The sequence below is a fragment of the Dreissena polymorpha genome, chromosome 11, assembly GCF_020536995.1.
Source record: "Dreissena polymorpha isolate Duluth1 chromosome 11, UMN_Dpol_1.0, whole genome shotgun sequence".
NCBI classification, from domain to species: domain Eukaryota; kingdom Metazoa; phylum Mollusca; class Bivalvia; order Myida; family Dreissenidae; genus Dreissena; species Dreissena polymorpha.
This window is the reverse complement of record NC_068365.1, coordinates 2,198,340-2,429,856: the sequence shown is the minus strand read 5'-3', so window position 1 is coordinate 2,429,856 and position 231,517 is coordinate 2,198,340. Positions and strand designations below refer to the sequence as shown.

At 35.6% G+C, this 231,517-nt stretch overlaps 3 protein-coding genes across 3 annotated transcripts; 2 read left to right on the top strand and 1 right to left on the bottom strand.

The window, feature by feature from the left end:
- Positions 1-23,709: 23,709 nt before the first annotated feature.
- Positions 23,710-35,886, top strand: LOC127850737 (BTB/POZ domain-containing protein 2-like). The gene is made up of 4 exons (XM_052384022.1): positions 23,710-23,748; positions 27,912-28,064; positions 30,105-30,221; positions 30,577-35,886. Exons 2-4 carry the CDS (start codon positions 27,925-27,927, stop codon positions 31,616-31,618), a joined length of 1,299 nt encoding a protein of 432 aa, XP_052239982.1. The 5' UTR covers positions 23,710-23,748; positions 27,912-27,924; the 3' UTR covers positions 31,619-35,886.
- A 3,983-nt stretch (positions 35,887-39,869) lies between these two features.
- On the bottom strand, positions 39,870-173,016 carry LOC127850732 (axotactin-like). Its single transcript, XM_052384013.1, has 35 exons — positions 172,767-173,016; positions 123,910-124,371; positions 117,875-118,048; positions 116,251-116,505; positions 115,614-115,720; positions 112,945-113,102; positions 103,268-103,422; positions 100,218-100,549; positions 99,795-99,931; positions 95,064-95,173; positions 94,318-94,554; positions 93,501-93,735; positions 92,464-92,556; positions 89,754-89,890; positions 88,588-88,734; positions 85,874-86,053; positions 84,283-84,511; positions 78,431-78,538; positions 77,255-77,400; positions 76,718-76,969; positions 75,609-75,758; positions 74,707-74,883; positions 73,636-73,773; positions 72,719-72,875; positions 66,487-66,569; positions 65,844-65,929; positions 63,188-63,232; positions 60,762-60,918; positions 59,075-59,268; positions 58,059-58,245; positions 52,956-53,195; positions 50,993-51,069; positions 49,838-49,961; positions 49,227-49,306; positions 39,870-43,591 (listed from the first exon to the last, which is right to left on the bottom strand). The coding sequence occupies exons 2-35, from the start codon at positions 124,268-124,270 to the stop codon at positions 43,127-43,129; spliced, it is 5,913 nt and encodes a 1,970-aa protein (XP_052239973.1). The 5' UTR covers positions 124,271-124,371; positions 172,767-173,016; the 3' UTR covers positions 39,870-43,126.
- LOC127850734 (uncharacterized) lies at positions 95,825-97,953 on the top strand. The gene is made up of 2 exons (XM_052384019.1): positions 95,825-95,857; positions 96,143-97,953. The coding sequence occupies exons 1-2, from the start codon at positions 95,840-95,842 to the stop codon at positions 97,781-97,783; spliced, it is 1,659 nt and encodes a 552-aa protein (XP_052239979.1). The 5' UTR covers positions 95,825-95,839; the 3' UTR covers positions 97,784-97,953.
- Positions 173,017-231,517: the final 58,501 nt, after the last annotated feature.

Sequence of the window (231,517 nt, the reverse complement as noted above, 5' to 3'; positions counted from 1 at the left end):
ATTTTTTACTTGTCTCGACAACAACTACAGTATTAAAAGTGTTTAAAAGAGAAATAGTATACCCTAGGTAATGAGTGTTGACCAAGTTCCATTATATTTCAAAATGGTTTCGCCATATTTCGGGAGAACTACTTATTGTTATATCCGAACAACATTTCCCGATGTATTAAATTATTCAAAGTATATGCCATCTTGACCGGTATTCATTCCGTAGACGCTTTCACGGATTTGTGTCGTACTGCACACGATAATCTGGGACGACGCTATGAATATACATTTAGTCCTGCTTTTACAGAGCGCCACTGAAATGTTCTCTGCAAGCCAATTATTTCTGGCTTACTAACAGTAACACATTTTTAAATTGATTTCAATCAATGCCATTTCCAAGTAGTGACTTGACAGTTCTTATCATTTACCGACTCGTTATTACATGAACCCAACTCGTTATTACATGAAATATTTGGCCTCCATAATATAAGTATGTTCACATAGTGTCTAAGATATATAGAGAATACATGTTTGGTGCCGAGATGGAAAAAGTTTATCCGGTGAGGCTTAGAAAAAGAAAATAGGGCGAGCTTTAGCTTTAGATATCCATAAGTAAACACGTAAAAAGGCTCGTAGAATATTTGAAGAAATCGCGAAATCGTTTTTTTCAGATGATAATTGGATCGAAGTCAATATTTATAGTGAAAATAATGTATTCTAAATAAATAAGGTAAACACATATCAAAATTCGAAGTTTGGAAAAAATAAAATAATAACCGATCATTGAAGATCGGCAATGATCGTAAAATAAATCGCGGGAAATCATTAGAGGTGCGCTACCTTAAACACAAAATGCAACACAGATTAAAAAACATATGTTCTTCATAGAATAACTGGTAGATGACGTTTTTACTCCTTTAAATGCTTAATTTTATGGACAATTTCCTATAGTAGCCTTAACGGGGGTAGATATGGGAAAATGTAGGCAAAATGATATCCGGGGCACTAAGTGTTGTTGTTTTATTTCTACATAGTTGTACAAACGTCTAAACACGTTTCTTAAAAAAATCATAACACATTATCTCACCTTCACTTTCGATTGCTTTTAGAACGCATTATGATATAATATCTGGGACAAGTTTCATTTCCAGGTTGGTCCACGCGGTTTACTCCCGATTGTCCCACATTTTTATTTTAAGAGTAAAATATCGATAACGGAAAATACAGGTAAGTCGCATATCTGGGGCTCGAAAAGGGGTATTTATTTCGTGTATTTATTTGATTAAATTAACAAAACATAAACACAAAAGTGTTTCTCGATAAATATTTTATTTTTATTTTCTTCAAATAGAGGGAATATAGACACACTTTATTAACATTTTATATTTAATCACCAATCGATTTAATACCTATAAAAATGAAATATGAATGTATTAAAAAATCAAACAATCTCAGGTAAGTTGTTTATTTAACAATCTCCATTTAATCTTAATATTTCGATTCAAAGCATCAATCATTCAATCCGTTATTTAATCTCCCCTCTGAATAAAGATTCTGTATACTTTAATTCGAATGGCATACTAACACTACTTAGTTATAAGTAACACTGTTATAAGATCAATGAGTATACAAGTATACATATTAAAATACAAATCTGAATCCGTCAAGCAAAATGCTCATCCCTTCGTGTTTATTAGTAAATAAATAACGTGGAATTTTGAAAAAAGTGAAGTTAGGTTAATTTATTGATAACGCATGGATATATATTAATGCATGTTTGAGATGTTCAACTGTTATTTAATTATATAAAATAACAGTTTTTAATTATCTTATTTTTTTTAAATTTAGATTGTATTTATGTTACAGCAGACAAACAATAGATAATTATCGTTTTATACTTTGATCGTAGTTAATCATAATAAATCCTAGACATGATATTTTTTACACTTGTATTACCCATCTTACGCCTCTTCACACCTATTTGTACGGTGTATTGAATTTCTAAATGTGAGACAATCGGGACGACACCGTCCACGCATTGACAATGGTTATCATCCCTCCTGCCTACTTTCAATGACACCTCTTTCTCTTACATGTACAGTTTACACATCTTAAGAAGTTACTATGCTAGTGGCTAATTATGCAATGATCATACATTCAGCTGGTAATGTATACAATGTATGCTGTGTTTCATGAAACAAACTTGTTTGGCATACGAATGATCGGTAATGGGTCAATAATTAAATGTGTCGCAAAAGCACATGTTGCGGTACTTGAATTTTTTCCCCATTTAATACATTGTTGATCAGGGCATTGATCATAGTCTGGACCATCAGGTTGTTGTTTTGCACGTGTGGATGAAGCGACAAGTCATCGAAAATACCAAACACGACTTCACAGGTTCGAGACCGTAATACAGTCAGAATCATGTCGAAACAATATGTGGCTTTGAATGTAACTGCGATTAATGATTTATATTTTCTACAATGCTTCTCTTCAAGCCGGAAATTTTTTGTGTTGTTTTCTGTAGTTTTTTGATTGGCAATTATGTTTGTATGTATTTTTATTACATAATTCGACTTATTGAATGTAAATAACTATATTTGGTTAGCGGTCCTTATTAAAACATAGTTTTAATAAGTATATAGTCAGGTGGGTCATTTGCTTGTTTGAATATAATGAATATATTTCATTTTATCTATGACATTTTAGTGTATGAAATTTTGGCAAAGTCTGTAAAAGTCCCATGTAATGTTTCCTACGTTATTGAATATTGTTAAAACAAGACCAAGGACATGTGTTTGTTGATGAACCCAATTTCGCACATTTAGATAATGAGCAGGTATTTGTACAGGTTACTTTAAATATGTCGAAATGTTCAACCTCTTTAGCCGATTTGAACCAATTTGCGCAAATGAGCTAAACAGGGAAATTCGATGAACAGGAATGCTTATGGATCTATCGCGTCACGAACGCGAAAATACGTGTTCAGGTTTCGTCATGCTGTTCATTTATAAAAACATTGTTAGTGACAATAACATAAACTTTATTTATTAAATACATAATATATAAGTAATGCATATTTAATAATCTAAAGATACATATCTTTAATACATTGCGTAAAGTAAAAGTATTATATCATTTCACAAACCAGTTGTTAAAGTACTTATACTAATTCAACATCTCACGGGTTTTACACCTCATAAATAAAACTAAGCATTCGAATTTTTAAAGAAATAATCTTTTTATGGTGAGTATGTCTTCAATAACCAAATAACAATTCTATACAATTAATGCACAATTAAATTGTATGACAATTTACAAAAAATAAACAAAAAACACATATCTTTATTCATATGATGAAATGACAATTTCATTAGCATTAATGTATTTATCACTTTAACATTTTGTTCCAAATCACAGCAGAACATACACTTTCAATGCTACTTGTTAGACGAAAACCGAATTAAATGATTTTAACGGCATTTAAATACATGTATTGTTTAATGATAAGACATTGGAATACCATTTTACCGATTTATATTCATTTGAACTACACCTGCAATACCATCGACTAATAAGTATTCACCATTACTTAACTTAATCTCCGCCACTATCGTGCAATACAAGTGGTATCGAAGCCCCGAATAAACAAGCAGCCACAATGTGACAAGGAATACGTTACGGTATTGCTCAAGTTGTTTGCCAGTTTGAAACATTGCAGAAACCTCATTTTTCTGCATTAAAAGTTTACAAAGCTATAGCTGTACACTTGCGCACGATCTGCATTCTGGTGGCCTAAAACTATGCTCTGACTGTACTCGTCTATCGCCACTGCAGCAGCGCTTCGGCCATAAGAAATAAGATGTCGCAAATTGCTGTAAGGTTGAGGTAACTGATATAAATGTGAATTTGTCAGAGCATACACATTTCCCTGTGAATCACATTTAACATCTCTAACATTGCTAAGATCATATGAAGTGGCCTGCGCTTTAATATATTTCCACACGCATTGGCCTACTGCACACAATGTTTGGTGTTTACAATCACCATCTTCGATCTTAAAGATATAAACTGTATTTGCATCAGCTAAAGTAATTTTCATGTTGGTTTTGCATGCATATATTCGTGTCGGCTTAGTAATTACCATTCCATGCAAGTTGTGCCTGTCATTCATTCCTTTAAATTCATCAAATGCGTAACACGCGTGACCAGTCGATTTGTCCAGAAGCTGAATTTCAAATGATGATTTTAAACCTTTTGTTTCGAAAAGGGCTACCAAATGGTGAACATACATTGATATACATACGACATTGTTACTGCAGTGGATAGTGTGCCTTTCCTGAAATTTGACATCATGCCCTATGAACGTTATTGTGCGTGATTGTTCAAAGCAAACAGCTACTGTAAATAATCCGTTTCTGTTTTGATCAATAATACACATGTCTTTAACATTGTGTTTCAACTGTAGTTGTGAGATTAATGGTGATGTGCGCGAATGTAGTTTCAAATTGTTTCCTTGTTGCAATAATACTTTTCTTCCGTCAGATAAAACGTGAAGTGCTACTATAGAACACAATACTTCTCCAGGCTTCTGGCTTTCAATCTTCAACAATCGTATATCGTCATGCTTTACATACAACATGTGCAAGGGCTTCTTCGGACCCAATTCATGTGCGATCCTAAATTGTTCTACTTGCGTCGCCTCATCTCGTTTATTCGTTTCAGGAAGTTCTAATGCATCTTCATATAGCGAGTCTTCATCACTGCACATGTCGGAGGCCCATTCGTCCTTAGATCTCAAAATAACATCGAATTGATCCAACTCGCTAATCAGATCCTGAAAATTGTTTGATTTTAAAAATTGAATTTGTTTAGAAGAAACGGATTCCATAGAATCATTAGATTCCAGTTCTTTAAGTAACAGAGCTAATTTGAAGTTTAAAGCAATATTCTGTCTTGCTGTGCCATGCTTCGACGTTATCGTTTTCATAGTTTCGTAAAATGATGCTTTCTTGACAATCTTTGACAACGTTTCTTCAGAATATTTAAAATGTTGTGTCACTTTTTTAAACTGTTCATTTAATTTTATCTCAAGCTTCTGAACAGCATCTTTCAATGTCTGAATGATAATTTCAAATTCAACTGCACTTAAATTAATTTGGGCTTCTTTGAAATTGGTAAAGAATTCAGTTTGTTTCGCTGTACATGTCGTCATAAGATCATTAATAAGTTCATCCTGGTTTTTAGATTTGGATATCTCTCCCAGAGAAAATGCAAGGTTTGTTATCCCTTCCCAAAGCATGTGGTCATTCTGTAAACAATTCGTGCATATTAAAACATCATGACTTGCGCAGTGTTGATCGACTTCCACATGAGGATGTTTTGGACAGTACAATAATTTCTTCATCTCTTCAAATAGTGTAACATCCTGCGGAAATTCACTGTCGTCAAGTAGTGTATGTTCACGAGATAACTTGTTCCTTCGGTGTTCTCGTGCACACCCAGGACACAGGTATTCAAGACAATTTATACAGAAATGTTTTGGCTCAACTGTGTTTCCATCAAAAAGACAAGGTCCACATTTCAGTGTTGTTGTTTCCTGGATTACGTCGGCCATTTACACAGATTTACCCCTGAAATAAGATTTTTTTAACATTTCTCTACATTACATACTATCTTCATTAAACCTTTTCGCCTTTTGGTAAACTGACAAAATTAAAAAAAATGTTTCAGATTCGCTCATTTTCGTAATAGATATTATATTTGTGAGGGAACAGTAATACTGAACATTTCCCATGCTCTAAAATATCCAATATATGCATCTTTAAACGATTTAACAACCTGCAAATTATAAAGCGTTTCAACGTGAAACGATTGAATAATGTGGAGAGTTCTGTTGTTGTCGTTATATCTTGTGACACTACGAAGATTGCTTAAATAAAGTATAAAATACGTTACTAATTGTATGAGCACTGATGGCAGTGTGGTCTAAGCGTTAGACTTTTACTCCAGGGGTCAGTGGTCCGAGCCCAGTTGAGAGTTACTTTAAAAAAAATGTTTTTTTGTACTAGAGCTTTTTAGATCCAATGTTTACATTTATCAATATAAAGCATTTAACGACGAACTTCAGTACATGCCAAAATCTGTGAAAATGTCCCTCCCTTTAAGCTTGATTTCAAAACACCTTCGTATTACAAATCGTAAGCCAATAGTGCGATTTAACTGTCGACGTGACACAATTACTTAAAGACGTTTAAATTTATAATTCCCCTTACTTCTGCTCGGCTGACCAACTTTTGTTCGTCAATCAAAATATATGCCCCTTTCAGTCTAATACTTTATTTTAAATAGCCCGAGCATCATTTCCATCATTTTAATGAACATATATTCGATTTATTTGTGACACGATTTTTAAAACACCATTGTAAGATATGGAGAAAATTATGTAAAATTAGACATTAAACCAATATTTTAATCGGCAATATTATGCCCACCATAATAATCTTTATCATATTTTTCCATCGATCTGGCTGTCACATGATTGACTGCCAAAGTTGCATACTATGTGAATGTACCGGTTGTATAGTTCTGGATTAGTGTGTTAATGATGGAACTCCTTTGCAGAAAAATCGTCTGGTTTTACATCAAATTTTTGTGACAAATTTGAGCTATTCAATATTTCTTCATGAACAATTAAATATTTGAAATACTTAAAGGTATGATAATATTCTCGTTTTGAAAAATACGGTGTTGTGTTGTTATTTTTATTTAGTAAAGCCATTTGGTAATTGTTTAGGTCGAAATACGCACGAGTTTCTCATTTTGTCATGTATACGCATTGTACACCTATTGATTCGCTATTCAGGTGTGTATAACCTGAACCCGGTGATAAATTATGTAAAGGGAGAAAGAAATCATATATTATGATAAACCCGCTCTCTGGCCATTTCATACGTTTTGTTTTGTATAACATACCCGACCGCCTCCCGTCATTTGATAGGCTTGTTAGTTTAAATAATCGAACACAAGTTCTTAAGTGTTGATTATCAATACAGATGCTTGTTATTGTCTATTTTGAGTTCAGTTACTAGGTTATGTCAGTTGGGACCCTAATCCAAACCGGTTCTCGTTCGGTAGGAGGATGGCGCAACGTTATGCCCTGAACATTGTTTCATTGAGAGGTGTTATAGGGGTTCATCACAAGTGCACATTAAATATGTAATATAATAAAATAATTGGTTTTGCATTTATGTGTAGCATATGTTAAATACAAACTACCAATATGTGTCTTTATTAAATTATTTATGAGATAGAAAAAGAAACTGGTTAGAGCAACACGCATAATTTTGATTTAAATGAGGATGAGGATGATGATGATGAAGTTCAAAGAATTTTTTTTTGGAATTTGACTAATACATTTATCCATCACTATGAGTAAACTGTGTTTGTGATACATTAAATAAATACTTATAAGAAATACTGTTGATTATCTCTGTACCTTAAAAAGGTTAATACATATTTCCAGCAGTTGATATATGTCATTTACATAATTTATACGCATTATATACAAGTTTAAAATAAAGTTTGAGTTCCTTGTGTAATTAATTTAATGTTTGTTATTAATAATAAATTAATGTAGCAATTATATAATAGAAATTACAATTATTAAATGATGGACACCTTATTATATGTAGGGAACATTTGTCAAGGTTCACGCGAAAGTTAAATGCTATATACGCACTGGATTAAATAACATACCTCAAATAAAATAAATTAAAACAACATGTGCATGTTATTATCAAAGGACACTTTACATCGTTTTTACAACTTGATATTATTTCTTTAAAAAATCAGTCATATAAATAAGTTAAATCGACACATTAAATTCAGAAGGTATGTCTATTTCTTTAACATTATCTTAACATGTTTGCCTATATAATTTACATCAGTTTATCATTAATTCAGAATCAACAAATATCAAACTTATAACACACATATAAAAAAAATTGAATGGTTATATTCAATCAATACAGTTATAATGGAGGTTACCAATTTAATGAACGAGTAGAAGATATTAAGGCGGCATTCGAACCTTATTTAAATTGCGTGTTTTAATACTTATAGATATGAATAGCAAATATTTGTTTCCGGTGTACTTCAATTGCTACCGCTGTGCCATTCTAACAGTAAAATGACTTTCATCAATGTCGTGAAAACCTCTATTCGCAATTACCTGTTGCATTAACGAATTCAAATTCAGCGCATATACATATATATTACCTGGTGAATCAAATATAACATTCATTGCATGGTCGTAGCCCTTAACATTCATGTATAATATTTTATACTCTTTCATTCGCAAAATCTTTCTGAATATACTGGTTTAATTTTCAAATCGCCATATTGTAAACAAAAATGAACAGATTTGTAAAATAACAATTTTAAAACAAAATAATAAATAATCTTTCCAGTATACATTTTATACATACAATCCAAAAAAACAATATCATTATTTAACATATTATTTAATTTAAGAAGTGTATTTGACAATTGTATCGATTACTAATGGGTGAAACAAATCAGTAATTTGTAAAATTCGTGTACTACTTACCTAGCTTTGCTATACATGTCAAACGTTAACAGCCAGAATGACCTATTATAGCGCTTCAGAGTTTGCGTACACAGTGTTCGAATCCCGGAGCTGGATATTAGTTTATTTCAACCTGTTTATGTTTGGTCCCTGATATTTTTGTCTGTTAGGATATGTGTTTTCATACATGCTAAACAGAGCATTATTTAAGGCAACATTTGTATTGCTTGAACACGCCTTTTCAAACTGCTTTAAGTCAAACATCAGTGCTGTAAGCAGACTGATAAATTGCTTAAAGCTGTTGTGTTGGAGGTTTTGTATTGGTTCCTTCTGAGAATGCTGTTCAAATTCATCCACAAACGACATAATATTATTTATATATATTTATTTTTAATTTATATGATGATGTACAATATTTATTCATAAAATATATTTTGCCTGCATCGTTAAGTCCGTACGTTATCCCTCGGGTCATCCGAACGCAAAACTTAATAATTTGTTAACCTTTAAAGTAACCCTGATATTCTGATAAAACGTTATATACTTAAAACAGAATAATGAAGATTATGTTAAACCTTTCATTTCGTACCACCTACAAAGGTCTGATGACTTTAGCGAACGAAAAGTCATATATATTATTTTATTCTACAAACATTCTTTATTCATATGATTTGGTTACCTTGCAAGTCGTTCATGAGTATGAATACATAATATCGTAAGTGTACGTGAACATGTCTAAACTTAAATACGAGCTTCATTAACATAGACTTCAGGAAACATTCGTATCGAAAAGAATGTATTTAATTGCATTGCCTCGACCTAGATTAAGACATTTAAACTTAATACGCAGACTTTGATTTATTGTCCATTCGCGATTGATTACATATACTTTGTTCTGGAAAAGAAATGCAATATAGAAAAAAGAAACTTACGTGTACGATCTTGTTCTGAAACTACACCTGTCCAAACTAAACCACTACTACTACCACTAAGCTCGAAGCACTAATGTTCTATTTATTAACATTTTTCGAAAATAATAAAAAAAAATCGAAAGTTAAATATATCTATCAATTATACTAAATATTACATTTATACTAATAGCAATACATGTACTAAAATATAAAAAAAACACGTAAGAAGAAATTGAACGTTCAAGTTCTTTTAAAATTCTAACATGTATTTCTGTAGACGTAGTCTTTCGCGTGATTAGATTTAAGTTAAAAGGTTATTGCTTTCTAAATATAACTTATTTATATACGGAAGCGTGTTTGACGCATATGTGAACGCATTTGATCGCTATTTTTAAACTTTGTCATAAACTTCGGGTTTAAGTGACATTCCTTTGTATTAATCATTTGAATGTAAAATAAGAAGGTAGTAATAACAATCCATACAGAAAGTTAAAAGTGACGAAGACACTGATAAAACGAAAATATCGGCTCGTGGAAACAATCTAACCAGATAAAGGCAAGGTTGATGCTGAAGCACATAAAGAAATTTTTCAGCCTATGGGTGCGAGTGAAAAACATGATTAAAAAAAACAGCTTGATTATGGAAGACCTTCGTGGCATTCAATGTACGCAAAACTTCCTCGTTTAGAGAATAACTGCCGTTAAGCCATACGAAACCGTCAGCTTGCATTATTTTGATGTGAACCGCATGACCACATAGTAAGGTGTAAACCGATTAGTCTGATGAAGGATAATTAGTCGATTTGCAAGCCTATTAAGTTTGTGATTAAAACGTTAATTAACGTCTGGTGTACAGTATGAAGGACCTTTTTCTGACGGATATGGACGAAGAAGTTTATGAATGTAAAGTTTAAGACGAAAATGTCTCAATGCCAGAAAAATGTGTAGCACCTGTTGATGCCTTCATAAACAGTGTGGGAGCAGTGGTCTAATGGTAGGACGCTGGCGTAGGGATCGAGAGGTCCCGGGTTCGAATCCCGCCCCGACCACTGGAATTTCCTTGAGCAAGAAATTTATCCCACATCTGCTCCTCTCCACCCAGGTGTATAAATGGGTACATGTGAGGGAAATAAGCCAATGTGCCGTGGCTGCATACTGCGCTAAGATGTTAACGGACGACTTATGACCCAGTGATCAGGGAAAAACTGTAAAGCGCCTTTGAACGCACATCCCGAGTATGAAAAGGGCGCTATATAAATGTTTAATTTTTTTTTATAATAATACGAAGTCAACAAGTATTTGATAGCAAGAAAATGAAGAAAATTGCTACTGCGGTCATTACCACTGGTGTAAGACTTTGCACAAAGTTGTCGCTATGGAAAAAAAACACACAGTCATCTGTATTTACAGAAAATGAACATGAAGTGATAAATTGAAGGTGGTTATGGCATTTTGGCATTGCTTGAGCGTAATAACTACCGAATCATCATGATGAGGATTTACCAGACTCATAGAGGGAACATTCAAACGTGTGTACAGTTTTCTAACACTCTATGCCTGTCACTTATAAATTGTTTTGGAACGATCACATTGGCCAAAGCAATTGTGGATTGTGCAAAGATTGTCTAGAAAAATGTCTGAACAGATGAGCAAAAGAGGTAGTTTTAGAAGCAGGCCTTCTTACCATTGACGTTTCTGACCTAACGGACGGGGCCACGGATATAATCCTGGTGGTGTCCAACCAACCTACGGCATTATGCAAGCTAGACAGAGTGAGCTGTTAACGTAGACTATTATTCTTTTCCGAAATCGGTCGCGGTAATACAATGTCACTTTTTATGGCTATCAAATAGTGCACATCTGTGTAATACAATCCGTATATGGCCATTACAAATCTGAAGTATGACAACCGTTAACATTAATTAGCACAATGCGCATTATAGCATTAGCTCTTCAGATAAGATAACAAAGCAATATGGAAACTCAAGAAACAAACTTAAGGAGTCTAACCATGTTCAGTTATATTATTGCGATTGTATGATGCTTTCGAGTATTAAAAAATGATATAATCTATAATCGCTCTTCATATTTTAATAACGCAAGTAAATATGTGTTAGTATGCATCGTTAAGACGAGTAATAACCTAGCTATAACGGACCATGTTTCATTTTAATAAAAAGACAGTTCCACTCGGCTTAGAGGACTGTACAGTAATGTAAAATATCGAATATAATATAAAAAAATTAAACAACTGGTAGCAGGATGAGTTGCAGATAATTAGTCAGTTACCACATTTTAACTAACTCTTTTGACCTGTTAATTCTTTTTAGCTCAATTCAACAGTGTAAAATGGCTATGATGTCACTTTAAAGCGAGGCTAAACGATTTTTATATGTGTTTAATTGTAATATATTGATAAAAATATGTTACAATAACACAAAATAGGCAAAACAAATTTAACATTGAATACGAATTGAATAAAATGCAGCAAAGGCAAATTAGCACCCCGAGACGATTGCAACGTCAAGATATTTCGTATATATTTTCATGCAATAACCGAAGCATTCGTCTTTTTATTAGGATTGGAGTTAGTGTTCATGTGTCGTATGAATAGATATCGTTGCAGGAAATTAAAATGATCCGTAAAACTAAATGTTCGTACATTCATGATATACATGCTGGCGAATTTGACTGTTCAGACATTTTCGATTTCTGAATAAAATATCTGAATAATATTGCATTTTTCGACACATGTTCTTCTTAACTTTTATTTTAATTTATATTTTAATATATGTATAATAAGTTTTTTACACATTTTATATACATTCATAAATATTTGACAAAAGTCTCGCTTTAAAATCAATGTACTAATCATCATAAGGACAGAACAGAACATATATTTTATTTTATTTGTATAGTACATCATCATATACACATATTATTATATGACAATTTATAACATCACGTATATCAGTATAATGTATAAACACGAATGAATGGACATTTCAATATAACATAACACAGCATGTAAAGAGGATGATCAGTTTTCGTTAACATTTGTAATTCCTTTTCTTATTCCCAAGATTTCTTTAATATATTTTGCAAATTTAATCAATACAGATTTGTGTTCAGTTTTCAAAAGCTCATTAAATTTGAATATTGATGGTCGTACATAATAATGTTTCTTAATATATTTCTTACGTATATTGCTTAAACAATGACAAATAAGAGTGAAATGGTACTCGTCTTCAATATCAAGAAAAATACAATATTGACAGTAACGCTCATTTCTTGGTATTCTATTTCTACCGAATCTACCAGTTTGAACTCTTAAAGAATGTGCAGATAATCTTAGTCTATTGACAAAGAGTCTTAAACTACTTGGCAATACATCTAGATTTAGTTAATATATTAGGAAATCTTTACAATTTTGTAACAAATCTAATACACTAATATTTTCAACAGGGCTATGCCAGTCTTGCTTATAAGTATCAATCAATCTTTGTTTAAATATATGTGAAAATGCTTTACAATCAAGAGTATCACTATTTCTAAAGCAATCAGCAAAGCCATATTTTCTAACAATTTTTAAACATTTGATACCCAATTATTATAACCTTTTGAACAATCAGATATACTTTGTCGATGAATCGTTTTCATAATAATATTATCAGTATTTAACAATGTACACCAATACGTAATTATCATAATATATCGAGTAATATATAACGGGTACCTTCCTAAATCACCATATGCACCACCGTTACAAGTACAAATTCTGACCTTTAACACACTTTTACAAAACTTGAGGTGTATACGCTCTTTTTCTTTAGATTTAGTTGCGCCCCATACCTCGGCAGAATGATTCAATATTGAACCTATAAAGAAATCAAAGAACTAGCTTGCAATTTGGGTTTGATATAATATTTTCTACAATTATACATAAGTAATCGTAATGCTTTTAATGATTTACCAATTAAATGCTCTTGATTCATGGCGCAAGTGCCAGTGAAATTAAAAATTGTACCAAGAACGTTGAAGTTATCTACAGTTTCTAACAAGTTCCCATTGTAACTCTACTTCTCATTTGCTGTGAATTTATAAACATTGACCAAATAAAGCAGGGTCGGATAAACTAGTTGATATCCGGCAGTACATCACGTGACCGTGATCTAACCGTAAGTATGTATTCCTACGCGCCGACTGACATGTTCTAATATTTGACCTTTGAAATTTATTGGGACGCATCATGAAGGTTATCGTTATATTATATACCATCCTTTTTTGACGATGCTGGAACAGCAGCGTCCAAGGTTTGATAACCAGTAAAAAAATTCTTCACAATTACGCCCTAGGTAAAAGACCGAGCCAGTCCGATTGAGATAACTCGATTTTTCAGTTACTTCCCTTGGCATTCGCCACTGCGTAGGAGATTGCTCGTTGATTTTCATTGATAACATTCTCCTAGCAGAGTTGTCGTTCGTGTTGATAAAGGTAATTATTAATAGAACAGCATATCCTGGGGAAACAGATTCAATAAGTGTATCAGAACGTTAATTTCAAATTAGTAATTTTACATCCATTTTATTTTTATGGACCAATGAAACAACTATATATTTTCTCTATTTTGTTTGATATTTGTTCTCGATTTAGTAAATAAATTGCGAATAGAAACATGTAAAATTAACTTTTTACGTGATCACAAAACTAAAGAATGCGAACAATTTCGAACCTGCAAATTGTAAACGCTGCACTGCTATGATATATATAGATAACAAAACATCTTACTGCGTAATCGTCCGTCCCGCTAGCGCAGTGGTAAGGACGTTCGCTTTTTAACCTTTACGACACCGGTTCGATTCCCGCTCCCGGCGCAATGTTATATTTTGTATGTTTTGTGGTCACCATTCCGGACAGGGTTTTTTTCCGGATAATCTCATCCCCCCCCCCCGCAGCATTTGACCATATAAAAAATTAAAAAGTATTTTAGTACAAAACAAATAGCTGGAAATTGCAGCTATCATTCAAAATTCGTCCCAACTGTCGTCAATCTAATCTTATTAGGTAGGAGTGCTGGACACACTCCGGGTCCCAACATTATGCAGCCTCAGCGCGGAGGTAACTCATTACCTTGGAAAAACACAAATACACACACTGGGTGCAGCCTAGGCGCGTATAGACTCAAAAAAGGCAACAAACTCAAGTGCGGGCACAATCATTTAAAATTTACATATTGAATACGATATTCTAACAGAAATTACACAACCACCTAAGTGTACATACCATGTTTGATATTTCGTCCGATTGTTAGATTTCAGCATATACATGTATAAGGTCATTTCGCTATTAGTTAACTTATCCATATGTTCGTGGGCGAACTCGGATAGTCAAGTGCTCATACGATTGAGCTCACATTGTCCGGCTATGTGCTCATACCAAACTTTCGAGAATCATCATGAAGGTATTGCCATACTTAATGAACAAGAATGTGACCCGCCTCCCAGTTTCGCTCAACGGGTCAAGTTACCCACGGGTACTACTTCCCCGTACCCCTAAACTTTTTTCGTACCAAAAATGTTTCGTACGCAATTTTTTTTCGTACCCAATTTTTTTTCGTACCCAAAATTTTCGTACCCAATTTTTTTTTATCGTACCCAAATGTTCGTATCAACATACACAATTGTGGTGATATAGATAAACTTGAATTGATGTTTTATATCCATCCTCTTCAAAAGCATCGTCACACCAGTACTGCCAGTACTTTGATTCTTCTTTAACACGTTAACCGACCCAGCTTTCCGTATTTATCATTTTCATTTACTTGATTACGCAATTTATGACGTATCTAGTGTGACGTCATTTCTCAGATAAAACATACTAGACCCTAGCTAGTTTCTCTCAGGATTTTAGGGACAACCGTTTTGACGTGGTGGTTTTAAAAGTGTTTTTTCAATATTTTAAAGCATCGAACGAATCATAAACATATTTCGGATTGTGTGTTTGTCATTCATAAGTGTTAACTTCGATAGGAATAAAATAATTCGCTACGACATAATTGCGATTTCGTAAATCGGGTAACGGGCCAGAATGGTTAGCATTCGATACAAACGTTATCAAAAAATAGTGTGGTTTAAAATACATATCGATAAAAGAGCTGGAAAAACAGAAATGGATTTCGACAAAGGGATGGAAGAATAGAAAATGGATCTTTGTCAATGTATTGTTATAAGCAATGGATTAAAGTTGTCATTAAGGTAAATAAAATTTAGTTTTTGTTTTGCTGCTGCATTTTGTTTTCCTTTTTACCAAGAAATATATTACATTCTCGAATCGTTTTTATTTCTTCTCATATTTTCAATAGGAAAGTATTAAAATTAACAGTTCAATGTGGAACTATTTTTTACGTGAAACAATCGGTAGTTATCCGGTCGTCAGGAATGTAGGAGGTCCGACAAGAATAATTATATTGTTATGTCAATTAATCATTTTGTCTTCGATGAAATGTGTCAACGGCATGAAGCAGGATATTTCTATATTCTAATACCAAATTAGAATTTGATTAAAAATCAAATTAAGGAGGAAGGTTGTGTAATATTTGAACATAAGCATTTGAACATTTGAAAAACATTTATTTACAAAAAGAACAATTTTATTACATACAACCGTCTAGTGTTAAACGGGTATATAAACAGTCACTTTTGGTATTAGAAAGTAGGTCAGTTCGCAATAGTCCACTGTACACAGTGGTCATAATTTCATGATGTCGCGGGCGAGGCTCGTTAAGGGTATTGTTGTTATCTTGTACATTACGAACATAAATTTATACTATCCTTAGTAATATAGCTTAGGCACTATGTGACAATTTGAATATATAAACGTATTCATTTCAAATGTAGGAACTCTATTAAACAGTTTGTATTTAAAAAGTATGCCATACAATTCCATTTAGATAAAATAAAGATTTTGCTTTGAAGTCGGTGACAATGTCTAGTGGATTTACGATCTACCAGCTTTACTGCGTCATTTTCATAGTCATAATTCATATTCTCCTAACGTCAAGGTCATGCAATCTCTGAATGGAATAAGCGTTGTAATGAATCCGGTTTTTTCGTGTTGCGTTAATGGTTTTCTCCTCTCACGTTCAACACTTTACCTTCAGGGCTGAGAAAGCAATTTGGTATTCGATTTTAAACGGCAAGGATAGTTTGGTTTCTTCAATTTTGTTGACACTCATTTGCCTAAGGCTCTGCGGAATAATGACATGTGCGTAAAGTGTCGACCAGATAAGCCTGTGCAGTACGCTCAGGCTTATCAGCAAGGACAATTTCCGCTGTTCTGATATGTTTTGATTGAAGAAAGTTTCTTCTTAGCAAAAATCAAGTTGAGGCGGAAAGTGTCGTCCCTGATTAGCCTGTGCGCAATGCACAGGCTTATTCTGGTACGGCACTTGACGCACATACATTAAACCCCCTTTTCACAGAGCGAGGCTCATATCGATTTGACCGCTGTCCTGTTTTTAATCATTTGAGTCGCTGTCTAGGGAAACTGTGCTTAATGCATGAGCATTTATTGAATTTTCCCTTTCGTCTAATATATGATGTAGATGGAGATTTTGGATAATATGTGACCGTTTACTACGGAATACCGTTAGTGCCATCGTGGTTACACATTTAAATCCATACAATCCAGAGGGCGAAAATGCGAGAACGCGATAGTACGATGACGACAGTGCGACAATATGATGGCGATAATGCGATAGTACGATGGCGAGAATGCGAGAACGCGATAGTACGATGACGCCAATGCGAAAGTGCGATGACGAAAGTGCGACAATACGATGGCAACAGTGCAGGGCCCTCACACTACTCTGGGGGAAGGGGTCCGCAGCCCTTAGGAGGGGGAATTTTCGCGGCGTTTCCCTTTTTGGGGGATTTTTTTACTTACTCTATCATTATTTCATGTGTACATGTTTGCACTATATTTATTGCATTTTTCATATTTAAGTATGTTTGAAAAGATTAAATTGAAATAGAATTGAGATATAATAATCATGAGACACATCTTTCTATTAAAAAAAAAATATTTTTTTTTGAGGGGGAATTTTTCCCCCCAAAAGGGGGAAAAAGTATACTTTTCAGGTGGGGGACTGCCGCCGAAATTCGGCGGCAGATTTGATAGATTGAGGGCCCTGCAGTGCGATAGTACGATGGCGACAATGCGAAAACGCGATAGTACGATGGCGACAATGCGATGATACGATGGCGAGAGTACGATATGACTATCGCATTGTCGCCATCGTACTATCGCACTGTCGCCACCGTATTGTCGCACTGTCGAATTATCGTCATCGCGCTATCGCGTTCTCGCATTCTCGCCATCGTACAATCGCATTGGCGCCATCGTATTGTCGCACTGTCGTCATCGTATGGTCGCATTGTCGCCATCGTACTATCGCGTTCTTGCATTCTCGCCCTCTGTATTTTAACGTGTAACCACGATTACAATAACGGTATTCCGTAGTTTACCTCTTCATTGTCCTCGCTTTAAACGGTAGCCGCATTTTGATAGTGCGCGACATGCCGTCTCACATAGATTATCACTAGGTATTCGCTTTGCGTTATTTATTGTTGCTGTTGCATTTTTGTCAAAGAAAAAAAGTTGCATATTGTGCATCGGATATCTCATGGCTGTCTCGAGGCTTATTTTAATCATCAACAAACTTTGGCATTTAAAGTCTTGCATCCGAGATTATAATCAAAGCGATGTAGGCGCTGAAGGCCTGGGGCTAGATTTAGTGTGCTTGAGAAGAAATATTGTCCGAATTTCTCCCTTTGTCCGCATTTATACGGATTGACCCTAGCGGTTGAGTGCAGAAGCTCAGAGACTGTAAGAAAAGACAGTATTTGTGTATATACTCCAGTGTACATTTACGGTGGTGGACTACACGATATTGGTGGTGGGAGCGAAAACCTTTTGTTCAACTCTACAGATCTGGTAGAGGTTCGTCTACATAGGCGGTGAAGATATACAACAACAACCAACAAAACAGGGTCGCAAAAAAACTGTTATTGTTGGCGACAAATAAATCACTTTCAATAGCCTAAACTAGCTTTTTATTACATAAATAACAGATCAGGAAAACACTCATACTTCCTTTGTAATGTGTATACAAATTGTTCTAAATCCACTTACCCTGATAAAGAACGGTGAACAGATAATGTACTTTGTCTCACGTAGAACTTTACCCGCTCGATTTGCGCGCTCGATCTGCGCAGTGAAATACCATATCTGATTACTTGGTCTATTTCCGAGAATGATCGTTAATATTTTTATTTTTTTTTATATTTTCTTTTTTTTCAGGAATGTCTTGTTAACGCAAAATGAAATAACAATATTTTAAAATATGTTTATAAATACCAAATATAATGTCTTCAAAAAATGTTTCAGAAAAAATATTCTTACTGTCTCCGTAAACACTCGTATCGTTTCGGCCTAGACCGTCAAGTGAGGAACTTCCTATCGCATGAATATGTAAACAATAAAAACTATGTCGTTGCCAATGCTAAGCAATTTTGCTTCAATAATATTGTTGTACATTTTCTATGACACTGTCATGTTATATAGTAATGTTCTGTATTTACAAGGCGGATTATTGAGATCTGCGAAGAACTACCTTTACTGTGCATGAATTAAGTGGTAAATCGGAGTTTTGGGAATTTGGTTTTTGGCAGCCAGTCAATTCGGATAGGCTCAGAAATTTGTATCATTACTATGGCCTTGGGGCTACGCCCCAGGCCAAAAACAAAAAAACACGAAAAGTAAAGATCCCACGAATATTTCCGATTTAAGGAATCCAGGACTTTAAAATATTTCATTTCCTATGTCTGGCAGGTTGGGCATTTTCGGATTAATAAAAAACGAAACTAAACCACAACCGTTATTAAAACTGGGTTCGCCGCATGTTTAAAACAAAGGAACTGTACACAGAACTTGTGTAGTGATTGGTCATGAAATAATTTATTATCCCATTCTTATTCCTCGATGGCTCACATTTGAAGGGAGCAAAAACCTGGAATCTTCGGAGACACCATTATATTGAATAAACAAATCCCCCAAAGTCGTGCTTACGTTTTAGGTATTGTATTTCAATGTTTCGTTTATTGATAATACTGAACAGGAAATTATCCGGTAAATTCCTACGGAAACAATCATAGCAAGTTACAGTAAAGTTATTACCCAAGTAGTTGGATTACATTACGTCAGACACACGATGCACATTTTTTTCTAGAAAATCAATGCAAATTTTACTAAAATACCACAGGAACATATTTTATAACATTTTCTGTACATTAAACCATTGTCGTTACTAAGCCAATTGACAAAACAAAGAAACAGATCTTCGTAAAAAATATAAAAAGTAGAACAAACCTTTTCAATAGAAATATTCTTGACATTCAAAACATCTTTTCACCTGAATTTACCTCACGCATCGATGAATCGATGATAAATAAACTGTTATTGCAATGATTTTTTATTTTATTTTTTAGGGCAAGGTGTTAAACCATTTTAATGGCTATCATATCCTTACACTTTGCCCGTATTTACTCGCTTTACATACAGGTTTCGTCATGCGCCGTAATTAATGACTTTAAATGTTATTTATTATTTTTCAGTCTTTTTCTAATTTGTTTAATCGATAGTTTCAAGTTCAGCAAATCAATACTAGTATAAAATTATAACACTCACACATGTCTCTATATTGACAGAAAATGATTTTTCCATTACTGTGTGTAAATCAGATAGACTATATACTATTTTAGTGCTTGTGTGTCTGTATCGATACAACTGTAAAATCGCTGTTGGGATAGGTTTTTAAACGGACCCTATACAAAAAAGAATCGGTTAGATCATACACATATGACGCGGTCTAAGAAAAGGGGGTTTAATGCATACATGTGCGTAAAGTGTCGACCCAGATTTGCCTGCGAGGTCCGCACAGGCTAATCAGGGCCGACACTTTTCAATTGTATATTTTTCATGCAAATGAGGTCACTTCTTAGTAAACTGTCAGTTTAGTCTTAAAGTGTCGTTCCTGATAAGCCTGTGCGGACTGCACTGGCTAATCTTGGGCGACACTTTATTCACATCCGTTAAATCCCCTTTCCTCAGAGCGCGACCCAATTGTTATTCTTCGTCACTGTAATTAGACCTATACTTGAACTCGTCAAAAAATATATAAATATATAAAAATCGGTACTCAGACATCTGCATGATAAAACACGGCCGTTAATCACGCGCGCCACCTCTTTTTGAGATGCATTAATAAATGAGCCAATGCAACTTCCATATAACAAAAAATTGTAATACTCAATTAAATCAATGACTTAATGTTCAACATAATTGATCTTCGCTAAATCGCACTACATTGCCCGATTTTAAAAATAATGCGAAATAAGTTGAAAAACTCATATAAAACCTAATCACCCTGTAAAATTATCCATGAAATTTCAAAACAACCGGACCTGAGCGCCACCTCAGAATTTGCATTGGCTCATTTATTAATCCATCTCAAAAAAGAGGTGGCGCGTGTGATTTACGGCCGTGTAAACGAGTTAGCTGCAGTTGCAATCTGGCATGGATCTCGTACACAAAATAACTTGGGAATGCTATTCTACCACAGTCCATGCAGAAATATGGTTGATTTGAAACAAATGCTTTTTCGACTTCGGGTCAAGTGGAGTAAAAATATAGGTCACAAGGTCAAATCTTTATTCTAATCGTCAATTTTTGTCTCGTTACTAGAGCTGTAACGATTCGCTCATCGTTCGATTCGATTCGATTTCGATAACAAACGGTCCGATTCGATTATTTTCGATTCGATTCAAATTAAACTATCTGCAGCTTATTTTGCAAACTATTTCATGTTTGGTTTGTCCAGGGCATGAATTAGTATGTTTGGTATTTGTTATTAACTTATTAATTCATGATGTTGTACATTTAAAGTGTTTAATTTTTTAAATAAAATTTAAAAACGCACATTGTTTTATAAGAAACACATTTATTAAACAAAACTTCTTGTTGTGTTATTCTTCTAACATAAAATTCACAATCTATCACATGTGTTTAACAGAAAAACAAAACAAAAACAAACATGTAAGTATATTAACAACTTCCAGTTGACTTCTTAACAGAATGCACACAGTTTAGTAAACAAACCAAGTGACTGATTTCAACTTACGTCAACAAAACACGTTTTGCAAGTTGCCTTTGCATCAGAACCTTCGCCAAAATGTTTCCATACTTTTTATTTTAAGTTTGACGGTGCTTCTTTCAGGATGGTTTAAGAAGCCATTTTACCGGCTGATGTAATGCTCAGCATGTTATTCATTCATTCATTGGATGCCATATTGGCTACTGACCAATCACAAGACGTATTACAAATGACAAGAAAGTTTAAACTCCAAATTTCTGGCTCGGTGACGTAAATGTGCAGCGGAGAACATAGCAATAATAATATTTCCGGTATGACGAAAGACGGGATACACATAAATCAAGGCTTTGCAACAGCATACTAGCGCTCCTAACAAGCTGAATCGTGAACAACACAGTCAGGAGATACGCATTTCAAGTTATTTTGACATGATATGGAAAGGTTTAAAATGCGGATCAATCGGGATTGCAGCGAATCGAATCGAAATTGGCCGTACTGGTATCGAAATCGAATCGGTGGCGTTGAACCGGTTTTTCGATGCATCGAACTGAATCGTAACAGCTCTACTCGTTACTAGATGACACATCATTCTTAATGAATCTTTTTTAGCAAAATCCCGATTAAACTTGGTCAGAATGTTTATCTGGACAATATTTAGACCTAGTTTGAATCTGGGTCCATCGAAGAAAAAACTAGGTCACCAGGTTAAAATCTAAGACAAAACCTTAGAAATACCCACAGCTGCGATTGCGATCAGCTGTGTGTGAGGTACCTAATTTAAATTTTGATCCTATTATGTAATACATGTGTATTTACATGGTTCGATACTGAGGTGCACCAAGTATGTATGCAATAATTGACATGACATTTCGCCGATTCAGTTTTGAAAAAAAATTCATATAAGTGACCAATAAGAAAGTTGTTTAGTGAATGCGGAACATTAGAATTTGTATAAGAGTTAGGTCGTGCATGTTTTACTGACGCTAGAATGAGTGTCTTCCAAAAACCTGAGCTCGCGAAAAAAAGAATATTTTTATTATGCTTTTTCTGTTTTCACGGCATAGCCATGTTATATATGCTCTACTGAATATAACATCTGTAACTTGTAAAACTGAACGGAATAAGTGATCGAAAAATATATTAAATTGGCTTTAGAAAAAATCATTAATGTGTACGCTATGAAATATGCCTGTCCAATGTTGCGCATTGATGCATTCGTCATTACATACGACTTACGTGATACATTTTAAGTTTTTAACAGTGAGTGGACAGATACAAACACTATTTGAACACAGTGTGTGGGGCTGGGTGCTGGTGGGGGTGGGTCGCATTGAGGTCATTTGTAACTGCTTCAAAAATTGTTCAATTTTTGCAACAATATGACCTATATATGTTTACCTGCTAAGCCACTTTATATATATTTTTCTTTTAAACGAATAAGCCGGTACGTTGTTCTTCTTTTTGTTTGATGTGTTTTTTCGAAATCGAAGACGTCGGAACGGAATAAAAAAATTGATTGAAGGAAACCCTTACACAAATATTTTGAAAGTGATCTTTGTGAAATTGAATCTTCAAATGCCATCTTCTATCATATTACACAGTATTTGTACATGTGTAGGGGCCTACAGTGAAATGTGAGCAAAATCATGACGCACGAATACCAGATAGACGAAATTAATTTTCAAGTACTCTTTGACAAAATTGCAAATATATTACTAAGATAACCCTTCTTGTACTTTGCAATCAAAACAGAGTCACGACATACAGTTAGTTACTTATTCTTTAAAAAAGATCGCAATATATCCGGCTTATATCGGACCAATATTCGTATGTATGGTCGAAATCTGTTTAATTTTGGGTTACATCTTATTTTTATAATGACAGCGCTAAATTATTGAAATAGCTCATAACACACATGCATTCAAAACCTGGCTGCTATTTAATGTTTAGAGGATATGAGAGGGGGCGGGGCTTTCTTTGACAGTCGTCTCCGCAAAATACACCAGCCTGCTAAGGTTACAAACCAACAGACGGAATTCAGGAGGGTAAGCGGGTTGTTGTTTTTTCTCGCTTATTTAATTGACAAGATTTTATAGTCTCTAGACTGATAAGTTTTAAAATAAAATATAAAAAAAACATGTTTCCTTTTATATCGTAGTTAACTTATAACTGTACTAAGCCGTAAATATAGGCAATGTTTTTGGTTGAGCTTCGTAGTCTACTTTCTGTTCAAAATTAGGTCAATCAATTGTTTAGGTTAGCTTAATGTCAGAAATTGCAAAGCCTTGGTTTGCGCAGACAATATAAAGTTATTGACATGCCTGGAACAAGTACTTTGCAGTCTTCATTAAATAATAAAGCTTGAATCTCAGATAGATAATAGCTAAAAATATTTCTGCAAACAATGCACAAACCGGAGTTTTCCAGTTTTATGGTGCATTAGAGGTCACATTACACTAATACATTCCAATCCCATTGAATGTAATGAATACAAACAAAATATACATACAACCAGGCACAGATAGACCCAAATATTTTAAAGGGGCCTGGGCATTCTAAGATGAATTGATTTAAGCAATAAAAAAGATTTGTCATGTAAAAATAATAAGCTGAAATGATTTAATCAATAAAAAGAAATGCCATATATTATAACAGTAAACTGTATAGTGACAAACATAAAAAGCCGACTACATGTATGCACATGAATCTGATAATGCAGATCCACTAACATATAAACCAAATCATGTTTGTATTTTTGATTGCGAATAGACTCCAACTCGTTCTATGACATTCAATACAAAATGTTCTTAGAAAAATATATTATTTGTATCCGAAACGTATTCTCCATTGTTGAATTGACACACGCTTTTCATAAATCCATCCTTATTTTATGATTTCCATCGTTAATTTGATTGTTATTTGTAATTTTTGCTGAGCAACTTTCTTGTTTATTATTATGCCCCCCTTCGAAGAAGAGGGGGTATATTGCTTTGCTCATGTCGGTCTGTCTGTCGGTCCAACCACCAGGTGGTTGTCAGACGATAACTCAAGAACGCTTGGGCCTAGGATCATGAAACTTCATAGGTACATTGATCATGACTCGCAGATGACCCCTATTGATTTTGAGGTCACTAGGCAGGGGGTTTTTTTACTAAGAAAGTGACGCCGATAATCGGCGTCTTCCCCTACCAGAATTTTTCCCCTAAAACTACCATTTCCCCTCCAAAAATATAATTTTTCACCAAAATATAATATTTTACCCTCAAAGAAATGTTTTTTTCTTTCTTTTGGGAAGTCGACACTTATCCTATGTGTACCATGTACAACGATCTCGCTCTCTCTCTCTCCCGACGAACTCTCAAATCTGGGAATCCCAGTGATTCTATATATAGCTCTTAAATTACGTCATGGAAACCGGGCAACTAATCGTATAAATCATGTGACTATTTTACTGGATTCCGGTCTTGCGCGAGAAGGGTGATTTGTCAATTAATTACCGGAAACCAGTCGAGTTTTCATCCGGGTTATGTGAAAGCCAAGATGGGTATAAACGTTAAAACAGAAAAAAAGTCTCACAATTGGCGTTCATACAGGAACAAAATAAAACGTTCAGACTCGGAAAATATTAATTGCGTTGACGCATTTTTTAAGAATGAATCATCAAAAACCGTTGAAACCCAGCAGGATTCGGAGGTACATGTAATCAACATCGATTAATACTGTCGGATTATTGTGAAAGTGAAAGTAGACAATCGGCAGCTGCCGCACCTTTCCCTTCCAATACTGTAGCAGATCTAGATCGTCAACCCATTCATCATGAAATTGAAATCACAATATTGAAATCGTTGCCCGGCCCCAGTTGAAAAAAATTCCCATTATTAGATCTACCCCTGCAACTTTATTTAGGACTTTGACTTTAATATCATACTTGTTCATGTGTTTAAGAACAAAAAGGTCAGAGACATGTCTCTTTTTCTAAAAAAAAACATGAAGTCTGTAGGCGAGTTATAGACATTGAAATGAACAGTTTTTATTTTTTCCCCAAAAATGTCTTTCGCGCTCGATTTTCCCCTTTTACCCAGCGTCCAGCGTCTTCCCCTTTTTCTAAAAAAAACCCCTGCTAGGTCAAAGGTCAAGGTCAAAGTGACCAGAAATAGTAAAATGGTTTTTGAATGATAACTCAAGAACGCATACGCCTAGGATCATGAAACTTCCTGGGTAGATTGATCATGACTTGCAGATGACCCCTATTGATTTTGAGGTCACTAGGTCAAAGGTCAAGGTCACGGTGACCCGAAATAGTAAAATGGTTTCCGGATGATAACTCAAGAACGCATACGCCTAGGATCATGAAACTTCATGGGTAGATTGATCATGACTTGCAGATGACCCCTATTGATTTTGAGGTCACTAGGTCAAAGGTCACGGTGACCTGAAATAGTAAAATGGTTTTCGGATGATAACTCAAGAATGCATACGCCTAGGATCATGAAACTTCATAGGTAGATTGATCATTACTTGCAGATGACCCCTATTGATTTTGAGGTCACAAGGTCAAAGGTCGAGGTCACGGTGACCCGAAATAGTAAAATGATTTTCGGATGATAACTCATGAACGCTTTTGCCTAGGATCATGACACTTCATAGGTACATTGAGCGTGACTCGCAGATGACCCCTATTGATTTTCAGGTCACAAGGTCAAAGGTCAAGGTCACAGTGACAAAAATCGTATTCACACAATGGCTGCCACTACAACGGACAGCCCATATGGGGGGCATGCATGTTTTACAAACAGCCCTTGTTTATTTTCTTGTTCCGTCCTGTTAATTAGACCAACAGACCGGACCTTACAGAATTTTAAGGGCATGTCCGTCGGTTCTACCATGTTTGGCACAGACTGTTTTGGGGTTACTTGTTTTTGTTTACTTTGATAAGAAACTTTAATTTGTTCTTTCAGGCCACTTTAAGGGGTGTTGCGGCAGTTTATTTAACCGTGGATATATTTATAGCAACACCGATGCTCACAACTCAATATTTTTGTTATCACTATCATCAGAAATTACCTAGTTGGTTCATAATACAATTGTCAGTGGTTCGATTCCAGGTGGGGTCATTCTTTTTTCTTACTTTTTTTACTTTTTTTAATTTCATTATTGTTTTATACTGGAGCTCTTTAGTCCTGTTGTTTACATTTATCAATTTAAAGCATTTAATCACAAATTTCAAAACATGCCGAAATCTTTGAACAAGTACATGTAAGTTATTAATGATTAAGGTCGAGTTTGATACTGTATGGTATAATGTTTGCGATTTAATATTTTTTTTATTAACGTCTTTTGGTAAGCTGTTGTGGTCCTAGTTAAGATTATAAACAATTTCAAATGTTTATGCATATTTCTAACAATCTGCAGGGCTCGCGCTTGGGGGGCGACGTGATTATCTATGTACCGTTACTTGGGTTTTGCCTAATTGCTGTATTTTATGAAATTTCACGTAGACAGTAGGGATAGATAAAACAAAAAATCTCTTTTAAAGTGCGGTGACCCCCTTTTTTTATTTGTGTTTTATGATGACAGTACGTAGATAAACATATTTGAGCAGTTTCGCAGAATTCTATTTGACAGAAAAAAAATAAATTCCATTTATGTGGTTACAATAGTAAAAAAAATGACGTTTTTTGGGGTGACATACAAATTATAAAAAAAAAATTCTTAAAATTTAAAATATGTACTCCATTTTATTGGTAGTGTGTGGTTTAATTAAATGGTATATGATGTATCTTAGCTTATATAATATATACATGTTGCCAATTTCATAGGTTATTTATTATTTGTACGCAATTAGAGATTATTCTGTTTTATTGAAAAAGTACATGCTATATAATGGTGAATAAAATCAAAACAAGGCCGATGACCCTATGTTTTTATTTCATTTTTCATATAGTATTTGTATATATATTTTAAATCTAAATTTTGGACAAAATCTATTTGATGGAAAAAATCAGCAAAACTGCAGCAACACCCCTTAAGTCAGTCTCATACAGGGTAAGAAACCTGTGTTAACTGCAGTTATTACACATACTTAAAAAAATCAATAAATCAGGTTAGTTTCTACATGTCTCACATTAGTGACCTTGCCCCTTTAGGCCCTCTTGTTTATGAATAACACTGTATGACAAAGTTCACATGGAGTTTGTTTCCTTTACAGGTGTATATGTATAATGCCAGTTGAGGGAGAGACTGATTGTCGAGGAAATTTGTCATTGGCGGGCTGTGTAGAGAAACTCTGGGATAGACAAGCACACACTGATATCACCTTCCACTTTCCCAATGATGGGGAGAAAACAAGTTCTGGACACAGGTAAGCAAGTTAATTCTAATTGGAAAGGTTCATGAATCTTTTTCTTTTGTGATCGCCTTTTGTCCGTCGTGCGTTGTGAATTTTGCGGCGTCAACATTTGCCTTGTTAACTCTCTAGAGGGCACATTTATTGTCCAATCTTCATGAAATTTGGTCAGAAGATTGGTCTCAATGATATCTTGGATTAGTTTGAAAATAATTATGTTTGCTTGAAAAACATGGCTTCCAAGGGGCGGGGCAATTTTCCTTATATGGCTATGATAAAATCTTGTAAACACTAGAGGCCACATTTACTGTCCGATCTTCATGAAACTTGGTCAGAAGATTCATCCCGATAATATCTTGGACGAGTTAAAAAATGATGCCGGTTGGTTGAAAAACATGGCTGCCAGGGGGCGGGGCATTTTTCCTTATATGGCTATAGTTAAACCTTGTTAACACTCTAGAGGCCACATTTATTTTCCGATCTTCATGAAACTTGGTCAGAAGATTTGTCCCAATAATATCTTGTTATCTCAGGTGAGCGACTTTGGGCCTTTCAGGCCCTCTTGTTTTATACCCCCATTACCATTGGTAATGGGGGCTATATAGGAGTCACTTTGTTGGTCTGTCGGTCTGTCCCGAATCTTGTCTGGGCAATAACTATGTTGTTCATTGCGAGATTTTCGAATCATTTGACACATTTGTTCACCATCATTGGATCGTGTGTGGCGTGAAAGAAGTACGTCGATATCTCAAAGGTCAAGGTCACACTTTGAGTTCAAAGATGGAAAACTGCCATAAATGAGCTTGTCTGGGCCATAACTTTGTCATTTATTGTGAGATTTTAAAATCATTTGGTACATTTGTTCACCATAATTGGACGATGTGTCGTGCGAAACAATTACGTCGATATCTCCAAGGTCAAGGTCACACTTTGAGTTCAGAAGTAAAAAATGGCCATACATGAGCTTGTCCAGGCCATAACTATGTTGTTCATTGTGAGATTTTCAAATCATTTGGCATATTTGTTCATCATCATTGGACGGTATGTCACGCAAAATAATTACGTTGATATCTCCAAGGTCAAGGTCACACTGTGTTCAAAGGTCAAAAATGGCCATAAATGAGCTTGTCCTGGCCATAACTATGTCGTTCATTGTGACATTTAAAAATCATTTGTTCACCATTATTGGACGTTGTGTCGCACGAAAGAATTATGTCGATATCTCCAAGGTCAAGGTCACACTTTGAGTTCAAAGGTCAAAAATGGCCAAAAATGGTAATGGCATAATAATTCTTAAAAATCGCCATAAATTAGATTCTCTTGTCAATGCGGCACGTGGGGGTATACGTCACGTTTGTGACAAAGCTCTAGTATTTGCTGTAGTCAATGTGGTGTCAGTGTGCTTTGATGACCAAATCTTTGTTTTCTTTTATTTTGCTAGGAAAAGAACTGTCAATTAATTATGTTACGATGAAGCAAAATATTTAGTCATCAAAACAACCTCAGCAGAGAGATGAATTTTAGTTTTTACTCATAATGACTCCATTGCACGTGGCTGTTATTATTTTGAAATGATGTCAGAAAAAAAGTTTTTATGATCAAATAATTATAATGTATACAAGTTTTTTGGGAGATTTGCGAGTATACTTTGAAATTAAAATGCAAGGGATCATTTTTCAAATATGGTGATTCTTAGCTAAATGAAACCTTTACAACAACAAAAGCTGTTCTCATAACACTTTTGATGCATTCTGTACCACCTAGCAGTGTGTTTGTTTTTCCTTCATAATCTCTTCGTAATACCATAGTAAATATAACTTTGAAAACATGTTTATTCTCAATTTTGAAGCATTTGTTAACAAAACATCAACAGCACTATTTTTCCAATTTTGGTCAAACACGATTTTTCTCTATCCAAAGGGATTCTGCCCCATTCCCAAAATGGTGGAGTAAAAAACACTGCCTATTACCGGTAATTGTTATTGTAAAATCCCCAATAGATATCTTGTATGTTGCAATGTAGTATGTACCAGGATGTATTGTGTTTTCTTACAGGCTAATTCTTGCACTTCGCAGTGCTGTCTTTGAGGCTATGTTCTTTGGCCCACTGGCACACAGTCAAGACGTTGTTATTGAAGACGTTGACAAAGAAACATTTGATTGTTTACTGAGGTATTTATCAGAAATATATGCTGCTTCTATGCCCTAAATGACTCATACAGAGATTTCTGCATACAGAGAACACAATTATCTATTGTTTAATTTTTACTCATTACATGTAACACAATAAAATAGTTCTCAAACTGGAAAATGAAATTACTTTTGTGCATTGTGATCAGATGAATTTGTTGTCTTTAAATCTTAGAATTTCAATAATTATTTTTTTAAATTCTCCCTTATAAAAAACATAACAATTAGATACATGTAATTAATAATTATTTATTCAAACAGACTGTCTGATTCTACAGTGTTCTAATGCCTTAAAGGGTAATTAGTGCTTAAAAATAGTATTCTATTTGATTTTCAGCTACATTTACACGGACCGAGTAACAGTAGATGGGGACACGGTTCTGAAGTGTCTGTTTGCAGCCAAAAAGTACTGCCTAGACGGCCTCATGTCCATCTGTAATAAGTACCTGAGCGAGTCCATCACGGGCGACACGGTCTGCACCATATATGAGCAGGCAAAGTTCTTCGATATGGTGGACCTTGCCAACCGATGCCGCAGTTTCATCATCACCAACTCGGCTTCCGTTTTCCTCGAGGAGGATTTCACCAACCTGACCAGAGAGAGTCTCATTGATATCTTCTCTGACGAGAATCTCCGCAGTTCGGAGCTCGTTCACTTCAAGGCTGCGTGTCACTGGGCGCAGACAGCCTGCGAGAGGCGTGACAAGGACGTGACCCCAGAGAACATGAGAAATGTATTGGGAGAGGCACTGAAGTGTATCCGCTTTCCGCTGATGTCCGCTGAAGATTTCACGAAATACGTCTCCCAGTCGGACATCTTGTCCGCGCCCGAGCAGGTGTTGTTGTTCCGTCACTTCATCATGAAAGGATTCCCCAGCAAGGAGTGCGAGTTCTCAGCCCTTCCCCGAGCCTGTACGCGCCTGGTGACCCCTGTGCCTAACCTGGAGGGGGACAGGGAGGTGAAGTTGAACCAGGTGGTCATCAAGATTGAAGTCAGTCATGACCTGCACCTCGTGTCCTTCTCCATGCCCAAGCAAGAAGAGATTCAGTCTGTTCTTATTGTGGATGAAAATGATAGAGAGATTCCGGCCAAAGTACCCGTGTTTAAGAAAGACTCCTCTTCATTTGTGTTTGATCCTCCACTACTTCTTTGTTCGAAATGCGCGCAACTGCAGGTCAATTTGAATCGTCTAACCAAGGTACGCAACATTTACAATAAGAGTCTTTTAACACACGAGAGTCAAACATTCTTTGAAGACCTTCAGATTTCACATTTCAAGGTCAAGAACCGGGTGTACAATTTCGGGGAAATAACCGTCTGGGTGACAATGGCTCCTGCCAAGTTGAAGGAGTTGGTGTTTAAAAGGGGGCAGTGGTAAACAATGGCACTGCCTGATGTTTGTGTGTGTTTACTATGAAAAATAATGTTCTAAACATTAATCAGTAATGAAGCTGGCTAAAAATATATGTTAAGGGAGAGTTATGAAAAGTATTCACATTTGGAGTATATTTAAAAGTTAAAAAGACATTTTTATCATCCTTGATTAGCCTATGCATCTCCTATGTATGACGTCATTCATTTTTATTAGCATAGTTGCGGTTACGCAACTATGCTTATGTTAGAGCTACATTTCGAAAACAGACATGGAACGGTTGACCATTATGAAGCCTTACCTGATCAAAAATCAGACGAAATATCTATTTAATATAGTATAAGGTAATTCTAACATTTTTTTATTTAGAAACGTTTTTCTAACGTTTTCTTCCAAGAATATTGCTGACACCGTTTTTAGTGAATTTTTCTAAGACCGTTTTACGTGAAAAAACCTAAGAAACTAAAACAAATTTCATTCGTAAAACAATTCTGTTCTGGTTTATAGTGATCTCACACCTACTTTCTATTTCCTTTGTTTACTGTTCTGGGAGAGGTCAAATTCGTTAGGCCCTGGTTTAAGGATATGTAGAACTTCATTGGTTAATTATAAATAGAAATTAACATATTCTCAACAGGAAGTGGGGCATAAAGCACTTTCATTCTTTGTAAATGTGTGAAAAAATAGCGGAGTACGATGAATGTTTTCTGATTTATGACATGGATTCTGACCTGCCTTTCTATGGATTTAATGAAGTAGAGTTTGAAAGTAATAGAGATGTGTTAATTGAAATTTAAATGATTTACTTTGAGCCAGAAATTAACGTTACGAGTAGAGCTAACGGTTTAAATGTGGCATCGAATTTAATGGATTCGCGCAAATTCTGGACGAGTGTTGTGTCTGTAAAATATTAAATGGAATGCCAAAAATGTATCAAGTCGGAAAAGAAAACAGATGGTTGCATAATGGTATGCGTGAAATAATGTTATTCTACGTATTTATTTTCATAGTTATGTCATTTTGTAACCATTCACATTCGTCACGATTTGGAATTCCTGTTTCTAAAAATAGAACATTTTGGTAGCATGAACCAACAAGGGAGGCGACTCGTGATGTCAGAAATTGTTAAGGTTACAATAAACTAAATAATCGAGTCATGAATAATCGAGTCATGAAGGTCTGTACTCTCTAAACCAGGGACCTATACTGTATAGGTCCCTGTCTAAACAAATCATCATATTTTCCTCGGAGTCATGTTTTACACTTTAGACTGTTGTTCTGGTTTTATCGTTTGGAGATGTTGATAGGGTAAGCATAGGTGTTCGCTATTAAATACCTGAAATAGGATAAAATTAGAGATTAAAGTAAAAAATGGTACTGCAAAAGGTTACAATCCACTAGAAAACGGTCGAAAAAAGAAGGTCTATTTTGATTTGAGTTGAATTCTTTTTTGGTTTGAACATGACATATCTTTTTTATTACTTAAATCGATTCAGCTAAGAATGCCCGTCAAGAAAAGATATGGTTATGGGGGTCTCTATGTGCAAAATGTTGTATTTATTTTCGCTCAAATTTGTCGCTTTTACATTGAAACATATAAGGAAACTATTTAGTATATTTTGACCTAAACATTGACTTCAGCAGCACCTTCCCCGTATCTTGCAACTATGCTTTCAATGCCATCGGCTCTCTCGTTGTTATATAATATAACGTGTACGAGTATCAGTATTTTTCATTTGTGTTATTATGTTTGGATTATTTGAATGAATTGTTGATTAGAAAATCAGTTTTTCTCTACTTTGAGGATGGAGGAAAATAATCCTCATTTGATTTAATTTAGATAGAATTTGAAGGAATAAAATCAAATCTATTACATGAACTTAAAGGAACAATTTGTCAAAACAAGACAAAAATTTTTTATTATTTTTTGGATTTGGTGTAATTAAAATAAAATGCTAGATAATGGCTGAAGTAACAGATATAAAAATAGTAAAAAAGAAACATAAGGTGTACACATCTACCTGATCGTGGTGCCCGGCGAATGTTTATCACATCGTAAAGCCATATAAAGCACAGAGAAACACTCTAACAAAGTTGGCTGACAATGCCATTTGCTTGACTGTGAAGAAATATGTATGAACAGTATTAATTCTGAAGAACAGAAATGTGATTCCTCTACAGAGATGTTTTGCTTGCTTTTTTCATGTTTAGAAATAAGTAATGATGAATTCTGTTTTGTTAATTACAGTTATAGCACAGCATTAAGAATTACTTTGACCAAAGTTTTGTCTACCTCTTTTAACATTATTAGGCATGATTTTGGATTGTGTAAGAAAATCAAGTGCTGTTTAAATTATTTGTAATTGTTTGTTTAAATGTAAATATCAACAGTTTTATAGTGTGGAGTATGTGTATGTATTCTCTACAACTGAACTTTACTGAGGCTGTCATGCATTCTAATCTGCACACATACATTTTATGAGCCTAGTTCTGTGCGCCCAAGTCAGGTATTATTTCATATTAGCCTGCAAAAACAAAAATCCAGTAGCACTAAATGCTGTCTCTGATTACTGTAGAGATGCTGAGCCTTCTTCACTTGTCTGGTAATGATTCAAGAAGTATTAGTAAAAAAGCATTTGATATGACATTTATGTTATGTGATAAATTTGTTTATATGCTGCTCTTAATTTAGATAATGTTAATTAAAACATAATGAAATGTTAACAATTAGATCAATGTTAACAACTGTTTATTATTTAAAAAAATCAAAACAGTGCATCATTAATTCAATAAAGCTGAAATCGTGTTTTTTGTCTTATATTTCTAAATACTCTTGAAACTAAATAGATTGTTCATGTATCACTTTACAGCAAGTATTTATGAGTGTTTTATTTTGCTTTGAAATGGGACCATTAGTTGGATGAGTGTGTGAAAGAATTCAGACAAAACATTCCATGATCGTATTGAAAATACTGTCAGAATCTGATTATCACGAACACATTGTAAAAAGTCACTGAGTGGAACAGATGCTAAAAGCTTAAATCCAGTTATACTCACTTTTATGTTCTTTGTTGTGTTTTATAGTTGTCTGTTAAATGGAGATTTTTTGTTTAACTTAAACACATGTGTTGTTATTAGGCTCACCTTTTTTTTGTTTCTGTTAGCTCACCTGGGCACAAAGTATTTAGAATACCATGTTGTCCTTTGATTGTGTTGTCCTTTGTTTGTGCGTGCTTTAACCTTTTTCTTTAAGGAAACTTCACAGGAATGATCCTAGTGTAACCCTCTTTCAAAGTGGATGACATCATTCTGCTCCATGACATAATTAAGTCAATAGAGCTTTAAATAGATTTTGATAATAAAAACTTCAAAAATCTTGTATGAAACCACATTTTCAGGGGTTTAACATTTGGTGTTTAACAAACATGATCTAATGGTTCTTTGCTAAGTTTGTTAAAATCATACCCCTGGGATAGAAAACGACCATGCCTCATTTGTTACATTATTAATAGATTTTTTAAGTCTTTATAAACCTGTATACCAAGAAGGTTCATCAAATCATGCCTTGCGGTCTAAATTGTCTTCGTCCTTGTTTACCTTATACAGGTGTTTGGTATGTGTTATGTAACATAATATGAAAGCCATGTTCCAGGTTTGTTCTAATCATGTCCCTGGGGTCATAATAGTCCCACCCAGATTTTTATTTAACACAAAACATGACCACCCAGGAAAGGCAATTTTCCTTACATAGAGAGACATTTAATGATATTTCAGCTGATTTCTGCAAAGAAATATCGAAACAAATTGTCAGGGTTATTTTGGTGCATAACCCTTAAATAATTAAAATATTGTATTGTTAAATAATTCATACAATGACAAGACTATTGCCAAGCAATAAAAGTCCCCTACCAGTGAAACTCCACCATTTTAAGCAATATTTCTAGTCTATTTGTTGCCATAGCATTCTTGACGTAGGAACAAAATGAAATGACGTGCATAATCTCAGTGATTTATTAGTCCCTTTGGGTTTCACTGGTAGGGGACTAATAAATATGATATAATTATAATAATACATATTTTATAATTAGATAATTAAATAATTACGGCACATGACATAATTCTTGTGTTTTTTTTTGTAGTCTGCTGTCTTTAATTTATTTCTTACCTTAGATGTATGACTATGTAATGTGTTCTAGTCTGTTGTGTAACTTGTACTGCATGTAAAATATGCTTTTTCACTATTTTGAATATTGTTAATAAAAAATATAAAACTATTGAAATTGTCATCATTTAGTTTCTGAGTGTACACTACGACACCTCTGCCACACGCTACAATTGTGTACCACCAAGCCTAAATGTTAGACTCAAATGGTTTCATTTGTTTAACTTCAGTTTTAATTGTGCATGAATTTCACTATCATAAAAGTAAAGTACAGAAATTATTATATGCTTTTTCAACTACCCTCCTGGAATCAGAGTTTGAATGTCCAGAGAAATAATTTCATGACAAATCCACAGGTAGGTTATGTTGCTGGGTTGGGGATCAAACTCATGAACCTCGTATGCAGCCCTCTACCAATTGAGCTTGTGGATCTACCAAAGCATTTTATCAGCGCTTTGGGAAAATGGGGCTTAAATCCTTTAAATGACAAATAACATAAAGGAGGATTGTTTCTTCCCTGATTATCCTCCACAGGTTTATCTGGGACGAGACTAAACGTACATGCATCCCCATTTGCAAATTACAAGCCACACATAGTTTATTGTATTCACTGATGGGTACTACGGAATTCCTTAATTCTTGATATGTCTGCTTGTACTTATCGAATGACTGTCTGATTCAAAGTCTGTCGTGCACTACAAGTCATAGATATATATACAAATGTTCAAATAATACATGTTTAACATTAAACACGTAATAGTAACATACAATAATAAGTGTACATAAAATTCACATTTGAAAGATCCAGCGTTAAATGTTCATATCAGATTAAACATTGCTTAGCAGATTCAACAGTTTTGATCTAGTCCAAACATTTCAGTTGACAACTTGCAAAGGCTTTTCAGGGACAACACTTTCCTCCTAGACCTTATTCCTTTAGTGGTGACTCAGGGACAACACTTTCCTCCTAGACCTTATTCCTTTAGTGGTGACTCGGGGACAACACTTTCCTCCTAGACCTTATTCCTTTAGTGGTGACTCAGGGACAACACTTTCCTCCTAGACCTTATTCCTTTAGTGGTGACTCAGGGACAACACTTTCCTCCTAGACCTTATTCCTTTAGTGGTGACTCAGGGACAACACTTTCCTCCTAGACCTTTTTCCTTTAGTGGTGACTCAGGGACAACACTTTCCTCCTAGACCTTATTCCTTTAGTGGTGACTCAGGGACAACACTTTCCTCCTAGACCTTATTCCTTTAGTGGTGACTCAGGGACAACACTTTCCTCCTAGACCTTTTTCCTTTAGTGGTGACTTTCTTTAAACAAGATGGCCCTAGTTCGCTCACCTGAGAGGAGTCGGTTAATTCAATCTTTACCAAACGTTAAACTTGACCTAGATATTGTCCAGACAAACATCCTGGTCAAGTTTCATCATTATTGAACCAAAAATCTGGCATATGGAGTGATTTTGTTTTTGTAAGATTTGACCTGGTGACCTATATTTTGAGTTGACCCCCCTTAACAAACATCAAACTGCTTACAAAAATAAATTTTATGACCAAGATTCATAAAATCTGAAACAAAATTGTGACCTCTAGAGTGTTTACAAGGATTTTGTATAATATAATGAAAATTTGGACAATCTAAAGGCAATAATTATGGCATTAATTATGTGATATATATAAAACAATCTTTTCACCAAGTTTCATGATGATTGGGCAAAAAATGTGACTTCTAGAGTGTTCACAAGCTTTTTTTACTATATAAATATGAGAAAACTGCCCCTCCCCCGGCAGCCATGTTATTCAACTGACCGGAACCATTTTCGAACTCAACTCTCATATCAAGGAAACAAATGTTCTGACTAAATTTCATGAAAATTGGGCCCAAAATGTGACTTCTAGAGTGTTCACATGTTTTCACTATAAACATATAGAGAAAAATGCCCCACCCACTGGTGGCCATGTTTTTTCAACGATCTGGACCATTTTCAAATTCGTCCGAGATATCAATAAAACCAATGTTTTGACCAACTTTCATGATGATTGGGCAAAAATTGTGACTTCTAGAGTGTTTACAAGGTTTCTCTATAGCCAAATAAGGAAAACTGCCCCCCCCCCGGCAGCCATATTATTCAACTGACCGGAACCATTTTCGAACTCAACTCTCATATCAAGGAAACAAATGTTCTGACTAAATTTCATGAAAATTGGGCCAAAAATGTGACTTCTAGTGTTCACATGTTTTCACTATACATATAGAGAAAAATGCCCCGCCCACTGGCGGCCATGTTTTTTTCACTGATCTGGACCATTTTTGAACTCGTCCGAGATATCAATATAACCAATGTTTTGACCAACTTTCATGATGATTGGGCAAAAATTGTGACTTCTAGAGTGTTTACAAGGTTTCTCTATAGCCAAATAAGGAAAACTGCCCCTCCCCCCCCCGGCAGCCATGTTATTCAACTGACCGGAACCATTTTCGAACTCAACTCTCATATCAAGGAAACAAATGTTCTGACCAAATTTCATGAAAATTGGGCCAAAAATGTGACTTCTAGAGTGTTCACATGTTTTCACTATATACATATAGAGAAAAATGCCCCGCCCACTGGCGGCCATGTTTTTTCACCGATCTGGACCATTTTCGAACTCGTCCGAGATATAAAAAAAACCAACATTGTTTTGACCAACTTTCATGATGATTGGGCAAAAATTGTGACTTCAAGAGTGTTTACAAGGTTTCTCTATAGCCAAATAAGGAAAACTGTCCCCCCCCCTGGCAGCCATGTTATTCAACTGACCGGAACCATTTTCGAACTCAACTCTCATATCAAGGAAACAAATGTTCTGACCAAATTTCATGAAAATTGGGCCAAAAAAGTGAATTTTAGAGTGTTCACATGTTTTCACTATATACATATAGAGAAAAATGCCCCGCCCACTGGCGGCCATGTTTTTTCACAGATCTGGACCATTTTCAAACTCGTCCGAGATATCAATAAAACCAATGTTTTCACCATTACTTTCATGATGATTGGGCAAAAATTGTGACTTCTAGAGTGTTTACAAGGTTTCTCTATAGTCAAATAAGGAAAACTGCCCCGCCCACTGGCGGCCCATGTTTTTCAACGGACCGGAACCACTATTGAACTCAACCAACATATCATTAAGACAAACATTTTGACAAAGTTACATGGAGATTGGACATGAAATGTGACTTCTACAGTGTTTACAAGTTTTTTCTTTTTTTGACCTAGTGACTTAGTTTTTGACCCGGCACGACCCAGTTTCGAACTCGACCGAGATTTCATTGGGTCAAAGCTTCTGACCAAGTTTCATGAAGATCGGACAATAAATGAGGCCTCTATAGTGTTTACGAACAAATGTGGACGGACAACGGACAGACGGACGACGGACAAAGACCGGTCACAAAAGCTCACCTGAGCAATCAGGTGAGCTAAAAAATCCATGACAGTTGAAAGCGTCATCTCTGATTAGCCTGTGTGGAATGCACTGGCCTATCTGGGACGATACTTTACGAGCATGCATAAAGCCAGGTTTTCCCAAAGCACGGCTCAAATGCTTGCTAAATTCATCTCCTCTACTCTTTAACAGATTGTTACTTATCTTTGCTAAAATCTTTAGGTAATTGACATGATGTGCAGCACTGAGTGGGTTACGCCAGTTTAAGTTCAAGGTCACACAAGTTTAGTCATATTTGAGCCTCCATTGCATGTCATCTCCATATCTGCTAAGCTCAAATGTTGAGGTGATGTTAAGAAGGCAAGGGCTTTCACTCAAGCTCAAGGTCACACTTGAAGGTAATTTTTTTAGCCTCCATTTGCTTGAACTTTCCATGTCCCCTATATACCTAGCTGGAAGGATTTTAATCAAAGTCCACTCCAATGTTTTGCTCTTAAAGACCATGTGCAGAAGGCACGAGCCAATCACCCCAAAATCCCACTTAAAGGTTGAATATTTGAGCTTGTATTTTTATTTCCATTCTAGAACTCATGTGCCACTTAACTAGTTTTCTTGAAAATTGCCTCAAATGCATTAAACTCCCTTGTAAGATACACACAACACCAAAAAATTTAAAATGTAATTAAATTCATAAACATACACAAAACAGACATCAATTTACATATATCAAGAAACAAGAAAAAACAACAACAAAATGTTACAATGGCGAAATAGATTTAGTGTAAAATGACAAAAACAAAAACAACTCAGTTAACATTCTATTGTGTAACCATGTTTTCATAAATATAAAATGATTTATAACAAGAGTGCCAAACTGTCACAAGATACGCCCGTTTGAAGGTTTTGGACAACTTCATAACTTAACCATGACCCATATTTGAAAATGACCTACATATCATCTAGACCCACATTCTGACCAAATTTTGTGAAGATCGGATAAAAACTACTTCAATTAGAGAGCAGACACCATGCTAAATGCTTGAAATGCACTAAGTGACCTCATGACCTAGTTTTTTACCCGGCATGACCCATATTTGAACTTGACCTAGCTATCATTTAGACACAACTTCTGACCAAATTTGGTGAAGATCTGATGAAAACTATTTCAATTAGACAGCGGACACCATGCTTAATCCTTGAAATGCACTAAGTGACCCCGTGACCTAGTTTTTGACCCGGCATGAACCATATTCTAACTTCACCTACATATTGTCTAGATACAACTTCTGACCAAGTTTGGTGAAGATCAGATGAAAACTATTTGAATTAGAGAGTGGACACTGCTGTGGACGCCGCCGCCCGCCAAGGGTGATCTTATAAATGTCCCATTTTGAAAACGGGTGTATACAAAATATGAAATAACTTAAAATTATTAATTACCCTAGTCAACATATCATTTTCAATATATTATTGGTTACAATAGAATTGTAAGATAAAATATAACCATTATAATCTTTCAAATAAATATTAAATACATTTGTAAAAGTACGGTATTTATTTCAAGCATTGAAGGCACACACTGTGTTTACATATACGGATAAATAATTTGAAATTGTCTTTTGTTTTGTCCATCATGATTCATGTACAAAATGTGTACTTGTATAATTTTTAAACCATTAACAGATATGATCCTCAGTCTGTGAGAACAGGGCTGGCTTAATGCATGTGCGTAAAGTGTCGTTCCAGATTAGCTTTTGCAGTCTGCAGGGACGACACTTTTGCTTTTATAGGTTTTTTCATTTAAAGTAAGTATATGCCTCAGAAAAATCAGTTTCAGCCGAAAATGTTGTCCCTGATTAGCCTTTGTGGACTGCAGTACAGGCTAATCAGGGAAGACACTTTACACACATGCATTAAACCCTATTTTCCCAGCGCGAAGATCATACATCACTAGAGTTCCTTTTTTTCGTGGGACTTTGTATAATATAGGACATAAACAATGTGAAGTAAAATGCAAATGTTAATTTTGAGCAAGAATTTGAAAACAACACAATAGATATACAAATTAATTACATCAATTTAAAATCAAAACAAAAAACTTGCATCATCAATCAGTGAAATGCAAGTAGACAGAAAACAAGAGGGCCTTAAAGGCTCAAAGTTGCTCACCTGAGATACAAAGGAACTGACCTTTTCTGTGCAGCCCAAGATATCATTAAAACCAAATTAATATTCTGACCCAATTTCATGAAGGTCAGACAATAAATGTGACCTCTAGAGTGTTAACAAGGTTTACTATAGCCATATAAGGAAAAATGGCCTACCCCCTGGCGGCCATGTTTTTCAACCAACCGGAACAATTTTCAAACTAGTCCAAGATATCATAAGGACAAATCTTCTGACCAAGTTTTATGAAGATCAGACAATTAATGTGGCCTCTAGAGTTTTAACAAGGCAAAAGTCGAGTCTGACGTCGCAGGACAGACACAAGGTGATCACAAAAGCTAACCATGAGCACACTTTGCTCAGGTGTGCTTAAAAACAAACAGTACTGTACTATGCTACTCCTTGTTTTCAAATACACATTACCATACTAAATGGACTACTTTTTGTTCTGCATATAATGTCATAATTATACCAAGTAGAGGACTGTTACACTGTACTGCAATAAACATGGTGCAATAGTTCAAAAACTAGAGATGTACGAGTGCATATAATAAAAGGAATATGACACTACGTTCTGAAGTGTCATAAGAGAGGTTTATGACTTATCACATGATCACAGTGCTAGCAACTGATATCTATAGATATCCGTGCACAAAAACATACGTTTATTTACTAAAAGTTAACATGACAACCTACATACAATCTTCAGCATAGCAGTATAACAAATTGTAAGATGTAAAAATAAATAAATATGGAAACCACAACACAATAAGAACATGATACTTCTCAGCAGACGCAAAGGAAATTGATTAAACAAGAGCACCGCATAACGGGTGCCAACGCTCGGCTGCGGGTGCAGTTTTGAATAAATGAAAGCTTGACAGAATTATTTTTTCACAGTGACCTTGACCTTTGACCTCGTGACCCAAAAATGGGTGTGGTGTGTAGAACTCATCAAGGTGCATCTACATATGAAGTTTCAAAGTTGTAGGTGGAAGCACTTTGATTTAAGAGCAAAATGTAAAGGTTTTAGCATGGCGGACGCCGGATGGCGGACAACAAGCTGGCTATCACAATACCTCAGGTTTTCTCCGAAAACAGCCGAGCTAAAAATTACGGTCCCAGTATAACAAACAACAGTTGTTTGAATAACATCAATCAACATTTGAATAACATCAATCAATATTACATGAGTCAGAAATTTGTGCTGTCAATGACAATCAATGGTTAAATTATTCATGTTCGTAAAGTGTCGTCCCTGATTTGGCTGTGCAGTCTGCACAGGCTAATTAGGGACGACACCTTCTGCCTAGAATGGATATTCGCTTAGAAAACATATCACATTCCATAAAAGTGGACAGTGTTGTCCCTGATTAGCCTATGCGCACTGGAAAGGCCAATCTGGGACTTTACACACATGGATTAAACATTGTTTACTACACCAATGAACATCTGGTACTTTACACACATGGATTAAACCCTGTTTACTACACCAATGAACATTATAAAATCTTTTATGCAAAAAAAACATGACTATGCCCCAAGCATAGTATTATAGCATTTTTGCTGTTCACTTAAAACCACTGACTGTGAAATTGAATTAAATCAATGCAGTGAATCAAAATGATCATCATAAGAAAAATGTTATATTTATTTAACTAGCATAATTCAGGCAGCAAATGATGTGATTTTGTACTGTTGAATAAATATGATTTTGTACTATTGAAAAAATATTTTGATACAAAATGGAGAAAAACTAAGTTTCCTGTCCATCTTGTGTCACAACTGAAGATTGTTTGCGTAGCAGATGAGAGCCATTGTTGATGTCTATCACAGGTGAGTTTGGAAATCCATAGTGGATCACTTTTGAGTCCTCAGGGGCAGTAACTCTAGAAGAACTTGACTTGAAAGAGTCTGAATGTTTCTCAATTGACTCATTATCTGACCTTGACATTGGCGAAGCATTATTGTCTGAAGTGTAATTGCTATTTTTAGACCCTGGTGATGAAGGGAAGTAACTGTGTGGAGTTGGAGTGACCTCCTCTGCATAACTGTCATTTCCAAGGTAGCTGTCAATCATTAATGTCTCCTCCTCATCTGGTTTTGACTCCGCCTCATAGCCGCTGTCTCCGTTGTACTCGTTCATGACATGGGCAGGTAGTGGGGGTGGTGTTGGAGACTCTGACTCGTTATCAGCATCGTTATCATCATCATCATGGCGCTGCAAGTACAGAGATAATGATCAATAAAGTGTTGTCCCATATAATAATGGACAACTTCATGCCTCAACTAAATTTTGACTAAGAAGAAACCGCATTTATAGAAATACAATAAAAGCGACAAGAGTGCAGACTGAACAGGCTAATCAGGGACAACATTCAACACCCTTGCTTTAAATCCCATTAAACTAGTTGCATTGCAAATAAAAACCACACAGCTGTTTTCACAGGTTCATTCCATTGACTTTTCATTTTATTAATTTCCCTGCACGCAAACTTTTAAATACCAGCACAGCAAAATACAAATGTATTTGTTAAACTTTATTATAGTGGAACCCCTCTAAACCGGACACCCCAGGACCGAGAGGAAATTTTGGTTTAGAGGGGAAATTGACTATTTTACTTTCAGAACATCAAGGCCTAATGTGGAAAAACATACACTTTCAGCAACTTTATATACCAGAGATCGGCTTTTACTCAGCCTTTACAATACAGAACCAGTCCCATACAAGTTTGTTGATCTTTTCAAATTTCATCTCATTGTTAAAACGACTTATGTAGGGTGAAGACATTCCCAATAAGAAATGTACACAGACCAGACTTTTTTTAGCAAGATATCCTCGAGCATCGACTTTCCTACCCCATATTTCTCTGACAGCATCTCTGACTCTTTGATCAGTTTGATTTTGTCGTCCAGAGACAATTCCACGCGCCCTTTGCTTAGAAGGAGGTTCGGACGTTTTTACTCTTAGTTATTCAAAATTTATCTAGCATTGTTTTACACATTGGAAGTCATGAAATCAACAGCTTGTAAAAAACATTAATGATTTTTTACGTTAATGATTGAAAACTCACTGTACTTTAAACATAAATAAACTTTAGGCAACAATTTGCGCAAAAAGAACATGAATCAAGCTACAAAAACAAATCTAAATTATTAATGAATGATGGTGACAGAAATACTGGTTAAAAATTCCTTATGAACTTTTACTATTTTTAATGAGAAAGAGTCACAAGCGAAAAATACATACTTTGTAAAGTGTATACATATACACATTCAATTTAAAACAAAACAATAATATTTATGTAAACTGACTAGTGTATAAATATACACAGTGTACTTAAATGAAACCAACGTATTCTGCAAAGATAAACATAAAAATTTAACCAACAAAAAATGATTTCAGGAAGTTGACATGCACTTGTCAGGCAAACAACAAATGGCAAAATATTTGCAAATGAGATATAATAGGATCTGTGCTCCTGGAGAATGGGGTCTAATGTATGTGCTCCTGGAGAATGGGGTCTAATGCATGTGCTCCTGGAGAATGGGGTCTAATGCATGTGCTCCTGGAGAATGGGGTCTAATGCATGTGCTCCTGGAGAATGGGGTCTAATGCATGTGCTCCTGGAGAATGGGGTCTAATGCATGTGCTAAAATTGTCATCTCAGATTAACCTTGGCAGTCAACACAGGCTAATCAGGGAAGACATTTTTCACTTGTAGTGAATAATGCTTTTAAAGTAAGTCTTTTCTAAATGAAAATCCAGTCTAGGCGTACAAGTGTCATGCCTGATTAGACTGTGCAGAATGCACATGCACCCTTTGCATGCTGGGTAATTTGTCGTCTGCTAAAATGTCGTCTGCTGAATTTCTAAAATTAGCATTTTCTTCGATTTTTTTCAAAGAATACTATCAGAATAGCAAACAGTTTGGATCCAGATGAGACGCCACGTTCTGTGGCGTCTCATCTGGATCTAAACTGTTTGCAAAGGCCTTCACAACTCGGTTCCCGCACTGTAAGGGTTAAGCCCCATTTCTCATACACTTTTTAACAAAGATGGATTAGGCCATGTCCTTATTATCATTCCAAAAAATGTTAAGTTCAAACAAAAAACTAATTAGCATGCACATCATTTTGTAAAGGTCATTTTCTGAAGCAACATCAATACTAGCTAACACTAACATGCCAGCTACTGGATGGACAATGCAAACTTAGAAAGATGTCATGTTATATCCAAAAACAAACTAGATCTTGTACCAGTAGTGGTGAATACTCCCCCCCCCCCCCCCCCCCCCCCCCCGCCTCTAATGCTCCATGTATTTATATGTAGCAAGATGTAACTATGAAAATTTGGACCCCTCTGTGTGGCTAGTTTTGACCCCAGGGTCGTTATTTGACCAAAGCTTGTTGAGAACAACAACACCATGTCACATACACAGTATGAGTATTAAACCTTTGGGCCATGTGTTATCAAAGAAAAAGTCCACAGTTACAAAAATGTTTGACATTCCAATCTGAACAAGATTACCATGGTAATACAGATTGGCTCATCAGTTAGATATTCAGGTAAGGATTGTAAAAAGTCTCATTTGATGTCTCTTATTTCACCTTTGACCTTACAGTTTGACCTTGACATTTGACCTAGGAACTTAATTGGCTATGGAGTGCGCCACTCAGTATGTTTGTTATTACTGCCAAGTGATTTTAAATTATAACTTAGCTCAAGACTATGATTTCACCATTGAATTTGATTTAAGACGTTGACCAAAAACCTAATGACTAGTAGTTCTAGACACGCATTTTGCTGTTCAATTGCCAAGTGATTAGAAAATCTGTTCATACAAGACAAACTTTAGCTCCTGACAATGTGTCCTGTACTTATATACTAAATTTGACCTTTTACTATGAATTGTGACCCTAACCTTGAATCAAGAAAGCTGCTTTTGTTTGCACAACTAGGTATGGTCATGGAGATCACTTTTTAATGTATTTGAAAATACCCCAATCTGTTATTTGAAAATCTATTCATGCCAGACAAAGTAATGCTCGCGACAAAGTGTCAAGTACAAATTGCCTAGATTTGACCTAAATTCTAACCTTGACCTTTGACATGAGGACCTGGTGAATTTTACAATTGATCTTGATTTTGTGACCTTTGCTTTGAACCTATAGGTGTCTTGTTCTTGCACTCGAAATCCATCTCATCATGTTGAACACTGACAGGTGTAGGAGAACTTCTCCAAACAAATTTGTGTCAACAGAAATACTGGATATATTGACAAAGAGATGTCCATGGTGATTCCATAATACCCACCTTAACTTCATATTCAGGGGGCTATACATCATCACTACAATCCCACCATTTTAAGGGTCATATTTGTTCTACAATACATGCCATGCTGAATTATACTAAAATAACAAGTAAAATACAGTATTAATTTATTTAAACCATGTACAGGATTTATTTCAGATAGATTCAACATAAACACCATAGATTTAACATAAAAACAATGTGAACATGAATTTTTCAGTCATGTGAATGCTTATGAATTATGTTACAACTTATAGGCTATGGAATTAATTATAAATCATACAATCTGATTAAGATGTATTTAATATTAAAAAACAATACCGCAGTTTTTTTAATTTAAATCATGTCATCAAATAATATTCAGCTTGTTGAGTATTCCCCTATCAATGGTGTTTTTCAAACAAAAGGAGGGAACAATAAATGACAAACCTCTGGTATGGGAGACAACAACACGTCAGCCTGAGAGAGATTAAAAGGCAGTGAGGAAAATGAAACAAACAACAACAGGGGCAGCAGCAGCAGCAGCAAGAGCTTGGTAACAAACAATACATCAGTCCCCTATCGGGTAATATTGTCAGAGTGAGAATAGAATATCCATAAATTTGACGAGCATTATTCAGCTTAAGTATTTGTTAGTAATGGCAGGATGAACATTTCAGATTTTTATGATTTTTGAAACAACACCAACATTTATGTCTGGAAACAAACCTGTAATAGCATGCATATTCTCCATACCGCCCACTATCCACATACTGAATTTTATCAACAAAGTATTAGTACTTTTTGAGTTATCACAGGATCAAGATTTTTCACATGGACAGACGGACGGACAAACATAACTGAAACAATGTGCATATTCCCCATATGGCTTTCTTATCGCTGGATCTAGATTTTAATTTTTCAATTATTTCTGTTACCATAGCATCTGTAACTATAGCAAACAGATTTTGAATTTTACTTCTTCTTTTAATACATGAATATTCCCCATATGCCCTATATTAACATACCAAGCTTCATAAACCTAGCTTGAGTACTTGTAGAGTTGCAGGGTGCAGATTTTGGTTCTTAATTATTACAATAACCATAGCAACCATAATTAGTGTTTGACAACTTAAAAGCTTGCATATTTCCTATTTAGCCTTTTATCAACATACCAAGTTTCATCAACCTAGTTTAAGTACTTTTTTTTAGATATCACAGGATCTAGATTCGTACGGACAGACAGAACCATGGAAAAACTGACAGATTGTTCCAGTTACACAGTTTGGGGATTAACATCAGCAAAAGTAACAATGGTGTTAAATAGGCTCACAAACATATATCATAAACTGTGCACATCCTTCAGAGTGGATAGTGTATTGAGTTTAAAAAGTTTGATATATGGCAGATAAATTTCACAATATTTTCACAAATGAAGAATTAAATGAAGCTCATAATGAGAAAGCATAAATATTGTGCCAATAATACATTGTAATATAAGTAGTAAGGCAAGTATTGATGAAATCTTTATATATGAGCCCTGTTTTTGCCATGTTCATGCATTCAACAAGATCAAATTTATGTTTTAAACACATTTCTTTTGTACATTTATATTTCAAGAATGAAAAAAAAATCACATGGTCGGAAGTTCTCGTGTTATAGCTGAGTCTGATGAAATTTCTCAAAAATCTGCATGTAAGCAAGAAGCAGTAATGAATGGCGATTGACAACATGTAACATCCATAATAAACAGCTTAAAAGACTCCAGTGGAAATAACAGATTTCTAATTAGTTAAGCTATTCAACTGATTTGACTATTTTAACAGTGTATATTTCATTAAATGAGATGGCATAATTGAAAGTTTCGCTATATTTATAAAAAAAAATATTTTTTAATCATTAAATGAACTATTTTAATTAACAGATAAGGGCAAAACATGAGAAATTCTTGTAGGACATCATAGTGATCGACATTATTTCAGGACCATGCAATTCCATGTCCTGGAATTCACACTGCTCCTAAGGGACTTCTAACTTTAGTGAATATTTCACATAAAGTTCTTTGACAAATCAAAAGCTTATGAAATGATATAAATAAATCATTTTACCAATATTTACTTGTTAAAATCATTTGAATGTAAAAACTATGCATGGAATAGCCAAAAGTTCTTATTACCAAATGGAATTTCCACTAGTTTTCCCTAAAGTACTTTACAAATTTGAGCTTAAGACACTGCTCAGAAGTTTCTCATATAAGCTTGGAGCATCACTCTGAGTAAAAGGTGTTTATAATGCATGAGCGTAAAAAGTCGGCCCATATTACTTTTGCAGTCTGCACAGGCTAATCAGTGACAACACTTTCCAACTAAACTTGACTTTTGTTTAGAAATGAATTCCTTTAAATGAAAGATACCATAAAAGCGGATAGTGTCGCCATTGATTATACAGTGCGGACTGCACATGCTAATGTGGGACAACACTTTAAGCACATGCATTTCTCTCATTGGCACTCCATTGATACCCATAGTAACCATACTTGTAACCAGTTACCATGACCACTTACACAAGTGAGCGGCATTGTTTCCATAGCAACAGTGCACAAGGGGCCGTTATGAAGGGTCTCTATGTCCTCAGGGTCAGCATCTGCAACCAAACAATGATGAACTTTACACTTACAGCAGTATTTAGCAGTAACATGACTAACAATTTTATCAACATAATAGACATCAAACAAAAGTATCACAATCTGGGGAAAGTGGGCTTGGACAGTTGATACCTCATAGTCTTCAACACACAAGTTTTATGCCAAAATAATTATTTTCCTGACTTAATTTTTGAACATGCTGGTTATCGTCAATAATTAATGACTCTAAATTTTGGGACAGTTTATTTTACAACGTTATTTTACCAGAATTATGCCATGTTGTGCTTATGTGGTGACACTTCAATTATGGCAATTGACAATTACATTTGCATTATTGGGCAAATAACTATTTACACCGACAATAACCAATTGTAATCCCCACCAGCTTAAAGTGTTCGAAAACTTATAGTAATTAAAATATATTGTTTTTCCCAAAATAAGGATGAGCCTTGTTTTAAGAAAACCACGCTTCATGCACAGGCTAATATGGGATGACACTATGCATAGGAATTTTAAGAAAGTGATCTTGCCTGGTGCGTTCCTCTGCCGTTCCATCTCCTCCAGGACCTCTGATATCGAGGATGCAGGCCGGTTCTTCTTACGGTTATAGAACCTTGCCTCGGCCATTGGGGGACCATCATCCTCTGACTGCGGCTACAATGCACCATATGTATACATATCAACCAGTCGCAGCACAAACAGGTCTTAATGCATAATGTGCATAAAGTATCGCACAGGCTTTTCAGGGACGATGCTTTATGCAAGAAAATTTAGCCCAGTTTTCTCAGAGCCAGGCTCATGTATTCCTCAATGAATGCCCCCATGGGAACTACATTTTCCCCCCATGAGAACTACATTTTTCTAAGAAAATTCCAAAATACAAGTCCATAACATATTTATTCTGTCATTTGTGGCAAAAATAATAAACATAATAATCTGACTGTTAAGCAATTTCAATCAAAACTAGAAGAGTGATCATGGAAGATGACAATTACCCTCGCAATGACTAATTACAAGAATGCTCACAACTTAAGAATTAGTAACATTATCTCCAAATTGTGTTGTTTTCTACTTTACATTGATCACATACAAAGACAAAAAGCTTCACATTAATTTATTTCATCAATTGCCTAAGTTTAAAGGCACATATCTCTGCAACAAATAGTCTGACATACACAACATGTAAGCCTGGCACTTCCACAAAGTTTTAAAAACACCATTATATATTTTGATACACTGAAAACTGTTTGCGAAACAAAGTAAACATGTCCAATTATGTAACCATTCAAATTTGCCTAAGTTTAAAAGGGCACATAACTCTACTGAGTCACTCCGAGTGTTCCAATCAAAATCAATGGATTTGTTAGGGTGATGGCATTTATGAACATTTGGCTCGCATAATACTTCTGATACTGCAAAAGCTGAGAACATTTTTCATAAAGCCTGGCTCTGGGAAAATAGTGGATAATACATGTGTGTATATTGTTGTCCCAGATAGACCTGTGCAGTCTGTACAGGCTTATCATGGACAACGTTCTTTCAGACTAAACTGAATTTTCACTAATAAATAAATAAATACAATAAAAGCGGTAACTTAACACACATGCATTAAGCCTTGTTTTCTTAGATAGCAGCTCAAAACTTGATAAATAATTCCCCAGAAGCCCAGCAAACATGTGACTTACAACACTAGAATAGGTGAAGGATGATTCACTAGGCGGCGGCTTGAACGTAGACATCTCTTTGTGCTTCTGTGGCCGAGCTGGAATTAATATTTGAAAAATGCAGACAGCTAGAAGAAAATCTATTTGTACCAATATAAAACAGGAACACATTTTCTTAGTGTAAATCTTACCATGATATTAATTATGTAAACGGAATCATTCATATCCTATTGATGATCTTGAAGTGAGCAATTTTAAATGCTCGCAATTTTAAGGACAATAATCTATTGTAAATTATGCTAAATATATTCCAGTAAATTTTTAGTTTAATGTCATTTGTTGTAGTAAAAAAAAATAAATCCAAAAATATGATAAGTGTCCAAGCAATTGTTTTTTTCCCTTATTCACAATGTTCATTAAATCGTTTTTATATTCACGACCTAGTTGTATAGGAAAAAAGTAAATAAAAGATCTTGGTCTATAGATTTGTAATATATCCTGGTGAGGCCTAGAATATAATAACAGCTGATATATTACAAAATGATTTTCTGTTTAGCATGTCTTTATGACCCAATTAAAGGAACTGTCAACCACGAATGAAATAAAAAATAAAAGTTCTAAAATACCGCATTTTTTTTCAATTAGTAGTATATATTGATTAAAATTTCACGACTGGTATATAACGTTACTTAAAAAAATTCATATGTTCAGTATTTTCGGTAATAAAATTTTGCGATGTGAAATCGAGAGTACATCGCAAAAATAGGTGACATAACGATTTACTCACTATAAATAACGCAAGTATAGATTATCATTTTATATATAAAATATAAACAATTCATTACGCATGCACAATATGCATTCCCGGGTTTACCACGTTACGATGATGATCAATCTACTGGCGTTATTTATAGTTAACTGGTAGTTACCTGATAGACCCAGTAAAATTTATTACCGAATATACTGAAAATATGAAAACTTAACAACATTTTTCAAGTAATGTAATATACCAGTCGTGATATTTTTATCAATATAAACTAATATTTGTAAAAAAATACGATATTTTACAACTTTTCTTTTCTTCGTCGTCGTGGTTGACAGTCCCTTTAATTAATAAATAATACTATATAATCGCTACAACTCCTCACTTTTAGTGGGAATTAATGAGTTGTATGATGTTAGGCAAGTTAATTATTATTTGCCTCTAATATTTGTAAAATACGTTTTTTTACTGTTTTTGTTGCTTTTTGTTTACGAAATCTAATATCTAAATATTGTTTTATTTTTTACAAATCCGATTAGTTTTATGGAAAATTATGACTTCATACTTGGTGATGAGTAATATGACATACATCCAAAGATTGACTGATACATAAGCCTGGTTACCTCATATAAAATAATATATCTGGCAACTTTGTTTCTGCTGGTATCAGTATAGAGGTGTGATAAAGGGCAATATTGGGAAAACATAACTTAAGTTTTCAATCAAACCATCATGCATTGTGTTCTAGACATCGACCAACAAATATCACATTGGAATGAAAAACTAATCCAAACATTTCATTTGTACATCATATGTGCAGGCTAATCAGGACAAACACTTTCCACTTTTACCCTTTGCATGCTGGGAAATTTGTCATCTGCTAAAATGTCGTCTGCTGAATTTATAAAATCATCATTTTCTTCACTTTTTTTCAAAGAATACTATCAGAATAGCAAACAGTTTGGATCCTGATGAGACGCCACATTCTGTGGCGTCTCATCTGGATCCAAACTGTTTGCAAAGGCCTTCAAAATCCGGTTCCAGCGCTCTAAGAGTTTAAGGTATTTTTTGTTATAATTTAGTCTTTAAAGTGAAAATCAATTTAAGGTAGAAAGTGTTGTAGCCTGTGCAGACTTCACAGGCTAATCTGGGACAACACTTTATGCACATGTATTTAGCCCACTTTTCCCAGATTGCAGCTCAAATATAGTGATGTCTAACCTCCAAGTGTAACTGTCACCATGCTGAACTCATCAAGTCTTGCCAGATAGTTCTGGTTCTTCTGATTCTCAGAGATTGCTGCATCCACGTCATCTAGGGGCACCTTCAACTCTATGTCTGCTTCTTTCATTTTCTTTTTTGCCTCTTGACGTATGGCTTCACGTTTTCGAAGTTTAACGAGGACACACGCCACCATGATGGCTACAACCACCAGGAACCCAACTGTGCACAAGGCTATAGCTGCAAAATAGGGTTAGTTACAATGTTATAACAGTGCATTTTAAAAGTAACATCAACATAGCAATGCATAAAATTATTACAGCAAATGAAGATAACAGTTTCTTGATACTAACACAATACCATTTCACAACCAACTGCTAAAATTTAATGAATTGCATTAAGATATAATGATAACAAGAGGGCCATGATGGCCCTGTCTGTATCGCTCCACTGCTGAAAAAAAGGCTGAAACAAATATTCTCGGCATGTGCAAATACTTAAATATAGGCTCTATTTAAGCACATGTACACTTTTGTGACCCCCTGGGCTGGGTCAAATTTAACCCCAGGGGCATAATTTGAGCAAACTTTGTAGAGGACTACTATATCTCACTACATACAAAATGTGGTAGCCCTAGGTCCTAGAGTTAAGAACAAGAATATTTTAAAAGTTTTCACAAAATAAGCAAGATATAAGCGTATATAATGTTCAATTTTGTGACCCGCGGGTCAGGGTCAAATTTGACCCCAGAGGCATTATTTGAACAAATTTGGTAGAGGTTTATTACATGTCACTACAAACCAAATTTCGTAGCCCTAGGCCCAATGGTGATGGACAGAAAGATTTTTAAAGTTTTCACAAAATAGGCCCCATATAAGCCTATGTTCAGTTTTGTGACCCCCGGGCAGGGTCAAATTTTACCCAAGGGGCATAATTTGAACAAACTTGGTAGAGAACTATTACATGTCACTACATACCAAATTTGGTAGCCTTATGCCTTATTGTTAAGGACAAGAAGATTTTTAAAGTTTTCACAAAATAGGCACTATATAAGCATATAATTGATTTTGTGGCCCCAGGGCAGGGTCAAATTTGACCCATGGGGCATTATTTGAACAAACTAAGTAAAGGACTATACAATGTCACTACATACCAAATTGTGTAGCCCTAGGCCAGATGATTATGGACAAGAATTTTTTTTAAGTTTTCACAAAATAGGCATTATATAAGCATATGTTCAATTTTGTGACCCCCGGGGCAGGGTCAAATTTGACCCAAGGGTTAAAATTTGAACAAATTTGGTAGAGGACTATTAGATGTCACTTCATACCAAATTTGATAGCCCTAGGCCTGATAGTTATGGACAAAAAGATTTTTTAAGTTTTCACAAAATAGGCTCCATATAAGCGTATGTTCAATTTTGTGACCCCCAGGGCAGGGTCAAATTTGACCCCAGGGGCATAATTTGAACAAACTTGGTAGAGGACTATAAGATGTCACTACATACCAAATTTGGTAGCCCTAGGCCCAATGGTTATGGACAAGTAGATTTTTAAAGTTTTCACAAAATAAGCCCTTTATAAGCATATATATTCAATTTTGTGACCCCCGGGGCAGTTTCAAATTTGACCCCAGGGGCATAATTTGAACAAACTAAGAAGAAAACTATTACATGTCACTACATACCAAATTTGGTAGCCCTATGCCATACGGTTATGGACAAGAAGATTTTGAAAGTTTTCCCACAATAGGGGTTATATAAGCATGTGTTCAATTTTGTGACCCTCGGGGCAGGGTCAAACTTGACCCCAGGGGCATAATATGAACAAACTTCGTAGAGGACTATAAGATGTCTCTACATACCAAATTTGGTAGCCCTAGGCCCAATGGTTAAGGACAAAAAGATTTGTAAATTTTTCACAAAATAAGCCCTTTATAAGCATTTAATCAATTTTGTGACCCCCGGGGCAGTTTCAAATTTGACCCCAGGGGCATAATTTGAACAAACTAAGAAGAGAACTATTACATGTCACTACATACCAAATTTGGTAGCCCTATGCCATACAGTTATGGACAAGCAGATTTTTAAAGTTTTCACAAAATAGGCCTTATATAAGCATATGTTCAATTTTGTGACCCTCGGGGCAGGGTCAAACTTGAACCCAGGGGCATAATTTGAACAAACTTGGTAGAGGACTATAAGATGTCACAACATACCAAATTTGGTAGCCCTAGGCCTAATGGATATGGACAAGTAGGTTTTTAAAGTTTTCACAAAATAAGCACTTTATAAGCATATATTCAATTTTGTGACCCCTGGGGCAGTTTCAAATTTGATCCCAGGGGCATAATTTGAACAAACTAAGAAGAAAACTATTACATGTCACTACATACCAAATTTGGTAGCCCTATGCCATACTGTTATGGACAAGAGATTTTTAAAGTTTTCACAAAAAAGGCCTTATATAAGCATATGTTCAATTTTGTGACCCTCGGGGCAGGGTCAAACTTGACCCAAGGGGCATAATTTGAACAAACTTGGTAGAGGACTATAAGATGCCACTACATACCAAATTTGGTAGCCCTAGGCCCAATGGTTATGGATGAAACGATTTGTAAAGATTTCACAAAATAGACCCTATATAAGCATATGTTCAATTTTGTGACCCCCGGGGCAGGGTCAAATTTGACACCAGGGGCATAATTTGAACAAATTTGGTAAAGGACTATTAGATGTCTCTACATACCAAATTTGATAGCCCTAGGCCCAATGGTTATGGACGGGAGATTTTGAAAGTTTTCACAAAATAGGCCTTATATAAGCATGTGTTCAATTTTGTGACCCTCGGGGCAGGGTCAAACTTGACCCCAGGGGCATAATTTGAACACACTTGGTAGAGGACTATAAGATGTCACTACATACCAAATTTGGTAGCCCTAGGCCCAATGGTTAAGGATAAAATGATTTTTAAAGTTTTCACAAAATAATCCCTTTATAAGCATATATTCAATTTTGTGACCCCCGGGGCAGTTTCAAATTTGACCCCAGGGGCATAATTTGAACAAACTAAGAAGAGAACTATTACATGTCACTACATACCAAATTTGGTAGCCCTATGCCATACAGTTATGGACAAGCAGATTTTTAAAGTTTTCACAAAATAGGCTTTACATAAGCATATGTTCAATTTTGTGACCCTCGGGGCAGGGTCAAACTTGAACCCAGGGGCATAAATTGAACAAACTTGGTAGAGGACTATAAGATGTCACAACATACCAAATATGGTAGCCCTAGGCCCAATGGATATTGACAAGTAGATTTTTAAAGTTTTCACAAAATAAGCACTTTATAAGCATATATTCAATTTTGTGACCCCCGGGGCAGTTTCAAATTTGATCCCAGGGGCATAATTTGAACAAACTAAGAAGAGAACTATTGCATGTCACTACATACCAAATTTGGTAGCCCTATGCCATACTGTTATGGACAAGAGATTTTTAAAGTTTTCACAAAAAAGGCCTTATATAAGCATATGTTCAATTTTGTGACCCTTGGGGCAGGGTCAAACTTGACCCCAGGGGCATAATTTGAACAAACTTGGTAGAAGACTATAAGATGCCACTACATACCAAATTTGGTAGCCCTAGGCCCAATGGTTATGGACGAAAAGATTTGTAAAGTTTTCACAAAATTGACCCTATATAAGCATATGTTCAATTTTGTGGCCCCTGGGGCAGGGTCAAATTTGACACCAGGGGCATAATTTGAACAAATTTGGTAAAGGACTATTAGATGTCTCTACATACCAAATTTGATAGCCCTAGGCCCAATGGTTATGGATGGGAGATTTTGAAAGTTTTCACAAAATTGGCCTTATATAAGCAAATTTTCAATTTTGTGACCCCCAGGGCAGGGCCAAATTTGACCCCAGGGGCATAATTTGAACAAATTAGAAAGAGGTTCACCCGAGGAACATTCCTGAGAAATTTCATCAGAATTGGACCAGTAGTTTAGGAGAAGAAGATGTTTAAAGGAAAAGTAAACGCACGGACGCATGCACGCACGACGGACACAGGACCATGACATAAGCCTAAAAATAGTTGTGATAACTTCAAAGAATGATCATATAATATTAAACATGCATCAATAGGGTACAGATGCATGCACATTTCACTTTTGTCTTAAAACACAGCTGATGTCACAAGCAAGCTGTTTATGGCTAAATTTGACTTTTGACCTCTTAGTGGGACCTTCCCCTATGAAGTAATGAAACAGGTAACACAGGCAACACTAAATCTCCTGATATCATTTGTGTTAAGTAATTTTAACATTGCATAACAAGTGACAAAATAAGGGATGAATTTGACATTTGACCTCTGAGAGTGACCTACACCTCTGAGGTCAAGACAGGTTTAACAAACAAAGAGCTGTCTGCTCATGGTTGTTGTTAGTGGTAACTTATTTTATAGTAGCATGATGGATGGATAAGTTACAGTTAACAGTACAGTTACAGTTTAGACAAGCTGTTTCAAGGCCAAATTCAACCTTTGAACTCTAACTTCTAAGTGCAATCTTGACCTTTGAGGTAGGGAGAAATGTATTACATTCAACATGCTAGTCTAATGATGGATTATATTTGTGCCAAGTTATTTCAAAATCAATCTTTATATGGCAAAGCTTTGGCTGAGAAATGAATTTGTTTCAAGCTATTGAATTGCCAATGAAGAACTTTGACCTCTTAAGTGTGACCTTTGAGGTAGGGAGATAAAAGTTTAAAGTGACATCCGTAGTTGCATGTTATTTCAAAATCCATAAATATATGGCAAAGTTATGGCTGAGACAGGAAACTTTTCACAGACAGACAGAAAAACTCACTGCGTGACTGCTATATGCCATCTTCTTGGAACGGAGGCAGACATAATATTTTAATAATAATCATAATTTGTTTGTGTTATAAACCAGAAGACATTTTCATTAAGTACAGCTTTTTTAGAGTATCAAACATTAAAGATCTTGATAAGATTTGTAATAACATAAAAAATCTTTGAATATGTTTGACAAGGTCAACAAGGTATCTGCAGATAACAAAACAAGCTGCTCACCAATGACTTTATTGTCGTGACGACCCTTATCATGTGACCCCTGTATGTACTCTGTGTCTATGGCAACAGAAGTAGAGGGTGTGGTCTCCTTGGTAACCATGGGGTTGGTCTTGTTGGGGGGCAGGGTGGGGGCGGGACCTATGAGCTCTGTCCTCACTGGTCCGGGGTTCCAGGGAGGAAAGGTGTGCTACAAATAGACATAAACACGCACTGTTACACTTATCTGCCAACTCATCTTATGTATGCATTGTTAAACTGAGGTCACTGAAAGACCTATGGTTGCCCTTAGAACTGGGAGTCTAATGATACTTGTTCTCTACCCAGTATCCCAACTAAAATAACTTATGCGGGTTGAGAGGTGGAGAATGAGATAGAAATCCAGTGCACTCCATAAAATTATCCAACATGCCCACATGATTATATAAGTCAAGTTTTATTAATACTTAAGAGTCTTAATTATTATACTTTATGAAGTATGAACTTAAAGTTAAAAATAATTAAAATAAATTCACTAAATCAAGGGAGCTTCCGAGGAGTTTTGCTCCTTAGGGCCCCATACCAGGGTGTTGCCCTGGACATTAGAGGGCTGTTAGCCTTGAAGACCCAAGTAGCCACCTGGTCAGCATTTCTGGTGTTCTATCTTTCAACTGCGCATTTGCTTAAATTTATTGTTTTCAACAACAGTAATGGTCTTGTTAGTCTCCAGAGAACATAATGATACGAAGACTATGTTAGAATAGCTGTTAAGCAATTAAAGTTCACCCTTTCCCACTCAGAGACAAATTGAAAATGGCTATATGCAACCAGCATAAAACCAGAATAGCCTTGGAGTAACTCGCAGTCTGTTCCGGTTTTATGCTGTTTGCTTCTCATTAGTATGTTAGTGTTGGGCATGAAACCTTTTAAACTTGAATCTGTTAAGAAAGGTCTTTAATTTAATTTGATTTTCTGAGGAACTACAAATAAGTCAAAATTGTATCCGAGTGGTCAAGAGTTAACACAATCTTATCCATTACCTGCGGTGAGACAGTGGAAGGTTTGGGTGGTGGGGGCGTGGTGGTTGTCATGACAATTCGTCCATCACGAGTGCTGCAGCCTTCAACGTCAGGACCGAACATCCTTGCCACCCCCGTGGAGTTCATTTCATCCCTGATGTCCTTCAGAGGTCTTAGACTGTATGGCAGGTCTCCGGTAGGGTAGAATGTAACCTCTGAAATGGTGTGAAGCAACCCATTATTTTATAATGTCATACTTCCAATTGCAATTATTATGATAAGGGCAAGGCTGGGGATTGAATACTTTGCAATATTATGACAATCTAAACATTTGATTGTAAAGGGCCTGTAACAACAGACAGCGTTGACGCATAACTTGCATGGGGCTCTTAAAAAACTGTCACAACACCTTGTGATTGCCGCGAAATTTACAAAAAATAGTAAATTGGAATTCAACATTGCTCTACATCATCCTCATTTTGCTCTCACAGCGTTCAAGGTGTTCTTACAATGCGCAAGATTTTTCCTTAGCATAAATATGGCCGAAGCCTTTGGCATTGAAGACATTGTTAATAACTGCTTATTAAATTGAAAACATTATAATGTCGTTATGTGCCATTTTTCTTTTTAAGCACCAATATCATTACATTAATGGCAGGTAGGATGAAAGCAATTAATTCTCCACCAGCAGCATCAAAAAGACACCTATCCGCCAATGGACATTACAGTTAAGATATGAAGCTGTGCCAGAGCCTGATTTGCCCCCGTCACAGACGTCTCTGGCTCAAAGCATTAACGCCAAGAATCAACAGAGGCCAAACACTTGACTTTTTTAACTGTAGCCTGAAGAGAACAAGCTGATGAACAGTACAAATATAAATTCATACAATGAGTCCATGGACTTCGATTATTTCATATGGCTCTCAAACAGCAGTCTGCCTAAGTGCGCTGCTCGTTGAATTTTTTTGAATAAGCTCAAAATGATGTCCTCAACATATGTTATAGGTCATGACACAGCATCCCCACAATATTGCCATGCCACAGTGTGCACCTTTGTTTTTTTACATATGTTTTTAATATCATGAGAGTGACACGTAAATCCCACACTGGTGAAACTTGGATTTTATGTGACTTAATGTTGTTCCATATAACATAAAAGCTGTATTTTCTGTGTTTTCAATGACATGCAAGTCGAAGTTTTATGCTGAATGGTTTTGTTTTTCAAATTATTAACTTTTGATCTTAAATAGATAAAAGTTCCAATACCATCATAGAATTACAATTCAAAGATATAATTAAACATTTCTTTGCACAGAAAACAAAAAGATCACTTCACATATTTAAAGTTATTTTTAAAATATGTAATAAACAATTTGTCTGCCAAATTGTGAACTGTTCATCTGTATTTGGCATATATATTTGGGTCGTTGTCTGTGAAAAGGGGATTTAATACATGTGCGTAAAGTTTCGTCCCAGATTAGCCTGTGCAGTCCACAAAGGCTAATCAGGGACGACACTTTTCCTAATAAACTGGATGTTTGCTAAGAAGATACTATCTTAAACGAAAAATACAATAAAAGCGGAAAGTGTCGTCCCTGATTAGCGGACTGCACAGGATAATCTGGGACGACACTTTACGCACATGAATTAAACCCCCTTTCACAGCCAATTTGTATATAGTGTTATAGACATGTGAGCACCACCTCACCTGACATGCAGCCTGTGAAGTTGAGATACTGTCTGTAGTCAGCTGTGTCCGGTATCTTATCAAACTGAGAGTTCAGGATCCCGCCTATCATGATGGTGTCCAGCTCATCTAGCGTATTGTCAGAAACCGTAACTCTGCCAATACCTTCCTCATCAATCTGAAACAATATAGAGTTACAGCCCTATGTGTCTTTTCTTTATATTCAACTGTTGGTGGAATGAACAAAACGTCATGCATAAAATAATGAAAATGGAACATGTTTGTAAGTAACAGTATACAAATAAATTTAAATATCTATTAATATTCCCAAAATACTGGTCAACAAATGGATCTTGCAAATAGAAATTTAGTCAAAATAAATGAATTAAATGCTTTCTTTTTTATCAGAAACACAAAGAAGGTATCATGCATGAATGAATAATTTTTCATAATACAGAAATGTGTTCACATGATATGAAGGTTACAGTAAATAGGATACACAACACTGGATGCAAGGACTAGTGCTACAACATAACACTGGGTAGATTCAAAAATGCCACTTACAAAGCGGTAACTTAACCTTTCTTATGAAAGTCATTACCATACCTAGCAAATGGTTTGTTTCCTTGAAAATATTGCTGAAATTTGATTTCCAAACATAATTCCTGAATTGAGTTCAGTATCCCTAAATCAGTGACGACTCTCTAATACCCTTTTATGGAATGTTTCTTGTAAAGGAAGTTTGTAGTAAACCAAAATCAAGTCTAGGTGAAAAGTGTCATCCCTGATGAGCCTATGCAGACTGCACAGGCTAATCTGGGACAATCCTTTTTGCGCATGCATAAAGCCCATTAAGCGCATTTAATGTAGATCAAATGGAGCATTTTTACGATTAAGAGGATTTCAATCAAGTGAAAGTAATATGCTGATATGGGGCAATAACTTACATAAGACTAGAGTAAGGGGAAGGGGATACAAAAAAAATTGACAACAGGCAGGCAGTGTACAGGTGATCTCAGTAATGTACGCAACTAAAAGGAATCATTCATGCATCTGTGTAACAAAATAGCACTAGCTAAGAAACCTTAAATAGCAATATGACATGTTATTAAGTAAAATCAATAAAAGTGATTAAGAAAAAAAAATATTCCAGACTTTGCGATACAAATATCATTTACACATAAAATACTATTGTATTTTAGCTTTCAGCAATCCACCAACACTAACATTTTGTCTTGTTTTTTTTAAGGGTGTCTTTAAAAAACATAAACAGATAATGCATTTTTTTGTAATTCAATACATTACTAGATACACTACTTTGACAACTTGTTTTGCTTTGGTAAAAGAACAATTTCAGACTATACGGCTTTTTCAACATTTTAAAAACAAGGTTATCAGAAGTAGAGTACAGTAGACTCAGAATGGCTCAAACTCACTTAATTTCAGGTTTGTTTCATCAGTTTATTCTGTCTTGAATTTGTGATAATAGGGTTTACATCATGTTGTCCACATCATAATGTTAAAATCATGTGTTAACATTAAATATTATCATCATATTGTTTACATCAAATTATTAACATCATAGTGCATTTTCACATAAAAAATTAACCTTGTATGAATATTGCTTTACTAATACTCTTTCATATGAATAATTGTTTAATCAATATGTGTATAAAACTGTTATAAAATAATGTTCAAACAAGTTTTTTTCTCTATCCCTGCAACTTCAAACCAACGTGAGTCAACTGTATATATAAGAATGTTTGACAATAAGTAAGGAAATACAATGAATATATGCATGAATGAAACAAATAGAAACAAATCCATCAAAATTGTTACTACTGGCATCTACTGGGCTGAACAAAATCATGCATGGGCAACATACAACAGTAACTACTCATGGGGTCACTAAACAATATTTAGGTGAAAACATAAAAAAAAATCAAAATATATTTGATATTATAGACATTTATGAGCTAATGTAGAAACAAAGATACAGTTGACTGCTATTTAAAGGTTATAAGCACTATAAATACTCAATATTCTTTGTGTTGAATGCTAAACTGTGATTAGTAAAGAACTTCTTTTATTAAGGTCTCTAAATGACAAAAGGCACTAACGTTTTAATATATTTCAAAGTGGATGCACTTAAATTACAATGCAAATGAAAGAAAATATCATTTGAGAACATAGCATGTAAGCAACAGCAAATTTCAAGGTACAATAATAAATACAAGAAGGCAAAGCATATGAGGCTCCTTCTGGGAAAACTACGCTTAATACATGTGTGTAAATTGTCGTCACAGATAAACCTGTGCAGTCAGTCACGCACATAAATTATGCCTAGATTTTCCCAGAACAAGGCTAAATTAAGTACGCGACAGAGAAAAGATAAAAGTGCAAAGTCTAAGACAATGAAATGTCTTAGACAAGTGTGCTATACTTACACTGAGCGATTTGTTTCTAAAAAGTGGATGTGATGCGCTTCTAACCTAGGTGATAATATACGCATACAGGTTACACCAATATCTCCTACAGATCAACACAGGCTTCATGACCCACAAATGTAGGGAGTACAAGTGTGACCAACTAAATCAAAGTTGTAAGAGACCACAAACCGGTATGATGCTATCAGATCCAAGATTTGTTCTCATACAGTGTGTATGGCAAGCTTACGTAAACGAAGTGTTCAGTATATGACAAATAGGTAAATCTTATAACACAATGCTACATTTTAAGATTAAAGGTCTGGTATTTAGTCTGATATTGATAACTTGTGACATCTTCCAACGACTTTCCCCATGATCACTGGGATATAATTGACCTGTTTTAAAATTTATAATTTCCCTCACAGATAGTCATTTAAACACCTGGTTGGAGAGAAGCAAGCGTGAGAGTAATTTTTGCTCAGAAAATTGCAGTGCTTGGGATTTCAACCAGGGACCATCCGATTCCTATATCAGCATCCTACCACTAGACCACTGTTAAGAGGTTGCCATGGCAATGTGAATATGGTGTCTGTCTAGTGTCATGAGTTTGATCCCCACTATGGGAGGGTTCTTTAGATCTCTCCCAAAGACACCAAGTACTCGTTGTTAGTTCCAGGAAATGGACTCGAGAGCGTTTCAATAAGCCATAGGCTTACGATGCAATCAAACAAGAATAAATAAGTTTAAACATATCAATTTAATCTCAATTCGATAAAAATGGGCCGTGGCCTGTGAAAAGGAGGTTTAATGCATGTGCCTTAAGTGTCGTCCCAGATTGGCCTGTGCAGTCCACACAGGCTAATCAGGGACAACACTACGCTTTTAGGATATTTTTTGTTAAAAGAAAGTCTATTCTAAGCAAAAATTATGTTTAGGCTGAAAGTGTCGTCCCTGATTAGCCTGTGCAGACTTAAGGGCTAATCTGATACAACACTTTAAGCCCAGTTTTTCCAAGAGCGCTGCTGTAACCATGTCAACCATGCCTACCAGGACTATCATTACTGTATTATGTATCACTTGAATTAATCAATAACACATGGCAATCTGTACAAATAAACTTCATGACCATACTAATAAAGTAAAGAGCTTATTTATCTGTATACAGTCACATGATCAAATGCTGCCAGCTAATTCGTTCCTTTATTTATCTAAACCATTCAAACTGGTCATGCGGAACATAGTCTATAACTGAAAGGCATGGTGCATGCAGAAAAAACAAAAAAACAAATATCTTTCAAAAACTGAACCAAACTTCAAAGTAATAAATGCAGGGCTTTCAATAATATGTTCAACTCAGAAATTCATGCTAGAAGCAATATATGAGCATTCTGAAAATTATATGAAATAATAGTTTAGATCTCTTTATATCGACCGATACCTGTGGTAATAAATATAGACAGTTGTAGAAGCATTCATTGGACCATGTTTACAATGGTTTATAATAAATTCACCTCATATTTACCATAATCAAAACTTTATGACTGAAGCATAACATGTTAACCTTACAAAAGTATCAAAATTAAACAAACAAGAATGATGAATATACTTATTCAATAGGTGCTGCATAGTCTATTTCTAAGTCAAGTCTGTGCAGACAGATAGCTAAACACCAAGCCAAAAATTCCGAATAAAATAACCATTTGTAAACGAGAAATACCATGAAAAACCCAAGTTCTTGTTAGAAATGTGATCTGCTGCAAAAGCAAGCTTTGTAGTGGAAATAAGATTCTTTCAATTTGACTAATCTTGCAATCAAATCAACACTTATTTTTGACATTTTGTTAAAATCAAATGCAAATGGGCAAAGGTTGAAACTTGATTGATGAAATGTAACAATCTCCACGCAGAGTTGTCGTTCCTTGCTCTCACATACAACTCTGCATAAGGCTCAGCACGCCATTTTGTCTACCAAATAGCTAAAACCGAACAAACGCATACAATGTATATTTGAGTGGATATTTAAGATCGCATGCATTTAAGTAAGAAATATGACTTTTAAATGTACTATGTATCGTGCAAAAACTTGTGAGTTTTAATGCAACTCTTTGGAACTATTTTATGGCCCATTTACACAGATGTTATCATTCCCCGCACTTCACAAATGTAAACAATTGTACATATTTTTTATTGAGTGATGTTAGGCATTGCTTCGACGTATTTATGTATGTCGGTTTCTTAACATAAAAAAAAACATATCAATTTTATAATAATTAATTAAGACTGATATAAGATATCATGGTATGAGATGGTTTTCTTTAATGCAGTTAATGCAATGTAACCGTGGTGCAAGAGATTGTTTAGTATACTGTAACCTCACTGATGAACGCTTGGAATGATCATGACATGAATGAGACGCTTTCATAACAATAGTCCGATCTGAGTCCAACACAGAGGTGAATGTAATGTGACCGTCGTGCAAGAGATTGGAAATGTAAGAGCAAGTCAATTATCATTCTGATGAAATTTAAAGGGAAGTAATTTAAAAACATATAAGGGGATAATTTTGAAAAAAAAGTGAGCGTAGGCAAATAATATATTTTTTATGAAATGCAAAGGGAGGTAATTTTGAATATTTTCTCATGACAGGTAAAGTGATGCAACTTTGCCAACTTACAGTGAGGATCATCTCCCCTTGGTGTCGACTGTACAGCAGCTGGTGGGGTTTGCCGTCAGCAAACCGACCTGCCTTGCCAACGCCATCTGCAGGGAACACAGTATTAAGTTCAACTAAGTTTGCTAATCGAAGGGCTTAGAAACCTTCTTAAAATAATGTTAATATAAAACTATGATTTACTAATAAGCTGGCCACATAATTTCTCTATTTGAACCACACTCTGGAAAAATGGGGCTTAATGCATGTGCGTAAAATGTTGTCCCAGATTAGCCAAAGCTATCCGTCTAGACTGGATTTTGTAAGAAGAGAGTTCCTTTAAACCAAACATTTCATAAAGGCAGAAAGTGATGTCCCTGATTAGCCTGTGTGCTATGCATTAAGCCTTTTTTTTCCCCAGAGCAGGACTAATATTAATATGATTCTCAAAGGATGTGGGTTTGTAGTTATATTAAAATATTTTATTGGATTTTAACCTTTTTTTCAAAACATTTAAAAGGATCCACCTTTCTGTATTTTCGTTTATTCAAGTAACCGAGACTTACGTATGGCGTTTCCTTGGTTGATGCTGAGAGAAAATCCATGGTACTTACTTATGGCATATCCTTCTATGGTGTTAAGATATAATCTAGTGACCAATACTTACGTATGGCATATCCCTGGTTGGTGTTGAGATATATGCCATGGTTTGGGTCCAGATAGACAATGATAAAATCATGTGTCCAATACCTGAAAATAAAACAGTTTTCAGTCCATATTTGCTCAAAGCACTCAAAAGCATTAAGTTCTTAATAGTGCAAAGTTATCAATAGCTCATAATTCTCAAAAGCTCAAAGTTCTCAATAATTTTAAGTTCTCGATAGCTTTAAGTTCTCAACAGGTCAAAATTCTCAATAGCTCAAAGTTCTCAAAAGCTTAAAGTTCTTAACAGCTCAAAGTTGTCAATAGCTCAAAGTTATCGGTAGCTCAAAGTTATCAATAGCTCAAAGTTCTCATTAGCTCAAAGTTCTTGATAGCTTTCAGTTCTCAATAGCTTTCAGTTCTCAATCGCTTAGAGTTATCACTAACTCAAAATTATCAATAGCTCAAAGTTCTCAAAAGCTTAAATTTCTCAATTGCCCAACTTTCTCAAAAGCTCAAATTTATGCAACAACTCAAAGTAATCAATAGCTCAATTTTCTCAAAGTTATAAAAAGCTCAAACATCTCAATAGCATAAAGTTCTCAATAGCTAAAAGTTCTCAATAGCACAAATGTCTAAATAGCTAAAAGTTCTCAATAGCTCAAATGCCTAAATAGCTAAAAGTTATCAATAGCTCAAAGTTCTCAATAGCTCAAAGTTTTCATTAGCTCAAAGCTCTCAATAACATATTTAAAGCTGAGATGGTTATGAAATTTCGAATAATTATCACTTTTTTAAGTAATCTGTTGTAAACTTTTTCTCTTTTACACAACAGTTGGCAGGATGCTAGTCTTATGCAATATGTTGAAGCATGATATATTTTTGCTGTTATAACAGTTTTGATTCTTTGAATGGTGAGGAATTAGTAAGTAGTCTGGTTGTGATCACAATTATTTAATTGATAATATTTAGATAAAGGTAAAGATGGTGATCATATTTAGAAACAAACTTTACAATTGAAGATTCATAGCTGAAGATTACACTTTTAAAATGTAAAATTCAGGACTAAAGTTGTTTCAAAGCATTTTTAAAAGTGGACTTCTTAAAAGAAAATGTGATAAAAGAAAAACATTGCCTGAAGCTGTCTACATACATAAGGTTTCTCTACAAAGGCTTAGAGTATATGAGTCAAGTCATGCGAAAATGTAGCTTATGATTGTTATCTTCACAGTTTGGACAAGGGTAACTCTGTCCCCTCATGAGACCACACAACCTTGAGTGACTTAATGGCACACAAGGTAGCTCTTGGACAGGCTGTGCAATTGAGCCTCGTTCTGAGAAAACTGGGCATAATGCATGTGCGTAGTGTCGTCCAAGATTAGCCTGTGCCGTCTGCACAGGCTAATCACGGACGACACTTTCCGCCTAAATTGGATTTTTGCTAAGAAGAGACTTCATTTAAACGAAAAATGTCATAAAAGCGGAAAGTGTCGTCCCTGATTAGCCTGTCAGATTGCACAGGCTTATCTGGGATGACACTTTACGCATGCATTATGCCCAGTTTTCTCAGAACACGACTCAATTGTTCAGGCTGGTCTGGAGATATGCTGGCCGCATTTGGCATAGAACCTATTGTCGCATGACCTTGCTCATATTGAAGGAAATAACTAAGCCAGGAGGATTGCAAATCCAGGTGGTGAGTTTATAATGCCATTAGCAAGCATGACGTTGATGTTAATCACCTTCTGATGTTGTCATGCATGTAAACTGGATGAATAAACTAGCCAGGAGACTATAAACTTATCACTGCATGTGCAAGAGTTTGGAAAAACCCTCTACTAGTAATCTTTCTGTTCAAATCAAGCTCTGCCTCTGAATATACTACATTATTATGATAGGAATAGGAAAACAAACACTCTTTAAATTAATTCCTAAACAATGTCTAAGGCACACTTAGAAAATAATTTAAAATTACAAAAACAAAGTGAATAACATTTAATAAATTGTGTTATGTAACACTGATATATTATATACAGTGTCAATATGAAGCAACAATATTCAAAAATAATTTGCAAAAATACTTGCATTAACAATTTGCTTGAATATGTTAATGAAGCAAAGATATCTTTTGTTTATACATTACATCGCATTTTAATAAGATCTGAGCCTTGATCTGGGAATTAAGGGCTTAATGCATGTGAGAAAAGTGTTGCCCCAGATTACCATGTGCAGCAGGCACATTTCTAATCAAGGACATAACTTTCTACCTTAACTTAACTGGATTTAAGTACAGTAGTATTTGTTTTAATGAAAAATTCCATAAAAGAGGAAATGGTTGTCCCTCGATAAGCCTGTGCATAAAGCCAATTTTACCCAGACATGACTCATTGTCATCATTCTGTTATGTAGGACACAACAAAGTCCATGGTTTTATGTTACTTACCCCTTGGCTCTAGAACAGTGTGTGAAAATAACAAGCTATTAGTAACTGAGTACATAGTAGCAACACTAAGCACAGAGTGTGCAAAACTAAAGAATAATAGGAATGAAAACTTATAAACATCAAGAAAGTGTGAGGGGGTGGGGGGGCCGATCACAATTTGTATATAAATTAACAACTGCAAGTTCCAGAAGAGATTAAAACTCCTGTTCGTTTTATGATAACATTACTAGCGATACATTTTTCATCACTTTTTGCATTTTTTTTTTGTCCAAAAGGTCCTGTCTTCAGCTTCAAAAAAAAAATGAAAGAGGCCATGAAATTAAACTGATTTTTGAAAAAAAATTCCGAAGATTTGTTCACATATTATGGAAACATTAGCACTGGAGACAAAACATGTATTTCCCTCATGTGCACACAAATACAAGACTGTATATATAATGTCAAACTGTACAAACAACAACAAGCAAGCAATCAAGTATTCTAGTTACATGATAGGGTAACTCGCCCTTGAGTCAGACGGGTTAACGGTATAAGTCAATAATACAAAGCTTTGTGATCAAAGCCGGGACTCAGCTTGTGCAGGCTTTAACTACAATATCATGGGAGTCTATTTTACAAATAATTATTTGATTCCCAGCGTATTTTCATTGAAAAATAGTTGAATAACAATACCCAATGAATTCGCCCATGAGTCGGACACATTCGCCCTTAACACATACACAGATTTGTATTTGGTTATCCTTTCCCTATAAAAATTAAAATGTAAATTGCAGTCAATAACAGTCCTGTGTTGATTTTTTAAGTGTATTCTTTTGTCAACATGTTGACGAAAATAAGTTATAACAAGAGGGCCATGATGGCCCTGAATCGCTCACCTGACTAACCAAATACAATCCCAACCCAGATTTCATCAAGATAAACATTCTGACCAAATTTAATAAAGATTGGATGAAAACTGTGACCTCTATTGTCTATACAAGGTTTCTCTATTATTTGACGTAGTGACCTAGTTTTTGACCTAGTGACCTATTTTTTGACCCCAGATGACCCAAATACAAACCCAACCCAGATTTCATCAAGATAAACATTCTGACCAAATTTCATAAAGATTGGATGAAAACCGTGACCTCTACTGTCTACACAAACAAATTGTTGACGGTTTTTCTATTATTTGACCTAGTGACCTAGTTTTTGACCTCAGATGACCCAAATACAATCCCAACCCAGATTTCATCAAGATAAACATTCTGACCAAATTTCATAAAGATTGGATGAAAACTGCGACCTCTATTGTCTACACAAGGTTTTTCTATTATTTGACCTAGTTTTTGACCTAGTGACCTAGTTTTTTACCCCAAATGACCCAAATACAATCCCAACCCAGATTTTATCAAGATAAACATTCTGACCAAATTTCATAAAGATTGGATGAAAACTGCGACCTCTTTTGTCTACACAAGGTTTTTCTATTATTTGACCTATTATGTGACCTAGTTTTTGACCTAGTGACCTAGTTTTTGACCCCAGATGACCCAAATACAATCACAACCCAGATTTCATCAAGATAAACATTCTGAACAAATTTCATAAAGATTGGATGAAAACTGTGACCTCTACTGTCTACACAAGCAAATTGTTGACGGACACACACACACACGCACACACGCACAAACAACCATCACACGGTCACATTAGCTCATCATGTCACTTCGTGACAGGTGAGCTAAAAAGAGGAAAATTGACATGGTCGCTTGTAGTGTCTATCCGACCTTTACAACAACGGAACCATTTGTAGCACTGGGGGTAACAAAGAAAAGTACAAAAATACAAAGATAAAACATTATGCGATCCTTGTTGTTTGTGAGCTATTGGATTCTTTATAGATTGAGTCATGTTAATTTGAATGAATTTGTTTTTAATTGTCATCCGTATGCCTCTGCAAGTACATAAACGCATGTTCGCCATAAGGGCGAATTGCGTTCGCCTCAAGGGCTAATTGAGTTGTAATTCATGAAACCTATACAACTGAACGAACAACTGAAAATTACCTTTCATTTTTATAGAATAAGGTTATGTTTTCAATATAAAGTAATTTGTGAATGATGTGAAGCGTATCGTACCAAAATGCTGATGGTATAAAGATAATCGATCATAGAAAATTCTGAATTTTCCGTCACCAGAAGTTATTAATACTGTAACGAATCCAAATTCATCGTGAGATGATATTTGATAACATTTTATTTCGAAATTTTATTTATTTTGAGTATGAAAGGAAAAAGTATTCGTTATAACATCACAAATCATGCTAAACAAAACTCATCTTTAAACATTACATAGATAAAAATATCCGACTCAAGGGCGAAATCGACTCAAGGGCGAGTTACCCTACATGCTTGTGAATTACTCTACCTATCTAATGTATTATCAATAATAAAATGTGCAAAACTATGAAAAGATTTTCAAAGCTACTCTCTTTCCAACATCAGGGTATAGAACACAGTGATTTTAAATACCCAGGCAACATCCTTCTTCATTTGTATTGGAAGAATCAATTTGAGTAAACAGAAAACTTCAAGGTCTAAGAAACACTACTTTTTATGTTCACAATATTAAAAAAAACACTACACAATCAAAGAAGTAATTAGAAAGACTAATGGAAGCAAGTAAACAATTGAGACTCCGTCTGGGAAAACAGGGGCTTCATGCATGTGCTGAAAGCTGTAACGTCCCGTATAAACCTGTGCAGTCTACACAGACTAATCAGGGACAACCCTTTACGCTTAGTCTGGATTTTCCTTTATAAAATAAATTTAATAAACAAAATTCATAAAAGCAAAAAGTGTTGAAATTATTAACCTGATTAGCTGACAGCACTGGCTTATCTGGGGCTAAACTCTATCCATTTCCACTCAGAAGCAAAGTGAAAATGGCTATGTTCAAACAGCATAAAACCAGAACAGCCTGAGAGTAACTCGCAGTCTGTTCAGGTTTTATGCTGTTTGCTGCTCATCAGTATCTAAGGGTTGGAAATGAAGCCTTTACACCTTGAATACAGTAAGAAAGATTTTTATGCCCCCGGATCAAAGATCGGGGGTATATTGTTTTTGGCCTGTCTGTCATTGTATGTGTCCGTGTGTGTGTGTGTGTGTGTCCCAAAACTTTAACCAAAACTTTAACCTTCTTCATAACTTTTGCAATATTGAACGTAGCAACTTGATATTTGGCATGCATGTGTATCTCATGGAGCTGCACATTTTGAGTGGTGAAAGATCAAGGTCATCCTTCAAGGTCAAGGTCAAAAAAAAAATTCAAAGCGGCGCATTAGGGGGCATTGTGTTTCTGACAAACACATCTCTTGTTAATTATATTTAACTTTCTAAGTGACTATAAATGCGTAAAAATACGTATCTTAGTGGGAAAGAGGCATGCAGTAAACCCTGTTTTCCCACTGCGAGGCTCAATCAATTGTAAACATTGTTTTGTTACTAAATTTTCATACAAAACCTTCACTGTGCATGCTGTAGTTACATATTTTCTTAAATGGTCATGTATTCACATAATGCTTCCAAAAATTAGTTTCGACTGTAATGCCATAAACATTGATGCAAGAAACCCCTGCAATTTGTCAAAATGTTAACATACCCATTACTGAAACTTAGCTATACATTCTTACCTATGACCTCACACAGTGTATCATTTCTAACCTATGACCTCACACAGTGTATCATTTCTAGCCTATGACCTCACACAGTGTATCATTTCTAATGACCCTACACAAGCAGCTAACTCCCCAAGCCATTCCCCACCCACTCACCTCTCACTGTATATGAAGACCAGGATCATGTTTTGAGTAATTTCCTGATTGACCCGGAAAACCAGTTCGAGCCGCTCTGTGCGGGTCTCCTCGGCTTCCTTCGGTGGTTTGTAGTTGTACTGAAGAATGGACTCCCCCGTGAAGTAGCCAGACGCCTCTGTGGGGGTCAACAAACATTACTTTTATTGTATTGTTTGGTGTGGCTTTTTTACATTTTACTGTAAGGTGTTGTTTTACAATTTACTTTAATGTGTTGCTTTTTACAATGCACTGTTTGGTGTAATTTTTTATAATGTACTGTTGGATGTTGTATTTTACAATGTACTGTTCAGTGTAGACATAATTCCATGCGAATCCGAGGATTGAGATCATTTATAAGAGGTTGACATTTCACTAGTAAATGTGTGTTACATGGTTGGATTTGCACTTTTTTTACAGTGTTTTTATAACATTCTCACACTGATTCTTGGCAAGTCTCGCCAATATAAGTGGAGCACTCTTATTAACGAACCTCTTTCTAGGAAAACTGGGCTTAAAGCATGGACCTACAGTGTCGTCTACCTTTAAAAAAAACACATATAATCTGAGAGAGTTGTCACTGATTCTAAGCCTGTGTGGACTGCTCAGGCTAATCTGGGACAACACTTTCTGCACATGCATTAAGCCCTGTTTTCCCAGAGCATGGATCATTTATGTGTCTAGAAAGCCTCACACTAATCTGTTTCATAAACTTGCAAGATAATCTTAACCTTTATCTAACATTCACCTTATATTCTCCTTGTGTGCCCCAAAGATAAATATGCATTAAACCCAGTCAATCATAGCCAGCCTTTAATTAAGGGCTATACTGCACAGTTTCACATGTTGGTCCAGTAAACTCAAAGTAAGCGTGTAATGAAGGGTTACACTGCACTCACCTGTTTCACACGTGGGTCCAGCAAACTCGCTGAAGGCACAGTCACATACGTAGCGGCTGTCCTGCCATTGCTCATCACACACCCCGGCGTTCTTACATGGAGAACTCTCACAGCCATCCTTACACATGGCTGTCACAGCTGGAAATAACAGGATCGAAATGATGATAACATGCATATATAGTTTGGATTAAATCCTTTCAGAAATCTAGAAGAAGTAAGATTAACAAACATTATAGTTTATGATGCAGACACGTCCCATGCCAAGTTCATTGGCACATAACTGGCCAGGATTAGTGGTTGACACTGCACATGAAAATTGTGTCACTCAATACTGTCTCTCTAAATTTGTTTTGAGGAGTATAATAACAATAGTTAAAACATTAATATGTTAATATTTTGCACTAGCAGTGTTACCTTAAGTTTGAGATTATTTTAACCTTCAAACCACTCAAAAATAAGATATTTTTTGCCCGTCAATGCATCAGAATTTTATAATCTTTAAGCATAAAATCGCATTGTAGATAATTTTATCTCACATCTACGCTTTATCAACTAAAAGCAACAAAGCATGGGCTAAACTATGTCCAACTGTTATGTGGCTCCACCGCACAGAATGGTAAGTTCAATGTGCTATAATAACACGTCAATAAGTGCTTGTTATCACATATACAGCGGATTTCCAATACACACAAAAATATAAAAAACATGCTTTAATTTTATCATCTTTTCGAAATAGTTTTATATTTCAACATTGAAATTGAGACAGTTTGGACAATGTGAGCCTTGTTCTGAGAAAACTGGGCTTAATGCATGCCAGTAAAGTGTCGTCCAATATTAGCATATGCAGTCCGCATAGGCTAATCAGGGACAACACTATCCGCTTTTATTGAATTTTTCATTTAAACAAACTCTCTTCTTAACAAATTCCAGTCTAGGCAGAAAGTGTTGTCCCAGATAAGAATGTGCAGACTGCAGGGGATAATCTGGGATAACACCTTACAAACATGCTTTAAGCCCCATTTTTCTGAAATCTGTCTGCAAGTCCTCTCCAGTATCAAGCCACTCTCCTACCTCCATTAGTCTTTTGGGCCTCCTCCTGCAGATGAAAAACAGTGTCTCCAATCTTGAGGCCCCTTATGCAGCCGTACAGTGTCTGATAGGACGACATGTTGAACGGTACTCCCCCTACATACACATGTATCCCAGCAGGCCCCGCGATGGGGCCACGTACGGGTGACACACGCTCCTCTGAAACACAGAAAACCATGGCGATGTGTTCAGGGCCTGCTTTCTTGTACAAAAACAAAACTTTATTAGTTATCATCTTGGCATAGTATCATGAACATAAGTAAATATTCTGAATCAACTTTGAGTTTCTTCTCAATTTTTTAGATGAGCCTGATCAACATACTCAATTTTATGATCATTGAGTCTGATTCAACCTGAGTTTAAGGAGAAATATGTACATACTTTTGTAGCTGAGATTTGTGACCAACATTTTGATACTCAGATCAGTTGAGACTCATTGAGCTGAGATTTGTGACCAACATTTTGATACTCAGATCAGTTGGGACTCATTGTAGCTGAGATTTGTGACCAACATTTTGATACTCAGATCAGTTGAGACTCATTGTAGCTGAGATTTGTGACCAACATTTTGATACTCAGATCAGTTGAGACTTATTGTAGCTGAGATTTGTGACCAACATTTTGATACTCAGATCAGTTGAGACTCAAATCTCGTATTCCAAGTTGAGCTAAACAATTGAGAATGTTTGTGATACAGCGCCATTACCTGAAAACTGTTTAAATTAATTTGGTTTCCCCTTAAACTGATCATAACCTATGAATTTTTTCTTTTTCTATGAAAATCATTCTCATAAATGCTGACAATAATGATAATTGCCCTAAAATGGATGCAAATGTTTCCATAACACACTGCTAGCAGGGATTTCAAAGTTATAATTTCTCACCATCAGTGAAAGGCTTCTGTGTGTAAGACTCCAGGGGCAGTTTCTTGTACGAGTTCCTAGTTAGTTCATCATCGACGTTCACAATGACCTTGATGTAGCCGTCAGCGTTGTCAATGACAACCTGGTTCCAGCTGCCATCATCCAGAACACCTGTGTACAGACACACAACGTGTGAAACTACCATCTTGCAGGGACCATTTTCTGGTAGATGTGATGTACACATTTGTATGCAATCAAAGAGAAATAACAAATACATGATACAAAGATATTACATAGACAAATACATTTGTGCCATAATATATGAAAACAGGGCTTAATGCATGCCAGTAAATTTTGTCCCAGAATAGCCTTTGCAGTCTAAATACCGTAAAGAAGAAAGTATTGTCCTTACTAAGCCTGTGTAGATTACACAGGCTAATCTGGGGCAATACATACATGTACAGCACATGCATTAACCCTTTGCAAGCTGGGAAATTTGTCGTCTGCTAAAATGTTGTCTGCTGAAGTTCTAAAATTAGCATTTTCTTCGAATTATTTTTAAAGAATACTATCAGAATAGCAAACAGTTTGGATCCTGATGAGACGCCACGTTCTGTGGCCTCTCATCTGGATCCAAACTGTTTGCAAGGGCCATCAAAATTCGGTTCCAGCACTGAAAGAGTTAAGCCCACATCGAGACTCGTTTGAACATCTCTTCAGTGTGGTTAATTACTTAATAATTATGTTACTTATGTTCTGCATGCCCTTAAAATACCACGAAGAAGACATCTCAAAAGCATTTAAAATGCAGACAAAACATGGTGCATTAAATATTTATTAAATGCGATCAATTACCTTCATTACAAAACATATTTTCTGGCCTTTTGATTTGAATGTAACCTCTAATATAGTGATCACTCACCTCTAACCTCCTTGGTCTGCTGCTAGTCTTTTCGACCCAAATCTAACCTCTAATACATTGATCTCTTACCTGTAACCTCCTTTGTCTGCTACACGACCATTTGACAAAAAATGATACTTCTAATACAGTGACCTCTAATCTTTAACCTCCTTTGTCCACTGCAGGACCATTTGGCACAAATGTAACCTCTTATACAGTGACCTCTAACCTTTAATCTCCTTTGTCTGCTGGAGAATGACGTTGAACCTGTTGAAGCGGGCAATGATCTTGTTGCTATCCTGCAGGTGCACCTGGATGAAGTTGTTGAGGTGGTCATGGATATACAGGAGCAGCGTGTTACGAAGAAAGGTTCGGAAGCTGAAGATGATAGTGTTGTCAAGGAAACCAGAGTCAACAGGTGCATCGTAGTGAAGGTAGGAGCTGCGTGTACCAATGAATGTCACTGAGTCTGTGTTGAGGTCTGTAACAAATGATCATTGTATTTTATTTCTCTTTTTTAAGTGTGACGAATAATTTTCTTTTTCAGTGGGAGATATAGTTCTTTATTTACATGTAAGTGGGAGACATAATTATCTATTTAAGTGCTACACATAATTCTCTATTTAAGTGGGAGACACAATTCTCTATGTAAGTGGGATACATAATATTCCCTTTAAGCTAGTAAGGAAAGAGAAAAATGTTAGCAAGCTAAAACTTAAAATTTAACCAACCATTCAAATATTAGAAAACTGAGTGCAGCACTCACCAAAGCCGCAGTTGTGCCCGGAGTGAGCCCAGGGGTTGGCACAGACACACTGATGCGCACCCCACTCCTCCACGCACCTACCCCCATTGAGACACGGGTTGGGCCAACAGGACGCCATACACTCCTCAAACACAGTGTTCTGGCTGCTGTGTAATGGCAGAGACACAAGAAAGATATTAGTAATACTTTATGAGAACATGATAATATTTTATCCTTGTTCTGGGAAAACTGGGCTAAATACATGTGTGAAAAGTGTCATCACAGATTGGCCTGTGCAGTCCACACAGGCTGCTAACGGAAGACACTTTCCATCTAGACTGGATTTTTGTTTAAAAGAGACTTTCTTAAAAGGGATAATACAGCACAGGCTAATCAGGGATGACACTTTCCACTTTTAATGTATTTTTCTTTTAACTCTTTCAGTGCTGGAACTTTGCAAACAGTTTGGATCCAGATGAGACGCCACAGAACGTGGTGTCTCATCAGGATCCAAACTGTTTGCTATTCTGATAGTATTCTTTGAAAAAAACCCGAAGAAAATGCTATTTTTAGAAATCAGCAGGCAACATTTTAGCAGACGACAAATTTCCCAGCATGCAAAGGGTTAAAGGAAGTCCCTGCATAGGCTAATATGTGGTAATTCTTTAAGCAAATGCATTAAGCCCCATTTTTTAAGAGCGAGGTTAATTTTTTCCATACACATGTCCTCAATCTTGGTTGAAACTAATATTCGCTCCAAAAATGCTATGCCTTTTGAATGCCAATGGGGATTTTTCTACAAATACTTTGTTATCATTAATTATTTATCAGGCATGGCATTTATCATGTGTTCAAGTCAGAGTGGAAAATCAACCAATGAAACCACACACAATTTGATCAGTTACATTATGCATGTGTTAGATTTCTGCATTTTTACAGTTATCAGGTAAATTCAAAATAGATTTCTATACTTCATTTGAAGAGTTATGAAATGTCTGGTGCAATTTCATTAATCAAAATTAATAAAAAGTGAAATTTTGACAGCCAACTATCCTACAGTATATAATTTTACATACAAATCAGTCTCAACAACATTATTTGTGTAACCAAACTTTTTACATTATTTCTTAGATTGTCACACTCATCAGTTAATAAATTCTCACACATAAAGCCCCTCTAATCATAAGAATTCTGTACCTGGAGTCTATGAGACTGTTGAGTGGGTAGGCCCGCCCGTTGTATGCCAGACCACGCATGCAGCCTACCATCCCACGTATGCTGTCTACAACAGGGTCCTTCTTAACACTGTAATACAACAAGAATTCAGGTGACAACTGGTCAGTACAGATGGACACAGGTCAGTACAAGTCAAAACAGATCAAAAGAGAAAAAAATATATCAATTCATGTAAAAACTGGTCAATACAGGTGACAATAGGTAACCACAGAAAAACATGTTAATACGTGTCAAAAAAGCAAATTCATTGAATTGATATCCCGCGCAAAATGCATTTTGTTTATTGATGGTTGCAAATCCCTTGATATATGGTACAAATAACTAAGGGTAGGGTAATTGTTTTTATGCATTGCAATTCTACTCATTGATATCTATACACCCATGAAGTTTCATGTTGAAATCTTGTAGTATATCTAAAATATAGACCTTAACAAGAGATGTGTTTGTCAGAAACACAATGCCCCCTATTGCGCTGCTTTGAAGCCATAAATTTGACCTTTTACCTTGAAGTATAACCTTGACCTTTCACCACTCAAAATGTGCAGCTCCATCAGATACACATGCATGCCAAATATCAAGTTGCTATCTTCAATATTGCAAAAGTTATCAAGAAGGTTAAAGTTTTGGTTAAAGTTTTTGAATTTGTTTTTTTGACCTTTGACCTTGAAGGATGACCTTGACCTTGACCTTTCACCACTCAAAATGTGCAGCTCCATGAGATACACATGCATGCCGAACATCAAGTTGCTATCTTGAATATTGCAAAAGTTATGACCAAGGTTAAAGTTTTGGTTAAAGTTTTGGGACACACACACACATACAATGACAGACAGGCCAAAAACAATATAACCCCGATCTTTCAATCCAGGGGCATAAAAATTAAATAATATCAAAACAACCAACCAAGGACAATAACTCTTATTTAAGAAAGTGAAGGGTTATGGTTCTTGTGCATGACACTTCTACTCATTAATATCAATACACCCAGGAAGTCTCATGTGTAGTCTTGAATGGAACAAAACAAGAGGGCAATGATGGCCCTGTATCGCTCCAATGCTGAAAAAAAGCTGAACCAAATATTCTCTGCATGTGCAAATACTTAAATATAGGCCCTATTTAAGCACATGTACACTTTTGTGACCCCCTGGGCTTGGTCAAATTTAACCCCAGGGGAATAATTTGAGCAAACTTTGTAGAGGACTACAATATCTCACTACATGTACATACAAAATATGGTAGCCCTAGGTCCTAGAGTTAATGACAAGAATATTTTAAAAGTTTTCACAAAATAAGCAAGATATAAGCGTATATAATGTTCAATTTTGTGACCCGGGGGTCAGGACCAAATTTGACCCAAAGGGCATAATTTTAACAAACTTGGTAGAGGACTATAAGATGTTACTGCACACCAAATTTGGTAGCCATAGTCTGAATGGTTTTCGACGAGAAGATTTTTAAAGATTTAATAAAATAGGTGCTTTATAGGCGTTTATTCAATTTTGTGACCCCCCAGGGCAGGGTCAAATTTGACCCAAGGGGCATAATTTGAAAAAACTTAGTAGAGAACTATTAGATGTCACTACATACCAAATTTAGTAGCCCTATGCCTTATGGTTAAGGACAAAAAGATTTTTAAAGTTATCACAAAATAGGCACTATATAAGCATATAATCGATTGTGTGGTCCCCAGGACAGGGTAAAATTTGACTCCTGGGGCATAATTTGAACAAACTAAATGGAGGACTATACAATGTCACTACATACCAAACTGTGTAGCCCTAGGCCTAATGGTTATGGACAAGAATTTTTTTTAAGTTTTCACAAAATAGGCATTATTTAAGCATATGTTCAATTTTGTGACCCCCGGGGCAGGGTCAAATTTGACCCCAGGGATAAAATTTGAAAAAATGTGGTAGAGGACTATAAGATGTCACTACATACCAAATTTAATAGCCCTAGGCCCAATGTTTATTGACAAGAAGATTTTAAAAGTTTTCACAAAAAAGGCCGTATATAAGCGCATGTTCAATTTTGTGACCCCCAGGGCAGGGTCAAACTTGACCCCAGGGGCATAATTTGAACAAACTTGGTAGAGGACTATAAGATGTCACTACATACTAAATTTGGTAGCCCTTGTCACAATGTTTATGGACAAGAAGATTTTTAAAGTTTTCAAAAAATAAGACCTTTATAAGCATATATTCAATTTTGTGACCCCCAGGGCAGTTTCAAATTTTACCCCAGTGGGAATAATTTGAACAAACTATAAAGAGAACTATTACATGAGACTACATACCAAATTTGGTAGCCCTATGCCTTACAGTTATGGACAAAAAGAATGTTAAAGTTTTCACAAAATAGGCCTTATATAAGAATATGTTCAATTTTGTGACCCTCAGGGCAGGGTCAAATTTGACCCCACGGGCATAATTTTAACAAATTTGGTTGAGGACTATAAGATGTCAATACATACCAATTTTGATAGCCTTAGGCCCAATGGTTATGGACGAGAGAATTTTGAAAGTTTTCACAAAATAGGCCTTATATAAGCATATGTTTAATTTTATGACCCCCGAGGCAGGGTCAAATTTGACTCCAGGGGCATAATTTGAGAAATTTGGTAGAAGACTATTAGATGTTTCTACTTACCAAATTTGATAGCCCTAGGCCCATTGGTTATGGACAAGAAATTTGAAAGTTTTCACAAAATAGGCCTTATATAAGCATATGTTCAATTTTGTGACCCCCGGTGCAGAGTCAAATTTGACCCCAGGGGCATAATTTGAAGAAATTTGGTAGAGGACTACTAGATGTCTCTACATACCAAATTTGATAGCCCTAGGCCCAATGGTTATGGACGAGAAGATTTTGAAAGTTTTCACAAAATAGGCCTTATATATGCATATGTTCAATTTTGTGACCCCCGGGGCAGGGTCAAATTTGACCCCAGGAGCATAATTTGAAAATATTTGGTAGAGGTCTTTTAGATGTCTCTACATACCAAATTAAATAGACCTAGACCCAATGGTTATGGACGAAAAGATTTGAAAGTTTTCACAAAAAAGGCCTAATATAAGCATAAGTTCAATTTTGTGACCCCCAGGGCAGGGTCAAATTTGACCCCAGGGGCATAAAATTTGAAGAAATTTGGTAGAGGACTATAAGATGTCTCTACATACCAAATTTGATAGTCCTAGGCGCAATGGTTATGGATGACAAAATTTTGAAAGTTTTCACAAAATAGGCCTTATAAAGGCATATGTTCGAATTTTGTGACCCCCGGGGCAGGGTCAAATTTGACCCCAGGGGCATAATTTGAAGAAATGTGGTAGAGGACTATTAGATGTCTCTACATACCAAATTTTATAGCCCTAGGCCCAATGGTTATGGACGAGAAGATTTTGAAAGTTTTCACAAAATAGGCCTTATATAAGCAAATTTTCATTTTTGTGACCCCCGGGGCAGGGTAAAATTTGACCCCAGGGGCATTATTTGAAGAAATTTGGTAGAAGACTATTAGATGTCTCTACATACCAAATTTGATAGCCCTAGGCCCAATGGTAATAGATAAGAAGATTTTGAAAGTTTTCACAAAATAGGCCTTATATAAGCATATGTTCAATTTTGTGACCGCCGGGGCAGAGTCAAATTTGACCCCAGGGGCATAATTTGAAGAAATTTGGTAAAGGACTATTAGATGTCTCTACATACCACATTTGATAGGCCTAGGCCCAATGGTTATGGACGAGAAGATTTTGAAAGTTTTCACAAAATAGGCCTTATATAAGCAAATTTTCATTTTTGTGACCCCCGCGGCAGGGTCAAATTTAAACCCAGGGGCATAATTTGAACAAATTTGAAAGAGGTTCACCCCAGGAACATTCCTGAGAAATTTCATCAGAATTGGACCAGTAGTTTAGGAGAAGAAGATGTTTAAAGGACAAGTTAACGCACGCACGCACGGACGCATGCACGACGGACACAGGACCATGACATAAGCCCCTCTGGCCTTTGGCCAGTGGAGCTAAAAACAAGTGTAACAACTCTTATTTAAGAAAGTGTAGGATTATGGTTCTTATGCATGACAATTCTCTTAATTGATATCTATACATCTATGAAGTTTCATGATGATATTTTATATAGTTTCTGAGATACAGCACTGAAAAGTTTTGTTCAAGACAGACGGACGGACTGACAGACTGACAGAGACTGTCTGACACACAGACAACCCCAGATATATATCCCTGCGCCATTGGCGAGGGATAATAAGTCAATTCAAGTGAAAATAAGTCAATACATTTCAAAACAAGTCAGTTGAATACAGGTCAATACAGGTCAATAAATTCAAAACATGTCAATACAGGTCAATTAAGGTCAATATTGGTGAAAACATGTATAAACAATTAATATAGGTTGAAATAGCTTAATACAGGGCAATTAAGTCCAAACAGTTTAACACACATATATACAGGTAAAAACATCTTAAACCATATAAAAACAGGTAAAAACAGGTCAATCTGGTCTATGAAAGTCAATCATTATTCATAAACAATGAACCATGTCAATATGATTGACATGTCTCCTTAACACTGCAAACATATGAGGCATTATATTTTAAAATAGCCAATATAATGATGAAAGTCAAATAAAATGTGAAATAGAAATATTTTGATTATTGACCTTTTAGTATGACCTTCACCTTTAAGATAGGACACATGTCCTTAATGCAATTCCAAATGGTAACAAGAAACCGCCGGAGACGAGTGATGCTCCCCAAAGGTTTTTTTTGTCACAATATTGCACTTTATATTCAGATAAAAGGAAACGTCTTGAGGGCACAGTAGTTGGGGGAACAAGATTTTTTTTATAGGAAATTTCAAAGGGCCATAACTCTGTGAAAAATCATCAGACCAGAACCCGCTGATAATATGCACATCTCCTCTTGGAAGTGAAGCTTCCTATAAAGTTTCATTGAATTCCGGTCATTAATTGCTGAGAAATAGCCAGGACAAAAATTGTGCACCGACGGACGGACACACGGACGGACAGATGAAGCAGCGACTATATGCTCCCCCCCCAAATTTTTTGGGGGAGCATAAAAATACCTTATGAATGATTAAGTTACAGTCTGAACAAACTGTATTATTTCCAACTTTGACCTAAAACATCTATATGTGACATTGACCTTTGACCTGGATCCTATAGGCAGCATACTTTTTTGAAATTGCATGATTAACAACGACGTTTCAGTCTGTACAAAGCAGGATGGACACATGCAAGCACAGCAAGTGAGCTATACTTGTAATACCTATATCAAGCTGACCTAAATAATATCAAGACTAACATAATTTGGCTTAAACCCATTTATTTTAGCTTGATCACATCAAAAGCCTATGACGTATTAAAACAGTCTTGCGTCTGTTTCTCCGGTAGACTTGGTGTCTTATTAGTGGATCTTTTGCATTAAACCTGACTCAACCTTTTTCCTAGGCAGCCCTTATGTCCAGTATGCCAACACAACCAAGCATTCTTAAAATTAGCCTAATCATGGGGAAACTGGACTAAGCGCATGGGGGTTAAGTGTCATCACAGATAAGCATATGCAGTCGTCACAGGCTAATCAGTGAAAACCTTTCACCTAAACTGGTTTGTTAAGAAGAGACTTGCTTTAAACAAAAAATCCATAAAAGCAGAAAGTGACATCCATGATTAGCCTGTGCAGACTGCACAGGCTAATATGTGACAAAATTTTATGCACATGCATTAAGCCCCCTTTTCACAGAGACTCAATCATAACATAAGGTCAACCAGACCTGCTAGGGACTCCACCAATGTAGAGGATTCCTGAGAACATGGCCACAGTGGGTACGCCCTCAGGTATGGTCAGTATCTGCTCCGTGAGGTCCAGCATGCACCGGACATTGTGTCGGTCAGTCTCTATGGAAACCTCGTGCCACCGACCATCACTGACCACTGATGGACTGACAATGACCACTTCTAGCTGCTTTAAGCCCCAGCGGAAATAAAACTTTACTGTATCCTCTGGAAAAGACACATTTGAAGCTAAATTGTTTTTCTGAATGGACATTTCAATGTGCTTTTTGGATGTATTTTTCATTAAAACAAGCAAAATTTAATTTTCTATTTTAAGCCTAAAGGCGTTTTAAGACTTCTGGTACATATGTGGAAATTATTGGATGATTAGAAACACAGATAGGCTAATGTGCCTGGCAAAAAAAACTTAAACACTAGTCAAAGATTAAGGTTTACGGTATCTAGGCCTTAAAATTAACTTATCTGAGGTCTAGCTGAGAAAATTGGACTCAATTCATGTGCATTAACCCTTTGCATGCTGGGAAATTTGTCGTCTGCTAAAATGTTGTCTGCTGAATTTCTAAAAATAGCATTTTCTTCGATTTTTTTCAAAGAATACTATCAAAATAGCAAACAGTTTGGATCCTGATGAGACGCCACATTCTTGGCGTCTCATCTGGATCAAAACTGTTTGCAAAGGCCTTCAAAATTCGGTTCCAGCACTGAAAGAGTTAAAACAAAAAATACCATAAAAGCTGAAAGTCCCCGTGTAGCCTGTATGGACAGCACAGGCTTATCTGGGACAACATTTTGCGCACAAGCATGAAGCCCCAATTTTTTAGAGCATGGCTTACCTGTTTTTAACAATAACGTACCATTCTCTATAGCTACTTGTTCAAGTGAACATTCAACAATGGAAGCCATAGTTTAAACAAGACTACGTGTATAGATATGATTTACAACACACATTAAACAAGACCCTTTCTATTTTTTTCACTGACATTTAACTCATCATCATCTGTTACAATAAGTTATAACTGCTCATACATCAATAGTAACAAACATATGAGCCGCTCTGCGAAAAAGGTGCTTAATGCATGTGAAATTGTCATGACATATAAGCCTGTACAAGATACATAGGCTATTCAGGGACAGCACTGTCTGCTTTTATAACATTAATATTTTAAAGAGGTCTCTTATAAAAAAACATCCAGTTTAGGTTGAAAGTGTCATCCCTGATTAGCCTGTGTGGACTGCAGAGGCTAATTATCTGGAACAGCACTTTAACCCTTAACAACTTAGATAAGTATTCTATGCATTTGTAGTCACTCAGAAAATTAAATTTAATTAAAGACTTTTATTACTTTATTCAAGTTTTAAAGGCTTCATTTCAAACCGTAAGATACTGATTAGCAGCAAACAATATAAAACCTTAACAGACTGCGAGTTACTCTCAGACTGTTCTGGTTTTATGCTGGTTGCAAAAGCCATTTTCACTTTGTTTCTGATGGGGAAAGGGTTACGCATAACCATTAAGCGCTGTTTTCTCTGAGAAAGATTCATATCTCACACATGAAATTTGCTACCTACCCGAAGATACAGCCACTATGAAGTAGTTGATGTTGTCAGGTGTGCCTGTCTGGTAAAGAATGATGGCGCTCGAATGATGTGTGCGGAAACTTACTCGGAGATCACCTGACCTCCAGGAATGACTCACCAGGAACCCCTCGTCTGAGTTGAATGTTACCGCTGTGACAGGACGCTGGCGACCTGAACATATGGTTTTTGCTTCATTAAAATGTCCTTGATGATGAATAATTTTTTGAGGTAAAGGTTTTCAAATATTACAAGAACAATATTTATAAGTGCAGCATTGTTTTACCAATCAGTAAACTATAAAACTTAAACTAATTAAAAGATATCTTCTTATATTTAAATACTGCAATGGGGTTATTGAACAAGAGGGCCAAGATGGGCCTAGTTAGCTCACCTGAGAGAAGTCGGTTCATTCAATCTTTTCCAAATGTCAAACTTGACCTAGATATTGTCCAGACAAACATCCTGGTCAAGTTTCATCATTATTTCATCTGCGAGTCATGATCAATGTACCTATGAAGTTTCATGATCCTAGGCGAAAACATTCTTGAGTTATCATCCGGAAACCATTTTTCTAAGTTGAGTCACCGTGACCTTGACAGCCATTGTGTGAATACGTTTTTTGGCACTGTGACCTTGACCTTTGACTTAGTGACCTAATAATCAATAGGGGTCATCTGCGAGTCATGATCAATATACCTATGAAGTTTCATGAACCTAGGCATAAGCGTTCTTGAGTTAACATCCAGAAACCATTTTACTACTTCAGGTCACCGTGACCTTGACCTTTGACCTAGTGACCTGAACATCAATAGGGGTCATCTGCTAGTCATGATCAGTGTACCTATGAAGTTTCATGATCCTAGGCATAAGCGTTCTTGAGTTATCATCCAGAAACCATTTTACTTGTTCAGGTCACCGTGACCTTGACCTTTGACCTAGTGACCTGAAAATCAATAGGGTTCATCTGCGAGTCATGATCAATGTACCTATAAAGATTCATGATCCTAGGCATAAGCGTTCTTGAGTAATCATCTGGAAACCATTTTACTATTTCGGGTCACCGTTACCTTGACCTTTGACCTAGTGACCTAAAAATCAATAGGGGTCATCTGCGAGTCATCATCAATGTACCTATGAAGTTTCATGATCCTAGGCCTAAGCGTTCTTGAGTTATCATCCGGAAACCATTTTACTATTTTGGGTCATCGTGACCTTGACCTTTGACCTAGTGACCTGAAAATCAACAGGTTTTATCTGCGAGTCATGATCAATGTATCTATGAAGTTTCATGATCCTAGGCATAAGCATAAGCGTTCTTGAGTTATCATCCGGAAACCATTTTACTGCTTTGGGTCACCGTGTCCTTGACCTTTGACCTAGTGACCTGAAAATCAATAGGGGTCATCTGCAAGTAATGATCAATGTATCTATGAAGTTTCATGATCCTAGGCATAAGCGTTCTTGAGTTATCATCCGGGTCATCTGCAAGTCATAATCAATGTACCTATGAAGTTTCATGATCCTTGGCATAAGCGCTCTTGAGTTATCATCCAGAAACCATCTGGTGCACGGACGGACCGACATGAGCAAAACAATATACCCCCTCTTCTTCGAAAAGGGGGGGGGGGGTATAATGAGAAAACTGCCCCCCTCCCAGTAGCCATGTTATTCAACTGACCGGAACCATATTTTAACTCAACTCTCCTATCAAGGAAACAAATGTTCTGAGCAAATTTCATGAAAATTGGGCCAAAAATTTGACTTCTACTGTGTTCACATGTTTTCACTATATACATATAGAGAAAAATGCCCCGCCCACTGGCGGAAATGTTTTTTCACCGATCCCGACCATTTTCAACTCATCCGAGATATCAATAAAACCAATGTTTTGACCAACTTTCATGATGATTGGGCAAAATTTGTGACTTCTAGAGTGTTTACACGGTTTCCCTATAGCCAAATAGGGAAAACTGCCACTAAATACATATAGAGAAAAATGCCTCGCCCACTGGCGGCCATTTTTTTTCACCGATCTCGACCATTTTCGAACTCGTCCAAAACATCAATTGAACCAATGTTTTCACAAACTTTCATGATGATTGGGCAAAAATTGTGACTTCTAGAGTGTTTACAAGGTTTCTCTATAGCCAAATAAGGAAAACTGCCCCGCCCACTGGCGGCCATGTTTTTCATAGGATCGGAACCACTTTTGAACTCAACCAAGATATCATTAAGACAAACATTTTGACAAAGTTACATGAAGATTGGGCATGAAATGTGACTTCTACAGTGTTTACAAGGTTTTTCTTTTTTTTGACCTAGTGACCTAGTTTTTGACCCAGCACAACCCAGTTTCGAACTCGGCCGAGATTTCATTGGGACAAAGCTTCTGACCAAGTTTCATGAAGATGGAGCAAGAAATGTGGCCTATAGAGTGTTTACGAGCAAATGTTAACGGACGAACGGACATACGACGGACAAAGACCGGTCACAAAAGCTCACACTATTCACAAATAAATATGAAAAAAATTTAATAAATAGAAATTGCTTGAAAATGTTATTTGTACCATGTTTTTAATATATAGTTGGTGAAGCATGTCTTTCAAACACTTTACTTCCATCCACCTTTTTATTATATGAACCACTAATTGTTTAGCCTGTAAAGCACACCCCCACCCCGTATGTCAATTTGACATCTTACTCACTGTTCCCCCAACATATCAGAGGCCCCAGGGTAAGGTTGGCTGTGCCCGGGTCCAGGGGGTTGCTGTCCTGTTCTATGTTTACCTCGGTGATGGGCAGTTGCATAGCAACACTGTTGTAACCTTCATCAGATGTCAAGGTCATTGTTTCTGAAATGTTTACAAATATTTATTTAAAAAATAACACCCTGACATTTTACACATATTTATCAAAGAAATAGCAAAGTAAAAGATTGGAAAAATGATTAATAAATAAGCAACAATTAATTCAAATCATATTTAAAATTGTGTATTTGTCATGCATAATTGGAAACTTAATTAGAAATAATATGATCCATATTACCAAAGAAGTCATTCTATTTCAAATATTTCTTTTATCGTGTTTTTGATCAGAATGGTTAGCATTCAATAACAACTGCTTTTTTAAGAAAGGTGGTTTACATTAAAACAAGCAAATTCATTGAATTGATATCTCCCGCCAATATGCTTCTGGACACAAAAGTTTTCTGGATGGATGGACAAAGCCCTTTGACCTCAATGTGTGACCTTGACCTCAGACCCTAGGATTATGGGTGTTGAATGTGAAGCACCCCCAGATGATTGAGAACAACTATGGCAAGTTTCATGGCAAAGTAAAGGAATTACTAAATAATGAATAATTCATCAAATTTGTGACCTTTGACCTCAATGTGTGACCTTGACCTTAGCCCTAGGGTTATAGGTGTTGAATGTGAAGCACCCCCAGATGAGAACAACTATGGCAAGTTTCATGGCTCTGGCTCATGTGTTAATGGAGATAAAGCTCTAAGCTTATATTAAAAAGCATTTTTACAAGATACAAAGGGCCATAACTCCGTTATTAACAGATGGTGTACAATGCCATTTGGCTTGCATCATCCTCTTATCCATATATATATACTCATATAAAGTCTCAATTAACTCCGCCAAAGCACTTCCAAGATATGGCTCCGGACGGACGACAGAAAGACGAACGGACAACGCCAAAACAATATCCCTCCACCTATGGCGGGGGATAATTGTGGTTAAATTAACATTGAAGAGCATGTTGTAAAATTGTAATTGTCAGAAAAAGTTTTAATTGAACTAAGCCAGTATCTCCATTATTAACTGTTGTGAAACAACTACATTATGCTATAATTACAACTCACTATTATCACAGTTACACCTCTCCCCAGCACAGGAGTCCGTGAGAGCGCAGGTGCAGAGACCCGGTTGGCTATCATTGGTGCCCAAGTATTCTATCATGTCCCCGGACGCAGAACGGAACCAAGTTTTGGTACCCAAACTGAAGTGTAATTTGATGAAATACATTGGATTTAATACATGCAATGATGTATAAGGGATGAATTATATTTGAGCCTTCATCAGGGAAAACTGGGCTTAATGCATAATGTGTACTATGACATGCCTGTGCAGTCGTAATGCAAAAACAAACAAGAGGCCCCAAAGTGCCCTGGTTCGCTCACCTGAGAGACTAAAATGGAAAGAAACAAAGATTAAAACTCTTCAGCAAATATTTCAAATAATTGGTATGACAAGACTGACTTTAAAAATAAGGTGTTCTAAAGTATTCACAATAGGCAAATATAGAAAATTACCCGACCCATCGTGGCAGCCATGTTTTTAATACCCATATTAAAAAAATAATATATATATATATATATAAGGAAAATGCTTCTTACATGCATATAGAGAAATCTTCCCCATCCCCTGGCAGCCATGTTTTTCCACTGATCACGACCATTTTCAAACTCATCAGACATAACAATAAAACCAGTGTTTTGACCAAGTATCATGATGATATGGCCAAAAACGTGACTTTTAGAGTGTTCAAAAGCTTTTTCAGTATATAAATATAAGGAAAATGACCCCCCCCCCCCCCCCCCCTGGCGGTCATGTTACTAGATGGATCAAAACCATTTTTGAACTCAACCGTCCTATCCAGGAAAAAAAATGTTCTGACCAAATGTCATGAAGATTAGGCAAAAAAAGTGTCTTCTAGACTGTTCACATGTTTTGACTATAATACTTATAGAGAAAACTGCCCCACCCCCTGGCACGTTTTGCTCAGGTGAGCTAAAAAGGTACCTAAATAACGTGCTTTAGATGGCAAAACTATTCTAATACAAATGTATCAACATTTATGACCTTAGAAGTTACATCAGATAGTAATGCAACAGATCTCTGTGTATGAATTTTAGGGTATAAAACAAGAGGGCCATGCTGGCCCTGTATCGCTCCACTGTTTTTTTATGTGAAAATAGCGTGAAATGCGCATGGGTTGAAATGTACTCAAACATGTGACTTTCTCTTTCTATCCCTCGTATGTTAAGTTTTGTGACCCCCGGGGCAGGGTCAAATTTGAGCCCAGGGGAATAATTTGAACAAATTTGGTAGAGGACTATTAGATGTCACTACATACCAAAGTTAGTAGCCCTAGGCTCTATAATTATGAACAAGAAGATTTTTAAAGTTTGCACAAAATAGGCCTTATTTTAGCATATGTTCATTTCTGTGACCCCCGGGGCAGGGTCAAATTTGACCCCAGGGGCATAATTTGAAAAAACTTGGTAGAGAACTTTAAGATTTTAATACATACCAAATTAGGTAGAAATAGGCCCAATGGTTATAATGGACAAGAACATTTTTAAAGTTTGCACAAAATAGGCCCATTAAAAGCATATGTTCAATTTTGTGACCCCTGGGGAACGGTCAAATTTGATCCCAGGGGCTTAATTTGAACAAACTTGGTATAGGACTATTAGATGTCACTGCATACCAAATTTGGTAGCCCTATGCCATACGGTTATGGACAAAAAGATTTTTAAAGTTTGCACAAAATAGGCCTTATTTAAGCGTATGTTCATTTTTGTGACCCCCGGGGCAGGGTCAAATTTGACCCTAGGGGCATAATGTGAAGAAACTAAGTAGAGAACTATTACTATCAGATGTCACTACATACCGAATTTGGTAGCCCTAGGCCCTACGGTTATGGACATAAAGATTTTAAAGTTTGCACAAAATAGGCTTTATATAAGCATATGTTCAATTTATTGACCCCCGGGGCAGGGTCAAATTTGACCCCAGGGGCATAATTTGAACAAACAAAGTAGAGAACTATTAAATGTCACTACATACCAAATGTGGTAGCACTAGGCCCAATGGTTATGGACAAAAGGATTTTTAAAGAAAAAGTTAACGCACACACGGACGCACGCACGCACGACGGACACAGGACCATGACATAAGCCCCGCTGGCCTCTGGCCAGTGGAGCTTAAAAACTAATAAAAAAGGGGGTGCAGTTTAAAACATCTGGACTAGTGCAGAATTCAATATAGTGCGAAACTCCTGTAAATCGGGCCATCAAGCAGGGAAAATCGATAACGAGATTACCTGTGTACACACTCGACCCTGTGTATTGTCAAACACGCGTCAATAACTTCTGCGACATCGTGGCCTAGAGTGTTTTTCTCAAGGTCTGACAGCAGTGATATATTTCAATAAAAACGTCTTTAATCTCCCCGTGCTCTACCAATTATCGGTAACTGTTAGATCTATTAATATTTCGCCAATTATATGATATACTGTAGAACAAACATATATTCCACTGACCTAATGGGGGCATGTATACAGTCATACTGGATCCACTGTTTACACTGACCTGATGGGGGCATGTATACAGTCATACTGGATCCACTGTTTACACTGACCTGGTTGGAGCATGTATACAGTCATACTGGATCCACTGTTTACACTGACCTAATGGGGGCATGTATACAGTCATACTGGATCCACTGTTTACACTGACCTGATAAGAGCATGTATACAGTCATACTGGATCCATTGTTTACACTGACCTGATTGGAGCATGTATACAGTCATATTGGATCCACTGTTTACACCAGGCAGACTCTGTTGTCAAGCGCAACAACCCTCCCAGGTCCATGCCCCTGTAATAGAAGACAACACAAGTTTGGACCAACTTGACTCAGGCTGCAACATGAGCCTAATTCTGGAAAAACAGGGCTTAATGCATGAGCGCACAGTGTCATCCCAGATTAGCCTGTGCAGTCCACACAGTCTAATCAGGGACAACACTATTCCCTTATATGGATTTTTCCCAAGATGTCTTTCCTAACCAAAATTTAGTTTAGGCCGAAAAAGTCGTCCCTGATTAGCCTGTGTGGACTGCTCAGCCTAATATAAGATGGCACTTTACGCACGTGCATTGAGTCTTGTTTTCTCAGAGCAAGGGCTCATATTATTTAAAATCTTTGTGTATACATGCTTGAAATTTAACGTGGTAAATGATTTAACATGAGCATTTGTATGGTCTTAAATTTTCAAATTCTTCAATTTATCATTAACTGTTAATCTTTACAGAATACCAACTTTGTCCGTTTATTACATGGGCCAAGCTCTGGGAAAACAGGACTTAATCCTTTCAGTGCGGGAACCGAATTTTGAAGGCCTTTGCAAACAGTTTGGATCCAGATGAGACTCCACAGAACGTGGTGTCTCATCAGGATCCAAACTGTTTGCTATTCTGATAATATTCTTTGAAAAAAATCGAAGAAAATGCTAATTTTAGAAATTCAGCAGACGACATTTTAGCAGACGACAAATTTCCCAGCATGCAAAGGGTTAATGAATGTGCGTAAAAAGTTGTCCCAGATGAAGCTGATCAGTATATAATGCACAGGCAAATCTTGGATGACACTTTCGGCCTACAAGGGATTTATGTATAGAAAAACTTCCTTTCAACAAAATTATCCATTAAAGCAAAAAGGTGTTGTCACTTATTAGCCTGTGCAAACTGCACTGGCTAATCAGTGATGCAACTGTACACAAATGTAATAAGCACGTTTTTCTCAGAGGACCTACTGTGACTTACCTATAGGTTAGGTATTTCTTCATGTTTCTCTTCATTGGACCCCGCACAGGCGTGTTGGCCTCTAGGTTGTGGTCCACAGTTGTGCGACCAAAGTATTCATACTTTTCTTCATACCCCATCTCACACAAAACGTGAACAGGGTCAAGGTCACCAGGACCATCAAGGTCAATGAGCATGACCCCTGACTGGTTGACCCCAGCCTGGAAATACTCGTCACACGTCTTCTTGTACTTTGCTACAATGAAACAGATTGATATCCATTTAATGATAATCTCTTATTGACAATGAAAAGTTTTGATATCAATATAGTGATAATCTCTGATTGAACATGAAAGTTTTGATATCATTATACTAATCATCTCTGATTGACCTTGACAAGTTTTGAAATCAATAAACAAATAATCTCATATTGACGATAAAAAGCTTTAATATCAATATATTGATAGCCTCTGATTGACTATGAACTGTTTTGATATCCATATACTAATAATCCCTGATTAACTACGAACAGTTTTGATACAAATTTACCCATATATTGATATAATATGGGGGAGGAGAGTTGGGGATGACAGTGGAGCATCATAACATAGATATCTGTAAGGAGAGAACCTAAAGTTCCATGTACACTTGATATCATTCCATATATCTCCTATATCAATTATTTGAATTCCAGTATAACAATACACAGTCTCTAAAAAAAGATTATTCTCTAGATTTTAAACTTCTTAAATACAATTCAATCACTCAATATATGTCTTAACTTTTCCACTAAGAGTCAGCAAGTAAATCCCAGGTAACACGAGACAAAGAAACTCACAGAAATGGCATGCCTTCCCAGTATAGTGGGTCTCTGCACAGTCACATGCCACATCTGTCCACTCAGACAGACACACACCACCGTGCTCGCACATCTGACTGCTACGGCAATAGTCTGTGATGTTACAGCCATCAATGATCAGCCCTGATGCAGCGCTGCTCTGAACCAGGTCAAGGGCATCCAATGTCTGACCTTGAACTTTGAGGTTTCGAACGCAACCTACATAACCTTCACTGGCTGGTGATGAAAGAGAAATGAGCCATTAAAATTTCATACAGGAAATAAGTATTATTATTAAAATAGACCATAAAATTAGATTGATTAGTCTGATTATAATTACATGTCAGTACATGTTAGAATTTCACTACCTTGTACTGGTTGAAGTCATAGCCTAGTACAATTCTGTTGAACATTTACACTACCTTTATACTGGTTGCAACGATAGCAAAGCACAATTTTGTTTAATATTGACACTATCTTTGTACTGGTTGATGCAAACTACAATTCTGTTGAATATTTAGCCTACCTTTATACTGGTTTAAGACATAGCAAAGTACAATTCTGTTGAAAATTTAGCCTACCTTTATACTGGTTGAAGCCATAGCCAAGCACAATTCTGTTGAATATTTAGCCTACCGTTATACTGGTTGAAGCCATAGCCAAGCACAATTATGTTGAATATTTAGCCTACCTTTATACTGGTTGAAGCCATAGCCAAGCACAATTATGTTGAATATTTAGCCTACCTTTATACTGGTTGAAGCCATAGCCAAGCACAATTCTGTTGAATATTTCTAGCTGGCCACGGGTTGCTGTTGTTGATACAACGCTGCCATTAACTTTCAGGGTCGCGATCCTGAAACATGTCAAGGTCATTTACCCTTAAACAATATTCTTTACACATATCGCCCCATTGGTGCAAAAAGGTACCATATGACATTTTGGTCAAAAATGACATTTTAGTATATTTCATTAGGATTTTGTATAATCTACATTCTGTAAAAATATCTAAGCTGTATCTTGTAAGGTTCCAAAGATATAGGATTATGTAAAAAGGTACCAAGTGAAAAATGCAACATTTGTTTGTGCAAAAAGGTACCATATGACACATGGTACCTTGTTGCACCAAGGGTGTGTGGAAAATTTAAATAAATATCAGTGCAAAAAGGAACCATATGACACATGGTACCTTTTTGCAGACATGAAATGAATGTGTCCACATTTTTTTTTATATCAATATGTTTAGTTGGTACCTTTTAGCACAACTATGAATACACTATCCAGACCCAGGTAACAATCAATTGGTTTATGTTGTTCCTTTTGCCTCAGCAATGAATACACATTCCAGACACTGATAACACTATCAAACTATCCTGTTACCCTAAGTTGTCTTGTAATTAGCAGATGATAATTATGAGGGTGAAGTGTTTGCACCTTCATTTGGTGATTATTAAAGTGAAGAGAGCAGACAAATACTGAGATTTTATACATATGACTTTGTACACGTTATTCATAGAAGGAGATGGAAAATAATAAATCTGTAAGTATATTTTTTTGCCAAATTAAATTCATATACCAGTTAGTAATGGAAACAATGAAAACATAATACCCAATATAATACTTGCATCCTTTTTGAAAGAGTTGATTTCTTTCCTATATGGTAGTAATTTATTTCTGGGAGCAGTCACAAGAAGAACATACTTTAAATATGTAGTAACGTTTCAAAAGGTAGCTTGTAATTTCACAGTTTTTACAGAAATAAGTTTTAATTTTATTTAAACAGTATAATCAATAGATTCACTTTATGTTGGTATTTGCTTAACAGATAGAAGTCGAGGTTTGGTCCGATGAAGAAGTTTATCATACATTTACACAAGAGGAACTTTTTGGACCTGTGATTGCAACGCAAACAAAAGACAATGATTCCGACACTACAGATTCGGAAGATATTCCATTAGCTGATCTTGGTAGAAAAAAGAAGCAACCAGTTAAAAGGAAACTTATCCAAAGTGATAGCGAATCAGATCATGATGATAGTGCTGATGATGAAAATTATGATCCTAACAAAGATGAGATCAATTCAACTGATTCAGAATTCAATGTTAAGAAGGTGAAGACAAAAGAAAAGAGACGTGTGCTAATGAACAAGCAAAGAGAAACTGCATGGAAAAAGAAAACCAAGAAATTGAAAATTCGAAAGAAAAATAATAAAAGGAGAATAAGTCAAAGTGTACTTGCCAAGAAATTGAGAGATAAAATAATATTGTTGCAAAACAGACGAAAGGTAGCCATTGTAGCGGTTAATAGAGCACAGAAAATCAGCCAACATAATTGCACAATCCAGGCTATGATCAGAAAAGCCCATACAGGACGACTTGACACACTTCTTGCTTGTAATGAGCTGCGCAGGGTCAGTATTAATGGAGATGGAAACTGTTTTTTCACGTCATTGAAAACAAGTGGAAAAATTGCTGAAAGTGCGTCTGAAATCAGATCAAATGTCTGTGACTTCATGACAACAAACGCAGACAAATATATATCTTTCTGTACTAGAAAGGATATGTTTAGTAAGGTGGAATTTCTCAATGAACTTGAACTGTTGAAAACAAGAGGACAATGGAATTTAGACATAGCAGACATTGTTCCTTTGGCCACAGCAAACTTTTACGGAAGTGTTGTTCGAATATATTCAAGTTCAATATCAACACCAGTGATTGACATAAAACCTGAACAAACAACAGAGAAAGTAATCAATCTAGCTTACATAGCAGTTCGAGGACAGGAGCACTATGATGCCATTGATATAATTTCAAATGACAGTGATGCTAAACGTGACACAGATCCTACATGGGAGGTTGCAAGGGAATCTCTTCCTTCCACACCAAATGATGAATCATGCCATGCAAATATGCCTGTCGAAACAACCCCACACAAACGTGCTTCATACAGAAGTCCTCCTAAGAAGCATTCAAGTCGAAAGAAAACACGGAACCCAGAAAAGTGGAAGCGGAATGTTAGAAAATTATTGAAAAGTGAAGGGAAGGAATATGTTTCTGCAACTGGGAGAGTTGTTGCCCCGAAAAAGGTCCACCATCATAGTTGCCTCAAATGTCGTTTCAAGTGTAGCGAGAAATTTACTGAAGAGCAGCGGGAAGACATATTTCAATTGTACTATTCTTTGGGAAGTTATGAGCGCCAAAGACAGTATATCTGTGACATGGTACAGAAAAGCGCAACAAAAAGGAAAGTTACAGGCAAGAGATCTATAGCGCAGAAGTATTTCATGATACATAATGACCGGAAAGAACGCGTTTGTAGAAACTTCTTTATGAAAACATTGGACATCAACAGGAAAACAATTGATTACACTCTTAAAAAGAAGAAACATGGGGCATTTGTTGCGACTGATATGAGAGGAAAAGACCCATCTGTAAACAAATTAGATTCATGTACAGTTGAAATTTAAAAAAAAACACATTGAATCATTTCCAAAAATGGAATCTCACTACACACGAAAATCTTCAAAGAAACAATACCTAGCACATGACTTAAACATTAAACAAATGTGGAAATTATATGTCAAAGATTGTGAAAAGAAAGGAATAACCAGTGTGAAGCAATCAATGTATAGAAAGATTTTTTGTGAAAATTACAATTTATCTTTTTTCAAACCTAAAAAGGACCAGTGCTCCTTCTGTACTTTATATGACAGAAGAAAGGCAGCAGGCACAGTAAATGAAACACTACAAAAAGAATATGATGAACATCAAGTACAAAAGGAAAGAGCGCGTGAAGAAAAAACAAAGGATATAGAAAGAGCTAAGACAGACAAGAGTGTGTATGTAGCAACATTCGATCTGCAGGCAGTTCTTACAACACCATGTTCTTTAGTGAGTGAACTCTACTATTCAAGGAAACTATGCTGCTTTAATCTCACTATATATTCCTTAGGAGACAAGCAAGCTGTCTGTCATGTATGGGATGAAACCCAATGTAAACGGGGAGAATGTGAAATCGCCACATGCTTATTAAAGAACACATTATCTGTCTGCCATAGAAGCAATGTCAATGAAATAATATATTTTTCTGATACATGTGGAGGTCAAAATCGGAATCAGTATGTAACTGCGTCACTGTTGTATACCATATCGCAAGTACCAAACCTGAAAGCCATTAGCCACAAATTTCTACTTTCAGGCCATTCCCAAATGGAATGCGATTCAGTCCATTCAACCATTGAACGTGCCAAAAAAGTAACGCCAGTGTATGTTCCATCCCAATGGTGCACTTTAATTTCTCTGGCAAGAAAATCACAGCCATATGTAACTATACCAATGAAAAACAATCATGTAATGGACTTCAAAGACTTTGTAAAGAAACATTGTACAAACCTTAAAACATCAGTCACTGGACAAAGAATAAACTGGCTTAAGGTAAAGTGGATACAAGTGCGAAGGGACAATCAAAGATCAGTATTTGTGAACTACAGCTTTGACGTCAACCAATTTCAGGAAATTCAAGTACAGAAAACAACAAGAAAACAGAAAGGTGTTCATAACACATGGCCATCTTGTGAGTCAGATTTAAAGCGTTGTTACGACACAAAACTGCCAATATCGATTCAAAAGAAAAATGACCTTGTTAATTTATGCTCAAAAGAAATCATTCCTGAGGAGTTTCATTCTTATTACGAGTCCTTACCGACGAGCAGTAAGGAAAAGGATTTTGTTCCTATGGAGTCAGATGAGGAAGATACTGATATCGAGTGAAGAATGTTGACATTGTGGATATTACGGGTGCTGTACATTTATGTCAAAAACTGAAATTTGCAAGATTCACTTTCAAAAATACTATTGTTTTTTAATCTCAACAATACTTTTAATTGTTTAACTTTACAGATGTGTCACATCTTTATAGATGTTTATACTTCACTGTTGTTAATAAAGTGTAATCATCATATTCACTTTCCAGTTTTGTGTGGTGCAAAAGGTACCATATGTCATATGGTACCTAATTGTGCCTTTTTAGAATACAATCTACATAAATAGTTCGTGCAAAAAGGAGCTAAGTGTGCATATGGTACCTTTTTGCATTTTGTTTACCTTAATATTGAATTATGCAAAAAGGAACCATATGACATAATTGATCAATTATCGCTTATTGATAAATGTAACATGTTCAATTTTTGCAAGGATGAAGGTTGTATTTATATCTAACCATATGCACAATTGCAGTCCTGAGTTGTATGTAGTAAATTAGATATTCACTTTCAAATCTTTAAACGCGTTTTTCTCAAAACTATGAAAATGTCACTTGGTACCTTTTTGCACCAATGGGGCGATATCTAACTTAACATTACATAGGCTTACTCACCTGTTCTTGACTGGGAGGGGTACAATATACCAACCCATTCTTAAATGTCAAGGTTAATATGATCCACACTTCAGTGTTTACTGGGTGGGTTACAATACACTCACCCATTCTTAAAGGTCAAGGCCATTGACACCCACACATTGGTGTTGACTGGGTGGGGTATGGTGTAGTTCTGGGAGCGGTCCATGTGGAGCATGGAGGGGACAAACTTCAGCTGGGGCTGCCCTGCTTTCAACCAAACCTGTCAAACAAGTCCAGGGGAGTGACATCTATGTAGCAATATAACTAAATCTTATTTAATATTACAAATCTTCAGGCAACAATCATGACATGAATATAAATACCGCTTTGTTAAATTAGGATTCCAGTAAGTAGATGCCCAATCCACAGACTTATCTTTCCAATTCACACAGTAGAACGAAAATCTTATTTGAAAACAATAATTATCATAAACATTACCATGTTTTGCCTGAATGTTTTGCATTATACCCTTAATAAAATCTTCACAAGACTTGTATAACTCTCACCTCAATATATCCAAAATTGTACTCAATTGTGCGGTCCATATCTTGCAGACTGAGGTACAACATGATTGCCTCGGTCCTCACAGTCTTGAAGTCAAACTCGATACCGAAGTCATTGGCCATGATCTTTGTCGTGTCAAGGGTCAACATGGAGGCTGCCGTAGGGAAGGATATTGGGATGTTGACTACCTCCGTGCAGCCATATTCAGGCTGCATCATGCCTCCACCGTAGTATGCAACCTTGTTGGACTTGATGGACATTTCGTAGAGCACTGAGACGTCATTTATGTATATGTTCTTCAAGCAGCCCACAAAGTTCTGTGTAACTTGTAGACCTGTACACATTATTAATCAATCTTGAATACTGTTTTGTTTAAACATTTCTATATGTATCAAATAAATGATTAAAAAAATCCTTAATTTGATTAGCCTCATTAAGAAAGATTTGCATAAATGTGCTGAAATGGCTCTAAGTTGATTTATAAATTTAATTCTTAATAAACGATAGAAAAACTTCAAGATGACTTTACCTTCAATCATGTTACCATTAATAAATTGACAGCATAACAAATTATTAAATGAAGCAGATCAATACTAAATATTGTAAAAATCTATTTACATCGCAAAGCATAATTTATACTGACTCATGTATCTAGAACTGACGAACTTTACATTCTTTTTACTGCTACATGTCTCCATAGGGCTTAGATGTCACACATTCCACTTTTTGTCTCAAAACTTCACTTACATCTAAAAAATGATGTTTATGTGTAAACTTGACTTTTGACCTCTAGGTGACCTTGACCTTAGAGTTAATGAGACATATCGTTTGTACCACCTGTCTCATCATCTGTAAGGTCAAGGTCACTTAGAGGTCAAACGTATTGTAAAATTAGTAATTTGGTAAATTATTTTAAAATTGAATGATGAATGACAAAAATACAGTCCTGCCAAGCTGTTTTATGGCGTAAGTTGACCTTTGACCTATAAGCATGACATTGACCTTTGATGTGGGGAGACATGTGTGTCATGTTCTGCATGTTTAATGGGGGCATTGAAGTGTTCAAGTAAGTTCTGATGCTGGCCATGCTAGAATAAAGGCACTCCCAGGACGTCTGAATAGGGGCCTACACAAATGGGTCATCAACAGAGGCAGTCAAGAGAGGGGGAGCTGGAGTGTACCAAGTGCCAAGACAGACAGTTGCTTGCCGTGACATTTCAAATAGGCCTCCACTGCAGAAACTACACAGTTGAAATGAAAGTCTAAATCCATGCTGCAAGCTCAACTAGCAGTTAATTATCCATGACTCACAGATAGTCCTCCTTACATGCTTTCAGTCAGACTTGGAAGCAACAAAAGCAAACAATCTGCCTAACCACAAAACATCAAGTGTTTCAGAAATTTTCTCTATTAGATCCCCTCTCGCTGCTGAACACATGGCAACAATGAAGCATACAAAATGGAAAAGCTGGGAGAGAAAGAAAACCACGAGGAGAACAAAATCAGTTTAGAGTTGATGAACACCTGTAAAGAATTCAAAGAGCCACAAGACAGCAACCATCAACTGTACAGACAAGATCAGGTGATCATATTCCGACCCAGGGTACAATAGAATGGACCACAACATGCACAAGAGATTCCTACTCATGCTGTCTCCAAAGTGACAGTGTGGAGAAGCAAACCAAACTACGAAACACATTCTCCAAGAAAGGAGGAACCACAACCAGTGAGAAGAATGCATGGAGGGAATCTGTCAACCTGCAGGAGTAGCTGTATGGACAGGTGGAAGGAATCTGTCAACCTGCAGGAGTAGCTGTATGGACAGGTGGAGGGAATCTGTCAACCTGCAGGAGTAGCTGTATGGACTGGTGGAGGCTCTTTGAAAGACCACGGATTTCATACTTGCCAACGCACTTCAAGTGTAGGGGAAATTAAGAAGACACAGACAGGTGTTACAGATAACATTTCCTTTTTTCATGGCTGTCACGTGTGGTAATTTATTTTAAAATTGCAGTATAAATGACAATGTTAAAGTCTGGACATGCTGTTTTATGCCAAATTTGACCATTGAACTTAGAGACTCTCCTGTGCCTATAAGGTAAGAAGATGAATTTTACACGCAACATGTTGTCTGGTGATGGTTTACATTTGTGCCAAGTAATTTTAAAATCCTGTTATATGTGCACAATGTATGGTTGAGATGATTGGAATTTTTAAGTTGTTTCCATGGCCAAATTTGGCCTCCAACCTCTGACAGTGACCTTGACCTTTGAGATCACAAGAGATGGTTATTTATTCTTTTCAGCATAAATTTATTCTTTTGTTAACAAATAATAAAACCAAAGTCCTAAACAAACTCGCGATATATTGTAAAAATGCTTTTAAAATGAGAACTGATACATTGAATGCAAACGTTGAGTAATTTGATGGCCTTAGTGCATTTTTAACACCTTGTTATGTACTAGTTTGGTCACTTTCGCATTACTATGCATGTGCTTATTGCTTATATATTGTCAGTTTTGTATATGTAACGATGAACTGTAAATGTTCAAGTTATACGAATAAACTTTCCGTTCTGTTCTGTTCTGGTTATTAAACACATTGAGTCATCTTTATAGCAATGATGGTTTACATTTCCAGAAAGTTTGGTGACAATCAGATGACAATCAACGAGCCATATTTTTGGAAACTCAGAGACAATAACTCCAAAATGCCAGGTGAGGTCAGGGGTCATGCTGGTGAGATTTGGCTTATTATTGAACTTGGAGTTCAGTGATAATAGAAGAAATCTGGTTGAGTTGGAGAGTGGAAACCGAAAAGTAAGGACAGACTAACATGCACAATGCTGAATCTATATGCCTTTTTTCCCTGGCATAAAGTTTCACAAAGTCATTGTTGTTATAAACAAAAGGTAACACCACTGTGAGTGTCAACATCACCTCTTGAATTTGTTGTGCCACCAAATGGTGCCTTGCACAAATTTGGCATGTAAAATTACAATTCTAAGCATGAAAATGCACTAAGATATAGAAACAAATTCATCAGTTCTCACCTCTAGTGACAATGAAGTTATTTCCGCCTCCAATGAAAATCTTTGGGTCCAGGGCAAGGTGATGTTTATCATTAAGAATGTTTCTTATATGTTCTGTGCCATCCAAATACACATGAACCTTTTTCAGACTGTGCACTATTGTCAGGTTATGCCAACTGAAAGAAAAAAAGTTAACCAGTCAACAAAATCTTGAGAAAATGTTCCGATGCTTGGGAAATGTTTACTAAACTATGTTGCATAGGAAAACTGTATGGAAATATTTTGAGTACAAACATATATCAGTTAGTGATACCAGATATTTGCTGAATATAATTATGTTAATTAGTTGTGTTTTTTTAATTTTAATGAAATGAAGACACATGACTGAATAATGACTTATGCTTTAAAAGGCGCGATGAAATAAAGAAACACATACAAATGGTCTACGAAAGCAATCTTTTATGAGACAGACAAGGGCAATAACTCAAAATTGCCTTGTGGAATTTTGCTGGTTATTGATCATGGCCTGTATTTTACGAAAATGAATATTTACAGAGAGTTTGGTAACAATCAAATTAAAACTGATTAAGTAAGAGAGTGGAAATCATAAAAGAGCTATATTTTAAGAAATTCTAAGCCATTAACTATAAAGTACCTGGTTTGATTTGGCTGGTTGTTTATATTTGCCTCAATTTTTTTTCTAATAAACATTTACAGAAGGTTTGGTGGTGAAACTTTGTTAAGTCAGAGAGTGGACAACAAAAAATGCCAACAGAAAGACAAATTCACAAGGTGGAAACCAGATGTCTCCCTTCAGGGGCATAAAATCAACAAAGATGAAAAGAAGACGTATGACCACATGAATGAAATACAAATTTATAACTGAAATAAATTCAAAAGAAAAAGGTACAATCAATATAACTAGGGCTGTCATTATTAAATAAACCAAGTGATTTTAATACAGATCCAATCAATCAGGCTAGAGGTCTTTGTGTGATATTTCTTATTGCAATGGCAAAGCCCCACTTTGGGAAAATGGGGCTTAATGCATGTGCATATAGTGTTCACCCAGATTAGACTGTGCAGTCTGCAGAGGCTAACGAGGGATAACACTTTCCGCTTTCATGGTATTTTTCATTTAAAGGAAGTCCTTTTTTTTAATGAAAATCCAGTTTAGGAAGAAAATGTTGTAATCTGGGACAACACTTTGAGCATAAGCATTAAGCCCAAAGCTTAATCTTAAAGTTCCTGAAGAAAAAAACTAATTTACTCATGATTTTAATTAGATCAGCAATGTGTTAGTAATGACAACTCAGCCAAACACTATTAGGGTTGAAACAAAATTGCCAGAATAACGAATAATTGTATAAGGTCATAAATGCAAAAGAAAATAAATGATTTCATGGATTACAAAACACATGATAACAAGAAAATATGTTGAGGACTACACAATTATTACGTACAAAATTACAAACATATAGATGGGTGAATTTAAAGAAAGCAGTTACAAAAGCAAAACATTAATAATAAATAAATAAACCTCAATTATTATGAGTACATGATAAAAGGAATAATTGCATGTCCCTATTCCACAAAAGAGGAAATTTGAAACTTCACAAACACTATGATTGAAACAAGAATATCAGTGAAACTGATGGATGCTCCCCGATAATGCCCTTTGTCAATCTATGCGTTAATAACCACCTAAAAAAATATTTTATTAGCCTTGGTGACCTTGACCCCAGTGACCTCAAACCTCATAAAAAGGTAGAGGCTCATGCAAGGTACCTACATGCCAAATATGAAAGAGATCGGTAATGTATTGAAGGTGCTATGAGAAACTGTTACAAAAGCGTGACAGAAAATATATTAATAGCCTCAGTGACCTTGAGCCCAGTGACCTCGAACCTCATCAAAAGGTAGAGGTCCATGCAAGGTATCTACATGGCAAATATGTAAGAGATCTGTACAGTATTGAAGGCCCTATGAGAAACTGTAAGAAAAGCGTGACAGAAAATCTATTATTAGCCTTGGTGACCTTGAGCCCAAACCTCAAACCTCATCGAAAGGTATAGGTCCATGGAAGGTACCTACATGCCAAATATGAAGGAGATCGGTAAAGTAACAGAAGCATGACGGAAAATCTATTATTAGCTTCTGTGACCTTGACCTTGAACCCAGTGTCCTCAAGCCTCATCAAAAGATAGAGGTCCATGCAAGGTACCTACATGCCAAATATAAAAGAGATCGGTAAAGTATTGAAGGTGCTATGAGAAACTGTAACAAAAGCATGACAGAAAATCTATTATTAGCCTCAGTGACCTTGACCTTGGCCCCAGTGACGTCAAACCTCATCAAAAGGTAAAGGTCCATGCAAGGTACCTACATGCCAAATATGAAAAGAGATCGGTAAAGTATTGAAGGTGCTATAAGGAGCTGTAACAAAAGTGTTACGGAAAAATATATTATCAGCCTCGATGACCTTGACCCCAGTGACTGCACACCTCATCAAAAGGTAGAGGTCCATGCAAGGTACCTACATGCCAAACATGAAAGAGATCGGTAAAGTATTGAAGGTGCTATGAGAAAGTGTAACAAAAGTGTGACGGAAAAATCTATTATAAGCCTCGGTGATCTTGAGCCCAGTGACCTCAAACCTCATCAAAAGGTAGAGGTCCATGCAAGGTACTTACATGCCAAATATTGAAGAGATCGGTAAAGTATTGAAGGCCCTATGAGAAACTGTAACAAAAGCGTGACGCAAAATCTATTATTAGCCTCGGTAACCTTGACCTTGAACCCAGTGACCTCAAACCTCATCAAAAGGTAGAGGTCCATGCAAGGTACTTACATGCCAAATATGAAAGAGATTGGTAAAGTATTGAAGGCCCTATGAGAAATGGTAACAAAAGCGTGACGGAAAATCTATTATTAGCCTCGGTGACCTTGACCTTAAACCCAGTGACCTCAAACCTCATCAAAAGGTAGAGGTCCATGCAAGGTACCTACATGCCAAATATGAAAGACATCGGTAAAGTATTGAAGGCCCTATGAGAAACTGTAACAAAAGTGTGACGAAAAATCTATTATTAGTCTCGGTGACCTTGACCTTAAACCCAGTGACCTCAAACCTCATCAAAAGGTAGAGGTCCATACAAGGTACCTACATGCTAAATATGAAAGAGATCAGTAAAGTATTGAAGGCCCTATGAGAAACTGTAACAAAAGCGTGACAGAAAATCTATTATTAGCCACTGTGACCTTGACCTTGAACCGAGTGATCTCAAACCTCATCAAAAGGTAAAGGTCCATGCAAGGTACCTACATGCCAAATATGAAAGAGATCGGTAAAGTATTGAAGGCGCTATGAGAAACGGTAACAAAAGTGTGATGAAAGGACGGAAGTACGGAACTACAAACTGGCAACTATATGCTCCACCGAAAATATTTCGGTGAGCATAAAAATTGTTTGGTTTGCTGATCAAATTGTTGGCTTTCAATGATTAAATTATGATATATTTGTGATATATTTGTTTCAATTCATTGGACTGTGTTGGAATGGTTTGCATCTTGTCAAAGTCTTATGATAATGTATTAGAGTCAATGCTATGACCACTACAAATCTGAATGTTTATAAAGTAACAGTTACAAATATTCAGAATGCATGTTCCTTAAGTTGAATTTGTTTTCAATACTCAAGTCATAAATGAAATCATTTTCATCTCTTAATAGGTTTTATAGGAGCGAAAGCAATATGTCAGTTACATACACTTTTGGCTGCTTAGTTGTGCATGTGCTTGACTGTATCAGAATTAGACAACTAATTGTGGCCTTTATTTCGTTAAATTGCGAAATTGGGTCTTATGCCATATAGGGCCAGAGTAGCTCCAGACCAGCCTATATATACTTACTGTCTAGTCAGGAGCTACCCTGTCTGCTACTGAGACCACAAAATCTTGTGTCACATTACAGCAGACAACATAACTCCTGACCAGACTGCACGCATCGACAGGCAAATATGGCGTATGACTGATTTTTCGCTTGGCACAAATCACGTTATATTGCTAGTGGATATAAAGCAGTTTACAGTGAACAAAAACAAGAGCACCGCATAACGGGTGCCACGCTCGGCTGCAAAAGCTTGTCAGAATTTTTTTTTTTTTTAGAGGTCACAGTGACCTTGACCTTTGACCTAGTGACCCAAAAATGGGTGTGGCATGTAGAACTCATCAAGGTGCAACTACATATGAAGTTTCAAAGTTGTAGGTGGAAGCACTTTGATTTTAGAGCCTATGTTAAAGTTTGATATTAGAGGTCACAGTGACCTTGACTTTTGACCTAGTGACCCAAACATGGGTGTGGCGTGTAGAACTCAAAAAGGTGCATCTACATATGAAGTTTCAAAGTTGTAGGTGGAAGCACTTTGATTTTAGAGCCAATGTTAAGGTTTAAGCACGACGCCTACAGCGGACGTCGGACAGCGAACGTCGGACGAGCTGGCTATGACAATAGCTCGGGTTTTCTCCGAAAACAGCCTCACTAAAAATGATATAAATGGGTTGTACTCTGTGAAAAAGGGGTTTAATGCATGATCATGCGTAAAGTGTCATCCCAGATTAGCCTGTGCAGTCCGCTCAGGCTTATCAGGGACAACACTTTCCGCCTAAACTTGATTTTTGCAAAGAAGAGACTTTCTGTAAACAAAAATACCATCAAATCTGAAAGTGTTGTCCCTGATTAGCCTGTGCGGACTGCACAGGCTTATCTGGGGCTACACTTTACGCATAATCATTAAACCCCTTTTTCACAAAGCACGGCTCTTATAAATCGATCTTCCTGCGCTAACACTGGGGGTAATAAATGAGTGGTGAAAATATAACTGAGCTAGCTTTACATACGTTAAATATCTGGAAAAAAGAACGATAGGAAATCAATGTTACATAAATAATAAGATTCTAAATAATGAGGAATATTTAATTCATTCAATAAAAACCCCAGATATGCACACACAGAAAGACAAGTGAATCAATTTAGAACATGTTTGATGAGAATTAATCAATCAGTAAAATTTAAATATAGTATACAAATGACAGAAATTGTCTAAAACTATTTAACTTGGTCAAAATTACCATCTTTAATACAATATGAAAACCCCCAACAGTTCATAATGCACAATAAAGACATACTACACATAGCGCTATATTTGTTCTATGTGATGCCAATAAAAGTTGAAGTAAAACTAACATCCCCATTTAAAACACATGCAAGTCCTTCAATGTTTTTCTTACCGCCTTGGCCTTTGGAATGAGCGAAAATACAGACATACACAGTCAACAAGAAATCATTATGCCAAATCATAAACCAAAAATTAGTCAAATGAAAGCAGAGTTAATTATATACAAGTGAAACAAAAATTGTTCATGAAAAAGAATACACTGATAATAAAGTAAATGACATTAATGGAATGGAATTCAACATCATGTTATTAAATAAAGTTAAAAAATAAATAAAAAATTAAACAACTTAAATTGTAACATATTAAGCAGAATTTAAACAATGTTGACCTTAGCATTCTTTATAAAGTACCCCATTTCTTCACGTTGTCTATAAAGTACCTGATTAATCTACATTTTCTATAAAGTACTCCATTACTCTACATTTTTCATTGTTGCATAGTCGTTAGATTAACAATGTCATGCGCAATTTGCTGCAATGATGTCAAACATATTAACTGAAGTTTATTAGGTGGCGCATAATTATGGCAAGTCGGTCCCATTCTCCTATTGTCAATTCATCAGAATAATAGCGTGGAATGAAATATACAACAACAAAGTCATAGATAAATTCAAGTTAATTTGATATCTGTTTCAATTTCTTTACGTATAGTTTATTTCTCCATATATACAAGAATTCATCAGTAATTAAGTAAGATACAAACAGTCTCATTCCATAAATGACTACATGATTGGACATCTTCTCCGTCTGTCTAACAAAACATGCACATTTAAATTGACAGGTTTATTTTCATAAAACAAAAATAGCTTTTAGTCAAATCCTTTCGATGGTCCATACAATTTCGCCTTCGTACCTGCTAATTGTTGATTGGCCTACTTGCTAAATGTATTGATTCAATGACGCTACAGGATACTAAATGCATTGATTCAATAACGCTACAGGATATTAAATGTATTGATTCAATGACGCTACAGGATACATTATAGACAAAATTAATCACATTCTGCAGATATTATAGATGGCTGACCTAAGATCATAATTATCAAAAGATCAAACGATTGCACTTTTGATTAGCACGTTCGGCCAGTAATCGACAGATGTTATAGATTGTCGGACTTTATTATAATTCTCGAGGCAATGAAACTGTAATTATTTCAAGTTCTTTTACATATTCTTTCTGGCTTGACATCAGTTATATACCATGTTGACCCATACGTCAAGTTACTGGTCTAAAGTGCATTACAAAGTACATAGAACACTGTATTATGTGAATTTGGAATAAGACATCAAACTGGGAATGGACATCATTTTGGTGATTTTCTCAAACAAAACAATTCATTTCATGATCTACATATATTTTTGTAATATATTATCTATAATTTAAGCTTAATAAGAAATTGTCCATGACTTTTTCATTAACAGTGATTGAATTTGTATCATTTAAAGTGTATTTTTAAACCGTGTCCATGCGCGACATGGACACAGTTTCATTCCATGAGGATTTTTTTTAAATTAATAAAAAATCCAGTTTTTAAGTAAAATCAATTTAAATGATGCTATTATTTATGCAAGTATATGTTTTAATTATAATTTGTAAAACTAGATAAATGCAACATATAAAACTGCATATTATGCACTTTTGATAAAACACAATTTATTCCCAAATTGATGTCTTATTCCCAATTCACATAATACAGTGTTATAGAAGTATGCCTGTTTTCTTTTAAATGTTTTATTTTATTTATACTATTATATTCTTCATAATTAAATACTTATTTATTATTTTCGAATTCTGTGTATTCCATTTCTTTAATTATTGCTAACATGGTAAAAGATTTATTAATAATTTCTCAAATTGGCCATTATTTGATTTACATAAAAAGATGTATTAATAATTTCCAAAATTTATTAAAAAAGATGTATTAATAACTTCCAAAATTCAATTATTATTAAATCATAATAATGAACAATACATTTTTTAATAATTTCTCAAATTCAATTATTATTTATACCAAACAATGTTTAGTAGCCCAGTATCCCATTAGATAACATTTGTCTATAAAGTACCCCCATTAGATAACATTTGTCTATTAAGAACCCATTAGATAACATTTGTCTATAAAGTACCCCATTAGATAACATTTGTCTATAAAGTACCCCCATTGGATAAAATTTGTCTATAAAGTACCCCATTAGATAACATGTGTCTATAGTACCCTCATTAGATAACATTTGTCTATACAGTACCCCCATTAGGTAATATTTGTCTATTAAGTACCCCATTAGATAACATTTGTCTATATAGTAACTCATTAGATAAACTGTGTCTATAAAGTACCGCATTAGATAACATTTGTCTATATAGTACTCCATTAGATAACAATTTTCTATATATCACCCCATTATATAATTTGTGCCTATATAGTACCCAATTATATAACATTTGTCTATAAAGTACCAAATTATATAACATTTGTCTATATAGCACCCCATTATATAACATATGTCTATATAGTATTCCATTATAAAACATTTGTCTATATAATACCCCATTATATAACATTTGTCTATATAGTACCCCATTATATACCATATGTCTTTATAGTACCCCATAATATAACATTTGTCTATAAGTACCCCATTTAATAACATTAGTCTAAACAGTACCCCATTTAATAACATTAGTCTAAACAGTACCCCATTATATAACATTTGTTTATATAGTACCCCATTTAATCATGCTTTGAGTACCACATTACTATAACATTTGTTGCATATATATAAAAAGTCACAAAATGTGAGAGATGAAACTGTTTGTAATGTGTTCTGCATTCAAGTGCAGTGGGCATTAATACAAAAATGTGTATATAAATATAAATAACCAAGCATTTACTGGTAATTAAACTTTTATATTAAAAGCTATCACAAATTTTGATTTTAATTTCCATTAAATATTACAAATCAAACTATTTTATGATGCAAAGTTATTTATATTTTATTTCCTTTATATCATTTTTCATATCTCTTTATGCCTTTATGCCCTTTCTATATAGAATATTTCTTTGCAATTATAAAGTGTATGAAACATTAATTACATCTCAAAGCATGCAGAATTTTCATTTGAAACGGAGAATTTTATAGCAATTAATATAATTGTACACTCAACTGATTTAATGGCTTTTTCATCATTTTTCGAAACCTATTTTAATGTCAGCTTTACAACTTGATTTTTTTTTACACAAATTATAGTGTTTTAATAACATAAAATGAAAATCAACGTTTAGTTGATGTCTAAATGCAAATAAATAAATATCTTTAAAAATCACAAAGTAAGTTTCAATGATATTTTGAAATAAGTTTTAATATCACATTAAAATACAACAAATCTTACATGTAGTTCACTAATTTAAAAAAAGATATAAAATTAACACTGACTATAAACTAGAAAATGATATTCAAGACTCATTATTTATGTCAAATCAGAGAACAGTTAACATGAAAGTGTGTTTAATTTTGTCAATTTGAGTTTGAATTTAAAGGTATTGATTCCCTTAAAAACCTTTTCAAAATTCAGCATTCATGTGTTTCTTTATAACTATGATTAATGTTTAAATTGTATGAGTTGTAAAAAGGCTATTAAGAATTTTTCAAAAACTGCAGCATGATTATAATATAAAGTAATTATATTCAAAAATTTTAGTAAATTGTTTAGTCCCTAATTACACATATTAACAATAATTCAACCAACTATAAGAAGTGATGTTAGTATGTAAATGAGCTTCATGCTGAGATAACTGGGCTTTAATGCAAGTGCGTTAACCCTTAGCATGCTGGGAAATTTGTCGTCTGCTAAAATTTCCTCTGCTGAATTTCTAAAATTAGCATTTTCTTCAATTTTTTCCAAAGAATACTATCAGAATAGCAAACAGTTTTGATCTTGATGAGACGCCACGTTTTGTGGCGTCTCATCTGGATCCAAACTGTTTGCAAAGGCCTTCAAAATTCGGTTCCAGCGCTGGAAGAGTTAAGTGTCGTCCCTGATTAGCCTACGCATTAAGCATAGGGACAACACGTTCTGATTAAATTGCATTGTTTGTTTCAAAGAAGTCACTTCTTAACAAAAATCTGGCCGAGGCAGGAAGTGTCATCCCTGATTAGCCTGTGCAGACTACATGGGCTTGTAATCTGGCCGAGGCAGGAAGTGTCATCCCTGATTAGCCTGTGTAGACTACATGGGCTTGTAATCTGGCCGAGGCAGGAAGTGTCATCCCTGATTAGCCTGTGCAGACTACATGGGCTTGTAATCTGGCCGAGGCAGGAAGTGTCATCCCTGATTAGCCTGTGCAGACTACATGGGCTTGTAATCTGGCAATGACGCTTAATGCACATCAATTTAGTCCTGTTTTCCCAATACTAGGCTTAAATAAACACAATTGCCACTTAGGTTGATATATGTAACCTACCGATAGTTGTCCACATTTATCCCCGCCTGCACTTCAATGTCCTCATCCCCAAAGGCCAGCGACACCTTCACCGTCCCAGCATGCACCGAGGCGGTCACATGACTGTGGTAGGGGGAGCCACCCACAGCGTAGAACAGAACACCCGACCCACGACTTGTCTGTAAATACGGTCAGCAATATTGATTTTTAAGAAATTCAATGCAAAATTGTTCATATTCTGAAATAATTTGCTTATAAGCGTTCAACTAAATGATTCATGAATAAAGCTTGCTCAAATTTGGATGATATTTTGGATGTTATGATCATAGATTTCTTATCATTAATCTACATTAACAATAACTAGAGCTTTGTCACAGACGTGACAAATACCCCCACATGCAGCATTGACACAGAATATTTTGCATGTTGTCTTCACAAAAAACAGCGGACACCATGCTCAATCTTTTAAATGCACTAAGTGACCCCTTGACCTAGTTTTTGACCCGGCATGGCCCATGTTTGAACTTGACCTACACATCCTCTAGATACAACTTCTGACCAAGTGTGGTGAAGATGGGATGTAAACTACTTGAATTAGAGAACGGACACCATGCGCAATGTTTAAAACGCACTAAGTGACCCTGTGACCTAGTTTTTGACCTGCCATGACCAATGTTCGAACTTGGCCTAGACATCATCTAGATACAACTTCTGACCAAGTTTGGTGAAGATTGGATGAAAACTACTTGAATTAGAGAGCGGACAACATGCCCAATGTTTAAAACGCTCTAAGTGACCCCATGACCTAGTTTTTAACCCGGCATGACCCATATCAAACTTTGTCTAGACATCATCTAGATACAACTTCTGACTAAGTTTGGAGACGATTGGATGAAAACTACTTGAATTAGAGAGCGGACAACATTCTCAATGTTTAAAACGCACTAAGTGACCCTGTGACCTAGTTTTTCACCTGGCATGACCCATATTCGAACTTGACCTAGAGATCATCTAGATACAACATCTGAAGTTTGGTGAAGATTGGATTAAAACTACTTGAATTAGAGAGCGGACACTTAATACGGACCGACCAACCAACAGACAGACCGGCCGACCGACCGACAAGCTCACTCCTATATACCCCCCTAAACTTCGTTTGTGGGGGTATAATTAAATGATTGCTAAATGTTAGCAAAAAGAACTATTTTTTAAAATTGAAAAATATTTGAAAAAATAAAAATTATATAAATGACCATGCTATAATAATAGATGTAGGTTAGTAAAACCAGGAAAGCAAGTTGTACTTGGCACTTTACTATGATGGAAACAAAAATGTTTTGGAATTAAGACCAAGTTTGATAACCCCACAACACTTAATATATTTTTACTTCAATTAGCACTTTACAATTATTAGCCATGTCAGTTGCTGCTATCCACACTTATTGAAAAGCAATGAAATAATGTGCTATTGGCAGGCATTAGTAATTAACTTCATATGCAGTGTGCGATAATTTTTAGCGGTATGTAAGAGTATTTTAAGTATGCCATATGGCAGTAGCATTTATATTGAAATGCAAATGGTAAACTACTTTTAAAGATAATTAATAATTTTATTAATAAGAAATCGGAAAAATATCATTTTTTCTACTGAAACTGCCTCAATAATTGCCATTTCAACAATTCAGAAATACTTCAATTAAAGCATGATAAACCTAAAACTATTACTTTAAAAATAGTCATGAGAATGATTAAGTATATTTTGAAGATTTCTCATAAAATAAATAGACTGCAGTTATCTCTGTTAAACTGAAGGCACCACAAATATGAACTTGAGAAAGGGTAAATACAACCTCACACAAACCTTACACAAACTAATAAGTGAAAAGATAAATACAAACTTTATATATAATTACACTGAACTTCAAATTAACTCTTCCAGTGCTGGAACCGAATTTTGAAGGCCTTTGCAAACAGTTTGGATCCAGATGAGACGCCACAGAACGGCGTCTCATCAGGATCCAAAACTTTTTGCTATTCTGATAGTATTCTTTGAAAAAAAAATCAAAGAAAATGCTAATTTTAGAAATTCAGCAAACAACATTTTTGCAGACGACAAATTTCCCAGCATGCAAAGGGTTAAGGCAGAAAGGGTCAATATGACCAAACACAAACCTTAAACTCAAGGCAGAAAAAAAAGGTCAATAAGACCATACACACACCTTAAACTCAAGGCAGAAATGGTCAATACGACCATACACAAACATTAAACTCAAGGCAGAAAAAAATGGTCAATACGACCATACACAAACCTTAAACTCAAGGCAGAAAAAAAATGGTCAATAAGACCATACACAAACCTTGAACTTAAGGCAGAAATGGTCAATACGAACAAACACCAACCTTAAACTTAAGGAAGAAATGGTCAATACGACCAAACACAAATTAAACCTTGAACTCAATTAAGGCAAAACGACCATACAAACCTTAAACAAGGCAGAAATGGTCAATACCACCATATACAAACCTTGAACTCAAGGCAGAAATGGTCACGGGGAACATATACAAACCTTGAACTAAATGCAGAAACGGGGAACATATACAAACCTTGAACTCAAGGCAGAAATGGTTATGGGGAACATATACAAACCTTGAACTCAAGGCAGAAATGGTCAATACAACCATATACAAACCTTGAACTCCAGACTTAGTCTAGTTGCCTCAGTGAGAACATTCTTGGCATATGGATGTAAGGTGTAGGTCAGCCAGTCATAGCCTCGAAGGGTGACTGTGGCAGGGCCTGCAAATGGTGTAGATAATGTTCACACCAAAAACAAGAGTGGTAAGCAATTTAATATTATTAGTATCTGAATTATTAAACAAGAGATGTGTTTTTCAGAAACACAATGCCCCCTATTGTGCCGCTTTGAAGCCATATATTTGACCTTTGACCTTGAAGGATGACCTTGACCTTTCACCACTCAAAATGTGCAGCCCCATGAGATACACATGCATGCCAAATATCAAGTTGCTATCTTCAATAATACAAATTATTGCAAAACTTTAACCAAGATTAAAGTTTTGAGACAGACAGACAGACACACAGACAGACCCAAAACAATATACCCCCGACCTTTCGATCTGAGGGCATAAAACACATCAAACTGAAACAGTATAGTTTAGCCCTCTACACGCAAAATTGACCTAACCCAAAAACTTAAGCTAATGACATTTTTCTAATAGTCATACGTTATTTGTGAAAATCTAAAGAACTCCACATTTGGTTATCATACATTCATAAAAATGTCATATATTCTTGAGACAGTGTACCGAGCTCAGAGCAGAATTCTCCCTGGTAGTCTGAGCCAAAGCAGTCACATATGGCAGAGCTGTAGCCGTTGATGCACGCCCCACCATGATGACATGGGTTGTTGGTGCACATGTTGACACACCCCTCAACCACGCCCCTCCTCATTGCCACCGGAATAGCAACCATCTTGTTGTCAGCTGATTGGTACTGGATGTTGGACATGCAGCCAATGAGATTAGGGAACACGTCTGAGAATAACGTGTCCGGGTCTGTGCCTGGGAAGTGAGGTAAAAACTTAGGACGACACATATCAATCAATCATTGCAATGCATTTAACTTACATTTGTATAAAGTCCCTTTTTACTTACCTATTTTAATAATTGTGTTGGTGTTATGCAGCCATCAAAAAGACAAAACTACTATTTTTTTGTGAAGAATTAAACTTATTTTCATGAAACCAAATAAAACAAGAGCTGTTTTTGATTCAAGGGCTGTAACTCAGGAGTGTCTTGGCCAATTTGGCTGGTTATCAAACCTGACCTAGATCTTATGACCATACACATTTTCATAAAGTTTAACAAAGATCCTATGACATTTGCTCGAGTTATTGAGCTGGAAAGAGAAAAAAAAATTTTTTACGATGATTCAAGGGCCTCAACTCAGGAGTGTCTGGGTCAATTTGGCCGATTATAGAACTTGACTTAGATGTTATTGCCTTACACATTTTCATGAAGTTTGGTGAAGATCTGATGACAATTGCTTGACTTATTGAGCAGAAACTAATCTGGATGGACGGACGGACTAACAGACATTGCGATTTTAATATACCCCCAGAACTGTTGGTTGGGGGGCATAAAAATAATAATAATAATATCACTAAACTATAACATTGACACAAGTGTAACTAATATGCCTGAACAACATTATCAGTTATTTTCAAAGGCAAATAAACCAGGATTGTGTGAATTACAGAAAATGAAGTGTCTTGCAAATCTAATGGCGACGACTTATTTAAAGTTTCAATTTATTCACTTGAAGAATGTGGAAATAGTTTACTCCAAAAGCTTATGAAAAACCCATGCCAACAAAAATTCAGATGGATAGACTTACTGAAAAACCAAAATACATCCGAAAAACAAAATTAGCGGGGCTCTCAGAAAATGGGACTTTAAATGTGTAAAGTGTTATCCCAGATTTGCCTTTGAAGTCCGCACAAGATAATCAGGAACAACACTATCTGCTGTTATGGCATATTTTGTTTAACCCTTTCAGTGCGGGAACCGAATTTTGAAGGCCTGTGCAAACAGTTTGGATCCAGATGAGACGCCACAGAACGTGGCGTATCATCAGGATCCAAACTGTTTGCTATTCTGATAGTATTTTTTGAAAAAAAATGAAGAAAATGCTAATTTTAGAACTCTAGCAGACGACAATTTAGCAGACGACAAATTTCCCAGCATGCAAAGGGTAAAACTCTTCTTAGCAAAAATCAAGTTTCTTCTTAGCAAATATCAAGTTTAAGACATCCCTGATCAGCCTGTGTAAACTGTGCAGGCTAATCTGGGACAACTGTTTACGCACATGCATTTAACACTGTTTTCAAGCACAAGACTCAAGTAATGGATCCATGTTACTTAAGCCTACCTCCAAAGTAGAGCACAGAGCCCTGTTTTGTCCAGTCCAGCTGACTTGTAAAGTTCTGTCGGGTGTAGGCTTTAAGGGAGGTCACTCTAGACTCGCTGTCCAGGGTCACATTCAACTCCCCTGTCCGTACATCCAGAAATATGTCCAGAGAATGCCACTGATCATTGTGTAGCGCTGTAATCAAGAAATTCAAGAATCAATTGGGACCAAATGGGTGACATTTAACAACATTTTTCTATTGCCAACATAAAAATATTCATACTAATAATATTACTGAATATCTTTTCTATCATACATTCCTGATATAAAACGGTCATGTTTTCAGGACAAATGTTCAAGATAACAATAATCACATTATTTCCCTATTAAAGTTGATATACTGACTTGTATATAATATTTTTTACAAATATTGACTAAATGTATCTGAAAGAAGTGTTTGAATGACACAAATCTGTTTCTTCAGTTTAAAGATTGCAAAATTTTGTTACTACTTTAATACATCAAAGGCATGTTATTTTGCAATTATTCAACAATAAATCAGACTTAATGATTGCACTTGTAAAAAATATTATCAACTGTAAATCAAGATACAATAACTGAATACATATCTTCTGTCACAAAAAAGTCATATTTAAATACCACAAATAATCCATGACTGCTCATTATGCTACATCACTGTTAACATCTTTATCACTGTTGTCACATACAAATATTAAAGGGACATATCGACTGCAAGACCAAAACAAGAAATGTGTTTGTCAGAAACACTATGTCCCCTTCTGTGCCGCTTTGACTTTTTTTTTTACCTTTGACCTTGAAGGATGACCTTGACCTTCCACCACTCAATATGTGCAGCTCCATGAGATACATATGCATGCCAAATATGAAGTTGCTATCTTCAATATTGCAAAAGTTATGGCAAATGTTAAAGTTTTACCAAACCAACAGACCGACAGACCAACAGACAGGGTAAAAACAATATGTCCCCCACTATAGTGGTGGGGGACATTAAAACAATTAAATAATAGAACCCTTTACCACTTAGATTCGTATTTTGTCGTTTTTCTAGTCCCTTTGCTGTCGCAAAGCAAATAACATTTAATTAAAAACCTTTCTTACTAGATTCAAGTTTTAAAGGCTTCATTTTAAAGGCTTATATACTGATGGGCAGCAAACAGCATAAAACCTGAACAGAATGCGAGTTACTCACTTCGCATCTTATGGGGTAAAGGGCTAAGTTCCTTTACATAGAAACAGTATTGAAGCATTTTAAGAAGTCCTTGTTTCTATTAAGAGTTAAAACAATGATGTAATCCAGGTCACAATTGCAATACAAGCTCAGATAAATTAATATTTGTGTTATAATATGTGTCTTGAATTAAACAAGAACCTCTCAAAGACTGACTGTATTCCCCGACATGGCTGCATTGTTCTCGAAAGTTTACAGTAAGAATTTGTGATTGGATTTTTAACAGGCAAAACATCCGCCTTCTGTGTGATTGTTTGTGTAAGAACTTTATCAATCAAGCTTAATAATTTTTTTAGTTTGGGCAGGAGTCAGTTCCTAATTTCACTTATTTCTTTAACCCAACGTTTTGTAAGTAGAAACAACTGACATGACTTGCCTATTGCCCATATGGCCCTCTGTCCACATACCAACTTTCATCAACCTAGTTTAAGTACTTTTAGAGTTATTGACAGAATCCACATAACAAATATTATTATTATAAATGTGTCCATTTTCCTTTCATCGTCAGATGAAAGTACCAGATTTACCTGTATAAGTAATTTCCATTTTCAAATCAGGGATAAGGAAATTAGGCATCAATTTTGAATTTTGCAATTATCAGAGATGATTTCCTGATGAGCGCTAGCAAATTAAGCAGAAATTCTAATCTGAAATAAATATGGAATAAATAGATCTAATAGATCTATGGAGACAGTTAATACAACTGATCATTGTACTATTGTCAGTTGTAAAATAGAATTTGTTGAAGCTCTTTATTCTGTTTGAATGGCTCTTTATTCTATTTGAATATATATATATATATATATATATATATATATATATATATATATATATATATATATATATATATATATATATATATATATATATATATATATATATATAATATATAACCCTTATTGAATAAATTCATTTAAGTTGAACAAAATGTTTTGGTAGTTTTAAAAAAACCGAAAGTAGCTATACAGGTTTTGTGTTGGCTATGAAAGTGTTGATTTTGGCTTAAAATATTCAGTAAAATCATAATTTTGTAGGAATTTTTCTAGGAAAAATACGCTTAATGCATGTGCAGAAAATTGCTTCTAAGATTAGCCCGTGCAGTCGGCACAGCCTAATCTGGGAAGACACCATTTTATGGAATTTTTTGTGTAAATTAGGATGACATTTCTCAATCCAGAAAGTGTGGTCCCTGATTTGCCTTTAGTTAGCTGACTTCCTTATTGTCATCAGGGCACATTAATGATGGCACTTGCAGGCGAGTTAAGGATGTTAAATAAAATCCATCATGCAATTGATATTTGAAAATATGAACCATTATCAACTTGTTCAAACAAATAAACACCTACACTCAACCAGCCTAAAGTTCATTTCATTAAATATTACAGGTAAGAAAACATCAAAGGTTTATCAAAGACAATCAATAAATGCATCAAATATTTTATGAGCATATCGAAATCTGTAGAATACTAAATGACTCTCCGGCGTCAGGAGTCTGTAATAATCAATCCACAACAAATAACTGAGTCTGAATTGAGAATGATGCACATCTGATGGAGGATGTGGTTCAGTTCTTTTAGCCTCATAGTCTGAGCTAAAATAACTGAGTGACAAATCATGCGGGAATGATAATGTTATTATTATTCAGAAAGAATTTCATTTCTTTCATGATTGATCAAGTGTTGGGTATGACACTTAATATGTCCAGTCAACTGAATGAGTGAACATGGATTGATGAACTCTGATTGTTGCTGGTATTTCCAACAACTACTGGGTGAAGAATGAAAAAGGAAGGTAGAAGGACTAATTTAGGACTGATTGGGCAGTGAACTGTTATTGGATAGGAGAAACACACAAAAACATTCAAAATCCCAATTTTGGTTACACAAAAATTCAATATCAGAGAGTTGGAAACCTATATAATCTCATTCTAAACATTGTTGAGCCTCTGGTTCTAGAAAATTGGTCTTAATGCACATGCGTTAGGTGTCATCCTTTAAAAAGACTTCCTTTAAACAAAAAATGCCTCAAAATAGGAAAGTGTCATCTCTTATAAGCCTATGAGGACTGCGCAGGCTAATCTGGGACAACACTATAACCACATGCATAAAGCCCCTTTTTCCCAAATGGATGTGCTAAAATACAAATAGCATGCTGACTTAAGCTCAATAAAAAAACAAAGAAAGAATGTATGTGCCTATTTGCTTCAAATTTAGACACATCCACATTCATAAATCATAAATTGACATTTCGAACCAATAAAGAACAAGTTCAACATTTTCAGAAATAATATCAAACACTTAACTGGCATACTTTGAAACAAAACAGGCAATTTTCTCACAAATTGCTGGAATAAAACCAGTAACCACCCTATTACTGTGCAGTAAAAGGCCTTTCAACTGGCTGTTTGGAATGGCTCAGTGTCTATGTGTCAATGACAATTACCTTAATACTCGCAAATAATATGATTACCCGAATTCTGTTCATTTTTGTTGTAGACTGTTGTTTATCTACATATTGTGGATTGTGCATGGATTGTGCTCAGGCCTGAATTTAGTGGTAAATATGTATGTACAGGAGAAAAACTAACAAATACTTATTGACATTAAAGAAATCCTCAGTTTCAACCCTTATTGTATGAATGATTTTCTATTATCTTTATCACTTTAAATACATTAATTAAGCGTTGAAATGTAATATAGAATTATTTTTTATATTTTTCCCCCACTTTGTAGAAAAAATCCCCTCCAAAAGTAAAAAAAAAAAAAAAAAAAAATTGTAAATAACTGTCTTATGATAAATATACAGGGCTCAACATTTATGGTTGTCCTATTGCCCCTAGCAAATAAAAGTTGGGTCTGGGCAAGTTATTTTATAATCTAGTTGTCCGCCCGGAAAAGTGCAAAAAAGAACAAAGAGCATTTAATTTAGACTTTAATTGCTGTAATCATTTTGTTAAATGTTCAAAAATTAAAAAAAGTACTGGAAGTACTGGCCCGGTAGGGCAAGTTGGTTTTTCGGTTAATGTTGAGCCCTGATATATCTCAAATTTATTTCATAAACAACTAATAAAGTATATAACCATAATTAATATGATTTTGAATTATTATAAAGAGTTATATTAAGTAAGTTTTTCCCAAATCAGTTAATTTAACATGAATTGCATTTTTTCTCCAAAATGACTAGGGAAAGGCCTGATGTATCTAGGTATATTGTGTCAATATTCGTTGATAAAAACATTCCAATTTGGTCCATTTTATTGATAAAAAATGCTCACATTTTCCATTTTATCGATTTAAAAAATCCCCATTAGACTCAAAATGGCAAGGAAAACTAAGACTGTGCATGAAGGCTGAACAGTGTCTGAAACTAATGTTGAAAAAATCATTGGTATATATTTAAGAAATAGGACAGAGACATTCAGCTGTGAATACCCGGTATTACATTCATGCATACATTCATATAATTAATATCATTACATATAAAAGAGTAAATTTTTAATTTACCCCTTATCCTAAAAAAACGACGCCATTTCCCCTTTGGATGGGCCCCGCCACCATTCCCCTATAGGTGAAAAAAAACACTGGGGGGACAAATGAGCCTCGCTTTGAGCTCTGAGAAAACAATGAATCATGTATGCACATAAAGCCTCGTCCCAAATAAGCCTATAAAGTCTGCACAGGCTGATCTGATACCGCACTTAACACAAATGCATTAAGCGCCGTTTACCCAGTGGGGGGGGGGGGGGGGCTAACAATTACAGGAGTACAGACGAAAATTACCATAATTGATACATATACATTGTAAAAAATCCTCAGTTTCAACCCTTAAAATATTAATAATTTGCTGTGTTGAATAATAATATAGAAATCTTGGGGGAGGCCACCAATTTTGATTGGTGGCATACTACATATCTGGATAATGTTTATTTCACAGAATTACATTTGAGTCTCACAATATAATTTTGCAAAAGGAATTATCTAAATAATGAGCCCAATGGGAGCGTGAATTAATGAAAGTAACATTTTTAAATTTATAACGTAACCAATGTCACTTCATTATAAAACTGAAGGCAATATAATACACATGGGAAATTAGTAACATTAGAACGTATTAACTGTTAAGGTCATTGGTAGTATTATAACCTAAATCTTGCATCATAATTAATTTTCATTCAAAGTGTTTTTCAATCCCTTGTAAGATATAATGCACTTGAGTTTTGGCTGGCATGTGTCAACAAAATGATTGCAGACTGTGACAGGAGAATGAAGGAACCATGGTCATCAAACTGCCATCCAGTAAGGCATGCTGTGTGTCATGAGTAATCAGCCCTATCTAACACAAGTATGATATCCACCTTCTAGGAAAACTGGGCTTAACCCTTTCAGTGCTGGAACCGAATTTTAAAGGCCTTTGCAAACAGTTTGGATCCAGATGAGACACCACAGAACGTGGCGTCTCATCTGGATCCAATCTGTTTGCTATTCTGATAGTATTCTTTGAAAAAAAATGAAGAAAATGCTTATTTTACAAATTCAGCAGACAACATTTTAGCAGACGACAAATTTCCCAGCATGCAAAGGGTTAATCCATGAGTGTTAAGTGTTGTCCCAGATAAACCTGAGCCATCCTCACAGGCCAATCAGTGAAGATACTTTCCACCTCAACTGGATTTTCATTCAAAAGAGAAACTCTATTAAAGTGGAAAAGTGTCGTCCCTGATTAGCATGTGTGGATTAAGCCCAGTTTTCCAAGACCGAGACTCGTGTGAGAAGTATTGCAATCTTACCTTGCCCAAGAGATATTCCGTCAGAATACTTCATAAGTTTATACGTCAACACAAACACTCCATATTGCAATTCCCCGCAGAGATGGTAGTTGATCCTTTGAAGTTCAACACTGTCCAGGTCCTTTAAATAATGGCAGAACAACAACCCAGCAGGGTTCCTGGTCTTGAAATTCAATGAAATGCGTTGATTTTGCGTATTTGAGTATTGAGGTGAAAATGACAAAAATGACACTCCCGGAACATTGAACGTCCATGATTTAGCATCCTGAGAATGGGTCTGGGTTGCCAGGGCAACCACGCTGACTAGCAACACACACATTCGCACGCTGGGTTGAAAATTTGCATCGCAAACCTCCGCCATTTTTATTGTTTGCTTCCTTTACTATCCTCTACATGAACACATATCGCTTTCAGTCAAAACAGAATGGTCAGGCAACTGCTTGGAAATATTCACAGCGACACCTGAAACGACAAATAACACATGTATATGATACTCATGCTTAAGTATGTCAATTCTGCCTGTGATAATAGAGATAATAACAAATTCTCACGTAGCTATGGATTTCACAGATATGGAATTATCACATAATTACATGTCTTTTCACAGGTTTTGCTGTTCATTTTCCTTTTGATTGTTCAATCCAACAATCACATCATATTTGGAGACAGAAATGTATTGCTCTTTTTTTTTAATCGAATGGTTTTAAGTTAATAACTCAATTTGACCACTCGCCGCTGATATGAATCAAACAAACTAATCAGCCAATAAGAAACCGCTTTATAGCGGCAATTTTGTCTGACAAACCAAGTGTCGTAATAATGGAATGACAGTTATATGTAAGAGACATCAAGTATATGGGGTCATTATTTCATTATTGGCATCGCACTGAAGTGCGGCGACTCGTATGTAATATGTGTTTTTTTCGCTTATGGGAGGAGAAGTTATTTTACGGATCAATGTATATATTTTTGTTGTCAGAATATCTTGCATAGTGGTGATTTTTTGTGTAAATTAGTGTAAATAAGTACTGCATTTGTGTCCATTACATTTACTACAACATTTATTGCCAATAATGCAAAGCTAATTCTTTTAATAAATAACTGATCACAGGGACTGGGCAATAATAAAAGATCACAGGGACTGGGCAAATACGCGAACCGGTGAAACTTTCTGGTTTTGTATAAAAACAAAACATAATCATAATATATTTATTTTGTGTTGACAATAGCACAGACTTTTGCTGTTCGAGTTTTGGTTAACGCATATTTTCTTCAATTTTGCAAGACAACAGCAATTACACGGTTTATTGCTTTATTGATTAAGAAATAATTGACGGGTAACTGTTGGTTATTGCGGTAAAAACCAACGGTATGGAGTTCCGATGCGTAGGAATTAAACCACGAGGGCGTAGCCCGAGTGGTTTGATAACAAGCATCGGAACAACATACAGTTGGTTGTTATCGCAATAACCAACAGTTACCCATCGATTATTTCGATTCTAACACGATTTCATTAATACGTTATCCGCGATTTAAAGGTTATAAGTGAGAATTATATTAACCGAACGTCCTCCACTTTTCTGCGAAAACGTGACGTCACCACAACAATTACAAGCAAATGACGTCGTCTTCATTCATAAAATGTGCGCGGACAATCAAAGTGACGTCACTTAAAACAACCGTTGGTATATCGGGGTAATAACCAACAGTAGTTTTTCTTCTTTGTATATAGAAAACAAGTCACGTGCCGTGGTAGAATAACCGTTACACTACAGTCACTTATTAATATCTTAGTGAGAAGGTGATTTTTCAAGCGGTTCCGTATTGTAGTGGTTACACGCTCGCTTCACATGTGAGAGGCCCAAGGTGCGAGCCCCAGTAGAATCAAATTATTTTATTTGTGTTCAATGTTAACTTTTTGTTTTGATGTAGACATTTTAGTTTAAATAAATATGCTGTTTTATTGTAACCATTTTTTGTTTTTATTATGCCCATGAAATATATGTGTGAGAGGGTGGGGGAGGGGTTCGTAAACACATTAAAACTTTTACAGTGTTTTCATATCAATGAGTACTCAACCCCTATCATAAATGAGCAACGTAAGAATAAGTTCAGAATCATCTCCCCTTGAAGTTGAGAAAAATATGAAATTACGCTTACAAGATGAAGCAGATTTTTTAAAACCTACACAGTTCTGTTCCATTAATGAAAACTGCACACGGATGCCAGTAAAATAAAAATAAAGGAAACCAATGTAAATAAATAGAGAATAATAGGTTAGTGTTGATTATAGATCAGGTTTATCATGCGAGGCTTAGAAAACAAAAAGCACGAGCCTTGGCCAGTGCTTTTTCGTTTTTTTCATGCCGAGCATGATAAACCTGATCTATAATCAACACTAATCTATTATTCTATTTATCCAACTTTTTATTTGTAAACCTTTTTATTTAAACAAAATTAATTTGACTGGATAATTTCGCTGGATTTATGACGTCATTTCGTCGAAAAATTGACGTCATGCATTTCCTGCCGTTGATTATAGATGATATTTAATCAATGGGGCTTTAATCAACCGAATTCGCTGTAAAAGTGGGATAAAAGTTAATCCCTAATTAAAAACGCTGTTGATGAGTTCAGAACATTTGTGCCTTAGCCTGTAACAGGCTTTTGTGCATGCTTAAAGTAATATAGCAGCTTAATTATAAGCAATACTAATCAAACTGTCTCAGATCATGTCCAATAATAATCAATCACATGTCCACAAATAGGCTGACTCACTTCAAAGAGCATAATGAACTCTCACCCTGTAAACCCCAGATAATTATTAAATGTTTATCAATCAAAACCATTCATGGCTTCACCAAAGGTGTCCCTAACACCAAGGAAACTTCCACTATTTGAATCAAACATGAAGAACAAAATTTACCACATCCGGAAGGCAGGCGGAAGTATCAAGGCAATTACCAATCAATATATGGCATTTTTTATGCAGGAGACTATTAAAGTCATAGGATAGGCCCTATTATAGGAAAGTAATAAATAAATCTTTTTTCATAATGAATTTTTCATTTTTTCATCTTTAATATGTGACCAAACAGAGGTTTGTGGGCAGATTTAATTCTTTTTAACATTTCAGTTTGTACAGTTTCAAGATACATTTTCAAAGTAAAAGATCTACATGTGGCCATGACGTTCAAGTTCAACTTTCAACTTTAAATAATCATTATAATTCAAAATATGATTGATTTACTAAAGAAGTTTAAATCAAATATGCTCTTCTTTGAAAAGACTCACAGATTTTTTATGCTCCCGGTAGGGTGGCATTTGGCAGTTGAACTGTCCGTCAGTATGTCAGTCTGTCCGTCCGTCCGAAAAAAATAATTTAACGTTGGCCATAACTTTTGCAATATTGAAGCGGTGTTCTCATGAAGCTGCACATTTTGAGTGGTGGAAGTTCAAGGTTAAGGTCATCCTTCAAGGTCAAAGGTCAATATTTTTTTATATTTCAAAGCGGCGCAATAGGGGGCATTGTGTTTCTGACTAACACATTTCTTGTTTAAATATGCTTTATTTTTCAGATAATTTATGAACTGAGACCAAATAATGGTTACTGATAAATAATGCCATCTGAAACACACATTCTTTTAATCCAAATGCACATGCATAGCACATCTTTCTTACTTAGTTGTTAGTAATATTATTGATATGTAGACCTCTTAAAATAGAATATATTACAAGCCAAGAAATATGTTTATTCAATGACAGAATTTCCCACAGAAGATTATCTAGTAAATTACTAAAGCTACACTGGTTCCATTCAACTGTGTTGTCAACAAAGATACCTGTAGTGCAGCCAGGTAATAGGTAATTACCTAACTGTTTACATAAGGCAGCAGGACATAAATGTCAGACTTTCTGCCAGGCACAGTTTGTTGTTACAGCAATTAAAAACTTTTTTCAGACAACATGTAAATATATAACACTGTAAAGGATAAAAACAGGATTCTACAAACTGTGCATGAGTGCCAACCTGTTGTACTTGCTCAGCTTACGTATATTTAATACAACATGTCCACATCTTGAATTCCACGCTGCTTTATGACAATGTATAAATGCTGTAAGAATATAGAAGAATGATTTTTGAATGCTGAAGATAACTAAATATTTGACCCATGTAATGTAGAAATGGGTCTTATGTCTTATGCAGCCAGTGTAACTCCAGACCAGCCTGTGCAACTCCAGACCAGCCAGTGCAACTCCAGACCAGCCAGTGTAACTCCAGACCAGCCTGTGCAACTCCAGACCAGCCAGTGCAACTCCAGACCAGCCTGTGCAACTCCAGACCAGCCTGTGCAACTCCAGACCAGCCTGTGCAGTCTGCTCAGGAGCTACGCCATCCTCTGTAACGTAACGCAAGGATTCCTGGTCTCATAAACGGACACGGTAGGTCCTGACCACGCAAGGATTTATGGACTGCTTGAACCCTTTCCCACTCAGAAGCAAAGTGAAAATGGCTATGTGCAAACAGCATAAAACCAGAACAGCCTGAGAGTAACTCGCAGTCTGTTCAGGTTTTATGCTGTTTGCTGCTCATCAGTATCTAAGGGTTGGAAATGAAGCCTTAAAATTAATCTAGTAAGATAAGTCTTGAATTAAATGTAACTATCTAAGGGACTACAAGTGCATCAAAATACTAAATGTGAAAGGGTTAAAATGCAGGCTGGACTGCAGCTTCACAGGCTGCATATGAAATAAGACCCATTTTCCCAAGATGTGGCTCATTTTTTATTCAACCAAACACTTTGCAAAGCAATTTTGAAAAATATGAATTGTATTCATCTTTCAATTACATGAGAAAATGTTGGAAAAAATATGTATCTCTTTATTTAAATTTAGCAAATTATAGTAATGCCCAATAAACTGATATCTTACATTGTATTCCACCAGAAAGATGTCATGCAATGTTTTAACATGGGCATGTTGCATTCATCTTTCAATGATGCAATAATGTGCCCTATTTTGATTTAGCAGGGAGGCTGCTCTGTACGCCTCATTAAAACTGTAATTAATTCCAAACAAATAATTAGCTTAAGTGTTTCCTTACGCACTTCCATTAAATATTGACACTACAAAATGAATGATTTTTTCCCAATTTTCATCTCTTAAAACAAAGGTAGTTACCAATATTTGACATCTATTTAAACATTATTTCAGCCATTCAGCAGGAATCAACATTCTTTCTGCAGACATTGTTTTTTGAAACACTTGTTTTCCTACATCAAAGAAAATTAGGCATTCAGAGATCAAAGAAGCTTTGTTTACGAATTTACAGTTGTTCAGGAAGGAAAACAACTTGCACTTAATTCAACATTTCATGCCTGTGCTTAATAAAATCCACATGCAGTCTTACCAAAATACCATCCTTACCTTTGTTATATGTAAACCTTGCTCTTGGAAAATGGGGCTTAACTCTTTCAGTGTGGGAACCGAATTTTGAAGGCCTTTGCAAACAGTTTGGATCCAGATGAGACGCCAAACTGTTTGCTATTCTGATAGTAATTTTTTTTTTTTTTTAATCAAAGAAATGCTAATTGTAGAAATTCAGCAGACGACATTTTAGCAGACGATAAATTTCCCAGCATGCAAAGGGTTAAATACATGCAAACTGTACAAGCTTATCGAGGATGACCCTTGACTTACATGCCTTTATCCCCTTGTCCCAGAGCAAGGTTCTTAACCCTTTGCATGCTGGGAAATTTGTCGTCTGCTAAAATGTTGTCTACTAAATTTCTAAAATTAGCATTTTCTTCGATTTTTTTTCCAAAGAATAGCATCAGAATAGCAAACAGTTTGAATCCTGATGAGACACCATGTTCTATCTCATCTGGATCCAAACTGTTTGCAAAGGCCTTCAAAATTCGGTTTCAGCACTGATAGAGATATACTATTTACTGTTCAACTAGACATCTGCATTGAGTAAATTTATCCGAAATAAAAGATTCTGTGCTGAACAAGTTTATGCATTGAGCATTGAGATAAGCAAATTGCAAACATTGTTATGAAGTCATTATAAAATTAATTGGTGTCAATGATGAAGTTCTGTCCAACCTAGCTGTGATATGGTTTGACCTCTGAGTTATGTTGACCTTGGCACTAGTGATTATGTCCAACACGCGAGACACCGTCTACACATGATGAGGGACAGACAGATGAATGCACTTACACACATATTAAACTGAACTGCCTTGGCGACAGCGATATACAAGAATATCAGTGAAACATATGGATGCTCCCCGATGATGCGCTTTGTCAATCTCTGTGTTAATTGTGTTACCACATTAAAAAAATCTATTATTAACCTCGGTGACCTTGACCCCAGTGACCTCAAACCTCATCAAAAGGTAGAGGTCCATGCAAAGTACCTACATGCCAAATATGTAAGAAATTGGTATAATATTGAAGGCCCAATGAGAAACTGTAAGAAAAGTGTGACGGAAGGATTTGGAAGGAAGTAAGGACAAACTGGCAACTAAATGCTCCACCGAAAATTTTCGGGGAGCATAATAAACAAGCTGACAACAAAAAAACACATGCTTTAATGTTATATAAACCTAAACCTTTTTTGTTCAGCAGAAGTAGAAACCTCAATGTTGTAACCAGTCTATACTTGTTTTTTATGATATACATTGTGTCTGGATTTCATATTAATTTAATTATCTTCAGTGTTCTTAATATCATCAGTCAACAGCCACTTGAATTCTGGACTGTCCATTTCATAAATCACTTTCAATTTTAGCTTTTAAGAATATAAAATATGAAACATAAGAGTCCATGACCCTGCAAAACGTTTTAGAACTGTTCTATAAAATTTCTAGAATTGTACTGAAACAAATGACTAGAAGTGTTCTGGAATCATCCTTAAAATGGTCTAGAATGATTTAGAACAGTCGTTGAACGTTAAATGAGAAAAATTTGTAGAACAAATAGTTCTAAAACAGATCTGAAGGTTTGTTCTGGAACAATTCTTGAACCATTGTTCTAGAACTAGTCCAGAATTGTTCTTGTATAAATTTCTAGAACTGTTTTAGAACAATTGTTCTAGAAATTATTCTCATTTAATGTTCAACAACTGTTCCTAAAAAATTCTAGTAGATTTTCAGTATGATTACAGAACAGTTCTAGTAGGTGTGTTCCAGCACAATTCTAGAAATGTTTTAGAACAGTTCCGAAGGTTTGCTTCAAGTAAGTCTGGAACAAATGTTCTAGAACAGTTCTAGGACATTGTTCCCCTCAGAACTTGTTACTGAGAACTATTCATCAGGAATAACCTGATTACCTTGCCCAACTGGTGGAATGATTGACCTTAACTTCCATTATTAAATAAAGTTTATATAAGAAAATATATAAACTTTATTTAACTACAACAATATACTTCAAATAGTTACACAATTAGAAAATAAGTATACTTATGTTCACACCAACATTATATATAAACAATCAGTATAATTAATCTAAGAAAGAACATTTTAAAGGGAGGTAATATCACACTGTTACACATATTTATTTAAAATATGTAGAACAATTGTAGAACAATTGTAGGCCTTGGTTCTATACCTGTTCTATATGTGCTCTTATTCCCCATTATAACTTTTGTAGAACTTACTGATTTGAAATTGAAGTCAAATTATCATTGTCTGAATTAGTTAATTTCAAATATGTAGATCTAGAACAATTGTAGAACAATTATAGACCTGGGTTCTAGACCTGTTCTATATGTGTTATTATTCCCCATTATAACTTTTGTAGAACTTACTGGTTCTTAAAGATTTCTAAATGTGTTCTAGAACTACATTTTAGAACATTTTAGAAATTTCTTGAACTTATTTCGTCCTTGAAATGTTCCAAAAATGTTCTTGTATATTATTGGGACAGTTTCAGAACTAAGCCTTGTTCCACAAATGTTCTGGAATTATTCTAGAAAACTGTTCTGGAACAATTCCAGAACATAAGTTCTAGAACGTGAATATGGAACATTCCAAAACTGTTCTTGATGTTCTAGAACAGTTCCAGAACCTCTAGAACAAATTTTCGCAGGGGTTAGTAACCCCTCTTGTCTGAATCCAGCCAGCCAAATAATGGGCCATAGGTTTGATAATCTGGCTCAAATAAACATGCAAATGGATTTTTCATTATCACACATAACCATCTCACCTCCACTGCATTTATGAATGTCAAATCAGGCTGGGTGCTTCCATAAAAATATGAAACAAGACAGTAGCAGACTGTTAAACATCCAAACATACTGCAGGGAAACACATTTATTTATCTTTTTCTTCTAAGTCTACTAGGTACAGAATTTGGGTCTGGTCAGAATAAATCGGTTCCAGTGATATTCTTAGCAGTTCCGACCCTTGTCCACTGACAATTCACAGTTTTATGCGCCATTAAATCTGTCACAGTCACACATACATGATGTACAGAATGATTGAAGGAATTCCATCTGTCAATTAAGGGATTCTTAGACCCCAGGGACCCTGGCAGATAATGAGGAACCGGCTGAGTTCAAAGTGCAGGGCCCAACCAAAGCTGACCTTTTAATGGGCCTTTAAGTGGTAGTTATGGTTTACAGGTGTTGTTCCAGTATATCATAGACTGCTCAGCTCTCTGCAGACAGACAGCAGTGGACATACTGACCACTGGTCACTGGCAGTCTGCCTTTTGCAACAAATACTTCACTCCCAAAGTTTATTAATAATTAATAAGAAACTAACCTAAGTTTAAACCTATTTATTGAAGCTTCATCGCATTGAAAGCCTTTAAAGCTTATTGAAACACTCTCAAGTCCATTTCATGGAAAGAATCTATGCTTTCTATCTTTTCAGGAGATCCAAAGACTGCTCCAACAATGAGGATTTCACCCAAGACCTCCTGAACAAAGGCAAACACAAGACCTACCATGCCATGGGAACAACTAACTTTGAATGACCATAACCTGTGTTAACGCATGAAGATGAGTTGTTGTCATGTTTTCTTGTTTTATTCAATTAAAATTATCTTTATTTAGTATAGACACATTTTATAGAAACATTTTTTCATTCATGAACTTTATACAACTTATATGATATTCAGCCAAGATCAAACATTACCAAGTGGTTGGATAACATCTTCAATGAATTAAGCCACTGTTCATTTACATGAAAGTTATACCCATTCATTTTTAAACATTAACAAATAAACAAACCTCTAAAGCTGTTCTAAATCTTTCTATATTCCTTAAATCACCATTTCTAATTTGAAAATGACCCCTCCAATTTAGCAGATCCTTAGCAATAACATAACTGCATTTTTGTATTTCCGCTCGTGTTTTGTTTGGCATCACTCCATTGATCTGAAACATTTTACTAAAAATCTTAAACTTGAAAATTCTCAACTGTGAAAACATTACATTTTTACAGCCTGCCGCAAAATTTTCAGCCCTCTATATTTATTCCTGGTATGCAGTCAAAACATTTGCATAGGCATTGGCCCAACAATTCTGTTACATTAACACTAACATTAAATATTTCACCACTAAATTAAGCAAACAACAGCCACAAAACCTTGTTTTCATAGGAACTTCTTTCTTAACTAATGACATCCATGCTTCATAATTCCTTCCACAATAGTTTGATATGATAAGGAAGGCCCTCCTGCTATAATAGTTGCATGTTTTTCTTGGCAGCTAACATGAATTCTTAACCTACTACATCGCCCTGAAGTCCATTCTTCTGTCTCAATATTAAACAACAATGACATTTCATCAATATCTGAAATTATGTTGCCCAAGCTATTCAGCAGAAACAGTATTGCAAACACTGTATATCATTATGGTGAAATAATGCTGCATTATATTATTTAACAAATCAATTATTAAATTAACCATTTGTCTTATGGAGAGACATGCAATCAATATTTATGCAACATTTACCTTGCAAAAAATATATAATCCTTTTTTATAAAGCCACTAAACAGGAATACAGATTAAATTTAAAAAATTTGGTTGATTTGGTCTTCCTCACACATTGTAATATATTCAAATTAAAAAATATTGCTTAACTTGAAATGTACACAAAGAAGAGCATGTTTAATAAACTGCCCTATACAAATAAAAAATATTTATATATTAATACATAATTTTTTTTTAATCCACAAAGAATCAGTCCTTGTTATGTGCTTCTTAAAATGTCATCATAAAAAATATAAATAAATGTAAGACCAAGTACATCTCTTCCATTGTTTAACCATTTGCATGCTGGGAAATTTGTCGTCTGCTGAATTTGTAAAATAAGCATTAGCTTCGATTTTTTTTCAAAGAATACTGTCAGAATAGCAAACAGTTTAGCTCCTGATGAGACGCCACGTTTTGTGGCGTCTCATCTGGATCCAAACTGTTTGCAAAGGCCTTCAAAATTCGGTTCGAGCACTGAAAGAGTTAACAACTACAAATAAATTGAACACATTTTAAGGTAATAAATTAATGTGCCACAATAATGTTTTCTTACCTCAATAATAACACAAGATACTTCTTCAAACAAACACTACTGTCATAACAATATATTTTCCAAAACAAAGTATAATATAAAACACTATTTCAACATGCTTGTTGCAAACGTCTGGTGTGATGCTGCATTTGGCAGAAAATATTTGCAATCAATAACAGAAGTGGCCACCTATATGAATAGCTCCATCACAACAATGTGCATTTTTGATTAACTGCAACTTACTGCTACAAAGGAACTAAGCAGTCTATACAATTAATCAATAAATTAGTGGTTTATAACCCATGACTAATGAATTGATTGGCTGTTACATTGTGCAGGCAAATTAACAGTTATTGGCTAAATGTCTTTTATACAAAGTTATTCAACAGGGTTGTCTTGTTTGCCAACTATCTGTAGGAACTGGGCAGTAGGAAGCATAATGGTGGACCATGTGTTCAGTAATTGATAACAGGGTCCTCTTGATCGTAAAAGTCAGTGGAAACAGATTGACCAATCATGAATATTCATTAAAAAAAATTGTCGTACTACATATATGCCGTAATGTGGGAAAATGAGACTAAATGCATGTGAGTATCGTTGCCCTACATTAGCCTGTGCAGTCCACACAGGCAAATCAGGGACGACACTTTCTGCCTAGAAAGGATTTTCTTTTTACAGAGACTTCCTTTAAACATAGATTAGCGTGTGCAGACTGCACTAGCTAATTTGGGATGACACTTTAAGCACATGCATCCCCGGCGAAATGTTGTTCATGATTTCATGAACACTTCAAGCCAATCAAGAACTGTTCATGAACGGTTCTGAAAAAGTTCCTAAGCTTGGTTCATGAACTTTTGGACATGAACTGTTCTTAGGACATGTTCATGAACTGTTTATGAATTATTGTTGAACATTTCAAAGTTCATGAACAGTTCTTCATCTAACCATAAATACTTAGTGATGAACATTTCATGCACAAGTATTTCTAATGACTTTTCTGAGACAGACTTTAAGGATCCATCATGAATAATTCATGAATTCCTTTGTGCTAGATGTTTCATACATATTTTTGAAAGTAATATTGAAATGTCTAGCATACAAATCTTGTAGATTTGTGAAACCTGTGAAGTTAGTATGAATATGCATAGTACTTTCACCACTGTTAGTGTTCTTGACCTGTTCTAGAGAATTTTAAGAACATTTGTAAAAGAACTGTTCAAGAACTGCCTTCAGGAACACTTCAATAACTTTTTAAGGACCTTTCATGTTCTTGAATTATTCTTAAACTATTCTTGAACACTTTAAGAACTTTTTTGAACAACATGTTTCCTTCTGATGTTCTTAAACAGGTCTACACAATGTTTTTGAACGTATGATGGACTTTTTAAGAATCCAATATGTTCTTAAAAGGATCTGTCATTGTTCTTGGAAGACTTAAAAGACAAGTTTAAGAACGTTTTAAGGACATCTTATTTCAAGAACAGTTTAAGATGATATCAAGAACTCAATGTACATTGCATTGCTGTTTTTACAAAGAAAGAATATTGTGTGCACAGGAAGTTGAAACGGAAGGCACATGGTTTATGTTATATTTCAAAATGTAAGTCTTTAATAAATTACCGGCTGAACTGATCAGCCATTGGTTCCATTTCAAGTTCTTTGGCACTGTAAGTGTAACCATTTCAGGGAAACCATTGATTAGTAAATGATTCTTGAACTGAAAATGAGACTATTCATAATCTTTTCAATACATGAATTATTCATGAACATATAGTGCAAAGTTGTATTATGAAATTTAAAGAGTATTATCAAACCACTTGTATCTCAGTTATTAGTGTTATATTTAAATTATTGTTATATGTTGCTATCAATATGTTAAGTGCTAATACAAGACTTGTTTCTTCTTACCCTGACCTGTTTGTTGAGCTTTAGTAACACTTATGATAACCTTTGCATAAATTGACAAATTCTTGTTCATGAATAGTTCATGAACATTTCATGCCACCTCAGTTCATGAACTCTTGAAGAACTATGGTTCATGAACTATTCACTTACAGTTCGTGAACAGAAAATGAGCCATTGAAAAATAGAAGGAAAATGTTCATGAACTGTTCATGAACAGCAAAACCCTGAAGAATTTTTCAAGAATTATGTTGTTCATGAACTGTTCAAGAACACTTCATGCCATGGATGTTCATGAATAGTTCATGAACACTTCATGCCATAATGGTTCAAGAATAGTTCATGAACACTTCATGCCACACGGGTTCAAGAATAGTTCATGAACACTTCATGCCATTAGGTTTCAATAATATTTCATGAACACTTCATGCCATTAGTGTTCATGAACAGTTCATGAACTAAAATTTCAAGAACTTTTCACAGACGTGGCTCATTTTCTGTTCGCAAACTATTCATGAACAATTCATGAACTCAGTTCACGAACAGTTCATGAACTGTTCACGAATTATTCATGAACTGCAGAACAACATTTCGCAGGGGATTAATCCCAGTTTTCGCACAAGCGCTTATGTCCCTCATCAAGAATGTTAAATAACTGGCAAATTGGTCCTATCCACCATGATTGCTTTTCCAGCCAGTAATGATGACCTCCGCCATAGGCCTAGAACAAACAGTATGCACTAGTAGGGCATTAATATGCAGAATTTACAAGCAAGGCAGAAATACTGCAGCAGACTGGAAGTTGTTCAGAATTATTTCTCTTGTAAGCTCTAACAACACATAATTTATTCTGTTTCATCTGCTATACTAAAAATTATAAAAATACAAAGCATTCAAAAAAAAACTACAACATATATATTAGATCATCAAGATATTTTTGTCTATGAAGTTAAGTCTCCAGCAAAATTACTTTCAGAATGATTTGTGAAAAAAAGGTATGTAATGCAATTTTATGATAAAATCACTATTGAATCACTGTAAAACGTGATACAGTTTAAAGAAAATATCTCCCTCATAAGTTGACATTATGACTGCAGACCAATGAAATAACCATTAGCCACAGCAGGTACCTCATTATCTCTGACAGTTGCTTGATGCCTAACCCCTTGTTTACAGCCCTTTGCAATGAACAGCATGGAACAGCAATTGCTATTATTTTCATTTATTTTTCGTATAAAAATCAACATGCTGACTGTATAAAAAGAACAGATTACAACATTGAAGCAAGCTCTTGAAATAGCAAAATTATGTACTTATATATTTCCAAGAAAGGTTTATACAATGTAAATAAATTTTATGGGCGTAATATTTCATATTTCTTAGCTTTAAGTACAGTGATACCTGATTGAACTTTCTCAATATGGCTATTATTTAACTTATTACTATCACAAAGTCCCAGTGTATATTATGAATATGAAGAAGAAAAAGTAAAGATATGTACGTAAAAATATCCTTTACAGCTTAGGCAACAACTGTTGTTAAAATTCAATTATATTGATCAATAAAAAATAGATTGAAATATTATCCAACTTTACTGTTGAACATTTTTTGACAAAAAACTATCGTGTCTACATCTACACATATCATATCACAGATATACTTTGTTCAAGAATTAAAGAGATAGAGAAAATGTACTTAAAACCAACTATTTGCGATACTTATGATAATAAATGCAGCTTGTATTTGAGAATTAATTTCACAATTAAAATGCATTTTAGTTTTGCATTGGTTGTAAATAAAGAGTAGAAGCGTAGAGGAATTGATTACAAACAACACTTACAAATGTGAATAATTAACTCTTAAATGAAGTATGAAATTTCATTTTAAATCATAACATACAGATTGATATACAAAAGTCATGTAGGCCTACATGGATGATATGTGAAATACAGCATTATGTGAAAGTCAGAAATACCATTATTCTAATTAATTTTATATACAGACATACGTCATGTATGATATGTGAAATGCAGTATTACTTGAAAATCAGAGTATCATTGTTCTAAATAACTGAATGGAAAAACAGTGAAAACGTATTTTAATAATAGAGCACACTGAAGTCTGTACTACTGCCTGCCTGCTCAGCACTCGTCCTCTTTTGAAGATTTTACACTAAATAATCGAACTATAAAGCGCAAGTTAAGAATGTACGCCCGTCTGTATGAAGTACTTTTATTATTTTGAACTCCACCTTCCCAGAATAGTTTAGTTCCTTTGGGTCTCAGGTGAGCGCCTTAGGGCCCATGGCCCTCTTGTTTAAATTGTTTTATTATACTTATCAGATAATTATAATACTGAAAAATGTTAATTATTTTAATAAGACAGCTTTTTGCTTCTCTTGAAAATTTTACAAAATGTCCGTTACACTACTGTCTTATTACATTCAGAGAACAACAGTGATGTATTCACTCATGTCAATTTGGAAAATTTGGTAAAAGCATTATTTTTACCAAAAAGGTTGAAATAAAATTTAAACAGTTGATGGTTGTCAATTGTTTATAAACACAAAAATGGAAAAAATAATGTATAAAACTGTCAGTTTTATGACTTATTACATTCAGTAGACAAAATGTTTACCAGTATGGTGAAATTTTAGGAAGATAAACATTTAATTCCCAAACTCTGACTTGTTATATGATAGGGATATAAAATTAACATTCTTATTAAGCAATCAATAAATAATATGTTTTTCTTTCACTCTTTCACTCTTCTTTTTTAAGAATGTGAATAATATGTTCAGGGATTTTGTACATTATGCCATATTCCTATTCACAATTATTGTCCTAAAAGAACTTGCATTTGGATTTATGATGTTTGAATAATGAGCTTTACACAGTCAAATTATGGTAATATACTTACAGTGGTATATATAAAATAAGGTCATTAAATTGACAGCTTATAAAGGACCTCAGTGAAACTTGGTATTAACATGAATAGTAATTTGAGGTAATTTGCAGAACTTTTTTTCACCAGAGCCAGAGGTAAAAATAATGTTTGATTAAAGTTAAAGACCTTGTGTTCATTTTCTGTGCTAAATGGACTGTGGTATTGATTATGAAATTTTCAGATAAAGGGCAATATGATTGCCATACACATTTGTCATAAACATTGTTTACCACACTGCTTGGGAACTTGTGTAAATTGACCACTCGACAGCTGTCAATCAAACTCACGTAATAATCAATCAGATTTCGTTTATAATGCGGCCACATGGTCCAACAAATAAAGACTGTCGGAGTTATGGAATAAGCCTTTTATGAAAACACAACTTAGTGGGCAGAGCGATTGCGTATTTTGCGACTGGTGAATTGTGTGAAATACTGTCAAAGCCAAAATAAAATACATGCAACAAAATGTGTGAAAAGTGGCCAACACAGGAATTTGGGGCCTGACTCTAACTGTTATATACAGTTGTTTCTCCCCTAAGTAATTTTCTGTGAAATCAATATTACTACTTAAAATTTTGAGATCATTTAATAAAGGGTTTTCAGATGGCAAAAATACATTTGTTGCACTTCATCCCCAACCAATCATCAACATAATAATCCTCTGTTATTATGGCCATACTTTTCAAATGTTCACGACTATTTTCAAACTCGTCCGAGGTATCCACATAACCAATGTTTTGACCAAATTTCATGATGATAAGGCAAAAAATGTGACTTCTAGAGTAATCACAAGCTTTTTTACTATATAAATATAAGGAAAAAGACCCCCCCCCTGGCAGCCATTTTTTTTTTACCACTCTGAACCATTTTCAAACTCAACCGTCGTATCCAGGAAACAAATGTTCTGACCAAACTTCATGAAGATTGGACCAAAAATGTGACTTCTAGAGTGTTCAAATGTTTTCACTGAATACATGTAGAGAAAACTGCCCAGACCCCTGGTGGCCATGTTTTTTCACCAATCTGGACCATTTTTGAATTCATCCAAGATATCAATAAAACCAATGTTTTGACCAAGATTCATGATGATTGAGCAAAAATTGTGACTTCTAGAGTGTTCACAAGGTTTCTTTATAGCCCTATAAGGAATACTGCCCCGCCCCTGGTGGCAATGTTTTTCAACGGACTGGAACAATTTTTTAACTAAACCAACATATCATTAAGACAAACATTTTGGCAAAATTTACATGAAGATTGGGCATCAAATGTGACTTCTACAGTGTTCACACGGTTTTTCTTTTTTTTTACCTAGTGACCTAGTTTTTGACCCAGCATGACCCAGTTTCGAACTCAGTCAAGGTATCTTTAGGACAAATGTTCTGACCAAGTTTCATGAAGATCGGATAAGAAATGTGGCCTCTAGAGTGTTCACAAGGTAAAATGTTGACGACGCATGATGGACGCACGACAGATGACGGACAAAGGGCGATCCCAAAAGCTCACCATGAGCAGGTTGTGCTCAGGTGAGCTAAAAACAAATGTTCAGACCAAGTGTCATGACGATTGGACAATAAATGTGACTCCTAGAGTGTTATCAAGGTTTAACTATAGCCATATAAGCAAAACTGCCCTGCCCCCTGGCGACCATGTTTTTTTACCGATCCAAAGCATTTTCAAACTCAACCGTCGTATCCAAGAAACAAATGTTCTGACCAAATTTCATGAAGATTGGACTTAAAATTTGACTTCTAGAGCGTTCACATGTTTTCACCATATACATATAGAGAAAACTGGCCCGCCCCCTGGCGGCCATGTTTTTTCACCGATCTGGACCATTTTCGAACTCGTCCGAGATATCAATGAAACCAATGTTTTAACCAAGTTTCATGATGATTGGGCAAAATTGTGACTTCTAGAGTGTTCACAAGGTTTCTCTATAGCCATATTAGGAATACTGCCTTGCCCCCTGGCGACCATGTTTTTCAATGGACCAAAACCATTTTTTAACTCATTGACAACCAACATATCATTAAGACAAACATTTTGACAAAGTTACATAAAGATTGGGAATCAAATGTGACTTCTACAGTGTTCACAAGGTTTTTCTTTTTTTTTGACTTAATGACCTAGTTTTTGACCCAGCATGACCCAGTTTCGAACTCAGTCGAGGTATCATTGGGACAAATGTTCTGACCAAGTTTCATGAAGATCGGACAATAAATGTGGCCTCTAGAGTGTTCACAAGGCAAATGTTGACGACGGACGCACGACGGACAACGGACAAATAGCGATCACAATAGCTCACCATGAGCACGTTGTGCTCAGGTGAGTTAAAAACAAAACAAAACTCCAAATTAAGATGTCTTGTTTAAAACAATAAATAATTAAGAATAAAGCAGTCTACCATAATTTCAATGCTGAACTATTTTGAATGTTTGTACTGTATTGGAAAATATGCTCTCCTGAAAATTTACAAAATGGCAGTTACAGTAGTTATTACATTCAGTTATTTTGACTGTTGAGATTTGTACTGCAATAACCTTTTTTATATGTCATCATTTATGTCAGAATTATGTAAATTTTACAGTTAAAACTGTCAGAATTATGTAAATTTTACAGTTAAAACTGTCAGAATTATGTAAATTTTACAGTTAAAACTGTCAGAATTATGTAAATGTTACAGTTAAAACTGTCAGAATTATGTAAATTTTACAGTTAAAACTGTCAGAATTATGTAAATTTTACAGTTAAAACTGTCAGAATTATGTAAATTTTACAGTTAAAACTGAAATTCATCAAGAATTGAATTGAGATCTGGGAAAACTGGGATTAAAACATGTGTTTAACCCTTTCAGTGTGGGAACCGAATTTTAAAGGCCTTTGCAAACAGTTTGGATCCAGATGAGACGCCACAAAACGTGGCGTCTCATCAGGATCCAAACTGTTTGCTATTCTGATAGTATTCTTTGAAAAAAATAGAAGAAAATGAAAATTTTAGAAATTCTGCAGACAACATTTTAGCAGACGACAAATTTCCCAGCATGCAAAGTGTTAAAGTGTCTTCCCAAATTAGCCTGTGCATCCTCCACATGCATATCAGGGACCACACTTCCCATTTATAGACAGGATTTTCATTTCAAAGAGATTTACTTTAATACAAAAACTCCATCATAGCGCAAAGTGTCCTCTTTGATTAGTCTGACTGCACATGTTATAAGTGCCATTTTCCCAGAACAAGGCTCATTTTCTTAATGTTAACCCTTTGCATGCTGGGAAATTTGTCGTCTGCTAAAATGTCGTCTGCAGAATTTCTAAAATTAGCATTTTCTTCGATTTTTTTTCAAAGAATACTATCAGAATAGCAAACAGTTTGGATCCTGATGAGACGCCACGTTCTGTGGCGTCTCATCTGGATCCAAACTGTTTGCAAAGGCCTTCAAAATTCGGTTCCAGCACTGAAAGAGTTAAAGTTATGGAATATGTTAAACGGTTTAAGGCAGCCCAAGCTCAGATCCGTTTAACCCAAATCCCTCCAACATGTACTTAGGCCCCTGTTCAAGACCTTGGTTTGTAACCAAGCTTCCACCTCTTTTAAAAGTGTTCAGGGTAAAAATGAGAATTTAGTTTATATCTGTTAATAACATAAGACAATTATAATCTCTTTTTGAAGGTATTCTGAGGAATTCATGAACGACAAGACCAGATACCCAGTGGTTTTCCCACCTCTCTCTCTCCTATATTACAACGTCTGCTGTTCATATTAGCATCCTGTTGATCCTGAAAACAGGCGCTGATAAATGTCAACAGACCATAGTTAGGAGGATCAATGGAATAATGGTTTTATAAACATCAAATTTTGTAGGGGGAGAGGCGCTATTATTTTTTTCAGGCATGTGTTTGGTTATACTTTAGGGGGCCCGTTTATTATGGAGGGAGCGTTTTATAAGGATAAAGAAGGTAGGTATCAATTAGTGCAAATAATTGTACTCAGCTATATATATGACCTTTGACAATATCTCTTGTTGTGGTCCCTGTGAGTGCAAAGCTCTAAACCGAAAATCAATTAATAAAAAATAACTAAAAATCCATTAAAGGGGCCTTTTCACAGATTTTGGCATTTTTTAACTTATTCATTAAATGCTTTATATCGATAAATATAAACATTGGATCGTAAAAGCTCCAGTTAAAAATCAAGAATAAAATTAAAAAAAGGAAAAGAACATTGCCCGGACCAGGTTTCGAACCAGTGACCCCTGGAGTCCTGAAAGAGTCCTGAAGTAAAAACGCTTTAGCCTACTGAGCTATTCCGCCGATTACACATACTTGATATATTTTATACCTTATATAAGCAATCTTCGTAGTTTCACAAAATTTAACGACAAAAACAGAACTCTCCAAATTATTCAATCGTTTCGCGTTGCAACGCTTTATAATTTTTAGGTTTTAAAATCGTCAAAAGATGCATATAATGGCTATATTAGACCATGGTAAATGTTCAGTATTACTGTTTCCTCACAAATATCATAACTAAAACGAAAATTTGCGAATCTGAAACAACTTTTTTCAATTTTGTCAATTTACCAAAGCGTGAAAAGATCCCTTTAAATGGAGTTTCTCCATGAAATTACATATTACCTAGATGTTGATGCAACAAACCGGCACACAGCCAAATATCATGAAACGTTAAGCAAAAATGTCACTGTATCTGAAATATAAACATTGCTTTACATGAAGCTCCAAGCAACATAGTGCACTGTTATTTGACAACAACCACAACATCAATAAGAACAGTTTCAATTTGCAATAATATAACCTCAATATTGCACACTTCCTATATATAAGCTGCACTTTATAATTTCAAATTAAATCAACTTTTAAGAATCAGTTACTTTGGAAGACACACCATGCCACTTTCAAAATGAGTTTCATTATACATGCTAATAATATTATTTAACTGCAAATAACTTGAAAGGAAAGATTCAATTATGATTTCAAAGATGCACGAAATCAATTTACATGTACCGCATAATTTGTAACGGGATTGACATTGATGAATGAGCAGATTTTTTAATTTGTTTGCCTAGCTCTGCTATATCCGGGCTAATGGATGTGTGTAAAGTGTAATCCCACATGAGACTGTGCAGTCCACACTGGATAATCAGGGATGACACTTTCCGATATTATAAAAAAAATTATTCCAAAGAAGCTTGTTTTCAACTAAATTCCAGCATTGGCAGAAAGTGTTTTCCTTGACTAGCCTGTTAGTTTAAACCTATTTATTTTAGCTCGATTGCATCTAAAGCCTAAGGCTTATATAAACGCTCTCGAGTCGGTTTCCTATGGGCCTAGAACCAGTACTTGTTGTCTATGGGGGAGATCTAAAGAACGCTCCCTCAGTGGGGATCGAACCCATGACCTCCCGGTCACTAGGTGGACACCATATCCATTACACCACGACGGCCTTTAAGACTGTTGAGACTGCACAGGTGAATCAGGGACCACACTCTAGGCACATTTATTACACCCTGTTTTCTCAGAACCTGGCTCAAATGCATGAACATCGCCATACTAGCAAATTACGGAAAAATCCAGGTTCTGACAGAATAAAAGAAAATATTGTAATAACCTACACAATTTTAAAATGATACCCTTTGATATTTTGTATAGGCAAAGTACAAAAAATACATTTGTGAGATTTGTACAATACAAACTGTTTATCAGGCAAAGTTAACTTTTTTTTTATTTGTAAAGCCTAACTATCAAACCATGATTTAATTCATACAGAAATACATTAGAACTCCAAATGATTGCTGACAAGCTGATAAATAATTGATACAAAATTGTGTCTTAATTATAAATAGTATGCTACCTCTATTGAAATAATGGTTACAACTTCACATCTTCTAATGTACTTCCAATGTCAATTACAAATTCAAACATGCAGTTACCATAAATTAATCAGTGGATCAGTCTATGTCATCTATCAAGACATGATGGTTAGAATAAAAGATCAAACAGAAAACACTGCAGTCTTATTGCATAAAACTTTAATAATAATTTATTTGTAAAATGTTTTGCTCTGAGTAATTATTAAATTATAGGTATGCATGACTGACTGCATTATGAATAAAACATTTTAATCATGCAAATAAAAACATTTGCCCAAAACTAACTTAACAGCTATATGCAACAGGGCTGTCCATATTACAGCTACCTGAGCCACAAATGATCGGTTCAAGGTTCAAACAGTGACCCTGACCTTGAATGCCACCTGTACAATTAGTAAAACATTTGAGCAAGCCATGTTTTGTAAAACTCCTTCAAAGGGTATTTTAAGGACATATGGAGCGAACATGATGTTGTTGTAAAAAGACAAATAGACAAAGGGCATCCTACCATTTTCCTCTTGCTTTATTATATAAGACATGGGCAATCAGCAAGCAAAAGACAAGCTCAATTTAAATTTTAATATTCATTGCTTATCATTATTATTTATAGTTATATTTATAATCATTTGATGAATTAAATTAATAATCTTTTTAATTTATTCATACATTATTTTAATTTTATTGTAAGTGTTTTTTAGTATTTTAAGTTTTAATATTTCAATGAACAAAACTGATCAAAATAATTGATAAATAAATTGTAATAAAATATAATTACCTATAAAGAATGCCTTTTAAAGATTATAAATGTATTAAACAAAATAATAATCTGAAACCAACCTCATTGTTCCAGTGAGTCCTGGTAATTAAAAAAGATCTACAGCAATGACTCCTGATAATAACAATCAGCAGCAACCCATAGCCAGCAATTCTTCATAATTACATCCATCACTTAAAGGGATCTTTTCACGCTTTGGTAAATTGACAAAATTGAAAAAAGTTGTTACAGATTCGCAAATTTTCGTTTTAGTTATGATATTTGTGAGGAAACAGTATTACTGAACATTTACCATGGTCTAATATAGCCATTATATGCATCTTTTGACGATTTTAAAACCTAAAAATTATAAAGCGTTGCAACGCGAAACGATTGAATAATTTGGAGAGTTCTGGTTTTGTCGTTAAATTTTGTGAAACTACGAAGATTGCTTATATAAGGTATAAAATACTCAAGTATATGTACTCGGCGGAATAGCTCAGTAGGCTAAAGCATTTTTACTTCAGGACTCTAACAGGACTCCAGGGGTCACTGGTTCGAAACCTGGTCCGGGCAATGTTCTTTTCTTTTTTAAAATCTTATTCTTGATTTTTTACTGCAGCTTTTACGATCCAATGTTTACATTTATCGATATAAAGCATTTAATGAATAAGTTAAAAAATGCCAAAATCTGTGAAATTAGGCCCTTTTAAATAATGTCACAGGTTCCAATTAATCACCTATTAATAGGTAATTAACTCCACATTTGTATTGTCCACATTATTTTAAATCCCACCCATTAATTTGTAATTAAATCCACATCCAATATCTAAATGGAGTTTTGTTTTTCAGCAAATAATATATAATATTATTAATTATGTATATCAGCATGAATGATTTATTCTATGCACTGGAATAGAAATCATACAATAGAATAACAACAACAAATGTCTGCAGTAAACAACATTATAGCACAGGAATTGTGAATGTGAACACATAGTGTTTATCAAGTATTTACCAAGGTTGCCAATTGAACTCACTAAAGTGTTTTCTAATTGACATACTAAGCAACCACCTGCAGTATGAGAAGTGAAGTAAGAAATGCTAGTGTATTGCTATATAATATTGCACATCTAATGATTCCACTGTATGTAGAATACACTCAGTATCCTGGTTTAGTCTATAATAAAGTCCATATCATAATATATCACATTCCACCAGCACAACAGCCCTTGCATAACAATGTATGTGTAAATGTCACTTAAAAGTCTTATAAATATCCAGTATATTTCTGTTATTGGTACTTAAACCATTAACATCTACCAATCCTCTAACACTAACACTACGCTTCAGTTTATATTGGAAGTCCAGCTGGCACTAACGTCATCACATAGTCAGGAATTGGCTCCATACTATCTATTTGACTATTGGTCTCTCAATGAAAAGTAAGAGAGACAGAAATCTCTACTGGTACATAAAACATCACCTGTAAGACAACCACCAGACTTTCTCATAAACAAACAATAGAAAACAAATACAAATAATTCAGATGGAAACAAATAATGACAGTTAAGACACGTTCAAGCTAGACAATATTTTTTATTATATAAAGACTCTTACTCTTGTGCATGCATTATTGTAAGTAATTTAACATAAAAACATATATATACAGCATCAAAGTAAACGAAACATTCAATAAAGCGGAAAGTGTTGACCCTGATAAGACTGTCTGAACAACACTGGGACGAGACTTATTGCACATGCATTAAGCCCAGTTTTCCCAGAACAAGGCTCACATGATAGTACAAACAGTCACAGTATTACACAAGCAACAACACGGCTAAAATGTATCTGATAGTGTTCGTATGTCAGAAACATACAGCACATTAAATCACCATTAAAAATACACCTGAAATCATGACACTGTCCTCCATGGTTCAATTGAAGATGTACCAAGAAAACATTTTGTCTACTCCTATACCCATGAAAAACAGATGTACTGCTTTCAACTGCCTTCATTGCCAGAAACAAATGAGCACGCTGTGTGTAAAGCAGGCTAAATGCATTTGCGTAGTTTCATCACAGATTAGCTTGTGAAGTCCGCATAGGCCAATCAGGGACAACACCTTCCGCCTTGACGACAAACTGCATAAAACCTGAACAGACAGTGAGTGACTCGCAGACTGTTCGGGTTTTATGCAGTTTGCACATAGCCATTATCACTTTGCTTTTAAGTGGGAAAGGGTTAAATGAAAAATACCATTAACCCTTTGAGCGCTGGAACCGGATTTTGAAGGCTTTTGCAAACAGTTTGGATCCAGATGAGATGCAACAGAACGTGGCGTCTCATCAGGATCCAAACTGTTTGCTATTCTGATAGATTCTTGGAAAAAAAATCGAAGAAAATTGCTAATTTTTAGAAATTTAGCAGACAACATTTTAGCAGACGACAAATTTCCCAGCATGCAAAGGGTTTAGCATAAAGAATACTCCCTGATAAGCGGACTGCACAGGCTAATCTGAGAGGACATGTTATGCATATGAATAAGCCCAGTTTTCACAGAGCACGGCTCATTTAGGGAGTGACTGCCAAGTTGTCAGGTTACACATGTCTGGCTCAATAACCTCTGAACCACAATTAATATGCTATCAAACCCTCTAGCATCTGAACAGTCTACTGCCAACTTTGCTGCTTTCTTGCCAGACACTGGCTGTCAATGTTCTGACATAGTTATCACATTTCAAGCACATTTGTGAAATAAATTTCCAACAACATTTGTATTGATCTGTTGCTGCCAGGGACAGGCCTGTGCCAGCAGTAAGTTACCTCAGAGAATAAGAACTAGATGCAATCCAAGACATCAAAGTTATATTTATGAACAATAATTTCATAGGACATAAGACATATAATTATGTCCCTGCTGAATTTTACAGGGACCAAAAATGATTGTTTTGTGACAAACAATATGCGAATACAACATAGAAGCTATCAAAATAGTCAAAAAAAATTCCCAACTGTGGCCTTGACCTTAAAATCAGCAAAATGATTCTGGTGCCCAGCATGCAATTATGATTATGTGTGCAAATTTATTTTGAATATGTCTGAGCTTCTATTTCCATCTACTTTTCATAGTCTCTGAACATTTTTAGATTTATGCTAATTTTTACAATTGTTGTCACTTACAGAATTTTACACTCTGAATTCCTTAAATCATATGTGTTATCTTATACTTTGTTAATTGCAAATATCAATCTTTTAAATTTGCAATTAGTTACTTATATCACAACTTAACATGACTATATCATCTTTCTTATACATGTATATACAATAAAATTAAGATACACAAATAGGTTAGTTAAAATAACAAGGTATTATTATGCAATTAGTTAGGTAGTTAATCAATTGGAAAACAAATGATTACAAAAATTACTGCTTAATTTCAATGTGCTAATTGCATTCCGTTTTGAAAACAAACACACCTCTTGTAAAAGTTGTGTCCCAATGTAACCGCCAGATGTTTGTTTTTACTGACAAGTGTCCAATTGTGATAGTTCCTTATTTGTGACAAAATAAGCCCATAATAACACACTATAAAAGCAAATTTAATTTGTGACCTTTAAATTAGTTTTTTTTTGCACATTTCTGCTCAGTTTGCCTTGGAACTTCTTTGAAAATGCATTTGAATACTATACAATGGACTTATATATGCTTTACTTAAATAAGTCAGTCTTTGCTCTTTGGCATCTGATTACATGAACAACGAGTATTGTATATATCATATAATAAGATCAATAACAGCTGTCCATCATAACTGCACCTTACAAGAAAACTGACTTGATATGTCAAAACAGAAAGCCTGAGATGCAACAAAACTTACATCAACCATTCATCAAGTTTCTGAGGTCAGGTTGACACAATTATAATGACAAATTGCTTAACTGCATGCCCGATATATATGTTACCAACAATATTTGACTTTTACACCTAAAATGACAAATAAACAATCTAAGTTAATTTTGACAAGTGATTGTTTTATGTCTAATAAATTGTTTGCAATAAAAATTGTTTGAAGTGAAGTGAATATTTTTCCTATTTCCATGTCCCTTACTTTGAAAACAGCATACTGTAACCAAATTAAATTCATTAAAAAGGTCAGCTACACTTCCTGGTCGTCCAAGACTCATGGTCTGTGCAGTCGGCACTGTTTTATCAGGGACAATACTCCTCTTACGGTAAATTGGATTTTTTTTTTAAAACAAATTTCCTGAAAAGGAAAAATTTCATTAAAGCAAAATGTTTCGTTTAACCACACTTTACCCACATGCATAATCAGGGGTGTGATTGAGGTGAAGTCTGAGGGGAGGAAAATTCTGTAGACTGATTTTGACTACCCGAATCGCGTGCATTACGCAATGACAAACCTTAAAACAGATTTTTAAATAAACACCATCTTAAACTTATCGACAAGATTTTTTTATGAAAATCTTTTTAAAATCACTTAACATATGCAAAGTCACCAGTATTAATTGTGATCAAAATCAATTATTGTTCCGATACCTGTGAACGATGACGGCAATCTTTTGTTTGAGCTCAATGCATTTAATTCTACATAAGGTCAACAATGTTACAGTGTTCAACTAACGACAATTTACCACAGTTTACGTAGTTCAATATTTTTTCACATGAATAGAATATGACTTCAGCCTTACAAAGACAGTCGATCTTCCGTACCCATTCAGAAAGTGGTATCGCTTTCTGATTTATATCCACTGTTGTTTCTTCCCTTTCCCTTTTAAATTTGTTTTTCAATAATTGTAAAATATCCCAGATTTTGTGAGATTCGTTCGTTCGTCTTCATTAACGCTTCACAAAGTCCCCATTTGCAATCGAATCAGCAAAGAAATATGAAACACATTTTAAAAGACCGATTTTAATTGGAAGATTGGGAAACGACAGCCAATGACATCGCTCGTTTCAAAAAATTCTAACACAGAATACCAGTGTAATAAACGGAGAGTTTTCGCAGGCCGTGGATTTTTCGGGCCGCTTATGAAATACACCCGCGGATTCGGTCGTACTTTCACCTATTTTTTTTTTGAATTTACGCGAATCGCGGAAATGACCCCAGACAACCCGATCCGCGGAAATCAGCGGAAAAATCACACCCGTGATAATAAGCTCTGTTTCTCTAGAGGAAGGCTAATCAGCTTAAACCTTTGCATGCTGGGTAATTTGTCGTCTGCTAAAATGTCGTCTGCTGAATTTCTAAAATAAGCATTTTCTTCATTTTTTTTCAAAGAATACTATCAGAAAAGCAAACAGTTTGGATCCAGATGAGACGCCACGTTCTGTGGCGTCTCATCTGGATCCAAACTGTTTGCAAAGGCCTTTAAAATTCGGTTCCCGCACTGAAAGGGTTAAACCCAATGAAGTGTCCAGTATTGCTCATACCCCTACCTTGCCTCACAATTGCCAGCATGTCACCAAGTTAATTGCAAACCATTCTTCTTGTAAGGCAATTTAATAGCATGGAGACATCTGGCAGAAGTCATTTGAAGCCTGATTGCGATCAGAAAGGTGCAGGGTCACAATAATTGGATAATTGACAAAAATGGTTCCTTTTGAAGTGAGCACTTATGTCATTTGTTGACATCACAGACCACACAGGCTTTGAGTGCGTGTCACATGTAAAGAATTTGAATTAAACGAGTTATTGTTAACCTTAATTGTTAAAACATCTTGTGTCAGGTTGATAAATGTATAGTTTAAATTGAAATGTTTATTGTTCAACAAGAAATTATCCTTATTGTTATAATTAGCAATTATTGCAAATACAAAATGTGGCTCAATTATATGCTCCATCAGTCATCAGAACAAAACATTTGAAGCCCACTGCAGACTCATGAATCAAAAACCACAATAATGTTACTATGGAGTAAGACATCAATCTTGGAATAGAATGTGCTTTTTCAAAAATGAATTATAAGTAGTTTACCTATTGCATTCACAATTTTTGTCTATTAACACGCTAAATAGACACTTGCGTATCTAATTGCATTATAAAGTTTGATTTAACAACAAAATTGGTTATTTAATTGGATAACAAAAAAAATTCACAAAATAAACCGTGTCGATGCTTGCATAAACACAGTTTAAATAACAGTTAAAATGATAAAAAGCTTCAATCACTTTAAATGAAAAGTTGTGGAAAAGTGCTATTATACTAAAACAGAAAATTACAAAATACATTAAGAACATGTAATGAACAGTTTTGTTTATCAAAATCACCAAAATGATGTCATTTTCAAGTTTGATGTTTTATTTTCAGTTCACTTTTCTGTGTTACCAAGCCTTGTTGTCTTCAATTGTTAAAGGTTTTTTTGTCCCTTGGCGTAAGCCAATTGCATAAGCCAGTGGACTAACTAACCACAATTCAAAAATTCTGTGCACGCAGTTAAAAGTAAAATTGCTGTGAAATGCCAGGATGTAGTAGAATGTTGAAAGACGAAATAGATCAGATAATTAATATAGAATTTTCTAATTCTTATAGTTTTTCAATCAGAAACTTTTTTTCAAAGATTTTCTTCCGATAATTTTTCTAACACCATTTTAAGTGCATTTTTCTACAACCATGTTAGTGAAAAAACGTTTTTAGAAGATAAAACAAATATCGTTCGTAAAGCAATTCTATTATTGGCAAAATCACATGATAGTCAAGATGGCGAAGTCTATGCCGAAGCAGGTTTTTTGCCGTTTTGTACCCTTTATTACTTGTACTATTTTTTTTAAATGCTGCTCACTTTCAAGCCATATCATCAAGAAATTATTTAGGTTATTATTTCACTATTTCATATTGATATTCGCTCTGTATCTCGAATTTGCTCGCTGTGAAATTTCTTAGCAGGATGACCTCCTAATAACAGCAAATTTTCACTAGAAAATCAATCGTGATACATCTGCTATCTCCGGACTCCTCTAGTCTATATAAACGGACTCCCAGAGCCTTTGATAATTTTTGCTATGGCAGCTCGTGGACCTTTGGGTTATGAAGCTGAGAGTTGAATTATTGCAACTACAGACTCCTCCGTAAGATAGGCAGACCTCTGTTATAGATGTTATGTTTTGCCGCAGCAGTAGACTGGCAGATTGGGGCAGTGGTAGCGCATCTGCTTTACGATCAGGACATTACAAGTTCGAAATCTGTTGCCATACTTTTTTTCATATTTTTCTTAATACAAAAATAAGTTAAGTCTATTGAAAAACATTAAAGATTAGAAAACAAGCATATCTAATGACATTTGAAAAAATGCCAGTTTATAATAACAATTCCCTTAAAACGTTGATGGCAACAAGTTTGTTATGGGGTATGTTACATTAAATAGTTTTAACAGATTAATAATAAATAATTGTCTTGTTTCTTGTCTTTAAATAGTTGTGTTCTTTCTGTAAGATTATATACAAATGTGATAATCTTTAAATTAAATTAAATTTGTACATATTAAAATAATCTGCCTTGCAGGTTATTATGCACACATGGTCCCTTGCAATTCAATCTGTAAACCCCAGAAAAAGTAAAATCATCTGGCAAGGCTACTTATCATTTAAAGAAGGAACTTTGATTGGTACCTCCATCATTTGAAACATAGCCGTGCAATTTACATTCTTTACAGCAGATATAGGGCTAAAATTGGTAATACAAATAGTTGGGTCTGGTCAGCTATCTCGCAGATTATGGATCAGGTTGGGTATGGATTTAAATATTTAGAAAACACTGAATGAAACTACATTTTATAAGGTGTTTTTAATAAGATGTTTTCTTTAAGGCATTACTTTTTGTGTGTGTTCAACATCAAACATAATGGACTGTAAAGGTATTATAAATAGTAAAACTATTTATAATATTATTGTCGGTTACCCATAGGAGCAATTAGTTCAGTTAAAGGGATCTTTTCACGGTTTGGTAAATTGACAAAATTGAAAAAAGTTGTTTCAGATTCGCAAATTTTCGTTTTAGTTATGATATTTGTGAGGAAACACTATTACTGAACATTTACCATAGTCCAATATAGCCATTATATGTATCTTTTGACGATTTGAAAACCTAAAAATTATAAAGCGTTGCAACGCCAAACGATTGAATAATTTAGAGAGTTCTGTTGTTGTCGTTTAAATTTACGAAACTACGAAGATTGCTTATATAAGGTATAAAATACTTCATCTGTGCAAAGACCTATAGATAACACAGATTGGAAACTCTCGTCTTCGCGATAGCAATATGCAATTATATCTAACGGCGGACGCGGGTCACGTGACATCGATTTTGGAGATGCCGGTGTACCTGTAGATTCTTCCCTGTTCCAGCTACTGTGGGCCATTTTGTTTTAAAGCAATCAATTATGGGCAAAGTCGGTCGCCGCAAACAGACATATTGAATATTTTTTTGTGTAAATAAAAATAAGTTTTTATTTTCTTTGTTGATAATGCTTCAGGTTTTGGTAGTTATTATTCTTATGTATTATTAATTTATCGGAATTTGAAAGAGAACAATGGATTTGTGCATTTTCAATAATTTTGAAAAATTGAAAGGCCCAAACGATTTTTTTCAAAAACTTCTTCATTTCTCATCACAGATTGATTAAGTAAGATGGTTATGCTAGGTGAGATGTTAATCTAGGTATGATTTATAAAAAGTAGACGAAAACAAGGCATTTTAAAGGATTTTGCCTTTGTACAATTTTATACTGTTATTTCATTCAATTATTTTCACACCTGTCGCCAAAGTGGTTTGTTTCTTTTTTTTAAACTTTTCTATTTCTCATCCCAAATTGTTGAAGTATGATTTTTATGCTAGGAGAGATGTTTATCTAAGTATAAATTACAAAAACGTAGAAGAAAATGTTCAATTTAAAGGATTTGGCCTTATACAATGCTGGTACAATTTTAAGCTCTTTCCTCTGTTGTACACAATTGCTGTCAAACGTCTTTTTGTTCTTTTTGATAAACTTTTTCTTTTTTTATCCCAAATAGATAAAGTCAGATTTTTATGCTTGGTGATATGTTTATCTAGGTTTGAATTAAACAAACTGGAGGAAAATGTTGATTTTAAAGGATTTTGGCCTTGTACAAAGTTGGTACAATTTTTAGCTCTTATACCCTAGTCCATGACACTTAAAGCTTTTATTAACTACCAATAGAAAAAAACTTGGTTACAAACAAAACTTTAATAACCTTTAACTCATGACTAAGATCTAAATAAAAAATAGAGAATTAAAAAATTGAAAAAATCCACAGAATCAATATTGAAAAAAGACTAACTGAAACCGTGTTTGGATCGAACGATCCTAGCATTTATTATACTGTAATGTTGTTTTTATCAGAGACCTAGATCTATGTGTCCACATATATCTATCCGTTTTGAAATAATATTATTTTATAAGGTATTAAATGTTTGAATTAAAAATGTATACGAGAAAATTTTATCAGCAAAAGCCTTTCAAATAAATTATTCAACGGCATTCTCGCCGCGATTTGGAAATTCTTATAGCTCTATTACTTCAACGATCGTGGCATTATAAATTCTTATTTTAGGTTAAAATCGAGATTTTGTAAAAGCATAATTACTCATGTTTCTATGAAACTTTATTTTATAAAAATCGGATCATTATTGACCATTAGTTACAGCCGCCTTTCTATAGCGCCGTAACACTTTCGCATAACTTTGCTCGATAATCGTAGCCGTTGCAACTAGACACGTCGCTATCTTATCGCAATCGTGATACATCGGCTATCTTCGAACTCCTCCGATTGATTTATGGAATAAATCGTCTGCTGATCCAAAGTGTTCTTATCAGTTTCTCGACCACATGACCCCGCCGCGAGATTGCCCCATAAGGCGCGAAGTTTCCAATCTGTGTATTCTATAGGTCTTTGATCTGTGTTTACCCGGCAGAATAGCCGAGAGGGCTAATGCGTTTTTACTTCAGACTAATTCCAGGACTCCGGGGGTCACTGGTTCGAGCCCTGGTACCGGATACTTTTTTTTCCTTTTTTTATTTTTATTCTTAATTTTTTACTGGAGCTTTTAAGATCCGATGTTTACATTTATCAATATAAAGCATTTAATGACAAACTTCAAAATATGCCAAAATCTGTGAAAAGGCCCCTTTAACAGTACCAACAACGGTCACTTATAATGACTTCAAACAATTAGGCATATCTAATATTATGTATATTCACAAAGCCAAACTACGGATTATTACATCTTATTCACTTTTTATCCCCCGCCATAGGCGGAGGGATATTGTTTTGGCGTTGTCCGTCCGTCCATCTTTCCGTCTTTCTGTCCGGAGCCATATCTTGGAAGTGCTTTCGCGGATTTCATTGAAACTTGGTATGAGTATATATATGTATAACAGGATGATGCACCCCAAATGGCATTGTACACCATCTGTAAATAAAGGAGTTATGGCCCTTTGTATCTTGAAAAAATGCTTTTTTGTGTGTCCGGAGCCATATCTTGGATGTACTTTGGTTGATTTCATTGAAACTTGGTATGAGTATATATATATGGATAAGAGGATGATGCACGCTAAATGGCGTTGTACACCATCTGTTAATAACGGAGTTATGGCCCTTTGTATCTTGAAAAAATGCTTTTTTTAGTGTCAAATATAACACTTTTGTGTCCAGAAGCATATTGGCGGGGGATATCAATTCAACGAATTTGCTTGTTTTCGGAAGGTCATAAAGATGTTATCTCGCTGTCTTACTGCTTGAATTTTCACTTTCAATGGTATTTATTTAAAAAAAAAATGTCTTTACAAAGTTGGTTTATACAGGGCGATCAAATGAGACAGCCGATTGATCTATTGCCCATAAATAGGTAATGAAATTGTTAAATAATCATATTAAAATGTTGCTCAGACATTGAGGGGGGGTTGTATTTTTAATATTAAACTTCACTATTTAGCTATGGGTAAACAAAACTACAAAGTTATCTTGCATTCTCATTTGTAAAATTAATGCATTGAATTTTGCAGAAAATTCTGGCTAAAAAATATTTCAATGTTCAAATTTACAAAATAAGTGTTTTGTTGCATAAATAACTATACATACACACATAACACCCAGTGTATTTTGATATCTATTCAAACCCTTAGTATTAGCTATTATAAGTAGAAACTATTGTATGGTATTATTGAGTGCTCCTTGAGCATTATGGAAACTAAAACGTTTTTATTCACTCATTTTTTTTTAATTGAACAAATCAAACAAGCTGAGTTTATGTTTTGTTGTAAAACATCAGAGCTAATTAACTCTTTCAGTGCTGGAATCGAATTTTAAAGGCCTTTGCAAACAGTTTGAATCCAGATGAGATGCCACAGAACGTGGCGTCTCATCAAGATCCAAATTGTTTGCTACTCTTATAGAATTCTTTGAAAAAAATTGAAGAAAATGCTAATTTTAGAAATTCAGCAGACAACATTTAAGCGGACGACAAATTTACCAGCATGCAAAGGGTTAAAGGCAGCTCCTGGGACGCACTAGCCCGGTAATATATAATAGCCAAATAACATTAAAGCGAGATTATACGATTTTTATATGTGTTAAATTGTAATATATTGATACAAATATGTTATAATAACACACAATAGGCAAGAAAAATGATACATTAAAGACGAATTTCATAAAATGCAGCAAATACAAAATAGCGCCCCCAGCCGATTGTGACAAAGATATTTCGTACGTATTTTCCTACAATAACCGATGCATTCGTCTTTTTAGTTTGTGTTCGTGTGTCGTATATATCGATATCGCTGCAGGAATATTAAATGAAACGTTAAACTAAATTTAGATTCACATCGTACAAGCATGATATACATGCTGGCGAATTCGACTGTACAGCTGTTTTCGATTTCAGAATGAAAAATCTTGCTTATTTCGCATTTTTCGACACATGTTATTCTTAACTTTTATTTTTAATTTATATTGAAATATATGTATAATAATTTTTTTTACACATTTAATATAAATTCATTAATATTTGACAAAATCATATAGTCCCGCTTTAAACTAAGATAGATCCAATATTGTGAAAACTCTCTATAATTTTGAGGTGATTTCCCCCCCCCCCCCCCCCCCCAAAAAAAAAAGATTGTTTACATACTTAATTTCTGATTATCAGCATGTGCTTTTCATAAGCAATGGACCAGCACATGGGACATACATAAACTTGCCCATCCAATTAATGTACCAATTTTTCTTTTCATTTGAATGAGAAATAAGTCATGTGAAATTATTTTGAAAGGTGATTTTCAAATCAATCTAACAAATCAATGCTTTGTTTACTCAAGCAAATCCAGATAATTGACCAGTTGTTAAATAAGCAATTGCTCCATCCATTACGTTTTCTTACATTTAACCCTTTCCATTTATTCAACATTGTTTGTTCATACCCCTTCTTTAACAGGGAGGGGCATATTGATTCGCCCTTGTCTGCCTGTCTGCCACATTTTTTGTGGCGCTCTTAATTAAAAATTGTATTGCTGCTGAGCATAACAAACATATCAACTTGCATCAGAACTTACACATCTCCATATTTTGGTTTGGATTATATGGATAAAACTTAAGATTTTGACCTTTTTTATACAAACATTACATTTTAAAACTATGTCATGTTTACTTATTAAAGTATTGCTGCTAAAAGGCTGAAACTTGCGATTTCAGTGTCATAATAACAATATGTTTGTTTTTAACCCTTTTAGCACTGGAACCAAATTTTAAAGGCCTTTGCAAACAGTTTGGATCAAGATCAGACACCACAAAAGGTGGCGTCTGATCATGATCCAAACTGTTTGCTTTTCTGATAGAAAATTCTAATTTTAGAAATTCAGCAGACGACATTTTAGCAGACGACAAATTTCCCAGCATGCAAAGGGTTAATGTAATTAGTGTTGAAAATGTTACATACAAAACCAAAAAAATATCTGCATTCAAAGAAACAATTGTGGATTCAAGTTTTCCTCACCATAAAGTGTAAGCCTTCAATAAAATTACACTAATTTATGTGGATTTTATGTGTTGATATATCAGCAATTAACCAAAATCTACCCGCTTTTGATTGGTGTTGAGCTCCAAATAACTTCAGTATCACCTTACATCAGTTTGAAGGGATAGAACATAAATCAGGACTACCCTTAATAGATTCTTAAAACCTACTTAAATAATAATTAAAGTAGCTTTATGTCTCCATTTCACTAACATTGACATTAAAAGCACAATGTGAACATAAAACATGTTGAATTTTATATGTTTGACAAACAAGGTATCTATTAGGATTATGACGGCTATAAAACATGACTTCCATCATGTCAATCAAATTCGCTGCTTAACCCTTTGCATGCTGGTAAATTTGTTGTCTGCAAAAATGTCATCTGCTGAATTTTTAAAATTAGCATTTTCTTCGATTTTTTTCAAAGAATTCTATCAGAATAGCAAACAGTTTGGATCCTTATGAGACGCAACGTTCTGTGGCGTCTCATCTGGATCCAAACTGTTTGCTAAGGCCTTCAAAATTCGGTTCCAGCACTGAAAGGGTTAACTGCCATCATGTACAAGAGAGCCTTCCTTGCTCCGGGAAACATGGGCTTAATGCTTGAGCGTAAAGTGTTATCACTGCCTGTGCAGTCCATGCAGGCTTATCAAGGACAACATTTCCATTTTAATGATATTTTTTGCTTAGAGAAAGTCTTTTCTTAGCAAAAATCAAGTTTACAGAAAGTGTTTTCCCAGATGGGCGTGGGTGGACTGCACAGGCTGACCTAGAAAGACACTTGACACATATGCCTTTAGCCCTGTTTTCCCAGACACATATGCCTTTAGCCCTGTTTTCCCAGACACATATGCCTTTAGCCCTGTTTTCCCAGACACTTGACACATATCTCTTTAGCCCTGTTTTCCCAGACACTTGACACATATGCCTTTAGCCCTGTTTTCCCAGACACATATGCCTTTAGCCCTGTTTTCCCAGACACATATGCCTTTAGCCCTGTTTCCCAGACACTTGACACATATGCCTTTAGCCCTGTTTTCCCAGACACTTGACACATACGCCTTTAGCCCTGTTTTCCCAGACACATATGCCTTGAGCCCTGTTTTCCCAGACACTTGACACATATGCCTTTAGCCCTGTTTTCCCAGACACTTGACACATATGCCTTTAGCCCTGTTTTCCCAGACACTTGACACATATGCCTTTAGCCCTGTTTTCCCAGACACTTGACACATATGCCTTTAGCCCTGTTTTCCCAGACACTTGACACATATGCCTTTAGCCCTGTTTTCCCAGACACTTGACACATATGCCTTTAGCCCTGTTTTCCCAGACACTTGACACATATGCCTTTAGCCCTGTTTTCCAGACACTTGACACATATGCCTTTAGCCCTGTTTTCCCAGACACTTGACACATATGCCTTTAGCCCTGTTTTCCCAGAGTAAGCTCTCTAGTATAATATTATTTTACAAGAGTTCCGCGGTCGGAGATGACCGCATTGAAGCCGGATTTTTTATTTAAATGACAGGAAAGTACCTTTCGTGTTTTTGTCAATGCAATACTTAAATTACTGAAATATTGTTCAAAGGTCAAAATGAAATGTAAGTACTTTTCAAGGCATGAGCAAACCTTGTGTTATGTTTTGAATGCATGCATATACATGAGAATGAATGACCTTGAAATGACCAGTGGTCATCTAAGTGTGCTTGCAAACCTTCATGTCAAGTTTGAAGACTCTATGTCCAAGCATACCAAAGTTATAACAATTTTAACATTTTAACATTTAAGGTCACAGTGACCTTGACCTTCAAATGAATGACATTGAAATGACCAGTGGTCATCTTCTAGTACTGGCCAATCTTTATTTCAAGTTTGAAGACTCTAGGTACAAGCATACCAAAGTTATAACATGAAATAAGAACTTTAACATTTTTACATTCAAGGTCACAGTGACCTTGACCTTCAAATGAATGACCTTGAAATGTCCAGTGGTTACTTACTAGTTCTGGCCAACCTTCATGTCAAGTTTCAAGACTCTAGGTCCAAGCATACCAAAGTTATAACAACTTTAACATTTTTACATTCAAGGTCACAGTGACCTTGACCTTCAAATGAATGACCTTGAAATGTCCAGTGGTTACTTACTAGTTCTGGCCAACCTTCATGTCAAGTTTCAAGACTCTAGGTCCAAGCATACCAAAGTTATAACAACTTTAACATTTTTATATTGAAGGTCACAGTGACCTTCACCTTCAAATGAATGACCTTGAAATGACCAGTGGTCATCTGTTAATCCTGGCCAACCTTCATGTCAAGTTTGAAGACTCTAGGTCCAAGCATACCAAAGTTATACCATGAAATAAGAACTTTAACATTTTTACATTCAAGGTCACAGTGACCTTGACCTTCAAATGAATGACCTTGAAATGACCAGTGGTTACTAACTAGTTATGGCCAACCTTCATGTCAAGTTTCAAGACTCTAGGTCCAAGCATACCAAAGTTATAAGAACTTTAACATTTTTTATATTGAAGGTCACAGTGACCTTGACCTTCAAATGAATGACCTTGAAATGACCAGTGGTCATCTGTTAATCCTGGCCAACCTTCATGTCAAGTTTGAAGACTCTAGGTCCAAGCATACCAAAGTTATACCATGAAATAAGAACTTTAACATTTTCGAGCACGCCGCCACCCCGCCCGCCCGCCCGCCCCCCCGCCCGCCCGACAACATCAATCTATAAGCCGAGATTTTTTCGAAAAAAATCCGGCTAATAAAAAAATCAAGCTATTTCAAACTATTTACATCTGAAGAATTTAGATCTTTGTAAGGCAAAAAACTACCATTCTGTGAATTTTCACACCAAAAAACTGTTTTCAGGCTATAACCCCTGCAAAAATTTGTTCTAGAAATTGAAACGGTTCTGGAACTGTTCTAGAACATCAAGAACAGTTCTAGAACATTCCATATTCGCCTTCTAGAATGTATGTTCTGGAATTGTTCCAAAACAGTTTTCTAGAATAAATCAAGAAGATTTGTGGAACATGGCTTAGTTCTGAAACTGTTCCAATAATATTCAAGAACATTTTTAGAACATTTCAAGGACAAAATAAGTTCAAGAAATTTCTAAAAATATTTTAAAATGTAGTTTTAGAACACATTTAGAACTCTTTAAGAACCAGTAAGTTTTACAAATGTTCTAATGGGGAATAAGAACACATATAGAACAGGTCTAGAACCAAGGTCTACAATTGTTCTACATATTTTAAATAAACTAATTCAGACAATGATAATTTGACTTCAATTTCAAATTAGTAATATCTACAAAAGTTCTGATGGGGAATAAAAACACATATAGAACAGGTTTAGAACCAAGGTCTACAATTGTTCTACAGTTGTTCTACATATTTTAAATAAATATGTGTAACAGGGTGATATTACCTCTTCTTTAAAATGTTCTTTCTTAGATTAATTATACTTATTGTTTATATAAAATGTTGGTGTGAACAATATTATACTTATTTTCTTATTGTGTTACTATTTGAAGTACAGTAGACTCTCTGTAAACCGGACGGTCTGGGGACCGGCCTGATCGTCTGGTTTTGAGAGAGTTGCGGTTTACCAAGAGTAGGCATCTTGCCGAAATATACCTTGTATGCATTGTGTACAAAATCATAGAAGAATACAACAAACCATATACATTTACATGTACCATATGATAACTGTACTCATGTAATGTTTATGTTTAAAGTATTCTTCAAAAAATGTGTTTTTATTCGATTAAAAGCAGAAAACATTCCATACCGACGTGTTTTGATTTATCCCGAAGTGAGCGTGGTGCTTTATACATGTACGTACATGTACATGCGTACGTGACATATGTCATATAGGCGAGTGAGTTGTGTTTGAGTTCGCTATAAAGATCTCTGAATTTATTTAGTTTTACAAATAGTACAAATATACAAACAACCATTTAAGCGTCTAAAACATGGCTATAAGATCTTTTAAACTACCCGAGAAGATGCAACGGCATGCATTAATTTTTAATTAAATTGTTTATCATAAGCTTAATAAAACGATCGCGTCAATCACTTTTTGGTGTTACTGCAGGTCTATAATAAACATTCACAGTTTGTTTTACATTATTTAATCAGACTTCACTAGCGCGGTAACGACTTGACACCTTTATGGTATATTTAATCCGATTATCGATAATTTCGCGAGCGGAATGTGTGACACCACACGCGCCGTGCTGACTAGGTATTGTAATTTACACGCCGCGGGCATCTTGAGAATTTTGACCGTCCGGTGTACTCAATGTTTTTTACATTGAAAATGACAAAATTCAAGGAGATATCCGTTCGGTTTCCGGTTTTGAGAGAGTTCGGTTTATTCAACATTTTTTAAAAAAGCAATAGAAGGGGAAAATACGGGACTGGACCGACCGTTCGGATTCGGGAGATTTCCGGTATTTGGAGAGTCCGGTATTGGCAGAGTCTACTGTATATTGTTGTAGTTAAATAAAGTTTATATATTTTCTTATATAAACTTTTTTTTATAATTTTAGTTAGGTCTACCTTCCCACCAGTAATCAGGTAAATCCTGATGAATAGTTCTCTGTTACAAGTTCTGAGTGGACCAATGTCCAAGAACTGTTCAAGGACATTTTCAGAACTGTTCTAGAATGTGTGTTCCAGACTTATTTGAAGCAAACATTCGGAACTGTTCTAAAACATTTCTAGAATTGTACTGGAACACACCGACTAGAACTGATCTAAAAATGTTCTAAAATTATTAAGGAACAGTTGTTGAACGTTAAATGAGAAAAATTTCTAGAACAATTGTTCTAAAACAGTTCTGGAAATGTATACAATAACAATTCTGGAATAGTTCTAGAATGATGGTTCAAGCATACATGCCATAAATTTTCAGACCGATTCCGGGACATTGAGCTCAATTTTCCGAGACTTTTGCCAATTTTCCGGGACATGTATACATATAGCGATATATATATAGATCTATAGACATATATGCATGTATGGCACGCATTGTTTTCACATCGTAAATGGAGTACATTACTAATAAATATGTTGTTAGCATCTAAATCGATCTTATGCATCGTTGATTATCACAGGCATTTCATTAATCATTAAGTGTATGATCTCCATCGTTAATTCGATCTTTCTTTGCCATGTTTGCCAAGTCACAATTTATTTGTTGAAATGATGTAAGCGGCAGGTGCGAGTAGCAATGTTAAATCATATATTATATCCGCCTAATAGGCGATTTGCATTTTGTTTAATTAGTATACGTTATAATAATTGTTTCAATAATCAATTATCTTAAAGACGATAAAGTTACATTTTGTTGTTGTTTTTTTTTTGTTTTTTTTTTTAAATAAATTTAATATCGCGTACAAATAAATGTTTTCATATAGATCTACAAACTGTAACTGAACTATGCATGAAATGCACAATTTCCACGAGGACAACATCGATGTTTTCATCAAAAGTCTCTCAAGTATTGGTCCACGATTTTATCGTGGAGGAGTACACAATACGGACCAATAAGTGTGGCATTACAAAGCCACTGAAACTATAGATTGATAGTGACACGGGGTTATTCACGCATGACTAATTCACAACCGCAAGAATCTTCAGATGTGTGAACAACTCCTTTGCCCTAACGCAGAGGGAAATTATAACGTAGTAACAATTAACAACCACATTATACAATGCCGCCTTTTCGGTTTGACTGCGAACGTGAAACAATCGATATGATAACAGGACCCCTGTTAATTGATCGATTTTGACACGAAGGGTAGTCACCTATTCGGTGGAGACGCTGCGGATTAGTGGGAACACCAACTCGAGTTGCAGTTAAGCATAAGGTACGTGTACCGGGTATATATGGATTTTGTAAAATCCGGGACATTTGACAGATTTCTGGGACTGTGGGACACGTCCTTCATTTCCGGGACAATCCGGGGCGTATGGCATGTATGGTTCAAGAATTGTTCTAGAACAAACCGTCAGAACTGTTTTAGAACAATTGTACTAGAAATTATTCTCATTTAACGTTCGACAACAGTGTTTTTAAATCATTCTAGAACATTTTAAGGATGATTCCAGAACACTTCTAGTCATTTGTTCCAGTACAATTCTTGAAATTTTATAGAACGTTTCAGAGGCGCACATTCAAACATAATTTAATCATATGCTTGCTTTAACAAAAAACAATTATGTTAGAAAAAGATCCATATAATTGATTGACTACATTTATTACAGAATGGTATAAAATATTCAGTGGTTTCCAATGAGAAGTAACTTTGTTACAATCTAAAGTGTAATATCATCTGTATATTAAAAATGTGGAGAATTGATCACGTATGTGTAAGAATATTAAGCATTATATTTGAGCCACGCTCTGGGAAATTGTGCTTAACCCTTTGCATGCTGGGAAATTTGTCGTCTGCTAAAATGTTGTCTCCTGAATTTCTAAAATTAGCATTTTCTTCGATTTGTTTTTCAAGAATAATATCAGAATAGCAAACAGTTTGGATCCTGATGAGACGCCACGTTCTGTGGCGTCTCATCTGGATCCAAACTGTTTGCAAAGGCCTTCAAAATTCGGTTCCAGCACTGAAAGGGTTAATGCATGTGCATACAGTGTCGTCTAAACGAAAATGCATTCTAGGCCGAAAAATTCATCCCTGCATGATTGCCTGGGCAGACTGCACAGGCTAATCTGGGTTGACATTTAACACACATGCATTAAGCCCTGTTTCCTCATAGCCAGGCTCATTTATATTCTTTTGCCCACCAAAAGTGAATTGGCTGGGTTGCAACTGCGTAGTGCATATGGTGGCCCCTGCTTTGATCACAACTCTGCTTAAGTTCGCAGGATTTTTTTTCAGACACCAAGAGGTGAAGAACTGGTTCTACCCAGGAAATGGACATAAAAGTGCCTCAGTAAGCCTAAGGCTTTTAATGCAAATGGCTAAACTTAATATGTTTAAATTTAGAACATGGAACACTAACTGCTTTCCTCAAAGTTACAACATCAAACCTATCTAACCGTTCATTATGTTTTATGGAGGGTGTCACAAAACGAAACTTCTGATTATTTCATCTAATTCGCTTTTTTCACAGGGTAATAAAGATGTTATCTCGCTGTCTTATTGCTTGAATTTCACTTCTAATGGTATTTATTAAAAAAAATTATTGTCTTTAAAAAGTAGGTTTATACAGGGTGATCAAATGAGACATCCGATTGATCTATTGCCCATAAATTGCTAATGAAATTGTTACACAATCATAAAATGTTGCTCAGTCATTGAGGGGGAGGGTGTATTTTTTTGTCACGCTTTTTTAAAATCGAGTCATCTATTTTGTGAACCAACAAAAAAAGAATGTAACAATTGTGACATATTACTACCATGCCATATGCAGCCATAACTCATGTTCAGTAAGAATAAAACAATCTAACATGAACATGGAACAAGTAAAAGAGCACAACTGATCATAATCATTTTGGAAGATACACACAACAAAAATGGTATGTTTTTCAAAAATCTTTGAAAATTTAATTAAGACAAATCAAGTTTTTTTTTTAGTTGTGAGCGGTAGCTCACAACTAATGTAAAGCCAGTTTTGCAAGTCAGTCTGCTGTTAACTACGATAGCGTCTGCTCTACCATGCTTAAGGAACGATAACCACTGAATCTGCCTGTTTATATTTCACCACTGGTACACTGCAGTGTGTGTATGTAATCAATAGTGTATAACAGCTTGTAAGACAACATTGGCCATTCTAGTGTTTCATAGCTTTTGCGACAATATTGGCCTGTTTATCATTGAAATCTGTTTCAGGGAAAACGGGGCTTAATGCATGTCAAATAAGATTAGCCTGTGCACACTGATTGGCCTGTGCAAGGCGCACAAGCTAATCAAGGACGACACTTTCTGATTTTATCGTTTTTTTCATTTAAAGAGAGTTTCTGGTCCTGGGATGACAATTAATGCATATGCATTAAGCTCTGTTTTCCCAAAATGAAGCTTAAATTATCTATTTTATTAATGATTTGAAAAAAATTACATCTCGACCAGTGCTTAAAATAAGGCACACTCTTTATAAATTTGAATGGGTTGTGTTCATTTCAAACTTGCGATATAAAAAGCTATAACATAATTTTGAAAACTGAGTTGCATCTAAGATCATACAATAGCGAACAACTTCAGTGCCTTCAGCGCTTTGATCTTTTAATGTGAACTTTAGATATTTTTAAGACTTGTTCCACTTTTCTGCTAGGTATTTTGATCTGGATGATACAAAAAGTCTCCATCTCATATCATGGCAGCTAGGATACAGGTATCACCCTGGCATGCCCTTGTATTCAAACCATTTTCATTCTCATTAATATCGGTAGATGATGTTTTCCCATCTCCTGTCACTAACACCCTCATGTATTACAAACAATAAACAGAGGTGGGGAATGTTCAGTTTTTCAAACAGGGGTTTATTGAGCTTTTTGCCAGCAACTGGGCACACCAGGGCCTGATAATCAGAGACAATCATTTCTAAATTGAGCCTCTTTCTTTGAAAACTGGGCTTAATGCATGTGTCTTCCCAGGTTATCTGTGCATTCCCTGTGCAGTCTGCATAGGCTTGTCAGGGACAACATTTTTCTGCTTTTGTGGAAACATTGTTTTTAAAGAAATGCTCTTCTAAACAAAGATCTAGTTCAGGCAGAAAGTGTTGTCCCTGATTAACCTAAGCAAACTGCACAGGCTAATCTGTGACATCACTTTACACACATGCATTTTTATGATCAGTTTTCACAGAACGCGGCTCATTTTGTTTAATATACTGTCCAAGATATAAGACTGAATCAGTGATAATGTTTTATTTTGTTCATATGGTTCATATGGCACCATAAAAGGAAACATTGATTCCCAAATTTTCCTGATTGGAATGGCAAATTGCATAAAACTCTTAAGTGACAAAATCCACATGCAAAGGACATGGGAATATAAGATTCATATTATTAAAATCCATTAATTAATTGAGCTCATTTAAAAGTTTTATAAAACAAATAGATAATGATAAGTATTATAGCCTATGTAACTTTTGTTTAAATCATTGATCTAATCAAGTGTTACATTCCTTTAATAATAAGATTGTTAAGACTATACATTAACAGATATAATAAATGCATTAACCCTTTCAGTGCGGGAACCGAATTTTGAAGGCCTTTGCAAACAGTTTGGATCCAGATGAGACGCCACATAACGTGGCGTCTCATCAGGATCCAAACTGTTTGCTATTCTGATAATATTCTTTGAAAAAAATGGAAGAAATGCTAATTTTAGAAATTCAGCAGACAACATTTTAGCAGACGACAAATTTCCCAGCATGCAAAGGATTAACATACAGATTTTAAAGAGTTTACATTTAAACAAAACTAAGAACAAACAAAACTTAACGAAGACATATTCTGATGTATTTCAAAAGCTATAATTCCACCTGAAAAATCTAAAATACCCCCATATGTTCAAGAATGTGTGAACACATGCAATTTCAACCTTTAATTGTCATTGGAATTTGTAGGTCAGGTGAAAAATCAGAAGTCAAGAAGACATCCACAGACACAAAGTTTGATTGATTGAGATCCATAAATTACAGAAAACTAATAACAAGCATAATGAAAGAACACAAAGTGAACAGAAAACATATTATTATCCCCACACTTTTTGAAAAGCGTGGGGATATTGTGGTTATCTCCGCCGTCTGTCAGTCTGTCTGTCCATCCTGGCCACTATCTCCTCATACACTATAATCACTAGAACCTTGAAACTTACACACATGGTAGCTATGAGCATATGTGCGACCCTGCACTATTTGGAATTTTGATCTGACCCCTGGGTCAAAAGTTATGGGGGTTGGGGTGGGGCCGGGTCAGAGATTTTCACTCATTTTTTTATGTTATTTTACATTAACTTCTTCATTTCTGCACCGATTTACATCAAACTGATACTGAATCTCTCTTATGACAATACGGTCAATCTTAACAATGCATGGCCTCATGCATTACCAACCCTGGGAGGCCCCGCCCACATAGACCACACCCACCCAAAATTGCCTTTTACTATAATTTCTTCATTTCTACATCGATTCACTTCAAATTGATACTGAAATTCTCTTATGACAATACGGTCAATCTCAACTATGCATGACAATACGGTCAATCTCAACTATGCATGGCCCCATTACCAACCCTGAGGCGCTCCACCCACATAGGCCACACCCACCCAAAATTGCCTTTTACTATAACTTCTTCATTTCTACACCGATTCACTTCTAATTGATACTGAACTTCTCTTATGACAATACGGTCAATCTCAACTATGCATGGCCCCATTACCAACCCTGGGGCACCCCGCCCAAATAGGCCACACCCACCCAAAATTGCCTTTTACTATAATTTCTTCATTTCTACATTGATTCACTTCAAATTGATACTGAAATTCTCTTATGACAATACGGTCAATCTCAACTATGCATGACAATACGGTCAATCTCAACTATGCATGGCCCCATTACCAACCCTGAGGCGCTCCACCCACATAGGCCACACCCACCCAAAATTGCCTTTTACTATAACTTCTTCATTTCTACACCGATTCACTTCTAATTGATACTGAACTTCTCTTATGACAATACGGTCAATCTCAACTATGCATGGCCCCATTACCAACCCTGGGGCACCCCGCCCAAATAGGCCACACCCACCCAAAATTGCCTTTTACTATAATTTCTTCATTTCTACACCTATTCACTTCTAATTGATACTGAACTAATCTTATGACAATATGGTCAATCTCAACTATGCATAGCTCCATTACCAACCCTGGGGCGCCCTGCCCACATAGGCCACACCCACCCAAAATTGCCTTTTACTCAACTTCTTCATTTCTACACCGATTCACTTTGAATTGATACTGAACTTCTCTTATGACAATACGGTCAATCTCAATTATGCATGGCCCCATTACCAACCCCGGGGCACCCCTGGGTCAAACATGCAGCTTGGGGATACGCGTCGGCCTCTGCCGCGCCATTTTTTAAGTATTTATATTAAATTTTCCTAAGTGTTTATGCACAAATCAGATTACAATTTTGTACTTTTAAGGTTATGTTCACTGATGAAACTATGTGGTGCTACATTATTGCATTATTTACAGTACAGATATTAATAATAAATGAAGAGTCATGATATCGAGAATTTGTGTTGAGGAAAATCAGGGATCCAAGCAGACATGTAATTGTTCTCTTTGTCCAGCAGTTCATATTTAGGGCAAAAATCATATTGGAGTATAATAATTTGAACGCCATTGCCTTTTTAAAAATGCTAATTCTGTTTATTTTACAGTATCACATGTATTGTGTGACTTTGGAAAAAAACATCAAACTTGGTATGTACATAATTTTAATGATTTGCTTAAAGGCAACTGTTCATTCATGTTTTTTTTAAAATATATTTTGTAATATTCTGCCAATACAAATAGTATAATAAGCAATTTTTTATAACAAATTTAAGGTCACTGTATTTGTTACAATTTTAACTGTGTTTTAAAACTCACAGTTTTCATGCACGTATGGACTGTCTGTTTCATTTTGTGGGGATTAAAAAAAATCCCATTAAACATTTATTCCTTTTATACTTAGTATTTGTCAAAATCAGTAAATGCAAGAGGTAATACAGCATATAATGCACTATCACAAAAATCAATTCATTTTAAGATACAATGTAGATGTCTTATTCAAACTGCACATAATAGTTTGTTTCCACACACCATGAAATCCCAGAGGCACACTCATATTTGACACCATACCCATTTATCAAGAATTAATTGGCAAAATGGTTCAGGTTTCTACAGACATTACCAGTTTATCACTGTTTATATGTGGTTGCCTTATTGTTACCAGAGAGAACATATATTAAAATGTTGTGTGGTAACTTATATATGTTTCAATTCTTACCGTTCTTACAGATGCCTATGGATATAAATGTGTACTTTGGAATTCAATCACCAGTGATTGACAATTAAGTCTCCTTGATAGTTTAACATGAGAGATGTTCTAAAAGCAATTGCCTCAGAAATTGTTTTGGTTTGAATATCAAAGCATGAAGTTGAAGCAAACGAGGATACATATTGTCTACTGAAATTGATAAACATAAATGTAGCCAGTGTTAGAATAAATATATATATTGAATTACTCCAAATCAGGGCAAAACTGAAAAAAAATAAAATCATTTCAATAGTAAATAAAATGTGAATTTGGAAAAGGACACCAAACATGGAATGGAAATAATTTAGGGGATTTTAACAAAAAAGCTGCTCATTTCATATGTTGAATGTATTGTTCACTTTGGATAATCTGACTTGACGTTTAGTATACTCAGCACTTTTCTACTAATGTTTCCTGACTGGTAATCATATTTTTCTATCAATTTATCTGTATTTTTAGACTGTATTCATGCATTCATGGACACAGTTTTAATTTTTCGAGAATTAAACAAATCTATTTAAATTTCCAGTTGTGTGCTTAAATCAATGTAAATGATTCATTCATTTATGCAAAGTGCCTATTTTACTTGTAAACTGTCAAAATAAGAATATTTAAACTACAGTTAAAATTGCATATAATGCAGACACCTGCGCATAATATTCATTAATTTTAAGTGCTTTTATCGCAAAACTCAATAAAATGCTGAACTGGATTTTACAAAAATCCATAAAAAAATAAAACTGCACGAACACTGCAGTTTGAAAATTCAAATTATATGATATTAAAGAATATATAAAGGCATGAACAAAAAAAAAATTAAGTGCTTATTAGGCAAATTGGATATTAATAACATTACAAAAATACATTTAGAACATAAAATAAACAGTTTTGTGCTAGAAGATAAAAAAAATCATGTCTATTTCAAGTTTGATATTTTATTTGAAATTATAAGACAGGGATGTGTCTTTTTTCAACTTAAATAATGGAAAAATGTTTGTTTGAAATATTGATGGTGATATCGAGATATAGTCCACTTTAAACAATAACTATAATAAAATAACCTTTTAGTAGATTTTTACCTATCTCAACATATGGAATGTCTCTTTATGTTCAGCAGATATTGGAAACAATATTCAAAAAATGGCATTCCAGATTAGCCTGTGCAGTCAGCACAGGCTAATCTGAGACCACACTTTAAACTTTCATGGTCTTTTTTGGTTTATTGAAAGTCTCTTAAAGGAGATGCAGGTTATGCAGAAAATGATGTCCCGGAATAGCCTTAGGAGCCTATCCGGAATGATAATTAACCCTTTGCATGCTGGGAGATTTGTCGTCTGCTAAAATGTCGTCTGCTGAATTTCTAAAATTAGCATTTTCTTTGATTTTTTTCAAAGAATACTATCAGAATAGCAAACAGTTTGGATCCTGATGAGACGCCACGTTCTGTGGCGTCTCATCTGAATCCAAACTGTTTGCAAAGGCCTTCAAAATTCGGTTCCAGCACTGAAGAGTTAAAGCACATGCATTAAGCTCCATTTTCCAAGAAAGTAGCTCTGATGTATTTTAGTAATCCTAACCCCGCTATATAAGGCATTGGCATAACATATGGTTAACCATACATGAAATCTACACGAAAAAAAACGTATTAATTAAACAAATAAAATTATGTGCCAATACCAATTTAAATTAAATGTACGCTCAAAGTTTACAAAAGATTACCTTCACAAAATCCAGAAATATTTACACAGTAGCCACAATCAGGTTAAAAGTCATTAAATGGCAACTTATTATAATCCAATATCCACAAAACAATACAATCCCTGTTGTGATAAGTCATAATCCAAGTTTAAATCACTCATCTGAACGGAGACGCAATCATTCTCCTAGGTCTATCCCACACGCCTCACAAATATCCAATAAAATGCTGCCTCATTCTTCATCCCGATCAATTTAACAATATTTGTCAAGTCAGTCTCCTTCATATCAAAGCTATCAAGAAAAATACATTTAAAACCTTAAAGCAAACAAACAAGTCACCTACAAAAACACAGATCATTCATGTTAAGCATTATTGACGATAACATTTTTCATACATTATTGAAATTCTCCTATTTAAGAAATTCTGTATTTAAAACTATTGTTATCTTTTCCTCATTGAAATAAAGATTCATGCAGAAAATACGTTTACATGCACACTTTCAATGCAACTGCATTTAGACGAACTAACTGTATGCTATAGAATTGCCAATCAATATAATCAGTAAACATGAATGTTAAAATCTCATTTATTATATTCCTTTAATTAAAGCTCAACCCAATGCAAACTTTAATCTTCTCGACTCTGTATCAGGTGTGTTTTGAAGACTACCTATTGCTTCTAATGATATTACAGCTAATTTAGGCAGGGGCAATAGGATTGAATTCCTAACTTGACTCTAGTGGGATTAAAGAGGTTTTATTATGTTGCACTTGAATAAATCAAAATGACAGCTTATTCAACAAACGTCATAATATGAATGAAGCATGTGATTGATGTATTCCAAATTTTTAGGCATTTAAGAAATGTAATGAAACTTGTTTAACCTCTTCCAATGTAATTGTTACAGTGCTTGAGCTTTTTAGTCACCACCTCCACCACAACCATCACCACCATTATCCTCATTATCATCACAATCAGTACAAGTAAAAATGAATACCTGAAAATCAAATTAAACCTACATTGTGACCTAAGTCACATGTAAGGTAACTGTTGCATATTTGCTGAGTGCTTAATAATATCACCATAAACCCCAGGTTTACTTTTATCTATCTATTATTGCAGTGTTTTTTCACCATTTTGGGAATGGGGCCGGGTCCCTTTGGATTGGGAAAATTCACGGCGTTTTGACTAAAATTGGGAAATTAGTGTTGTTGTTGTTTTGCTAAAAAATGTTTCAAAATTAAGGGTACAAGTGAGTCAAGTATTATATTTACTAAGTTTGAACTAATATGGATGGGAGATGAACAAAATATTGAGATCTACAGAAAAAAGGAAAAATACTTTTTTTTTTTGGGGGGGGGGGGAACCTACCATTTGGAATTTTTAGCTCCCATTCGGGAAAAATATATACTTATTTCCATTGGGAATGGGTCACCGGACCCGATTTTGAATGAAAAAAAAACACTGTATTGGGTAGCCTTGATAGGTGTCCATAAAGATTCAACATTATTTCAAAACAAAAAGCATATTACCAGTACATAACAAAAATTGTTGACAAATACAATAGGCCATTATGATGCAATATTTTTTTTTTAATGGAAGAATTAAGCCCACTGTGGTTATATTGATCAATTATTACAAAAATAATTATATTTTAATGTGGACATTAATGAATTCAGACAGTCACTTAGTGCAATATCATTAAAACTTGCTCATACATGCATATATGTGGTCTGTGGCAGAATTTAAATTCTAATCCATAAAATCCATTAAGTTAATCATGGAAAAAATGCATCAATTCTATAGAAGAGGAAGGTGAAGTATCTGAAATGCTGCTCTACCAGTAAAGGGACCTTTTCACCGATTTTAACATGTATTGAAGTTTGTAATTAAATGGTTTAAATCGATAAATGTAAACATAAGAACTAAATAGCTCCGGTAAAAAAAATAAAAAAATTAAAGAATGAAAATAAGTAATCCTCAATTTGGCTCGAACCACTGACCCTTGGAGTAAAAGTCTAGCACTAAATTAAACCACTCGGCGTTAAGTGCAGTCTGTGCTTTGCCTGTGCTGACTGCACATAATCATGCTGATTTTGCCATATTAAGTACAGTGAAACCTCGCTATTAAGATCACCTGTGGGACTTTTGAAAAGTGGTCTTAATTGTGAGGTGGTCTTAATTCTGAGTTTTCATGAATTTGATGGTCAGATAATACAAAGATGTATTCAATGAATTTTAATATTTGTGCATAAAATATAATAGTAATCTATTTATGAAGTGTACAAAGATAATATGTCCGGCTTTTCAAACAAGAAGTGAAAATACATGCACATGTACTTTTCATCATGACACTTATTTGACAATATCCTTTAGGTTTACTTAAAGAATTCAGCTGTTAAACAGGAGTTTCTCACAACGGGCAATTTCTATTAATAGAGCTTTTTTTTTCTATGTCTTATGCAATTTTGTTTGGTCACAACGTAAAAGGTTATCAGCTGCATAAATATCGCATTAAGCGGATTCATGACCAACTATCAAATGACAGCACAGGGCCGAGCAAATAACGTTTGGGAGAGACGGAAAAAAATAACAATTAACACACACGAGTCTGACCAAATCCGAATAAATCGGCCAACTGCAGTTGAGATTTTCCATCACTCGCGTTAATCAAATCAATCTTTTCTTTTAAACACAACTCTTTCCGTTTTTGCTTATCCATTTTGAATAACGATATGATATACAGGTCGGTTTTTACATCCATCACGAACAAAACCATCTTACTCAATTATCCTAACTGTTAAATTTTTCGCTGTATTTAATATTTAAAGTGTGTACCAAACAATAACCAATTAACCCATCGAAGACTCGATTATAATAGCTAATTGTTAATCAAGAATCAAGGGATAAAAAGAATAACAAGTGCCGAAAATCTAACGCCTGCGTCGCAAATCGATGCCAAAAACAGTTGTCATGAATTGTGTTTAATTGGGTCACAATGGCTTCGTACACAAACCCGCTCAAACCACACCAAATCAAGTAAGGTGTGAAAATAACAGGTTGTTTGGCTGGTGTCAATTTGCAGCAATTTCGTTCATTGGTACTGATTAAAGTGGTCGTAATAGCGGATTAGCGGGTTGGTCGGATTAGTGAGTGTAACGACCATTGAAATATAGAAGGAAAAAATCGGGACAGTGAAAAATGGTGGTCGTCTTAGCAAGTTGGTCGTAATACCGAAGTGGTCGTAAAGAGAGTTTTTACTGTATTGTCAACCATTAAGTAGCCTTTTTGATGGTCGGTTTTTAAAGGCCTTTATAACTTAAGATTGTATTGGTTTATGTATACTTAAATACCTATTCTAATAAGGTAAGACAGCTGTATCAATAACTGAAATATTCTAAATCTACATATTTATTAAAAAATTATGCATGCAAATTAATTAGTTTATATTTACAACACAGAAGCCAACTGTGCGCCTCTTTCTCCTCCTCCACGCTAACAGTAAGACTGGTTTAACCCTTTGCATGCTGGGAAATTTGTCTTCTGCTAAAAGGTCGTCTGCTGAATTTCTTAAATTGGCATTTTCTTCGACTTTTTTTCAAAGAATACTATCAGAATAGCAAACAGCTTGGATCCTGATGAGACGCAACATTCTGTGGCGTCTCATCTGGATCCAAACTGTTTGCAAAGGCTTTCAAAATTCGGTTCCAGCACTGAAAGAGTTGTTACCAAATAAACTTATACAGTTTGTTTTACGCTATTGGATTGGATTACACTAATTTGAATTCCCATTGTGTCCCATTATAAAACTGCCAACTTTCAAAGCATTTTTCATGCGTTTCCTATACATCAAATTTTGTGAGTCATTTTAAAAATAAATAATTATGTCCTCTTTAAATAACTGCAATTAAAAATACACCATCTCAAAACTTCTTAGAAAGAAAACTTTGCCCAAAAGCAAGCATCCTTGGAAAACAGGGTCTTAGAAGTAAGATTTTTACACAAGCATCGTACTTCAATAAACACATCCAAAACAGTCATCTTTCAGAGTAATTATGGCCACTCTCTCCTCCTACACTATTAGCACTAGAACCTTGAAAAGTACAAACATGGTAGCTATGAGCATATGTGCGACCATGCACTATTTGGAATTTTGATCCGACCCCTGGGTCAAAAGTTATGGGGGTTGGGGTGGGACCGGGTCAGAGATTTTCACTCATTTTTTATGTTATTTTTATGTTATTTTACATTAAATTCTTCATTTCTACACAAATTTACTTCAAATTGATACTGAACATCTCTTATGACAATACGGTCAATCTCAACTATGCATGGCCCCATTACCAATCCTGGGGCGCCCCACCCACATAGACCACGCCCACCCAAAATTGCCTTTTACTATAATTTCTTCATTTCTACACCGATTCACTTCAAATTGATACTGAACATCACTTATGACAATACGGTCAATCTCAACTATGCATGGCCCCATTACCAATCCTGGGGCGCCCCGCCTACATACACCACACCCACCCAAAATTGCCTTTTACTATAACTTCTTCATTTCTACACTGATTCACTTCTAATTGATACTGAACTTTTCTTATGACAATACGGTCAATCTCAACTATGCATGGCCCCATTACCAACCCTTATTCCCCCCTGGGTCAAACATGCGGCGTGGGGATACGCGTCAGCCTCTGCCGCGCCATTTCTAGTTCCTATTGAAGTGCATCAAAATGTTGCAGACACACAATGAATACAGGAAATAACCACAAAAAACATGAGTGCAATCACTAAATTGTTTTTAAACAGAAGATAAAAGGGACTCTTTTGAAATACACACTTCTTTGGACTTTCATTACAAAATGATTTAGTGTAATGTACCCTCATATATGTATCCTCCCCAACCTCCAGGACCCCCTAGTGACATATCAAATGTCATTTACATACAATTGCGATGACTGATGTAAAAAAATTGCATGGTTAAATGTTCAATTGATTTGCAGATCAATTGATTATGAAGTTCTCTACGGATAACTGAACAAGCTGATCACTCAAGCATAATTCTCTTGTTAATACTTCAAACATCTATTAATTGGATTCAATGTACGTTTGACAATAAAAATCAAAGAGCATACTCATTGTTAAATCATTTAGACTCTTTTGTGTAAGTAATTGATATTTTTTTGTTAAAAAAAAACACAAAAAAAAACATTATATCCTTCATTTAATATGAAGTGAAAAAAGTGCTGTCACAGTGCGAGCCAAATGCCCTACCCCCCTTGAAAACTTCATTTCTTTATTTACAAAAACTTTTTTTTAAATAAACAAAGAACAATAACTCTTTACTAATGAAACAAGAAATATATTTAAAAAAGATATACGGCGTTGATTGTTGTCGATGTTTATGAACGATCAAAAGTTATCTCTATGAGATAAAAAGTAGCGGATGTCTTTTTTCTGCGCAGTTCTTAGCTACATCACAAGCAAATCAATTACGGGGTGTTGCGCCAGATTTCGTGGCTTATTTTGCTTTATGTGATATTATTACTCAGATATCTATATTTACAGAATAGAAAAACACAAGAAACATGAAAATAAACGAGTGCATATAGGTCAGCCGGCAATACTCGAATCTTATTTAATTGCATAATTATAGTATAGCGAATTATTGTGCTCATGTTTAATAAACTAGTCTAAATGGATAAATATTTCTAATTAATTTTATCAAAATTGGTCCTTATCATGCAAATGTTGAAACCATATTAAAAATCGATGATTGACATACCACAATAATATCGCCGAATATCTTTATTTAGTATCTTTCTGATCAAAACAGACTTCAAGTGCACAAAGTTTACGAGACGGCGTTTATATAAAGATTTCTGCAACTGACCGCAAACTGACCTTGATACCTTGCGGATTGCAATGCAATGCATTACAGTCACTACGTTATTGTCAGTAAGACCGGTGTAACACAATGATCGCAACCCCTTCTGCGAACTCCGGTGATGTTCTGTATATAAACTCTGACTTTCACAAATGGCCGCGAATTGACCCGAAACCTCGCGGGTTGAAATGCAATGCAAGTAAGTACTAAATATGACAACATAGCCTTTAGTATAAACGCTTTTGCGCTGGTAATTCTCTGAAAATAAAAGGTGAACGCACAAACTGTATTTATGTCGAAAATTGATTGTAAAACTGTTCTATCTATTGAGCCTTTTCATTAAAGATAAAATTGTTTCATGCAGTAAAACAGTGTTACAAAGACGCGGATATGTTTCCAATGTTCTGGTGTTATACTCAAATCAGCCAATGGAATAAATGAAGTGTATTCATTCGTACCTAGCCGCGGGAAATTTTATTTGAGTATTATTGGACACTTACAAAGGTCAAGTCAGGGTGAAAAGCTGGCTTAATACAGCTTACGCCGAAAAAAAGACTGATATTCAGTTGTAGTTCTGTGCTGCATCTCAGTGTTCCTCATCATTTTATGAGCTTTTCGTTTCAATACTCAAAGAGTTTAATGCTCCAAAAAAAAAAAAGTTTTTTTAATCTGTGAATCAATGCACATGAATATATGCCTACCATAAAAATAAACAAAGGGCAATTACTCTATTAATGCTAAATAGAAAGTTATGCTCCTTGTACTTGGTCTTTTTATTTAAGCTGTTTTAATATAGTTAGATTTATATTCATAGAAATGCCTTAAATATTTGCTGAGGTATGTTCCCAAAGGAAACAAACAAAGCATTAAATAATTTAGCTTACAGGTTGTAAATCTTTACCCTGCACTTACTCTCCATGTCCTCTATCAGTGTACATTTTTGTAAAATTACCTCAAATAGTTAGGGAGTTAGTTTAAACCTATTTATTTTAGCTCGATTGCTTCACAGGTGGTTAGCGTGTGGCTATGATATTAATTAGTGAAAACATCATTTTGAATGATAAATTATCATATTATAACGAAAAATCAACTTTTCTGGGAAAAAAAATTCACTATCAAATATATATATAACAAGGTATCCAACTCGAAATCACCCGAAAACGGGGTGCATCATTTTGAACAGCCATTACTTCATCAATTTTGCAGCGATTTTCAAGATCTTGGTCTTATTCAACGGAGGAATGAATTTCCTTTCTGGAAATGTATATGTCTTGCAATATTTTTACAAATACTGGGTCAACTTTTAAGAAATAACACAATTTACTTTTATAGTGGGCTTTTTAATTCAGATGTTTACATTTATTTATTTAAAGCCTCTAATGACAAATTTCAAAATCTGTGAACAAGTCCCTTTAAGGGCCATTAATCATCATCAAGAAATAAAAGTCTAATAACATAAAAACCATATTTACAACTAGAACAGTTATTGAAGGTGACAAAGTAAACCGGCGCATAAAATGGCTCATTTCAAATAGGTTCAGAACTTGAGAATAATTTAAATACATATCAAAATTGTGTTGTTAATGCTACGTAACATTGATAACACAAACAAGGGCTGTTTGTAAAACATGCATGCCCCCCATATGGGCTGTCAGTTGTAGTGGCAGCCATTGTGTGAATACGTTTTTTGGTACTGTGACCTTGACCTTTGACCTAGTGACCTGAAAATCAATAGGGGTCATCTGCGAGTCATGATCAATGTACCTATGAAGTTTCATGATCCTAGGCGTAAGCTTTCTTGAGTTATCATCCGGAAACCATTTTACTATATCGGGTCACCGCGACCTTGACCTTTGACCTAGTGACCTGAAAATCAATTGGGGTCATCTGTGAGTCATGATCAATGTATTATGAAGTTTCATGATCCTAGGCATAAGTGTTCTTGAGTTATTATCCGGAAACCATTTTACTATTTCTGGTCACCGTGACCTTGACCTTTGACCTAGTGACCTGAAAATCAATTGGGGTCATCTGCAAGTCATGATCGATGTACCTATGAAGTTTCATGATCCTAGGCATAAGTGTTCTTGAGTTATCATCTGGAAACCATCTGGTGGACGGACGGACATACGGACCGACATGTGCAAAACAATATACCCCCTCTTCTTCTAAGGGGGGCATAAAAAGAAAACAAGCTTCCAATGGATTGACTGAATCTATTGCATAAGTTGAAAGGCTTAAAACTGGCTATAGTAAGTATTAATTTAAGCCTCGTTCTGGGAAATTGGGGCTAAATAGCTGCACATAGTGTTGTTTTGGGAAATCAGGGCTTAATGCATGCACATAAAGTGTCGTCCCAGATCAGTTTGTGTAGTCCTCACAGGCTTATCATGGACAACACTTTCTGCATGTACTGGATACTGGATATCTTTTAAGAAGAGACTTTCTATAAACAAAAAATTACATAAAAGTGGAAAGTGATGTCCATGATTAGCCTGTGTAGACTGCACATGTATTTAGCCCAGGTTTTCCAGAACAGGCTCATTTTATTTCATAGGCATTCAATTGAGCCTCACTTAAAAGGGTGTTTAATGCAAGTGCGTAAAGTGTTGTCCCAGATTAGCCTGTGCAGTCTGCACAGGCTTATCAGGGATGACACTTTCCGCTTTTATGATATTTTCTGTTTAAAGAAAGTCTCTTCTTAGCAAAAATCTAGTCTAGGCGGAAAGTGTCATCCCTGATTAGCCTGTGAGGACTACACAGGCTAATCTGGGATGACACTTTACACAGATGCATTAAACCGCTTTTTCACAGAGCACAGCTCAATTATGAATTAAGAATATTCTTCAGTTATTTTTTTATAACATTTATCTTAATAATAAAATCTTAAACCCATCTGTTTCCATAGAATTTTGCACACCATAAAAATTATGTATGCTTTTAATATAACACTTGTAACTTGTGAGAATGACATAGCTAATGTCTCATTGAATGTTGTATAAAGTGGTTAAATATGACATTTACATTACTATAATTGGGCAGGTCCCACTAAACTGATGATATCAGTAACATTATAGGAGGAGGGTAATGGTAATGTATCAGATATATAATAATTGCTAGTGTTGGACTAGATTTGACTCATAAAGCATCATTTTAATATCCTTTACAGACAGGTGAGATGTTAAGTGGGTACTAATTTTTGTATTCAGATATTTCTTTCCAAACACAAACAATTTAGCCCCATTCTATGAGTCGTATAGCATGCACGTAACGTGTCGTCCCAGATCAGCCTGTTATGTCTGCACTGGCTTATCTTGGACAAGACCTTCTGCTTTTATGAAATTTTTCATGTCAAGGAAGTATTTTCTAAACAAAAACCAAGTCCAGGCATACATGTACATTAACATGTTACATCCATTTGTAAAATGTTCCATTTAAGTTTTAAAACATTACATAATTTTTGTAGCGCAAAGTCGGGTAATTTCGACAGTCGTCTTATTCCGACACAATTTTCATAAATCATTTGCAGTAACTGCACTTTAAGATTATGTAACGATTTCGTCACTAATATATGACGTATGTTAATATATGACGTCACAGTATCATCTTGGTCGATCAAGCGTTTCGATATTTACCGAAAAGGTGAGTCACAAAATATCATGTATATTAAAGTTTCTTGATAAATCTCTTCGTTATGCAATTGGCTAACAAGGGCGAAAATCGGCAGCAGTGATTTCCCTTTGATATTTGTTTTAAAACATTGTGTTTAAGAATTGTATTGAGATATTTTGGGTTAAAAATTCACATCAGCATATACGTCCTTGTTTTCGCGCTTTTTTAAACCATGATGTATGGGTGTCGAATTTACCCTACAATATACCGTTGCCGCGGGTAATTTCGACACTTCTCGTCACTTTATAAACAAACACAGAAAAAATATTTCATGAACGTTTTATTTGTCAAAAAAGCATAGCTTTATTTACAAAATCTAGAATTCGATTAAGCATTAAACTTTAAACTTTTTTCCAGATCAATGTCACGACAACTTTCCGCCAAATCTAAATATCGGCAATATTCGCCGTCAAAATTGAAAGCAGCAATTAAACTTGTAGAAAATGGAATGTCGAAGAAAGAAGCTGCTGATAAGTTTGGTATACCGCGTACAACTCTGTTAGATAAACTGTCTGGAAAATCCTCTCTAGGTTCCTCTCCAGGGGGAGCAACCGTTCTTACACAGGCCGAAGAGCAGTTTCTCGTTGATTACTGTAAGAAGTGCGCGAGAATAGGGTATCCACTCAAGCGACACGAGTTACTTGTAGAGGTGAAGAAAGTTTTAGATCACGAAGGCAGAGCTAATCCGTTCAAAGATAATCTTCCGGGTAAGGATTGGTTCATTGGTTTCCGTAAACGGCATCCGGACATTTCGGAGCGTACCCCTGCAACCCTCGGGCATCAACGCGCAATCATTAACCAAGCCATGATTAGCAAGTGGTTTGAGAACCTTCGTGCATTTCTAATAGCGGAAGTGGATGATTGGAAAAACCTCCTTGGTGATCCAAGGAGATTTTTCAACGCTGATGAAAGCGGATTTCCGCTGTGCGTCAACACTGGCCGCGTACTTGCTGAAAAGGGAGCTCGACACGTATACCAGGTTACAACAAGCAACAAGCAACAAATCACAGTGATGGCATGTTTAATGCTTGTGGCGACTATGTACCGCAGTTGATTGTTTACCCAGGTGAGCGCTACAGGGATGCCGGAATTGAAGAGTTCCCATCTGCGATTTATGGCCTATCTGAAAACGGTTGGATGGACAGCCCACTGTTTGTGGCATTTTTAACTCATTTGAATGAGTATATACATCAAAAGCACATTTCAAGACCAGTCATACTTTTTGTAGATGGACACTCTACGCATATTAGCCTCGCTGCGGCGCAGTTTTGCCATGAGAACCAGATAATTCTCTACTGTCTCCTTGAAAACGCCACCCACTTGCTGCAACCTTTTGATGTTGGTTTCTTCGGACCACTGAAATCATCTTGGAAACGTCAAGTGAAGTACTGGCTAACGGAACATCTAGGCCAAAGTTTCACTAAAAGGCAATTTCCAGGTGTTTTCCGAAAATGTTGGGAAGATGTCACAAAGATTGAGAATGCGGTCCATGGGTTCAAACGTTGTGGACTGTTCCCATTAAGTCCCGAAAATGTTGACCAGTCAAAACTGCATCCATCTGAGGTATATGCTCCCGCCACTGCCCCTTCCATAAGCGACACCGTTGCCACTAGTAAATCAGTGATTACCGAACGCGGCGATTGCGACTCAAACGCAGCTATAGCCTCCCCAATCGTTACGTCAGAGAAAACCAATGGCAGCGATACAGACGGCGTGGCGATGTCCTGCACCACCAAGCTTATCGACCAACCGGAGCAATCTGTACAGCCTAATAGTGAGGCCGTCTTACCTTCAACCAGCAAATTGCATTTTTCAACAGGAAATGGAAATATGAACACCATCCCGCCCGTCAAAATTGTACAAACAGATAAAAACAGTCAAGTTTCTGCATCTTTCTCGCTACTGAAGGTTCCTCAAATAAGTGTGATAAAAAACACTAAAAGGGTTCAAAATAAGCTTCCGAAGGCGCTTTCGGGTACTGTAGCATTGCAGATGTTGCGAGACCGAGAGCAAGCTAAAATGGCAGAAGAAGAAGCAAAAAAGAAACGCAAAGAAGAACGAGAACAACGTAAAAGGGAGAAAAGTGAGGAGAACAATAGGAAACGCAAGGTTCGAGAAGAAAATACAAGGAAGAAACAGGAAGCTAAACGCCTCAAAGAGCTGGCAAAGTCTCAAAGCAAGAAACGAACGATTTCATCGTCCTCCTCAGACTCCGACAGAGACGTGGCTTTTGCTGACAGCGATGATGATTTACATGTAATGGAAGAGAAGCAGTGCCCAGGTTGCGGTACGGAAGACGATGACCGGAACGAGTGGGTGACCTGCACCAAGTGTCCAAGAAATTGGCATATTACATGCACGGGGGACGCTATTCTTTTCGAAATTCCGTCCGAGCAAATTCCAAATTACCCTTTCATATGTAAAAGTTGCATGTAACTCAAACAGTTGCGATGTTATAACCAAATACTAACGTAAATGCACACTTCTGCGTTCCTGCTTTTGACTAAATGATGTACATTATTGTGCATGTTCGGTTTGTTGGTTTAGAAAAAAACGTATCATTTCTATTTGCAGTTAAAATGAATAAAACATGTTAATAAAAAGAAAATGTATTAATTGACATTGTCACTTAAATACTTTCTGTTAGTTATTAAGATCGAGATCTGTTTTCATGTTGCAAATACTTTAATATATGTACACAATCCAGAGTACTTATGTTTTAATAAATCAAAGATGATATGTCAATGATGTTTATCATTAGATTAGTACATGTATCTTTTAATCAAAACATAAATGAAATTAGGTCCACGAAAATAAACACCATCAGGTGACACAATATTATGCGCATTCTGCTTGTGCCTTCAAGTTCAACACATACTTAACGGGAGCAACGCCATTCAAGAAAGGTACGTTGTGCTATTATAAATTGACTAAATTATACAGCCATATAAAAAAAAAACATTAACATATAGTTATTCATGCAGTTTAAACTTGTTTTCTGTATGAAGAAATCAAGTGTCGAAATTAGCCGCCTTATAATGTCGAAATTACACTCCTTTAAACATAGTGAGGTGTGATCTGAAAACCTAAGGTACGGTAGTGTTTTATTGCACAAATCATCACGGAATACTTCTTTTAATATGGTTGATATGTTATACAATTAACGATGCCGGTAATTTCGACATACAGTTTAGTTATGCGCTTTAGGAAGCTTATAGTGTCGAAATTACCCGACTTTGCTCTATTATTTTTCAAATTGTTCATTAGTACCAAAAATGTAAAATTGGAATTGCTTCGATAAATATTTTTGGTTCTTTTTTTTCTGCTTGAAAAAAATGTATAAATCATGCTGACATGAACAATAGCATTTTTGCATGGCAATTGTGGCGTTTTCTCACTTTTAAGTAAAACACAAAGTGTTCAATAATTTATGAATGCATAGTACCCCATATTTTAACAATCATGTTCACACTGTTGACAAATAAGTGAAGACTTTGTCCTCCCGGTGTGGAGCGTAAGGTGTCAGATTGAAATGTTGTAATACAAATTATGTGCTGTATATGTCTAATAATGCGATCCTTAGTACCCCAAAGTTGGTATGTGGACCCTTACTTATTATTTGCCTAATCAAGAACCATTTATTGTATGTGTTAACCCTTTCCCCAATACGAAAATGGCTTTTGTAACCAGCATAAAACCAGAACAGCCTGCAAGTAACTCGCAGTCTGTTCAGGTTTTATGCTGTTTGCTGCTCATCAGTATCTGAGGGTTGGAACTGAATCCTTTAAAACTTGCATCTAGTAAGAAAGGCCTTTAATTAAATTTTACTTTCTAAGGGACTACAAATGCGTCAAAATACGTATCTTAAGTGGTAAAGAGTTAAATGCAATAAACAAGTTGTAATAGTGGTGCATTCCACTGGCATTTTGCCACAATGGGCATAGCATTCATCATTTGATTGATGAAGATTCTGTTGGGACTTTGTTTTCTAAATTAATTCACATTGCACAGAGGAATAATTATCTTCAATAGAAATTCAATATGCACACTGCAAATTAAAGTGATTCCACAGTATTTAACGCCATCAACAATTATTCCTGTTATTTTCATCTAATGCACACATTTGTTACCATCAAAAAGATACTGAGTCTGAGGGATGAGAAATACAGTTTGAGTACAGTTTGAGTACAGTTTGAGGACAGTTTGAGTACAGTTTGGCCTCAAATAATATTTTTCACAATGCATAAACTTTGGATAATCGATCAAGTCAGAAATGAACATAATTGCAAACGCTACACATTTCTGTGCAATTCCTGGGCATCAGGTATCAGTTGGCAACAGGCTCTGAGTGAGTCCAAATGAGGCTTAAATTGCCATCAATTTTCTAACCATAGAAACAAGTTGCCTTAGATGTATGCATTGACCTCATTAATACAAAAAGGTACTCTGTGCCTTATGATTTCAATGTCACATGGTAGTTTTTTGCACTAGTAGGCGCATTGTCACTTGTAAACAATATGGCTACGAACTGACAAATTTGAACAATTATATTGTTATAAATGTTCATAGAAGACATATCTAACCAAGCAAGGTACTTCAGGAAGCAAGTTAAATGAGGCAGTTGGGCTTAATGCATGTGCATGAGGTGCCATCCCAGATTAGTCTGTGCTGTGTGTGGGGGAGGGGGGAGGTTACATTAGCTTTTGGGAATAGCTTGAGACTGCAACGGCCTCACGTACCTCGTAGTCTTGCTGTCTAAGCACAAAATATTGCTACTAACAGTATATAGTTAATATTTGACAGATTAATGGCATCAATATCCATTTCATGAAACAATTTTCATACATAGTATTTTGCAAGCACAAAGCTAATGGAACAGATGGTTGCTGTCTGGTGAGGGATCTAGTATTTACTCTACTTATTAAAAATAGAAGACAGCAACAAAATTGTGCTGCTTATCTATCACAATCATAATAAACACCAAAAGGTTTCCAAATTAACATTCCACACTGATTTATCAACTTAATAGACTCTATAATTAAGATTGAATGAACAAAAAAAACAAATGAAAAATGATCAAATAAACATAACTGTCAATAAAAAACAAGACAATGATCCATCTAAAATTCTGAATAAAGTTTTATGACAATCCTACAGTGTAACTCATCAATATAAGTGATTCGTGTTTTGTAAACATAAAGCTGATTTCTATAAGAGCTAGATTCCGGTCTGCAACATGTCCAGCCTATTGTTAAGAAAACTTTTAATTATCAAGCTGCACCATGCCCATGTTGCACCTTTGACCTCTAAATCTGACCTTGGGTAAAATGACCTTTACATAAAGGGCAGAGGGTTTGACCTAAATACGCATTCTCCACATGGACTTATGCACGTATATACCTAAACTACACCATTGTGATAATAACATCAAGTTTTCCACAAGTTCAATCAACAATAATAAACCTGACATTGAATTGTTTGCATGAATATGGTTCAACTCAATTGTGATGAATACTAGTATGTTAGTTTCATTTTTGTTATACAGGTTTTCTTTAAATGACAATTATGGTAACAATTTCAAAGAGAAACTGTTACAGGTCATAATCTAAAGAATTTTTTTCTGGGATCTGATACAAATAGGGTGTTTAAAGTGTTTCCACTTCAAGTGGAATAAGATATAAATAAGATATTTAAAAAAAAATCATATGTTAATGTATTTGTTAAACTAATCGTGATAATATCAGAATACCTACATACTGATTCAAGAATATAATACTTAGTGTCTTGTTTATGTAATGAAAAACAAATGTAATCCTACGCTTGTCAGGGAAAATGTATCACCTTTGAATTGATTTGAGACCTTGGCCTTTCAAGGAAGAGTATGGGCAGTTGTACACAACCCACCGTCTCTGTTCATGTGGAAATTTTTCGTAGAAGAATACAAATCTTCCCACTCATTAAAATAGTCGGAAACAAATAAGATGACCTTTAAACTTTAGTTTTGACCTTGATCTGTCAATAAGGAGCATGGAATTGCATGTGACTCATGATCTGGTAAGAATTATTACATAATAAAATTATTGTTAACATTTAAAAGTTATAGAGCATAAACAAAATCTGGATCAAAGGAGCAACCCATCCAACAACAACCATCCCACCCGCCAACATTCCACCAAACTATCAACCTCCTGCAAAACCATCCACGAATCAAAAACCCACTGAACAACCAACCTCCCACCCAACCATCCATGAAACTCCAACCCACTCAACCACCAACCTCCCACCCAACCATCCATGAATCTCCAACCCACTCAACCACCAACCTCCCACTCAACCATCCACAAATCTCCAACCCACTTAACCATCAACCTCCCACCCAGCCATCCATGAATATCCAAACCACTCAACCACCAACCTCCCACCCAACCATCCACCAACCTCCAACCCCCTCAAACACCAACCTCCCACCCAACCATCCACAAATCTCCAAACCACTCAACAACCAACCTCCAACCCAATCATCCACGAATCTCCAAACCACTCAACAACCAACCTCCCACCCAATCATCCACTAATCTCAAACCCACTCAACCAACAACCTCCCACCCAACCATTCATGAATCTCCAACACAATCAACCAACAACCTCCCACTCAACCATCCACAAATCTCCAACCCACTCAACATCCAACCTCCCACCCAGCCATCCACGAATCTCCAAACCACTCAACAACCAACCTCCCACCCAATCATCCACGAATCTCAAACCCACTCAACCAACAACATCCCACCCAACCATCCACAAATCTCCAACCCACTCAACCAACAACCTCCCACCCAATCATCCACGAATCTCAAACCCACTCAACCAACAACCTCCATCTCAACCATCCATGAACCTCCAACCCACTCAACAACCAACCTCCCACCCAACCATCCACAAATCTCCAACCCACTCAACCACCAACCTCCCACCCAACTATCCACAAATCTCCAACCCACTCAACCACCAACCTCCCACCCAACCTTCCATGAATCTCCAATCCACTCAACAACCAACCTCCCACTCACTCATCCACAAACCTCCAACTCGCATGTAACCCAAACATCCCACCCACCAAAAGACAGGCAGAGTGACTTTGTAACTTTGAGGGCAATAAAAGTGGTTTTCTTATAATTAAGTCTCAATCCCTTTCAATATCTAACTAACAATTTGTATTTCAATATTCTCAATTAGGACAAGTCAACTACCATGACTGACAATGCACTATGTAGCTTTTCTAGTCTCCTACTGTCAGCCGGTGAAAAGTAGAAAGAATAAAGTCCAATGACGGCATTGAGTTGTTGAGTGTGTCATGTGTAACATATTGGACAGGAAAACTGATTGGTCAATTTATTTACAATAATTCAATTATGGCACCAAAATTACGTTTGCCAGAACTTTCCGGTCTGTGGCTAAATGGTTGGCCTTTGACATTGCTAAAGTACATGTTTTATTAACATTACCAGACATTATCCTAGCAGTGGAGGCTTCAGAGTGTGTCAGGGTGAGAATGTGGTTGCCATAGAGATCAGATGAAGCAAGCAGGCCATAGGTTGCTCAGCTGAATCTGATGGGAAACTGAACTGATTTTAGCAATTTTTGTGACGTTACCATTTTTTAACTTTACCTAGATATCATTAGAAAAATGTTCTGATAAATTTGTGAAGAGTAAATACAAATGTTCACCATGTTTCACTATAGCCACATAAGTTAAGAACTACCATGTGATATTACATGCCTTGTACCGAGCCTCTGAGTGTTAGATTTTAGAGAATAGTTTCCAAGTTTTCACTATATACATATAAGGGAAACAAGTTACCTCCAGAGTAGGGCCAATTTTTGCCCAAGGACATGACTTAAAAGAAATTGGCTGGGGACCATTCAATGCTAAATGCCAATTTCCAAAATTTTCACTATACACATACACTGGAAACTAGTTAGTCCCCCAGTGTGGAGCCAGTTTTGCCCCAGTGACATTAACAAAGGTGGTAGAGAACCACAATTAAGATGTTACATGACAAATACCAAACCACTGTGACTTTCTGTTTCAGAGTATTTCACTGTAGTCCCCAATCTTAAAACATACCAGTGATTTCCTAATGAAAATCAATTCTTGCCCTGCAAACTGGTTGAGAAAAAAATATTAAAACAAGCATCTATCACAGAAAACATTTCTTCCAGTTAATCATCATGATTTTTTAAGAGAGAATAGCATTGAATATCTCCATCAATTAGAATTCTTTAACCAACAAGCAGTAGCAATTTCTACAGCCATCATTACAATAATTGACACTGTGTCCAAACAATTGACAACAGGTCACTCTTAAAATGTAGGAAGACATCTTTACACAATAAAGTAGTAATTGAAACCTCAATAAAATTACAAATGTCCCATTACTTGAGTAAAGTGGTCCCAAATTAAACTCCTTTGTGGCGTAAATTGCAATCTGTTCAGTTAACTATTGAGATAGGCGGGGCTAGGAGCTATTAATGGTTGTACTTTTCAAGTGGGGTCTAGGACGGGTTTATTTAGCACTGTGGTTGGTACACTCCCTGATCACGACTCAAATCCTCGCCCCAAGAATAATGAACATTCTTAAGGAGGGTGCTACATCATGTAGTCTGGTATTTGCATTTTGACATTTATGAAGTTCTTCTGGGCCTTAGACTGCATTATGTGAGGACCCAGAGTGTGTCCAAGCTCTCCTACCTAATTTCCGTATTTGACTCACCAAAGTTGGCAAGAATTTGGAATCACAGCTCAATTTTCAGCTTTGTGGTGTTTACTGAAAAATTATCAGTGTCTTTGAAAATAGAGTCTTATGCCAGCGAAGCTCCAGACCAGCCTGCGCAATCGTGCTCATCAATTATGGCATAAGACCCATTTTCCCAATGCCCAGCTCATATATTTCACTTTGGTGTAGTGTTAACTTAAGAGGGAGGAAACCCAAACCTATTCAGATGTGGATACTTATTTGTGGTGATCAGTCGAGGGTTCAGTCATCAAATCAGTCAACCAATGCATGCCTGACACTGTTTCAGTGGCTGGACAATATTGATGTAACACAGGGACATCTATTGTGACAGTTGATGGGGTTTACCAGTGTGATATCGTTATGGTTGACATCAAACAGGGTAATGTGACAAAGTGAAAGGGCCTGAACAGCAACAAGTGAATTAAAATAGCATTAAATGTCAATGTATTACTTAAACCATTTTATAAATGACTGACTTTATTTGACATCCTGTACTTAGCTCACAGATATGTCAAATTAGCCATTAGCTTCACAATAAGATACTTTACTCAAAAAATAAAATGTCCTCCTTTAGACAAAATCAATTACAACACTAAAACTAAACCACAATAAGCATAATTACGTTTAAGTAAATTAATTTCATCCAATAAAAATTTTCAGTAAGGGTTAGTCCTGAAAAATCTATAAATTCTAATAAATTATACTGGGTATTGATGAAATGATAAATTATACTGGGTATTGATGAAATGATAAATTATACTTGGTATTGATGAAATGCCAGCAGAATGTATAATAAACAGTTTGTAATTAAAAGATCGACTCGATAACAAAAAACCAACCAAACATTGGAAGTCTGCAACTGCACTAAAACACCTAAAATAGACATAAAGAATGCTTTCTGACATTTGTTTTACGTCAATCAATAAATCATTGCAGCCACACAGCCTGACTGCAAAAAGATTATTATGTTAATAGGCACAATAAAATATGCATATTGTCATCCGAACCACAATGCATATCATCGATATATTTTGTCAACAGAATGAGGTACAGAAATGCTGCCAGTGGAGAAATGGCTCATGAATGGAGGTTGGAGCATATTTTGGTTGACATGCTGAAAGCTACTCCAAATAACAATACAAAATTGCCTTTTATAAACTACATAATAATCAAATCAAGCGTTGCTCTAAGACAACGGGTCTTAATGTATGAGTGTAAAGCGTCATCACAGATTAGCCTGTGCAATCTGCACAAACTAATCAGGGGCAACACTTTCTTCCTAAAATGGATATTGTTTAAGCAGAGACTTAAGCATGGTAAATGAAAAATACCATGACCGTGGAAAGTGTCCCCACAGCTCATCTGGGATGACATTTTAGAAACATGCATTTAGCCCCTTATTCCCAGAGGGACCTCAATAACAAGTAAATTGGAGTTGGTCTTCATATTGGATGATAAAATGCACTTGTCAGATAGATGTAATTAACATAGCTTTATGTAATCATGGTAATGGCTAAGAAGTATTTAAGCAGATATATCTTGGCCACAGAAGAGAATCTAGCATAGGACTGCACAAGTCATTATGTTGTTTATTTCTTATATGGCCCGCAAGGGGTTCTGTCCTAGCAGTGTCTTTAGTTAATCTGAATTGTGTGTGAACTTAGAAGCCTTGTGTTAACAACTAAATAAAGAACTAAGAAATATTCAACAAGTTGTTGTATATGTGTTATTATTCTACAACATATTATTTTATTTTTTTATTGTATACTTATAGTCTCAACCTTGTTTATGTGAATACTATTTTCACAGGAAATGTGTAAATGTTAGGGCAAGTTTTTCCCCAGATTTCATATCCCCCCCCACACTTTAAACTTTAAATACATAAGTGAACCTGATCCAGTGTAGAAAATAGAACATATTGCATAATTAATTTAAATCTAAATTAAATCTGTTGCCTTGAATTTGTTTTAAAAACAGTAAAATATGCTTAATTGATTACTTAAGACTTTCCTTATTTTCCCCAAAATCCGGCGTTTCGCGTGATTATTTTCCCTTAAAATCCGGCATTTCGCGCGATGTTTTTCCCCTCAAAAAAGGCCAGGCCCTTTCCCCAAAATCAGATAAAATCCCCTGTGTTAGCCACATCAATGCACAAAGAATGCCATAGGACTTGACATTAGTCATGTTTTGTTTCTAAAAAATTTGATCAAAATATAAATAGTATTAAATAAAACTTAAACAGCATCAAATTGACAGTGTCAGAGAAACCAGAATGGGTAATCACGTGATAGTAAAGATGGCGATGTTCATGCAGAGCCAGGTATTTTTTTCACCATTTTATACACTTTATTACTTGTACTTTTTGTTTAAATGCCAATCACTTTCCAGCCATATATCAGCAAGAAAGTTACTAGTGTTTACTGTACTTCTAACTAATATTGGCTCTTTATCTCAACTTTACTCTCTACAAAAGTTCTTAGCAGGAAGACCTAGTTGCTGCTTTATTTAGAAAATTGGCATCAAGTAGTCGAGATATAAAGCGAATTTTAAAACAAAAATAACTCTAATAACTTTCTTACTGATATGAATGGAAGGTGAGCTTTACAAATCAAACAAAAGTACTACAGAGTATAAAGCGGTAAAAAATACCTGCCTCTGCATGGACTTAGCAATCGTGACTTGTCACATGATTACCCCCTCTGTGTAACTGCCATCTTACTATTGACTCAAAATATGAAACATGATTAAAGATTTCATATTTTGGAAAACACAGCTACAATTTTTAATACAGATTTCTTTGAATCTGAGAAAGTTAATAGATACAAAAAATGATAGCAGCCAAGATCATTTTTTTTTTTCAGAATACAGACCTGATGGCTTCTATAGATTGCGGTCACAATGATCCATCAGAACCAGACACAATTTCCCCAAAATGAATTATATATTAGTTCTTTCAGAATGAAATTGCCTCCTTCAGCAATACCACTTCAGCCACATTGCCAATGTACCAAACATTTATGAGCCACAATATTGGAAAACGTGTCTTAGTGCATTTGTGTCGTGTTCTGAGAAAACTGGGCTTAATTCATGTGCGTAAAGTGTCGTCCCAGATTAGCCTGTGCAGTCCGCACAGGCTAATCAGGGACGACACTTTCCGCTTTAATGGTATTTTTAGTTTCAAGGAAGTCCCTCCTTACCAAAAATCAAGTTAAGGCGGAAAGTGTAGTCCCTGATTAGCCTGTGCGGACTGCACAGGCTAATCTGGGACGACACTTTACGCACATGCATTAAGCCCAGTTTTCTCAGAACAAGGCTCATTTGTATAAAGTATTGCTGCAGATTAGGCTGTGGAGTCCACACAGGCTTATCAGGGAGGACACTTTCTGCCTCACCGAGTTTTGGCTTAAAAGAGACTTCCTTTGAATGAAAAATATCATAAAAGCCGAAAGTGTCGTCACTGATTACCCTTACGTAAGTTGCATTAAGCCACAAAGTGACGACACTGATTACCCTCACGTAAGTTGCATTAAGCCCCTTTGTCGTCACTGATTACCCTCACGTAAGTTGCATTAAGTGTCGTCACTGATTACCCTTACGTAAGTTGCATTAAGTGTCGTCACTGATTACCCTTACATAAGTTGCATTAAGCCCCATCGTCGTCACTGATTACCCTTATTTAAGTTGCATTAAGCCCCAGTGTTGTCACTGATTACCCTTACATAAGTTGCATTAAGCCCCAGTGGCATCACTGATTACCCTTACGTAAGTTGCTTTAAGCCCCAGTGGCGTCACTGATTACCCTTACGTAAGTTGCATTAAGTGTCGTCACTGATTACCCCTATGTAAGTTGCAATAAGCCCCATTGTCGTCACTGATTACCCTTACGTAAGTTTCATTAAGCCCCATTGTCGTCACTGATTACCCTTAGGTAAGTTGCATTAAGCCCCAGTGGCGTCACTGATTACCCTTACGTAAGTTGCATTAAGCCACATTGTCGTCACTGATTACCCTCATGTAAGTTGCATTAAGCCCCTTTGTCGTCACTGATTACCCTCACGTAAGTTGCATTAAGTGTCGTCACTGATTACCCTTACGTAAGTTGCATTAAGTGTCGTCACTGATTACCCTTACATAAGTTGCATTAAGCCCCATCGTCGTCACTGATTACCCTTACGTAAGTTGCATTAAGCCCCAGTGTCGTCATTGATTACCCTTTCATAAGTTGCATAAAGCCCCAATGTCGTTACTGATTACCCTTACGTAAGTTGCATTAAGCCCCATTGTCGTCACTGATTACCCTTACGTAAGTTGCATTAAGCCCCATTGTCGTCACTGGTTACCCTTAAGTAAGTTGCATTAAGCCCCATTGTCGTCACTGATTACTCTTACGTAAGTTGCATTAAGCCCCAGTGTTGTCACTGATTACTCTTACGTAAGTTGCATTAAGCCCCATTGTCGTCACTGATTACTCTTACGTAAGTTGCATTAAGCCCCAGTGTCGTCACTGATTACCCTTACATAAGTTGCATTAAGCCCCATTGTCGTCACTGATTACCTTCACGTAAGTTGCATTAAGTGTCGTCACTGATTACCCTTACGTAAGTTGCATTAAGTGTCGCCACTGATTACCCTTACGTAAGTTGCATTAAGTGTCGTCACTGATTACCCTTACGTAAGTTGCATTATGTGTTGTCACTGATTACCCTTATGTAAGTTGCATTAAGTGTCGTCACTGATTACCCTTACGTAAGTTGCATTAAGTGTCGTCACTGATTACCCTTACGTAAGTTGCATTAAGCCCCATTGTCGTCACTAATTACCCTTACGTAAGTTTCATTAAGCCCCATTGTCGTCACTGATTACCCTCACGTAAGTTGCAATAAGTGTCGTCACTGATAACCCTTACATAAGTTGCATTAAGCCCCATTGTCGTCACTGATTACCCTCACGTAAGTTGCATTAAGCCCCATTGTCGTCACTGATTACCCTTACATAAGTTGCATTAAGTGTCGTCACTGATTACCCTTACGTAAGTTGCATTAAGTGTCGTCACTGATTACCCTTACGTAAGTTGCATTAAGCCCCATTGTCGTCACTGATTACCCTTACGTAAGTTGCATTAAGCCCCAGTGTCGTCACTGATAACCCTTACATAAGTTGCATTAAGTGTCGTCACTGATTACCCTTACGTAAGTTGCATTATGTGTCGTCACTGATTACCCTTACGTAAGTTGCATTAAGTGTTGTCACTGATTACCCTTACGTCAGTTGCATTATGTGTCGTCACTGATTACCCTTACGTAAGTTGCATTAAGTGTCGTCACTGATTACCCTTACGTAAGTTGCATTAAGTGTCGTCACTGATTACCCTTACGTAAGTTTCATTAAGCCCCAGTGTCGTCACTGATTACCCTTACATAAGTTTCATTAAGCCCCATTGTCGTCACTGATTACCCTTACGTAAGTTGCATTTAGCCCCAGTGTCGTCACTGATTACCTTTACGTAAGTTTCATTAAGCCCCATTGTCGTCACTGATTACTCTTACGTAAGTTGCATTAAGCCCCATTGTCGTCACTGATTACCCTTACGTAAGTTTCATTAAGCCCCATTGTCGTCACTGGTTACCCTTACGTAAGTTGCATTAAGTCCAATTGTCGTCACTGATTACCCTTAGGTAAGTTGCATTAAGCCCCATTGTCGTCACTGGTTACCCTTACGTAAGTTGCATTAAGTCCGATTGTCGTCACTGATTACCCTTACGTAAGTTTCATTTAGCCCCATTGTCGTCACTGGTTACCCTTACGTAAGTTGCATTAAGTCCGATTGTCGTCATTGATTACCCTTACGTAAGTTTCATTAAGCCCCATTGTCGTCACTGGTTACCCTTACGTAAGTTTCATTAAGCCCCAGTGTCGTCACTGATTACTCTTACCTAAGTTTCATTAAGCCCCATTGTCGTCACTGATTACCCTTACGTAAGTTTCATTAAGCCCCATTGTCGTCACTGGTTACCTTTACGTAAGTTGCATTAAGCCCCATTGTCGTCACTGATTACCCTTACGAAAGTTGCATTAAACCCCAGTGTTGTCACTGTTTACCCTTACATAAGTTGCATTAAGCCCCATTGTTCTCACTGATTACCCTTACGTAAGTTGCATTAAGCCCCAGTGTCGTCACTGATTACCCTTACGTAAGTTGCATTAAGCCCCATTGTCGTCACTGATTACCCTTACGTAAGTTGCATTAAGTGTCGTCACTGATTACCCTTACGTATTAGTTTCATTAAGTGTCGTCACTGATTACCCTTACATAAGTTGCATTAAGCCCCATTGTCATCACTGATTACCCTTACGTAAGTTGCATTTAGCCCCAGTGTCGTCAATGATTACCTTTACGTAAGTTTCATTAAGCCCCATTGTCGTCACTGATTACCCTTACGTAAGTTGCATTAAGCCCCATTGTCGTCACTGGTTACCCTTACGTAAGTTGCATTAAGTCCAATTGTCGTCACTGATTACCCTTAGGTAAGTTGCATTAAGCCCCATTGTCGTCACTGATTACCCTTAGGTAAGTTGCATTAAGCCCCATTGTCGTCACTGATTACCCTTAGGTAAGTTGCATTAAGCCCCATTGTCGTCACTGGTTACCCTTACGTAAGTTGCATTAAGTCGGATTGTCGTCACTGATTACCCTTACGTAAGTTTCATTAAGCCCCATTGTCATCACTGGTTACCCTTACGTAAGTTTCATTAAGCCCCAGTGTCGTCACTGATTACTCTTACGTAAGTTGCATTAAGCCCCATTGTCGTCACTGATTACCCTTACGAAAGTTGCATTAAGCCCCAGTGTTGTCACTGTTTACCCTTACATAAGTTGCATTCAGCCCCATTGTTCTCACTGATTACCCTTACGTAAGTTGCATTAAGCCCCATTGTCGTCACTGATTACCCTTACATAAGTTGCATTAAGTGTCGTCACTGATTACCCTTACGTAAGTTGCATTAAGTGTCGTCACTGATTACCCTTACGTAAGTTGCATTAAGCCCCATTGTCGTCACTGTTTACCCTTACGTAAGTTGCATTAAGCCCCAGTGTCGTCACTGATAACCCTTACATAAGTTGCATTAAGCCCCAGTGTCGTCACTGATTACCCTTATGTAAGTTGCATTAAGCCCCAGTGTCGTCACTGATTACCCTTACGTAAGTTGCATTAAGCCCCATTGTCGTCACTGATTACCCTTACGTAAGTTGCATTAAGCCCGATTGTCGTCACTGATTACCCTTACGTAAGTTTCATTAAGCCCCATTGTCGTCACTGGTTACCCTTACGTAAGTTTCATTAAGCCCCAGTGTCGTCACTGATTACCCTTACGTAAGTTGCATTTAGCCCCAGTGTCGTCACTGGTTACCCTTACGTAAGTTTCATTAAGCCCCAGTGTCGTCACTGATTACTCTTACGTAAGTTGCATTAAGCCCCATTGTCGTCACTGATTACCCTTACGTAAGTTGAATTAAGCCCCAGTGTTGTCACTGTTAACCCTTACATAAGTTGCATTAAGCCCCATTGTTCTCACTGATTACCCTTACGTAAGTTGCATTAAGCCCCATTGTCGTTACTGATTACCCTTACATAAGTTGCATTAAGTGTCGTCACTGATTACCCTTACGTAAGTTGCATTAAGTGTCGTCACTGATTACCCTTACGTAAGTTGCATTAAGCCCCATTGTCGTCACTGTTTACCCTTACGTAAGTTGCATTAAGCCCCAGTGTCGTCACTGATAACCCTTACATAAGTTGCATTAAGCCCCAGTGTCGTCACTGATTACCCTTATGTAAGTTGCATTAAGCCCCAGTGTCGTCACTGATTACCCTTACGTAAGTTGCATTAAGCCCCATTGTCGTCACTGATTACCCTTACGTAAGTTGCATTAAGCCCGATTGTCGTCACTGATTACCCTTACGTAAGTTTCATTAAGCCCCATTGTCGTCACTGGTTACCCTTACGTAAGTTTCATTAAGCCCCAGTGTCGTCACTGATTACCCTTACGTAAGTTGCATTAAGCCCCAGTGTCGTCACTGATTACCCTCACGTAAGTTGCATTAAGCCCCATTGTCGTCACTGATTACCCTCACGTAAGTTGCATTAAGCCCCAGTGTCGTCACTGATTACCCTTACGTAAGTTGCATTAAGCCCCATTGTCGTCACTGATTACCCTTACAGAAGTTTCATTAAGCCCCAGTGTCGTCACTGATTACCCTTACGTAAGTTGCATTAAGCCCCATTGTCGTCACTGATTACCCTTAGGTAAGTTGCATTAAGCCCCATTGTCGTCACTGATTACCCTTAGGTAAGTTGCATTAAGTGTCGTCACTGATTACCCTTACGTAAGTTGCATTAAGCCCCATTGTCGTCACTGGTTACCCTTACGTAAGTTGCATTAAGCCCCATTGTCGTCACTGATTACCCTTACGTAAGTTGCATTAAGCCCCATTGTCGTCACTGGTTACCCTTACGTAAGTTGCATTAAGTCCAATTGTCGTCACTGATTACCCTTAGGTAAGTTGCATTAAGCCCCATTGTCGTCACTGGTTACCCTTACGTAAGTTGCATTAAGTCCGATTGTCGTCACTGATTACCCTTACGTAAGTTTCATTAAGCCCGATTGTCGTCACTGGTTACCCTTACGTAAGTTTCATTAAGCCCCAGTGTCGTCACTGATTACTCTTACGTAAGTTGCATTAAGCCCCATTGTCGTCATTGATTACCCTTACGAAAGTTGCATTAAGCCCCAGTGTTGTCACTGTTTACCCTTACATAAGTTGCATTAAGCCCCATTGTTCTCACTGATTACCCTTACGTAAGTTGCATTTAGCCCCATTGTCGTCACTGATTACCCTTACATAAGTTGCATTAAGTGTCGTCACTGATTACCCTTACGTAAGTTGCATTAAGTGTTGTCACTGATTACCCTTACGTAAGTTGCATTAAGCCCCATTGTCGTCACTGTTTACCCTTACGTAAGTTGCATTAAGCCCCAGTGTCGTCACTGATAACCCTTAGGCCACAATTAAAATATTGTTGGTTTGCCCTTTACCGACCCTAAATTTTACAGGTGGGTAGGTAGGTAGGAAAATTATTTTATTTTATTTGAGAAATGATATTTTTAATACACTAATAGTCTATGAATATTTAAAACACTTTTATTAAAGCACTGTTGCAGTGTACGAAGCCCTATGTAGCTTAACATTATCTTGTTTGCTGTTTCTTGCATATATTAATATCAAATGCATGCTTGTGTGTTATTTATTACATCAAATATTTGTTCATTATATGATTTTAATTGCTCAAATGCATTTATAATTATTTAACAGCCAGACAGCTTTTATTTTTAACTTAAACCTTTCCCTTAAATTGGGCTTAATTAGCATGCAACAAGCATTGAAGGAGTGTAGAAAGACAGCCCAAAGCCTTAAATGGAAAAATTCAGACGTGGCGAAAGACCATTACATTTTACAGGCCAGACTTGCCTACCAGGAGAAACAATTCACAGGCCTGTTGAAGTTTTTACAGGCCTCAATTTTAAGTGTTTGACCGGTAAGTGCATAGTCTCAGCATGGAAAAGAAAATTCATAAAAGTGCAAACTGAACATTATTATAAAGCATTATTTCTTCTTGAATGCTCTGAGCGTTTATGAGTACATACGTACAGCTCAGAGGGTCAATAGCTGGGAGTTGTATTATTGCAACTAACATAAGCATAAAAACTTGATTTGGGGAAATAAATTCTGGATCTGGATAGGTACGTTGCAGGACCTTTCGGTGTAGGCGCAACGGGGGAGAGGGTGGTAAGTCCCACTGTAGGACAGTGGGTGTTAGTTTCAGTTTGTGGATATACTAACGAATTAAACATATATACTTGAGTGTTGTCAATGTATTTAGCTAAGAGACATTAATAAATTAAATAAGTTTACCTTTACATATCCATTTCACTAACATGCCATTACAGTAAACTGTTCAGTGTGGCAAACATAATAGAGCAGAATATGCACATGAATCTGATTAAACACAGATCCACTTGCATATAAATCAAATCATGTTTGTCTTTTATTTTGCATTTTCGACAAAAAAAATCCTGTAACTGTTAGATGTATTTTTCTTTGAGAGTAGACTGCATTCCAATTTTCAAACACTTCATCACTTGTTCTGTGACATTCAGTTCATACATTTGCAAAAAAAAGAGAGTTTTATTTGTATCTAAAACCTATGCTCAATCGTAGAATGACACGCTCTTTTCATTAATCGATACTAATTATATGATGTCCGTCGTAAATTCGATAGTTATTTGTTCTCGCTGAGCATCGTTATTTCTTTTAATTGTCGGCCATCTTGGATCACGTTAACAACATGTGTACAACGAACGTAAACTCGTATATGTCCGACTACTTTTGCGAACCAATGGTTAAGTATGATGTCGTTCGGCCATTTTCACGGAACACCGCCGATCGCGATGCTGGTTATAGACGCTTGCATTACTGTCTATTCTGGGGCGTATGAAATTCCAACCATCGGAGCGACCTAGATCGGTCAGGGGCGATAATAATAGACAGGGATATAAATACGCACATGAATAAATATTGCTTTCGGCTCTTTTGTCATCGTCGAAAAAAACGAAAATAAAAAAAATAAGTTTTCAGAAATCGCAATAAAATTTTTTGGGTCGGGGGGTAAAAAGTGGGTCGGTCGGTAAAGGGCAAACAAACTCAATTTTAATTTAGGCCTTACATAAGTTGCATTAAGCCCCAGTGTCGTCACTGATTACCCTTACATAAGTTGCATTAAGCCCCAGTGTCGTCACTGATTACCCTTATGTAAGTTGCATTAAGCCCCAGTGTCGTCACTGATTACCCTTACGTAAGTTGCATTAAGCCCCATTGTCGTCACTGATTACCCTTACGTAAGTTGCATTAAGCCCGATTGTCGTCACTGATTACCCTTACGTAAGTTTCATTAAGCCCCATTGTCGTCACTGGTTACCCTTACGTAAGTTTCATTAAGCCCCAGTGTCGTCACTGATTACCCTTACTTAAGTTGCATTTAGCCCCAGTGTCGTCACTGGTTACCCTTACGTAAGTTTCATTAAGCCCCAGTGTCGTCACTGATTACTCTTACGTAAGTTGCATTAAGCCCCATTGTCGTCACTGATTACCCTTACGAAAGTTGCATTAAGCCCCAGTGTTGTCACTGTTTACCCTTACATAAGTTGCATTTAGCCCCATTGTTCTCACTGATTACCCTTACGTAAGTTGCATTAAGCCCCATTGTCGTCACTGATTACCCTTACATAAGTTGCATTAAGTGTCGTCACTGATTACCCTTACGTAAGTTGCATTAAGTGTCGTCACTGATTACCCTTACGTAAGTTGCATTAAGCCCCATTGTCGTCACTGTTTACTCTTACGTAAGTTGCATTAAGCCCCAGTGTCGTCACTGATAACCCTTACATAAGTTGCATTAAGCCCCAGTGTCGTCACTGATTACCCTTATGTAAGTTGCATTAAGCCTCAGAGTCGTCACTGATTACCCTTACGTAAGTTGCATTAAGCCCCAGTGTCGTCACTGATTACCCTTACGTAAGTTGCATTAAGCCCCATTGTCGTCACTGATTACCCTTACAGAAGTTTCATTAAGCCCCAGTGTCGTCACTGATTACCCTTACGTAAGTTGCATTAAGCCCCATTGTCGTCACTGATTACCCTTAGGTAAGTTGCATTAAGCCCCATTGTCGTCACTGATTACCCTTAGGTAAGTTGCATTAAGTGTCGTCACTGATTACCCTTACGTAAGTTGCATTAAGCCCCATTGTCGTCACTGGTTACCCTTACGTAAGTTGCATTAAGCCCCATTGTCGTCACTGATTACCCTTACGTAAGTTGCATTAAGCCCCATTGTCGTCACTGGTTACCCTTACGTAAGTTGCATTAAGTCCAATTGTCGTCACTGATTACCCTTAGGTAAGTTGCATTAAGCCCCATTGTCGTCACTGGTTACCCTTACGTAAGTTGCATTAAGTCCGATTGTTGTCACTGATTACCCTTACGTAAGTTTCATTAAGCCCGATTGTCGTCACTGGTTACCCTTACGTAAGTTTCATTAAGCCCCAGTGTCGTCACTGATTACTCTTATGTAAGTTGCATTAAGCCCCATTGTCGTCACTGATTACCCTTACGAAAGTTGCATTAAGCCCCAGTGTTGTCACTGTTTACCCTTACATAAGTTGCATTAAGCCCCATTGTTCTCACTGATTACCCTTACGTAAGTTGCATTAAGCCCCATTGTCCTCACTGATTACCCTTAGGTAAGTTGCATTAAGCCCCATTGTCGTCACTGATTACCCTTAGGTAAGTTTCATTAAGCCCCATTGTCGTCACTGATTACCCTTAGGTAAGTTGCATTAAGTGTCGTCACTGATTACCCTTACGTAAGTTGCATTAAGCCCCATTGTCGTCACTGATTACCCTCACGTAAGTTGCATTAAGTGTCGTCACTGATTACCCTTACGTAAGTTGCATTAAGTGTCGTCACTGATTACCCTTACGTAAGTTGCATTAAGCCCCATTGTCGTCACTGATTACCCTTACGTAAGTTTCATTAAGCCCCATTGTCGTCACTGGTTACCCTTACTTAAGTTGCATTAAGCCCCAGTGTCGTCACTGATTACCCTCACGTAAGTTGCATTAAGCCCCAGTGTCGTCACTGATTACCTTTAGGTAAGTTGCATTAAGCCCCATTGTCGTCACTGATTACCCTTACGTAAGTTGCATTAAGTGTCGTCACTGATTACCCTTACGGAAGTTGCATTAAGTGTCGTCACTGATTACCCTTACGTAAGTTGCATTAAGCCCCATTATCGTCACTGATTACCCTTACGTAAGTTGCATTAAGCCCCATTGTCGTCACTGGTTACCCTTACATAAGTTGCATTAAGCCCCAGTGTCGTCACTGATTACCCTTAGGTAAGTTGCATTAAGCCCCATTGTTGTCACTGGTTACCCTTACGTAAGTTGCATTAAGCCCCATTTTCCCAGAGCGAGGCTTATAGTAGCTCTTTTGGAAAGAAATTGAGTTGCGTCTGAGAAAACTGGGCATAATGCTTGTGCGTAAAGTGTCATCCCAGATTAGCCTGTGCAGTCTGCACAGGCTAATCAGGGACAACACTTTCCGCTTTTATGACATTTTTCATTTAAAAGAAGTCTCTTCTTAGCAAAAATCAAATTATGGCGGAAAGTGTCGTCCCTGATTAGCCTGTCCGGACTGCACAGGCTAATCTGGGACGAAACTTTACGCACATACATTAAGCCCAGTTTTCTCAAATCACGACTCAATTGCTTTCGAGATTACTCCTCAAGCAACATTGCCAATATGCCAAATATAGGCAAAGAAATTGTCTGAGATTGAACACACAATGCCCGTCCCCAAAAGGTGGATTGTATCTCCAGAGGAAATTTTAGATACGAAAATAAGAAATAAATAAGTGTTCAAGAGACAGAATAATGTGATTTCTTTTTTTCCTTTGCAGGCTACAAAACTGAAATTGTGATACAATATTAATAAACTGAGATGCAAACCAATTGGCATTACTTTTCAATAAACAAGTATATAACTGTTAATCAATAACTTATTTCATCAATCAGGGGTTTATATTTGTAGCTGATAATCTATGAGCTGTCGGTTTACAACTTTCCAGACATTCCTTGATATAAAGAACATTATTTTTTTATATATCAATGTTATCTTGATATCATGAGTCAATTATTGATATAAGAAAATAATGTGTCAATATCAAGAAATCTGTCTTTTTTTTTTTAATTTAGAACTTGATTATTTTATATCAAGAAATGGTTTGCTGATATTCAAAAATATAATTCTTGACATGAAAAACAACTGACTATTTTTTTATACAAAAAAGCAAAATAATTATATCTGAAAATAAACTATTGATCCAAAAAATATATTTCTTTATAATAGAGAATCATATATTGACAATAACCATTCTAAAAATATACCTAGACATGTCACATCTACAAAGGAGGATATATCTTCATTATTATTTTATTCAACATTTTGCACTGATCTTCTCATTCAAAGCAATGTGTTCCCAAGACAATAGGATGTCAAATTTTGTTCAATAAATCTGTCTGTTGTTTTGGAATTTCCATATAGGCAAAAACACGATTACATCTGACTGCAGGACTTCTAGCTGGTTTGAAGAACGGGAAACGGTGACATTTAATTATAATTTTAATACATAATAGAAATACTTATCTTGTTGTTACATGTTTTAATCTTTTGCTGGATCATCAATTCCATGGAATGAAAAGCTGTAACTATTGATCTATATTTAGGCCTCAAAACAGATATTTCTGGATGACAAGACATTGCGTCTATTCTTTGATATAATAAATTTGAATTCTCACTGTTAAAAAGATTGATTTCTTGAATTTTTAAAATATTAATAATTGATATTCTGATATCACGTGATTACTCTCTCTGATAACGCCCAGGAATAACATATTTCATTTAAGATTATACCTATGACATAATTATACATTACTATGAGTATAAGTGCAAATATATAGTTCCTCTGATATAAAGTTGCAGAATTTAAATATTTTATTTTTATTTTACAAAGTTAATAATGGTGTTTGAAATTGCTTGGTCTGACTCTTCCTTGGGGAAATGTTGTTCATGATTTCATGAACACTTCAAGCCAATCAGGAATCTTGGTTCATGAACTTTTGGACATGAACTGTTCTTAAGACACATTCATGAACAGTTTATGAATTTTTGTTGAACACTTCAAAGTTCATGAACAGTTCTTCATCTAACCATAAATACTTAGTAATGAACATTTCATGAACAATTATTTCTGATGACTTTTCTGAGACAGACTTTGAGGATCCATCATGAATAATTCATGAATTCCTTTGTGCTAGATGTTTCATAAATATTTTTTAAAAGTAATATTGAAATGTCTAGCATACTAATCTTGTAGATTTGTGAAACCTGTGAAGTTAGTATGAATATGCATAGTACTTTCACCACTGTAAGTAAAAGTTCTTGACCTGTTCTAGAGAATTTTAAGAACATTTGTACAAAAACTGTTCAAGAAATGCCTTCAGGAACAGTTCAATAACTTTTTAAGGACCTTTCCTGTTCTTGAATTTTTCTTAAACTATTCTTGAACACTTTAAGAACTTTTTTGAACAACACGTTTCCTTCTGATGTTCTTAAACAGGTCTACACAATGTTTTTGAACATATGATGGACTTTTTAAGAATCCAATATGTTCTTAAAAGGATCTGTCATTGTTCTTGGAAGACTTAAAAGACAAGTTTAAGAACGTTTTAAGGACATCTTATTTCAAGAACAGTTTAAGATGATATCAAGAACTCAAACATGTACATTGCATTGCTGTTTTTACAAAGGAAGAATATTATGTGCACAGGAAGTTGAAACGGAAGGCACATGGTTTATGTTATTTTTGAAAATGTAAGTCTTGAATAAATTACCGGCGAACTGATCAGCCATTGGTTCCATTTCAAGTTCTTTGGCACTGTAAGTGTAACCATTTCAGGGAAACCATTGATTAGTAAATGATTCTTGAACTGAAAATGAGAATTCATAATCTTTTCAATACATGAATTATTCATGAACATATAGTGCAAAGTTGTATTATGAAATTTAAAGAGTATTATCAAACCACTTGTATCTCAGTTATTAGTGTTATATTTAAATTATTGTTATATGTTGCTATCAATATGTTAAGTGCTAATACAAGACTTGTTTCTTCTTACCCTGACCTGTTTGTTGAGCTTTGGTAACACTTATGATAACCTTTGCATAAATTGACAAATTCTTGTTCATGAATAGTTCATGAACACTTCATGCCACCTCAGTTCATGAACTCTTGAAGAACTATGGTTCATGAACTATTCACTGACAGTCCGTGAACAGAAAATGAGTCATTGGAAAATAGAAGAAAAATTGTCATGAACAGCGAAACCCTGAAGAATTTTTTCAAGAATTGTGTTGTTCATGAACTGTTCAAGAACACTTCATGCCATTGGTGTTCATGAATAGTTCATGAACATTTCATGCCATAATGGTTCAAGAATAGTTCATGAACACTTCATGCCATAAGGGTTCAAGAATAGTTCATCATGAACACTTCATGCCATTAGGTTTCAAGAATATTTCATGAACACTTCATGCCATTAGTGTTCATGAACGAAAATTTCAAGAACATTTCACAGACGTGGCTCATTTTCTGTTCACTGACTATTTGTGAACAATTCATGAACTCAGTTCATGAACAGTTCATGAACAATTCACAAATTATTCATGAACTGCAGAACAACATTTCGCAGGGGTTTAATTACTTTTAATGTAGTTTTTTCTAATTTTGACAAATTTGGCACATTTCCACAACAAAAACAGATTTGTGAAAATAAGTGTATGGGCAGAAACTGAACTAAAAAACATTTGTTAATTTTGAGTTTTAACTGTGCTGTAGCTGTTTACATTTAAAACAAATTAAGAGGAATTAAAAAACGGACAATTTTCACATGGATGTATTGAAGAACTATACAAATACAGACCAAATAAGAAAAAACAAACATGTTCATGTATATCAAAGTTTGTGGTAATACATGCTCCAATAATCTGAAGCTAAAAGTGGCAATTTTGATAAAATCTTCCACTGAGCTGCACTTGGTTATTGAAAACTCATGCTTAGGGAGTAACTCCCTGTTTTTTCTTATTTGGTCTGTATTTGTCACACAAAGTGTTGCTGAGTGTGAGAGCAACACTGTGAAAAGTGCCAACAGACAGATGGTAGTTTTCTTAACAACAAAAACACAAAGCCTGAATCTGCAACCCTCTCTAACTTTCCCCTTTCTCATCCATTTAGGGGTCCCTGTTGCAGCCATGATCTGGGACCAACAAGCCCCATTTACTATGTGCATCATCCATATCCAATATCCCACAGGGAACTGTAATAATTCCAACCAATGAAATCAATACCAATCAGATCTCTGTGTCAATGGTGGAGCATGTGGTGCTAAAATAATTGTCATTATCCCAAAATTTAATGTTTTGTCTTGTTAACCTTAAAATCAATGGAAGTGTACTTTTTTTAATTGATTTTTTTTACTCTAATGTAGCACACAAGGCAGCCCATTGTTGCTATTTTATATTGGTCAATACACTAATGCGGACCAATGAGTGATGAAACCCATTAAACACATGATTTGATGATCTTTGGGTCAAATGAAACATAAGGATGAGCTCTAGGTCACATAAAACATCAAGATAATTTCTTGGTTACATGATACATCAAAATGATCTCTATGTCACATGATACATTATAATGATATCTATGTCACATGGTACATTAAGATGATCTCTTGTTCACATGATACATTAAGATAATCTTTTGGTCACAAGATACATTAAAATGATCTCTTGGTCACATGATACATTAAGATGATTTCTTAGTCACATGATACATTAAGTTGATCTCTATGTCACATAATATATTAAGATCTCTTGATCACACGATACATTAAGATGATCTCTATGTCACATTATACATTAAGATGATCTCTTGGTCACATGATACATTAAGATGATTTCTTAGTCACATGATACATTAAGATGATCTCTATGTCACATGAGACATTAAGATGATCTCTTGGTCACATGATACATTAAGATGATCTCTTGGTAACATGATACATTAAGACGATTTCTTGATCACATGATACATAAAGATGATCTCTATGTCACATGATACATTAAGATGATCTCTATGTCACATGATACATAAAGATGATCTCTTGGTCACACGATACATTAAGATGATCTCTATGTCACATGATGATGATCTCTATGTCACACAATACATTATGATAATCTCTATGTCACATGATACATCAAGACAATCTCTTGGTCACATGATACATTAAGATGATCTCTTGGTCACATGAAACATTAAGATGAGCTCTTGGTCACATGATATATTAAGATGATCTCTATGCCACATGATACATTTTGATACTCTTTTAGTTACATGAAACATTAAGATGAGCTCTTGGTCACATTATATATTAAGATGATCTCTATGCCACATGATACATTTAGATACTCTTTTAGTTACATGATACATTAAGATGAGCTCAGTGGTCAAATGATACACAAAGATAATCTTTTGGTCACATGATACAATAGGGTGATCTCTTGGTCACATGATACATTAAGATGAGCTCTTAGTCACATGATATTTTAAGATGAGCTCTTGGTCACATAATACATTAGGATGAGCTCTTGGTCACATGCCACATTAAGATGATCTCTATGTCACATGATACATTAAGATGATCTCTATGTCACATGATACATTAAGATGATCTCTATGTCAAATGATACATAAAGATGATCTCTATGTCACATGATACATTATGATAATCTCTATTTCACATGATACAATAAGACAATCTTTTGGTCACATTATACATTAAGATGATCTCTTAGTCACATGATACATTTAGCTGATTTCTTAGTCACATGAAACATTCAAATGAGCTCTTTGTCACTTGATACATTAAAGTGATCAATATGCCACATGATACATTCAGATACTCTTTTGCTTACATGATACATTAAGATGAGCTCTTGGTCACATTATTATATATTAAGACAATTTCTTGATCACATGATACATTAAGATGATTTCTTGGTCACATGAAACATTTAGATGAGCTCTTGTTCACACGATACATTAAGATGATCTCTATGTCACATGATACATTAAGATGAGCTCTTGGTAACATGATACATTATGATGATCTCTATGTCAATGATACATTAAGATGAGCTCTAGGTCACATGATACATTAAGATGATTTCTTGGTCACATGATACATTAAGACGATCTCTATGTCAGATGATCGTTATGATGATCTCTATTCCACATGATACATTAAGATAATCTTTTGGTCACATGATACATTAACATGAGCTCTTGGTCAAATGATACATAAAGATATTCTGTTGGTCAAAAGATACATAAAGATAATCTTTTGGTCAAATGATACAATAGGATGAGTTCTTGGTCACATGATACATTAAGATGAGCTCTAGGTCACATGATACATTTGGATGAGCTCTTGGTCACATGATACATTAAGATGATCTCTTGGTCACATGGTACATTAGGATGAGCTCTTGGTCAATTGATACACACAGATAATCTTTTGGTCTCATGATGCATTAAGATGAGCTCTTGGTCAAATGATACAGAAAGATAATCTTTTGGTCACATGATACATTAAGATGAGCTCATGGTCACATGATACATTAGGTTGAGCTCTTGTTCACATGATAAATTAAGATGAGCTCTTGGTCACATGATACATTACGATGATCTCTTGGTAACATGATATATTAAGATGATTTCTTGATCACATATAACATAAAGGTGATCTTTATGTCACATGATACATTAAGATGATCTCTATGTCACATGATACATAAAGATGATCGCTTGGTCACATGATACATTAAGATGATCTCAATGTCACATGATGATGATCTCTATGTCACACAATACATTATTATAATCTCTATGTCACATGACAATTAAGACAATCTCTTGGTCACATGATACATTAAGATGATCTCTTGGTCACATGATACATTAAGATGATTTCTTGGTCACATGAAACATTAAGATGAGCTCTTGGTCACATGATACACTAAGATGATCTCTATGCCACATGATACATTAGGATGGGCTCTTGGTCACTTGCTACATTAAGATGATCTCTTGGTAGAATAATACATTAAGATGATCTCTTGGTCACATGATACATTCAGATTATCTTTTGGTCACGTGATATATATATTATTAGGATGATGTATTGGTCATATGAAATATTAAGATGATCTCTAGGTCATATGATAAATAAAGATGATCTATTTGGTCACATTGTACATTAGGATGATCTCTTGGTAGAATAAAACATTAAGGCCTTTATAAAATGAGTTGCTACTGTGACAGCAACATTGAGATGACTGTAACATGTCTTCACAAAAATCATACTTTCTGTTAAATTATATGATTCACAAAACTACATTTATATAATAAAATCAGTCAAAGTGTATCAAATGATAACTGCAGATGTTATATCTCTGGAAAGTTAATAATTACTACATTGGGCGTGACAATTATGGGATTACAGCAACATCAAAGAGTTAAACATTTCTCCATAAAACAAGCTGTTACAAGCAACTCCTTCTATTGGATTTATTATTTTTCCTCATAAACCAAGAAAGCTTTCATTATCCTTACAAATGGGTCAGCATAGTCATATGGATCAGATACACTTGTGTTGCTATTAATCACAATTTTTTTCAGGTTTTTTTTGGCCCGATTTTATAGCGAAATTCGGCTATGTTCCCAATCCAAAAAAGTATACTTTTTCCCAAAATGTTGCAAAAAAATTCCCAATTTCCAAAAAAAAAAAAAAAAAAAAATTTTTTTTTTTTTTTTAGAAAGAAGTGTCTTATGCGTATTTTATCTCAATTTTAATTCAATTACATCTAACAAAGTATTTTATGATTTTGTTCTTTTAATTTTAATGATTATAAAGTGTTATATCAAATTTAGTATTTCCCTCATTAGTAGACTTTTCGTGTGGAAAAAAAAGGATAATGAATTAATTTTCCCAATTTCATGAAAATGCCGATAAAATTCCCTATTCCAAAGCCATGGGCTATCTTCCCAAAAAGTGGGAAAAAAACCCCTGTTTTTCCAAACTAGCTTAAATTTCCAAACTGCCACTTGTGACAAATCCAATTGAGTATTTATCTTCAGACACATAACAACAAATTTGAAAAGTATATAATAAAGGCAAACAACTACAGTAACAAATTCTCTAGGCTGAACAAGACTTGTCCTTATAGCACAAATGATCCCACATTCCAAATTTGTTTCAGATTTTATTTCTGGGATCTAAGTGACCTAGACCTTCGAGGTTGGCAGATGGGTATAACCAAGACATGTTGTCTTATAAAGGTTAACATATGTGCCAAGTTCTTGTAAAATCCATCAATACATGGCAATGTAATGGCTGTGACAGGCAATTTTCAAATTATATATTTGACCGCTAAGTGTTGCAATTTGATTCTTGAGGTAGAAAGACAGGTATTACATGTCATGTTGTCTGATGGCTGTTTACATTTGTTACAATATATTTTACAATCCATCAATATATGGCAGTTATGGCTGCAGAGACAAAAATATTCAAGCTGCTGAATTGCTCAAAATGTAACTTCAACCTCTAAGTTTAACCTTGACGTTTGAGGTAGAGAGACAGGTCACACACGTTATACACCACACATCTTTGTATGTTGGTTTTACATTTGTACCAAAATATTTTAAAATCTATAAATATAAGGCAGAGATATTGCTGACACTGGAATTTTCATGCTGTTTGAAGGCAAAAGATGACCTTTGACCTCTTAGTGCGACCTTCACCACTTGAGGAAGGAAAACATTTCTTAAAAAAAGTATTCTAAAATAAACTGCATAAAGCCACAGCTGAGCATCAATTCGATGACAAATAATCCATCAATATTTATTAAAGTGGCATCTCAAACAATTACATTTAAATTAATATAACAAAAAACAAGAGCTGTCTCCATCGGAAGACATATGCCCCAGAAAAACGTTTTTTCGACACCTAAACGCAGATTTCGAAACCTAAACGCGGACCCTAAGTTCAAGGTCAAGGTCAAAGGGGTCAAAATTTGTGTGCGTATGGAAAGGCCTTGTCAATGTACACATGCATACCAAATATGAAGGTTACATCTGAAGCGACATAGAAGTTATGAGCATTTTTCGAAACCTAAACGCAAAAGTGAGACGGACGGACAGACGGATCACTATATGCCCACCTTCGGGGGCATAAAAATGCACACATTTTCATTAAGTTTAGTGACGATCTGATGACAATTACTTGAGTAATTGAGCTGAAACGCAATTTGTTGATGATTCAAGGACCCTAACTCAGTAGTGCCTGGGTTAATTTGGCTGATTATCATAAATAACCTAGATTTTATTGCCTTAAACATCTTTATGAAGTTTGGTAAAGATCCGCTGACAATTGCTTTAGTTATTGAGCGGAAACAAGAAAAAACTTAATTTTTTGATGATTCAAGGGCCGTTACTCGGAGTGTCTTGGTCAATATGGCTGATTATCGAACTTGACCTAGATCTTATGACCTTACACATATTCATGAAGTGTGGCAAATTTCCTATGACATTTGCTCGAGTTATTGAGCGGAAACGAGAAAAAACGCAATTTTTCAATGATTCAAGGGACGTAACTCAGAAGTGTCTGGGTCAATTTGGCTGATTATCAAAATTGACCTAGATGTTATTGCCTTTCACATTTTCATGAAGTATTGTGAAGATACAGAGACAATTGCTGGAGTTATTGAGCGGAAACAAGAAAAAACACAGTTTTTCGATGATTCAAGGGTTGTAACTCAGGAGTGTCTGGGTCAATTTGGCTGATTATCGAACTTGACCTAGATGTTATTGCCTTACACATTTTCATGAAGTGTGGTGAAGATCCTATGACATTTGCTCGAGTTATTGAGCGGAAACGAGAAAAAAACCAATTTTACGATGATTCAAAGGCCGTTACTCAGGAGTGTCTGGGTCAAGTTGGCTGATTATCAAACTTGACCTAGATGTTATTGCCTTACACATTTTCATGAAGTTTGTTGAAGATCTGATGACAATTGCTTGAGTTATTGAGCGGAAACTGGACGGATGGATGGACGGACTAACTAACTAACATTGCGATTTAAATATGGCCCCAGAACCTATGTTCTGGGGACATAAAAATACCACATGGCAATTATTACTGTAATTGATTGTTTTGGAATTTTGTCAAAACAGGTACGTATTTTTATTATTTCAAAATAATGTTAACAAATATCGCTATAAATACATCTAAACATATATCATTTAAATAACCAGTTACCTCCTCAAAACGTATAACTAACAGCAAATTCTCTTGGGAAATAAAGCCACTTGATAAGGAAAAATAATTACCTTGCCCCAAGCATTCATCAACATCCAATGACATAACACCATACTTACATCAGATTACTATTGATAAAATTGTCCCTGGAAGTGTATTCCAAAACTTAATAAAGGCTACATTCCACTATGAATGCAGATATTTGTCTGTGCACATCCAATCTCTTCCTGATCAATACAGCATGCTGTCACACTATTGGGTCATCAAGTTCTCTACATAGAGACTTCCTAACCAATCCCTGGAGCTGGGCTTCATATACACACAGAATGAAACGATAAAAAATTTGTTTACAGGTTCTTTCTTTCAAGATTTATTTGGTGATAATTGAAGCTTAAGGCAATGATATTTCATCATACAACCATTTTCCCATCAGAGACTAGAAGCTGTTGAAGGCAATTATTTTTGGTGGAGAGTGGCCACACATTGCAGTGCCTTAAGAAGTAACTAGAGTCCTCTGTGACATTTCTAAGACAGTTTTGTGATAGAATATCTGGAGCAGGTGACAAAAATAAAGGCAGTAGTCACATGAATATAACGGGAACGAAAAGCATTTGTAGAAACAATGAGGCCCTTTCTAGGTTACAAGTGATGCAGGAATATTCTGAGGATGACTGAGTACAAACTGTTGGGCATAGCAGGAATAGAAACAAGTTTGCCGGGTCGAGTAGATATTGGCCATGGCAAGTCCATTTGAAAATTTGGTACTATGTCCAGGCAACTAGCCTTTTAAAACAACTTGAAACTTTTTTCTTCAGTTTATCAGTTTATTTTATAAAAGCATGTAAATTCAGGCTCATAAAAGGGCGTAACCCATTGAGACATGACAGCAACTTTATAATATTGTTTGATATAGTTAATTTGTAAAACTAAGTATTAGATTATATGAGTTTTCTACCCCTGTGTAGATTGTTGGCTTAGATATTATTTCTATGTGCATTTTCATGATGCATGGTAAAATATGGATATTACCATTAAGACTTGAGCGCCATTCATCAACCATTTCTGAGAGAAATCATTTGACTGATAAGCAAACTCCACCTTGATATTATGCACACAAAGTTAAAATTGTTTATAGTCGAGATCAGATGAAAAACCATTAGACTTTCGGAGCAGAAACAAAATACAGCACAAATACTGAATATACTGGCCTTAGATAGAACGTCTGCAGTTTGGAGGATAAGAAAACAATGGAGCACAGGTTAATCAGGGACAACACTTTTCCCATATAATGGAATTTTTCGTTTAAAGGAAGTCACTTCACAAATGTCAAATTAAGGCGGAAGTTTTGTCCTTGATTAAATAATGCAGACTGCACAGGCAAATCTTTTCCCATTACGTGGCTTAATTAATGAGTTGGGTGACCAGTATATACTGAATGTCCTCATTAGAACCATTGACCAGAAACAAGGAGCCTCATTGGCCAGCAATTGATATGACAAATGACTCCACCGAGTGACCAGCATCTCAATAGAAAACAGCGGAAATGAGAATGTTAAGTGGTGAGGTTAATAAGGGAGGTACAAAACTGTCCAATTAATCCACTAACAAGGTCCAGCTAACCCTGCCCGCCTGCCTGGGACCTCCCAGATGACTCAGAGGGATCAATAACTCAATAATGATAACAACTTGACCCTCCGGGACAGATCAGTTACCATGGTGATTGAGTCAGCTCCTCCTGTGGAGTCAGTCTGTCATTGTGTGTGACACATTATCTTTTAGGTTATCTCAAAATAAAAGCACATTTAAAAACTATTTCTTCAAAAAGAATGTTTAAAATTCACGTTATTTGTAAATGATAAGACGTTAACATTGTTTGTCTTATGTACATGTACCAATCAAAGATAACAAATTATTCATCAATTGATAAATGAATACAATACATACAATATGAAGAAACATGGCTCTAACACAAAAGCTTTGCTTTAGTTATTTATTTCATTTATATAATTCTGAATTAGCATGGTTAAAAATCAAAGAAGACAAGATAAATGAGAGCACACTTGTTCCGCAGACAAGATAAATCAGAGCACACTTGTACCGCAGACAAGATAAATGAGAGCACACTTGTTCCGCAGACAAGATAAATGAGAGCACACTTGTACCGCAGACAAGATAAATCAGAGCACACTTGTACCGCAGACAAGATAAATCAGAGCACACTTGTACCGCAGTTTTGAAGACAAGATAAATCAGAGCACACTTGTACCGCAGACAAGATAAATCAGAGCACACTTGTACCGCAGACAAGATAAATGAGAGCACACTTGTACCGCAGACAAGATAAATCAGAGCACACTTGTACAGCAGACAAGATAAATGAGAGCACACTTGTTCCGCAGACAAGATAAATCAGAGCACACTTGTACCGCAGACAAGATAAATCAAAGCACACTTGTACCGCAGACAAGATAAATGAGAGCACACTTGTACCGCAGACAAGATAAATGAGAGCACACTTGTACCGCAGACAAGATAAATGAGAGCACACTTGCACCGCAGACAAGATAAATCAGAGCACACTTGTACCGCAGACAAGATAAATGAGAGCACACTTGTACCGCAGACAAGATAAATCAGAGAACACTTGTACCGCAGACAAGATAAATGAGAGCACACTTGTTCCGCAGACAAGATAAATCAGAGCACACTTGTACCGCAGACAAGATAAATCAGAGCACACTTGTACCGCAGACAAGATAAATCAGAGCACACTTGTACCGCAGACAAGATAAATGAGAGCACACTTGTACCGCAGACAAGATAAATGAGAGCACACTTGTACCGCAGACAAGATAAATCAGAGCACACTTGTACCGCAGACAAGATAAATGAGAGCACACTTGTTCCGCAGACAAGATAAATCAGAGCACACTTGTACCGCAGACAAGATAAATGAGAGCACACTTGTACCGCAGACAAGATAAATCAGAGCACACTTGTACCGCAGACAAGATAAATCAGAGCACACTTGTACCGCAGACAAGATAAATGAGAGCACACTTGTACCGCAGACAAGATAAATGAGAGCACACTTGTACCGCAGACAAGATAAATGAGAGCACACTTGTACCGCAGACAAGATAAATCAGAGCACACTTGTACCGCAGTTTTGATTAGCCAGATGTTATCTCACTTGCTGAAATACATCAAAGGCAGAAAAGCAGGGGGGAATTACTGTGAAATTGCCATTTTAAGAATGGTACATGTTTTTTTATTGCAGTGTTAAATACATGTACACCGACTATATCCCACGTCTAATATAAAAAAAATGTTTCACGGCTAAAATATTGTAAATTAACATACCAGTAATTTTTAAGGTCAGGAAATAATGTACTGGTAGTTTCAGTTGGTCAGTTCTAGGACAGCGTGTGTGTGTGTGTGTGTGTGTGTGTGTGTGTGTATACCAATGATACAGGCTGAGAATGCTCGAGGTGGTTGGTTAATGTTTGATAAGGGAAACTGTTCATAGCTTCTTCACGTATTCAAGTTTGAGCATTGATTTGTGTTGAAACAATATAGGTGCAATTTAAGTATGACAAAGTTCTCTTTTTTTCTTTATTTTTTAGATTTAAAATACATGACCTCTTTATCTAATAAATATACAGTTTATTAAAGAGGATTATGCAGAAATAAGATTGCATTTTTTTAATTCAACATAATTGTACAAATTTAAAATTTATTTACAAATCTTTCCAAAACAGTAGATCATATCCACATAGTACTACAATATTTCTAAAATGTCATTTGAGCAATGCATTAACCAGGTAAAAAAAAACTTTAAAAAAACTCTCTTATTAAAGCCGTAACAAAAAACCGCTTGCAAATGCAGCCTTTCAATTTCTCTATATAGAGCGAGCACAACAGCCTGAACCTTAAAACATGTGGATTGTCATGTTTGGAAATAATGAAGTAATTAATAATTGAAAAGATGTCCGCTCTGAATAAAGCTCTCTGTTGTCCATACATTCATGCATTTCAATAGCAATTATAGTAAATTCATTTTAAATGATGTTTTTCTACAATTTAAATCCAATTGCATAAAATGATATTGAAAAGAAGCCAATATCCTTGTTAAATTATCAACAAAGCATTCAATGTGTAAGGGCTTATTTACCCATAAACAACATGCTGTGACAAAACCACAATGACACCAATTTAAAGCAGTATTTTGTAATTGAAATAATTGACTACAATTGTATGCTCTTGTTTGGGATTTTGCTCCATGCATGGCAGGAAATCCATATTCCATGAGTCTTGCTCCCGAAAACAGGGCTTATTATGCATGTGCGGAATGACCAGTCCAAGATTAGCCTGTGCAGTCTGCACTGGCTGACTGCACTGGCTAATCAGTGACCTCATTTAATGCCTAAAACAAAAATTCCATTAAAGCGGAAAGTGTCATTCCTGATTAGCCAGTGCAATCTACTTTACACACATGCATTAGGCCCGGATTTTTTCGGAGCCTGGGTCATATTATTGCTTCAAATTACATGTAGCTGCAATGTAGAGCTGATAATAGCAAATACCCAAAATTACAGAAAATGGAGTGTGCAATTTATTTGTCATAATTACAGCCAAAAGGGCTCTTTAGCAAAAATTTTCAGTTAGAGTTTCAAAACTTTGCCCTCGAGTGTTTTAAAAATAAAATGAAACCCTCAAGCCATTCCTGAGAAACCAGCGTAGATTTTTTTTTAAACTTAGCTCTGATGCAAAATTTGGAGGGTTTAAAATATCTTACTTAGTAATAACTCAATCAGGGACAACAGTTTCTGTCTAAACTGTATTGTCCTCAGTAGAGACATCCTTTCAACGAAAAATACCATAAAAGCGAAAGTGTTGTCCCTGGTTATCATGTGCAGACTGCACAGGCTAATCTGGATGACACTATGCACATGCTTGTGCCCAATTTTTACAGAGCGAAATACATTTTCATTGCCACTTTTTGTTTCTGAACTGTTCATGAACAGCAAAACCCTGAAGAATTTTTCAAGAATTGTTTTGTTCAAGAACACTTCATGCCATTGGTGTTCATGAATAGTTCATGAACATTTCATGCCATAATGGTTCAAGAATAGTTCATGAACACTTTATGCCATAAGGGTTCAATAATAGTTCATGAACACTTCATGCCATTAGGTTTCAAGAATATTTCATGAACACTTCATGCCATTAGTGTTCATGAACAGTTCATGAACTAAAATTTCAAGAACATTTCACAGACGTGGCTCATTTTCTGTTCACTGACTATTCGTAAACAATTCATGAACTCAGTTCACGAACAGTTCATGAACAGTTCACAAATTATTCGTGAACTGCAGAACAACATTTCGCAGGGGCATGCTTGTGGTTCTTATGTCTGCAACAATTTGTCTCATTTATATTAATATTTGAGTCGTGTTAAATGAAAACTGGGCTTAGTGCAGGTGCATTAAGTGATAAGCCTGTGCAGCCGGCATCAGGGTAAACTTTTTTACATTTATGGAATTTTCCTTTAAAGGAGGTGTCTTCTAAACATAACTCCAGTGTGGGTGGGAAGTGTTGTCCCTGTAGACACTTAATGCACATGTGTAAAGCCCAGGTTGTCCCTGTAGACACTTAATGCACATGTGTAAAGCCCAGGTTGTCCCTGTAGACACTTAATGCACATGTGTAAAGCCCAGGTTGTCCCTGTAGACACTTAATGCACATGTGTAAAGCCCAGGTTGTCCCTGTAGACACTTAATACACATGTGTAAAGCCCAGGTTGTCCCTGTAGACACTTAATGCACATGTGTAAAGCCCAGGTTGTCCCTGTAGACACTTAATGCACATGTGTAAAGCCCAGGTTGTCCCTGTAGACACTTAATGCACATGTGTAAAGCCCAGGTTGTCCCTGTAGACACTTAATGCACATGTGTAAAGCCCAGGTTGTCCCTGTAGACACTTAATGCACATGTGTAAAGCCCAGGTTGTCCCTGTAGACACTTAATGCACATGTGTAAAGCCCAGGTTGTCCCTGTAGACACTTAATGCACATGTGTAAAGCCCAGGTTGTCCCTGTAGACACTTAATGCACATGTGTAAAGCCCAGGTTGTCCCTGTAGACACTTAATGCACATGTGTAAAGCCCAGGTTGTCCCTGTAGACACTTAATGCACATGTGTAAAGCCCAGGTTGTCCCTGTAGACACTTAATGCACATGTGTAAAGCCCAGGTTGTCCCTGTAGACACTTAATGCACATGTGTAAAGCCCAGGTTGTCCCTGTAGACACTTAATGCACATGTGTAAAGCCCAGGTTGTCCCTGTAGACACTTAATGCACATGTGTAAAGCCCAGGTTGTCCCTGTAGACACTTAATGCACATGTGTAAAGCCCAGGTTGTCCCTGTAGACACTTAATGCACATGTGTAAAGCCCAGGTTGTCCCTGTAGACACTTAATGCACATGTGTAAAGCCCAGGTTGTCCCTGTAGACACTTAATGCACATGTGTAAAGCCCAGGTTGTCCCTGTAGACACTTAATGCACATGTGTAAAGCCCAGGTTGTCCCTGTAGACACTTAATGCACATGTGTAAAGCCCAGGTTGTCCCTGTAGACACTTAATGCACATGTGTAAAGCCCAGGTTGTCCCTGTAGACACTTAATGCACATGTGTAAAGCCCAGGTTGTCCCTGTAGACACTTAATGCACATGTGTAAAGCCCAGGTTGTCCCTGTAGACACTTAATGCACATGTGTAAAGCCCAGGTTGTCCCTGTAGACACTTAATGCACATGTGTAAAGCCCAGGTTGTCCCTGTAGACACTTAATGCACATGTTGTAAAGCCCAGGTTGTCCCTGTAGACACTTAATGCACATGTGTAAAGCCCAGGTTGTCCCTGTAGACACTTAATGCACATGTGTAAAGCCCAGGTTGTCCCTGTAGACACTTAATGCACATGTGTAAAGCCCAGGTTGTCCCTGTAGACACTTAATGCACATGTGTAAAGCCCAGGTTGTCCCTGTAGACACTTAATGCACATGTGTAAAGCCCAGGTTGTCCCTGTAGACACTTAATGCACATGTGTAAAGCCCAGGTTGTCCCTGTAGACACTTAATGCACATGTGTAAAGCCCAGGTTGTCCCTGTAGACACTTAATGCACATGTGTAAAGCCCAGGTTGTCCCTAGTAGACACTTAATGCACATGTGTAAAGCCCAGGTTGTCCCTGTAGACACTTAATGCACATGTGTAAAGCCCAGGTTGTCCCTGTAGACACTTAATGCACATGTGTAAAGCCCAGGTTGTCCCTGTAGACACTTAATGCACATGTGTAAAGCCCAGGTTGTCCCTGTAGACACTTAATGCACATGTGTAAAGCCCAGGTTGTCCCTATAGACACTTAATGCACATGTGTAAAGCCCAGGTTGTCCCTATAGACACTTAATGCACATGTGTAAAGCCCAGGTTGTCCCTATAGATACTTAATGCACATGTGTAAAGCCCAGGTTGTCCCTATAGACACTTAATGCACATGTGTAAAGCCCAGTTTTCCAAGCAACAGGCTCATCTTATCCATTTTATTTATTTTTTACAACAAAGGGAGCAAGCTAATAAATGCTGGGAATGTAAACAGAACTTACATGTACATCTTCAATATGTTTTGTTATTAGAAGATCAAGTGACAACTTTTGGCCTTTCCAATTGGGAATATAACAAAATATTAAGGGCCACTTTTTGAAAACTTAAGGGCCATAACTCCACATTGCCTTGCGTGATTCAGCTTGCAATCAAGCTTGGCTCTTGTATCATTTCTAAAAACCTTTTCATTAGGTTTGGTAATGATTGAATAAAAACTGATGGACTACGAGTCAGCAATCTGACAACTAAACAAGACACAGAAGTGTATTTAAGGGCCATAACTCTGCAATGATTCTCGGGTCATTTTCCTTATATTCCAAATTAGCTTGTCTTTGATGGGCCCGTAACAATCTTAAACATTAGTAACAAAAATTTTTTTTTTCAAAAAAATACTTCTATCAACCAGTTGTGGCAATTGGAAATATTTGTTCTATCAAAAAGAAACGACAAAATAAAACATGTTGGTTTCATGTACAACTATTATTGGTATAACTGTTTCCATAATTGAGATTAATGCAGACAATTGACTGCTGTTCAGTGTCTAGACAACCATGTTTCCTTACAAAGCTGTGTTCAATAACATCCTACCTTGATCAATACTCAAGCATGCAGTTTCATGGCACTGTTATGCTCTCTCCACAAAGGGAGGTCAGATTATATACATTTCATTCTGGGAAAACTGGGCTTAATGCACCCCGTGCGTACCCCTGCGAAATGTTGTTCTGCAGTTCACGAATAATTCGTGAACTGTTCATGAACTGTTCGTGAACTGAGTTCATGAATTGTTCATGAATAGTCAGTGAACAGAAAATGAGCCACGTCTGTGAAATGTTCTTGAAATTTTAGTTCATGAACTGTTCATGAACACTAATGGCATGAAGTGTTCATGAAATATTCTTGAAACCTAATGGCATGAAGTGTTCATGAACTATTCTTGAACCCTTATGGCATGAAGTGTTCATGAACTATTCTTGAACCATTATGGCATGAAATGTTCATGAACTATTCATGAACACCAATGGCATGAAATGTTATTGAACAGTTCATGAACAACACAATTCTTGAAAAATTCTTCAGGGTTTTGCTGTTCATGAACAGTTCATGAACGTTTTTCTTCTATTTTTCAATGGCTCATTTTCTGTTCACAGACTGTCAGTGAATAGTTCATGAACCATAGTTCTTCAAGAGTTCATGAACTGGGGTGGCATGAAGTGTTCATGAACTATTCATGAACAAGAATTTGTCAATTTATGCAAAGGTTATCATAAGTGTTACCAAAGCTCAACAAACAGGTCAGGGTAGGAAGAAACAAGTCTTGTATTAGCACTTAACATATTGATAGCAACATATAACAATAATTTAAATATAACACTAATAACTGAAATACAAGTGGTTTGATAATACTCTTTAAATTTCATAATACAACTTTGCACTATATGTTCATGAATAATTCATGTATTGAAAAGATTATGAATAGTCTCATTTTCAGTTCAAGAATCATTTACTAATCAATGGTTTCCCTGAAATGGTTACACTTACAGTGCCAAAGAACTTGAAATGAAACCAATGGCTGATCAGTTCAGTCGTTAATTTATTAAAGACTTGCATTTTCAAATATAACATAAACCATGTGCCTTCCGTTTAAACTTCCTGCGCACAATATTCTTCCTTTGTAAAAACAGCAATGCAATGTACATGTTTAAGTTTTTGATATCATCTTAAACTGTTCTTGAAATAAGATGTCCTTAAAACGTTCTTAAACTTGTCTTTTAAGTCTTCCAAGAACAATGACAGATCCTTTTAAGAACATATTGGATTCTTAAAAAGTCCATCATATGTTCAAAAACATTGTGTAGACCTGTTTAAGATCATCAGAAGGAAACATGTTGTTCAAAAAAGTTCTTAAAGTGTTCAAGAATAGTTTAAGAATAATTCAAGAACACGAAAGGTCCTTAAAAAGTTATTGAACTGTTCCTGAAGGCAGTTCTTGAACAGTTCTTGTACAAATGTTCTTAAAATTCTCTAGAACAGGTCAAGAACTCTTACTTACAGTGGTGAAAGTACTATGCATATTCATACTAACTTCACAGGTTTCACAAATCTACAAGATTTGTATGCTAGACATTTCAATATTACTTTTAAAAATATTTATGAAACATCTAGCACAAAGGAATTCATGAATTATTCATGATGGATCCTCAAAGTCTGTCTCAGAAAAGTCATCAGAAATAATTGTTCATGAAATGTTCATTACTAAGTATTTATGGTTAGATGAAGAACTGTTCATGAACTTTGAAGTGTTCAACAAAAATTCATAAACTGTTTATGAACGTGTCTTAAGAACAGTTCATGTCCAAAAGTTCATGAACCAAGATCAGGAACCTTTTGAGAATGGTTCATGAACAATTCCTGATTGGCTTGAAGTGTCCATGAAATAATGAACAACATTTCGCCAAGGTAAATAGTTGTCCCAGATTAGCCTGTGCAGACTCTGGTATGACACTTTCGGCCTAAACTGAATGCTTGGCTAGGAAGAGACTTCCTTTAAACAAAGAAAGTGTCGTCCCTTAATACCTTATGCTAATTGTACAGGCTAATCTGTGACAACACTTTGTGCACATGCATTAAGCCAAGATTTGCCACAGTGAGACTCATATGATCCAACTACATTTTTTTTCTGTGAAAATAAACATCAAATGCCCGGTAAGCATCATTCAATGAATTGTCTGGTCTGATCGGTTTGTTTAGTAAACTTAATTAAGAACAAAGACCACCCCCTTTTCTATAGGAAAACAGATGAGTTTAGATTATGGGGAGACATGACACAAGGCTAATACCGTAGATACAGCAATTCTTTTCTTCTTTTTAAGTACAGGTAAATGTCAAATTCCGAATTAAGGAACAATTTGAGAATTTCTTATACCCATCCAAAAAAAAAAAAAGCAAGTTATGTTTCTTTTGTTCCTGAACTGCGTTCCTAAATTGCATTATTGGCAAGGGAAAAAATAAAATAAACTGTTAGTAAGGACGAGCATGTTTCAGGATTGAATAAGGTTTAATAAAACAGTGTATTCAATAAATCAGATCATTTCTTTGAAAATTTAAATCTATTTTTTCCCGGCAAGGTTTTCATTTTTATGCCCCCAGCCGGATGGCATATTGCAGCCGCACTGTCCGTTTGTCTGTCAGTCAGTTCATCAGTCTGCCTGGCATTCCGTTTTCCAGAGTTTTTCTACACAACACTTTCAGATTTTGAGCTGATTGTTGGTTTGTGAGTCTACATACATGATCTACAGACAAAGTGTGAGTTACCTACAGGTCCAATGATTTTTGGTGAAGTTATGGGCCTTAGACTTAATTTTGTTCTCTATAATAACTGTTTCTGGAGGTTTTTGACACAACGCTTTCCGATTGTAGCATAATAGGCAAATTTCTATCATTAGAATTTAAGATAAATAAGATAGTATCGAATGACGAAAGTAAACATATGCTAAAGTGAAGAGATGTCTATCAGGGGAAAATGTAACAATTTTAGACTTGACTCAACAAAGCCGTTAAGGTTGCATGAATAAGCCTTTCACAGTTGATACACTAGTAAACATGGAAATGAGGGGTCCTTACATTTATTAATGAATAGTTTAGATAATAATTACAAACTTGCCCATGATAGAAAGCCACAGTTGTTGAGTTTCAGCTTGTATTAAATAACAGAATTAAATTTATTGATAAAATGTTAAAATCAACTGTTAAAGTCCCCAAACATGTATTCATTTATACATAATAACTATCAATATGACGACAGTCTTCATATAATAATATATAAATGGTTGGGAAATGGACATTAGTTGTGTAGATAAGTTTTGAATTCGAACACAAAAATGACAGTTTGTATGTAATAATATAATAATATTTATAAAACCATATTATACATCTGTGGTGGGTCGCAAAGTATTATATTTAATTGCAACTTAGATTTGTGATTTTAACTATAAAAAGGGCCATGTTTTTATGTACTTCAGTTCAGCGCATTTTGAAATTAGCTTGTATCAGAACCTTTAGACTTACTGCTGAATTCATAAAATTGAAACTGACAATTGTTGTTTAGGACTTTGAAATTACATTATTTGGAAACTTTGTACAAAAATTCATTAACATCTTATAATGATTATTATTCAAACAAAATTATATTGGAATTAACTTTATAAAAGACTTTGTTCTGAATTGTGTTATTGTGTTGTCGTTCGGAGTTATTGTGTTGTGATTACGAGTTATGCCACAAGATATTCCGCAAATTTTTGGTTTGTGAGTCTTCCTACAAGACCTGCAGATGTGAGTTTTGTTCTGGTCCATTGATTTTTGGCAAAGTTATGGGCCTTGGACTAAGAAATTTTCTCTATAAGAACTGTTTTCCGGATTTTCTCTATAATAACCGTTTTCCGGAGTTTTTTTACACAACGCTTTCAGATATTGAGCTGATTTTTGTTATGTGAGTCTTAAACTTAGATGACTTACACATGTTAGTTCTATTCTGGTCCATTGATTTTTGGTAAGGTTATGGGCCTTGGATTTCGAAATTATCTCTATAATAACTCTTTTCCAGATGGTTGTTACAAAACGCTTTCAGATATTAAGCTTATTTTTGGTACCGGTATATGAATCTACATTCATGACTTACAGATGAAGTGTTAGTTTCTTTCTGTTCGATAGATTTTTGACAAAGTTATAGGCCATGTACTTTGGGGACATAATACAAATGTTGATGATAACCAGTCTGAGCCTATCAAACAAGGTACCAGACTGAGAAGTGCATCAGTCAGGCTCTCCATTTGTGACCAAAAGCCCAACTCTATTGAAGACTGTCATCCTCAAATAACCACTGACACCAAAAAATGTCTCCCAAATGCCTGTAAAAGAATATTTCAATGCAAATGTGTATCTAAGTACCTAGCAATGAAAAAGACCCAAATTTCCCATTTTGAAGATTTCATGATTCAAAATTTTCCAATTTTAGGTTTTTTGTGCTTAATTTTTCCCTACTGGGTAAGAGCTGTTATTTGTTCTTATAGGGAAAAAAGGCAGATATACATATTTATTTACATATAATTGATGAAAAAATAAAAGAATAAAACCCAACGTAGAGTTATTGTTCTTGTATAATAAACAAACCCTATATTAGATCTTCTTCCAAGAAGTTTCAAGTTGATACTTCTTATGATTTTTTAGATGTGCTCTGAACAATCTTCAAGTGAAAAACAAAAAAATGGTAATAACTCTAAAAATAAGGGTGCAAGACTTATGGTTACTTTGCACTGCTATACTTTCAATCAGATCTGCTCATCTACGGTGTTTCAAATTGATAGCTCTTATAGTTTTCGAGATATGCTCCAAACAAACTTTCAGTACAAAATTAACAAAGGGTAATAACTCTTTAAAGGATGGAGCAAGTGTTATGTTTCTTGTAAACTGCACATGCCATCAATCAGATCAACTTATCTATGAAGTTTCAATTAAATACCTGTAACAGTTTTTTAGGTATGCTCTGGACAAAACTTACATATTGATTTTAAGCAAATGCAATAAATCTTCAATAAGGGGTTCAATAATAATGATTCATGTGCAGTGCCCAATTCTTTAATAAGATCTTCGTACCTTTGAAGTATTTTTCAAGTTGATACCACCAATTCTTTTTAGAGATATTCCCGGGAAAAGAAAAAGTAGAAAATGTCTTGACGACATTCAACAGATAACTTGAAACCAATATATTCCCCCCTCCCTACCACAGGTATTGGGCGCGTGGCCAAGTCACTTTAATACTATCAATATGTCATAAAACAACTTCTGATATAATAATATATATATTATATCAGATTTTTTTTAATTCTATTTTTTTTGATGAAAAAAGTTGTTTTATGACATATTGATAGTGTTTAAGTGGCTTGGCCTGCGCCCAATACTTGTGCTCCCTACAACTTTGTTATTGAAAGACTCATGGTTTGGAAAAACGATAATTTTCAATCATCAATTAAAAAAGAATGTCCACATCATCTTCAAACAAGCTCAATGACACTCCTGACTAAGAAAACTTAAACACATGTGTTCCTTTTAATGATAATTGTCAATAAAAATCTTAAGAACCTTTAATTGTTTGTAATACTTGTCATCGATAATTTAGCATGACAGAGATTGTTTTTTACTACAGTTTTAATTTGTTAGTGTGGTGTAGTGGTATCTGCAAGTAAAGTTTCGCTTCTTGATGACAAAAGTAAGATCCCCAGGGAATGCACTTTTTTCTTATTTTAATTATTAAAAACGATTCCAAATACAATGTATTACATTTTTGTTAGTAAATTAATGTTATTATATTTTTCATAATTTAAATGCATAAACATCTGTGAATAATCCCAAAAATAAGAAAATACTTACTTCATAAAATGGCTTACCTGATAATTCTCATTGCACTATAGGTTTCCTCAGTTATTTTTTAATCCAGAGTATTTTGTATCCCGATTATGTGTTCAGCGTTCAATTAAACGTCTGTGTTTTACAGGCAACATGTCAAAATCAACTACGTTGCAATATTTAAATGACAACAGAAGACAACACGTTATACGTATGTGTTATTAACTTTCAGGACACATATTTTAAGGAGCAAAAATCCACATTCGTTCATTATCACTAAAATAATTTATATTTTCAACTTTTAGTAAGAAGGCTTGATTTGATAACTACTGGGGCACGGACGAACGCTGGCAGTGAAAGCGACTTTTGTTTGGTGTGCGAATGGAAGGACTGTGTACGTAGGCTTTGTCTCGCTTACGTAAAGTTTGCATAAAATTATAATTGTTATATCATTATGAACCGGATAGTCCACCAGCGGCATCACTTTCTTAATATGCAAATAAGAACTTGCACCTTATGCGTCGAAACCGTAGGCGCGGCACCTGCGGTCCCTATGTTTTGAGAAGTAAAAGTTCCGTTAGACAAATTTATCTACTTGTAACGTCTGCAACAGCTTGTCAATCGGTGAATGAAATATAATAGACACCGTCATGTATTGAAGTATGTCATTAAATGCTTTATATTGATAAATGTAAACATTGGATCTAAGAAGCTCCAGTAAAAAACAAGAATACAATTAAAGAAAGAAAAAAGTAACCCTCAACTGGACTCGAACCACTGACCCCTTGAGTAAACGTCTATCTCTTAGACCACTTGGCCATCCGTGATGATACAATGAGTGATATATTTTATAATCAATCCTCGTAGTATGACAAAATATAACGACAACAAGAGAACTCTTAAAATTATTTAATCGTTACGCGTTGCAACGCTTTATAATTTTCAGGTTTTTAAATCGTCAAAAGATGCATATAATTGATATTTTTGAGCATGGTAAATGTTCAGTATTACTGTTTCCTCACAAATATCATTAATACAACACAAAATGCGCGAATCTGAAACAATTTTTTAATGTTGTCAATTTAACAAATCGTGAAAAGGCCCCTTTAATGAATACATCCGAATTTTGGAACTGAAAAACTAAAAAACACTCATGAGTTATGTGTAAATATATAGTTTAATGTGTATTCTTAGAAATAACAACGAAATCTGCATTTCAATCGGCATTGTTTTGACAAAATACTGGCTAGACTGAGTTCCCTGTAGTAATCTGTAACATGTACAATATTTTTCATAATATCGGCGCTTCTGATTGGGCGCTAAAGTTTGTTACTATGCGCATATGCTTTTTCTATAAATAGTATCTCAATCGAAAAACGAAACTCATTATGTGTTACGTTATTAAAAAATCATCTAAATAGTCATGGGTTACCATCAAATAAATGACAACTTCTAAAAAATGAACAAAAGACATTAACTTTCCAGTACTTCTTGATGGTTTTTCGTTAAAGTCACGATACTTTGAGGAGGGCAAATACTATGAGAATAAGGGACATAATACATATAAAATAATGCCGCATTTTAGTACTAAATGGATTGAATAATTTTTTGATTCTTTAGAAAGCTTTGCAACATGGAGACTCCAAAGATATTGATGTAGTTGATATAAGCAGTGAACTGAAAGTCATGCAGGACGAGTTTCACGGTATACATCGCCACAGGATGTACTAAGCTTTGTATTGAAAAGTAATCAAATAGTCTCCTCAACACTGTTCTAGTTCTGCGAATTCTCTTGACACTTCCAGTCTCTGTGGCGATTGGTGAGCGAAGCTTCTCGAAGCTAAAACTCATAACAATATTGTTTCGAACATACATGCTACAAGAAAGACGTCTTGGACTAGCTGCTCTGTCCGTTGAATATGAAGCCGCTGGGGACATTGAACTGATGGAACTCTTTTCTAGATTTGCTGAAGCAACAGCGCGAAAAATAAATGTTTGAAATTACATAATATACCATTATACATGTATAGATTCTATTGAATGTAAATACGAGTTGAAACACACGACAGCGAAACATTCATTTGTGAAAGTTAATACAAATTAAATAGTTATTTGCCGTGGGCGAGTGTGGGGTTGGGGCACACTGCGACTGGTTCGTCTGGAGAACCAGATACTCTGGCACCGGCCCTGCCAAAGCCCCAGGCATATTCTGACACATTCGAGTCCATTTCCTGTTTGATACCGATCTTTCGAACGCTCCCATGATCCGGACCTCACACCATATCCAGTACTTCTTCACAGCAACTAATTACCAGAAATATCGTTTAAAAAGATACTCGGTCTATATTCTACGTTTGAAAACACAGGTTAAAAATGTTAAAAATATACGTTTCTAAATAAACAAAGCTTTGCTCGTTTTTTTCAGTTGTTAGTCCATTATCCACCGTATAAAATGTTATTACGCAGTAGATTGTATACTTATGTATGCAATTTTTACTTCGTGTTTATATCAAGACCATGGTTCCTGTAACTACGAAAGCATTTCCTTAACTAGCACTCAATATAATACTGTTTTATTCTGACAATAACATGGCCACTTGTATTATTCTTTTCTTAAACACGCCCCAGTCTGCAAGCTTGAACATGCTTAAGTTCTTTTTTTCGTATGTAAAAGTTACTATTTAATGGCACATGATTGTTTTCTAAACATAAACTTGTTTGACATACACATTTTATGGCATTGGTTTGGTATACGTAAAAAAGATTTGACATTACTTTGTTATACCATGAAATACATTGGACATTGTAAAAGGACAAGCGGTCATTAAGATTGGTCTCAGCCAAATGAGAGCCTGCTATTGATCAAGACGTCTCATCAGGAGATTATCTGATAAGGTCAAAGCTTTAAATAACAGTAATTAGCTTGGTATAATGATACTGATGGCACGCTAAGTCGATTATAACTTTGATGGAACAAACACATTAAAGGCATTATGGCCCATTAATTCTCCAATTGCATTAGCCAATATATATAGGGATTAAACTGAGTAACTGTGGCTTTATTTTGAATAACTGACGCTTGATAACAAATCATCCATTTTGTCTCCACTGTTATAAACGGCCATTATAGCGATTTCATTGACTATAATTATTCCACCATGATGCTGATATCTTTGTTGAACATAATCACCTGCATGGAAGATCAAAGAAGTCCACATGATTTGACAGAATTA

Coding starts and splice junctions, on each gene's coding strand:
- LOC127850737 (XM_052384022.1), top strand. CDS start 27,925: ATGCCAGTTGAGGGAGAGACTGATTGTCGAGGAAATTTGTCATTGGCG. Junction 28,065..30,104: donor AAAACAAGTTCTGGACACAG/GTAAGCAAGTTA, acceptor GTTTTCTTACAG/GCTAATTCTTGCACTTCGCA. Junction 30,222..30,576: donor ACATTTGATTGTTTACTGAG/GTATTTATCAGA, acceptor TTTGATTTTCAG/CTACATTTACACGGACCGAG.
- LOC127850732 (XM_052384013.1), bottom strand. CDS start 124,270: ATGGCGGAGGTTTGCGATGCAAATTTTCAACCCAGCGTGCGAATGTGT. Junction 99,932..100,217: donor ACAATTTTGGATATATTGAG/GTGAGAGTTATA, acceptor CTTGTTTGACAG/GTTTGGTTGAAAGCAGGGCA. Junction 76,970..77,254: donor CGGGCACAACTGCGGCTTTG/GTGAGTGCTGCA, acceptor CATTTGTTACAG/ACCTCAACACAGACTCAGTG.